The following is a 288,358-nucleotide window of genomic DNA, read 5'->3' on the forward strand; positions in this document are numbered from 1 at the left end:
TGCAGCACACCCTAGGAAGTCTGCCCAGTGCACAGCTTTTGACTGAAACAGGAAAAAAAAAAATAAACCTTGCATGTTTCACTCACCACCAAATTTTGTTTGAAAGTGCCTAATACAGAGTTTTCCTGTTACAGTACTAAGAAAACAGTAGGTTAAACTGTAAAATGAAGCAGCAAAGTGAAGTTAGAAACCCCCTTTCCTGGGAATGTCCGGGGTACTCAGCTGATGGCATCACTCTCATCCTGGTGCTCCGGGCACAGCCATCGCCTGCACCAGCAGCTCTGTGGGTCTGCTCCCAGGGCTGTCTTTTTAAAACACAGACACAGTGGCCTGCACTAAATCTGTCCTCAAGCACATGTCCCGGTGGCCAGAAGCAGCTTTGTAGCAGTTGTACAAACCGAAATGAGTCACAAGCTGAAAAAGCAACATCGTTGTGGTGGTGAACTTGAGAGCGTGCCCATCACAACCTCCCCCGGTGCCAATCAGATAGGTTTCACACCTTGTGGATCCTCGTCCTTTATCACTCCTGCCATCGTTTCAGCTACACTGAAAGGGCAGAAAAGCATGAACAAACTGTTACACTTGGCCTGACAGACATCTTTACCTTCAATTACTCCTCTGTAAACAGATTGAAGATAACAAGTGCAGCCGTCTCGAATGACTCTGGTCGAAGCAGCAGCGGGTTGCTCAGGACCTGCTTGCACCTGCCTGCTCACCCTCACTGCAAAACCTAAATGCATTTCACTTCACCCCTTTTGTTTCCATCCTCCTTTTGTTAGGTATGAGATTAGAATTATTTACACTCTTGTCTGACAGCAAAAACCTTCAAGGAAGAATGTGAGATGCATTGACAGATGCCAGTCACTATTTTTAAAGAATGCCTAAAATCATTCTTTCTTTCTAACATTTGCTTTATTTCTGAGTTTTCCATTCAGGTCGGGTAGGACTATAAGGATTACATTTCAGGTCTGACATTATCTGGCTCAACATTTTCCATGTAATACAGCCCACCATGGCCATGGCTTGCCTGAGTGTCGGTGGCCGATGAAGCAATGGCTATTTGTCCTTCACATACCACCTCCGAGTCATCTCCTGCCGTGATTTACAATGAACTCCTATTGCTACAATGGCAACTAGATGTGTGGCAGGTTGTGACTCTTGCTACCCACCACCTTATTACTCTTCTGAATTTTGCAAAAGCAGATCTATGATGAAGTACCTTCATCTGTTGTTACATCATCTTTCATTTCTGTGTTGTCTGATGGAGGGGTGCCTTTTTTAATGTGTCTACAGAGTGTCTCCAGATATGTTATCAAGATGCCTCAGTAAATAGGGCATAAATAACATTACATTTTAGCAGCAGTGCCAGTAGCTGAAGTTGTCTGAGGATATAAATGAATGTTTTTTGTCCAACTTAAAACGTTATACTTTATTTGGTGGCTCAGAAGGGTGGTGCATATTTTGCCTGGAGGCTACTGAGTTAGTCCGTGGGAGAAGGCAGCATTTTCTCAGCTGAAGCACAGTCTCTGTGCCTGATCTCTGTCCCTCTGAATTCTGTGACAACATTCCTGTTGCTTTCCACGGAGCTGAATCAAGCCCTTATCACACAGCAGTTGCCAATCCTCCTGGAACACCAGGAGCCTTATTAGCACATCCAGACATGATAAGGATTTTGATTTATTCATCAAGATTTTTCCAGCAGCAAATAGAAGTGCATCCCCTTGTTTCACACTAATATGCCTGTACAATCACCCCTGCTGTTTAGATGAGGGGCTGATTTCCCTGCCAGGAATCCTGCTTTGTGTAAGATCCTTTTATTCTTCTTGGAACTTTGAAGATATATTATGATGCTAATTAATTCCTTTCTCAAGAAGAGAGTAATTGCAAGTATTGGAAGCGACTTCATCAATGTGGGAAATGAAGGCAAAGAGATGCTCTTTTTCTTTTTCTCTCTTTTTAAAAATTATTATTATTTTTATTTTTATTTATTTCTCTTTTGAAGCCAAAGGCCACAAATTGATCTGATTTGTGGGTTCTGTCATTGACCCACTGGGAACTAGTTACATGGTCAGATGCAGATGGATGCCAACCGATTCTGTCCAAGCTTTAGGTTTGCTTAGTTGAGTAAGTCGTTATCTGTAACCCATCCTATGCTGCTAATTTGAGTTCGTGAAATAATCTGGCCTTTGGGGCAGGATATCCATTTTTTTCCTGCCCCTGGGCTGGAGTTCCATGGCAGGGGGTGCAGTTATGCTGCAGCATCACAGTTACAAATATTCTTTCATTTCCCACCTTTAATTTCCTCCCACTTTATCCTTTTTATGGCCCAGCTGCTTGTCATTTAATTTGCATGCCCACGCCTGTGCCTTTGGGTGCCTGCAGGAACGAGGCTGCTCAGCAGGAACACAAACTCTGTACATCCCTCAGGGCACGTTATGAGCACAGTGAGCCAGAGCTCAGAGCAGTTGCTCGTGGAGCAGCCAGTAGGATGGACACTGTCAGGAGAGTCTCCCACTGAACATGCCATGCACAGACCCCATTGGGAAGAGGGGCTGCCTGGCTGCCACCTCCTGCAGCAAATGGAGGGGAGCCCAGACTCCCATCTCTTGCCAATTCACAGCTGGAATTGGTGCTACTCACTGGGATTTTCCTGGTGAGACAGAAGCAAATGTTCATTAGTGGAAGACATTAATTCATTTTTGCTCAACAGGGGCTTCGTGGCCATGTGAGGGGTGGATTTGGACCTTTGTGGTTCCTCTGCAAATCTTGGGGGAGGTGGTAGGATGGCTGCAGCATAAACTTTCTGTTCTTTATGGATCCTCTCCTGGGAATCCCTTGACCTTTTATATGCCTGATTTATATAAACCTCTCAGAGGACAGATTAAAGGGGGGATATTATCAGCCAATTAAAAGGTTCCCTCCTGAGGAGGGTGGAAAATAGCATACAGATGATCTATTTTTTATACAACAATTACCATTCTGTTGCTGGATGTTGCACTGAGGAAGATCTGTGCTGTCACATGCCCCTCCCAGACTGAAACTCTGAGAAGAGAAACCCTGTGGTGAATTCCTAAAGCTGTGTGGGTAATTAAATATTTGATGGGTGTGAAATGGACCTTTCTGACAAAATGCAACCATCAAAACTTCATTGGCTATATCCTTATTTGCCCCTAGCTGTTCCCTGCCAATTGATATTTGGGTCTAGATGATTAAGTAAATAATTTTTAAAGCCAAAGGGCTGTTGTTTTATTGCTCTTTTCTAGGAATCTCCCAGCTAACACCCACACTACACAATCTCTATGGTATTTACTCACAGCTTCATCTGATCTCCCTCTTACTTCCCTACTTCCAGCTGTTCTTTGCATCCAGTATGCTGCCAGTTATCTTCAAAAGAGAATGTGTCAGCATGTACTCATGAAGATATGCAATGCCACAGTATTTACAGCAGGGTTTTTGTCACACATGTCATATGGAAAATAAAAGATGCTGCAAATGGGAAACAGTTGCTGCAGACTCCAGGGTGTTAAGTAAAATACTCTGGAAAGCATCTTGTGAAGAGGGAAAATTTTGCCTTTCACAGATAAAACTGTGTGCTTCTGAGGTTTCCAGGTAATTCTAGTTCAGAGAAATTTTTGAACAGGGACATTTCTGCCACAGCATGTGGAAATTGTTGATCCATGACTGTAGAACTGAAAGAGAGAACCAGATGACAGAACAGAGAAAGAGTGAGGCAGGACTAGAGCAAATCTGAGAATGTTAACTGGGAGCTTGGTCCTGGGGCACAGCTTCAGGGAATGGCTGCCTTAGGCTGTAGGGGGGCCCCGTCCTTCCAGATGGACATCAACATGCTAGGGGGTTGCTCATAGTGTTGAGAGGGTGTTGGATGTTTTTTGAGTCTCATTTTCCCCTGTGGTCCTGGGAACTGTCTCTACTGCCCACTTGTTGCTTCGTCTAAAACTGTCTTTCAGAAAAGGATCAACTATCACAGCTTCCACCAGCCTGGTCTTGGTGACAACATCAGTAGGATATTTTACCACCATTTATGATGTGCCTTGATCCTGTCCTGGTGGGTGAGGGTGGGTTTGGACACCTCCACAGAGGCTGATGTGCTCATTTGGCGCCATGGGGAGGCCACACACTGGGGTAAGGACATTGCCTACCTACACTTAGTTGCTGTCAGAAGCTGTGCAATGTTCTGCATCCCACAGAGTAAAGGCTTGTGGGTTTACAAAGCTGTGGTTGGACAAGGTCTCCAGTGCAGATGCATCCTGTGGAATGAAAGCTCCCATTATGCTGCCCTTTTAGCATGTGTCTGCCTCAGCTGGAATGGTGCTCATTAGTTCGTGTCCAGTCATTCCTTTGCTAATCCATCAATGCCAGTCATGATGGATGTGCTTGTGAGGAAGGGCGTTGGTGCCTGGGAGCTGCTGAGTGTTCAAAATCCAGGTGGGACAAAAATTCAACCCATCATTCAATGACCTCAGTGGTGCCAATTCAGCAGCAGCGGTGTCGGATGGCTTTGGAAAGCAGCACAACTTCAGTCCTGAGTGAGTTTCCCGAGCTCAGCATGGTCCAATCTACATCAATCAGGTAGATTAATACCTTTCAAGGTCCTTCTCCAGTCTGTGCTCCTTGCTGGATATTTCATTTTAGTTGCTTATAAGCCTATAGGCCACGGTGGTCACAGGTCATCCTCTGATTGCTAACCCAGGACTTTTTCATTAAGGGCTGCCTGCAATGATGTGCTACAGGTGCTAAACCTCATTTCAATCAATACACCTGTCACATAGAGATCTCACCTTAGACCCTAAAAGATGTGTGGATGCACTGGTACAGCTTTTTGCTGAGATTATCTGCCACTGATGGCTTTATGGGGCACAGTGTGATGAGATTGTAGCATCTACACCTTGAATCCTGTGTTCGGTTTTGGGTACCTCACTAGAAGAAAGTCATTGAGGGGCTAGAGTGTATCCAGACAAGGGCAACGGAGCTGGGGAAGGGTCTGGAGCACAAGTCTGATGAGGAGCAGATGAGAGAGCTGGAGGGGCTCAGCCTGGAGAGCAGGAGGCTCAGGGGGGTCCTTACTGCTCTGTATAACTACCCGAAAGGAGGTTGTAGCCAGGTGTGGGGCAGTTTCTTCTCTCAGATAGCAAGTCACAGCACAAGAGGAAATGGCCTCAAGTTGTGCTAGGGGAGGTTTATTTTAGATATTAGGAAAAATTTATTCACTGAAAGAGTGGTGAAGCACTGGAATAGGTTGCCCAGGGAAGTCGTGGAGTCACCATCCCTGGAAGTGTTTTAAAGTGTGTGGATGTGGTGCTTAGGGACGTGTTTTAGTGGTGGTGCTGGGCTAATGGTTGGACTTGATGATCTTACAGGTGTTTTCCAGCTTTAATGATTCTGAATCTAGTGAAGAATTTTTTGTCAGTGTGAATGAGATAAGAGCACTTCTAAACCTTGCACATCACTCACACATTTCCCTCTCAGTTGTACTGAGACAGGCAGATTCAAAAATGTCTGGTTTCTCAGCAGACCAACAACTCACCACTCTCACACGTGTGCAGCGGGACCCAACGCTGAGGCTGTTGCGTGTCTTACACAGGGAGGGGTCACAGACCCCTCTGCTCCTTCACATGGCAGGTGACAACCCAGGCCACAAAACCACCACTGTTTGTTCGCAGGGAGAAAGACTGACTTGCAAGATAAGGTCCTTCTAAGCCTTGGTGATATGATGAGGGTGAGATGTTGTGACAGCTGGAGAGGCTGCAAACATCTCCGTGTTGCCCACGTGTGCCGTGCTTGGTGGCAGGCTGCTACATCACAGCAGCACAGTGCTGACAGCTGTAACCTTTACAAAGAGTAAGCAATCACCACAAATGACCTGAAGGCAGACAAATAAAACTCATTTCGAGTTCCTGGTACATTCCGTCAAGGAATCTGTGTAGGAAAACCAAATGAGGAATCCCAAGTCCTTTTTTATTGTTGTTGTGCAGAGGAGAACGTGGCACAGACCCCTGATGAGTCAGTTTAGGTTGGTGCAGGGGGAGCAGAGGTGTTTGGTGATTTGGAGTGAGGGAAAACACATCCAACTGTAGTGAGGAATACCTGATTTAGGACACATGGAGTAACAGGGGCAGCAGGCGGCAAGTTAGAGATGCAATATCTACATTTGCTGCATTTAAAATCTTGAGGTGCTATGTTGTTGCAAACCTGTAAAGTGCATCACACTGTGAACTGGGACATTGTGCTTCATTTCTGTATTGTGCACAGTCATTCAGCTCCTGTACAGACAGGCTGATGTGCTCATTCTGCTGTTTGGTGCTATCATTCAGGTCATACACTTACTGCTTAATGTTCCACCACTGAGATCCTCAGGCCTGGGAACTGCATTTTAGACAGTGACTCTCCTTGGGAATATGCCTCAGGTTTGTTACCAACATCATGGATTTGACCACTGTGATGGATATCCACCAGATGGGAGGGGAAGGAGAGGAATTTCCTCATTTCAGCACACAGCTGAGTGCTGGTTGCAGAGTTTGTGCTCCCTAAAGATTTTTGAAGAATGATCTTACAAGAGCAGACATCTTACAACCATCTCAGATAGTTCTTTCCCTTGTAGCTATAATTAGAAGCACAAGATTTTTAAATAGTCAAGATTCATGAAGAATAATTAACACCCCTTCCTCTGTGTGTGTGACTGTACCCTCTGAACTGAGACCCTGCCAGATCTCTGAGTTCAAGAATATCAGCATGTTAGGGGAAAAATTAATTTTGAGGCCATAGAGAGGAAGACAGGATGTAAAGGAGGTGGAAGGGACACCTGAAATGATGGGAGTTTTCAAGAATTCCAGATGCTCTCGAGCTGAAATCATAAGAAATAATCACTTAATATCTGGGTAATTTGAAAAACAGATGACAAGGATGGTAGAAAACAGCTGTTCCAAGGAGTCTAACCAGGTTATTTCTCAGAACAGGGAAAAAAAAACAGTCCTGTCAACTGAAAGCATGATTTAACTCCTCGTGTGCTCGTGAACCCCTTTTGCACTGTAATGATACTTGCAGATTCTGAGGCTATTTTCTTGTTCCTCAGGACAACGTGAATCCTACTTGTTCCCAGTTGTCTCCACCCCAGCCAGACCCCCTTCCCCCTTATTAATTACCATTGGAGCTCAAGGCAAGTGCAGCTTTCACACTAACAGCCACATCTATCCTTTTCCATTTCCTTCCATTTCTCATAACCATGCCAGTTCAGTTTACTGTGTTTGGCTTCTCTTGACAGGAGATCTATACTTTTCAGCTTGTTTCATACATTTTACTCATCAGCTCTCACCCTATAAAATTTCCTGGAGTTGGAGAAATTTGGAGAGTGCTGGTGTGTCGTTTTCCAGCAGAGTATTCCTTGTTACCTGCCCTCTCCAGCCAGGACTCTCCATTGCTGAACTTGAACATCCTTACTCCCCAGATCTGGAGTTTTATTTATTTTTTTTTGTTTGTTTGTTTTATTTTGCATTAGTTTAAATCATGATAAATCCCAATAAATTCGTCGTGAATCATGAGTGAAAATTTGGTACGGTAGAAAACAGACTGACATCCTTTTATGGTTTAAAGTGTAGCATTCCCAGCGGGTAAATGTCCTGTAGTATCACTGTGTAAGAGCAAATATATGAAAAACCACTTAGTACCAATAAGGATACTAATGTAGTTAAAACATTAATCTTGCTGCAGCTGTTGTCAAACCTGTCATAGGGCTTAAGGTGGTTCCCTGCAACTCCTCAAGAGAAAACAGCACGTGTGTTTCGTACGATCTTAAGAGGAGGAAACTGGATCCGGGGCATTTTTCATTTAGATGTACAGAAAGACATGTGCTTCCTCCCCAGGATTCTTGCAGCCTGCTCTCATCTGCACAGTATCTGTGAGAGCTTGGACAAGCCCGGGGCTGGAGGCTACAGAGAGCAGGTGGTGGGAGCTGCTGGGGACGCTAAGCTGTAGGATTTTGTCAGGATGTTTGCAGAAAATGGGAAAAAGTCCCATGAGAAGCGACCACTAATTTCTTACAGGATGCTTGAATGTTTCTGGGAGCAGCAACAGATGTGTCCTGTTGAACTGCTACCTTCAGTACTTTGTGCTGTTTTGTTTGTTGTTTTTTTTTTTTTTCCCTCCAGGATCCTTCTTTTGGGCTGATCCACAGCAATCAATACCTTCCCCTCATTGACCTTTTGTAGCCCTCTCTACCTGGTGTTTTAACATCAGTCTATTTCAGCTCCAACTAATAATAATTTATAGGGGGAAGAAGAAGGAGGAAAGACTATTTTCTTGATTGCATGGTATCCAGAAAAAATTAAAAAGTTGGACATAAATGATGCCAGTAATTGAAAGCTTTCAGGATTTTTAGGAAAACCTCAAATTTCTAGGCCTGCAGTAAGGAGAAGGCAACCCAGCTGGGTGCAGGGGACAGAAAATGGTTGCAATCACAACCTCTGAATGGTGAGGAGAGGGAAGGACCTTGTTTTTTCCTTATGAGTCATTTCTTGGCATGTCAGATGGTTGGAAGTGGACATGGTGGGATCACCAGCAGCCTTGTGCTGGAAGGAACAGAGGGATTTGCAACATATTTTATGAAAGTTTTGACTGTCTGCAACTGTGGAGAAGTAAAACTCCTTTGTCTGATTCCTTGCAGCAGTGAGACCTTGGTAGCTGTGTGATAAACTCTTCCTTCATGGAGGGAAGTGTTCCCCTTGGGTTGAGGGAGACAGTAAAGGGTTCCTGTGGACCAGGCAGGACATGGTGATGTAGATACAACTTTTGTAAATGATCTCTTGTAATGAATATCTTAAGCTCTGTGACAGAGTTGTGTTTCCCAGCTGTGATCATCCAGTAGGCTGCACCCTAAAAGCTTCATTTCACTGTACGCTTGCTGATTTGTTGGTGTCCCCTTCTCCAAGCTCTGGAACCCCAAATCCTGCCATTGAGGTGCCCCCATTACTGACTAGGTTCAGATTACTTGATGCCTCTTCACAGATGTGGCTTTTCACCAAAGCTGCACGTGCCTTTTAGCTGGGAACACAAAGCCAGTGTTTCAGCATGGGAAAACGAACCAGTATGTTTTCCCTCTGAATAAAAAACACTGTCACTGGGGATGCACGGTGAGACTGTGACATTGCAAGCATTCAGGTTAGTGTGTCCTTAAGGGAGACCTTCTTTCAGCTGGAGGTCACTGCTATGAGCTGGGACACTGCAAATGAGTGTCATCCAAAATTAAACAGCTGAAGCCTCCAGTTTTACCCAAGAAATGTCAGTTCCTTTGAGGCAGCTGAACTCAGATGTTCAGGGCAATTCCTGTCATCATCTTAATTACAGTCTGAGCTCAGGGTTGGTCATTGATGTGGGGTCGGATGGGCAAAACAGACTTCTGCAGGCATGAAACACTGCAGTTGATTGTCATCCCGTGGCTGTGCTGGGAGCCTTCGCTGTATCTTTCTTTGCACAGAGCCTTGGCCAGAAGCCTGGCACCACGCCGGCAGACTGGTCCTATTTCTATTTGTTGATAGATCTCTCTCATATCTGATACCTTGATTAACATCCATTGATTTCTCATCTTTCTGCTGGATGGAATGGGTACTCTGAGCAGCAGCATAGGAGCTGGTGTCTGTAGGAGGGGTTACTGCATTGCATTTAAAACCCTCGGTGTGAACCAGCGCTAAGCACAACATATATTTCAGGACTTGCTTTTCCCTGCCATTTTGTGGCTTTAAATGGCAAAATATTTTTGCAAGGACAAATTGCTTTGCAGGTACCATGCTGAGCTGCTGGAAAGGCTCCAAATGCCCAGAGGGATTCAGAATGACTCCCTGTATCCCCATCAACAAGGCGAGATGACTCCGAGTGCTTATTTTCCACATATGAAAAGTAGAGGAGTGTGAAGTATTGACAACAAATTGCAGCACTGCTTCAAATTCAAGGCAGTCATGCTGCTGGAAGGCTCACAGCTTTCCTAGAACTAAACCCTGAGTATTTTTTGTTTTAAAAACAGCAAAATTAAGACCATTTTCAATATGCACCGGCTGTTTCTAAGTAGGAAACAGTTAAAGGAGAACTGTTCCCCAGCAAATATCACCTGTGCCAATATGATGAGGTTTGAACAAATCTGTGATTCTGCCTCAGGATATGCCACTAGATTATAGAAACTGAAGAAGAATTTTATGTTACTGGATGCTTGGAGACACAGATAAAAATCTGTCCCTGGCCTCTTTTGCTCAGGTTCAGTCCCCAGTGCTCCCCATTTGTGAAGATGTAGGGAGTGATTGCAGCATCATAATCTCCCCTCTTTTCCTGGCAATAGAAAACCTGTATTTGTTCTCCAGTTTCTCATACTGGGACAATGTGGTGACCCTCTGCATGCTGGATATTCCCCACTGGGAAGAATAGCAGAGATCCCAGCTTCTCTCTGCAGCACTGGTTCCCATTCCCTCCTCTCTCTACCAATCACCTGTCTCTAACTTACCTCAGTTCACAGCAGAGGGGTACCTTGAGCTTTGGGTTTTTAACCCTTTTCTCCCAGAAGTGCCGAGGAATCTGACTCACTACACGTGTGTTCAACATGCATGTTATTTATTAGGATCAGCAGCTCTGTAAAGTTAGGCAAGAAGTTGCTTTTCAAGGCCCTGGGTGGCTCTAAACATTATTAAACATGGTCATTAGAACATGCTTTTCCAACCATTGAATGGCTGTGAACATTAAATATTTTGGTTTAATAAGTGCTTGCTTTTTCAGCTGCTGAGTGCCCTAATCTTTTTTTTTTTCCCTCATTAAAAAATGTTGTTTTTCCAGCTCATGAGCCACTGAAAATACTGTTCTGTTTTTTTCTCTTCCTTTTTATTTCTTTCTTTTTTCTTCTTTTTCTTTTCCTTTTTTTTTCCTTAATTCACCAATCAGTTTATTTTTATTAAAAAAAAAAAGGAGTGAGAATTTTGGAGCCTTTGGCTAAAATAACTTGTTTTCAGCTACTAGGACAAGTATAGGGCAAGGCTTAAGATAACATAAAAATCAAACCTTGCTTGTGTGAACAAGTTTCACTGAGATAAGAACATGCGAACTATCCAAACATCAGCAGATTGTCTTCTCTGTGTGCTCTGAAAGGATGGATGAATCACACTGCTGCATGCCAGTTCTCCCACCTGCCAATCAAGCATGTCCTATTGTGTCATCCCTATAGATTCAGGGGGCAAGATATGAAGCAATCCTTGGGTCAGAGGTGAAGGGTGTGTGTTTTGGATGCAGAATGAAGAAGAGACGTTTGACTCAAATTTCATTTCCCGTATTTGTTCTCTAAGGGAGGCCATGTTACATAAGAAGAAAAGTAATTAGGAAGAAAGGTCTTTTCGTAAAGCATTAGACTGGAAAAGCTACTTCTGCTGTGGGTTAATTGTATGGCCATGGGAAAGTTATTTGTGCCATGACTCTGTTACCTAACCATCCCAATCTTCTAGGGGTGTTCCCTATTCCTCACCTGACCTCTACCTCTCTTTCCTGAAAGGAAGAGATCTCCTCTGGGTCCAGTATTCTATCTGCTAGCACCACAAAATCTTAAGAATTACATCTCAAGAGACATTAACTGCCTCTGTTTAGGCAAATGGATTGCAATCTTAGTCGTTCTGCCTCCTTTTCCTATAATACTAAATTCCAGGAATCTGCTGGTGACACAAACTGCCCCTTACAATGCCACCATTCCTGCTCCCTTAAGTCCCTGATTTTCATGGTGGCCCTGACAGAGGAGGAGACACTGACAGCAGGGAAGGCAGTTGACAAGTGGCCAACACCTTGCTCAGCTGGGGAGCTCTCCTTAGGGAGCCCAAAAGTGGCAGCTTTCCCCTGTGGCTGGGGCATTTGGCTTTCTGCAGCTTCTAAATCACCCACTTGGAATGCACTGTGCATCAGCCTGGAAGGGAGTCAAACCGTTTTATGAAAGCTGCAATTAGTGGCTTCCCACAAATAGCATCTAGCACTGACAAGTGGCTGCTATGTAATGCTGTTTATGGGCTTGTTTCAGGTAATGGAATTTCATTGCCTTTCAGGTGCTCTCGCCACAGGAAGCACATATATTTTTTCAGCTCTGTGATTTTTTCCACTAAATTGCACAAATCATTATATTTGGGCAAGTGCATTGGAAACATTTTACTCTGCATTTATTTTGCAGCTCAGGTCCCTCATGGAAGGAAGAATAAATATGTTCTTCTAGGAAAACAACTGGGGTGAGAAAGCAGAGAGAGAGAGAGAGAGCAGAAACAAAACCTGGTCTTCACATGTAGTAAATCAGTGTACCTGTGCTGACTTAGTATACCTCTGCTGATTGTATTGGCAGATGAGTGAATCCAAAATTCCCCCTCTTCGTCCCCAGCTGTAGCAGTTTCTACCAACCACTACTTGAACCCAGATGTGGGTCTCCATGCATGTGGCTTCCTTGGGAGCCCGAGGATGTGATGTGGAAGAGTTTCTTGACTCTTCTCCTGTGCAGTTATATGCAATTGCTAATTCTGTAGGAATGGACCAAATCTACCTGCGACTTCAAATGATCTCTGTAACTGTATTGGATTGATCGAATGATGTAGAAAAGATAGAATCTTTACAGTTGGGAAACACCTCTAAGATCATTGACCCAACCATTAACCTAGTACCACGTTCACCACTGAACCACATCCCCAAGTGCCATATCCACACAAATTTTGAACACTTCCAACATGTTATGTTGTGTTTAATGTGGGAACAGAAGGCACGGGCAAGTTACATTGGTTCTGGCTGGCTCACGTAGCACAACAGTTTACCCGGGATGATACACAGCCTCCATCAACCCACAGTCCCTCCCCACGTGGTCCATGCTTAGCAGAGTCCTGCTGGGCTGGCTGCACTGGCATGTGATAGGAAAAAGTATCCCACGTGAATGGCAGAGAAAAGAAAGCCTGTGAGACGCGATCACTTACACTGAGCCTGTTAGGTCATGGCTAGAGGCATAAAGAGCATTTGTAAGGAAAACTGAGCACCAAACTGCAGAGCATCCTCTTTTGTACATGAGCCTTGCTGAAATCATAAGCCTCAAAGGGAAAAGAAGGCCATGAACCCAAGGAGTAGGTGAATCAAAGGCAAAGTAGTTGCTCCAAGGGAGAAAACTTGAAATCAAGGTTGCAGAAAACCAAGGCTCCTAATAGGATAATGCAGGTAATACTATCACACGGCACTAAAACAATACAGAACTAATTAGCTCAAATATTTGCTGACAATGTGGGTTTTGAGGAGGGGGGGCATGGGATTTCATAAAACTTAATTAACTCATAGAGTAAATCAGTTTTGTTCATTGCCACAACGGAGCCAATCAAGATAGGCTTACTGTTTGCTCATTTGGAAAACGATTAGGATTCCCATTTAGACTTAATTACAGAGCAAAGGTTGACAATTATCATCTTTGTGGAAGCACTGGATGCCACAGTATCTCAGCTGAACATGTGCCTGTAATTATAGACATCATTTTCTTAGCAGAAAATGTAACCCACTTATTACCTGGATTTCATGCCTGTAATTACAGATAGTAGAAATAAAAAAATTAAGAAGAGGGTTGGTGCTGAGTTACTTTGGATCTTTTCATAGTAAATTACGTTGAGCAACTAATTGCCACAAATTAAAATATTGTTTTTTACTTTATACACCTCACAGAAGGGGATTTGTAGGCACACCAAGGATTCGAACTGGCCACACGGGTCATATTTTGACACTGTTAAGAGCAGCACTGCCTCAGCTTGGTTTGGTTCATAAACCCTTCCTCATACCTCCCTGAAGTTTCTCGTATTACACAGGCATGTACTTATCACCCAAGTCACTGCAGAAGCAAACTGCTGAGAGAAACTTGGTCAGTCACTTTGGAAAGTCACAGCTGGGTCTGAACCACGACCTCATAGACTTACCCCGCTGACCGAAATAAACCACATTAATATCAAAGTTTGCAAGCAGTGCTTGACTACAGTCATGTTTAATACTGCCAAACAAAAATGATAAGCAAGTAGAGATTCCTCCCTTTTGCCAGCCTAAAGCCCTCCAGGAGGCTGTTTCAACTCATCGCATCCAGGGGCTGCACCATGGCTGAGATAAGAGGAAAAGAAAGTTCAAAACATTTTACAGATATTAATTACAGATAAGGTAGGAGGTAAAATGAGGACATAATAAACACAAGCTTGATTCAATCTGGTTTGTCACTGTCCCCCTCAGCCTCTGTTTATCCCACGGGCTTATAAAGAAGCTGTGGGAGATTGTCCTTTGCAGGGAGCAGCAATGGATCAACATAGTTCTGAGTACTAAACAGGCATCATCACATTTAACAATGAAGTTGAATTAGCTTCTTCCCTTAGTTTTAAGTGCATTTGTTTCCAGACCAGGGTTAGGGAGGAGGAAGTAGGCAAGATTCCAACTTTCCCACAATTGTTTCACACGGGACATGTCTGACCTCAGATTAATGTCTGAACCTCCTGGGGGAAATGGTGCAAGTGACTTTGGGGCCAGGGCATCACATTTGCTTGGGCAGCTTTTTGACTGCCTACCAGCTGAAATGTTCAGTTTGCCACAGATAGAGATGATTTGCAAGGGTAGAAGGAAGAAATGAGTTTCCACTTATATATCCTCTTTATTTTCCATGATCCATGAGGAAATATAGCATTCAAAATTTTTTCCTACCTTTGCTCTGCTTCTTTTGAAAACTACCGTTTGCCTCCTGAAACAAACATTGCCTGTTAGAACCCCAGCTTTATCAGCTCAGACAATTCCTGTACAGCATAATCAACAAATAGTGTCAGCAGGACTTCAGGGAGTGCGTTTTTGTAGCTGATTCCTGTGGAAAAGCAGCTGGGAGTCTGAAGGCAGAAAAGCGGGTTTTTTTTGGTTCTCCAGCAATATTAACTTGTGTTTTCATTCTGGTTTTTTCATAGGTGTAGATAAAAGGGAAGAAAACAAGGTTTTGAGCGTTGGCTGTGTCCTTTTGAAAGTTTACTGTTCAGGTGCTTTTAATATTGCCTGAATGCTGAGCATTTTGTAAGGAGAATAAAAATGGTTATAAAAATAATAAAGCAGGAAAAATAAGTCCTTACGTTGTTTGAGGTGCTTGTAAAGCTGAAGGCCTTTGCTTTTATTTTGTTTCTTATATCATATTCACCAGAGCTTTTTGTAGCCACGGAGCCTGCATGGTATTATTGTGTTGCTTTGGAAAAGCTGAGAGGGTGGATTTTTTGATGTCTTGGCTCCCAGCTGCCTGGCAGCAAGAAGCTCCTTCAGATGTCAGCAGAGAATCCTACTCATCTCCAGGCTTAAGAACAAGCTAAAGCCTTGGAATGCCAGACACTGCTTGGTGTGACAGCAGGAAGACTTCCACATGTCTTTTCAGATGGGAGCTCAGTGCTGGAGCATCTTGCTCACTCCAGGCAAGTCAGAACAGGGCAGCCGTGCCCCTGCCACAGTTTGCAGTGCAGGATGAATGAGATTTCTTTTGAACTGCTGAACTACAAATTCCCCTCCTGGCCAAGCTGCCGTGGTGGGTGGGACTACAGGAGAGAAGAAAGGGTTGCTCAGTGAATAAAATACCAATAGGTGTGCATGTGTGGGTGGTGGGAGCAGCTGACTTGCCAAACCCACTTGAACTCACTCCACCGAGCTGAGCGCAGTTGGGAAATCTGGCAGGGTTTGATTGCCTGGTACCTGGAAAAGCTCATTTGGAATGCCTGGTATCTCCAACCAACCCACAATTAAGCCATTAGTTGCAATGATCAGGGGTTCAAAGAATTGCAGAGCATTAAGAAGTATTCTGACTCGTTTAAAACATTTAAAAAGGATAATGGTTTAAAAGAAAAAGTGCAAGGAGAGAGGAATCCTCTTAACAGAAGAAAGAAGGAGGAAATGAATGAAGCAGAGCTTTGTTAGATACACCAAATCAAGCCTATTCACTGATTTTGTGCAGAACTTGTTGTGCCACTTCAGTGTTTATTTATCCACTACAGGAGTCCCAGGTATGAAAACAGATGCAGAAACTTATTGGCACACAGGTATCCATCATCTGGCAGTAGAGACATGAGAGAGCCCAGGCAGGAGCTGCAGTGCTGTATGTGACTCTGCCTTTGGAGTGAACAAAATCAAAAGCTTAAAGATGGGGTTTTGAGTTCAAAGCCAACACTGTAATGTGTGGTTACAGGTCACTGGCCTTGGGAAGATGGGGAAAAAAGATTCAGGAGCAAAGAAACACACGCTGTAAACAACCTCCTGCAAGCTTCACAGAGCTACATTTATATCAAACTACTTCAGCATCAGAAATCTTGTGTCGCATTTGCTTTCCTCCCTCACCCATTTTCAGTATGATCTTTGTCTTTTTTGGAAGACAGTGCCAAAATTGTGTATTTCTGTCCCAACCAGAAGCAGTCTGAACATTCCTGTAGTTTTAACATTTCTGAATGAGTTTCATAAATGGAGGAAGTTATGACTTGTCAATGTAAGTTTTGAAAAGCAAGTTGATTTTCATATCCTTATCTAAATTCAGGCTGTCTGTGTACATTAAGTGATTACTCTTTTTTTAAGTCTTGGAGGTGCTGCCAACTTAATAGTCATCACCTTGCAGAGGTGTAAACATCATGAGAAGTCAAGAAAAGTCCATTTTGTAGTATAAAGGTTTCTGGAAGTTAAGCCTGGAACAGAATATAAATGGACTTTTAAGTTGCAAGCATAAGTAGCTGAGACAGCTGTAGTGTTACATAGGTGCATAAAAAAATGTTAGTTTATTGCCATCACTCTATGTATAAAACTGAGCAGAGGGGGATTTTTTTCTTGCTTTGCTTTTTACTGCAGGTATTTTATACCAGCATTCTTAGCTGTGCTATTCAAAGGTGAGAGTGAGTTGTGAAAAACTCTTGCATGGAGCAGGGATTTGGTGATTAATAGAGAAGACCTTGGTTGCACACAGGTCTGAGATGTATCAGTGTTTGTATTCAGCAAGAATGAGAAGCAAAGCTTGAGCTATGCTAAGCTGCTCCACAGGATGACTGTAAAATTGTTTTTAAGAGAGATCCAGGTAAAGCTTATGCAAAAAATTAATCCAAGTGCTCAAAACCAAGCAATTTACTTTTGATACAGAGTACATCATCTTAGTGAGCTGCAGAGACAGAAAATTAATGGTGAAGTGGACCAGATCACCTTGACTTTGGTGTTTGGGGCTTTTGAGTGCCTCACTTTGAAAAAAAGGTGCAGAAATAAGTGCCTTCTGAATATGCTATTAACTCAAGAGTATTTGGAGGGAGAGAAGCTTGTTGTACATGAAAAATATCCTTGGGAACCAGTGCTAGACATTATGCAAAGTGAATCTGGCAGAAATGATGGGGAGCAGAACAGAACTGCTAAACAGGTTTGTTGTGGCTTTGCACGTGTCTTCGGCAGGAAACCTTCAGTACTGGGCAGAAAAAAGCCTGCAGAGGACTGTGGGAAGAGGCAGAGCCAGCTTTGCATAAGAACACTTCATCCAAGGATATGATCCAAAGAAACATGATAAATGAGTCCAACTACATCTTCAGCACAGTTCAGTGCTGTGCACTGCATGTGCATCAAGGTATTGTTTGCTCTTGGCTACAGTCAGACTGTGACAATCAATGACTTCTCTCCAGGGCCTTCCAATTCTCCCTGAAAGAAACCCTGGAGGTGACCACTCCAAGTCACACCTGATTTGCAAGCAGACAGCTTCTGGTAGGGGAAAAATGAATGTCCAATTTGTTTAGCGAGGAAGTATGTTTTGAATCTCAGTGTAATCTGACTCCCTGGATCAGGAGAGATAGTGCATGGGTTTTGAGACAGAAATATATCCTGTTCTTGAAGTGGTTGGGAAAAAGCAGCAATCTGTGTGGGAAAACTGGAGAAATGGCGAGAGGGAAAAGAAAAATTACATGCATTAGTGGTTTATGCCTTCCAGACATTTACAAACTTTGGGTAATGCAACTCAGAGGGAATTTTAGTCATTCCAAGGAGGCTGCATGATTTAAGAAGGCAGAAGGGTTGCAGTTTTCTCTATGGTTTAACCCAGAAATAAAACTTCCATCACCCGGTTGAATATCTGGAAGGAATTTGGGGGTGCATTTTTAGGAGCACAGACATTAATAAGGCACAGCTTTATTGCCTCTGTGACCTATCACCTCGGCATCATCTGGCCCTGTGCTGCTCATGGGATGGAGAGGTTAATGTGTAAAACACACCACAGCTTCAACAGATTCAGGGAAACAAAGACAGTCTTACGATTGTTGCACTTCTGATTTTTTTTGCAGATGACATTGCTCTTTCTTTCTACTCCGTGACTTAAAGATGACCTACCCAAACCATTTTCCCTTGCTGGCCTACTCTCTGCCTTCCAGAGGGAGTTAAACCAAGGCAGTGTGTAGCTGAAGGGTCAGTGGCCATCATCAGGCCATGATCTAAGTTGAAACTCTGACTGCTACAAGTTCCTTTAATATTCTCCTACCTGTTTCATTCTGTAATATCTTCCAGTCCTTTTCCTAAATAGCTGATACCTTAGAAAAGAACCTAGAGTGTTCCTCATTGTATTCCACTCACAGAGGCCACTTTGTTTTATTTAATACATATTTTTATCTCAATATTGGGATGAATTCTCTTAGCATTTTTCTTGATAACCCATACTCCACATAGCATTCTCCCTCTTCTATTCCATTTTATTCACTCTTTGTATTTTCCATATTTTTCACATTCCAAAATGTTTTTCTCTCTCGGTTTTTGACACGTAAAGATCAGACATATATCAGTACCAATGAAATCCCTCAATCTGTTTTGTGATGAACAACAGATGAGAATGACAGCAGTGAAAAAAACCACCAAGTATTCTTCTTTCTTGAAGGACATTAAAGGAATGGAGGAAAGAATATTTGGAACTGGGATGAGAACTTCAGTCTACTGAGGGTTTAATTTTTATCCTTATTTTATTAGGAAAGGGAAACAGAGGCAGCAGGACTTGCCCAAATGAGTCATTCAGCCTAAGCAGATGTGCTGGCATGATTCTGGCATCTTTCTGAAATACCAAGACTCATTTTGATTGTGAAATACTTTCTGAAGCGCATTATCAGGGAGCCTCAAAGGGGTTCATTTCAGAGCTAGCGGTTTGAAGCTTTTCTGATGTGAAGGAAAAGCAGATAATACCTCATATTTCAATCAGACCATGAGCAAGGACCCAGAACAATCAAACTGAGCTCCTTTGCCCTTTATGCCATACTTCACATCTTACAGCACTAGGAGAGAGTCTGAGCCAGTGGAAGCTGGAGCAAACTTGCACTGTTGCAGCAATGAGTAGGACTGAGAGTAACTGAACTTGGAATCACAGGGAAATTTTAAGAGCTTTTTCTGATCCATCTACTGGGGGAATATCACCAGGATAATTTAATTCCTGTCACTTCAGGTGTAAAGTGATTTTAGTGACGATGGAAATTTCCAAAGGGATGTACTCTTGATTTGCTTCCTTTCTTCTGCCCCTCTTGGGACAGCTCTCCAGAGCAATTGGCTCATGGTTCAGGCTGTAATTTAGTTCGTGGTTGAAGTCCTCCCTCTCCCATGTACTCCCACTGTCCTCAGCACTCATTCCAAAGGGACTCTAGCACAGATAACCGGTGACCATTCCTAACCCTGAATTTCCGAGATAAAACATGGAGTTGCAGTGTCAGGTATTGAGGGTAATTAAATGACTGATCACAGCTCTTTTCCATTCCAGGCACTTCAGAAAGCCAGAACAAAACGTATTCTGTGTGGCACCGAAAAGCAACATAGAACTTCAAAATGCACCAGAAGGTGCTCAGCCAAGGCAGCAGAGAAATCAACAAAGGCTGCTAAATTAACTTCAGAAGCAGAGTGAGTGTTGGGTTGATGCCCTCTAGTCATCTGCAGTGCCTCGTAATTTCTGGAAGAACTGTCACCTTCCTGCTGGTTCAGGTGTGGAACTGCCCTCCTCCTCTGTCAAATGCATGGCCTTAGGAGTGCTCTGAAGACTTTCAGACACTCCTTAGGTAGGAGTTAAAGTCTGAATATATTTTACATCCTAGTAAGATCACACAGAGGAGAATATGTGCTGTGATGAATAAAACATGAGGCATGCAGAGGATAGTCTAAAAAAACCCATTTTAACCGGTTGTTTTGATTTTCCTATGGATAAGGTTGCCATTGTTATTTGAAAAATGCGAAAATCAGCTTTTTCAATAACTTTTTTTTTTGAAGAAGGGGGTGGAGGAGTCTGAATGGCAGGTATTTTCATTGTGACCATTTTCAGAAAAATGCCTTGCAAACATATTTCTATAAAGAGCACACAGGGCTTAGGCTGCCTCGACAGTAGCCAAAGCAAGCAGCAAAACATGTGAATGCCTCCAGACTGCTCCCAGGGTTTTGTTCTGCTGCCAAAAGCTGGGACGTACCCTCACAGCATGAGGCAGCAAACTTCTCTGGCTTTATGTGCTCGCACATGAGGTGGGTTTAACATAAGAGGCTGTTTTGCTCCCCTTGCTTCTCGCCTTCTATTTCTCCCTTAAAGTCCTAGTCTAAGGAAATAATATGGAAGTAATTCTAGATCTAGTGATACTGTAGGCAGATGAAACAACTTTGCCAGTTGCAGCACATATTTATTGAAACATCTGGACCTGTGAATGCTTTGGAAAGACCAGTTCAGTGTGTTTCACGAGGTTGCTTCTGTCTTGTGCCTGTGGATGGCTGGATATTGGGAGATTTCTTAGATACTGTGTGTGTTTCCTAAGGCTGTTCAGAATATAGGGTCAAGATGCTGGAAGGACGTGTGGTGTCTGCTCAGGAGGATCTGGATAGATACAGGTGTTTTCCTTCGTGTATCTTTCTGCCACTCAAGGAACTTGGGATGACCTCCATATCTTTTTGGTGGGATGTCATGCCCTAAGCAACAGATGAATCCCATCATCACGGGGCAACCTTTCTTAACCTCCCTTCCAACTTGCCTGTTCCCTGAGATCCTCCTCAGCTAATGGGAGTTAATTGTGTCCAGGGGAAGGAAATCAGCTATGATTCCTGGCTGCAAGGGTTTAGGCCCTTAGATATCATCATTGGCATTGAGAGCCTGACTTCAATTAAAAGTAGTTGGCTACTGTTTGGTGAATATAAACCTCTTCAGGCAACAGCTAGAGTTTGTTGCTGCTCTAGTACCCTGGAGGAGGTGAACTGCTGGGGGCTGCTGAACTTGCACCTTGAGCACTTTTCCAACCATCAGCATGATCTGATCTTCACAGACACTTTGATGGACGTTGTCATGAAGCAAATGTGAGCACTTCCCTTACCAAATCCTGTTTCCCAATTCGTGCAATAGCCAGAGATATGGAGAGTCTGCAGAGCATATTTTCAGGATGAGCCTTGAGGAGTCTGCCCAGTCTGTATGAAGTATGTGTGTCTGCTGGCAAACATAAAATCCCCAAATCTATTAGGGTGGAAATAGATCATGTCAGAGAGAAACTTTGATCACCCATGTGCAATTTTTCACATGCAGATGTCAGCTTTCATAAAGCCTATAGGTTCAGTTTCAGATTAATGTGAAAGTTTTGCCCCTATTTATTTTTTATCACTTAAGAAAGGTTGACTGGATTCTTAAAATGTTGTCAGCCCTGATTAAATCAACTTTTAGAAATCATCTGCTAGAACCTTGGCACGAATCTGTATTTGGAAATCTTCATTTGAACTGTCTTCTGCTCCACTTTTGCTTATACATTAAAACAGGTGGACAGTAATGCTCTGTCACCTGCTGCTTTTGGGTTACGTGGATCATAAGAGATGTTATTAGATGAAGAAGTGATTTCTGAGGGTTTTTATTTGGAGAATTGCTTCTGTGGGTCTCTTGCCTGTGCAGGAGTGGGAGCAAGTTATGAAAGCTTTGGAGCTGTATCAGTAAGTCCAAAGCCTCTTACCTAGATCCTCTCTAGTCTTCCCCTCCTTTTTCTGCTTCTGAACAAAGAGCTGCAGATAGAGATCACAATCCAGGGCTAGGAGAAGCCGTCTTCCAAACACGTTCATGCATGTTGAATATTTCCCAGAAGCAAATGCGTTTTTCTAATCTCAAGACTGCTTTGTGAATTGAGATCAGATCTTAAGCAATAGAAATTCACTGCCAGACTTCCCCTCTGCTATGTACAAATTCTGCATATCAAAGCTATCAGGGGTGGGATTCATCTGTAAAAAATTGATTTATTAGAACTTGTGCAGCCAGGTTTTATTCACATGGCACTGTGGGTCAGCAGCATGGTTTTACTGTGGAATGGCATCACTGAAAGGTCTAAACAGAGTCAGAAATAGGGAGAAACATCTTGAATAATGATGAAGTGAGGGTGTGGAGATTTCTGCCAGTTGTTTCAGGCATCAAACGACTCCTTGGCTCTGTCTGATCAGCTTTGAAAGTTACTATGTAAGATTAAGAATTTTTAGATGCTAAAAGCTTATGTTTTTAAAAGATCTGTTTTTATGCTGCACCTGTATTTCCATGTGGTACCCAAAGGATAACTCAGTCTCTGTTGCTGTGTGCAGCCTCCCTCACTGGGAGGGCTGTAAGGCTGACAGCTCTGGCGTGTCTCCTTCTCCCATGTGGGTATTTTCCCACTGAGAGCTGAGCTGGGCCCAGCACCCACCTTTTAAATATCCTCAAAGACTTTCAGACAGGAAGAAACTCCTGGATGCTTTGTGGGTGACCCTGAGCATCAGCTGAGTGAGACCTCTGTGCGCTGATGTTAAACCAAGTGCCTTCTTGTCTCTGAGCTGTCAAGTTGTCACTGGTAGCTTGAAGAGCCCTTATCTCCCCTTTAAATTGATGGAAATCACAATAGCTTAGTTTCTTATAGGGCGACTTCTTTAATTTCAGTTTATACTGGGACTGCCAAACTAAGGTAATTTATACACAAACATACCAAGCCATCAAAACCCAAAGACTTTTGAATTACCAATGTATTTCAAATGCAAAATCCTTACTATTCAATCTTCTTTCCTGCTGTGTGACATAAAACTAGATACCTAATCACAGTCTCTGTTAGATTTGTTTTATATTAAAATAGTTTGCTTGCTTTGCTGAGTAAGCTACTCCTGTGTCTGGTTCTGATCACAGGATTTCAGTCACATAACCTTGAAGCAGACAGAGACCAGTGGAAGTAGCTTCTTTAAAAGTAGGATTAAACTTCCTTAAGAGTGGAATTGAACTTCTTTAAAAGTGGTATGAATCAGACCAGCATAAGCACAGAGAGCTGAATCATGCTGTCCGTGTTTGCATTCACAGCCATTAAAAGGAGATAAAAGGACTTTCAAAAAGGGATGAAGGAGAGATGTCATTTGAGGAAAATGCAGAGATAATGATAACTGAGGATGTTCCTTATTTGGTTTTTAAAGTGTAAAAAAAGCTAGTCAGTGAGGGAATGGCTTAGGCAGAATCATGGATTCTTGGGAATTTATATTGATTACAAATAAAGTGAAATTTAGGATGTACCCATATATGGAAGGTGGCTCGAATGTTTAAAGCAGATCTAAAAGTTTGTAGGCAATTTTACATTCAAAGAAACAGATCAATTGAATGTTTCCCCCTGCAGCAAAAAACCTGTTTTTGGTCTGTGTGTGTAGATGTATTAACTCAATACTACTTACTCACAGAATTTTGCTGAACAACCTGAAACCTTCAACATAATCAGTTATTTACAAAGGTAGGAGATAACCATAATTCTTAATCATTGCAGGTGTGCCCGTGTCTGGGTGAAATGGGGGACAAATTTAAAATCTCATTCACCTGATGGATGTGGAAGGAAAGCCACAGAAGGTGAGGACACCCCACCCAAAAGAAGCTTCCATCTTGCTGTCAGTGTCCAGGAAGCCTCTGTGGTGCAGATGTGACAGCAACAGCAAAACCTGTTTCATGGTCCTGTCCCTTAAAGGAGCTGTGAGTATCATTAACCACACAAAAGAGCTGCTGGGGGGCCAGGGAGGAGAGACTTTATCCATTCTGGTGTAGTGTCCTAAATCCCATCAAAGTAAAAGCACAGAGCTGCTATCTGTTGTTTTTCTGGTTTAGATTTTGTTTTTAAAATGTTTCCAGCAAGTTGGCTTATGGTTCTGAAACCCTGTAATTCTTTGACAGAAAACGTTTGTTTTAGTATGTTAATCAGAACTGTGGCTCCAAGTATCCATCTGACACAAAGGACTTGCGTGAGTGGCTGTGGTAAAGCATAAGAGGATTATTATAATCCTTGTCACCAGGGGAACCAGCCTCAACAAAGCTTCATCTCCTCAGGTCCCTACCACCTGGCAGAACAACTTTGTTGGGCATGGGATGGATCAGGATCTGTCCTGAGGTGTTGCAAGTCTAGAGGCTGCTCTGCTTAGGGTGGGAGCTTTTATTGTGAGAGAGTTTGGCTTTTTCATGTCATTGTGGGCAACAGAAAAAACAATGGTTCATTCAGGTTGGAAAAATAAGGGAGCTCTTCATCAACAGAGGTGTTCTGGAGTAACCTCTGAACACCAAAAAGTGGTGACAAAAACTGGACTGCTTTTAAAACACAGACGATAAATGAGTGAGGTACTAGTGCTAAGGAGCTATAGTGACCCTAATTAGGGTTAATAATTTTACAAGAGATGTTAAGCTTGATTAGTGCTGGAGACAATTTCACCCTGTGGTTCTTGGATATGACCTGTGGAGTTACTCCCTGATTTGCACTACTAGAGAAGAAGGACGGAGCCAACATATTTTCAGGGTATTTTTTGTAATACCTTATTCAGGTTTTATAGAACCCTACTGGTTTCCTCCCTCTTAAACACTTTAAAATTTTCTAACATGAAGTGTTGTTTGGAAACCTAAGACTATTCAGGAGGGAGGAGGTGGTGAAGCAGCCAAAGGTGTGTGATAAATTAATGTAATTACTCAGCTTTGCACTATAGCTCAGAGACTGCACTACACGTGCAGTGGATGTACAATATGCAGTAATAATGGTAATATATCATCAGTATGATCAGAGATGGACACGTAAACACCATCTGAGACCCACACCATTTCTAGATACATTGCCTTGCCACATCTGGCTCCATGCTAAGAGAATGGGGCTTTCATGCTATTTTTACTCCAGACTTTCTTTTCATAGGACTTTTGTTTGACTTCCTACTGCCTCTCCCTCCTCCTCTTTGCTTCTGACTGCACTCCACATGCGCTTGGTCATGACAGTGAACGTGTAAACTCACATCAGCAGGCCAGTCACAGAAGGAGAGAAAACGTAAAACTCTTTTTTTCCCCTGAGACTGCTTTGTCCACTGTTCCTCCTGGCTGAAGGACTTGGTTTGGTTATTTCAATCTGCTGAAATTGCTGCAGAAATAACCTTCCAGACTTCTTGCTCTGGCCCTATCTTTGGACGCTCACTGCAGAGCAAAACTCTCAATCACAGGGAAATTGTTTTCCTTTAAAGGTTCATATACCTCGGCACATTCAATTCATTCCCTTTTATCCCAGTCTTACCCTCTTAACTCTCATCTGCTGCTCCTCTATTGAAGTTTGGAATAACAACTATTTCACAGAATCACATAATCTTTTAGGTTGAAAAGGATCTCTGAGGTCATGGAGTCCAAACTTTGACTGATCACCACCTTATCAACTAGACATAAGTGTCATGTCCAATTGTTTCTTGAACACTTTCAGGGATGGTGATGATTTGTTTCACTTTGGGCCAGTTACCCAAGTTTGTAAGGGACAATTCCAAGTCAGATATGCCATTCTCCAGGAGCAGAGGTGTGGCAGTGATTTCCATTGTTCATCTGTGTCTTTCCACAAATGTTCACTGTGCAAGGACCTCTTTGTGGGGGAAGGTAACTTAATAGTAGAAAAATGTGTGAACAAGGCCCATGGTTGCTGTCTTCAGTCTTCCTCATTTGTAATGAAAACTAAATTTGAATGGTTCTAAGAGCCAGATCTTTGATTTTTGACTGGTTACTTGATTAAGCAATACTTTATTATACTACATGATTTCTCAGCTGGGAGATAAACACCACAAATAACTATTGAGGAATCTGTGAGAATGAGCATTTTCCTCCCATAGGAGATGTTATTAGAGAGATCCCAGTAAGATGATCTTTACTGTAGAGTTTTGCTCTACTTTCCAGTTGTACAAGTCCTGCATAGTCCATGTTCAGGAGGGTGCAGAACGTGCAAACCCATTTTTTTAATCCTTTTCTCCTCTCCTTGACAGCAATGTGAACGCAGCATCACACTACTAAGAGGTTCTGCAAAGACACTCAACCCCATCTTAAGATGTTTCTAGGGAGAAGTGTTCAGTCTTTGTACTTATGCCACACCAACATGAGAAAATTAAGATTCTTCTTTACTCCCAGAGTGAAAACTTTAGAAAGTGTTTTTAATAGACTTTTATCTTTCTGACTGGCTTGCCCTGTGGTGCAGCAATAAGGAGTTACGAGCAACTCTTCAATGAAATATTTCACTTTGGACCCCTGATTCAATATACAAGCATGAGTCCTGCATGTGAATAGTTCTGCAGTGAACTATTTTAATATCCCTTGATTTGCAATAATTTCGATTAAACCAAAATGAAGTTTCTACTGGTCATTTTCAGATTTTTTTTTCCTTAGAGCAGCTCTGTTTAAATGTTCTTATGAAATATTATGAGCCTGAATGATTTCAGATGAGAATACCAAGCCAAAATTGGAGTTTTTCTGAAAATATTCTAAACAAAATGCAGGACCAAATGTTTGTTTCCTGGGATTCCCAGTAATTTGAGTAATTTATGCAGTAGCTTCTTCACAAGTTGTTTTGAGGTAAACATTGGTGGCCAAAAGCAGAGTCATAGGTCAAAAATATCAGCAAATAATGGATGGAACACGCTATAGCACAGTGCACAGGCGTGCTTGCTCATGGCCTCTCTTGCAAAAAAATGAGCACTGCTCTGCTTTATACCTTAGTGTCTTTAATAACCACATTCAGGTAGCAACTTAGTGAAAATCCTGTAACAACTGGGTAGCCCAATTGTCTGTTGCTGTTTCCTCTCCCTTGTGTTTTATGCACTCTAACTAATAAGGACATTGCAAATACTCAAGCCTTGGAAGTAAATCTTTTTCCTTTGGAATTAAAATAAACACCATTCAGTCACAACAGCTTTAACTTTTGTTCCCTCTTGTTTTGTCTTTTGCTTAAAACAATAATAATAATAAAAACCATGCTGTCTTGGTTAGGCATTTCCCGAGTCTGTACTAAACTGAACACAGAAATGACTTTCTATTGTTTGCTGGGAGTTATTAGAAACACAGAGATGTCCCTTTTCTAGGGGCATCTAGAATAGGGTCATGTACACAAAATGTGCTCAGTTAAATGGATTTTGCCTTTAGAGCACCCCAGCCCAACCAGAGCACATACACTAGACAGGACTGTAGAGAGATGTTTGTAATTTGATCAGAGATAAAACTGTAACTGCAATTCTGTCAGATTTCCAGATTATGTCAGGTTCATTCAACTGGGTAATTCAAGGACCATCTAGGTTTGATGGTTGTGCAGGTTACAGGAAGTGAGAGCCATGTCAATATTGTCAATGTCTGCTTTTGTGTGGGCCCTGTGGTACAGTGGTACAGTGACTTCTAAAGCTTCTGTGTGGCTGAGATCTGATCTCACAGTACCCTCACCCTCTTACAAGACTGATTTTGTGCTCCAAAGTAGGTATCTATATTGATTTTTTGCCAATAATCTGCAACCTTGCTACTCATTTCTTGGTCTATCCTTCCCCATCCTGATGTCCTGGTTAGGATTTGCTGGTTACTGACTATTTGACATAAACTGATCTACGTTTTGCTTTACATTTGCAGTACAATTAACCCAAATTTTGGCTGCAGGTGAAGTTTTTATGTTACCACTTATAGGTAGAACTGTGATGCTGAGGTGCAGTGAGGTGCAGTGATGCTCTGTGGTGGCCAGAAGGACATATGTATTCACGGGGTCATTCAAAAAGACATACAAGTTATAAGTGAAGTCCAGCAGCTGGAAGGGATATGTTTCCCAAATTTGCAGGTTTCGTCGTGTCTCCCCACAGATTGAATGATTGCAAGAGATTTGCTTTGTAACATAGGGCAGGTTAATTGGCATAAAATGGATAGTTCACTTAGAAAAAGAAACAGCATCTTGATGTTATATTGACTTTTTTAAAATGGCTTTTCAAAGAAATGATTGTTTCTTTGTGATTCTAGGAGATGATACGTACCTGCAGTGTAAAGGGACTGGGCACAGTGTCCAAAGAGGCCCTGTACATTGATTTTACCACATTCTCTATATTTGAGTAGGAAAACAAAATATCTCTAAGCACTAAAGCTTTGGTTTTAAGTTTTGAACAAAACTCGAGTTCATCTCCTTTATTGCAATCTATCCCAAACAGAGGGAGTGTAACCATTGCATACTGAACCCACTGGAAGTGTACTGGAGTAATTTGCTTCCTTTCATTCTCTGCAAAGATTCCTAAGCTATAACATGTGAATAGCAAAATTTGTTTAAAATTCCTTTTCTTCCTTCTCTTTATATTTCCCTTGGCAATTTTAAGCCTTCAAAGACAGCAACAGTTTCTTAACAGTTTTTGTGACAGTCTGTACTACTGAAGCAAGACTTTAATCGAGTTCAGTAGCATCCAAATATGATACCCTGTGCAGCTGATTGATTAATTTTTGACTTCCCTAGATACCTCAGGAAAAGTGTACATATTGGAAAGATGCAGAAATTTTTCATTTAGATATTTACTTTTCCTAATGTGACCTTATCTCTTCTACTGTGATAAATAGGAAGAGGGTAAATGGACATCCTAAATCTAGACAGTGAATTTCCTGCTAGTCAAAACAAGATTTTTAGGGTTTTTTTCACAATACCAAGGATTAGAATAATTAAACAAAAAAACAAAAAAACCCCAAAACCAACCAACCAAACAAAAATACACACACACACAAAACAAAACAAAAAATGCCCAAACTTCTATTAAAGAAGCTATTTTACCAAAAACTGGAAGAAAATGAGTTTTGCAGATCTGACTGCTTTACAGCTATTATGAGATTTATTTAATTTAAAGGAGGATCTTGAAACTGAATCTTCTGTCTCGAATATAATAACATAGCATCAGCCCTTTTTTTTAAATTCCCCCAATGTGGCTTTTCCAGTTTGTTGATCTTACCCACCCAGAAAGTCCATTACTCTGGCTTGTCTCTCTCTCCTGAAAGTTTTTTCATGAGAATTGTTGAAAGCTTTCATTTTTGTTCCATTGTGGAATGAAAATCAAGTGTCAAAATCATGACAGCTGGGGCTTTGGGGTTCTCTTTTCCCTTTAATGGAATGAGATTGCTGGTTTTAATCTGCTTCCATGTACTGAAACGACTTCTGTATTCAAATTGGCACTACTGAGAGTAAGACAACTGTAGTTTGGTATTAGTTCCCTGGGACCTGCAACCTGCCTGGCAAGGAAACTTACTCAGGTAGGTTTTACCTCATTTAAATGCCATTATTCCAAGGACTTGTCCAATCTATGTACCCTGAAGTGGGAGAGACACCACAGAGAATGGAAAGATGGATGGCAGGTTTGGATGAATGCCCTGGTTAGATTCTTTGTATTAGATTGTCATGCTTTTCCTGGCCCAGATGCTAACATCTAACACATTTTTAATACTATTGCCTGTTGAGATCCTATTAGAAAATGATTCAGAGTCTGGAAAGTTGGGGGGGAAAAAAGTTAATTCCCTAGAAATAATACGGTCATTATGTGTATACACAATTCAATATGTAACTTGGGTTTTTTACGGCCTCTCTACCATCCTGCACACCAGCTTTTTAAAATTGCAGTCACATTCATTATAAAGTAAATGCCTAATGCAAGTGATTCTCAAAACAGTTTGTAATTTAAATTCCTATTGGAAATAAAAGTAATGACCCGCAATAGCTCATTAGTGGCTTTGCAAATGTTCATTATTTCCTTTCTCTTCGTCTTTCTCCTGGTTTTCTCCCCTTACAAAAAGACAGGGGAGTTTAAAGGTTTAGACTACCTTTAGAGCTATTTGTCTCTAATGACCCATGAAAATGAACATTCGATTCCTGAATGAGGAAATCATCATTCCCTGGTGTTTCTGAGGGGATAAGTATGTTCACTTAGGAATCCATAAGGAAGCCAGATATTCCAGATGATTTTAAGAAATTATTTTATATTTATGCCTAGAGGAAATTCCAGATGATTTTAATAAATTATTTTATATTTATGCCTAGGGGAATTTTTTTTTTTAATTATTCTAAAATATCAAAAGAAATGCATAGAAGACTAAGAAGTCCCTGAAAAGATGGATACAGAGAATTTGGGGTTTGAATTTGGGTTGTTTTTAATGATACCCTTGATGCTGCTATACTATCAAAGGTTTATCTGGCTCCCCATTGCTTGGATATGCACAAGGAGAGATAATTCTGTGATTCTAGGGAGAGGGTAGCTGCCCCCTCTGTGTCCTACACCAGCTTCCCCCTGCAGCTCTCCTGCCTGAGCACCAGTGGCACTCGGGGCGTGGTTTCACAGAATCACAGAATATGCTGAGTTGAAAGGGACCCACAAGGATCACTGAGTACAACCCTTAGCCCTGCACAGGACCATCCCCAGGAATCACACCATGTGCCTGAGAGTATCACCCAAACACTCCTTGAGCTCTGGCAGCCTTGGTGCTGGGGAGCTGCCACTTCCCTGAGGAGCCTGTTCCAGTGCCCATCCTCCCTCTGGGTGAAGAACCTTTTTCTAATATCCAACCTAAACCGGCCCTGACACAACTTCAGGCCATTCCCTCGGGTCCTGCCACTGGTCCCCAGAGAGGAGAGATCAGTGCCTGCCCCTCCTCCTCCCCTCCCAAGGAAGTTGTAACTGCAGTGAGGTCTCCCTTCAGTCTCCTCCAGCTGAACAGATCAAGTGCCCTCAGTGTCCTCACACGGCTTCCCCTCAAGGCCCTTCACCATCTTCCTTGCCCTCCTTTGAACACTCTCAAATGGCTTAATATCTTTCCTATACTGTGGTGCCCAAAACTGCCCCAATATTGCAGGTGAGGCTGCCCCAGTGGAGAGCAGAGCAGAGCAGAGCAGAGCAGTCCCCTCCCTTGACTGGCTGGTGATGCTTTGCCTGATGCCCCCAGGACAGGGTTGGCCCTCCTGGCTGCCAGGGCACTGCTGACTCATATTTGAGTTGGCATCAACCAGGACCCCCAGGTCCCCTTCCTGGCACTGCTTTCCAGCATCTCAGTCTCCAGTCTGTCTGTACATCCGGGGTTGCCCCATCCCAGGGGCAGAATTTGGCATTTTCTTCAACACAGCCCATCTCTGCTGGCTTCTCCGTTGGATGAAGACTTAGCATCTGCCATGCAGATGATCCTTAGATTTCTGGGAAAAGGACACAGGAGAGAGGCAACGTGGGGTTGCAGTGAGATTCTGTGTTGTCTACTCCCATGAGCAGGATTTAAAAGGAATGGTGTTATCTTTTAAGGCTCATCCTTAAAAATATGCTGCCTTGTTCACCTGGCTCTCTCTCTCATTGCCTTGAAGTCCTCAGTCCCTCAGCACCACTCCCTGTTTGTTTCCTTTATGGTGGCTCGTGAGGCAGCATTTGCTGTTGCTCTGGAAATGCTAAAGTGCTCTGTGCCCCAAAATCCTTGTAGTAAAAATTCTGTGGGATTAAACCTGCATCCCACATGGCTCAAGCACGCTCTGCTGTAGGGTGGTGCTCAGTGAGAAAAATGAGGGGAAAAAAATCTTATTTATCTTTAGTTTTTCTCAACCCTAGTGATTTTTTCTCCTCATTAGCAATCGAGACTTGGAGACTGTCAGTTTGCTGCTGATTGCTGGTAGGAGCAGGCCTTAAAGCAAACCTCTTTGGAATATAAAATAACAGATTGCTTGCTTGCAGAAGTCTCTTACCAGAAGTTAAGTTTCACTGACTACTTTCTATGTATGCAAAGGGATTACTTTGGCAACGTATGCATGAAACAAAACCTGGTAACATGCTTAAAAGCATTACCTATTGTTGGAATTTGGGTTATTCAGTACAGTCGTTAGATCGCACCCAATAATTCTGTAAAAATTGATTTTTCCATCCTAAGGCCAATTCACTTTTATTGCATTGCTTCAAGCAGGTTCCTCCAAAGCACAATGCTCCTCTGTGAGCCACCAGCACCATGGCTGCAACCTGGTTTGCTGATGCTTATATTAGGTCATCTAAGAATTAGGTTTGACTGAGTTTGGACAAAACTAGCTCATTTAACCTGTGTTGCATTACTTTACTTTTAAAAAGAAACAAGTCAGGAATGTTCTTTCTCAACTCTCTGATCTACTTCTTGCCTAAACTCTGAGACCACTTCTCTCTGACTGGTGAGACCTACGGGAAGCATCTTCTTCCCCCTGCGCTGGAAGGTGGCTGCTCTCAGCCTGTTCTTACCTCTCAACAGAGAGAAACAGAAGGTCAATGCCCAGTTTCTCATAACTTGCATGCACTTCAGTTGTTTTCTTTTTCATTTTTTTTTCTTTTAGCTGTATTCTTTTTCAGATCTACTTAACACACCCACTGGCTGCTTCCTCCTCGTTTGGTGTGTACTCTGGTGTGTCACTTGTTTGGCTTTGCCCATCAGGTTGGTGTCAGATGTGATACTAACCACGTTTTCAAACTTGTACCTTAAAACAATATGGTTCTCACTTTGTTCACTATAAACTGACTACACAGTACCACCTGCTGATGGACCAGCATCACAAACCTGGCTTTTATTGCTGTTTTTCTTCCAAAGGCAGAGTTGGCTTCTTGGGAAGGGGCCCTATGTAAGAGGCAGGAATGCTCTTGTGCCTTATACTGTCATCTGCTACCACTTAAAAAAAGGATAATGTTGTGTCAGAAGGAGACTTGCCTTAGAAGAAAGAGTGAATAGCCTCCCTTTTTTCAGAGCCTAAAAGGGCAGAGAAAAAAAATAGAGCATAAGCCAGCATAGGCCTAAGGCTATTCTGATTTACATCAGGATCTGTGTAGGCCCTGTATGGCTTACAAAGCCTAGGAATCATCTACATATACTTTCGTCATTCACTTCAGGAATGAAGTATCTGAATATCAAGGTCATTATACTTCATTAGTCTTCATTAATATGAGAGCTGATCTTGGTCTGATCTCTTATTTCAAAAGCTTTTACTACTGAGGCATCAAAACTTTGTCCTCCCAAAAATTCAAGAAATAAACTTGTGTGATTTCAAGTTAGGAAGAAGGCTTGCACTTTTACTCTTATGAGCAATACAGTGAAATATTGATTATAGTTTTCAGTTGTTGATTCTGAATCTGTTGATCACCCCAGAACATTCCTATAACTTCTGGCCCAATAAAGTTTGCAGAATCATCCCTTCCTAGGGAACAAACTCTGTGTAATCACAGCCAGATAACTGTCAAAGAGAAACAGAGCGAAGCCAAGAAAAAGAGGTGACAGAGCCAGAACTTGGTATTTTGCAAATCCAGATTCTCATCTCCTTCAATTATCTCTCCCACAATCAAGAACAGTCTCTCCTACGGCCAATGCTGCCACTTTCAAGAACTTCCTCTCTCCCCAGTTTGCATGGTTTTTTCTCTCTCTTTTTTTTTCTCTTCTCTTTTTCTTCTTTTAAGATATGAAATACCCTGGTGCATGGGTTTTGGTTTAGGAAGGCTTGCTTTTTTCTTTTCATTTCATCAAGACAGAGTTCCATTTGTTCAGCATCTGCACAGGACAACATCTGGAGCCCCAGGAAATTCAGCTGCTCTGTGTATGACGCTTAAATGAAATTACTTTTTCATGCACTTCAGAAGAGTATCAAGAGCATCTCTCTGACCAAACAGGGCCTTTTGTTCTCCTCCAGCAAGTGTTTCTCATTAAAAATGTCATCTCCCTAACAAATTGCTTCTTTGCCTATGCAGCTGGGGTTATTGTTTTCATGGTTTTGTACTTGTGTGATTCTCTAAGGGAGCAGAAAGCTAGGAGCAGCAGAGCTTGGTTTCTTCTCTCTTTGCTCTGTGTGTCATGCTTTGATTTCCCACTTTTGGGGTGCAGTTTCATATATTTACCTCTTCACCCTCTTGGCACAGTACTTGGGCTGCCCACACGAGGCTGCTGGCCCAGTCTGTGTGAAGTACAGGCAGCAACTTGTGTGACTGTCCCATCTCTGTTCACGAGGACTGTCCTGTGGGGCTTTGAGCAACCTGGTCTAGTGCAAGGTGTCCTTGACCATGGAAGGGGGGGTTGGAATGAGAAGATCTTTAAGATCTCTTCCAACCCAAACGATTTGATAGTTCTGTCTTCTGGGGCTGTTGTGCTTGCACAGGGAAGGTAGGTGAAAGCAAGGAAAAAGCAAAGTAATAAGTGTTTATTTAAAGCTAGGATATAAAGGATGGCTTTTAAATGAGACAAATCTCTTTCTTTTGTAAGAAACACAAGGTTTGGTAATTTTCCAGGTATTCTTCCCAGGAGTATGTGGGGCTGTGGGGTCTGTGAGAAAACCTAAATTACCTTTAGGGGTTTAGGAACCTTGCTGTGACTTTTCATGAAAACTCTGGCTGAAAATAAAACTCGAGGCTAGTTTGGCTAAGAGGAGCTGGAGGAGCTCAAAGGGAGACAGAGTCAGTCTGTAGCTACTGCACCAAGCTGTAACAGTGCAGAGGACATGAAGTCCCTTACAATAGTGAGAAACACTGTGATAAACCTCACCTAGCAACATAGAACTGAAGGGCCTATATAATTTCACTGAAGAACTGCTTAGAAAATGTCAAAACTTCAAAAAATGTTTTGCAGGGTGGACATTATTTAAACCCCAGTCGTAAAACCCTCATTTTTTCTCATCTCTGACTTTTCAACTAGGATTGCCTCCTTTATGCAGTTTGAAAAATCTTCCTGCCCACCCCCCACTGAAGAGAGATATATGCCAAAATCTTAAATTTCAGGTTGGAAGAGACCTATAGAAGTCTGGTCAGCTTTGAAGTCTAATTTAAATGGCAAGTTATAAATAATCTAGAAGCTCCATCTTACTGCCATAAGTGTTCCCTGCATGGTAACACACCATCTGCTTAACCTGGGATCTCTTTCTTTTAGGTGACTACAAATTGCTCCTTAATAATTTCACTGACCATATAAACTTGCTGGGAAATCAATTTACACAGGCATACTGCCCACTTTCACAGTTCTAGTGCTGGACCCACAGTGTTTGTAGTTTTTCTTTGTGTTGATTTCCTGGGTCGTGTATTTTCCTGATAATTCAGGGTTTCAATTTTTCAAGTAGCAGGAGCTACAGAGAAATGTTGAAAGGCTCATGTCTAGAGAGTCATAAATGAGAATGTAAGTGCTATTCCTTCATATTTTTAATTCTTCATAAATCTTGTTACTCAGATATTCTGATATTTAGAGTTTCAGCTTGTAATTCCAACTTCTCCTTCATTTAAATAAAGGATAGAGAAAGTTAAAAACATTTTTTTTCCTGTTTCAGTAAGTTGTTTCTTAATGGGATGATTTTCTAGGTTTGTTTCTCTATTTCATCAGGGACACAACCAGCCATTTAGCTCACAAACCACAACAGTTACCTTTGGTTGTCTCAGGCACAACTGATTTTACCATGTTACCTCTCCTCCTCCCACTTCCAAGCAATGAAAACAGTTCCTCTGTGTTAAATATAGCACCAGGCAGCCGCCCTGTGAGGCAGCTCCATGTCAGGCTGCAGCAGAAACATTGGGCACCACACTGTGGAAAATAAGTATGTAGCAGTTGTAAATATACATGTATATTTATATATATAAAATAGGGCTAGAACCCACAGTCTGTAATTTGTGGGTGACCTTTTACTACATGAGGATAAATGGTTACAAATGAGGACCTCTGGTCTTGGCTGTTGTAACCTATTTTCTTACTTCTGTTAGTAAATCGAAAAACATGTATATCCATGGGGTTTTTAGAGTGTAACATTTGGCTTAGATTTAAGCTGGGATAACTGAACAAAGTGGAAAACCAAACAAATAAATATGATTATCCTGCAGTGTTTTGTTTCATGGAATCAGGTTCTGAAATAAGCAAAGTGTGTGGGATACTTTAAAGTCTGTAAGACGGACACTTGCTATTCCCATAACGAAATCTGCTCCCTGAATTAGGTCTTTGTGCTATTAGGAGTTTTTTCTTCTGTTTATTTTGTTACAAGACTGCAGTTTTGCTGGACTCAAGCGGCATGTTAAACTTTGGATTTTTGGAGGCCCTTCTGTGATGATGTTGGTGACATGATGCCCTCTTCTTGAAGGACCAGCTATGATCAGAGATTAAGCTCAGTTTCCAAGATCCAGGGTGTTTCAAGATGTTTGGTTTTCAAATGCACCAATAAGGATTATTTGTGGTGGGAAGTGCACAGCAGTTCAGGAAGGAAATGACGATAAATAAATTTGTTCCAGGTAGATAATTTGATACAAAAAATCTAGGTAGCTGTTGGGTGATAGTGACTCCCTGAGAGCAGCAGATAGGGAAAACTGGAAGGAGATGTATTGCTCAAAAGCTACGTTTTGTGTTCCCAGTCCATATGGTTATTTCTACACCCCACCCCCCTCCTTAAATGTGCACAAGAGCTTTCTCTATTCTGTTTGATCATCACGACACAGAGAAATAAGTTTCAGCGAGTCTTTCAAGACCTTAAGTAGTCACTGACCCTCTGGGCTCTTGATTTCTCCACCTCAATTTCAGTGGGTTAATTTCCCTGTGGCGGGCTCTGATTGCTACTGAGCTGTGGCCAACCTGCCTTTTTATTTGAAGCCCAGATACTCTCATCACAGCAAAGAATGAATGTTAGGCTTCAAGAATTTGTCAGCTTATTACTAATTTATTTCAAAGTTTTCCTGAACAGGCAGCAAAATGAAAACAAAACAAACTCCAAAAATAAAACCCCTGATAGAACATCTGTATGAGGATTTCCTTTTTTTCAGCTCTCTTTTTTCCTTTTCTTTAATTCCATCTCAACTAAACCTTTTTATTTAAAATCTCTGCTTCATCATCTGGGCTGTACCACACACATCTCCAGATCAGCTGTTTATTACACAGGAACTCTGGTTTGGTGGATACCCACGAGTCTGGCACCTCTGTTAGTGCCTGCAAGACTGGAAACTTTGAAAAAGTGTGTTCCTGAGAGGTAACATCACAGGGGGAAAGAAGGAAAGCGCTGCTGGCATCTTAGAGGAAGGGGTACATAGGTAGATGGACAGGATTGCTAATGACAACAGGATTTTAATTTGGTTACAGCCACCTAAACAGTTGCGAACAGTGCCAAAACACCCAGTAAAGCTTTTTGGGGAAAAAAATATCCAAAATCAGTGGTGATTTGTGAGATGCCTAGAAAGATATATATCTTTTGAATTGGGAAGAATGGGAAGGGAAACAGTGTTATGAACATGACCATAGCAAGGACGTGTGATACACTCCAGATCACACTGTGCTAACGCTGCCCTTATCACCAGGTACTGTTCTGCCTTCCTGTGAATCCTCATGTCCCGAGTTAACCCAGGGGCTCTTTGCACACCTAGGATACAGGAATTAATCTTTGCAAATAGTTCCCTTCTCTGTACGATCCCCAGTCTAACTTTTCTCCTGTACAGGTTTAAGGAACTGTGCATCTCTGCTCTCCTGAAATGTTTCCCATCAGTATTTTCCTTGTTCTTATACTGAGCTTCCTGATGGTTTATCCTTCTGGTTATCACACCAATTTAATACCTGACTGTTGCTCATGAGAGCAGAGAAAGGTCAACAAAAGCAAGGTTGGGATATCTCTGGTTCTCATTTTTTTACAGTTAAAAAGATCTCTTTCCTAAGATGTGAAGGGATGTCGATGCTGTGAATGTCATTCGGCTTATGATGGAAAAGGGGAACGGTTTTCATTGTTTCCCAAAGGTGCTCTAACTGGATTTGTCTCATTTCCTCTCCAAGTTTGTTCCATAGCTGCATCTCCAGCCAGGAGACTTTGTCTCTGGCTTTTGCACTTTTTGTTCTGGACTTTGTGATCTGCACTGCCATGGATAAGTTTAACTGTCCAGCCAGCGCAGACATGGAGAGGAGGTTTGCAGTGTACCAGACCCTGTACCAATTACTCTGAAGATAAGCCCTGAGGACCTCAATTAGGAGAGGCAGACTTGGAGCAGGTGGAAATCATGGACTGGTTTGTTGCAGGTGAAGTCAGGCAAAGGAGCAAGTCACAGGGGAGTCCTTGCTTTTGTTTCTATTTTCCTTGAGATATTGTGCCTGAATCATAGACACTGTGCACACCTCCAACACAGACACATCTGGGGATTGCAGGTGCCTTTCCTCTCAGTTATTGCAGTTGTGTAATTTCTATTATTTTGTTTTTAATATATGTTTTTTGGTGCAAGATTCATTATTCTGGCTTCTGTGCCTAAATCCTGCTCCCTGAAGAGGTGGGAAATCTCATTTCCAGGAATTTGTGGCTGTCTCAGCAAACTTAAGAGCTCACTAAGATTAAGGATACCTTTCTGCCCCCAAGTCCTCCCTTTCATTCCCTTTTACTATACCCCACATTTGGGCAGACAAGGTACTTATGCTCAGCTGCAGTCCCCTGGGACCTACACTGACCTTCACTGTGGATGTAGTTTCCATCTTTCCCCTTTTTGGCTTCAGCACCATTTCCTTCTCTCACAAATCAATTCCTCCTGATTTACATCTGTGTGGGGGGCAGATAAACTGGTTTTTCAAAGCTGCTTATTAAAAACTACCTCCATTATGCTCCGTTTCCTTCTGCTACCAGCTGTTTGCCCATGTTTTAACACAAGGGTGATTACACCCTCCCTGCCCTCCAAGGCCTGGCTCCAGCAGCCCATCCCCAGCTGACCCTGTCTCTTCTCAGTGCTGCCTGGCCCTACCTCACAGTACTTGGCAGCACACCTTGTTCTGAGAGGTGTTTCAGTTACTGATGGGTGAGTGACTTGATTCAAAGTTTGCTTTGGATAAGCTCCCATAAATTGTAATGCTTGACTGTAGGTTATCCAAACTATCTGGGCCTCTTGAGACTCTAAATTGGCCTGGAAGATCTAGGCTGTTTTCTGAGATTTTGGCACTTCCTGATCCCAGAGAAGCTGCGGATAACATGGCAACAGGCTCTTGCAGGAGAAGTCAGGATTTTGGCTTCTTGTTTTAGCTGGATCCTGCAAAGGAGTGAGCAAGCAAGCAAGCCTGTTAGAACCAGGTGGTCCCATCAGCCAGGTGGGAGCTGTAAGGAGCTCTCTGACTCCTTATACTTGAGATGTGCATTGCCAGGACCTGCTGGTTGGCATTTGAAAGAGGAGAGAGTGGAGAGACTGTCTATTGGCACAACGCTGCATCTGGCACCTCAGTACACGAGTCCAGGGGTAGATCTGAGTGGAGGAGTGATGCTGCACCACAGAAAGTGGCCTATGGAGCTGGCTTTGTTCAGAAAAAAACCCCAACACAATAGATGAAGCTGTGACTGACAAATTAAAGTGTGTGGTTTTGCTTGCGCTACAACCCCTCATAACGGTGTGTGCACAGACAACTGGCTAATGCAATATCCTGTCTGTAGGGAGAGCAGGAGATTTGGATGTGAGCAGACCAAGCAGTCCCTTGGCAGAGCCTCACCAGTTCCAGCATGCAGGAGTTTAGTGACTTTCAAGCCAAAAATCTTGTCCAGATCATTAACAGCCACTGATGAACCTATCTTCCCAGACTTTGTCTACATGGTTTTTAAACACATTAACACTGGCCACTTATAATTACTAAGGCAGGAAGATTGATTGGGAGAGAGAGAAAATCCTGTCTTTTACAGATCTCTGTAACGATCCAGCTGTTAAAAAAAAAAGTGGTCAAAGATTTGGATACGTTCTGTAGAATAACCACTTACTCCTGTAACTGCAGTTGTGGATGAATTCCCTGCAGAATTTGGGGGTGGGATAGAGCTTATACCTGCACTGCCAAGTCTGTGAGACAAAGAGAGCAATCCCCTGACCTGATGATGTCATCTATTTTTACTTAGCTTTGAATCCACACATCTCAGCCCAAAACCACTGGACAAACACAATCATTTTGCCAAACATGGATGTAAATTGAGAGGTGGGGGGGAAACTAACCCAAAACCTACATTCCCTTTACATTATAGTATCTTCTTTTGAGTAATTTGCAATGTTTTGGTGTTTTTTGCTTTACACACTGCAACCCTCCCTCTCTCCAGCTCTACTCTGGTGTGCAGCCTTTCCTGCCCACGTGATATCTGGTTCATGCAGACATCATGAAGTTATTGCTAAATCACAGCTGTCTTGCCAAACAACTGGCTCTTCCTCTTGCCAATTTTGTTCAGCCTCTGAAAAACTACAGGACTTGTGCTGGGCCTCACTCAAACCTAAACGATGTGCTCAGTTACAGACACAAAATAAAATGCAGGACAGTAATAAAGTAGTTAAGTTTTGATTAATTCTGGGAAAGGGTTAATGGGATTTTTTTTTCTTCTTTTTTTTTCTCCTCTCTCTAAGGGGGAAAAAAAAAAAGACAGAGCGAGAGACCCAAGTGGACACAACTAGAACAAAGCCCTGTTTATGATTAGTATGGCTGAAAATATCCATGTTAGGCCAGGTGCAGATGGCTAATTCCCCCAGACTACAAGCCAATTTAAACCATAATTCCTGAGATAGACCACTTTTCCCAACATTAATGGGAACCAGCTGCCTCCTATTAATAATATGGATGATTACAAGAAAAAAAAAGTGGGGGAGGGAATAGTGGAGTTAGAGAAGATATTATTTTCCAGACTGTTGGCTGTGTCCTGCTGAGGACAATATGGAAAGCTATGGAATATGAGTCTTGAAAAACCTGTCAAGTTAAATACACACAGTGTGTTTGCTCAGAAGAAGGATGGAGTTATCAGTGTACTTCTGTGTTCTGGTGACAAGGTTATTTAAGGGGTAGTAATTGTATTTATTTAGTTATTTGCTGGTCCTTTGCTTTTGCTTTCCCTTTTCCTGACACTGGATGGTTTTGATTAGCTTCCCAGGAGGGGAGCCCATTGCCTTTGGTACATTGAGCCTGGCCGCTCCCACTGAGGCCTGATTTCATGTGAGATTGTGGAGTACATCAAAGCAGAAAGACAACAAATGATCTGAAGTGTTCTCCTGAGAGACTGACTTGCTGGTTCAAGAAATTTGTTCAGGCTTCCATTTTCGTTGTGCCTGTGTGAGATGAAATGTGAAGACGTGGCAATTCATGGCATGTAATAGCAATGTGTCTCAGGAGTGGGTTTTTTTTCTGTGTTCTTTATGATTGTTTTCCATCAGTTGTTTTTGGAAAACCGAGTAGAATTTATTTAATAAAAATAAACTCCACACTTATTTTACTTGTTTGGAAGGCAAAAGGAAAATTCCTTGGCTATACTCCTTCTTCCCTATGTGGACATGATTCTTAACACATGGATCATTTCTTAGAGATTGATCAATAAAGGAGAATCACTTAAAATGTCCCTCTTGCCCCTGCAGGAGGTGAGGAGGAGCCTGTGCGCTTTTCCCAGTTATTCTGCTAGGATTTTGTGGGATTCTTGGAGACATTTAGCTCACACAGTCCACATTTCTTCTTAATCCACTTGATGATGGTCTCTGGACATGTGGAGGAAAGTCCAGCTCATGGCACTGTAATTCTTCCTGGAGGGTTGCACAGGGAATTTTTGTGTACCTGAAGAGATGCCTAGATGGAATAAACAGGGATTGCCCCCTACCCAGCCTGAAGGTACAAAAGGACCTGAAGCCTTCCCAGATCACGTGGATCTTGTACCTACCTCCTGCAAATGGATTAATTGCAAGGGACGCTCAGAACTTTCCCTGTTTCTCTCTCATTTGTAAGAGGAAGTGGGGGAGAAACACAGACTAGGACCCTGACTCGTTAATACCCTGATCACTTGACTTTAAGACAGAGAGCCAGGAACCATGTTTCTTTGGAACAATTTCCCTCATTTAGACTATCTTCTGTCCTTTGCTAGGTTAGTAGAAGAGCCCTTTTCTAAGTCAGGAGCAAAATGCCCTCTAGATCACCAACACTTAGATGGCAACTCTGAGGAAAAAAAAAATCTGGATCTTTTGACCTTCTAGCTAAGCCATGAAAATAAGGACATTCCAGCAACGTGTCTCAGTGACAACACTTTGTTTTCATTCATGTCTTAGTTGCCCAGTCCGTACATGGGTCACCAGAACGTCTGTCTGGGGTATTTACTATGAATAAGAAAACCTCTACTCTCCATATCCAAACTTCAGTACTATTTAAAGCAGATATAGCAGAGGTAATGAGAAAGAGATTATTGATTTTATGTATGTAAATAGAGCATAACTGAGTTGACAATGTCTCTTTAAATAATTGAAAAAATCAGCCTCAGCTGACAGTAGTTCACTAGATAATGAGACTAGTAGTGGAGGAACATGAATAATTAGAGAGTGGGATTCTTGCTGCATGGAATTGACCCTTGGGGGCTCAAAGAAAGAAGGATTTGTGGCTGCTCTGAAATGCTAGTGGTCTGGACCAGCATTCCTCTTGTCAATACAAACCTTGTGTTTTTATTGGAAACACGTGTCAAAACAAAACAGCATTTGAGGCTGCTGCTGAGAGAAGGTGGGCAAGTCCAGAGACAGCAAACCTGTTTTTCTGTTTGTTGCCAAAAATACCACGCCACTGCTGCCCATCATGCTCAAATGGAAGGACAGACGACAAGCACCCTCATAATAAAGTAATTCTTGCTAGACTTGTATGTGCAGATAAAGAAATATCATACACTAGTGATTGTGACACTACTATGAAGCTATTCACACTCAGAAAATTAGAAAAATCAGGGTCACTATGGCATCTTGCTATATTTTGATGATGTCTGGATTGAGAGCTTACATTACAGTACTTCCCTGGAGAAAAGCTGTTGCAGCAAGCAAGGATTTATCTTTCCTGGACAGGCAGAGGAGCATTCAGTGAAGACCTGCCAGTCATATGTCATATTTAACTCCCTATGGGCTGCCAAAACATTTTAAAAACTTTGTAAATTTTGAGTATTGGATACATTACCTGCATTACAGAAAACTCAAAATAAAGAGCTAAGAGTACTAGTATCTGCTCTTTACATAAGTAAGTCTTTGGGTTTGTTAGGTTTTGAGGGATTTTTTAATTGAAAATTATTTTGTTGGGCTGATGTTAAACATCTGCCTCTTTCTCTGCCCTCCTCCCTACCCCACCTCCTGAGATGGTTTTATTTCATGGGTGAATTAAATGGTTTGGGGAGATAAAGAACCCAATTTGTAATGTGCTTTAGGGGCTTTCAGAATGAAAGGCAGGGATTGAAGTAGAGTATTTGGTTATTAGTGTCTCCATATTTCTTTCCCTTGATCTACCTGTCCCATCGTGTTGTTAGATCTTCACGGTTGAGATTTGAGGCAATAATGGTGAAAGCTGGAACATGTGAGCCCTATTTAAGCCCAGCACCATCATATTTCTGTAGTGAATCTAAGCCTAATTGAAAAGGCAAGTGGATTTCTCTGGCAATAGAAAACATCGCTGTCATTGGCTTTACCAAGTTCAGTTAAACAGAGTAGAGTGTGCTCTGGCATCTTTGTTTGGTTTCCATTTTAAATGTAAAATTAAAGACATATTTCATCTGTTGTAGGTTTTAAGGATGATTTACAAACTTAAAAAAAAAAAAAAAGAACTCTACAGCATTCATCATACAGTGATGCCAGGAAATGTCTTCCCTCATCTTAATATCATCTTCACAACAGTTTCTGCACACTGGCTTACACATCACCTTATGGGCAGCATGTAGAGTTGTCACCATTCCTCATCATGCCTGTGATCTCTCCTTATGTATTTCCTATTGCTCTTGAATAGTTCAAGAAATAGAAACTATTTGCTTCCAAGTTCCAAAGGATTAGAACCAAGTTTTGGATTGGAGGCCAGTGGAGGTGGGATGAGAGGAGCCCCATTTTTTCCCTGCTGCCACAAGCACAAGTAACTTTGCGACACTCTCTTTGGGAGGTCAAAATATCTGAAGGCTTTAAGGCACAGCTCAATCTGTTTTCATCTTCTGAGATCATTTTCAATCATCACTTATTTTAGACATATTTCTTTTGGTGAGTATCCATTTTCAGTCCAGAAATTGCAGATGACTTTTTTATAGTGGATACTCCTTTTTGTTAGTTTGAACCACCAGGTGATGATAGTCCTTTGCTTTTTAGAATACAATTTATGGGAAAGTTTCACCCTCAGTAATAGTTTTACCAAAAAGAATTTCCATTATTAATTAGTTGCACAAGCTCAATTGATTCTTTAATGGAAATCACAAATAGATACCCATTCTAGAAATCTAAATCCGCTTGTTGTGGTCTTTTGATCAGGCACTTTGGTTTTATTTGTGTCTGATGGATTTTAGTATCCTCAGTGCTTACTGCGGACAGTAAGCACTGCTATGAATCAAGAACATTTTAGGAAAGGTTATGACAAAATAAAAAATTCTGGAGATCCTCAAATTGAAGAAAGATAGCACTCAGTCATCTCTGGATGGCTGCTTTTGAAGACCTCATCTATCATTTGGGAATTGGCACAGGCAGCCCTTGGATTACAGTGGAATTATAAGCACACTCTTCTCGCAGTGGTGGTACAATTGTTTTGAAATTAGGCAGATCTTCTGTGTTTACTATTTGGCAGGTTCTGTGTTTTTGGCTGGCAGCCACACTGAAATGTGTTTAGTTTTAATTGACAGCCATGGTCAACACTGCAGATCCCAGGTAGGTACTGCTAATCCTGACAAGGCAAGGCAGAAACAGACAGCAGGCTGCTGTTCCAGCCAGCCAGAGGCTCAAGTTTTTGGGAAGCAAAGGCATTTTGCCTCTAGACAATTCTGAACCTCAGGAATTCACCCTCCAGTCTCATCTCCACCTCTGCACCTCTTTGTAAGCAGCCCACAGCCATGGGAGCTGTCAGCTGTTGCAAACAGCTTTCATAGAGTGTTTTAGGTTGGAAGGGACCAAGCCCCCCTGCCGTGAGCAGGGATGCCACTTACTAGACCAGGTTGCTCCAAGCCCCATCCAACCTGGCCTTGAACACTTCCAGGGATGGGGCAGCCACAGCTTCTCTTGGCAACCTGTGCCAGGGCCTCACCACCCTCACAGTAAAGAATTTCTTCCTAATACCTAATTTAAACCTACTTACAATTTAACAGTATCCCCCCTTGTCCCACCGCTGCAGGCCCTTGTCCAAAGTCCCTCTCCAGCTCTGTCGTAGCCCCTTTAGGTACCAGAAGGTGCTCTTAGGTCTCCCCAGAGCTTCATCTTCTTCTGGCTGACCAACCCCAGCTCTCTCAGCCTGTCTCCACAGCAGACATGTTCCAGTCCTCGGGTCATCTTTGTGGCCTCCTCTGGACTTACTCGTTCAGATCCACATCCTTATTATGCTGGGGTCCCAGAGCGGGGATGGAACTCCATATGGAGTCTCACAAGAGGGAAGAAGAGCAGGAGAATCCCTCTTTTTATCCTGCAATGGGAAGCCAGGTACTTGTATCCTTGTACAAGAGATCTTATTAGAGCACAGAGACATCCCAAGTTGTATTTTCTTGGATTTGAAACTTGAAAGCCAGAACAGTTATACACAGACCTGTAGTTTAAAATATAAGAGACATTCCAAAAATGCATATGGTTAGATTTATGTAAGCCACAGTTTGTAATGGTTTAGATTTAACCTCCTAGTCCTTGTGAGAGAGTTTCAGCCTTACTCTCAAGAGAGTAAAAGAGTAACACAGAACATTTACAAAAATAAAATAAAGAAAAAAAAAGCAAACCAAAACATGTGCACAGACTTAGAATGGCTTAGTCATGACATCTAATTAGGGACAGCAATGATTTCTGTGAACCACAGAAATTTAGTTTCAGTTGGCATGAAATTCCACAGAATAATGCTTGTGACTATCTCTCAGTCTATCTGTCTCTCTGTCTATCAGCTGCACTCATATGCTTCATTATTAGTGATGCATTCCTTCTTGTGTTATTGTCTTCTTTATAATTTCTCAAGGAATTCTTTAACTTTCCCCTTAAGTGCCTTGTATTTCAAGTAGCTGCTCAGCAGAGGTCCACAGCAAAGGGACTTCCTATCAGCATATAGGTCTTGTCCTTATTACCCTCTTATGTCTCTGACAGAGAAGAATAAACAGCATCAAGTTAGACACTACCAAAAAAGGACACTGAAAGTGGAGATTAAAAGCAAAGGAAATTTGGTGTGTCACCTGGGAGTACACTGGATGATTGTTTCATCCTTGTCTTGTGGGATGCCCTCGTGGGAAAGTAACTCAACCCTGATACTGTCAGTGACAGCTTCAAAACATGACTTCAGTGAGTTAAGGTATTCCCCAGCCTCTGCATACAGTTACTGGTGGTACCTCTGCAGAGTGACGTCTTCAGAACAGCACAGCATTTATAAATTTTGGTTATTTCTGAGAGCTGTTTTTTTCAATCCGAGAGAAGTTAAATAATATTCCCTAGTTTCTCATTTTTAGTGGGCTTGTGAGATAGAGGTGGAGACCTGGCTGTTCCAAACTTTCCAAAAGGCATTTGCAATAGTAGAGTAGCCCTATTTTCTCCTTCAATAGGCCTTTAAACTGTGCAGTACTTGTTCATCAGCCTCAGACTTTGATTTGGCACTGCTATGTCGTGCAGATGTAGCAATCACATTTGTGAGCCTGGAACTAATTAAAAGTGGAATATTTTAGATCAGTCATGGTGAGTGTGGCCAGATTTACAGGGAGAATACAAGGGCGCTTAAGCAGCAGAGTGATCTAGCCTTTTTAAAATGTTCTTCCTTGTACACTGGTACGTTACCTATGGGCCAACTGGGTTGGACCTTTACATCGCTGTCTTTATGCACCCTCTGGCTGCTTAAAGGGGAGCTTTAATAGGACACCAGCATTTCATAGTTTGCTACGTTCCAGATGCATGCAGATTTTTCTCTAAAGTCTGCCTGGCAAGACATAACTTTTTTTTTAATTCTCTTTTTTAAGAGGGCACGGTTGCCAAGCTTGTCCATCAGTTTAACAGGAGACAACAAGTTAAGGGCAGCGGGGAATAGAAAAATCTGGAAATCTAAACAAAAAGCAGATGAGGAGATAGACGTGGTTCTAGCCCTGTACAACCATACATCTGACAGCTGCACAAAATGGGATAGGGCCATCATAGGTGATACTGTTACCTAAAACTTGGAAGCTGCACTGATTTCCAAGAGCCTCTCCAATCTTATGAACTCGGTGTGCGAGTGACTGAATAGAGAGCTCGCCTGCAGACAGCACTGCAGGGCCTTTTGGGAGGAAAGATTATCCACAGAGCAATTATATGGTGGGTCACCATAATTTTCTCCTTGCTCAGCTCAACATTTTCTGGGCTTTGCTGCTCCTGGCTCCCAGCTCTGCACCTGCTCCGTGCTGAGTCAAGCTTAGGAACAAAGCAAAAACCCTGCGGCCTCTCCCATGGTGTAATCAGGGCTTATTACGGATCAGAGCTTTTTCCCTTTCCACCTCACCAACAGCTCTCTCTGGCTGTGACTGGCAAGTGGTGTGCCATGACACCAGTCACACACCAATTACACCACTCATCACGGTCTGGTGGGGACATCGGGTTCCTGTCACCACAGCTTTGTGTCACCTGGTTGTCTCCTGGGCAGCACCAGGCTGTGAGTGCCCTGAGTCAGGATCTCTTCCCGACGTGCAGCCTCTAATGGGCTGTTTGATCACATCCCTGTGGGACTGCCTCCGAGCAAAAAAATAAATCACATGGATGCCCTAGATGTTGCTGCTACTGGAGAATGGAAAGCTTACATGTGGGTTGTCACACAGGTGTGATATTCCCTATAGGATGCACAGATGGCAAAGCCATCTGATTTGTGTATATAAAGGTGACTTTTTAGTCCTGGTACCCCCCAAAGGTTTTTGATTTGCAAGCCCTGAGATAAGCAGGTAAGTTAGTATCACATCATGATAGTTTTAAAAATTATTTTAATTCTGAAAGACCTTTAAAATTAATTTGTAGACAAACTGGCAAAGTGTTGAATGCAGGTGGAGGCACATGGGAAGGTGGGTGTGGGGTGTTGTACCCAGCTTTTCAATCCAAGGGACACACCGGCACCAAAAGGCCCCAAGTGGTTCTGCAAATGTCTCAGTTTATCATCCCTTCCGGCCCCCCCCCAACAAGCATAAATAAATAAAAAATCATCTTTTCTTAAACACGGCTTGGCTTGCGTTCTCTGCAAGGGTATCCGTGCAGCATGGCTTATATTACCATTAAAATGATTTAACTGGAGACTCCGCTCAGCAGCATTGTAGGTGACATGATCCCTGGCTGTGGTGTATCCAAACAGATTGTTGCAAGGCCTTGAATAAACATTTTGTAAGTCTAGCTCTAAAACAATTTACATCAAGCAGCATTTATTGCATGGATGCCAACTAGTTTCTTGTGTATTCCTGACAGAGCAGACAGTGTTTTCTATCAAATCTGTTGGGTGAAAACACAAAACCTATTAATAATGTGGCAGGAACCTGACTGAATGCAATATTTATGGCTTATGCATGTGAAAGTCTCATCAAGGGTTTGTTTATTTATAAAGAGTACATGAATTCTGTGGTTAATGTTTGAAATGAGTAAGAAAACATGAATAATTTTCAGCATTTTTCCCACAGGTACACCTACCCACACACTTTCATTCCTCCTGTAATATGAAGGGTTGATGCTTTTCTCAGAACAAGCTGAATGCAGAGCTCGTCAAAGCTGCTCCATCCATTGATTTCAAGAGGTTTAGTCTGGGGTCAGTGCATTGTAGCAAAGAATTAGACTAAAGCATTCAAAATCTAGAAAAAGGAGCAAATTCCCAGAGCCCTTAAATTTTTCTTGTGTGTTACTGTGGTGAAATCTCAAGTTCATCCTTTGATTTCAGTGACAAGTTGAAACAGTGCTGAAATGGAGCAGAACCAGGCGTTGGCCGGCGCGGCTGGTGGGAGGTGGTGAGTTGTGTGCTGAGCACCTTAAAACTGAACCTCGTCCAAACCCCAAGCCTGCAGAATGGAGATGGAAATTTTGTGAAGCGAGGCTTCAGCTGGAGTATTCTTGCTCCTTTTTTGCTTTCACACAAATTAGCAGAGTTCTAAAAACAGCCCCTAAAGCTCATTTCTACTGGCAGGGCCGCTATTGATTGTGTCCAGAAAGAGGAATGGAAAGACACGGCAGAACTGGCAACGATCCCGAGCTGTGGAGTTTGGATCTAAACCTTGATCCAAACTTTGCTAAAGATCAGGAGGGTTTTTTTTGTTTCTGGAGGTTGGATTTAATCTCTTGTACTTGCATGGAAAATCCATAGTGCTGGACTATGGTGTTTCCTTGGTGGATGAGATCTATTGGATCTGGTGTTCTGGGGTGATCAGCTTGGTGGGGAAACTGTTATGCTGGGAAGAGTGTGGCCTAAGGAGCATCAGCAGCATCTGCAAGGGAGAGAGGGCTCTAGCCATGGGAACCAGGAAAACAAAGAATATCCCAGTGTTCCTAAACATGTCCCAGCTCAAATGTCTCATCTGGCTTTTTTCCAGAACAGCCTTTTTTTTTTTTCTTCTGTTCTGTCAGCTGAAACAGGTATAGTACTTGAAACCTGATTTAAAAGTTGACTTGTGAGTAGGGTGGAAAGTTTAATCAGCACAAAGATTTTGGTACCATAGTGATTAATATTTGCTGAATTTCTGAAGCTTTTTTTTTAATGAGTTGCAACTCATTAAACTAATTAAACTCATTGATTTCAACCAGATGTTTGCACCTGGAAGTGCATTTATTATCATTTATTGTTGGAGAGGGACTCTCCATCAAGAACTGAAGTGACAGTACAAGGAGTAATGGGGTCAAACTGAAAGAGGGGAAATTTAGGTTAGATATACAGGAGAACTTCTTCCCTGTGAGGGTGGTGAGGCCCTGGCACAGGCTGCCCAGAGAAGCTGTGGCTGCCCCATCCCTGGGAAGTGTTCAAGGCCAGGTTGGATGGGGCCCTGAGCAACCTAGTTTAGTGGAAGGTGTTGCTGCCCATGGTAGAGGGGTTGGAACGAGATGTTCTTTAATATCCCTTCCAACTCAAACCGTTCTGTGATTCTATGATTTACTATTCATTGTTTTTCAGTTTTAAGTTCTTCTGCCTCTCCAGTTAAAACCCAGAAATACTAGCATGCAATTGAGCCAGCCAGTATCATCATTATTATTATTAAAATCAACTAACAAAATATCATACTGTACAATTTGCAACAAGACAACAAATGGGCAATTTCTTGTCCAAACTGTATGGTAAATATGTTCCAGTAATGAGGGGCTTAGCAGAAAGCAGGAGAGAAAAGACCACAAATAAAATCAATATTATTGTAAATATTACTTGCCACAAGTAATTTGAAAGGCTCCGTTTTCATCCAAAACATTTGTTTTAAATTATATGTTGACATAATCTGGAAATAATTATGATAGACTATTTTTAAATTAGTAGTACACAAAGGACTTTCTTCTTTATGTCCTTTTTTACATCCAGTTTCTGGTTTCTGACGTACTAAAATAGACTTGGATAAGGACCCATATATGTGTGTGTGTGCATGTAGCCACTTTTATTTATTTATTTTCTGGTTTGGACTATGGAATTGTGTTCTTTGGGAAGCAGGTGGTTTCCAGCATTTGCAGAGATCTGCATGTTAAACGAGTTATGTTTGGTATTGCAGGAAAGTATTGCTACATGTATTTTCATGACATTCCTTTCAGGCATCTTTTTGGGTTTGTTTCCAAAAAAAAAAAAAAAGTGATTTGCTTTCAGAAATGAATGGCTCAGCTAAAAATAATGAATATGTTATAGCTAATGTGGAAACTCAATATGTCAGGAGGGATGTGGAAAACTTTGGAGTAGACTGAGCTGAAAGGATAAATGATCCCAAGAAAGAATCAAATGAAGCTGTGTCAGAAAGTCCAACTTTTACCAGTGTCAGGACAGTTTGGAAACTCTAGATGAAAGATCTCTGCTTCTTGTGAGGGGTTCAGAAGAATCAGGTTTTGCTGGCTTTGGTGAGTGAGTCAGTCGGTGCTTGGCCAACCTGTACTCACATTGACCATCTCTGGGCAAAGGATCCAAGTGTTGATGGTGCCCCAAGCCCTGTACCCCATTATGGGATGGCCAAGTGTCCCATGGAGGCTTGTGCAAGCAGGGAATACTTGTAGTTTCAGAGACAAACACAGACTCGTGTGCAGGATGAGTGTTTTGTGTGATCTCCTCTGCAGGCTGTAGTAATATTAGAGATCTCAGTTGAGACTGAAGTTTCCTTGTTGTTGTCACAGGAAGTCTTGATAGTAATGCAAATCATGAGTTGCAGTTTCAGCAGAGCCCTGTACGACTGGTTGACAGTCCTGTGGGATGGCTGCCCTGTCCCCACCAGCACACAGTATCTGTACCACGGGGGATTCCCCATGGCTACATGCACTGTCACGTGTGTCTGTTGTTTTTGTGGTTTTACCACCAGATATCACACTGGCTAAAAGTTGACATAGTTCTGATGGGTGTCAGCTCTGCTTTTGAGAGCATTCACCTTACCAGATCGCCCTGATCAACTATCCTGTTTGACTACCAAAATGAAAATTAAACATCCTACCCAGCAGGAAAACTAATTTGAAAATACATTTTAACCGTAGAGCCATTTTTACCTGCAAACTTAATTGTGTTCCTTTAAGAAGATAATTAAGTATCCTCATGGCAGACCATCAGTATTAACAAAGCATCTCTGCAGCAGATAGACATCATTACTAATACAATTGGAGGTGCAGGCAGGAAAATAAATTGGTTGTCATTGGGACATCATCAATATAATGAACATATGACATGAAGACTCTTTGTTTCAGATGACAGAGACATAGATGAGTAGGAAAAATTGTTCAAATGAACTGCAGACAGGACATTGCAGACTGTATCTGTCTCATGAAATGTTATTTGCTGCCAACACATCACAGTAAAGAAAGTCTGTTCTACCTGGGAATAGATGAGAAAAATAAAGTGAAAAGACACTTTCAGGTATGTCCTGAGAAACTCTGCTGAATGATGCAGTTTGATTCTCTGACTTGTTTTATTGCATCTCGGTAGCTACTTTCATTTCAGGCAGGAAATTGGTAGCTTGCCTGTCTTTTATTTCCATTTACCGCTACAGCAAAATTGAACCTCTGCTTTTTGGAACTATACCATCTCCAAGAGAAATCAGTAGTTAACATTGTCATTCAGACAAATACAAAGCAGAGCTGGTTCAAGTTTTTTGAAGCCTACGGGGAAATTTTGACATGCAGAAGTGAATACCCAAATACCCTCGGCTGCCTTGGGGATTTCCGGCAGCGTCTGCAGGATGCAGGGGAAAAATTCCAGTGTTGAAAACAGCTGAAAATGTTCTATAATAGTGTCCCAGTTCAGCAGTCTTTAGTCTCACTTGTCTTACGTGGATTTAAGCATGTGTTTATTGTTAAGGGTAGATGCTTAATCCAACAAGGACCCACTGCTTTTCCAAGAAGGACTATAGCTCCTTTTCTGATTCATAAATTGTTTGGGAAGTGAACCTAGACTCTTTCAAGTCTTTCCTCTCAATATTCATTAACAAGTTTGGACGATGTGTACTCTTTGAATCAGTTGTTTCCTATTCAATTTGCATGATGAGTGACCTAAACCACAGCATATAATTCCTTTTCCCAGTTTTAGATGACTGAAACAGAGTGAAGGAAAAAATTTTCTTTACTTGAAAAACTTTTGAATGAACAGCTGCTCATGTCAAAGAGATTAGCAAAGGGCTTTATCAACATACTCACACAGATCTCCACTTGTCAGGATACATGTGAGCTAAAACTCCACAAGTCAGAGCAAAGCACAATAAGCAATGCCACAAGGAAGTATTTTTATGCAAATAGAGCAGCTCAAAGCGCTGTGCACACCCTGAGCATAGGAGGCATAAATAACCCTCCTCATGGAATGCATTTGGCCAGAGAAAGCACAGTAGACAGAGCCTAAGTTTACATGGAACGTGAAAGTGATACAGCGTCAAAAGCTCAGATAAACATCCTAACACTTAGATGCTCTCCAAAGCTATCCAAGCTATCTGGGCCCAGCTCATTCACCTCACAGTATCTTGAGAAATGGTTTTCCCACAAGGCTGCTGATACTTCCTGTTGTTTGACAGGCAGGAAATACAATCCAATGAGCCTTTCTGGCTGGAGTTCATAATTTTTGGTAGGAGAGAGAATCAGGAAGTGCAGAGGCAGAGTTAGAGTGTAGAGCAGAGTGCTGGGGTTGGGATGAGGGGGGAAGAAGGAATATTGAGAAGGAAAGTTAATCAAGTTTTCTAATGCCACAGAAACACACTAGTTTTGAAAGTTATCAGCACATGTGGGGATGGGATGTTGTGCCAGACACCAGCAGGATGTGCTTCTGGAAGAGCAACTCACCCACTCACTGGTCCAACCCAGGTAATAACACTTCCCTGTGACTGGGGAATGCAGCAGGATGAGAAACTTTGCTGAAATGAGAAGGTGCAAATGCAGTTTTGAAAAGAATTTTCTATTTAAAGATCCCAAATCAGTAACTTTAATCTTGATGCTGTTGTCAAGGCTCAGAATCCTTTTTTTTTTAAATTATTATTTAGTTTGTTATTTTGCAGGGCTCTAATCAAGCACTGGACTGCCTCCTAGCCTATCTATCACATTATTGCTCCAGGGTAACAGGGCAGCAGCAATCGCCTCCGGTGACAGATTAATCCATGCACATCTGTGTTGTTTTCCTACAGTGTAAGCAAATGGAGGATTCTTTGTGTGCAAGTCTGAGTCTGTGTACACATGTGTGTGAACTCTCCAAAAGCAAACAACTTGCCTTTAGAAAGCCAAATTCCAAGAAAGAAACCAGCTCGGCACCTGTGAAAGGTGTCTCTGTGTTTCATTGTTGATAAAAGCACAACCCACAGTGACTCAAACCTCAGGATGTGGTGGGAAACTGAGAAGAAAAGAAAGATGGAGAGTGGGAGAGAAAGGGAAAAAAATAGCCTTCTGAAGATGAGGAGTTCAGACACACCAGATTTCTTTGGCACAGACATTGCTGTCATGAGCCTCGCAGACGTTTAGTGTTTGAGTCCCTGCTTTCTTTTACTTGGCTCTGAGCATGAAGATTTTGTAAACGTTTGAAAAGTGTTTCAGACTGCAAAGCTGACCAGTGAGTGCCCTCAACAGCACCTCCTTCATATGCTACACGTTGACAGCGCAGGCAGGAGCCTGTCACCTGAGGGCTGTCACCAATCTGTCACTAACCTGCATCTGTTCACTGTGACATAAACATCAATGATCATTTTCCTCCACTTCAGCCATTTCTTAAACTCTTCTGGGAAAGCAGAAGGCAGCCACTGGAAGGACAGGGACTTGGCATTCTAAAAGGGAAAGGGAAAATCTAGTCTGGAAGCTGAATAATAAAAGTAGGCATTGATTTCCTATCAGAGGGGCGATGTGTTCAAATTTGCTGTGCTGCTTTAGATTGAAAGGCATTTACACAGTCACTGGGGCTACTAGGTGTGCTGTGTTCAGATGAAACAGTGCTTCAGGATTTGTTCTGAAGTCCTGGACTTTATTTCACCAGCTCCAGCCATCTGGCTCTGGCAGAGTCAAAGCAGCAGGAGTGACTTGAAGCTTGGTGGTCTCAGTGTTTCTCCTGTGATGCTGACAGATATTTTGCTGTAGGAGCACATGCTCAGGTATAAGGAAGGAACTAAACTGTTCTGTTGCAGATAGTATCTAACTAGCAGAACAGGTCTTTTTTCTACCGAGCATGTATATCCTTGACTTGCAGTGGAAGAGGAGTGCAGCTACAAGATGTACGGAGAGCAGAATGACGTAAGGAGTGAAGAAAATAAGAAATGGAGCAAACGAAGTGAAAGGTGTATGGGCTGGTCTCTAGTGCTCACTGATAGGAATATTATAGGATCTCCTGTCAGGTCTAATCAAACCTATTGAGTTGACAGATGCTGATTCAGCACAGAAACTCTGTGCCTGATCTCCAGAGGAAGATTCACAAAGGTGACCCTGAGCCTCTGCAGCGGCGATGATCTCATTCCTGGTGCTGGGAACCCAGGAACTACTCAGACAATGGAAAATAACTAAGGAAAACATTAACGATAGTGTATTATTGATAGATTTAAATTGCTACACCTCCTCCACGAGGCCACTACAGAGGCCCAAGAGGCTCACAGCTGGAGAGAGATTGAAGCCAAACTGAGCTGCTCTGCATCACCTTCACTGGTGATGACAGGAGAGGGACTTCAGCATCCCTGGGGGAAGCTTTGCTTCTGAGAATAGCAGGTTGTGTCCTTTTAACCTCCAAAGAGATTAGGTAAGCCATGTGAGCTCTGACTGTCTGGAAAGGACCAGATACAGGAATAACTGCAGTGGTGCTACCAAGGTACCTCAGCAGACTGACACATGATCTGTGCCATGAGTTGTGGTGTTTGGTCTTTGTTGGCTGTCATTCAGAAATGCTGACTGCAATCAGAGGGTATCACATGCAGCACCTTTGGGTACTGCTTGCAGTGGGCACAGGGAGGAGCCACAAACTTGGCATAAACAGAAACATGAGCTACCTACTGCCCCTTGCTTATTCTTTGTTTTTAGCTCAGCTCCAAAGCAGCATGATACAAAATTAACTGAAAAATATTTTAATATTCAATATTCAAATGTTCTTATATGTATACACCAATGTACGTATGGGGACACAACACATATGTAATACAAACGTGTTTGTTTATCCTGAATGGCTGTGGTTCTTTAATAGCTCTATCCCTTTATCTCCACAAATAAATAACACTATTACATCTGATCTCTAATTATATTCTGAAGACCAATAACCCCCCTAAAATGTTTCTGGATGTTTTTAATTAGAATAAGAGCCAAACAAAACAACCAAAAGAAAACAAAGGGGTTGATAGAGTCTCGCTACCCCCTTGCTGAGGGTTTGGAGTAGAACTGGATAAACTAGTTATTGCAAACATTTTGTGATTTTAGACCTGTTTAACTTCTCTCGGTATCCTGCAATTATTTTTGTATGTATTTTTTGTACATATTTATATTCTTTTAAATTTTGGATACATATTTTGTATAAACATGATTCAATACACTGGTAGTAAAGTAATAAAGGCATTTGTGTGACACTCAGTATCCAAGTATATGCTTATACTTGGATAGCTGACAACACCATAAAGGAGACGGTGAAAAAAACCAGAGATTTTTAAGTGGTCACACAGGCACTTGCCTAAATTGTTGTAGGGATGCAAAAGTGGACAGCATGACCCAGTGCTATTTTAGTATAAAGAATTATATGTTCTTAATTCCTGTTAATTTTTTTTCCAGATTATGATGAAGTTATAGTTTACTTTTAATGGCATAGTCCATGTTCAAAGCTATTTTACCTTTTCTCCTTCTTTTTCTGATGATTTTCATAGGAACAAAGAGGTCCCTTGCTGTAATGCAACTGTCTCAGGGATGAAGCACTTTTGGTTAACCCCAGCACAGAAGCAAATGAGATCTGTGTTTTAGACAAAGAAGCAAAATCAGGAAAGAAGAATTGAACAGAGGGGAAGAATTTGACTTTTGATGGACCTCTTTAGAAAGTACCCTGAGATCTTCAAGAAGGCATCAGAGTTCCAATTGCTTGTGTATTGCCTGAACTGCATGATTGAGCTTCAAGGAGAGCAGTAATGAAGGAATGAAATAGTACAATGTACATCAGCCCTGGAAAATAGAAGCATTTCACAAACGGTTTCACCTTCTTTGACTGGTAATATCCAACAGTGATGTACAATTACTTCTTATTGTAGTTGTTTTGTTGTATCTGAAGCACAAAGCCTTCACTTTAAACCTGGTTAAAGAGTAAAACAAGAGAATGCAGCAAGTTCTAAACTAGCCATTAGCTCAGCAGCAGGGTTTTCTCAGGCTGCTTTGATAGAGAAAAAAAAAATTAAAACAAGAGAATAGTTTAAAACATTTGCCTCAGGGGCTGGAAACCTATTTTTCAGGCTGTTTAACTTTTGTCATTCTCAGTGCATCTGTTCAAATTAGCTTCAGACAGTGAAATAAATAGGAAATATAGCCCAAGGGTCCTTGGTTTTGTCAGACAGGACTAAGAAAGAAGTGGAGGAGAAGAAGAAGGAAGTTTGGTTCATGGACTTTTTGCTGACACGAAATCAAACCTGACTGAGGGTAAGTTCATTCAATCATTGCAAACACTCCAGTGTAGAAGAAAATGCCAAATGTGATGACCCTGGATGGAAAGTCCAAGATAAGATGTGTGAACTTCCCCAGGTTTGAACTCAAAGTTTCATCACAGGAAAAAGAATGCCAAGTAAATCTGGGAAATGGCTTCAAGGAGGGGAGAAAGAAAAGATTATTTGCTCACAATACAAAGTGGCAAAGCAGCCGAGGTATTTGCTGCAACAGACGTGCTAACTGGGCACATCAAGGCATTATGAGTCATACATTTAGATCTTAGTGTCTCTATGTCACAAGCCATTACTGTTGATTCCAGAGAGCCAAATTAAGGAGGAACTTGGGCACTCACACATCTTAACCCCAGCTCAATACAGCACCTCTTCTCAGGCAGCATTTTGAGCAATTCTGTCCTTGTAAACCCTACTCATTAAAAAATCCTGGATTATTGGTTCCTCTTCTCTCAGAGTACTACCAGATCATGGAAGCATCTTTGTTTCTAGACTCCTTTTGTATCAGTTTTCTCTCTACTCATTTTCACAAGAAAACCCTTCATCCCTGCAATGATGTAAAATATTGGTTTGCCAGTGTTACAATATAAATATATGTATGACCATAGCAAGATCAGTGGCATCTTCTAACCTTTGTAAGGCTTCCCTCACCCCCTGATTTCCATGGTTTGATTCCTGGTGGTTTGGAAAAGCCTTTTCAGTCTCTGTGTTTGCAGTACATGAGAAGTACATGATAACTTGTGCACTGGGCACTCGTAGATGGTGATGGTTCTGGTGTAGGTGTCCTACCTATCCTGACCAACCAACTGCCTCCCTGAAAATGAGCAAAGACTAACACCATCCAGGCTGGGACAACCCTAGAAATATGCCTGTCTTTCCTCCCTAGATCTTCTGGCCCTGCTGGCAGTGTGGTCCTGAGGCTCCTGGCAAGGTGATTAATTTCTCCCTGTCTTTGTAACAGCCTTCCTGAGTATATGTCCATGACTGCCCAGTAGGGTAAAGGATCTATCATGGCATAGATGAACACATGCAAAGAATGTGCTCCTGATTTGATATGGTGGTTAAGGAGGATAATTTCTGATGCCAGCTCTTTGCAAGCAACACGTTGACATCACTCTGTCTCCATTTCTGCTCTCAGTAATTTACATCTTTCCCTCAGTCATATCCTTCCCTAAATGCCCTCCAGTACACACTATTTAGTTCACCTGTTGCTCCTCTGTATTCTCTGTGTGCATGAATCAAGCTGTTATCAACAAGAGGAGCTTATCTCTTCTCCTTTATTGGATCTGGAGTTGCTAATACATCCATTACCCTTATATCACAGAAAACAATTAACAGATGTTTGTGCTCATTTAAGAATAACTTTGCCTTGGTTAAATGATTGTCTCTTACAACACAAATCCTTGCACAGCACACCTCTGGACCAGAGCCCTTCTGGAGCACTTAGAACATCCTATAGATCAAGCAGGAAAGGCATTCCTCTAAGCAACTTCCTTAGAAAAAATATATTTTTATGTCACAAACTTATCTTGCTATTTCTGATGATTTTTCTCTAACACTTAAATTCTGAAATGTCTAAAATCAGCATGGAAATACACAGACAAAAGAAACTTAATGCTATTTTTCTCTAATTTGCACCTCTAGAATATCTTGTGAGAAATAAAATGCACTTCACAGCTCTCTCTGGCATGCACTATAATTACGATCAACATTTCTATGTATCATAATAATGGTGATGATGATAATGATGGCCACTGTTTCCACCTCTTTGCTGCAGGAAAAGAGCTGACTGCAACAGGATGTGCTGTAAGCTGGATTTATTCCTAGATTTATTCCTCCCCTCTCTCACAGGTAAAATAGGTCAATATTCTATTATAGTCCAAACATTTTTAACTTACTGTCCTCATATAATTTCATATTCCAGGTGAAAAAGCCCCATGAAAATAAAAATTGAACTTCAGAAAAAAGACTCATTGCAGGTGTAATTTTTAAAGTTTTCTCAATGCATTTTTTCTCCAGGGTTTTTATGTGTGTGCACTTTGCCTTCTCAACAGAAAAAAACCCCAAAACCTGAGGACTGAAAATAGAAGAAAACAAAGCAGATCTTGGTGCTTGTCATTTCTTTGCATTGTGGGAAAAAAAATCCACAATGTCTTTCCCAAAACAAAACAAAGATTAACATTTATTGCAATGTGTGACCCTTTTTGACAGGTGTGTCTTTCCTGGAGTTGTGTTGGAAGCCGTGTAGTCCAACATCTTAACCCCGTCCTTGGGACAAGAAAAGAAAATGCCAGTGTGATGGTATTTTCTGGGTAGAGCAAACCTCTTACTAGGCAGCCACATATATTAAAGCAGAACTATTATAATTGTCTTGTCCATTTATTCAAATTACTCTAACAGAGAGTATTCATGGGTTTCTTCAGCCTTCTCTGCCAGTAGAGAAACCGCAGTGAAGGAAAGAGATTCTTCTGTCTGTGTCCAAGGTTAAGACAATCTGTAGGAAAGAATGAAAACACACTAAGAAATTATTATCTCACTTCAGTAAGGTCTAAATCATTATCTGCAACATTTTGGACAATTCATCACGTTTCCTGAGCTTATTCATTCCTCTCACTTCTTTCTCTGCTGTACCTCAAGCTGCAGACCTGCTTTTCCTCCTGCTGCCTGTAGGATAAATCAGGTGTAGAAGCATTGGAGGTCCAGTACTGGAGAAATGCTGGTATGAAAATGGGCTGAGCAGAGACACATCACTTACTGGGTGCTACATGTCTCCAGATCCTTGCAAAGACCTCAGGCTGGGGATAAGTAGCACATGTTGAAAAATCCATAAGAAACACAGCAACATTTTAGATGAAATGGCTGCACTTTGGGGTTTATGGCCAGGAAAGAAGGGAAACAAATATAGTCCTTTCCAAGGAACAGCCTTCTGTCCTCATTCTGATTATGGAAATATATTGCTCCTCACTGGAAAATAAAGCTGTGAATTAATTATTAAAAGTAGGACCAATCAATGTCTCAGCCTTTTGATTTAAACACGGGAACAGAAATTTTAGGATTAAGCATATTAATTGTTCCACTGGTATGTGATATTTGCTATCAAGGGTCAAATATTTGAAAGCAGTCTCCTTTTCCTTTTACTTACAATCTACTACAGAAGAAATTAATTATAAACACAAACTAGAGGCAGGAGGGGAGAGAGAAAATGAACAGCTGGAGTAGGTAGCAAAAAGAGAGAAGTATGAGGAAATGAAATGGAAAAATACACATAACCACATCTGCTGTAGAGGTAACATGGAGGAAAGTATGAACTTGGATTCTTTGAATATGTTCTTGTTGACAGGATCCTGGAATTTGTATTCACCATTATTTCTTTCTCCAAAGTATCCATATTTACTTGAACTCTTGATATTCACATAATTTACATCCCAGAGAATCTTCATTCCCTTCCCTTCCTCCAGATGTGTGGGCTGAGAGCTAAAATATCTATATTTTATAAAAATTGAATGAAAACTCCAAATCCATAACAAATATCACTGATAATGTACAGAATGATAAAATCATGTTTTCATACTCTTATGAGGTTGGGTTTCTGTTTTTTGGGGGGTTTTTTTGTTTGTTTTTTTTTTTTTTTATCCTGCCAATCATTTCCTCTTTGATGGACTCTGAGGGAGGAGGGTAAACAGAGACACCAGATAAATAGCTGGAGGTGGCTAGAAATGGCTAATGCAAAAATAACGACAGCTCAGACTGTCTCTTTATGCTTTGCTTGTGCTCCAGCTCACACTTATGGAATTAATTATTCTATTGTGGATATTTTTTGTCAAGCACCATTCACAGGCGCTCTCATTGCCCCAGAGCTGTGTAGCTAAATCACAGTTATGGAGCTAAATTGGCAAATTCTTCAAACTTACTTGAAAACAAAGTATGCGGTCAAAGGTACAGGTGAAAAGGCTGAATGGGCTGATGAAAGGTATTCCCCAAATGAAGGAAATCCTGTCCAGATGAAGAGGTCACTTCATCTGCAAGCCTTAGGCACTGCAGGGATAATAATCCCCAGGTTCAAGCGTTAACAGGAGAATAAAAGACAAATGAACCCATTTGTCATTTATTTCCAAATAAATGCAAGTTTATTATGAACAAAACCTTCACCCTGTCTCAACAGGCAGATCCTAGAGGGTGATTTCAGGGCAGTTTTCCCTGGTAAGTGCTCACTCCAGCTTTATGTGGGTTTCTGCTTCACTTCTTCAAGGTACAGCATCAGGCTGTTCAGAGACTGGCCAGTGCTTTGCATTTAATGCTCCTACTTTTGGTGAACAAATCTCTTTGTAACAATTGCACATAGTTTTCTTGTAAAGAGATTTCCTTGAGTTAACAGGAAAACCTACAGTGATGCTGTGGACTGTGAAAGAAGCCCACGTAGGTGTGTTTTTACTGCCTTGGCACAAGTCTGGGAATGATGTGGATGCAAAAAGGCTGAAGTTAAATTAGCCAAGATGGAAATTACATCCATTAATTGATTAAAGTATTTTGCTGATATGCAGGGAGAGACACACATGGTCCTGACAGAGAGTGGTTGGACCTGCCCACCTGTGGGCAGGAGAGATATGCTGGTGACTCCCACCCCCATGGCACCAGACTGGGAAGGGCTGTAGAGCACCAGTTAATTTGCAATCAAGCAGCTGGGAGGCAGAGTCAGCCAGGGTGATTAGCCCATAAGGACTGTGGCAAAAAGGAGGTTTGGTTTGCCTGTGGGAGGGAGTCTGTAGGCTCTGCTCCTTGGCCAAAGGCTTGGAGGGCTCCTGGGCTGGGCCTTTCAGCTGTCCTGTTGCATCCCAAGGGCAGCTTCTCTCAGAAAGGAGCTGAGAATGGCTATTTTATTAAGGGTGAGTAATTTTGAGGCTTAAATATCATGTTCATCTTCCATAGCTATGATAGAGCTGCTTTCTAGTCCTTGAACTGAAGCCTGGTCTATGTTTTTTGGTTGATCAAGACTTCCTAGGTTGGCTACTTTGCAGGGGGGTGGAGCAACAGGTGCTCCAGCTCATTTCCACTAAGTTCCATCTTATTCCCCTTCCTTGGCAATACTGGGACAAGAGAAAGAGCAACACCTCTTCAGCTGCCTGGGCTTTTCGTGAGCTTCCATGTACTGAGGTCAAGCTGTTCGGATGTTTGGTGTAGGTATCTGAATGTGAACATCTGAAAGCTGTGGAAGTGGGATGACATGTGGGTCTAGGTCTCTAGAACAGCTTGATGCCCTTGCTGAGGAACCAGGCAGATCATTCTCTGATCATTGCTGAGACTTGAGGGTCTGAGTTTCCTCTGGAGCAGTGGTGGTAATGAAGCGAGGGCTGGAGTACTGATGGACTCCTCTTTTCAATTTTCCAGTGCTCACCATTAAAGTGTTTGAGGGCCCTCCAGAGGAGAGGGAGAAAAAAACATGAACAAGAAAACCAAAACAACAAACAATCTGGTTTCTGTAGTCCACCGCTGAAAAACAAATCAGTGCCTCTGTTCTGTGGCGATAAGGAGAATTTGGTATACAAATACACTTCGGTTTCTGGTTTCCCAAAGAATCCAAATAGGAGGCAAGGTAGTAACTAAAAAAAGAAATGCACGCAAACCCTTATAAAGCTCCAGGCTTGTGGCCTGTTTTGCTGTTTCTCTGCCTCCTCAAGCCCAGCACACCTTCAAACATTCCTGGCTGAGGTAGATATAAAAAAACCCCATGTCTAATTTGGATTCATAGAGCCCAATCCTATCCTAAACAAACAACGCTGCCTGGAATTGCCTGCCAGAGAGTTGGCATATCTTGCAAATTAGCTAACACTAACAATAATGTGTTTCAAGAAGGAGAAGAGGCTGAACTTGGCCTTTGCTCACCAGCTGGAATGCCAGTATGGGGATGTGTGCCCCTCTGAGCCTCTTCTCATGGAGAGGAGGGATTTGCAGATAGCAGGTTGCTTGACCCCAGCATTGAACCCTTTGTGGAAGTAGGCTGCAAGCTGAGCTGGGAGAAAAATTCCACTACAAATTGCTCCAAGTGTTAAAGCTCCAGGGAGCAGATTTAATATCTGCCTTCAACTCCTGCATTGGTTCGTCAGACTCTGGTTTATGGGCACAGCTGGATGATGGTGAGAGAAGCCAGGGAGGGGAGACTATCCTGCTCTTAAATTTGTGGAAAAATTAGTTTGCACTTGTCCAGGCTTTCCTTTGTGTGGATTCTTCCCTGTAAGTTTAGATGCATGGAGGAGAGGTGCAGGCTATGAGTGAGGAACTTTAATCCAGCTTGCCTGGATCAGGAATGTGGGAACCAGCACCAGCCAGACCTTACACGCTTTATGAACAGCGAAACCAGGTTTCAACAGCTTGGTCTGGAATTTGGGTGGCCATATGTAAACACCAGCTTAGCTTTCTGGTGGGGGGAAAAAAAAGTCAGGACTTCAAGCTTATATTTGTCTCAGATTTCAAATGGTGAAAGGGAGAGGGTGTATAAATGCCAACTCAGCAAAATAAATGGTTCACACAGAAAAACCAATGTCAGGAGTGAAACCTGACTCGCTGAGAGCCTCTTGTGTACTAAGGGCATGTGCTGTAGTGACAGGAGAATATCCCTGCTGCCCCCATCATAACATAATCAAAATGCTACTTATTCAAGTGTTTAGAGATCAAAATGCCAAGAGGAAAGGAAGAAAGATATCTCTTTGAAGATGGGAGTAAGTGGAAGCTGAAGTTTCAAGTGTCAGCTTGGGGAGTGTGAAAGGCAAACAGGAGTGGTCCTTACTGCAAGCCCAGCACAGCACATCTGCCTTATACCTGCAGAGCAGATCCTCTGACTGCTGGGCTGTGTTGGCATCTCCTTTTGGGAGGGAGTTGTCATCCCAAATGGATCCATGGGGCGTAGCTGGGAAGGAAGTACCTTAAGATCATCTGTTTTTGTTAGCTTGTGTGCAAGTGCTTATCTCACCTAGCAGGCTTTGCCAAGCCTCACTTAGGAAACACTTTCTTGAGGTTCCCAATACTTGTTTCCATTTTCCTCCCACCCATTCCTGTCCCCAGTGCAGGATCACTCTCTAGATCTCAAAGCTGGTGAGCAAGAACTGGCAGTGCTTTTGCCAGTATTTGTTCCTCTTGCCTCCAACCCAGGGCTTGGGTGTCAGTCCTCTTTCACTGAGGTAAAAATCGTGTAGTCATGTAATGCCCACAGAAAGGCTTCTGGTGCTGGAATGGGCTCTGTCCCTCACTTCTATCAAATTCAGTTCTTAGCAAGAATAAAACTTCGGCTTCTGAGAAATGTAACTGCTCCAGGTCCAAATCTTTTAATTGCTCAGCTGTTGTTAGCCATTAAAATGGTCAGAAACCAGAAAAATCGAGACAAGGGGAAATATTAGGAACACACTTGCAAAAAAACCCTCAAACCAGCAAACAAAACACCCCAAACTGTAAACAGCTGCACCAAACAGAAACAGACAAGTTGTTCAGATGGCAAAAATACTCTGTGCTTATCTAATACCTCTTCAGACCATTTCTAGATGCCCAAGGCTGTGCAAGTTTCCACTTGATTGTTCATAAGCTTGGCCACACTTTCTGCTTTCCAGCCCCTGGTCCGGTGCCAGGGTTCAGTGATGCTCCCAAGTCAGCGGTGTGGACCTGCCTGCACAGGCTGGGCATGTGGGAATGGGGCAGTTCCCCCTGCAAACCCACCCAGCCAGGTGTGCCAGGGGGTGTGCAAAAGCCACGGGGGATTAAAAGGTGACAGAAAGCAAAGTGAGCATGTTATGTCATGACTGTCCCAGATGTGCTGACATCTGCAACAGTTCAGGAGCTCACGCGTCTTTTAGCTGGTTTTGTCCATCCCAAGGGACGTGGAAGGCTTGAGGCATCAGTGTTTTACCTCTTGTAGGGAGCACTGGGTTGTCTCCCAGCAAAAGGGCTCCTTCCAGGTCCAGATGGCACCTGCTGGCTGGCCCCAGTGAGCTGTGGGGCTCAGTCCCGGGGCAGGGAGGCTATGCCCTCTCAAGGAGGCACTTTACCTGTGAAGGGGGCTTTGTGAAGCTCTGCAAGGAAAACTTGCTTGTTGCAGTCGGAAATTTATGGAAATAATCTCGTGGAAATTTGGAACCTGTCTGAGAGTATTTGTTAACTAAAACCCAAAGAATTTGACAGCTTTTCCAGAGCCTTCTGAGTGCTAATGTCCTTTGTTGCAGCAGCTGTGGAGGTCCAGCCCCAGAAGGTAGGCAGTAAGTCAGGAGCAGGGTGTCTGCTTGGGGAGTGATCCTGTCAAAAAGAAGTATGTACGTAAGAAGGGATTTCCTCTCTATGGAGCAAAGGAGGAGGCATCTCTATTGATCGAGTGTTGGGGAGCTGGAGATCCTCTCCATCATTCAAAGTAGCTTCTGGGCCTTGTAGTTGGCTATTCTAGGTGGGAACACATCTGTGCACGGACCATTTAGAGCAAATTTAGCAATGCTTGTCTAAGATGCCCTTCTTTTGCACAGTCTAATTTTGCAGTTTTGACTGTTTTGCTGTCGAACATCCTCCGAAGGTAAATGGAGCAAATCAGAGTGAACATTCCTGACAAATTTAATGGCCAAACACATTAGCAGCTCTGAAATGAAATGCCTGCACATCACATGAATTCATTTCACAGTGTTTATATATTTATGGAAATGTCTTTGAATTATACCCCCAGCTTTAGCAGAGATGATTTCTTCCTCCATTATAAAGCAGGTTATGTGGTGATAACTTCTAGACCCCTATGAGCTACTGGAGCATGTAATTATCTTGTTCCACTTATTAATGATGAAAGGTCTATGCAAGTCTCAGAGTAGCTGAATGTACTAAGCTCAGTAACTTAAAGAGGCTGTCTAAATTTAATTTATTTTAAAATTTAGTTGCTGACTTTAAATAATCTTCAAATAGGAAATATAAATGTTTTAGGGCATTTAAAACTTTTCAAAATTATTAATGGATCTGCAGTACTGGAAATCTAAACTTAACTTTGTGGTGCTAACATGGGGAACTGAGAAAGTGGACTGCAAGAAAAAGAAGCTGACCAGGCTCTACTCTGAAATGCATATTGCAAACATCAAGCTAATACAAATTAGGACTCAGACTTTTAATTGTGAAGTAATATTATTGGTAATGGAAGATATGTTAAAAATGAGTTTCATCTTGACATCCTTGGAAGGTGGCCAATTTATGTAGTTCTGGGCTAGAGATTTGCAAACCTCTGTTCCCCAACCTTCCTAAAATGGCATCACTCATTTGATGATGTCTCCCAGCTATAATCTTGCTTCTCCAATCTGCCATAATAATGCTAATTAGTTCTGTATGTAAATAAACTATTGTTGACAGGACACTTTAAGCAATTCACATATGACTCATGGAGAGAGAGAAAGAGGTTTTAAAATTGATTTATCCATAAACAGAGATTCCATATGTCCTAATCTGGCATGGATTTCTCTCCTTCTCTTTATAGCAAGGAATGTGTGTATGCCTGTAAAGCAGGGCTATAATGTGACAATTTGTCTCGAAGGGAAACCAGGATTTATGGTACTTAGTGGAGACCACAGAGGTAAAATGAACAGCAGGCTGTATTTAATCATCTGAATTTTCAAATATTTCTTTTGCTTGGGTAAATGTGTCTCTGTTCCTTTTTGGAAATGTGCTCAGCTGGCAGATTGGTTCCTGTAAAGGTGTCTGAAAATACTGCAGGCCTACTTAGTGATGTGCATGCAGGGAGTGGGAGAGGGGACACTTCTACAGGAAAGTGTTTGGGCCCCAAACTCTCTAGCTGAGTATACTTCTGGCAAAGTATTAACACTTCCTTGAAGAAAATGCACTTATTGGGTGGCCAATGCACATTTCTGGAAATACGGACATATTGCACTGATCCCAGATAAATGCCTTAGGAAATCCAGGCAGAGCTAAAAAAAGGAATTGTGAAAAGTTAAATACTCTTTATTTCTCCTGTAGGTCCTGATTCTGTGGCCTTAGCTATGTGATACTGTTCCAACCATAAGAGGAGTTGTGCTGATACAAATATAAGAGGGAAATGTACCCCTTGCAGGGTTTGAAATCTTTACTGGGAATGAAACTTAGCCCAAAGTACCTTGTATATGGGATTTTATTTTTGCCCCCGTAGTCTGGACTGCAGTGTATATAACCTTCTGGTAATGGTGGTTTTTCTCCCTGTCTCTTCCTTTTATGTCTCTCTTTCCCTTTACTGGTTTTTGGTTTTAGCATGGGGTCACTGATGTTACCATAAGTAATTTCTGTAACATGCTGATTCTACTCTTATTTTAAATCAAACCCAGGGTTCTCATAACCACAAGATTTCAGAATATGGAGCTTTGGGTAAAACAACCAGTTTGATGCTTAAAAAATGGCAGCATGGATTACCTGAACGAAGAGAAAAGGCAGAGTAACAGCCCACAAACCAGTGGCAGGTGGTGTTTGTGCCTTCATAATTTGAACAAGACAATGCTGCACATGTGACCCATAAAATGGGATGAAGCAAAGTGCTACTGGCAGTGAGTTGTGATGACAGAACAAGGGATTTAAAAAAATAAAGCAGAGCTGAATTTTGATTATGAGGGGGCAAGGCTGGCACCTGCAGGGAAAAAGGCTGGCTGCTTATTCGTGGCAAAGATGCCAGCTTTGCTGCCAGTGGAATTGGAGCCTGTTTTCTTCACTCAGAGAAAGAAGTCTCTCTAGGGGTGACAGTGGTTTAATTGGGATGGCTTGTTCCAGCCCTTGGGCTGCGAGTCCTGGTGAGGCTGCCAACGAAGTGCCAGCATGGAGCAGATTTGTCTGCTGCAAACCCATGTCTGCTGAGAATTGGAGCAGGCACTGATGCATTGGCACAGCTGTTTGTGGGAAAGACAAAGCCAGAACTACTTTTGCCTCCTCTCTTGAATTTTCAATGATTTTCCCTCTTTGGGCTGTGCAGGGGGGAGAAATAAAGGCACTGAGTTGGCCCATCTGAAGGAAGGGAATGATCAGATCTGATAGTTTTGGGGCCCTTTCCTATTGCTAAAATACATCACTGTCTCTGACCTTTGCTTACCACCTAGGCTTTTTTGGTGTAAACACATGGCAATGATAAAAGTGAAATAAAAGCAGATTTTTGGGAGGCAGAGTAGAAATGTGGGTGTGGAGTTGGAGCTGCCTTTGCTCAGCTCTGTCAGAACTTCCCTCTTTCCTCTCTGCAAACACTTGACAGCTTATAGAAGGATCATAGATTACATTTTTCATGCTGTTGTCATTAATGAATGCTTGAAAGTTGAAGTGAAGAGTTGGGCTGCTGTGAGGTGAGTAATGTGTGTTTACTGAGTGGTGATCTGCTGCCTGCCAGCACACCTTGGCTACCTGTGCTGGCTGGTTTTAGCCACAGAAAAGAGCTTGGGGTTATGCTGTGTTTGATCCATTTAAAAACAAAGGAAAGGGAGATTCTTTCCCATCTCTAAACAAATTCCTTAATGAGCAATATCCCCAAAATAGACTGAGCAAAAGGGCAACTAACTATGTTGGTCAAATAGGGTAATCCCAACCCAGAAGTCAAGTCATTCTCAGGGAGCTGGGATTCCTGGAGAGTATGGATTTTGAGAGTGAAAGGTGAGCTCAGAGATATGACAAGGAGAATTCCAGTATAATTTTTCTGGGAATTTTGGACATTTCTGAAAAGTCAGGTGTCCAAGAAGCTCTGTGCTCCCATGTAGTGGCAGCTGCTCTATGAGCTTGCATTTGAACACCCGTGGAGAAATGTCAAATATTCCCTACGTTCTGGAAGAGTTTCTATAAAGGGATGATTTTTTAGACCCCAGAAATTCTAACTGAGTCAAAGCAAGATAAAAGCATAGAAAATCTTTTGCTCAAATTAAGTCTTAAAGTTTAATTGTTTTGAGGCAAATAATGTGACTGTATTTGGAAGTTCAAGTATAGGACAAGGCCACTGAAAATTCATCTCTTATTCCCAACCCTCTGCTTAGTTTTTCTGTTATAAATATTGAGAGAAAGGCTGGTGGTGTGAAAATCTTATGATATTCCTCCTGGGAATCTTTTGTCCAAGAGACCAAAATGTGAAATTCAAATTTTCCCTGTGTGCAGCTCTTCTACATGGGCATAAACTCTGAACAGAAAAGGCACAATTATGGCCAGAGCTGACTGAATAATCAGTTACAGAATTTTTGCAGAAACACTCTGGAAGAATCCTCCCAAAATTTCTAGGTTCTATGTGAAAATATAGGTCATGGGGAAAATGTGAAACTTGGTTTGCAGGTGCAGCTGGCAGTTTAGTTCTCAGACTACCTGTGTGTGTTAGCAGATGGTTGTGGTTGCTGCTTATCTTCCCATCCTCTGGAGTAGATTGTTAAAGGCTAATATTTGCAGTGATGGTTGTGGATTCCCCTGGCAGAATCAGAAGTGCGTGGGCATAAAAATGCTGATGGATTTATGTGAACTTGTGTTACTTATTAAAAGTCCCTATTGAAAGGGACTTCCTATTCAGGCCTTGTGTCGCTGTTTCTTTAACTGATGTGAAGTTCTATTTTTCCTGTGGTGATGCTTCACTTTAAGTTTGATAAGTCTTTTAATGAAGCATCTACCCAAGCCTATGAACACAAAGTAACTGTACTTGTTATGTTATAGAGTGTGCAAATTGTCAGGGACATGGGTGTTTTTTGTGAGAGGTAAAAGAAATTCAGCTTGTTGAAAAGCTGTTGATGACCATGAATGCTGATGTGGGAGTGTTTGGTGTAGGCTGTGACAAGGAGGTACCTGAGATAAGTGACTATGTTTGAGGTGAAGTAGCTGTTTATTGAAATCCTGTTGCCTCCAAGGAGGCAATGAGGCTGTGTGGTATTTTAGGACACTGATTTCCTGTTGACCTACAAAGAATTTTTCAGAAAAATGTGGCAATTCAAGGATTTGGTGTTTCTTGGTGCTACTAGCATTTTCCATTTGGATGCAGTGGAAAGGTCAGCTATCACTGCAATTGGCATTAGGACATTGTTTGGGTACCTTCTAAGCAATGCATTTTGCTCTGGTGTTCAAGCAGTTCCTATAATCCCTTCCAGTGCCTGGAGAAGGAGGGAAATTGGATCAGGAGTGCCAGAGGGAATGGGCAGTTAAAAATTCAAGTGAATCAACAGAAACTCGCATTCAACAAAAAGGTAAAAAAAAAAAAAAGAAAGAAGATATTGGTATTGTTCTTTCAGTGCCAAACAATCACTGCTCTTAACAGCTATTGCCTGGAGAGGCTGTGCCCCATCCCTGAAGTGTTCAAGGTGAGGTTGGACGGGGCTTGGAGCAACCTGGTCTAGTGGAAGGTGTCCCTGCCCATGGCAGTGGGTTAGGATATGATCTTTAAGGTCCCTTCCAACCCAAACCATTCTGTGGTTCTACAAACCAGAGTACACCTGCAGCTTGGCTGCTCTTCCTTAGTGAAGTAGTGGGACCACCTAAGAAATTCCAGTTCACCATGAAACAGGCACCATGTGGGTGTCTTTGCAGTAATTGCAGAAAGAAAGATAGGGAAAAAAAGGATACCAAATTGGTCTGCAGAAAAGGAATTGCATCAGAACAGGTGTGGATAAGTGATGTAATCCAGAAACTCTTTGGGTTTATTTTGCAGCTTCTGAGGAGCTTGTCTGAACACAAACTTCAAAGTGGATTAGAAGGTGAGCCTGGCAGGATCTAAACTTACAAGTATTACTTGAGATCCATGTTTTGTTCCAGGCTCTGCTACTGGCCTGGAAGGAAGAAGAAACTTGGAGAAGATATTTCATCTGTCTTTGATTTCCTGTAAAATCAAAGCAGTGATACCAGCTACCATGAAAACATGTGGAGATAAGCTGAAGGAAAGTTATTAATTATACTAGTAAAATCACTTCCATGATTGTATGTGGCAAGTTTCCCAAATTAGGCTCTTGAATTAACTTCTTTTGGTAAATAAAATTCCCTTGTTTATGCCTCTCTACATCTTATGTCCAGAATACAAGAGAGATCTCAACTTTTTGTTGCTTCCACTTAATTGGATTAGTCATCTACCTCCAAAGGTATGTGCCTCAGGTCCAGTTCTTGCTGACAACCAAACCAATGGGCCATTACATGAGGTAGATGGAATCCAACATCAAAGGAGAGAGCAATTTGGGCTGGATAGATGCCAGGACCTTTTTGTGCTTAACCAAATACCTGCATGCATAGAGATTTTTCTCACTGCTGCTGGTGCTTTCTTATTGCATGTTGGAAAAGATTAAAACCTCTGCTCATGAGTAAGGTTCTGCTCCCGTTATCTCCAGTGCCTGAATAAAAATTATGTGGGGTTGTTTGTGATGTCAGAGATCACTTCTGACTTTCAAAAGCTGGTGGCTCTGGGGAATGAAAGCCAGTACCGTAAAAAAATACCAGCACATGGTATTTTTAGCAGTGCTTCAATATGATCATCTCTTCATCTCTTCCTGTCACAGAACCAATGAAGAAAATTAAGACTTATCATTGCTATAATGTGGGCGGAGGGGGTTGCAAGGACATGGGAGTGCAGAGTTCTTTTTTCTTCTAATGAGGCTCTTGCTGCAAAATAGCTTCCAAAAGATCTGTGAAGGTCCCCTAGAAAGCCTGTCAAAGATATGACATTTGCAGTAGTTTGTGTTGCCCTGGTATAGGTCTCAGGAGTGTGCTCTGTTCTCCTGGCTTTGGTAGCCCACAGCCAGTGTCCCTGTGGAAGAGCCATTTGCTGTAGCAAAGGACCACTTGCAATCTGAGAGCAATTCCTAAACAGACACTGGGAAAGCTGGAACTGTGTTCAAAGTACATTGAAAAGCAGAAAAAACACAGATAAATATCCATTCCAGCATGTATGAGAAATTAATCCCCAAGACCTCTATGGAGCTGAGTGCAGCTGTTTTGCAAATTGACCCCTTGGTTTTTACATCGAGCCAGATAGCTCAAGAGAATTGTGATTACTGTGTTATTTCTAGTATCCTCTTGGGAAAACTATCTTTGTGTTCCTTTTCTGCTGAGGAGTTTGGAAGCAGTGACAGAAGAAAGGTAACTGGGCTTTGCTGCTTCTGAAAGTTACTGTGAGGCCAAGCAAATGCACAGCTAAGGTAAGCTGGAAAGATCTGCTAATCAAATCGTTGAGCAGTCTGCTGGGCAGAGCCCATCCCCCTTTCTGTGCCTTAGTTTTCATGTTGAAACATGGGATGATGATGCTGATCTTTGGATTACTTTGTCTGGAAGATGAAAGCAACATTTGAGCACTTCTTAGGTGATGGGACCTATTTGCTCTTGTTTCTCTCTCATTATCACTAGCACAGAGAATTGGCAGCTGTGTTGCAGTAGTGAGCTAACAGGAAGAGCAATGAAATCAGATGAGTTTGCAAAAAAAGGTCAGGGCCACCTTTACAGATGCAGCATTTCATAGAACATCTGCTAAAGCTGTGAGAGACCTGTGCTAACTTATTGGGAGCAAGGGTGTTGGGCTGGGGCACTCTTTATGGCCCACAATGTATTTACAGCTACTTCTCCACCAAATCGAGTGCTCAGGTTTGTGTTTTGGTTTTCTTATCAGTCCCTGGCTGCCTCCAGTCCTTTTGCTTTTGCTGTGCTGAGATTCAATTTTTTCACAATCTGTGGGGCAACTTGCCCATACAGATCAGGCAGGTACAAAGACTCCTCTTGAAAGTCTTGTCCTGGGGGTCTGCATCTGTAAAACCTGGCTCTATAAAACTAGCATTTGGTTATGGCTGTTCCCAGCATAGGATAATGTATGAAGTCAGGAATTCCAGTGTTAGCAGTGGGTGTGGATTTGCCACTCTGACTTTTTTCTTTTTTTTTTTTTTTTCCAAGAAGAAGATATTCTTGCTTTATTTCCAGAGGCGAGCCTTTCCAAAGCTGTGAACACAAGAGATTGCCAAATATTAGCTTTCAAGGTTTTAAGTCGCACAGTGTTTACTCGAGTTACCTCTTCTTGAAGTCTATATAAAGAGTCATGTTTGCTCAGGCATACTCCTAAAAGCCCCAAGACATGGCTCTGGAAGGAGGTATGCAGCAGCAAATGTAAATATTGCTGTTCTTAAAACTGGAAGCCCTCTGAATAATCTATAGAAGGAAATAGTAACACGAGGAAAAGATCTTAGAAGATTTGGAGGAAACTTTATAAGATTTGGAGGTGAAGAACACAAAGTAGTACCTGGAATGGATAAAATACAGAAATTCAGCGATATTGTAAATGCAATTTCTTTTGGCCAAGGCTTAGCCCTGCAATCACAGCTGCTCTCTTCTGTTCCCCTGTGTTTCCCCTTGCTGTCACCAAGGCAGCATTTTCCTATATCCCAGCCTCTGAAGCAATTGCTGGGAACAGATTTAGGGAATTTGCTGGCCAAACTATGGTGGCCTTCTGCTGTGGGAGGACAGTTGGAAACAAAATATTCGTCGTACTTAGCAAAGCGATTTCCTCCCACCTTTTGTCAGTAACGGGAGTCGTTTTTCTGAGAAGGTCGTGGAAATGTGAGCTGAATTTCAGGTGCTCTGTGATACGATAGTCGTGAGGGGAATTTTCATGGCAGAGTGTGTAAATACAGTGCAAATAAGGAAAAACAATTGAATTAAAATGCAACCACAGTATTTACAAGTCTCTCACAGTATTTACAAGTCTCTCCCCCTGCCTATATATGCAGTTATGGTGAGACCAAATTCACCTCACGTTTCCTGCAGCTGAGACAAGTAAGCAGAGTGCTGGGTTGGCTGGGGAGAATATTTGCCCTTGCCACGCGACTTTTTCTATGTATCAGCAGGCAGCCCACCAAATTTCTACTTCCTTTCTTCCCTCTCTGTAGACAGCTATTGTCAGCCTTCCCACAGCAAGGGCAGGATGTAAAGAAATGGAGCTGAAGCATTTCTGTGCTGCAGCAGAAAACCCTGTGCATGAGTGAGTGCAGAATTATTACACTTATCAGTGTATTTATCTAACTCTGTGCTGCCTCGATGAGCGAGGGGATTGCTGCAGAGCTGGAGGCAGCCGGACCAGCTGTGGTCCTGCATCCCACAGATGGATTTATGGTTTCCCGGTGCCATCTGCTGGCATAGAACTTGCTTGTGCACCGAGCCCTCCAGCTCCTCTCTCCCGTAAGCAGATGCTGCAGCTCTCCATGTCTGTGCAGGGGGTGTAACCCCAACCCACCTTTTCTGGATGATTTCTTGAGCTTTGCAAAGCAAATGTTCCCTGCAGCCAGGCACCTGTAAAACCACTCTGCTCATAGTCCCTACTGGAGTTTTCTTCATCTGGGTGCCCCGTAGGCTTTCCACACCTCCCTTTTTCCTGCTGTAGGTGCTGTCTGCTCCGTGGGAGCAGACCCAAATCCAAGGGGAACTGCAGCTGGAGCTGTTTTGTAACCTTCCAGGTCAAACTTTTAAATCCATGTCGTTTTGAGGGAAAGGGTTTGTCTTTTGTGTGGAGTGATACTGCTGGAAAGCCTTGAGAGAAATGGAAGCTTGATTTTTTTTTTTGTATAAGTCCCTGAAAAAAACCCCACAAAATGAATATCCATGTGGCAGAGGGTGTAGGGAAGTTTGTCCTTTTCCTGTCTTGCAAAAGGGACCCTGGCAAGCAAAGATGAGTTTTGATAACAACACTAGTTAATGATATTCCTTGGCTTTTGCTGTTATCACTCTAGATAACCTGGTGGAGCTGTTTTTATGCTTTAAACTGGCATCACTACCTCCATCACAATATCTGCTCTGGGATGGTGTGTGCTGCCAGGGAACTGATCTCCAGATCTTCCTTGCTGCTTGGAAGAACACTTTGGCATGTTTCAAACACCTGGCTGTGCCCACGTGCACTGCATGAGCCTAAAGCCAGGATGGATGTCAAAGCAAAGTCATTAATTCACTTTTAAATCTTTTAAAACTTTTTTTCAGAAGTAATATATCACTTTGTGTAAACACTAACAAAAAAAGACTTCCTTCAGGCACCTTGCTTTGACTCCAATCCAGGTTTGCCCCAGGCTTCCCTTATTTCTGCCCAGGGAAATGCAGGAAACTTGCACTAGTTAAACCACAAATAAAGTGGAGTTTCTGACACGTAAATTCTAGTATGTCAGGAGTGGGTAGTGACAAGACCTAACTGGGATCTGTATTAGCATGTTTGCAGATATGGATCAGAGGCTTGAAATCCAGATGACGTGAGGATGAATGAAGAGGAGAAATTGCTAATCAAATTCTCCAGGGCTGCAATGCAATAAACCAGGGTAACTTGATGGAAAAGTTAATCAAGCCTTCTACTCTGTTTTTCAGCTACATCTAGGCTTCAATTTTTCAATCCTTATGCCTCCCTGTCACACAGACTTTAAAAGGAAGGAGGATGTCTGTGAGGATCAATGAAATATCTTATTTTTACGAAGCAAGTCCAGTAATCCTGCTGAATAGATTTCCCAGAGGCTTCTTTCTCTTAAGTGGGGAAATATTGCAAAGAAATTCTCCATCTTCAGACCATGATTAATATATATAATGCCAAAGCAGAAGCATAACACTGCAGTGGAAATGGATTTTTCACCCCTTTTTGTTCAATAAGTAGTTAAATTTGAGGGTTGTTTTCTCTATCTTGCACATATATAAATCAGTTTTTCTGAGTTTCAACACCTGATTTTATGCTGAAGGAAATTGGTGCTTGTGTCCACTGTCTTGTTTATCACAATGATCCAATTAAATGCAGAATATTTATCACTATAAAGTGTTCATAGACCTTAAATTATAATGGACTGTGTTTGGGTTTTTTTACTGAGATGTCTGGATTGCATTATGGGGGGGGTCCCCTTCCTTACAGACTTTTCTGAACACAGGAATCTTGGGTATTTTGTATCTGTAGGATGAAAGGAGCTGAGCAAGTTCATAAGTGAAGCTGCAGGTGTTGGCTTTCTGCGAAGTAGAAAGTTTTTCTCTGAAAAATGCAGTGTAAAAACACAGCAAGAGCTGACACACTGCTTCCATTTTGAATTTGAGCCAATATTTAACCCTAAAAAAAGTAACACTTTGGGTTCTGTAATATTTTAGGCACATCACTTTTCATGTTTCAACCTTGGCCAGGTGGGAGACAATGCACAGAATTGCTGCTTCGAGACTTAAAAGGTCTCTGCAAATGAAGCTCTTAATGTTTCCTTCTTTCTTCCTAAAATTTGCTTGCAGGTTGTATGTGAAACATTGCTTTGACAGGAACAGCCTGATCAGTTTTCAGGGAAAATATAAACTGGCAGCAAGTTGTGTGCAGTAATGGGACCAGATTACTTTAAGACAGAACTTTTTTAGTTCCTTCTTAGATTTGTAACTTGAATGCCTACAAGGGGGAGTGTGCATGTATCCTGGGTCATCAGTCATATAGGGATGTTGTTAATTCTTCTAGACCATGGAATTTAAAAAAAAAAAAATTAAGAAATGCTTAAGTGGTCAGACCTTGCACTGGGCATAATCTTCAGATACTGTTTAACTTATGTTGGTCCTAAATTTGGGGGATTTGAAATGGCATCTTATACTCACTTCTGTTGCACTACAGCTTTGGGGGAGCTGGACAAAGCAGGAGGATGCTCCAGCTGCCTCCAGCTGGATAAAATACAGGTTTGATTTGCTATTAAAATAGAAACAAAAGTTCAGAAGTCAAATGGAAGCAGCTGCCCTTGGAAACTCTCATGTTGTCTGCTTTTATTGCCTGAAATTTTTTACATTTCTGTTCACCTCATGCAGGCTCCCAGGACCCGGGAACTGGATGGCTTTGAGGTGCTGCCCTTGCTTTGGGCTGTCCCCCTGCAGTCAGCAGTTATCTGTGAATAACAGTGACTGCTGCTCTGATGCTTCATGGAGGTTTGCTTACACTGAGCCTTCAAGTTCATGGGGAATAAGCCTCTATGCCACAGCCAAAATGGGATCTGGAAGAAGGCTTTATGTGTTTCCATGCATCAGTGTTAATATATACTGGAAGGAGACATGAGAGTCTTTATACTCTGTGTTTTCATTTTGCCTTTGCACTGTTTCGCACTCAACTGATTTGGTTTTGGGGCTTGCTCAAAATTTCCATGTGGTTTACCTCAGAGATTGTTACACTTGATGGTGGGAGAGGGTTTACCTGTATTTTAATTGTAAAAATAGTTAACTATTTAGGGGATACAAAATAGGAAGTGCTACAGGAAAACAATGAGGACTCTTATTTAGCAGCTATATGATAGAGTATGGTAGAGGGAAGACTGCTTTTTTTTTTTTGGTGTGGTCATTTTAAGGTCCCTCATGGACCACTTTCACCTGTGGAGCTGAGGGCTGCAGAAAACTGTTCCTTGGGGGTGCCGAGAGCTCCCATCCAATTTGCTTTATTTTTACCAGGATACTCATGCTCAGGCTCTAATTTCTCAGCTTTCCCATCAGTAAAATGTATATTTCTGTTATAGTACCGCATTTTGCATGAAAATAAGCAACATAAGCCATCTGTATAAGAAAATACAGGGGCTGGAGTCTGTGATCATAGCCGTGGAGTTGTCTGAATTACAGCCTCTTGCCTTGAGATCTTTGCTCCCAATGGCCACACCGTGGCAGCAAAATCCAAACAGGTTTCCCCATTCTAAATCAGTGTATTAAAAGTAGGAATGAGTCCCTGAGAGCTTTAGCCCATGCTGCCAAGGGTAATACTTGAGTGAGATGAATCCTGCTGCAGGGAAAGACTGATGGGATTCATTTCTAGCAGTGCTCGATTCCTTTTGTGCTTTGCTCCTGGAGGAATTGGACTGGCTGGGAGTGACACAAACTTTTCTAGACACTTCTAATAAGTTTTGGTTGAGTTTAATGGTTTTTCAAGGAAATGAATAATTTTTTTTAGCATCTCTCTGAGGATGAATTAAAGGCATAATGGAAATCAGTCTGGTTTTGGAGCATATTGCTTTACTTCGGTCTTGTCATAGTGTCATTTACAGCTTCATGGTCCTGTTAGGCTGTGTACTCTACAAACACAGTATAAAACCATTCCTTAACTAATCCTTGAAGCCTAAATAAAAAGCAAGCAAGAAAGGACACTTCCATCACAGATAAGTTACCAAAGCATGGAGGCAAAGGAATACTTCCTTTTTGTGGCTAAGGTTTTGTCTAGAGACAACTAAGGAGCTGAATCTCTTTTTAAAGAGCCTAATTCCCTTGGGATGAAGTCGTCAAGTGTTTGAATGCTTCTTGCTTAAACTACACTGGAAATACCCCAGGTAGGGGACTGGAAAGCAAAGTCTTATCACAGCCCTCTAGCACCATAACATCTCTGGTCCCAAACCCCCTTGCTGCCCCATGGCCTGAGCCATAACCAACAAACAAAGACAAGGCTGAAAGGCAACTAATCATGTATTATAAAAGAAAAATAGTGCAGCTCAAAATGGATTTTTACCTCCTGAGTTATAAATCTTCACAGTTTCTCTTCTTGTCTAGAAGGACAGGAATTTCTTTGGAACCAGAATAAAGATGTTGGCTGTGTCTGTAGCGTGCCCAGCTCAGCAGAAGGGAAATGCTTGCTCATTATCTGCAGCCACAATTAGTACAGGACACTAGTTAAAGGAGGAGATGTTTGCTAAGCAATCACCAAGTGAGATATGAGTGTCTGGGAGCAGCAAGGAGCAGCATGGGCAGAGCACTTGCTTGAAGGAATGTGGTCAAACAGGGCAAAACATCACCAGGTGTGTGAACTCTGAAGCAATTTTTTTTTTGCCTGCCTTATGAGTGGATTAGAGACAACCTGAATATCTTCCTTAATTAACACCATTCCTCCATATGGAGTAATTTACTACTTTAAATAGGAAATAATATAGTACAATTTATTAAGTGATTCATCAAGTAAAGTAAGATGGATTCAGGCAACTGGTTTATGCCTGTCCTGTAGGAAGGGGTATCTGAAGCTACAGTCACATAGATGTTCTGTACCCCTATAGCAAAGACCATTGCTTTGGGCTGTACCTCTTGCATTTGACAATGGGCCTGTTTAATACTTTTGTTCTCTTGTCAAGTTTGTCAAAAATTAAGCACTACGGACCTGCCAGACTGATGTCAGTGCTATGGAATTTTATGGAGCAGATCACCTCAAGTGTGATCATGTGGCACATACAGGACAACCAGGGGATCAGGACCAGCCAGCATAGGGAAAGTTAGGTCCTGCTTCAGCAGCCTGATCTCCTTCTATGACAAGGTGACCTGCTCAGTGGATGATGGAAAGGAATGTTGTCTACCTTGGCCTTTGACACCATTTCCCACAGCATTCTCCTGGAGAAACTGGCTGCTCATGGTTGGGGCAGGTGTATGACTCTGCTGTTCACTGGTTTAAAAGCTGGCTGGGTTGCTGAGCCCAGAGAGTGGTGGTGAATGGAGGTAAATCCAGCTGGTGGGTTCAGTACTGGGGCCAGTCCTGTTAAATATCCATTTCTGGATGAGGGGATGGAGTGCACCCTCAGTCAGTTCACAGAAGACACCAAGTTGGGCAGAAATTTTGATCTCTACAACTACCTGAAAGGAGGTTGCAGAGAGGTGGGGGACATCATTCTATTCTCCTGATTGACAAGTGATGAGAGAAGAGGAAATGGCCTTAAGTTGTGCTCTGTGTGTGTGGGGATTACACTGGATAAAAGAATAATTTGTTTACCAAAAGAGCTGTCAAGTATTGGAACAGGCTGCCCAGGGAAGTGGTTGAGTCACTGTCCCATGAGGTATTTAAAAGACGTGTAGATGTGGCACTTAGGGACACGGTTAGTGGTGGATTTGGCAGTGCTGGGTTAATGACTGGACTTGATGATCTTAGAGGTCTTTTCCAGCCTTAACAATTCTATGATTCTACAGTTGAGATGTATTTATCTTGCAGCTTACAGCAGTTGGATGCAATAAAGAGCCTATTGCAATTTTAAACTTTTCTTCCTCTCACTAACCATTTATAATACAGAAAAGCAGTTCAACCCAAAATGGGTCTTTATATCCTGGTCCATAAATCTCCATGGTTTCTCTCCTTGTCTAGAAGGACAGGAATTTCTTTAAGGTACTATAGATCAAAATTAATGCTTATCTGTGTTCAAGGCTGAACATGAGACCTGAACACTGGCATAGCCTCTGCAGACTCCTTATGATTTTTCACTATACTTTACAAATGACATGTTCTAGAATGAAATTTGTAGTTATTTAATTGCAAATAGCTCTAGGAGAGCTAATCTGACCATGAAGATAAACCTGGAAGGTTAGGTAAGTTTTCCTTTTGGAGAAAGGAATTAGACATAAAACTTACAACACCATTCAGAAGCCAGCCTCTGAGGAGCCTCCTGCTGTTCCTGGGAAGGTACAAATGCTTGTACAGTATACACACACAAATACACAAATAAAGTAGATATGCACAAATATCCTGGACCTTACCTGATACATTTTCATGTATCACTGTTTTTCTTCCTCTTATATGTTTATTCTTAACCTCCATGATAAATCTTTTATTTCCCTCCTTCTTTTGGCGGTCAGACTTTCATCCCCCTCCGTGCAATGCCAGCCTTGGAGCAGGAAGGGTTTGGGTTTCTCCAGGGTCCAGTTCCGTCAGCTCAGGGAGTTTGTGGTTGGGCTTTTTCCCTGAATGTGCCCAGATCCTGTTATTTGGTGTCATTCCTGCTTGCACATGTTCTCTGAACTTTTGCTGGCTGTTTGCATAACCAGGAGCGTATTTCCTGGCTGGCGCATGGCCCTGGGATCTGTTTATTAGCAGGAATCTTGGATGGGGGTGAGTTGGTATTCAGAGCTACAGGCTTGTTCTCCACAGGCTCTGCAGGGTCTCCCAGGGGTGTAACTACTTGTCTCACTTAAAGTCAGCCTGTGATTTAATTTCTGTCCTGTCCCCCCTCCCAACTATCAGCCTGCTTATGCAAATAGAAGATTCCCAGCATGATCCTGATGATCTGAGAGAAGGTGTCTGGTACCACATTGCCTAATTCAGTTCCTCTCAAAAGTGTCTGAATGTTATCCACCTTCTCACCATGCAACAGTAAACTAACAGTGTCTTGAATGCCATGTTTCTGGGATGCGGGATCATTTATGGAATCTGAATACTAATAATGCCTCAACTGCACTTTGAGCTCAAGATTTTGATATTTCTATATATCCATTTGTTAGCACAGTCTTTCTCTGATTTTCAGATTTTGTGTGGATTTCTTTCAGACTACAATTCTTCCTATCAAGTCATCTATCTATTGAGTGTCAACTGAGCATCTTTAGTGTCTCAGGCAACTCAGAAGACAGTATTTCTTTGCTTTTCCCTCCCATGCTTGCCATTTCTATTGCTCATGCTTAATGGCTGTTCAGTACCACAGCTGCACGACTGCACTTCCCTCATCCACTGTACCTTTTGTCTCTTCTGTCATCAGACCTTCTCTCTCTGGTTTTTGGACCTTCCAGCTCATCTGGGGCTAAACACTGCAGTTCAACCACAAGGGAGGAGTGTTTGCTTGATGCTGAGATAAGAACAGCCTAAGCCCATTTGCTTGTTGCACGCTGCAGAAATGGCCTTCTTCCAATATGAACAGCAAACAGACACAAATCTGCCAAAAATGTAGCCAGAAAACAGCCTGTGCCAATGGCTTTGGAGCCTCATGGTGGAACAGGCTCCAGATGGGTTACTATTCAGCTTCCTCATGTAAGAGTGGTGCTGTTCTGAGTACTATGGCATGAAGTTTAGTGGTAAAGAATGTGGAAGAAATCAGGTGATGCTAATAGGCTAACAAACCTTTTTAATATTATTTAATCCAGGTGTAAAGCAATTCCTATGCAAGACAAACAAGTGGAGAATCTGAGCTTTCTTTTCAACAACAGCAGCTATATTTTTCTGTAGGGTTGAGACGCTCTGACCATTTAAAATGGAAAGTTAGTTAACAGTGCAAATGTGTATTTGACACATCCACTTACACATGCAACAGAACCCATGGCCTTCTATGACCAGAAGGAATTATGTTATAACAAGACTATGATGTGGTTTTTCCCTGTCAGTGAGAGGCAAAGGAAGAGAGGGAAAATATTCATTTCCGAGGGAGGAGAAGGAGAGACTTCCATCAAGTCTGTCTTGTATTGCCAACAGTGGCGAGAAATATTTCATGCTTTTTTATAACTTTACTAAATCATATGGGAATGTCAGATTCTGAATAAAGAATTGCATGGAGGAAAAGAATGACTCAAAAGTCGATCTGTCTTACTGAAAGCACAGTTAAACTCTGTGCACGCACTATTCCTGAAACTGTTTTCCCTGCTCTTAAGGTTTATCCTTGGAGTCTCTGAATTACTAAAGCTATTGGAGGAAATGAATGTTGGAGTCTGTACAGGATGTTTGTAATTCTTCTAGTGGTATAAAAATAACTTTCCCAGTTTTGATTAAATTGAGTCCTCATAAAGATCATTTTGAGTGTATGTAATGAAGTTTGGCAAATTCTCAAGATATTTTCTATTTAACTACCAGTGTTAGAAACAAGATTCTCAATGTACATCATTGCTATATCAGTTGTTAGGAGGGATAGACTTGTAAAGAAGCAGCATTTTCCTTCATACTTAGTTTTGCAAATGTGAAAATCAGCATAGTAATCTTCACTTTTAGATCAGACTTTATTCCTTGCTCATGGATTTTCCTAAGTTTTTGAGGTTCCAGACTCTTAAAGGCAGTTTATTTCCTTCTGGAAATGTGACATTTTGATCCCTTTAAAAAAATAGTCCTAGACTTCATTTCTCTGTAAAAACTGTGGAACTTAATTTGATACCTATGTAAGTCTTCACTTTTTCTTCTAAAAGCACAAAAGGTGGTGGTGGTGCAACACTTGATCTTTGGATAGGCCAGAAATTAGAGCAAGTCTGCAAGCATTAAGGATCTTTATGCTGTATCAGACTTTCTCAGCACTCCCATTCCTTCTCACTAAAGTTTAAAGCTATGTAAAATACAGCTGTGTGAAATTTCCATAAAGGCAAATGAAGCAATAATCCACACTCCACTCATGTGGGTTTATTTCCCATGCACTGAGAACCAAAAGGGGGAAATGTTTTCATCTTGCACCATTTTTAGATAGACAAATCCAATCCAAATATTAATAAACAATCTTTAGAAGGGAAAAATTCACTTCAGGTGGGAAGCAAATTGCTTTGTAAGAATCCACATCTGACCTAGTTAATCTGCTCTGTCTTTGGGAACCAGGACAAGACCAATAATTCTGTTGAGAAGGTGTGATTTGAAGAAACCATAATGGACCCTATGGTGTGATCAGTGAGGTCCTCTCCTTATAGCTAAGATACTGGAAAATATTACTGTTTCCCAGGTGATCCCATCTCACTGCTGGAAGTGGTTACCTCATGGGAGGCTCTGGCAGAGCGATCTGATTCCCAGGTGGACTGAACTGGGTGAGTAGCAAGTTGCAGGAGGATCTGAAGGGGTCTGGGCAGGAGGCAGACACCAGTGTTTAAAAGGCTGTTGAAGCCCAACTTCTCTTTCGTAGCTAGAGGAGAAAGGTTCAGGCAAACCTGATCGTCAGCTTGTGTAAGCCAAACAGCCACTCAAATTTATGCAGCCAGTTCAGGTTTTTCCAAGTGATGCAAAACCAGGCAAAGTGGCACAGCCTCACCGAAACTCTGGGTTTCCAGAGCTGAATGAAGAGCAGAACTCAAAGGTCAGGCTATTTGGGAAGAGTTTTGTAAGAACTCAGGGACAAGCAATGGCTCTAAAATAGTTTTTGTGTCTCCTCAGAATGTAATTGTTTAGCAGAACTGCCAAAGGCAGTGAAAGGGGCAGGAAGATTCATGTTTTGGGTGCTTGAGTACAGGATTAGAGGGAGTAGGAGGGCAACCTTGAAGGCATCTTCTAATTAATTAAGTTGAGCTGCATCAGTATGAAAAGGCACTGTAGTACTGCAATAACTGCCCTTGTGCTGTCCCAGCCCAGTGAGCAGTGGTGTCTGTTCCTGTGTGTCCCTATGGCCCCATGCCATGGATTGCAGCAGCTGTGGCCTCTCTCCTCTTCCAGGTGGAACAGGTAAGTGTTTGGATGCTGAAGACCCTGCTCATTTCAGCTTTTTTGCTTAGAGTATCTTTGTTTTTCCACCAGGATTATATCAGTCTTGAATTTTTTCCTCCCCACCTAGCTATGGAACATTCTAAGAGTATTGGCCACAGGCAGAGAAATGGTGTAAGGTGAGTCAGTCTGGGCATGGAAAACAATTCAGATATTGACCAGAGAGTATTGCTCTTTTTTGGAGGCTTTAGTAACTATACTGTCATGGACCTTTAGAGTCTCTTTATTTATTCTAATGTGGTACAATGTTCTGCTTTCAGGGACTATCTGCTATTTTTACAAAGTTACTATCTTCGTGTTTAAAATATCTTCCTGCTAAAGGAATCTAAAAGAAGAGAAAATATTCTTGATGGTTTTTTCTGATGTTTTTGTGAGGAACCCTGTTTTCTACAGCTTGTGATCTCCTGTGAAATAGATCTGGACTAGTCTTAAGATACCGAGACATAAGGTGTTTTGTGGCATCTGGAATAGCAAGTAAGAGTTGTGGACATCCCTCTGGACTGATCAATTGTAGTAGGGTTGCTTTTGACTGCAAAGCTGAGTCATGATCATCTACCTTCTTTCTGAAATTTTGAGGTGTTTACTGGTGGTAGGGAGAAGAACTTACACTTTACAAGAAAACAAATATCTGTTTCTTTTACCCAGTACATATTCCCTTTCTTCCCATGGTCCCCTATCTAACTCTCCAGGTTACTTGCATGTTTTCAAGGTCAGAGTCTGGAGGGATCCCCAGTTTGCTCCACTTAGGCACTGTTGCAATTATAATTTCATACTTGGCCTTCAGCAGAATGGAGTGTTTCATCTCTTGGAAAGGAATATGCATAGGAAAACAAATAAAAGCACTTACCAGCTGGTGCCTGGTGAATTATACTGTTTGAAGTTCATGGATATTGAGTATAGTACGTGCTGATTGGCATTTACGTGGATGTTTGACTGGCATCGTTTGACACTTTCTAGCACCATACTCAGACAGACATACACTAGTGTAGTTTCTGTCTTGCCATGTGAAAAAGATGCTTAAACTGTCATGAACTTTCCTTGTTCCCTCTAGATACTTGATTTCTTCTCACCAGCAAATGGTCTAGGTTGGTTCCTGTCTTTCTTGATCCCACAGAATTGCTCTCTTTGGTCCTCGTGTCATAAAACAGAGGTGGAGACAGCCTGTAGCAGCAGCTGGCTGCCAGGAAGGCCTCAATTGCTGCGTGGTTCCAGCAAGGAGGAGATATGGTGTGATTTGGTTGCCTGCTATCAGCCCCTAAGCTCTTGTGTTACTGCTGGACAACTCTCCCTCTTTCCTCCTCCTCCTCATCACCCAGCACCCAAAAAGTGGCTTTAGAAACCATATGTGAGGAATAAAAGGAAAGTAAAATGCTTTAGTCTTATCCTCCTGGTGCAAGAGGTGTCACATCACAACTCCCTTCACCAGTTGCTAGATCACAGTTTGCAACATGGAAATGCTCTCTGTTGAAAGAAAAAGTTAACATGCAGGAATAATTTCCCCAGAACCACTGGATATTTGGAGCCCTGGTTTCTTCTGAACTAGACAAATAAAGCAGTTGCCTTCAGTTGTCTCCAAGATTTAGGAAAAGTAAGACATTTTGGTGTTAAGACTGCACTGCAATACTGGTAAAAATCCTCTTTTTTTGAAGAACCAAATCTTTTCTAACTTGGCTGCTTAGTCTTTCTCAATACTAAATTATTTGCATCAGTTGGAGACTCATAAAGGAAAAGAACAACAAGATGCTTAAAGTATACATAATGTTGGAACATCCTGCCATGTGATTTATAGAAATGCCATAAAAATGTATGTATTATGCTTAGCATTAGAAAGCCCTTTAAAACACCCACACTCAACAGGTTGTTTTTCTCCTCTGTTTTCTTGTGCTGTATCTTAGCTCTAAATATTGAGGATGGTAAATGTACAGACATAATATGTTCTGGTCATTCTGTACCATAACCTTATTCATATCCCTATGTAAAGCAGAACATGCTTTTATTCCCAACTTATCAATGCCTGTATATCTCTTATCAGCTGTGCTGAAGCCGGATGTGTAAAGCACCTGGCTGTCAGCTCTGGCTGTTACCTGGAAACATTATTCAACTTTTAGTGCTCTTTCACCCACCTAGTCCTTAGGTTTATATTAAAAACCTCACCAGTAAGCTGTTGGGTTTATCAGGGAGGCAGGCAGGGGAAAGCAAGCTCAAAATACTTTTCTGTATACATATGTATTTCATATCAGCCTTAAGCTGCTGAGACAAGAATTAGGTGGTTTTTTTCAGGCTGCAGTGCCATAAATCTCTAGACTGGCTCCTGTAGTTTATTGGGGCTGAATGGCTGTGCTGATCCTTCATAAACAACTTGGACATGTGGAAGATGAATTTTAATGAGTGTTCTCAAAGCTAAGTGCTACCTCTTGCTTCTACACCTCAAAGTCATCCATTTTTTATTTTTATGTTATATCAGAAGCTGCTCTGTGCTTTTTTCCCCCCTAATTATCTACACTCAAGCTGAATTCTGTCAAGCCCAGAGGAAAGGGAACATAGCTGTGTACACAGAGGAGGGGTTTCCACCTGGCCTCACTTGTGCAAGGGTTTAAACTCCCAGTCTAAACACCTGGACTTTTAAACAGGAGGGATTAGAGACTTGTGCTCAGGGATTGTTTCATTTGCTTTTGCCTATGCAAAAGGCTTTTGTGTTTCATGTCCTGTCTGCAAAATGTTCAACCTTGTTCTAGGAAAGGCTCCAAAGTAAATTAGAGCAGCCTCAGGGGCTGTTTTAAATCATAGCAGCTGAGGCCTTACCCCAGCACTTCACACTCCACCCTGTGTCTCTTCCACCAACACTTTCTACAATAACCTCAGATCTTCACCTTTTCGCAGAGAGAACTCTTTGCTTTCCATCACTGGTAGGTTTTCCTAGGTAGGCTGGGAAATCATCAAATCTGGTTCACAATAAGGAAAGGGAATGAGAAACTGAGCCCACTGGCTTTCCTGGGAAACGGACAGTCACCAGTTACTGTAATTCATCATTCCTGTTTATATTCTGGAGTGCACAGGCTGACGAAGTAGGAAAAACACAGCTAGAATAATTGCTCCTGGGTATTGTGCTTTCATTTGCAAACTTAACCATTCCTGAAGCTGCTGAGGACAATTTCCCTGAACTTCCAGCATTGTGCAATTGCCCATATCCCTTCTCTGGAGTTTCCACTTTTCTCAGCTCTGACAAATACTGGTCCCCGATGGAGGCAGGGCAGGGAAACTGATGGATCAGTGGAACGATCCTGTACCAAGAAATCCATAGTTACAAAAATAGGTAGTTATTCTTATCATTTCCTTGCTCTGACACAATTTCCTGCCCTCCTCTTAGGCTGTTCTGAAGACTGCCTGGATGACAGACCTCCTTTGAAGCCTGTCAAAGCCCTCTGCAAAGCACCTCTCCTATTAGGAATTGCTGTCTTGGAGAACAATGGCTGAGAGCAGGGTGAGGAGCTGTGCTGTGTTAACGGCCTTTGATCACACCTGGCAAGTGTCCAACTGGGGCCTGCTTGTGGGCACTGCTGGTTTTTAACATTTCTGATCCTATCATACTAAAGCACAGAAACTGTGCTCTGCTTGATGAATTTTATTATCCCTCCTACAGATTTAGTCATCTCCAGCCTTCTTGGAGCAGCTGAGAACAGGAGAGGGATGTGGGGACAAGAGATGCTCCTATATGAGCTAGTTAGGACATGACTGCAGCAGCCAAGGGAGGAAGGTGAACGAGTTTAATTAATAGGGTTCTGCTAGTGCAGTTTATTTTGACAGAAGAGGATTAATGAGATCTCACAGCTGCAGCTCTGCTGACAGGTCTGTGTGTGATAATGTCTGGCTCGGGGTGGTAGTGTGCAGATGGAATTGATAACCTCCTTGGCAAGTGCAGCTGTCCTTGGCACTGGAAGTGTGATAGCCTTTAACAATTCCATTAAGACCCTTAGGGATCAATCTACTGGTGGCTCTAAGAACGTATGTGACATTTGGCCTGGCTTTGCAGGCTGGTCACCTTTAACTTGTCATTCTCAAACCATGTTAAGCTTAGTTACGGTAATTCTCAGCTCACCTTTGGTAATTTCTGGGTCTTTAATATTAAAAAGTAATTGCAATTAAAAGACTGGAGTCCATCAGTCAGTGTTTTTTAGAATGGAGTCTTTCTATTTGCTTATGGGATAACACACTCGGAGAGCAACACTAGGTGAGGCTCTAAGTAGATTTGTGGCCATGCCTATATGTAAACACTAGTTCTGATCCAGGAGCCTTCATATTGAATAACTCATTCAACATCTAGATTTATGTGCAAGACTAATATCCCTCAGAGTCAGCAGTTCTAGTTGGTCTGATTAAACAATGTACTGGAAATATGTATTACCAAGAGGGATGGGGTCTGCTGTGCTCCAGACTTTGGATTTTCAGCTTAGTGAGATTTTTGTACTATAATGAAGTGATAAAAAAAAATTAATGGTAAAAGAAATAAAAAGCAAGAAGCTATTTTTCCTGATTCAAGTCAGTTGTGAGGAATGCAAATCTTGTTTCTTAGCTATCAATTATTAGTAAACACTGTGTTAAAACCTTTGTGTATAACTTTCTTTATTCAGCTATCCCAGATTGCAATTTATGAGCAAATACCAATTCCAAGAGAAATGGTTCAGGGTAGGAAAATACTCTCTTAAACATGCATTTTCCTAAAAACAGACATAAAGGAAAAATACCTTACTTAATAGAGTCTGGACAAGAGTAAAACTCTTGCATTCATGTCCTTATTCTCTAGATTCAGGACTAGGTCTGGAGTACACCATTAATCTCCAGTTCATGTTTGCATGTTCTTCCCATGAGGATCACTTTGTGAGAAAGCAAGAGTAATGGTACAACAATAATCTGCTCTTAATAACTCTGTACTTGAAAGGGAGAGGATATTCAGGAGAAATTTTACAAAAAAAAAAATGAAAGATTGTTGTTTTTTTTCATTTTCCTAACTCCATGTTCACAACTTATTTGTGCTGTTCAGGCTCTCCATAGATTGTGAGGTGCCAGCCTCACCTATTCCTAGGGCCAAATGCCTTCCTGCAGCAGGTGGCTGGGAGCTGAAAACTCCGGGGATCCAGTTTTCCCCTTTCAAGATGTACAAGCAGAAAACCCAAACCAAAACAAGTCACTCACCATCTCCTTCCCTAACAAACGCTTCAATATTACTGGAGGGTTCAAAATTTCATATTTTATTCCTGACTGTCACTGGTTTCCCATCTGAGCCAACCATCAAACTAAAACTTTGCTCGTGTCAGTTTTCCTTATGACAGTACTTCTGAGATGTATGAGGACAAATTGATTAATGCTGGTAAGTTCCTTGGATATTCCTGAATACAATTCCTTACTCAAATCCCTAAGTAGGCTTTTGCTCTAGAGGTTTGCTGCTGCTCTCAGGAGCCCACAGACTCACTGCTCAGCTCTACACGACTCTTGGGATGAATCAGAAGCTGAATTTTTAAATGTTCTAACAGTTCATTGTTTGCACAAGAAACAGTCCCCTGCATTGCTGCTCAATAGATTGTCAGAAAAATGACTGATATAAAGACTTAATTATAAGTTCTGTCACAAAATACAGCCTGCTTAAATAGCATTTAAAAACTGTTAATCCTGAGTGGCTGAAGCAATTGTCTCACATCTTTGTTCTTTCTCACCGGGTACAGCTGATCAAAAGGTAGTCAGAGCTGTTCAAATGGTGAAGCTGCACAGAAACACGGGCATGGGACTGAAAAAGAGAGAAGAGGAAGCTTGAGGCTGTGATAGTTTCATTTCTTTGAAGTTCAAGCTCAGGTTTCCACATGCGGCATTTCCGCTGTTCAGACAAAAAATGCCCAGTGACATTTCAGAGCAGAGAACCCAGCCCAAAAGAGAGTATCACACATTTAGCTGATAAGGTGAACCATGCTGACGTTAAGTGGGATAAAAATATGTGGTTTTTCAAGGTAATCTGTTGGAGCTGAAAGTGAGTAGTCAAGCCATAACTAATTATCATTATTCATGCATTATTCTCAAACTATTGACATGCTTAAATCTCCTATGGTCTTGAGTGCATTTATTTGTAGAGTTGCACAGAATGACTTAAACCTTGCAGTTAGCTTAGTTTGCATTCTGAGAATGGCTTAATGCTTGCAGGCCTGAGGAGCAAGCACACCCTTGGTCCTGCTCCAAATTCCGCCTGTAAACCAGGTGCTCAGCTGCAAGGAAAATGAGCTGCTACTTAGGGATTTGTAATTCTCTGTGTTGGGGTCATCAGGACTCCTAGGACCCACTTGTCCAAAATACAACACTTAGCTCTTGCAGGAGATTTCCCTTTGGGTTTTTATAAAGCCTTTATAAGTCCCACACCTGAGAGATTGTGCCCAGGGCTAACAAATGTCCAAAGCAATCTTTTAAGCAAAGTTCTGTAAACAAGTCAGTAAAGTTAGTGGTGAACAGGTGCTGGGTGCAAACAGAATAGCTCAAAATCATGACACAGGCATCTTTAAAACTTCTGGTGGTGTTTCCAGTGAACACCTTCTACCTGTGAGATAAAAGAAGGAATCTAAAGTCCAAGACTTGTTACCAGACATACTACCTACGAGGTCAGGAGAAAGGGTGTTTCAACCTACACGGGAGGGAAATTTAGGTTAGATATATGGAAGAAATTCTTTACAGTGCAGGTGGTGAGGCACTGGAACACGTTGCCCAGAGAAGCTGTGGCTGCCCCATCCCTGGAAGTGTTCAAGGCCAGGTTGGATGGGGCAGTGAGCAACCTGGTGTAGTAGAAGGTGTCCCTGCCCATGGCAGGGAGGCTGGAACTAGATGAGCTTTAAGGTCCTTTCTAACCCAAACCATTCTGTGATTGTTTTCTTCTGTGATTGGATCTCCCTGTGCTGCTGCACCCTCCTGTGTCTTCCTCATAAACCTGAAGATGTGCTGCTGTGAACAGGCTGTGCAGAAGGGTGGGCTGGATACCAGTGCTTCACTTGCTGCCTCTCTGAAAGGTTGAAACTGAGCCTGTGATTGGGAAAGGAGCTAAAACCATTATCTTCAGCAGCCTCAAACTGATCCACATTGGCCAGGTTTTGGTAAAGGCTGATGAGGTCAGGTTTTTTGTTTCAGCAGTTAGAATATGAGGGGAAAATGAGAGCAAAGGAGAAGAGTTGCATTCTTTTCCCTCTGTTGAGAAGACAACTTTTCCTCATGAGAAAATGACATATTCGCACAAAAAATGAGTAGGACTTCATAACTCCAACTGTAGTTCTTAATTATGTGTTTTTCTCTTCCCTCAAAGGAATTGATAATGCTATCCTTAATAAAATCCAGAAGAAAAACGTTTGAGTACATGAAGAGAAGGTGTACAATGGCTCCTTGTGAGTATTTCTGGAAAGCTAATAACAATAATAATATATAATAAGCAATAACAAGAAGAAATCTTATGCACACTTAAATTTCTCCCACTGGAATATTTTTGTTTGCTGTGTTTTTAGCTTTTTTTTTTATGATGTGTTTTACGGTGGGATTTAATTAGTGCTCATCTTTAAGTTCTATACTTAACAAAGTACTGTTATAATAATGCATATCTTGGCTCTCAGTGACTTCAGATTACACTGGATGCATTCACAAAATACCCTCACATTGATGTTTTGGTGACACTTCCAAACTGTCATGTTTTCTTCTCTCTTTCCCTCAGCCTGCCAGTGATGGAAAGTTCCTCTCCCAAGGATCTGTGCAATATTATCCTCCCTTTCTTTTCTTGGTTATCAGTGAAGTAGCAAAGAGCCTTGATACTCAGCATGCTGTGGCCTCATCAACATACTTAATACAGTTACATGATGTCCAGGAGAAGAAAATTTCTCAACCTAATATTCTGCAGAGCCAATATTTGGGTAGTCTTGTAATAGTTAATTCATTTATCTTTTTATTGCCACTAACTTGTGGCAAGCATTTCTCATTTGGGTGGATATTGGGTATGAGAATTTAATTTCTGTATCTCTTCCTCCCGTTGCATCCAAGGAGCGCTGTTACATTTCATTTTGGCAGACATACACAAGCTACTTTCTTTTCCTACTCCAGAAATCAGCTGCCACCTTTATTAGATTGCCTTTGGGCATGTTTACAGTTTTTTCTCTCTTGGCTGTAGCCCTTGACAGAACATGCACAGAACTATACTTGATACACATTTTGTGGGACCACAGACCCAACAGAAAAGTGTTTTGAAGACTGTGTTGTTTTAGTTCTAAACTTATCTAATTATTTGAATCTGATACCTTTCTTGGTTTAGATGAAAGGAAGACAAAAACATTAGTGGCACAAGTTTTCTTTCTTATCTGTTTTCAGTTGAGGTCGTTGATTAGTTTTCTGATCTCAGCCAACTTCCCCTTAAATTTTTGATTGCATGAGCTGAGTAAAACTGGCCTGTTTAGCATTTAGCAAAACTTTGGGAAGTTCTATGTACTTTATGACTTGCTGTATGCTTATCGTTGTAATACTGATTGCAGTAACCCATGTTATTATTGAGGTTGTGCTGGAACAGCAGGATCTGGCCATTTAAACATGACCTTTAAGTCAGGAGGCAAAATAAAGCATTGTCAATTTTTTTTTAATGCCCTGTACCTCTAAAATTGCTCATGTGTCCAAACAATAATCTTACTGATGTGTAGCTCCTTAATCCTGAACTGCTGGCTCCTTGATCCTGATTTTGTGGATCCATGTAGGACTGCGAGTATGTCCTAATTCCTGCTGTCCAGATCTGGCTGAAAGAATTGGGGGAATGGCTTTTATATTTTCCCCACATTTTTATTCAGTGATTAGTGAACGATTCTTTGCACTGTGACAAACCCTTGCCACACGTCCACAACAACTTCTCTTTAGCAATGGCATAATGTGGTTGCATCACCAAGTTTCAGTCGATGGTGTGAGGTGAGTGTCACTACGTCAGCTATGCCTTTAGACAACATGTAATTTCTGATCAGAATCATATGTCTGGAATGTAAATATATTCCATCACCAAGCTTTTCTTTCCCCATCCCATTGCTCTGCACCTCATGTAGTGATACCACCCTCAATGGATGTTAAACACAAGTGGGAGTGGTGACGTGTGTGAGCTCTCTGGGAAGGTGTGTGGTGGAGTGTGTGACCCAGGGTGCTCCAGAAACAACCTGGCGCTGGAGGTGCTGTTGGGAGGTGTTTGCCTTTCCATGCTGTGACAAACTCATGAAGAAACACGTGTGGTGCCATGTTTCAGCTGCAGATATGGCAGGTAAGCATGTCAGCTCACCCAATCCTGCCTCGGTTTCCTTGCCTGGAACACAGCTACCGTCCTTGGCTCCCTTGTCAGGCACCTGGAGATGCTGCCAATAAAACATGTTGGGAGATGCAGCCAAGAACAAGTGTTACGTGGCAGCAGTGCCGCTGTTGATTTTATTTCCCTTGGCCCTTCGTCATTCCTGTAGTTTCCTTTCTGGCTCCACCCTCACCTAGGACTCTCCAGGGAGAGAAGTGCTGCCAGTCCCCTGCCCTTTGCCACCGCCTTCCCCGACGTCCCTGGGTTTTGGGGACAAAACCCTCGGGGTTTTAGGTTTGGGATGGGGGAGTGCTTTGGTCTTGGTGGGGAGTGGGCGGGAAGGATAAAGGTCCGAGAGGGGACGGTGATGCTCCGAGGCAAACGACCCGCGCAGAGATGTTCCAAGAGGATGCCCCAGGGGGATGCCCTGGGGAGGCGGTGCGGAGGGGATGCTGGCGGGGGCGGGTTGCAGGAAGCCCCGGCGGTCCGGGCGGGGGCGGGTTGCAAGAAGCCCCGGCGGTCCGGGGGCGGGCGGGGAGCGGAGCGGGGCTCGCAGGGAGGTGCCGGCGGGCGGCACCGCCCCGGGAGGCGGGAGGGGACGGGCGGCGGTGACAGCGGCGACAGCGACACGTGCCCGCCCCGGGACCGCGTCCGCCGAGCGAGTCCCCGGCGGCGATGGGCGGCTGCGGGCGCTGTGCAGACCCGGCCCGGAGAACAGGTAACTCCAGCAGACAGGTGACCCCGTCAGGCAGGGGACTGCGGGGACCCCGCTCCGCTCGGGGAGCGCTCCTTCCCCCCGCCCTCTGCCGCGGGGCTCCGCTGTGACAGAGGAACCCGAGGAACCGGGTTGGGGGGCGGTCATGTAGGTTGTTTGTTTGTTTTGTCTTTTTGTTTGTTTGTTCTTCTGGATATTTGGTGGGTTTCGCCCGTTTTTTTGCCAGCCGAGTCGCTCTCTCGCTGTCCGTGCTTTCCCCGGTCACCCAACAGAACTAACTTTGCAGTGAGAGGCTCGGGGTTACTGCGAGCTTTGCTTTACTGTGTGTATCGTTTTAGTGATGCTGCACCAGGTGCTGCTCGCACCTTGTGTGGATAAATCTTTTTGTTGCTGCTCGTGTGAGAAAACGATGCTGGGGGAAACCTCTCCTTACCCAGCCAGCTCGCACTGAACTGATTCATCCCGATGTGCATTTGCTGACTGAAAACTGAGTTGGTTGGTTATTGACTTTGACTAAATAAATAAGCCACTTAATAGTAGTAATAAAACAATCCCTAAACTGAAAACAAACAAAAACCAAAGAAAAACATTCACAAAAGTGCATCAGTGGAGGGAAATTGCTTTAAGAGGGAAATGTAAGGTGTAAGATACAGTTCTTTAAAAAAGATCTGTTCAAATGATTGCAAATGAAAAGCAATGTGATTTTTCATTGGTGTTTGCCTCCCACAACTGTGGCAACTGGCAAGAAACCAGTTGGTGCCCTTAGTTTTATGACAGTCATTTGTTCAAAGCACACTGAAATCTGAATTCCTGCTGTGTGGCATTAAGAAAATAGAAGTTCTCACCTGGATATTGTAGTATTAATTTCCTGTGATTAAGCTGCAGAATTTGTCATGTATTTTGCAGTGATGATACTGTTGAGTGGGTCGATTTGGCTGTCAGGATGAATGGGTGTATTTGAGTAATAATCTTACTTGTTTGATTTCTAGCTGCTGTTCAATACCATCATAAAACAGCTTATCATAAAGCAAATAAGCTTTCATATGCTGTAGAAGATGGATTCAGTATGTGTAGTTTCACTTTCCAGTAGCAGTGGGAAGAATAATTTGAAGAAAATGGTGCAGAGAGGAAATTTTCATTTTATTTCTCAAAAATTTTAGCATTTTTTTTTCCTTAGGGATGTTAGATTTTGTGCTAAGAAAAGATTTTGTGTTAAGAAAAGTTTAACTATGATTATATTAAAGAAGGTATAGCATAGTTTGTATTTAAGGCATCAATTATAAACAAGGGCATGAGGAGGGGCACTGCTGTCCTTGTCAGGAAAGTGGGTGTCTAAACAGCAAATGGACTCTTGTAATCATCCCCTCTTGGGCTGGTGCATGAGACTATATCAGTGCTAGAATTGTTGCTTACCATAACTCTCAATTTCACTGCAAGTTTTTTTTTTTATATTTGGTAATATAAGCAACTGTTTTTGGATTACCTGCACTGATGAAATATCTCTTACTTGAACAGGTGATTATTAAAAAATGTACCTGCTCAGGCAACAAGTGATCCTACGGAGAATAGTGGTTGTGCTTTGAATGTTGAAGTTTGCTGGGATGTGATGAAGCTGAGGTCAGGCTCTGTGTGTGGCTGAAGTGGGCTGGGAACAGGAGATAAATCTCATCCCAGAAGCTTCTTTGTTTCTCCCACTGAGATTTCCAGGCAATACTGAGTTTTTGATACTAAGAAGCTTGTGCTCCTTTAGTCTCCACTGTGCAGATTTGGCCATCTCATCTTTATTACTAGTTTCTTACTGATAGCTGAAGGTTGCCATGAGGCCTCCACCAGTGGCCATCAAATACCTGCAAGATGTGCAACAGCTTGTGCTGTCCCTTTGTTATGAGAATTTGGGGGTTTATGTGTTTTGTTCACCAACACCTATATCATGAACTGGGGCTTTGAATTCCAGTGTCCAAGGTGCAGAGAGTTGGGGTCTCATCACTTCCATGTTGGCTGGGGTCCCTCTGCCTGGGCACTGGGGAGAGGGAAGTTTTACCTTAGTAGAGGAGAGCAAAGCATGCCAAATATGCTCTGCATTTCCTCTGTGTTGTTTCCATTTTAGAGTGGAAAATTGCTCCCGATTTCCTCAGATTTGAAGGATTTACATTGGCACCCTTCCCACATTCCCATTTTACTTCCATTTGTACTTCTTAGATAACACGCTTGCATAGATGATTTTTATAAGAAAAAGATCATTTTTCCTCAATCTATTCCTAATGAAGTTAAGCACTTAAATGTTCCCTGGGTTCAAGGGATCTGTTTCTTAGGACTAAACTGGTGTTTGCAGGATTGTGAGGATGTTGGAAGCAGGAGTGCCCTAAACTCTGATTTCAAATTGTGTATCCGAGTAGCAGCTGTACCTGAGTGCACCTTTATTTTCTAAAAAAAATCAAATCATAGAAGCAGATGGAATATTCATATTTAGGTAATACTTGTATTTCGATAGCAAGTCTTTCTTTCTGTACTCCACTGCAATCCATGTAAGGTTTACTGTACTCCATGAGAGAATTTAACACCCCATTGTCTTCTGTGTGAGGGTCCTAACGAGGAACGGTAAGAGAAACTGGGCCAAGTCTCCCATGTTTGATCAAGTGATTGATCATCTTATTACATGGCTGGCAATTTCTGCCTTGAAGAAATCAGCTTGGGTGTAACTACAGGTTTACCAGCATAGCCATGGAGTGGGCGGACTGCTGTGTGGGCAGATGGTTTTGGTCCAATTTAGGGATCAGTAGTAAGGAAGCTTTATTAATGGAAACTTCACTTCTGTTAAATGTCCTCCATCTTCCCTGGATCTTGGGTATCATGTGAGTATAAGGCTCTAGGGATATGTCGTCTGTCTGTCCTGCCCTGATGATGGCACCTCCTAAGGCAAACTTGACTTTCGGCACATGCCTGTGGCCACATGCCTTGCTGTGCCAGGGCAAGGTAAATACTTGCATGAGTATAATTGTGTTTACACTAACTCTTCATATGGCTACTCTGGAGTGATATAAAGGAGGGTCTTGCTATAATTTTTTAAAGATATTTAGGAATTGCTAGTTTTTCTTAATCAAAAAATTCAGTCCTTTGAAAAGCTGCACAACCAGAGGTAATTTTCAAACCCTCTAAACTATTCTTTCAACTGAGAAATTATTTGGTAAGATATTTGTTAAGACTGTAGAAAATAAGATGCTAATTAACTTTTCTTGAAACATTCTGAGATGGTTTTGAACTTAGGTTGTTTTGTACTACAGTACATATTCAGGCAAATCAATTATCTCAGGAAAAAAAAAGTCTGTGGTGTGTGCCAGTTAAGTTTGGATGGTGTAACATTAACCAGGCTCCTTGAATGAACTGTGCTTTTCAATTAAGAGAGCTCATTAGAGAAGAGAATGCAGAAGTGGGTACAATCTGAGTGATGTGGAGTAAACAGAGAACAATTACTCCTAATTTCACATAACTCAAGGTTTTAAAGAGGTGAGAATAAATGAGCAAGATTCAATGATTTTTCTTTCCTAAGGTACTTTTCAGTAAAAGTGAAATGGTTCCATAGCTAAATTATGTTTCTGTTTCACACAAGCATAATTTGTGTATGGAACTCATTACTGCAATATCTTCCTGTTAAGATACAAATGAATTTTAGAAGTTGTTTGGCAAATTAATAGAGAAAAAGTATGCTGGGACTGTTAATCACAAATATGCAGATACAATTTCTAGCTGAAGCAACTCCTAAATCACAGATTCCTGGAAGCCAGGAGATTATTTTGCAGGCAGAATCACGGTATAATTTCCTGACCTTATATTCTTTCCCTGAGCATCTGTTTTCGGTCAGAGTTAGAGGCAGCTTATTGGGCTAAATTGATATTTGGAGTGATGTAGTCCCCTTGCATTCTATATGTGATGGAAATTTGGATGGGTTTTCCTGAGATCACTGCTACTTTGTCTGGAATGGTTCCAAGCAGGTGAAGGTTAGATTTAACTTCAATTTTCACACTCGGGGGAAAAACCTGAAGTAAATAGTGTGTTCAATGTTGTGTTTCCTTAAGTTTTGATTAACTGGCTATTCATAACCATAATCTGTTAAGAACACAGATTGAGCTGACCTTTTGCAAGGCTACACTACTGCTGCAAAGCTCAATTGTTCTATCCCTTGTGAAATGATTGGATTATTGTGTGAAAATCAGGAGGATGTTATGATTTCAGTTTAGATTTCTATTTTCTTAAATGTCTACTGCTTTTCCAAGGAGCCTTTTTTATTATCTTTATATAAGCAGCCTGCTGACCTTTAGGCATTTTTTTTAACCCTTTCTTTTGATACTTTCACTGCCTCCTGTTAAAACCTACGTCAGGGCTAACAGGGACAAATTGTGTGTTTCCTCCGTCCTTTCCCCTTGACTTCGACTGGCGCTTGTCTAAGGAAAACAGATCCTTGAGCTGGGAGTCTTCCAGGCTGCTTGTGGAATTGGGGCTGGAACATTTCCAGTGCAGTCGTGTAGGTGTCCGACCTCCCCTGCCACCAGAGAGGACCCTTGTGTGGGTAGGTTGGTCTTACAGGGGAGCCTCTTGGTAACACTGTCTGGTGGTCCTTAGCTAAACCCAGTTATTTTGCTTTTTTGGTCCTGGTTTGTTGGTTCAGTGTACGGCGAGAGTCGGAGCAGAGGGACCCAGGGGGTGACTTCTCTGCCTGCCGTGGTGGGTGCCTGTTTCATATGTATTTACACAGGTGCTCCTTCCCTAGCTTGTTTTCACTTTCCCACAAAAAACAACTTGCTAAAATGCAAGCTAAATACTAACGTAGGTTTTGAGATCTTTGTTTTGTTTTGTTGGCCTTTTGGGATGGGGCAAAACAAAAAAAAAAGGGAGATCTTATTCATATCCTTCCTTTCTGGGAAGTACTTGTACCCTTGGCAGTTCTTCTTGTTGCCCGCTCCTAAGAACTACAGTTGTAGTCTGTGAAGTAAATTTTGTTTTACTGGAAATTTTAGGTTTGGGGGAATTCCATTGTTTTGGAAATTCTTGGAATTGTATAGCTTTGTTGCCTTAAGATCTGAGAAAAGAGCTAATTTAGAAATAAGAGATTTCTAACTTTGTGTAATGCTGTAAGTTAAGACACAGAAGCAGCTCTTTTCAGGATTTATGAGTGTGCTTTCATTCTTCCCTCCCAAATAGATAAGCCCTGCTCTAGGAGTAAGTTTCTAGCCAGGACAGGGTATATAGTCTATGTCGTTTGAAAATCTTTTAATGGAGATGAATGGAAACGAGATGGCCATGCTAATTTATTTGAGCAGGCATTTGTCTTTGTTGCCATTGATGTGGAGGTGGCGATGATCTGGAGCTGTCAGCGAGGATGGGGCAATCTCTCTCTTAGCTCATTTTGTCGTGGCTATGTTTTTTTTTTTTTTTTTTTTAAAGCCTGACTCATTTGGGTTTAAGTGAGGAGGGATTACGGAGCTCAGTTCTTTGAAATTTTATTGGATACAGATTCCCCTTGAAGTAAAATCCTATTGAACCTAATGTTTTTGACGATTTCAAATAAAAATACCCAAGTGAATGAGCATAACTCACCTCCTTGTTGCTGCTTCCCTGGGTTTCAAGAGGAATGTTTTTTTGCTGTCTTCCCTCATGGGAAACATCTGCAGAACCAAATGGCAAGTCATTAATGCTCATTCAATAGCAGGCTTTGTTCCCAGTTTCTTGTACTTGGAAACAATTAACTGTAGAGTTTTGTTTTGTCTTGTTTCTCTTTTTAAATGCGAACATCTAATTCCAGTTATATATTCTAGTGGATTTTGTAGAAATCCTGCTATTTGAGATTGTTTGTAACTATTTTAGAATATATACTCCCTACCCAAATTCGGATAGTGGGAATAGTGCCTTTGTGGTTGGGATGTGATTTTATTTTATTTTTAATGTATAAGTGGCTGAATTTTGTTCATCTCTTTAAAACTATAATTAAAGATACAAGTCTCATTACAAGCTAAAGGAAGACATTTGTGTTCAGTTCAGGAAGATTTCTAGTCTCTCACATCAACCAAGCAACCTTGCATGCCTCATAGTAGCATTTAGCAAAAAATCTGTCTGGTCTTTGGTACTAAGCAAATGAAAGCTGGAGAAGATCATGCTTTCATCTACTTGGGTGTAAAAGTTGTTTGAATCAGAAAACTTCCAAATCAGTTTATTTGACTGTGAGCAGTTTGTGTTTCAAGGCACTTGCCAAATTGCTGACTCCTGTCCATATCTGCTGGACACGGGGAACTGGAATGTGAATAGTTCTTAAATCCATTAGAAAACATTACTACATCTTTAAAGGTTTTTATTGACGCCTGTTGAAAAATTTTGGTTTTGAGCCAAAACAGGAGATTGCATAATTATGACAGCTGAATTAAAATACCTTTTAGTCAGTACTCCCCAGAACTATACATCCATGATTAATAAACTCTGTGTTTTGTTAGTTAATTAAGGGCTAAGTGGTCATAATTTGTTCACTTAACATTTACTTTGAGAATATATGAATGGGGCACGATAATGACAAGTGTGGTGGTCAGCTTGATCTGTTCTAAACTATCTTGCCTGGGGCTATGTATGCATGAAAGGAGAATTAAAAACAAAAAAACCCACTGTGGTAGCAGTGTACAAAGAAGCAACCAGTGTGGTTGGGCAGCATGAGAAAGAAGCTGTAGATACACTTAAGGGAGGGTATTTAAAGTTTAGCAAACTTTACCCCACCCTGCCTATGGCATATTTACCCCAGATGAATCATAACCAAATCGTTTCTTAAGCAGTGTGTAATGTGTCTGCAGGTTTTCACAGAGCAGGTTTGTCACATAGAATCATAGAAGAGCTGAAAGTGAGTTTTAAATTGCTTCATCAAATGTCATTCTGGCTCAACCATGCCAGTATTTCTGTTTTGGGGAGCTTTTCTGATTAGATCACTTCCAGGAGCCAGAATTAACAAAACCGGGCTTTGCTATAGTTGAAGTTCTCTGAACTTCTGCAGGTAAAATACTGAACAGTCCACTTATTCATCTCAGCATGAGATTCTTATATTTTTATTTTTGACCCTTTTATTCCAGTTTAAAATAGTTACTGGAGTTGTAGTTTGTGGTTTTCTTTATAGTGATGCCAGTATTTAGGGACTTCAGCTTTAGCAAACTGAAACCCCTGTGTTAAGACTTTGGCAGTGCCAAAGTGTTAATGCCAATGCATATAAGTTAAATTTACCAACTTTATCTGATCTCAATGAGAAAATAATGCTGTAACAGAACCTGGAGACAAGGTGCCTGTTTCTAGTGCCAGGAGGCTGCAAACTCAGATGGTATAAGGAAAGATAAACCCCAAGGCTGGTTTGCTTCTGTGAGAAATGACTGGCATTTAGAGATGTGTGCTGGCATATGTTTAGTCTCTACAGTTGGAAATAGAAAAGTTTAAAGGAGTTAAATGAGTCTTTAGGTTTTTGCTGCCATTTGCATTCTGAACGTTTTCTACTCAAGTTGTCACCAGGCCATTTTTATGAATCAGAAGTGCTCTGTTTAGGTCAGTTCGGTAAATTGTTGTTAAATAAAGGCTCATGCAGAGCTTTTAATAGATCTTTCCTCTGTAGTCACTGAGTTTTGGTAAAAAGTGTGACAGTAATAGTAGTTATTTAGGGAGCAGTGCTGGTGCACGCAACAGTAATTTGCATATGGCCACAAACTTCTTTTATTTAAATATATTATTTAAGTGATAATAAGAGGCACTGGTTGATTTGGCCTCCAGTGGAAATGAGTCTCCAATTTCCTTCCTAGGTTTGTTTTCCCTGAGAGTTATGGAAAGGGAGGATCTATTTCTGTGCACCTCTTGTTATAAAAATAAACCTTTTGTTATGAGAGAGGGGAACAGGGGGTTGAAGGAGAGAGTGAGGAGGGAGGAGATGCAGGGCCAGATTCCCACTGGAGCTGCTCCAACGGGTACCAGCTCCTTCAGTGTTTGTGTATCTGCCTCTCTCTTGTGTTGTTCCTCATGTGAGCCCTGATAAACCTAATTTCTTTTTGGAGCTCTTCTTGTCTCTCTTTTACTCTGCTTCTACCTACATCTCTCCTTCCTCTTGCTGCTCATCAGCTTTCCCTCTTCCCCCACTCCAGGTGTCACCATTCCCAGGCATCACCTGATGTGGTTGGGAACAATGAGGCAAATTATGAAACAGATATAGTCAGTGGTGAAGAACTATCCCAATTTTTGGTGCACATGGTACAGTGCATTCCGAGAGCAGGATCTGTCAGTCCAGGATCTTTCCTGGAGTCTGGTTTGAGGTGCACATCATCACCTGTGGCACAGGGGATGCAGGAATCAGATCTTCATGCATAGGTGTCCCTGGAGAGGTCTGATGCTCAGCAGGTGTGTTTGCACTGTAAAGATCAGATTTGATTGTACCAGCTTGGTATAATCCCATGAATTAGACTGAGAAGATTGAAAGGGCCTTCTGGTTTGTACAGGTACAATTACAAGCCACAATATTTTGAAGGAAGCTGAAAAAGTGGAAGGAACTTGTGAAACATTTTTGTAAAAATACACCCAAACACTTCCTCCTTCATTTCCTCCACACATACTCATCATTTTTCTTGTGTTTTAGAATAGACAGAAGCAAAATGAAAGCAATACTTTCATAAGCTGGAGGCAGGTGCAGGTTTTTTTCTCAGTAACTTTCACTATCAGATGCTATTTTAAGATGCTTGTAGCAGCTGGTCGTTCTGTTACTTCTCATAGCTCCTGTCTGCTCATAAATGTTGAGAAAAAAGCTCTCCAGATTGTGCAAAAGAGCCTCTAATGAGTTAAAGTGCCCTTGTTCCTCTGTTGCGTGATAAGTGGAGGAAGATGTGTGCTTGTTTCATGTGTTTGTGAAAGATGAAGCTCATCACATTTGAGCCAATTAAAAATCAGAAAGCCAAACGTGGGATCTAAAAGCCCAGAGCCTAAAATCTAGGGATCTGTAAAGAAGCCCAACCCCAAACAACAAAACCCAAACCTAAAATAGAAAATATTAATTCAGATGTCTGTATTATTTGCATGTAATAAACAGGATTTTCTTAAGCTTTGTATTTATCTTGGATGCTATTTGTCATCTACTGCAAAGACTAAATTTTTTTCACCTCATATCAAGAAAACAGGGCTGGTTTCTTTTGGTTATCTTATTTCTATTGAAGCTTATAAAATTGTCTCTTATGAAGCATTAGTACTAATTTGGCTGACAGCAACAGGTCAAGTTTCTATTTTATTTTAGTTTAGCGTCCTGCTATGTTTTGCAAATGAATCTGTTACAGCAGAGCAATAGAAGAGCAGGATGTGCATCCACACAGTGGCATCATTTGAAGCCCTACAGGGAAGCTTAAGCTCGAATGCAATGGGAAGATTTGGAAGCTGGCCAAGCCTTGACCCTGCTTTAGCAGCAAATCACCTGTGCAATGAAGATGTTAGCTACACCACAGCAGTGTACTCCCTTTGATGCTTGTTAGTGCTAAAAATAATTCCAACACTGATTTCCCTAGGGTAATTAGCCTGTGCAGAATCAGATTGAGATTAGACTTTTTCTGGTGCCTTATCAAATTTAACTTCAGGTATTTACCATATGCTGCAGGAAGAAAAGGCTGTCTCAGTTGCTCTATATTAAGATGTATGTGTCTCATTCCGTGTCCTGTGTTACCTTCTGGGATCATACCCAGGGAGAAATGTCCTCGGGCCCACCTAGGTCAGCCTTTCATTTTGTACTTGTTTTTTTTCTGCAAAGGAAGTGCAACACTGGCTTGAAGGTGTTGATAATCCAAGGGACATCCTGCCCCTGGTAAGGTATTCCCTTTTCTTTTCAATATTATATATGAGGGTAACTAGTGCTGGGTTTGGAATGCTCCAGTACAAACTGGAGTTACTTTATTTGGATGATATTCTCTTATCTCTGTGTCTGTTGGTGCTTAGCATAAAGTTACTATATTTCCAGATAAGGCACTGAAATAAGCCACTGCGAAGAAGGAAGTTTTGGTTTCTTTAGAAAAAGTCATTCCTCTCAGTAATGATTTATATTTGACTGTGTTTGAGATAAAATGATAATTAAAAACCTGGAGTGCTTGGTATGATCTGTTATAGAAATAACCAGCCAGCACACACAGTGGTTGTTCTGCCAGCTGAGAGCTATTTTCCTGATATTTTCCTTTCCCTCCCAGGGAGCAGTGGTTTAATTTATGGCTTCTAGGGCCAGAGAGTGGAATTTATAGCAAAAAGATAAAAGAAGGGTATGAAAAAAAGACCTCAGTCCCTTACTCCCCTTCTCCCTTATCTCCTTCTAGATGTCAGCCTTGTTTCTCAGCACACTAAATTCAGAAATTATAAACCTAAAGAGGTTATACTCATATTAGAACTTTCCATAGCCAAATACAATTTTGCACAGCAGAAGTGTAATTAGCTTTGCTTGTAATTTTTACAGCGTCTCGTGTGTTAGGTTTTAGGTCAGTGAGTGTGCCAGGCAGGCAGAGATTGGGCTGAATATCCTATGCCAGAACAGTCAGAATCAACAGAGGTTTTACAGAGGGAGTTTCATTAGTTCCTTCTAATTTGAACAGATTTTAATATGCATCCAAGCGAGGAGCATCTTCCTAACAGCCTCTGATGCATGTTGGTGTTTTCAGCTGTGAGAGATTACCATTTAGTTGTAGCTGAAAACATAGTGGTTGAATCAGACCTTAGAGGTGGGTGGTGCATGCACACTGACCCAGAGTTTTCACCTTAATTGGATAAACAAATTGAGTACAAGGATTAATAGATTTATGGAAGCTGTAATAGTGGTGGTGTGGTGCTCAGCAGTGTTTCTGTTATCTTGCTGGTTTGGGAGATGATGCTTAAAAGTATTAGCAGGAGTGTCTCATGGTGCCTCAGTGAGCATCGTGCACTTCTGGGTGTGCAGGGAACAGTTACATAGCGAAGAAAGACAATCTGTTTCATAATTTCCAATGTGTAAATGAATTTGGGTTTGTTTAGTTTATTTGTTTAGTTATATTGGGTACTTTTATAATGTTTTCAGACTGTCTTGTGTTATTTCTCACTTGTGCCTTTGCTGGCTTCCTGACAAGACAGTAAGTGAAGTAGAATTGCAGAATGATTTCTCTAGGCTTTCAATTGCATTTGAAATATCTCACAGAGCCACCTGTCAGAACATTTAAAAAATAATTTAGCTCTAAATATTATAACAATTTAAGAGAGTACATACGGAGTGTTACAGTGAAGGAAAACAAAGCACATTAAAAAAAAAAAATCCCAAGGACCGTAATGAGAGGATACATAAGGGAGGATAAAATGCTGGAAATATTTGTCCAGTCACAGTGAGCTGTAAACAACTTTTCTATCTCTAATCCTTTCCTTCTTGCCCCTGTTGCCCCCAAAAGAGGAGACAGCAAAAGAAGAGGATATAATAAAAATGACACGTGCAATCAGAGTGGTCTTTCTATAGGAAAACCTTAAACTATGTGGATTCTTCTGAGCATTTGAGATTTAGCAGCATATTAAAGAGAGGGCTGAAGAAGATGGGCTAAAAAGATATTTTTTTTTCTCCCTGCATAAAAACAAGGAGCCATTCAATTAAAACCAACAGAGTTAAAATTGATAACAGGAAATGTTTCTCTTTGAACGATTACTGTTTGCAGATTTTTGATACAATGTGCCATTGAAAGGTAGAGAATAAAGAGGCCAAGCTTAGACCAGGAATTTGGCAAAGTATGTCTTTTTTCCTTGTGGTTGCTTAGGGAATATTTGGCGATGTGGTTGGCAATGAACTTCTGAGGCTGGGGAAGGAAGAGGGAAAACTTCTGGCCCGTGGAGGATGAGGGCTATGTGAACAACATGCTGGTACAGAGAACAACATGTTGGTACTGAGAACAAATGTTTTACAAGCAAAGGAGAATTTATCTCTGAAATTAGGTGTTTCTGTTGATGATGCTCAGTATGGCATGGTAGGGGGTATCCCAGTAATCCTGGCACCCCTGGCTCCAGCACTGTGTTGGTGTGGTCCCAATCCCCCATCGTCCAGTGATCTTTAGGGAACAGATTTCTGGTCGTGGTGGTGATGTGTGTGTCTTCTGCTTGAACTGGGGAAGTGAAGAAAGGGCCAGTCTGTAGATGGCATCTGTGAGGGTGCGTTTGCCATTCAGACTGCATTTACCCTTTTCTCAGATTAGAACAGACCCTGCATTTTTTGTTAATGGTGTATCGCAGCCATCATTTTGGTTAATTTATTTGTAAATACAGTATTTATATAGGGGAAGTTGTAGCTGCAGCAGGAATGTGGTTGTAAAGGTTCAGAGGCAGAGTATGGCCAAACTCCTAAGCAATCCAGTGACCAGGGATGGGCTTACCTCTTCTGTGGCCTCAGTTAGGCAACTTGGTGCTCTCTGTGCAGCATATACAATCAATGTATTGCCCCGGTGTGGGAGCTGCAAGGTGGCAGGTTACTGGAGCCACCCCTGCCTCCTTGACCAAACCCCAGAAACTTTTCGTTCAACTTTTTTTCCCGTTTTTTTATTTTTTAATTTTTTTTAATTCCATTGTTTTTGTACCTGGCTTGAGGGGGACTCTTCTCACTCTGGATTAAATGCAAGTGTGTCTCAGAGATACAGTATGGTCCCTGCACCATCCTTCCTGAATGGGCATTTCTATTCAGCAACTGAGGCAATGTAATTATGAAAAAAAAAATCATTTGACTTGGGGAAAGTAACTGGAAAAACCTACAGGAACAAGACCGCTGCTAGGGAACAAAATCTCAAAGCAAACAAAATAAAAACAGCAGTGGTGGATCATCAAAATGAGAGGGGTGGAGAACAACAGGAAAGGAATAGGAAGCAGTAGGAGCCTTGGGAAGTGGATGTTGAGCTGGGCTCTGCCTTCATTTGCAATATCTTTGCTTCAGCAGGTTTCTGTGCATGTAGGCGAGCAAAGCAGAGAGCACTGGCAGCAGATGAGTTCTTTAAATGAGTCCCAACAGTGCGTTTCATAATGTTTTGTGCAAATGTGCGCACAAATGTGCACACATTGTGCCTAATAACTTCTGTTGCTGGCATGTGATGGATGTTGTGCTACCAGGGAGGCCTCGTCAAGATTTTATGCAAAGAGGGAAGAGCCGAAGTGAAAGCTCTCAGCTGATGAGAACAAATTCAGACACATCTCAGTGAGCTTGTGCAAGGCATCAGGTGCTGCTCCAGCACAGGCATCCCTCCACCTCCGGTCAGATAGGGTTGGTATTTATTTCTTTTCTTGTCCCTCCGTAAATCTGTTCATCTTATGCTTCAACCTGAGTTCAGTGAGAAAGACAGACCCACCATGCCTTTGTGTACCTCAAATCTTCCCCTGTGAGGTTCAAAAAATTGTTTTTACTTCTCAGTGGTGCTACGAGGGAGAAAATAATTTCAGTGTGTTCATGTGCACTTTAATACTGTGGCTGACTTCTGGAGATAGAGGTGAAAATGCTACGTTAAGCTGATATATCTATACTAGGACACCTTCCTGTTTGGGCAAAACTTATTATTGCCTTGTGAATGCATGGAATTACTGATATTATTTGTTTTTAATATAAAGCGGGGAGGAGAGGATTGTGCAGCTTTAGTTACACATTAATACAGTTAGAGCATTTTTTGTAGAGCCTGAACACTCTGCAAGTGTGGTAAGGTTAGTCATAAAGTTATTTAAATAAGTTATTAAGTAACTGGCTCTACAACCTCATCAAAATTAATGGTGTAAGAGTAGATTTCTTTAGAAGCAGACTGATTTCTCTGTCTGGATTCATCCAACAATAGTATTGCTGTTGCCTGTTCTGGCGTTTTTCCTAGTCATCAGGAAAACAGTAAGATAAATATTTTTTTGTCAACTATGCAATAGTTAGGAGGTAAATATGCTATGAGTTTTGGGAGCAGCCATCATGTAGTTAATGGTTATATATTTCTAAGGACATGGGTATATGCTGTAGCTTTTAAGTGTGTGACTATAAAGTAGTAAACCTACAGGTTTCATCAGCTTTTTTCTTACTGAGTTTTGATGATGATTTGACTACCTCTGCTTCACAGAATAAGGATGGTTCCTCAGCTGTTAACCACAGAAGAGTCTGCCTGTGAGGATATTCCTGTGCACAGAGGTGTCAGTTTGACTGCTCTCTTACGATGCAGATACAGTAAGTGATTTTGTTGTACCCCTTTTCTTCCCAGCTGACTAAGTGCTCAGGATGAGTTAACTCAAAGTTGAGTCCACCAATAGGTTTTCAAAATCTGTAGCTGATCCAGCTATCCATTTTTGTCCTCATTTTCATTCAATTGCCTTCTTTATGAGGAAAACTAATTCTATAGCATCAGCTTTCACTGACAGTGGGTTAATGTAAGGGAGTGTTTTAGGGTCCCAGCTGGGATTCCTTGTATCCAGTGTGCCCTCTTCAGCCTCAGCCACCTACTTTGTGGAGCTGTTTTTCTTGTGTGCTTGTCCATTAACATGTCCTGTAAGAATCCATGTAGCCTTGGAAATAGCCAACAAAACCCTACATAGCCTGGAAAAGTGTCAGCAGAAATGTCAGTGCCAGCTTTGCCAGCAGGTTTCGTGTGCTTGCATTATCACGATTTAACTCCCATCAGTAAGTTTTGTACAGAAACAGTTTCAAATTGGATAAATCTCAAGCTTTCACAAATCAGGATTTGGCAGAAGAAGAAATATAATGTGTCCTCTTTGCAATCATGAAGTAGTGGGCAGACATTGCATTTTTGTGTAGGAATAAATACTTGTTCTGGCTGTTTTCCTCCTAAATAATCAAAGCTACCCACCAGATTGTATTTGAAAGCACTTACTAATGTGACATGCTCTGTTTTAACTGTTTAGAAAAATGACTGAAAGTTTTAAGATGAGACAACATGAATCATAGTCTTCAGCGGCTGTTCACTTCTGTGATTGACTTGCTTTCTTCCTACGTTCCTTTTAGTCACCCTGGGAATCGCTGAAGCTGTTCCGTGCAAGAGGCATTGCTGAGATCCCCCTCGCAGCAATGGACTTGGATAAACCATCCGTATGGGGATCCCTGAAACAGAAAACTAGACCATTCCTGCAAAACCTGAGCGTGAGGAAGACGAAGAAGAGGTCTAGCAAAATGATGAAGAGGACGGTGCACTCCTTAGACCGATGTCTGAGTGTGTCAGTGCCTGACATGCTGGAGGTGGAGACTCTTACGGAGGAAGAAACGACTTACTCAAGTACTCAGGTGCTGTCGAGCAGCTCCCCCAAGAGCTTTTCCAGGTCTGTGATGTCCCTGAAAAGCAGAAGCACTTCAGCGAGGGCAGCGGGAGAGGACTGGCCGTGGCTGTCGCAGCAGGTGACACGGACAGAGGTGATTGTCACCCCCCCAGACTCGCAGGCTGCAGGCAGCCCCGTGTCCGAGGGCAAGAGGAAACCCAGCGACGACCTCTTTGAGCTGCTGCAGAGCTCCCGCCTGAGTGCTGCTCTGACAGACGAGGGGGCAGAGGTAGGTGCTTGAGCATCACCCGGGCTCAGTGGCCACCTCGGGCTCGTTGTGCTTCTCCTTAATTGTCTGGGTTATAAAGGGGTGGAAGATCCAAGCAAGGCCAAGTTGGACAGGGCTCTGAGCCACCTGGTCTAGTGGAAGGTATCCCTGCCCACGGCAGGGGGTTGGAACAGGATGATCTTTAAGGTTCTTTCCAATGTGAACCATTCTGTGATTCTGTGAGGAGGGGGCTCTATTCAAGAAATGAATGGGGAATACAAATAAGCATAAAGTTTACATGATATACACATTATTCAAGACTACTTCAGCTATCCTTTCTGTCAGTCTGGAGCTGCAAAATAAATCTGCTCCATTTTTTAAATTTTTCTATTTTTTTTTTATTATTGTATTATTTTTTAATGGCGCGTTAGATTTTTCAGATTTGTTGGAGTTGCTTGCTTAAATCAAAAGTTGTTGCAGCCCTCTGAGCTCTGAAATGCAGTGCATTTACTTTTTAGTTACTATAGTTTACCAGGATTGCTGTATAGCAAAATCAATTTACCATTCACCCACTCAAGACCCAGATGAAGGCAGTGGGTGAAAGATGACTGTGAGCAAAGTGAACTCTACCTGTCTCTGGAATTAACCAAAACAAGCACATGATGGAGAACAGAACATGTAGCATCATGCTCAGGACTGTCCTTCAGGTTTTCATCGTGATGATTTAGAGGAGGTGCAAAACCAGTATGCTCCCTCTACATTCCCCTTACTCTTCCCTCCCATCTCTGTGGTCAGTATTTATGTGGCTGGACATAATTTCCCATGCACAGGAGGATCAGAGACCAATGTGTTCCAAAACTGACATGAAACTAATTCCTGCCTGACCTGAGCAAATCCTGTGGAGTTGCACGATGGCTTCATAAAAGAGACAGCAGGTGAAGGTTTGGGCTGCATGAAAAACTTCAGGAAAAATTTCTTTTATTTATATTTGGGGAAGTATGTGTCCTGCTGTTGAGTTCTCACTGGGAAGGTTAGATTTTGAACTTTTTCCGGCCTTTTTCCCATTATCTAATTGTTGCAGTTATGGCTGGTTACCTTAGTCATTCAATATTCAAAAATGGCAACCAGGCATTTTGGTTTAAACTCCTCCTGGGAATGGTGATTTCACAGGTTAATTATTTTTAACAGGTTAATTATTTTTTAACTGCACCGTTCAAAATGATGGTTAGTGCTGCTGCGGGGAAAATGGTCCTTTTTGATACAAACTGCTTGTTCTGCATCTCGAAGGCCTGTGTATTCCTACCAAATCAGTGTTGGCTCCTAGTCTGTTGTGATGCAAAGTATCAGGCCGGTAGTTACTGACCATCACTTGCAGTTTAGTGTTGCTAAATTGTTCACACATTGGCTTTATCTTAGTGGAGTGTACCATTATTCAGAGGGCTCCATTAAAAAAATGGCTGGGATAGTATATTGCCTTGTTTCTGTGCTCAGACTTTAAACATGTAGCATCTCAATCAGTATATGGCAAATATATGGACTCTCGTTATTGTGGAAGTTCTTCCACGTTGTTTTAACGACAGCAGCAGTTTTTTCCTGCTGTTGTAGATCAGAAACCCTAATCTAGAATTAATCACAGCACACCAAAGTTAATAGTATATCCTGATTTGATTTTGGGCAAATGAAGTGTTCAAGGAGAATGAAGTACCTGTGTAGTGATGGAATAGCTTAACTTCAAGTCAAGTTTCCTCCAGATGTACAATCTGAGTCTGGCTTATTTTCTGCAGCATTCATATCTTTCCCTAAATGTGTATTTCTGTATGTGCTAGTGTGTGTAAATCATTTAGTATTTACTTTTATGGCAAATCATCTCGCTATGTGAATATCCTTCCTTCCTATAATCTACCTCCAGTACAAATTTCAAAGGCAGAAATATATTTTTCCTCAAAAATACATAGGAGAGAATGAAGCAAAGGAAAGTAGAAATGGATAAGAAATATTGAACAAATTAAATTATATTGAATCTGATATAATAGTGGAAGGTGTCTCTGCCCATGGCAGGGAGGTTGGAACTAGGTGATCTTTAAGGTCCCTTTCAACCCAAAGCATTCTATGATTCTATGAAAACCTCAATATCAGCTTCTCTTGTATGTAAATGAACAGCTACAGGATTTGTGCTCCGTGTGTCTTGGATAGAACAGTTTGTTACAGAGGTTGTTAGTCTCTGAATACTGGGTGGGGTTGCTGTGAGGAGCAATACGTGAGTTCAAAGAACAAGCATTGTTCTTTAGCGAGCATCACTCACTGCTCAGGGAGGTAAATAAGAAGGAAGGCAGATCCCTGGAACAAAACAAACTAAAAAAAGCAAAAATGTAGGTCGAGCTTTTCTTCCCCCCTGAATTGCTTGTCACATGCCACCTACTCATTTCCTGGTTGTCTTTGGCCACCCGATGTCGTGAGATGCTTTCCGAGCCTCCCGCATGATCGTCAGTGTGGGCTTGTGGTTTTCCCACCCCTCTGAACCCTCGTGCAGAGCTGCTGGCGCTCAGCACGTGCCACCCTCAGCAAAGGCTCTTGCCACAGGAACAGTCTTAACATTTGTCGAGAGATTTACTTTCTGTTCTCCATTGCAGCCCAGCCAGGCGAATCTGAGGGGTGAAGAGGCAAGTAAATTTGCATTGAATCCCCTCCCTGCCTGGTTCGGGTTGTAAAGGGCTCCAGTAGTGTCACTTTTTTTGTCCATGGCCACGTGTCTTTTCTGGGGTGTTCTGACACCACTTTGTCTTCTTGCCAGCGCTTTGCAGTGAGTCACTGGCAACCCACAGCCTTGTCCTGTTGCTGATGCACTCAGTGCCCTGGTATTATTAATCATTCTGCAGAAAACGAGGAGACAGAGGTTGTAAATCTTGCCAAGAGGAACTTTTGATTTATTTAAATATATATGTGTTCATAAACACACTCTTGCTTGCTTTGTTTTCACACAGATACATTTGGGACTGTGGCCGCCTTGGATGTGTCGACTTTTGTTTAAAGTTGAGAAATGTCACTGTAGTTTGATAAAAATCAAGATTTCAGGACCAGATTTTCACCAAGACATTTATCTGTATTCAGTGATCTCATTGCAATTAGCTACCTAGTATAATAGTAATTTATGTTATGAGGAGCTAAAATGAAAAAACTAAGCTTTTTTACTTAAAATTATAATTGCTGATCAATATCTGTGGGTGTAATGCCACTAAACAAAAAGTTGAAAAAAGACAAAATCGTAACTTTGAGGGTAATTTTTTTATTATAAATTGTATCAAGCTACCTAAGACAGTACTTTTTAAATTATTATAATTTCCATGGAGTTTTTTGATCCTGTGTTTGTGCCATGTAAAGCAAGCTGTAAAGAGTAACCATTATCAATGCCAATGATGGTGCCTGAAGGGAGATTCTTGTGAAGTCAGAGACTCCAAGAAACACTAAGTTTAATGCACACAAGTGACATTTTATGCATACTAGTCAGAAAATTCAAAGTTAGGGTTCCCCTAGCAGCTGTAACTCAGCTCTGTTGTGTGAGAAAATTCTTCTGCTGCTCTTTATGATGATAATTTTTTCCAGTTTTAATGTGTTTTTGCAAGGTGGCCAAGTTACGATTACTGTGGGAACCATAATGTTAAATTTTGTCTGTCATGCAAGGGAAATTTTACTTGCAATGCTGAATTACTCTACTTCCTGATATGTAATATATGTATTTGGGGGGAGGAGGAGGTGAGGAATTACACAAAGGGTATTTATATTTATTTCAGCATGTCAATATATCTAAGATTTATGTACTTTGGTGCAGGAACTGGTTCTTTTTTTTAATGTCTCTATAGTGCTCCACACAATGCCTCTCTCATCTGAGAGGTTTGGATGTTACCACACTGCACATAATAACATTTTCACGAGGATCGAATTCCACCTTGTGTGCATTTTTGTAGACTGAGGTTATTCATTGCATAAATCTTTGTATTTGAATGGGCTATGAGTGCCCTGCATTAGACCGAAAGAGTTGCCCAGGCATGTAGGTCCTCTTAAGCTTAAATGATGATCATAGGCTGTTCTAGCAGTCAAAATAGCATCAGAGGTGTCCTGACTGATGAATCCCTTCTGTGTGTCCAGTCCAGATGTCGTGCCAGTGTAGCCTCAAGTTTTTTGATGAGTCAGTATTTAGGAAGAAATGTTTGACTTCCTCTCTTATGCTGGGCACTGGATTAAAAAAACCTTTGGATCTTCCACTTACTGCAGAAAGCAGGGGGAAGTACATGTCCAATGTATTTTTTTTCTCTTTTGTCGTGGTTTAACACTACAGGCAGCTAAATATGACACAGCTTCTTGCTTACTCCTCCCTCAGTGTGAGACATAATCCTCCATCCCAGAGTGTAATGGGAGAGAGTCAGGGAAAATGAAGGTAAAATCGGTGGGTTGAGATAAAGACAGGAAAGGAAGAGACAATAATTTAAAAGAATGTCGCAACAATTAAAATATTCAAAACAAGTGATGCACAGTGTAGTTCTTATCACCTGCTGACTGATGCCCAGCCAGTTCCTGAGCAGTGGTCCCTCTCCAGCAACAACTAAAACATCTGTGTGTTATCAACACTGTTCTCATCCTAAATCTAAAACACAATACTGTACGAACTACTAGGAGGAAAATTAACTATTCCAGCCAAAACCAGGACACCTTTCCCTTTGACCGTTTCTTTTTAACTTTTCCCCTGAGCATTTTTTATTTAAAAAAAACTGAAACAAACAAAACCAAACACACAAACACACAAAAAAACCCCCAAACAAAACCACACACACACAAAACCAAAACAAAACACCCCACCAAACCAAGCAAAAAAGTCCTTTTCATGGAACTTGCCTTTTGGGTGATGAAGGAGAAATTGTAGTTAAGTGAGAGTAGCCTGTCACCAGATGCAATAACCTTCAGGCATCAGGAGAGTTTGTGGTGAGGACCTTCAGCATTTGCTACTGGGGAGGAGAAGTTATTCCAATAGCTGGAAGGAGGCACTTATTTTCTTGGATTAAACTCAAGAGACTAAGTGCTGTTACTGCAAAACAGGAAAAAGAAATATATGTTTAAATTGTTGAGAGAAGCTTCTGTAAGCAGAAATAAAAGAATTTCACTCATTACATGTATGAGTAATTTCTTGACTCCTACTAGGAGTATTTTATTTTCCTGTATTACTGTTGTCTAATTCATTGTATCTTTTGTTTTATAGTACCCATGTGGAGAAATGGATTTTGACTCTTCCCTATCATCTCAAAATTTTGATGACCAAGTGGTAAGTCGTGTCTTTTTAAAGCATTTTGAAACTTGATCAGAAGCACAATTTATTTTAGCTTCAGATTTTCTGCTTCTTATATATATAAAAACCCAGCAAATGAAGAAGCCATCTATAGATTTGTCCAGTGTGGGGGTTTTTTTGTTGGTTTGTGAGGGTTTTGTTTGTTTAGTGGTAGTTTTGTTTTTTGTTGTTTTTTGATTTTTGAGTCCTTCACAGCAGTTGCTGATGTTTTAAAATTGACCCAAACATTCTGGATTGTATAATATCTACATTGCACTGGTAACTGATGAAAGCATCAGCATAAAGACTCATCTAACAGCCTAGGAACAAATTGGATTAGAGTAAACACAGCAAACACAGCTGTAGAGTTTGACAGACAACAAAAACAGTTTTAGGGCAGTGTGAAAAGGCCTTGGCAGTTTTGAAATGTTATTCTCATGTAAAGCATGTTTGTCTATTCTGGGTGAACTTCTCTACCTTTGCCCTCTTGATAACCTCTCAAGTGCTGTCCAGAGGCTGTTTTCACTGAAGGCGCCTGCTGGATGATGCTGATGCTGAGGTGTGCAACCCTGGCAGCATCTCAGATGAACAAGAATCCTCTCGAGTTTGCTTCTGCAAAACCTCATAACTAGCATTGCCTGCTGCTGGGAATCTCTCTTTTAGAACTGTGTAGAGATGCTGTTCTCTCATCTCAGTGGCTGTGTGAGATATGCACTTCATTGTGAGTTTATCAGATGAGCACAAATGACTCGATGAACCTCTTCCAACTTGAGATATTCTATGAATGCACAAGAAACAACTAGGAAAAAAACATGCAGCGAGCTGATAGGATTTGGAAAAACTGTGCATGCATATGTGGTTGTTAATATTGCCATGCATTTTTGGCTACAACCCTCCTTGTGTTACCCCTTGTTTTGTTGAGCATACCCTGTGCTGGTACTTAGCTACTTGCGTAGTGAAATAAAGCCTGCAAAAGAAATCTTTTATCTTTTTCCTTTTTTTTTTTTCCTTTCTGTAAGATTGCCCTGAGGAAAAAAGAGAACTTTGTCTCTACAGAATCAAGAGCACACCTGCCTCTTTCATGGTCTGCTTCAGGAGCTGTGTGTTGGTGACTGATTTCTTTGTTCTCCTTAGGCTCTGGAGGAAGCAAACGACTGCTTGAGTGACCTGCCCAGCCCCTTTGCCTACCTGCTGACCATCCACCTGAAGGAAGGCCGGAACCTGGTTATCAGAGATCGCTGTGGTGAGCCCCACCTTTCAGCTGTTTTCCTTTGATATTCACACAGCTCTCCTTTCACTGATTTCAGATTGGCAGCACATTGGCTTCTTTTCTTACCTCCAGTGCAACAAATCATTGACTTGTATGTCTTGTCCAGGTCAGAGCAGTAAGAGATTGGGTTTATCCATTGTAGATACACAGGGGAGGGAGCTGCCCTCTTCTTGCTGCTCCTCCTGCCTGATGGTGCAGCTTCAAAGCATCTTCTTGGCTACTCCAAGCACTTTTACCTATTCACTGAAAGCAAGTCTATTTGAGCTTAAAAAAAAAACAAAACAAAAAAACCCCAGAGAATATTTGGAGATTTATTAAATGATGGAGCTGCTCTAGGAGTGCTTTTGGGGTTATCTGCAAAGATGTTAATAAAAGGGAAACCATAGGAGCAGGGCTGCAAGCCAACAACTCTGTCTAATCTGGGATGTGACTGAATGATGATGACATGCTAAAAACCCCAAACCCAAAATCGAGCCCCAAATGACGTATCAAATAGATTAGAAAAGATTTGGGGAATTCCTAGAAAAATTATGTGAAAGTGCCTGCTGTTAGCCTGGCTCTTCTTCAGGCTGTTGCAACAGGGAGTGAAAGTGCTTTTAAACATCCAATTGGTAGTTTCTCCGCTTGCTGTGGAGGAAAGAACTGTCCTGGCAGAGGTTCTGCAGGGGCTCTCTAAACCTGTCAGAGAGCTCTTTCATATGTTCAGTCTTTTTTAATTTTTTTTTCTGCGTGTGGAAACCGTTCTGATACCTTTGTGTTGCAAAATGTCTGAGCAGTTTCTTTTGTGATGAAGCCATAGAGTTTATTCCTGCAGTTTAAAGGAAAATAAGCTTGCACAGTCTAGAGGCCTGTGAAGGTTTGTACCTGAAGGGAACTGTCTGATTTAGAAACGTTCTCACATGGGGTGCTTGTTGGGATTTTTATTGTCTACTATCTCAGTTAACTTTTTCCATACTGGTTTTTCATGTCTTCATGAAACTGTAACTTTTGGCCAAGTTTTTGCCTTGTTTTTCCTCCCTTTTTTTGGAAGGAGTGAATGAGTACTTAAAGATTAAGATCTTTCCTGGTTATGCAGAATTTCCTGACAGTGTAGCAGTTCATTGGATTTACTAGCAAGCTGCACAAGCCAGGACACATCCAACTGCTCATGTGAAAAGGATACTAGAAATGAGCAATTCCAGCTGAGTAATATTTCTAGAGAAGACAGAGCATACTTTGCTCTAGGCTGTGTTTTGTTGTGTAAGAAAGCAAATGCTTGTCTCAGTGCAGCACTGGACAGCACAGTGAAACAGCATACGGGGAAAAAAACATTTTGATGAGTCTCTGTTTTGTGGCAAATGACCACATGCGAGGTGGTCATAATTCAATAGAACTCCTGCTTTTTATTACACAGTCAGTAGAAGGGGAGAAAATAGTGACTTAATGATTATTCTTCAGTTACTACTGTGCTGCAGTGCTGGCTCCTCAACACTGCTGATACCCTGATTCATGTCTTTATAGTCTCTGCTTTTGTACTGGTTATGTGGCATCTTTGCATGACACTCAGGCTTGATTTACAACCACTGTGCTTTTTCAACATGCTTTTAAATGTAGGACGTTGTCAGCTTTGCTTATCTCTCCAATGTGAGAAATCCTCAGGCCTTGTGGGCTGAAAGGGTGTGACTTCCCTCCCCTGTCCCCACCCTGATGCTGGATACAGCCACTGTGCTGGGGTATCAGTGTACTCTGAATAATCTGAATACAGGAACATGTTGTCCATAGCCACCCTGTCCTGTGAATCAGATTGTGGCTTGGGCTGAAGGCCAAGTCATCCTCTTCCACATTTTGGGAACAGCAAACCCAGCAATGCTGCCTGACACAGCTGGGAGAGGGCTCAGACCCTCTTCCCCATGGTTTTCCTTATGCAAAGAGGTGCCAGGGCTCTCCAGTGTGTAAAGCTTTGATAATCCTTGTGCATTTCTTCCAACTCAGGATATTCTATGATTCTGTGAAAGCTGAGTTGCTGGTCCTATGTTTTAAACCCTCCTTTGGTCAGCTTTGTGTGTGCAACTTCAAAAATGCTTTGGTTAGGTGGGAGTGGTGGCAGAGAGTTGGAGTTTCTAGGCAGGAGTAGAAATGTTCTGGTTTTGTTCAAATAAATTGTTCATACTTTGCAGTCATTGATGCATTGATGCAGTCATATTTGCATTGATGCAAATACCATACATTAAATAACAAAATATTCACATGTAAACCACAGACTGAGTGAAGAGTTTACACCACCATCTCTACCCTAAATCAGGTTTAATGTAAGTCTTGTAATTTTCCTGAATTTTAATATTCAATTATTATGTTATCAGCAATTTCTCTGGGGGAAAAAGTCTCAAAGCAGTCATCGAGCCCTTTTTAGAAGTTCTTTACTGAGAGATAAAAAAATGGCATTTAAGTGTGTTGTCCTGCCTTCTTCTTATGTTTGCACTTTTCCCCTTAATTTTATCTTACAACAGTTTAAATAGCTCTGAAGGGAAGCAGCCCCACAGCACGGGTGGGTGATGCCCTCTCCTGGCAGATGAGTAAAGTCTCTTGTACCGGTGACTATTTCTGCCTGTTTTATCCCAATGTAAGAGGTATTTATCTGAATTTGTATATAAAAATAAATCTAAGGTGTGTGCAACCAAGGAGAAATATTTCTGCCATTGGAAACAGCTGTTGCTGAAAAATCCTGTGTCTCCTCAGCAAATATACAGGGTTCCCCCTGAATCTACTCACTATATGCTTAGCAGTTATTAATTAGGAATTAATTAAGTTTGGCTGAGTGAAGGGGATCAGGAGTTCTGCTGATAACTGCAGGCTATAAGACCAACTTGTGGCTTCACTTTTTTCCAACTTTCCAGGTATTTTCCAGACTTTTTGACTTGCTGTGTTCTGCTCTTTCCAGGATATGTTCCCTTTGGTGTGATTTAAATTCCTCCTTCCCTTTACCAGATTTTTATTGCTTTTTCCCCTCCCTTCATAGTGTTAATCCTGTTAACACTGCCCTTTCCTATTTTTCTCTTCACCTTTTGCCTCTTGAGTTGGTTTTTTTCTGTCTGTCGTTCTCTCTAGTCCCTGACTTTCTGCAGCTCCTCTCCTTGTACCTGCTCTTTATAGAGAGAGTCTGTCAGCCCAGGAGTCTGGCTCAGCTGCATGTGCTCCCTGGTGCTTCCTCTAAAGTACATAAGCAATGCAGAAAAAAAAATATTTTCAGTGTTTTCTTCCCCTCTTTTATCTATTTTTTGAAGCGTAAATGAAAGAAAAGGCCTCCATACAGCAACACCCAATATGTACCCCAGCCAAGGAAGCCAAGTGCTGTTAGAGCAGGATCTTGGTTCTGGTGGAAAATGGAGAAGCTCTGAAAAATCCCTTTGGCTTAAAATTGCAGCGCTCCTCCTAGGGATGCAGGATGAGAGAGGTGTTACCTGCTGGTCTTCAGCTTGCTTGGAGTCTGATTTACTTGCTTACAGTCTAACCCAGTCATACATTAGAAACTGCCTAAGGTGTGCTTGGCATCTTACCTGTGTGTACCTTTGGTGCCTTACATTAGACAGCACATGGGTCCTGTATTTAAAATTCTTGTAATTGATGACCCAAACACTGAAGGTCACAGTTCTCAGTGTGTATATACACAGCACCAAAAACTTGATTTTTATGTACTTTTTATATTATTATTGTTACTAGATGACATGATGCATCTCAGTGATGGTGAGGAGTTTGTGCCTATGTAGTTTTAATACTGTAAGTAATAAGAAAGCAGGAATGTATTTTATTGATTAAAAATCTGTTGAGCAATTCTGCAGAACAGAGAGATAACTATCTTATTTGGCTTTTAAAAAAACCCACTGGTGCTGTCAGCGTTGCCATCTTGTTGCACCCTTAGTGGTTTTATGACCTTGTTGACCCCGTTTTTGTGAAGCTCCCAACTTCCTGCTTTGAACTAGGAGAGGCTGGAGCCCATTTCTACCTGCTGGTTCATTTTCACAGGACAGGGTGATGCCTCATGATTGTTTGAGTCAGTCTAATGAAATCTGAAAGGTCCTGCTCCCTTTTGGCTCTGAGATGCTCTGACTGTGCACATTTGCTGCCTGTACCAGTCACCTTTGCACAGCAGTGATGCTGTGACACGGAGCAGCAACATGATGCCACAGCTGTAAGGAAATGTTGCCTTCCCTTACACCCAGCTCTGCTGCTGTAAGAGTAAACAGAAACGGGGTTTTTGAGTGCCTGTACGGGTGAGAAGCCCCTCTCATTTCCAAATCCTGTACTTTCAAAGTCTGAGTGTATTTTTCATCTGTTAAACAGTGTGGTTACAAGAAATACAGTTCTCGGATGTGATGTCAGCTGGTGAGTGGCTGTGGTTGGTGTCTTTTTTCCTTTTTCCCCCTCCTCTAAGCGCCTTGTTCCAGCCTGAACTTTGTGGGTGTCTCTTTTCCACATGGTTTTGTGTTTTGTAGACTTTTTCACAAGACCTTTGTGCCCCGTTTCTATTTCTTTCTTTAAAGTTTCATTTGTTTCCTGTTCCTGCACTTTGATTTTCCTCTCATTTCTTTCCCAAGGCAGCTGAACATGTGAAGGGAGCAAGGTGGGGTGCAGTAGTACAGAGGATGCCATTGTCTAGATGGGTGCACCCTGCTTTCCATATCCAGAGCATGTCATCATCTGCTCTCATGTCTTAACAGCCCCCACTGCCAGAGGGTCCCAGTGGGCTCCTGGAGCTGGCAGGGAGGCTGTGCTGCATGGGCAGCTCTGGAATCACTGAGAGCTGTGCTGGAGCTCAGCCTCCCAGGGACAAAATAAAATGGAAGAAAGGGCGTGGGATAACACACTTTTAACTTCCAGCAGTAACAAATCTGCAGTAGCCCACCACTCACAGCTCTGGGCTGTCCAGGAGCTGGACTTCGATGATCCTTGTGGGTCCCTTCCAACTCAGGATATTCTGTGATTCACTGTCTGGGTCCATGCTGATACCATGGTGCCAGAGGAAGGGATGTGTGTGTGCTGTGCTGGGTATTTGTCAGCTTAGAGCAAGTAATTGTTTGGAAAGCAAATGCTCAGAGCAATTAGGCTGAATTGCTCTCTGCAAACACACTGATTAATTTAGACTTTCTCTGTTTTCAGGGTATCTGCAATTAGATCATTAGGCTTTCAGATTTATTAATTATTGAGATGTATTAGGCAACTTTTCACACTTCTTTTTGAAAGGCGTAATCATGCCTAATTTACAACTGCTGAGAATTTGAATGGTGCTGAGGGCTTATTTTGATATTTTCTGGATGCTGGGTAGGTCTGTGTACAAGAGCTGGTGCTGCAAGTGTTTATCTGTGCCAAGGGCAGTTTCTGGAAGTGCAACATGTGTGGCTGAAACTTTTCCCTTATACACAGTGATCCCTGTGAGCTTCCCTCCTGGATTGGCTGTGGCAAAGGAATGCACAGAGATAGGAACCTCGGGAAAATAAGAGGAGATCAAAAAAAGCAATTTATATGCGTATCTGCCCTTGGTAAATTAGTGTTAAATTAGGAAATATAGGAATGGCAGCATAGAAAGAGAATATATAGGGCCCAGAGAATACCCTGTGACTCTTCTTTTGTGGGAATTGTAATTTAGATAACGGAATTCTTAAACTGTAATAGCTCCATCAGTTGTCAGAGCTTGCTCTTTGGGGGCACCTGTCTGCATTAACAGCTCACACGGCATCTTACAGGTAATCTGTAAGAAGATTTATTAGGTCAAAGACTGAGAAAACAAGAAAATCTGAATTGGGTAGCTCAGCCTGGAGAAGAGATATTTCCAGAGAGACCTTAGAGCCCCTTCCAGTGCTTGAAAGGGCTACAAGGGAGCTCAAGAGGCCCTTTTTTACAAGGACATGTGACAGGACAAGGGTGAATGGCTTTAAACTTAAAGTTTAGGGTTAGATTAGATATTAAGGTGAAATTCTTTACTGTGAGGGTGGTGAGGCCCTGGCACAGGTTGCCCAGAGAAGGGATGCATGCCTCATCCCTGGAAGTGTCCAAGGCCAGATTGGATCAGGCTTGGAGCAACCTGGGATAGTGGAAGGTGTCCTTGCCCATGGCAGGGGGTTGGAATGAGGTGATCTTTAAGGTCCCTTCTGACCCAATCCATTCTGTGATAAGATACCACAGAAGTTTCTCAGTGCTGCCTGGTGATGTAAATGAACCTTCTGCCCTGCCCTTGTGACCTCCTTTGAGTTCATACCTGAGTCCTGACTGGGAATTCAATGTTCTGTTGGACCGATTTTTACCATAGACAATTCTGTTCTTTATGTCATGTGTCCCTAATGGATCCCACATGGCATTTTCAGTTGGTTTTGCTCAATTCCTTTACCTTTTTTTTTTTTTTGAATGGTGTTTCTGAAGGGTCTTTAATAGAAACTCCTATATCTGCATTTTTCACTGTGTTAATGTTCAGTACAGGCATTTCCCCCCTCCTTTATTCCCCCATCAACCGTGGGTTTACACACTTTCTGCACACTTCTCTGGTCTTTTTGATTTATTGTGTTTTGTTGTGGTGGGGTTTTTTTTTTTGATTTGTGTGTTTTGTTTGGTTTAGGTTCTTTTTTTTCACTTGTTGGTTTGTTTTCCCTTGGAACCTATTGGTGCTCCTTGTTTCCAAGCAATGTTTCATTTCCATCTGGCCGTGTAAAACTAGCTGGGCACAAAACTTTCCAAAATTACCTGAATTTCCTGCCAGCAGAATACTTTTTTCTATTTCCCCTTTAAACCTTGATCTGCGCTATTCCACTACAAGAAATATAGTGGTTTTCCACTTAAAATGAAAAATGTGTGTTCCATTTTAAAACGTCTTTACTCTTTGTCATAAATAACTCCAGTAATTCTATTTCTAGGAAGATTTTCAGATATTTATTCTTTACATGCATATAAAATAAATCTTTAATTTCCTTCTTCAGAGTAAAATTTAGTTTTTTAACCAAAACCTAAGATGGTCTAGGTTATATTTCACACTGTTCTTTGATTTTGCAGACTTTTAAGGCAGCTTGGTGGTAATTTTTATTTATTTATTTATGAAACAAGACTTGTTTCATATGCTATATTTCCAGTAAGTTTGCTCCTATAAAACAGTGTGTGGCTTGAAATTATATTGGGTCTTCTGGGTTTGTTGGGTTACTATTTCCTAATTACAAAGCAAATGTGTAGCAGTATGAGACAGTCAATGTGATCCATCTCTCGGTAGCTGCTAGAGGGCAGCAGTACCCATTTAAAAACACCATTAACAGTTTCTTGGGCTACTGAACCCTCTCCTACTGCTGTGTCCCAGCATCATTTTACTCACTGAAGCTTTCTCATGTTTTAGGTGATGGCTGATCTGCCTGCACTCATTGCTTTTTAGTGTTACTGGGAGAAAATAGAAGTTAAATAGATATTATGCAAAGGAATTCCAGGGAGCATCACTGTCGAGATGAATGTTCTTTCTCTAATGGGGAAACAGGCCTAGCTGATGGCGTGATTTCTTTTTTTTTCTTTAGAGGTCATCCTTTTTTTTTTTTTTACTCCTATTGGGTTTGCTTTAGTCTGAGAAGTAAATTATCTTGAGTTTTTATATACGTTTTGCTGTGTGCGAACCTTTTTGTCATTGCATAATATTCGAATTAGCCTCAAAGCATCACACCTTGCCTTTCCAACGAGAGAAGTATTTTTGGGAGTAAAATTCTCAACTGACTTCAAGAATGATCTGTTCCCCCATTGACATTGCTACAGTTGATGTGACTGAGATGAGCAGGTTCAGACCTTCTGTTCAGAAGAGCCTGGGTGCAGGTGCTGAAAAGTTGTTGATTCAGTTGCCTTCACTAGGAAATGGCTGCTAAAAAGCCTTTTTTTTTTTTTAATTGGTGTGGCTTCTTCAGAAAATTATCCACTTCTGTCACACTTCAAAGAAGATTATAAACAAAAATCCTTTTTTTAGACTGGTTCATCTCTAAAATCACTAGGCGCTTTTCAAAAGAAGTTATGTTTTTCTGCTTAGATTGTAGATTGTCTCTAATAAATAGCTTTTAATAGATCCAGACATCTTTCTGAGCTTGAATCCAGAGGGCTTCAAGCCTTGAATTCAAATGCAGTCAATATTTTGCAGTCTGTGCTGTTCATCCCATCAGGAGAGACTCGTCCACCTGGGTTATTTCTCATTCCCCATCTGCTTTTTAACCTGTTCTGTTCACCCGGATGCAATGGGGTGTCTTAAAGAAAACCAGAAACAGCCAGAACGACGCAGGGAGCTTCGTCAGCATCTTGGGAGCGGCTTGGGGGAGCCTCCAAAGGAGTCGTGGTGCCGTATCCACTCCCAGCATCTCTCTCCTGGCCATCCAGGTTCACCCCACCGAGCCCTGCGTGCTCCAGCTCCCGCTGTGGAGGTGACAGTCCAGCTGTTTGCTGGCATGGAGGTGTCATCCCGTCATTTGTATGATCCGGGAGCCGCGCTCCCGTGCCGACCCCGCTCCCCGCCTGCCTAGTTGAGATGTTACCCCTCTGACAGCCAGACAGGCGAGCGCCGCCGAGCCCCCGCCCCTCCACAATTATTTTCCCTCACAATTAACACCGGTACTAACTTGACACCTTTTCCTTGTTTGGCTTTTGTAAACCATCGTCCCTTTCTCTATTAATTCCCGGCATTAATATTTTCTTTCGCCCGAGTGCTGCTGCTCACCCGTGAAACAGTTTGAACATTATGTGGCTGTCAAGATAGCGAGGGATTACCCAGCCTGCCTTGCTGGAGTAAGTGACACCACTGAGGCCCTGCTTTGAGATGTTTATTTTGAGAGTAAGCTGACAAGCATGAAGGCCTGATCCCAGAGTGGCAATCTTATTTAATTAAAGGCCTCTTTTTATTATAGCTTTCCGCCCGCCTCTCACTGTTTTTTTTTTTTAATATACTATATATATATATTTTATATAAATATAGATTTATACAAATATATATTCCTTTCATATGCACATATATGTTTCTGTATATAAATAGATGTAAATATGAGGGTAGAATTTATTAAAAAAAATATGAGAATGATTGCTAAAGCCTGGCTCACATGAGCAATGCCGGGCAGCCCTTCCCCCCTTTTTATTTTCCTTTACTGTATAACAACCTGGAAAGCTTTCAGAGCAATAATGCAATTGGGATGCTTACTTAGCTATAGTCTTCTTGCTTCCCAGCCTCAGAGAAGGGGCTTGGAGTTTTCTACTTGTGGGTATTGGACTTGCTGGCTGTTTGCTTTCTCTATATCTCCTATTTTTCCTCTCTCTTTTCAGGTTTTGCCCTTGTTCATGGGTTTTCTCTGCCAAAAGCAGATGAATTATGGCCATAGACCACCTGCTTCCATCGCCCTCTTCATGCTTTCATTTCATCAGTTGCTTTCTCTGTCTTGGCCAGTTGCTATTTCGTGCACAGAATGGGTTGTGGAGACATTATTATAACTCTTATTTTTAATAATGCAGTTTTCTCCTGCTTACCCTGTAAATAAAAGTCAGGATTTTTGCCTTTTTTTTTTAAATTTTTAAATCTTTTTGAAGAAGGTGCAAGAAACTGACACCAAAGAGCTCAACGATGTTATTTCTTAATTCTGCATCCCCTGAGGGCTACTGCCTACATTGTGGGGCTCCAATTTATCTGTATTTTCCCATTCCTTGTGGAAATTGTGCTGTTTTTAAGATGTATGCTTTATGTAAGAGTATAATCATAGTTCTGAGAAGTTTTTAGGGAAAGGTCTAGTCCTAACCCATTGGAAACAATGAGAAGCTGCCCTCTGACTTCCCTGGCTTTGGACCAGGCCCTTATTATTATTCTGTCTTGAAGGAGAAGAAAAAGAAAATTCTCTTTAAGTTTGCAGCACTTTTTCACAAAAAAGGGGTTTATTTCAACAATTCTTATTTAGGAAAAGGATCAGCTGCAGATAGTATTTGAAAACCAACTTCAACTATTTTTCTTCTGTGAATGAAACACCCTTTATGTGCAGAATGGGCCGGGTTCTACAACTCCTCTCTTTTGAAATTAAAGCAGAATCAAAACTGTTTACAATTCTTAAAAATAAGTTTGTATGTCCCATGAGCACAGTTCTTTTCAGTGCCATGTAATTCCAAATAGATGCTTACATATAACTATTTTTTCTTGAGTTGAAGTCTGTCTTCACATAACACTGATCAGAGCTTTATGTATTTAAATATGGACTTTTCAAATTCTCACTGTTTATCACCAAATTACTGACAAGACTGAGTGTTTCTCTTAGATTGGGTCATCCTGGACTGCCATGTGTTTGTCAGTCAATATCTCAGTGGGAACCAGGGAGGGCAGGTTCAGATTATTTCTGACTGTGGAGTCTGGTGTAGGAATCGGTCTTTCCTACCAGGAGCCCTCGCTGCAGGCTGGGGGGGCAGCCAGGACCATCACCTTATTCTTCCAATGAAACTGAACTGTTAAGAGGGAAGTTTAATATAATATTCAAAATACAAAGTATCACAGAGAAAATATTGGATATGACAGATGAGTGGCACCTAGGTTCAGTTAATTGTATGTGCTGCTACATCTCAGTTTTATTTTTTCCCCTTATTTGCCGCTTGTGATATTTTTTTGCTAAGTCGGTATGAATAACTAAATCAACCATCTAGTTAAATCCTCCCTGTACCTTATTCCCCCTTTCGTCCCGTGTCCTGCTCGGTGGTTGGTGTTAGTGCAGATGCCGCCAGTTTAATAACAATAATAAAAAGTTGATTCCCTCTTCTGTTTTCCTTTGACAGCTGCAAGTCCTTCTATTGCTGTTGAGTGGCACGAGCCTCACGCTCTGTCCATGGACATCTGCTCCATAAAAATACAGGACATTATTGCCGTGGCAAATTGTGCCACTTGGATTAAAAAATGTGTTACCTGAACACTGCCTGGTTTCACAGAGTCTGTTCTGTGTGTGGTTTTTATCCTGAGCTGATGAATAACGTCGGTGTTTTTTCACTGAAACTTCAAATTTGTTTTTAAGTAAATTGGCAAGTGACACCCAGTGATGAAATTCTGACGGGTATTTCAGCTATTGTTACTGGTTTCCTTGGAGCTCCTATCCCAGTTACGATGCTTTTGAATTTTGGTCCTTTTATATATTCATAGTCCCAGGATCACATTTTCTCTCTTCCACTGTGCTGTTAGTTGGCCTGTAAATAGTCCTTCATCACTGCTTCTGTTTGCTCTTTTCCCAAATTAAAATGTTAACTAAGTTACTAAAGAATAATTAATGTTCTTTAAGAATAAAAAAGCAGAGATTAAGCAAACTATGAAGACTTTTTGTTGCCTGCTTTCAGACAACTTTCTGGTTCGTCTGTAGATTTCCTGTATGAATGAACAATTTTTATGTAGGTAATTAAGTATATGCATGTATATATAAAATAAATAATAACCATTAATTATTATTTACTATTTTATGAAAATATAATTTAATATTGTGGGGCTACATGGAGGTGTGCTAACCTATTTTTTAATTATCACAGGTACAAGTGACCCGTACGTGAAGTTTAAACTGAATGGGAAAACTCTCTACAAAAGTAAGGTTGTCTACAAGAACCTCAACCCAGTTTGGGATGAGACTGTTGTGCTGCCTGTACAGACTCTTGATCAAAAACTGCAGATAGAGGTAAGTTTTGCTTTTAGATTTTTAAAAGATGGGTCAATATTTTTTAAGCAATTATTTTCAACTTCAGGAACATTGATTTTTATTCGTTGTAGCAGCATAACATAAAATACAATCCAGTTTAAGAGTTTCAGCAATTTCAAATTAAAATGCACATATGTCTTTTCCAGATTTTACTCTCATGTTTTGCTTTTCGTCTGCAAAAACCCAAGTTGAAACAAAACTCCTTGACTGGATCTCTTTAAAGCTGTGGAGCTGAATTCTGCTCCCTCTTCCCGTGCTTGTGCAAACTCAGGAAAACCAAGAGTGGTTTCAGGAGCACGTTTTAAGTGTGTAATTTGGCTGGGTTGCACAGAATTATTACCTGGGATGCAGCCGTGACAAGTAGCAAAGCCTTTTCTCATTATGAGTAACGTTATAGTTACCAGAACCGCAAGCTACCAGTTGTGAACACTAATTGCTAAAACGTCTGTAACCAGAAGTACCTGATTTTTGTGCAGTGTTTCATTAGCCTGTCGCACGGAGCATAAAGGAACAGGCACAATCCATAGCAGCACACATGTCTCTGTTTACATAATATTAAGAAGATACTTTCAAAATGCTAGTTAAATATTTAGTTAAAAATACAAATTAAAGCAGGGAGATGGAAAATGATCCCTGAATTATATCTAAGCTTTGATCTTTCAAATACAAAATTGAACTGAAAGGGCTTAAAATATCTGTTCTTTCATCGCCTGGGATAAAACTGGCTTATGATGTGAAAATTGGAAATATTTGTCTTATTTTGCTACCAGGTGTACGATCGAGATTTAACCTCTTCAGACTTCATGGGTTCGGCATTTGTAGCGCTCACTGAACTTGAACTCAATAGGTAATGCGTTTATTTAATTAAAGGTTATTAATGCAGCTTAATTGATTAACAGAGGGAAATAATGAAACGCTTTTGTTCTGCCTTGGAATTTGTCTATTCATGCAAACTTTTTTTTTCTGATAGAAATATGGGGAGCACATTTTAAGGGAAATCACTTGAGATAAATCTTCTACACACGTGTTTTCATCCGGCGTTACGTACCGGATTCAAATCCAACCTGGATGGAGCCCAGTTCTAGGGCTAACAATTTCTGTATGTGGCATTGTTTAGGGAGAATAATTTATGGAGGTGGAAGAAGAAAAAGGGGGAGAAGGTTGAGACCCGTTCTTATCCCCACGTAGCACGGGGTGCCCTTCCCTGCACACCACTGGGCTGGGGAGCGGTTTTCCCGGCCGCTGCCAGCGCCCCGTTTCCAGCCTCCCCCCGCAACCATCCGTCCCTGCGGCAGCTGCATCTGGCCCTGATTTAGTGCCGAGGCAAGCCCTGTGCCTTTTGTCTGCTGCTGCTGCTGCTTGGTCTCAATGTGGAGCTGGAAGCCAGGAATTCAAGTTTTAGTTCTCTCTTTTATACTCCCTTGCTGTGCGACGACTTTTTTGGAGAAAATTAGTTCTCCCTGTGCTGGTGTGTTGTAGGTCCTGTGGCTGTTGTATCTGAATTTCTAGAAACATTAATGAGTTTATCCATGAGATAGTGGCACCAGGTAAATACCAGCATTCCTGTTTTTAGCAAGGGAACAGAGTCAGGAAGGGAGATTAAATGCAGGCAGAATAAATATCTCTGGAGTCAAAACCAGCCACTAATATTAGAAAATTCACTTGGATGAGTTTCCCTGATACTCTTCCTGTGAAGTGAAGGTAGTAGTAGCTTAATTTGGTGTGTATCTGCATATGGAGAGTTATGAGTAGTAAGCAGTGCTATAGAAACACTGCGCTGTGTTATTAAAAGAGGGGTGTATTTTGTAAGAACTCAAAAGGAACCCTCCAGATTTCCCATTTTAACATTTAAACTCAATATTGGGAATTTCAGACAAGAAGCTGAAATTTGCACAGCTCAGCCTGACCTTTAATAATCAACTCGAGTTAACTGCAGTCAATAAATGCACGTTTTTTTTTTCTTTTTCTTTTTTTGCTCATAGAACTACTGAACAGATTTTAAAACTGGAAGATCCCAACAGTTTAGAAGATGACATGGGAGTGATTGTATTAGACTTGAGTCTAGCAGTCAAGCAAGGAGACTTCAAGAGAAATGTAAGTGGCTTAGGAAATCAAATTTATAGCTGAAATTTGTAGGGGAGAGAAAAGAAGACCTGGCATAATCTGATTTACTGGGAAATGCCACCTTTATTTTCATCCTCTGAGACTCAATATTGAAATCGAGGTAGATCATAACTTTGAAAAAATCCCCATATTTATCTGGGTTAAAGTTGTGTAGACATTTGTAGCTGGATGCTTCTGTCTCGTAGCTGTGACATGCACTGTGACAGTGCTCTCCGTGTACTGCAGTGTGTCCACCACTGCAATGGGCAGGTTGAAGAAAAGTTACTATATTTCTTTTTTTTTTTTTTTTTAACAACAGTGAAAAAATTTATCCACATGAAACCTAAAAGCTGAGCTTTGATGTTAAGACTTAAACTGCCCCAGTCCTGCAGAGGAGGACACTGGATGAGAGGAGGACATTGCTCGTAAAAACCCTGATTTCCCCGTGGCAGTTTCTTCACTGAGTTCAATTGAACTTGGCTCCTTATGCTGAAACATGGTGCATTTGGTGATGCAAGAAACCCAGAAGAGCCTGGGCAGAGATTGGGACACCATAACTGAAGCTGATAGCTTTTAAATTTGAGATCCTATATGTTTGGGTTTTTTTGCTTTTGTTTTGTCTTTTAAGATTCCTTCGAGTGTTTTATACAGAGTGTGAAGCATACAAATGCTGGTGAACTAATCCTGCTCCTGGCAAGCAAGGGGTGGGGAAAAGCCAAGATTAGGCATTTACCTGAACTGTCTTAAGAAACAGAGCTGGTTTTAAATATATATGTAATGCATATGTTAAGAGAAAATATTCCTACGAGTTTGCTGCATAATCTAGTATGAAAGTTACTGTTTACAGCACATTATTGAATTATAGGTATGGAACTCCAGCCTGAATGGGATTATTTATAGAAATGTAAATGTTTCAAAAGCAAAATCAGAAAAAGCTAATGTGGAATATCTGCGATTCATTATTTATTTTTCAAATAGTTGCTTTCTTGAGAATTGTAAATTCTTAATTAATAATAAGATAATCATAGAGTTATTTTAACCTCACTATGTGATAATTTAAAGGCTTAATGACAATATTTTAAACACTGTTATATTTATATATCTGTATTATATATGAGGTGGCTTTGATCTGAAATGTGAATTCCCCTCTAACTTGTACAAGAGAGCATTGCTGGCACATGGCACTGGGTTGCAGGAAGGGGTGAAGCAAAGACATAAAGTTACTATAGCAAAAAAAAAAAAATGTAGCCAGAAGAGCCTAAGGAATTCTGGGATTTTTAGGAATACCTGGGCTAAATTGGACTTAGCCATAGAAACAAAAAATGTATTGGTTTAAACAGCAGCTTTTGGTACTCTTGGGTGCTTAGTTAACATTCAGAGTGCAGACAATAGATGAGCTGATGCACACTGTAATTTTTTTTAAGGACAATGTTTTAAGCCCTCATATTTCAAATGCAGATTTCTCAGCCATTTCCAATGGAATCAGAAAAGTCAAATGGCTCTGTCCATATTAGCACTTAACAAGAAGATGACTTTTTTTTCCTTTTTAAATTAGCTTACCGTAGAACCAGATGGCACCAAAAGTATAAGCCATGTTTCTTACTAATGGCTCTGGGTCCCTCCACTTTTTATTCTCAATTACTTTTTTTCATTTCCTCTTTATTTTGGTGCAATGCAGGTATTGTGTTTGTTGACTGTTACGTTCCATGAGGGAGGGAAGGTAGATGGAAATGCAGTTGTAGATCCAGTCTCCTGTTTTGTAATAAGCTTTTCTAACTCATTTGACAAGCTGTTGTTTTAATTATTTTACTAAACACTTTCTCCACTTTACTCCTTCTCTGTTTCCTTTCCCTGGATTCTCTTTGATTCAATAATGGGGACTCATGAACAGAGATGGTCAAGTCGGAAGAAACGAACTTCATCCAAGGTAATCCATATTTTTTTCACTTAAAATAAAAGTCCCCTCTCAAAATCTGTGCCCTCCTCTGAAACAAAGAGGGTAAACAAAGGAAAACTCTGAAGTATAGATGCAACCTGTCATAATGTGAGGGCTGTGATACCCTTTTGCTTTTTTGATTTTCTTTTCATTTTGATGAGAAATTGCATCTGTTTTCTAATTGTAGGTACGATGGTAGTGTTTAGAGAATAAGACCCCATTCAGCAAAGAGCTGTAGAAAGAGAAAAAAGTCTGTCTGTACTAAGGAAATGGGTGTAAATTCAACCAAAAAAAACGAGCTGTGGAGGATTTGAGTAGTTAAGGACACCCGAAACGTGGCCGGTGGTTGGTACTGGATTTGAATGTGGGTCTCCCGGATCCCAGTTTATCGTTAGGGTTGCCTCTTGCCACAGGAGGAATTTTGTGAGGCCGTATTTCTTCTAGTTGCCCCTGTGGGTTTTGAAATTCCTTTTGTTCTTGGGATGGAGACAGAGCAGGGAGTTTTCATTACCTCCATTGTAACAGGATTTCCAAGGTTTGTGTGTTCCCATGTATCTACATAACTTGCTTCCCTCAGTCTCCTGTAGTATCTCTGCAGGCTTCCATTACTTTTATATTCCCGTATCACTTTTACATTAGATTTTGACTTGTTCAGGAAACAGACTGTGGCTTTTTATTTGTTCTGTAAAGCTTTAATTTGCTATTGAGTAAATAATAATATAGAAACTGCAAGCCCCAGTAGCCAGCTTGAGAGCTGTACAGTCTCACTTCCTGAAAAGCAGAATTTGGCTCTTATGAGAACACATGCATCTTGATATTTTTCCTGTATAACTATCGGTTTGTGCCTAAATAAATTGAATAATTAACCTCCTCTTGTTTTATTCATTACAACTGTGGTGTGCTGTGTAGAGAAGCCAACCATTTCAGGTATTGTGCCAGCAAGGATATTTTTGTCAATAGAAGTAGTGCAAAGTACAGCCCTTGGAGCCCTGATTCCAGGGATATCGCAGTGCTTGGAGCAGAGAGCTGCCAGAGCTCCCTGAATGCCACATGATAGAAAGTGATGGAATAATTGAAGAGCTCAGCACTTAGTTTTTAACTGGAACTCTGGAAATTACTGTGCCCTCATTCAGTCAGTGTCGCTCGGTCTCCCTGTTTCTCACACAGCTGTCTTTGGACGCTGGTTGGCTTTGGGACCTGGGGAAGGGAGTCAGGTTTTTAAACTCTGGTCTTTTTTCTCCAGAATAGCCAAATTCTGTCTTGATTGCTGTCACTCGAAGTTTTTTTCTTCCTTGGTCATATGCAATATCTCATTGCATTTTGAATAATTTTTTTTTTTACATACATGTTTTTGAATCTTTAGCTGTCAGTCTTCAGCTCTCAAGACTCTGGCTTGTCCCTTAACATCTTTGAAAATAAAATTAAGAAATGCTGAGGCGTGATACTGATTTGGGAGACATAAAAGTACTGTTTAAAAGGAAAAAAGCTTCAACCCTGTGCTCTATTCTGTTCCAGTCACTAGAGGGTAGGAGAGCTTCAGCTCTTCCTAGGGAAGACACAGTTCATGCTCCAGTGTGATCTCTAAAGAAAACCTCTGTGACCATCCAAAGGCAGTAAAAAATATTTCCCAGCATGCACAGGAAAAATCTGACAAAGCAGTATTTCCTAGTTTATTGATTCTGCTACTGCACTAAAACACTAGTACTGTACATCAATAACCATCTTTAGTTAGGAAACTCTGGTCTGTGGAAGCAGTACTAGCAGTTTGTGGCAGAACATAAAGGCTAGGAAGAAAAATTGTGTGCATGGGGAATATAGGTGTCTAGGGAAGGCACAAGAGGTTATGGAAGAATAGCCAGAGAGTATGATGGGGTAGAAAACAATGTTGCTGGACGAGATAAAGATACAGGAATAAGGGAGGCCGGGGAAATGGAGAGAACTCTGTAATGGATACACAGACTTGTCTCTTTTTTGGCTCCTGAGCTGACTCTGGTTGGGTGTTGCAGGACAAAAACACAGTATACTTTCCATTTGAGCAGCTGAACTGAGACAGATCTAAATTTTATCTCTGCAGGTTTGGGCAAATAAAAGTTTTCTGTTTGAAATAGTTTTCATGGGATTTTGGGGTTTTTTTGTGTGCTGAACTACAGCTGACCTCAATTGTAATATTTAGATTTTCTCCTTCTATAAATACAGGGAAAATGACTTATTTTAGGGATGGACAAATGAATATAACTTTCACAGCTGTTTTTTAATCTGTATTGCCTACATGAAAGAAATCTGATTATCCTCTAATTTGACTATTTTATGTTATTTTAGTGCACATTTGGCACATCAGTGTCCTAAATGAGTCTTTTCACATTAATCACAGGATTCTTGCTGACTTCCCAAATTCACCCCAAATGTTGATGGCATCAATACCTGTTGCAACTCCATGTCAGACTGGCAAAGAGGTTCATGTGGGCTCTTGTGGATATTGTGTACTCTTCGTGTGTGTGTTCTCTGAGCTCCCTTGCTGTTTTAAGAAAAAGCTGCATTTCAGACATCAACAAAAACAGTGGCAGTACAAGATGTCCAGTCCAGCTCCAGTAGCCTCATGGTCTGCATATGTAATATGCAGGAAGGATTTTGGCAACTGAATATTGTCTTTTAAATCACTTTGGAGCAAGAGCTGTTGAACTGGATGATTTAGCTCTCTGTTGATTACACAGTGTATATTTTTCATTGCTGCTAGAAGGGAATCATTGCATATTTGGGAGGACTCCCAAGACATGGGCATCACATCCAGATCCTTCATTTTTCATGGGAGCCAAGAGCAGCACTGTCTTCTGTGGGAGTTGTTCCCAAGAGTGAGGCTTTCTTCTTTTCCTCATGAAGGGTGACATTGAAAAGGAAAGAGGATAGTATTAGGCAGTATTCATATATTCACTCATATCTGTGTATTGGCAAGCTCTCCCCTCTTTTCTGTTTTCCTTTCTGGGGCTCAGAGGGAGCTGGTTGATCTCTCTGCTGGAACCCAACATGCTAATGCTCAGTAGCCTTGTTTGTCCCGGGTGGCTTGAGTCTCACCCTGAGTGCCCCGCACGCTATTTCCAGCATTTGTACAGCTGAATAACCTTAAAGTGTTGAACATCCGTGAAGCAAATAAGCAGGTTTGCTTGGGGTGGATTGACCCGCAGCAGTCCAGTCCTGAAACAAAAGCGACAGAATTGCCACCTTGATAGCCTAAGCTGATTGAATAAATTGGCTGAAAGGCTGACCGGACCCAAGTGCTCCTCAGCGTCTCATCGCAGGGGAAAATCCCTCGCTCTCCTCTTTTTTTTTTTTTTTTTTTTTTTGTGTGGGCTGTTAGGTTTCATTTTTGTCTGCCTCATTGTGTTTGGCTTTCTCCCACAATACCCTGTGGGCAGCCAAGCTCTCCAAGCGCCTCGTGGAGCGGAGGGACTCTGTTGCCACAGGTCACGCGTCGTGGCGGCAATCTCGTGTTGGTTCACTTGCCTTTCTCGCTGCCCTCTCCTCTTTCCCAAGGGGAGATTGCCTCTGCAAAATGGTTTCTCTGCCTAATGAGGAGAGGTCCAAAGAGTCCTCCTATTTGTGTGTTGTTGTTTTCTCAAATGGCAAATTACGTGGCCCAGTTTTGACGTTGACCTCTTCACAGGGATTGCAGCAGACTTTCTGTTGTCCTGTCTCATCCTTTTAAATGAAAGATGGGAGAGATGGGCTCACTTCACACTTGGCCACCTCGACGTGTCATTTAAATGTACAATTTTTCTGCATCTCTTTATTGCTTCAAAAACAAGTTTGAACTTGGGGCATGTATGTGTGTGTCAGGAAGAGAGACAGATTTGAAAGCAGCCCTGATGCACCAGAGGGGATTTACTGGGTGCCTGTGGAGGGAGATTATATACAAATGGAGTTATCAGGGAGACTGGAACTCCTAAAGGATTTTGTGAAGCTGGGTCAATGAGCCAGTTCTTTCCCCTCCAAAGCTCTGTCATTCTTGTTCATCTCCTGTATTTGACTCTGTGAAGGCAGAATATGGCCCACCTGCTCATTCTTGTCCAGCTTTTTTTTTTAAACCAGAAAGTAATAAAAAATGGAAAATTGATGTGAGAAACTCTTAAATTCCATTTTGAAACCAGGAACAAGATTCTGAAAATGGTAATGTGAGCACTGATTTTTAATTTTTCTATTCAGAGATGTGGGATGTTTTCTGGGCAAATGCTCTTTCTAAGCAGTAGGGAGAAGAGCAATTTTCTGGTCCTCATGTGGCAGGGTCCTGCTTTATGACCAGGCCATACTTCTGCCTCAGAGAAGATTATTCATTACTTACCTGATGTTGCACAGTCCCTAAATCTGCAACAAACATGGGCTCTTAGACTTCAAAAGATCTAGTTTGTTTTTAAGAATAAAGATCTCTGGATATTTTTGTTCTTACTGGGGTTTTTTTTGTTGTTTGTTTGTTTTCTGGCTGGCTTGTCTGAGGGATGCTTTTAGTTCCAGTTGTTATTCATTTTACAGCAGTGAACTGCTCATAAAGGTGACCTTTATGGTATTAGTGGTTATTTGCACACAGGAGCCAGCCCAAATCAGAGCACTAGCTAGAGACAACCCCTCAAATTCTGGACTCAAGGCTACCTTGATTTTAGAAGTGATGAGGGGAAGAAATAAGCAAGCTTGTCCAATGTTTTGTGCTTAGGATATGTGCCAACTTCCATCATAAAGCATGTGTTTACTGATTTCAAGCCCTATAGCCTGATCCTAGCTTCAGCCAACTTTTCTGCACCTCTGCAATGCACCTTTACTTTGGTCTGGGATGTAGCCAGAGTGTGAGCAGGCTGAGTGCAGAGAGCTTACAGGAAAAAAGAGCAGGAGAGGCCTGAAGGACCTGGCACCCAGTCTGGGAGCACAGCTGGAAAGGGCTCGGGATCAGCAGCGGGAGGAACTGAAGCACCCAAGTGCGGAGGCGTCCGTAGCCTGGGAGGTAACAGGGAAAGGGAAGAGCTGAATAGATAAAACAGTTCGAAATTGCTTCTGATTAAGCAGTTATGTCCTCATTTTCTGGCCAGTATAGACAGGGGCTTTGATTTTTCTGGTCTCATTGTGAAGGCAGGTTAGGGTAGTGGGGGCTGGAGGGAGGGAGGGAGGGTGTTTGGGGTGTTTTTTTCAGTGCTTGTTTTGCATCTGAGTAACTTTGTTGGACTAATCACTGCACTCCTCTGTGCTCTGCTCTGCAATAGTTTTGCCAGCTCAGAGGGAGGCTGTGAAGTTTAATCAATTAGCTCTGTGTAAATCAGTTTGAAATGAGTAGGTGTGGGGTATCAGAGAGGAGGTAAGACTTCTAAAATAAATAATGTAATATCATTTTCTTGTCACCTGGGAGAAATTTTCCATAGTGCAGACTTCCCTAGGTGGCACTAAAGTTGACTCATTGATGGCCCAGGTCTGTGGGTCTACCACACATCTGAGTTTCCCCAGACTGCTTCCTTCCAGAAACTGTGAGTGGAATATGAGACACTGCCTCTTTCACTAGGATTTCCATCAGGGTGGTCAGAGGAACAGCCTGCCAAGTACCTGGGGAGGCTGGAGAGGTGGCCACAGAGCCTGCACAGAGGGGCTCTTCGGTACGCGCATAGGTGCTACAAGGCACAGGAAACGTGCCAGACCTGCTGAGCAGACTCTGTGGGAGCAACCTGGGCATGTCCAGGAAATCCAGAGCATTCCTGATGTGATGTGTCTCGCAGGGGTGTAAGGCAAGCAGCCCCCCAGTGCTCTGCTGTTCTCTCTTTGGAGAGAAGTTTGTGCCAGTGGCAGGGCTGGCCTGGGGGGAGGTGGGAAGCAGACTGCAGTTATGGAGCCTGTGTTGAGGTGCTGCAGGTCAGCGCTGTGCCCCAAACCAGTTGCAAACATCTTGGCTTCACTATCCATTGGAATGCTCTCAAGTGATGCTAGATCTCCTCCAGGCCCTGTTAGCAGGAGACCAACACGCCCCTGTTCTGAGCAGAGAGAGCTTTACAGCTGCACAGCCATCTGAGAAAGGAGTGCACAAGGATGTTTGCTTGGGGCCACCTGTTTTGGAAGGTCAAGGTTGATGCGTTGCAATGTGTTCCAGTAATACCGAGTGCAGGTGCTGATTTTTCCTGTGACCGTGTGGAATCCAGGGTGGTTTGGGTACCTCCCAACAGTCCTTTGAACTGTCAAGCCACTGACTACAAAGCTGGGGTTATGTGTGTTGCAGAACTGGGGTAGGAAGATCCCCAGTGCTGAGTGACTCCCTAAAATACTGGCCTGGATAAAAAAAAGAATCCAAGTTTGATTTGAAAACTGAGTGATAACAACTGTCTTTTGTGTTCAGCCTGGATGCTTTGAAGAGAGATGGATGCTTTGTTTTTAAAAGAAATTGTAACGTGGATAATAAACTTTGTCTTTTTTTTTTTTTTGTGAACTAACATCAAATATCTCTTCCTCCTCTGAGGAAGGAGCGGCAGGGAGGGAAAATCCTTGCTCCTAAAGCAGCAAGTACATCACATCAAACATGACTATGTTAAATACTAAAATGTTCAAAGTACAAGCGAGATAGATAAAGGCTTTGATGGGAAGTGGATATTTCCCAGGGACATTACAAGCAATAATCCAGATGTTATGGTGTAATGCAATGAGTGTCCATGGATAGATGGGGAGCTCAAGCCAAGCAGCGCCTGCTGTAGGCCTTAGCCCTCCACTCCCATGCTGTTACGCCATATGGAAGCAATCTCCAGGCCCCCTTAATAGCCAGCTTTGGATTCCATTTTCACAGGGCTCATAGAGCTAAGTGGAGCTGTTTTATGGACAAGTTAGATAGAAGCCTTTCCAAGATAAACATCCAATTCGAAATTAGGACATACCAAGCTGCAAAATTATTTTAGGGCATATTTCATGGAAGCACTGCCATTTTTCTAAGGCGATTGCCAGACTGTAGAATGCCCTTTGATCCCTTGTGGACGTTACTCCCTTTTTTATAAAAAGGATTTTGAAATAGTTGCAGTGTTTAGGGAGGAATATATCTGCTGGGACTTTGAAGTATGTCCATGGGAACAGTCATGCTTTAGCTCTTTGGCCCAAAAGACGAACTTTAAAAAAAAAAAGAGAGAAAAGAAATTACATTGCAGCTGGATTTATGAATCAAAATCTCGTTTTCTTTTTAAAGGTAGGAATTTTTACCCATTGCGCCAGGAAAACCAAACGGGGTGTTTAAATAGAAGTATATTAATATGCCTGTGGGATTCAGAGTTTGGTATTTTAACCAGTAAAAAGTGAGTAAAAAATTTGTGAGTTCACCACCTATGATTTAAGAATTTTGTTGCCGGGTAATTGATCCATAAAAAGTAATCTTCAGACATCAGGTGCTTTTGCAATAGTTTTATTTAGCAACAACATTTCTTACTTGCTTTTAAAGCTAACACGTCCTGTTTTAAAGTGACTTGTGAAATCTTCTCCTCCGTCTTGCTCCCACCTGTATATGACATGATTGAAGCTCCAAAGTGTGGCGAGTTAAAAGTTGCTTCACGAGAATAAAATATGGCAGGATTTTTACTGCGAGAAGAAAAGTATAGCCTTGAGTTTTAATGTTTCCAGCTCACTCCCCCCAAATAAAGGCCTATTTAATCATCCTCTGTCCAATAAAATATTGCCAGTTAGCAAACTGTTAGCACAGCCGTGCTGTGTAAGATGAAGCTGCGAAGGTAACAAATGTGGCTACCAGGTAACCATAACTCCAGATAAAGAGCCTGGTGGTGTCAGTGTTTTTTCAGCAGGCATCAGTATTTTTGATTCGTGGGCTCAGTTTCTGGAAGCAGGAGCAGCAAAGGCAGGAGGCAAAGAGCTAACGCAGACGGCGGGCGGTTGAGTGATGGAGGAGGTGGAAGATGCGTGTTCAGCCTTTCACCTGGCCATAGGCTTTATGATCATGGGTTGTCTCCCCAGAAAGGACAGACCTGCGTTTTATGGATGTAGCTAGAGACATTTTTAGAGTTTACTTTAGTTTCTCCCCTGTTCCATCTCCCCATCACTCTCCTGTGTCTTTCCGTGAGCCAAGGTAACAGATTGCTCTCAACGCTCAAGGTCTGCTCTTGCCAGAGCTCAGCCAGGTTAGCTGAAGTCGACTTCCATGGTGGTTTAAGGTAACCCTGCTGATTTTACTGTGGTGCTGAGCCCTATCCCTTCACAAGGCCAGCCGTAGTACAGTCAGAAAATCCATAGCATCCTACTGCTCTCCATTGTCTACTTACTCTTAGGGAAGCATGGTACCTCCCTTACTCCTGGTGGTTTCATATCACACTTAACTTGAGCATAAAAATGTGTTTGGGTCTGTAAACATTTTCTGTGGCTGACTTGCTTTTCAGTCGAGTTTCATGCGGAGCATGCGACTCTCCGAGTCTTTACGCAAGAACCAGTTGTGGAACGGGCTGGTCACCATCACACTCTTGGAGGGGAAGAACATGCCTGGAGGGGGCTTGGCAGAGATTTTTATTCTCCTCAAACTGGGAGATCAAAGATACAAGAGCAAGGTAAGTATTAAGGATTTTCTTAAGTTTGCTGAAGCCAGTAAGGCACTTGGTGTTTTGCCGGTGTTGCTGCCTCAGATGGAACTATTCTTGATACCCTTTTATATAAGTGAGATCAAAACCAGGAGACGAGATCAGAAACATTAGTGTTTTACTAATATGCTTTACATGCTGATAGAGAAAGAGGACGTTAGGAATATTGTGTGTATCTGTGTTTTGTGCATTTAACATACTCATCATGTTGATGGATGTTTGACCTCAATATGAAATGAAGCTACACACACCACACATGTGTTTTGTTCTTTGCCACTACTGAAGTTGGGTTTACAATGTTAGATCTGCTGGAAAAGCAGACCTGAAATGGTTCCCAGTGCAGGGGAATTATTTTTTCTCTTTTTTTAAAGCACCTTTCTTGAAAAATGTGTTACATATAGTGGGAGCCCCTCACCCCAAACAGACAGAATACTCCATGGTCTTGATTTTAATTTTTATTACTCTAGGCTGTGTTAACTTGTATCCAGTGCTGTTTAATGGGAATCTAAAAAATGAATGGAGTTCTCAAAGATATACATTTCACCTCCAGTGTCTAATAATGAGAGAGGCTGTAATTAAAATAATATTCTGTTGAGAAAGCAAGAGCTCTGCATGTCATGAACTGGAAGTGCAGAGGAGGAGGAAACAAACCTCCTCCTGTACAAAACGTACAGAGTAAGTTCACAGAACATAATGTTCGGATGTAGGCGCATCTGAAACCTACACTCTGTCCCCCACATCAGACCTCAGACCAAGGTCAATGTTTTTTATTTGGAAAAGTAGTTTTGAAAAATAACAAATGAGTTAGTTAGTTTAGAATAAATGTATGTTATTCGTGTTCTTATCCCTTTTTGTGTTACTCTGTAATGGTCCATAGCCCATGTTGTGAATCTGCAAGGATGGGCTGTTTGCAGTCACAGAAAATTAAGATATTTAAAATGAGGAGTCAAGTACAGTGTTGCCTGTAGTGAGTTAATTACTTAAAATTTCTGTCTGGGGTCCAGCAAAAGTTGGGGGCTGGTTCCTTTACACCCTAAGACTTCAAATTGGCAGCACTTCATGTTCTTTCCTGGAGTTTATTCAAATTAAAAAGTATGATCTCTCATGGTTCAGAAAAGCAGACAAGGTGGGAGAAATCTCAGTCATTGTCCAGCTAATCCTGTCTCCTGTTCTCCCAGTGACCATGCTGATGTTGACAGTGGGTAGTGTAGTGTGACACAAGCTGCAAGTGATTTAAGTCCCAATCCAGTTAATACTCGGAGTAACCTGAACACATGAGCAGTCTCGCTGAACAGTTTACAGATATCAAATTAACTGGATATTAAAAATTCCAAATCTGCTCCTTCTTTGCCTGTATCTTACACAAAAGGGTGAAAAATACTGGGTTGGGTTCCTTAATTCATTCAAACTGGTTTCCAGGTGATTTTCCTCAAAAGGGTTATTCTTGATTTCTTCTGGTGTGTGATGTTGGATGATGACCACAGTCTGCGGGAAGTGGAGTTGGTGGGTCCATCCTGCATTTCAGAATTTCTCCAGCCATTCATTGACATCACAGTTGCATATTTCTTATTGAGAGAGAGGAAAGAAAGTATTTAGGAAGATGAGACTGTGTGATGGGCTGGGGACCTTTGGTTGGAAAGACCTTAGTAACTGATGTTCTAACATCCAGCCTTGTTCTGTAGAAGAATTGATATGTACTTTACTGTGGAAATAAGTACTGTTTAAGAAAAGTAAATATTATAACTGCATGTTTTCTAGACACTGTGTAAGAGTGCAAATCCTCAGTGGAGGGAACAGTTTGATTTTCACTACTTCTCTGACAGGAAGGATATGTTGGACATTGAGGTCCGGAGAAAGGATAACAAAAAGCACGAGGAGCTTTTGGGAACGTAAGTTGGGTTTGGCTTAGATTTTTTTTTGGGTGGGGTGGGGTAAGTATGAAAAATAATGTGATTTTTTTTTTAAACTGGTCAATTTATTTTATTCCCAGCATCATAATATATTTTTTTCTCCTTATTCTGGTCATGTCCAGGTTATATTTACATTATGTTTATTAAAACCTGTTAATGGATAATTGATTAGCCACAACCTGAATGCAGAGACACTGAAGCTGACTCTAAAATCCAAAATATTGTGGGAGCTCAGTGGCAGCTGTTTCTGGAGAGCCAATGGCATCAAAGAGGCAGGATTGTCTGTATTTGTATGGTGATATTGCTCCAGATCCTAATGGTGATAGCCCAAGGATCTTTGTGCTCCTTTTGAGACACTGGTATCCTTTTTTTCTGTTTGCACTTTGATGTTGTGTTCTTGTAGTTCTTATAAACTAATGTTTACATATGGGTCTTGCTACCTGGGTTTGCTTTATTTGGGTAATCTCCCCCCCATTGCCACAGAGGACTGATCTCTGTGGGTTTGGGGCTCCACACTCCAGCACAAGCTTATTTGGTTTAAAGCATCATTTTTTGGGAGTAGCCTCACTGGTGATTTATCCATCTCCTGACTGCTGCCAGATCTTGTCCCACTGCATTATTCCAGTACCTGTAGGGAGCCTACGAGAAAAATGGAGAGACTATTTACACATGTAGTGACAGGAAAAGGGGGAGTGGGTTTAAACTGACAGAGTGTAGGTTTAGATTAGATATTAGGAACAAATTTTTCACTGTGACAGTTGTAAGGCACTGGAACAGGTTGCTCAGGGAAGCTGTGGCTGCCCCATCCCTGGAAGTGTCCAAAGCCAGGTTGGACGGGGCTTGGAGCAACCTGGGATAGTGAAAGGTGTCCCTGCCCATGGCAGGGGGTTGGAATGGGATGATCTTTAAGGCCCCTTCTGACCCAAACCATTCTGTGATTCTGTGATATCTTCAAATTCTCAAATACTGGTCTTATGCCACATTGGCAGATGAAACTTTTTGTGAGATAGCAGTCAACCTTTAATTTTGTAAAGGGAATAGAATACGTTTTCTGCTCTTACATCAGAACTTGATGATTCTTATGAGTCCCTTCCAACTTGAGATCTTCTCAATTCTATGATTCCATTCCACTCTATCTCAGTTTGTACAGTGCTGTTTTCCTACTAGTAACTCTACCTTCTTCCTTCTTTTGGCTTGCAGCATTGTCATGTTCCCCAAACTCCATCTGCACTGTTGAGTACATGCAGCAGCATCAAGAACCATTTACCTTCTGGAGCCCCCGTTGGGTCTGCCCATGCTTATCTGCTTGCAGGATCATTGCCACAACCTCTAAATTTCTTGGGGGCTGGGATCCTGCCTGCAATTGTTTGCTGTTCTCACCTGGCCAGGGTTTCACAACTTGCTGACTAAATAAGAGTAACAATAACTCATAAGAACATTCTCTTACTTTAAGCATTCAAATAGTTTGAAACTATTCACTGAGAAGAACAATGCCCTTTGGCTCTACAAATGTTTGTGGTTTTGCAGAGCAGGAAATGCTTTCTGGCTGACTGCTGTTGCTCATCACATGGAGAAGTGGCTGAAGATGAATCTGTTCCTTCCATTCTCACAGTTACTTCCATTACTTCTGATATTCTGTTTAGAGTTAAGAAATGAAGCAGTGGTTGCAGCTTGCCTCAGGTCAGTCTCCCTGATGCCAGAGAAATTCTTCCTTAGGTTTTTCCCATCTTTTTTATTTTTTTTTCTACTGGTTTCTGGCAGGTGATGTTTAGTGTGGCAAAAACTATCAGCAAAATGCTTATTCTGTTAAGTATTGGTGAAGTCTGTGTGTGGCAGATTTACCTTAAAGTAAAGGTAAATCTTCTAGGGTAAATCCCTGGAAGTGTTCAAGACCAGGTTGGATGGGGCCCTGAGCAATCTCGTCTAAAAGAAGGTGCCCCAGCCTGTGGCAGGGGTTGGAACAAGATGATCTTTAAGATCCCTTCCAACCCAAACAATTCTATGATTCTATGTTGAAAGTTATTTTTGATGTCTGTGTGAAGAGAAAAATTTTGCTTTTCTTGTCTTAAGCACAGTAAATTGGCTCTAGCATCAAAACAGGAAAGAAAATATACTAGTTTTTGAAAAACAATTGCAAGAATAGGTAAACACCAAATGCATAATAACAAGTCTTTTTTTTACTATGTAGAAACTTTTGACACCCAATAAATAATATTTTATGAAGAGTTCAAATACAGTCTAATCTGGAAAAGGATTCTATTGGAAAAACAGCATTATGAGGAGCCATGTTTATTGTCTCCATGATTTCCAAGTTGAGTTTTGAGATTTCTGGATTTCACAACATCATTGTAAGAAAGATTCTTTAGTAAAATATTTGTGGGTTACATTCAGTCATAGCACATGCCAGTACAGCCAACTGCCCTCAAATAATTTGCATGGTTTTAAGTAAAAGGCAAAATTTTCTGGATCTGAATTAATAATTTTGTGGTCAGTTTGTGAATAGAGTTAGAATTCGTTATGCTCCTCTCCAGCCTGTTCAGCCTAGAACTATATTGGTTAGACCTTTAACTATATGTATATTTTTAATATTCAAATGAAGTTGGAGATGCTCAAAGCAGAGTCAAATCTGTTAATCCAGGCTGCAGAACTTCTGTGGCTTAAAGACTCCTATGAATTCCTTAAGACCCAGGATTTCATGTAGGATGGATGCCTTACAACCCTGGAACAGGGTTCTCCCAGGCATAGTTTGGTTTCAAGGTAAAAATATTGTTCTTGGAATAGGACCTGAAGTGTCTGTGGAGACTATGGAACATGTAGAATAAGGAATGCCTTGCACCTCTGGTGCTAAACACTAACACCTGGGGTGTTTGTCTGCTGCTGAATTAGTGAGGAAACATTTCATGCCACCCTTTTATCACAAAACAAACCCTCACTGTCAGGTCACATCACAAGCTAAATTATTACATTCGACCTACCTGCAGTCTCCTTAGATTTTCAGCTGGGTCCAATTGCTCTTCCTTGCTTAAAATCCTGCAGCCTTGAGTGGTTCATCTGCAGGGTCTGACACTAAGGAGTGGCTGCATTTTGGTGCTGGATGAAATAATCCCTTTATTTAGTCTGCACAGGACTGTTAGTAACGTTTATTGAGTGCTTTTTGCGTCCTTTGGGATAAGAGGCATGCTATAAACAGGAGACGATGTTAATGTATATTAATAAACAAAGGTGTTAACGTGTGCAGAATTTGTCCAGGCAGAGTTAAATTGTTTATGCCAGGGGTTTAGAGAGTGTTTCTGCATTAAGGGATATGTTTTAAAAAAGAGATGCTGCGGAATGCTGAAGGGTTTTCCTTCACATATTTACCTCAAGGAAGAGATTTTACAAAAGCTGCTAGACTTAAGACCACGAGCTCTGAAACTGGAGTGCATCCAATATCTTTGTGATGAATTCCTCCAGGAAACTGTGTCTTTGCAACAAGAAACAAGCCTTATTTTAAAGACCTTGTTATTGGGATGGAGCAGTGAAATCTACTATGACTGTATCCAAACCTTTAATTTAAATTTCACCAGGTTATGGGATGAATCAGACAACAAAAACTTATCTGTAGAATGAGTCAGAATAAGACCTTATTAATTGTCTCCCTGACACCTGTGGCATTTGAAATTCCTCTTCAAATATTAATCATAGATGCATCTTTCTGGACCCTGTGGTAATGATTCTGACCTCTTTTGTGAAGGGTTTTCAAGAATTGTGCAGGGGCTAGTAAGAGGCTAAGCTCAGCACCTTTTAGTGAAATTTTAACATTTGATTCCCAAATGTACTGTGTAGTGTTCTCAAGTAATATTTCTCTGCAAAATGAATAAAAAAGGGGGGAAAAGTAGCTACAGATGAGGGCTGTAAGTCAAAAGAATAGCTTTAAATGAAAACTAAAGCTGTGGTGTAATCCTCTACAGGACTAGGGGTTAATGTAGAGGTGCAGACCTCAATATTGATCAAGAGGAGGAAGGAAAGCATTTAATTAATCGTGGTTAAAAAAAAGAAAGGTGCTACATTTGTGTGCACAATGCACTCAACTTACATAACTGCATCCCCTACGGATCTTACATACAGCCACGTGTGTGAAAGATTATACCTGAATTCAATTTGTAAGATGACCACAAGCAGAGCTATTCTATTCTGAAATAGTATTACTGTGTTGAGAATTTAACTTGGGAGATCATTTGCATCACGTAAAATACAAATAATCTGAGAGTTTCGCCCTTTGCATTCAGATCAGACAACCTTTAAGCAAAAAGTAGATTACCTCCATTAGTTTTATTCTGTGCCCATCATGATAGTCTCTTACCACTTTCTTCTGAAATAATTATCTTTAATAAGGTCTTGCAGATAGAAAGCTGAGAAAGAAGGAAAGGAATAGTTTCTGTTTCGGGAGGATGAGGGAGGTAGTTTGGAAATCATTAGACTCGTTTTAATAGTGTAGAGGCATTTGTGTGGAAACTGCTGAATTTATATAGTAAATTGAGTGTCTAATTGTTTTACCAAGCTGCATTCTTTTCAGTCTGATCAATTATGTTGTATAACCTAAATGAAATAGATTCTTTTTTTTCTTAAGCCTTTTGCCATTTGCAAGTGCAAATGTGGATTTTCTTTTCAGTTCCTCATAAGAAAATACAGAGTGAATTTTGCTTTCTCTCACCTTGAGTGAACACAGATGTTTTAAGGAAGTTGGTTTGCACAGAAATTGGACATGATTTGAGGAAGAAATGCTTATACACCATCTCCTGCTGTTCTCCCCTCCACATGTGCATCCCTCCTACCCCCACATCCTTATACTCCATCTTTTCTTTGAACTTTGGTTATTCAAATTCTTTTACTAAGAGAAACAATTCCAATATGCAAAAACAAGCTAGAATTATATTTAACTTTGCCTTCGAGATATGAGAGATTTCTGAGGTTATCTATTGGTAGGAGATGCACCATTTTCTGAACAAGTTGTCTTTTCTCTCTTATCCCATGGAAAGTTTTTAACATAAAAAACAATTGCAGCTTTTCCCAGTTGTGGACTGTGTTGAGTGGGTGGTGTATGAAATGCTGACGTGGGAGACATGGCCTCTGTTGCCAGCTGAACCACAGACCAGCTGGGAGACCTTGAGATTTCCCCTCTCCTTCCTTCAGTTTCTTCATCTGAAAAAAAATAAAACTAAACCCCAAGATAATGATACATTCCCCTTTTTGTGCTGATACCCAAAGTTCAGTGAAACTGCTGCGGTCTGAGGTGCAACGGTGTTAATGCAGCCAAGGTGACGTTGACCTCCAGTGGGGAAGTGATAAGGTCTTTTTCTCAAATAAAAATAAGGTCTTTTTCTCTCTCTTTGTTGTTGTTTTGTTTTCCTTTCTGCTGTAACTTTTCCTGTCATATCTTTGTGAGGAGTCTAGGCGTAGCAATGAGTTTAAAACGCAACCTCTCACACTTGGAAATGGTGTTGAGAGGCAGCCTACGCGCCGAGCCGTCTTGGTACTCTGCCTGGTTTATTTTCCTTCTCTTTCAAAGCACTTGAAAGCAGTTAATAAGAGTAAACTTGAAACCTGTTGTACATCCAGTGGAGTGTACAGCAAAGAGCACACTTAAGGCAAAGTCATTCCTGTTGATTGTGGTCAGAGGAAGCTTAAAGAGTCATGTTTTAATACACGGTGCTACTGGATGACTTTCAAACTCATCAGAGCAATGGCTTTTACTTCATAACACTGTTTCTTGGGTTTTCAGCCTGAAATGTTTTCAGATTTTTTTTTTCACCCCCTTTAGCATTCACAGAAAATAGGCTGTTAAGAAGCGGAAAGCATGCAATTTATAGCAGATGGGTATAAACTGCTCCAGCTCTACTACTGGAATGGGATCAATCAGGAACACTACATGCACCATTTACCCAGAAGAAACCCACCTGGGGGAGCCCTGTGGAATTTTAGCCTATTAAGACAACACCTTAACAAGTTTAGTTTAAATAAAAACTTGTCGGCAGGCATTAAGCGGAGCAAAAGCTCTCGCTCTCCATCATCCGCTCGCCGTCGCTTTGAGAAATGTGACTCCTCTTGCAATGTGGCAACGAACTCCCTCCTTCCTAATTTTTTCCTTTTTTTTCTTTTTTTCCCCTTTTTCATCTGTAACTTTTGTTCAGCCTGTCCTTAAAAGCCAGGCCCCACAGAGGTTCAAAAAAGTTCCACTCCATTTACTGGACTTCTAAATAGAAGGCATTTAGCCGAGCCAAGTGATTAGGCTTTTTGTTGTGTTTAACCGCTCCCTTCGTGTATAACTGGCTGCCTGGTGATCTCTCTGCTTTAGCCCATGCTCATCTTCTATTATTGTCTCTTTATGAATGTTTTTCCTTTATCGTCCTTATTTTTATTTTTGGGGGAAGTATCAGGTTAATGATACATATTATGTGCAGGGAGTGGGGTGGGGGAGGACTTTTAAGGCAATCCTTCCCTTTGGGAAATAGTACACTGAAAATGTAGCTCTAGTAAGGCTTGTAAAAGAGATTGGGGCATACAGTATAATGTAGCATAAAATGGAGAATGTGACTTTAAAGAAACTAATCTATTTTAGGCTAATGTTTTAAATTTTGCGTTTGCCTCTTTTCTTTTCCCCCAGGTGAAATAAAATTGTGTTTCGAATCCATCACAAAACACTGGGGGATTTTAGAGGGGAAGTGAGGCAGGCCAGAGTTAAGTTTTCCTCCTGTACTTGCAGCCCATACCTTTTACCTCTCCTTCCCAGTAGACAGACCAGAAAGCAAAACTTGACAGTAAGTGAGATAGAAATTGGCTAACTGTTTTCCCATTTTTAATTTTGGGACTTTTTTTGCATTCTTTTCATCCTGAACAAGCAATAAGTTTTGATGCCTGCTTGCTACTAAAATCAATATAAATGTTGCTTCATAATTTTTTTCCCCCCATCTCCTTTTTCTTGTTAACCCTTGGCAATGTTGTTCTAGGTGCCAAGTTGACATTACTGCCCTGCCCATGAAGCAGACCAATCGCCTAGAGCTGCCTCTGGAAAAACATCCAGGGTCCCTGCTGATGCTGATTGCTGTTGCCCCATGCACAGGAGTTTCTATCTCTGATCTGTGTGTCTGTCCTTTGGGAGACCCCAGCGAACGGCAACAGATTTCTCAGCGTTATGTGAGTTTGTGTTTACTTTTTTGTTGTTTGTTTTTTTTTTTCTCTCCTTTAGTTTTGAAAGTAGCCAAAATCGCAGGAAAAAAATAAATTCTCCAGTCATAATAATATGTCTCCTACCAAAGAAAACTATTATGTGGTAGAGTTATTACATTTGGAACGACAAGGAGATGGGCAGAGCAGATAGACCCAAGCAATTTGGCTGTTTGTATTTGTTGAGTTTTAAACTAATGCTGTTCTTTGCAAATTTGAATTGTATTAAGAGATTATCATGCAGAATGAGACACTGAATATCATTAAGAGATCATAATATACTTAGCTTCATTTCCTCCTTTGGAGAGGCTATTTTCTGGACTTTCAACTGTTGGAAGATAAAACTATATGATGGCTTCCACGTCCTCAAAAGCTGGCCAAGAAGGAATAAGTGTATCTCAGTGTGCCAGGAGAGGTTCAGATTGGATATTAGGAAACATTTCTTCACCAAAATGGTTGTCAGGCATTGGAACAGGCTGCCCAGGGAAGGGGTTTAGTCATCAGCACTGGAGGTATTTAGAAGATGTGTAGATGTGGTTTAGTGGTGGGCTTGGCAGTGTTGTGTTAATGGGTGGACTTGATCTCAGAGCTTATTTCCAACCTAATTGATTCTGTGATAAGTTATTTATTAGTTCAATAGTTTCTGTTTCTTACTGAATTACAGACAAAATATATCTTTATACTTTCCTCCTTGCAGTGCATAAAGAATTCCTTTCGGGACATAAAGGACATTGGCTTCTTACAAGTCAAAGTTTTAAAGGCAGTGGACCTGTTGGCAGCAGATTTTTCAGGTATTTTGTTTCTATTTTGCAGCATATGATGCTATAATATATTGCAAGTGATAGTTAGACTTTGTGCAGTACTGTCAGTGGATCAAGGAAAAGTAAATCTTCCCATCATTTCACCAGCTGTGAAATCTGCCTTGAGGAACTGAGATACCAAATGGTTTTGAATGCCAAAAGTATGTGGGAAGGTCCAGTGGATGGAGGTCTTCATTTCCCTTTAGATCTGAGCAATATGACAGATACCTTTACAACAGCACATCATGCTAAGTGTTTTTTCCAGCAGGAATATGTAAAATAAGTGTTAATATAAAGTGATGGTGCCTGCAAAGCACCTGCAAAGCAAAGCCTCTCCATCTTTTATCAGGTGTCTTGTGAGTTTGGAGCAAAACTGAAAGATTTTGGGGGTGTCTGACATGGTGCTGGGTGTGTGGGTTTGGGTGATGCTGCAGGCTGTCACCTGAAAAAGAAAGCTTGTCAGCAATGGGGGTGTGAGTGTGATGGTTTCTCTCACAGCTTATATGAGGCTTCAATTTGGAATGACCCTTGTGGTGCTCTTACTCCACAAAAAGGATGGATTTTCTACTCAGCTGTACCTCAACTTGTGACTGGTCCTGACAGCAATGGACACTAACACCTTTTAAAACCACAACTTTATATTGTCCCTCCAGGGAAGGTCTAGGGGATTGATACTTCTCTGTAGTGACTGCCTGGATATTATTATTTTTATTAGCAACTTCTCCAGGATTCTGGAGACCTTTTAATTCCCCTCTGTATCTCGCAGCAGCTCATAATTCACAGACACAGCATTGTGTGTTGTGTATTTGCTGACATAGTCATTTTTTTAAGATAACTTGTTGATAAAGGCAGGAAAGATGCTAGAGAAAAAACACTCTTGCCCCATTCCCTCGTATTTGTGAGGGAATTGTTACATAAGAGAATGTTGCTCCTAAAATAAGGAGCAAAGCAGAAAGCCTACAATTAATCATGGTACTATGTCAGTGCTATTTTCAATTCACTACTTAATCCTGAAGTGGAAGAAAAAGGGTAGTGTAGAGAGCAGTACTTTGAGGAACTGAAGAACTTAATTTGAAAACAAACAGAAAACCTGCCAATAATGAAAGGAAACTTGCAAACAAACCCATTTCTAAATTGACATAATGTGTATGTCCATATATTAGTAGTGTAACTGCACCTTACTGACTAATTTAATAAGTGTAGCACAGCAAAGCAGAACCTTTGGCACATGGCAAGGCTGGGGCTATCTACAAATATATGAGATTTTAATATAGCCAGTGTTCATGGAAAGAGCTGAGCCCGGAAGGTTATTTACCCTTTGGAAAACTTTGCTGATGCTAAAGCAGTTTCATCAGTGATAGATTTGGCCCCCTTTCCCTCAGTACTTAAACAGGAGCATGTGGGTGGATAATGAACATTGGAAGAGACACGCAGGTTCTTGATTCTGCAATTCAAAGACTTTTCATACGGAGTATGTGACACACATTCCTTGTGCATAGCACAGAATGAAATTCTGCTTAAGTAAAAGGTTACTCAGTCTGTCATTATATTCAAAATAACCCAGGCTTTGAGCCTGATTCATGAAGCAAATGACAAATTGTTTTTCAATGGCAGTGCTGAAAATATCCTAGTATTATGCTGTAATAGACCCACCAAATTGCAAAAGGATGCAGCCATTTTAGGTAAAAATAGCATAATTTCTGATCGTGAAATGAGAGACATAAAGATTAATTATCTGTTCTGAGCCATTCATAAATGATTAGTGCAGCAATTATGGGCTTCCATAATAGAGCCCTCCTAGAGCAGTGCCATATTTCCTGCACTGCCAAGGAGACTGCTCAGATTTATTGTTATTGATAAAAGTAAATTCAAAGTCCAGCTAAAAATCTGATAAAGGGAAAATGACAGAGACAATCAGAGGTACAAAGATTTCTAAGGGTTAATGGAGGAGCAGTGTGAGCAGTGTTCCCTCCCTGTCCTGTCCCATAATCTTATGTCCATGAACTTTTGCAGACCAGTCGTGATGATGAGTGTAATGCCACCTTATACCTTATTCCCATAGTAAAGATTGGATCTTGGTGTGATTGGGATTTCTGTTGTCAGTTGCTTGTGTGTCAGCATTATAGATTTTAATTGCAAGTTTTCAGCCTGCTATAATAATAGCAATTAGAAAACACAGAGTATCTGCTTTGGTTTTGAACAGTGTTTTGAAAATCCATATTTCACTGTTCATAAATGTCAGGCTAGTTTCCACACAGCTGTATCATACATGTAGAAGCTCTTCAGCCACAGCTAGCCCAATTTGAGCCTTCCATACTTTTATGTTCCTAGATAATAGTTTTGTTGACGTGGAAATGACTTTTTCTGCTTTGTTGGATGTTTTCTGTGTACGCATGAGAGTTCTTCTCAAACACTGCATTTGCTCACTGACCAAAAAATAGCATTCAGAATACCAAATTATACAGTGGGATTGTTTTTGGCATATACCAGTTTGCATTTCAAGCAGTTTCTCTGAAAGGCTACATGCATTTTCCACACTTATCAGGGAATGGGCATGTAAGCTGAAAAGGAGAAGACAAATAGATTCCAGTGATACACATGGTCTTTAAACTTTACCAGTATTGACTAGTTAATACCCACTGTTTACATACTGAAAACATTCCTGTTTAGTTTTTAAACTTCTCAGAGTAAGACCCTTAAGAACTCTGCATTAATAATACCAAAAATAAGGATTAGGGAGAAGACAACTTTTGCTTAGATATCTTGTTTGTCTGCTGTCTAAATCCCTGCATTGCTGACATATTTAGTTGCCTACATAGAAGTTAGGCTGGGATGTCTGTGGCTGAGTTGTACATGAGCACTGGAGATGAGATTCAGATACTGAGCCAGACGTGCTGATAAGGGGCACTGTGTTCATGATGGAAACTGCTGAGCTGCAATAAGTTGGGAAAGCTACAGATTCATGTAATGTGAGCTATCAAAAAATACATTAGCCAACATGTCCTCACCATAATAGGTTCCATGTTGAGATCCTTCTTTTGAGAGGAGGTTGGGTTTTTTTGTTGTTTTGTGGGGGTTTCCTCTGTTTGTTTGCTGTAAGTGTGATATCTGGTTCATGCATGGATTCTCCACTTGATGTTGGGTTCTGTTTAAACTGTGACACGGTGTGGAGTCTTCATGGCTTCAAGGACTTGCTCACACGGAACTAATTGAAGAAATGCTGCTGATTCAGTCGTTGTCGTGCTTCTTTTCTCATGGTGTGGATACTTAATCCTGTAATCAACTGAAGGAGACCACAAGCCCTAAGGAGAGGATAAAACAGAGAGTGTAACTGCAGCACTGATGATTCCCTGGCTCAGAATGATGGTACTGCTTTCATAATGTCATCTGAGTAATTGTCAGCATGAACAGATTTTTCTTGCTGTAAAGATTTAGAGATGATTCAGTTTAAGTCTCAGATTTCAGGTGTTAGAATGAAGCCCCCTGAATGAATTACAAGGTAAGTGTTAGAGTTTCTGGAACTGGGGGTGAATCAGAGATACTGTTTATTCAGCAAGCCATTAAAGCAGAACGAAGCACTTTGCAGTTGTCTTAATGAATCTAATTTTATTTGACCAATCACTTTCTCAGCCCTACCGCAAAGAAAGACCCTGCATGCTAAATACCAGAACAGTTCCACTTAATTTTTCTTCTCTCTCTCCTTTTTTTTTTTTTTAACCTATCTGATCTTCTCCTAGGCAAAAGTGATCCTTTCTGTGTATTAGAGCTGGGAAACGACATGCTTCAAACACACACTGTTTACAAGAACCTCAATCCAGAGTGGAACAAAGTTTTCACATTGTAAGTGGATTGCTTTTGAAACCATGCTGCAACTGCAGTTAGCAGCTTAACTAGAAAAGCTATTGACTTTGGGAAAATACAAAGGTCAAGTTTAAGATATGTCATTTTTTTCATAGTCAGAGAGGATGTTGGAGAAATCTCAAATATAACTTAATTAAAGCCTTTTGCCTTTTACTAGTTCTTGCATGGAGTTTATTAATAGAAGTCATTAAAAGAAAAATTACTGTGATATTTATAGGAAGAATCATGAGTAGACATAATGGAGTCATAGCTGGATCCAAGAGATAATGTAGCAGAAAGTTGAGACCAGATACTCACGCCTACATTTTCCGTATATTAAAATAAAATATGTTTCATTGAACCCTGGTAGAATCCTTGTTGAATTTGAAGTAAGCAGAAAATTAGAGCTCATGTTGTTTTTGGTAAATCTTCTGAATTTAAACTGGTCAAACACACTTCAAATTAGAAGCATAATTTTTTTATGGAAATCAAAGTATTCTTTTTTCTTTTGGTGACTTTATTAATAACAAAAGTTATAATTTAGCTATTGCTTTAAATCAGCACAATTTTTTAATCTTACTTTATGCTGACAAAGATTTTTGTGAATAAGTGAACAAGATATACATTTCCAAGACTGTTGCAGTTTGTGCAAGGAAAGCAACCACAAGGGCTGGCGATGGAGCATTTATGACATTTGCATCTGTCCACTGGAAGAACAGTTTGAGAACGATGAACTTCTTGCAAAAGCAGCATTCATAAATATTAGGCTGGATGAGAACACAGTAAAAAGTATCTGATTTGTTTTATAGAAATACCTTGCTGGGTTTCTGTTTAATTCCTGGGTGCAGCTGAGAGATTGTTTCTTGGAGTCCGTTCTCTAACTTTGTTTTCAAGAAGCTTCCTCTCATCAGTGTTTTTTCTGAGATTGTGCCAGCAGATGAGTCCTGTTGGATGTTCAGCCAGCAAAATAAATCCAATAAGATTCCAAATTTATTTTATTAAAAAGGAAGGTTTGTGTCTGTACTTCCTGTGGGTCTCAGGAATGTCATGTACAGACTATCTCTAACTTTCTTACTAATGTTGCATGGATAATCCAAGCACCAGAACTGCTGAGGCAGTGGGGCACTCCCATCTCTCCTTAGATTTTTGTCCATTAAAAAAAAATGAATTAAACACCTTAAAAGCTATTGATATTTTAGATTTATTTTGGAGCAGTGTGAATTGTTTTGTGTGGTGAGTCCATTTCATCTGGAGCATTCAAAGCCACCAGAAAACCTTTCCCATCATATTTAAACTTTCTGCAACACACTTATCTTTGTGTGTGTCACTGTGCAGTTTTAATGCAATGAAGCCTGGTTTTGAATTCAGCCCTTGACCTCTCCCGCTCACCAGCTTTCTCTGTTGGAGAGCTGAGTTTTACATTGATAGCATTGCCAATACACACAGAAAATGTCACTGTCTGGTAGTGTTTCCACTTAGTTATGGGACTGAAACATGAGGGGAAAGCTTGGGAAATATCTGTAATTTGATTCATTTTGGGGGGAATTTAATTAAATTCTAGTTTTATACTCCAAGGTAATACAAACTTAATTAGTAAAACAGAATTCTCAGATCTTTGTGGAGGAAACTGTGTGCATGTACATTATTTTTTTGTGTGTCTGTACTTTTCTGTTGCAGCCCTATTAAAGATATTCATGATGTTCTGGAAGTGACAGTGTTTGATGAAGATGGAGATAAACCCCCTGATTTTCTTGGAAAAGTTGCCATCCCTTTGCTGTCTGTAAGTTACCTTTACCACATGTATCATTCAAACGTTGATGGATTTGCTGGGGACAAGTTGCATGTCTTTTCCCCATGGCACAAAGCAACACAGTTTTAGAGATAAACAGGTTTTGTGATCTGTACATGCCTTAGTTGGCAGTGTTTATAGTTCTCCTTAGTGTAACGAGCATTGTCAGCCCATTTTAGTACAAATTTGTTTGATTGGGAAGAAAATTGCAGAAATGTCTGTGTTTCATCAGCCCTATAAGCCATGTAGGTCTGAAAACATAATTGAGTTGTTCTGTATGTTTCCACATCATCTTCTGAAGGTAACATTTTAAGCATGTCTTTGTTCCGTCTTGCTTCTTTTTACTCCATGGAAGTAATTGCACATCACAGTAGGATTGACTAGAGATAGCTGTTGTTATTGGCACAGCTGAATAAAATTACCTAAAAGGGGTGTTTTCCACTCCATAGTGCTTTTAAAGACTGGTGGCTTTTGTTCTGTAAACAAATATGTGAGGAGTGAGCGCTACCATGGGAGTATAAAATCAAAACTGGAAACAAAGAGAGCTCATGGGAAAGTGGTTGCTCTGGAGATTAAGGAGAGTTGAAGCTTTTTTCAGAAACAGCCAAAAAAGGCCAGGCTAAAGAGAGTGGAACATGAAAGGGTCATTAAAAGACTTTAATAGAGAAACGGGGCGAAAGCAGCTTTGTGTTTGGTAAGACTGATTTAATTTTGAAACAAGGCTGGTAATAATAATAAGTAAACCAGATCAAGAGGATGTAAACAGCTCCATGTGTATGTGCAGTGTCACAGAAGATTCTGGTAGTTTTTACAGTAACATTTAGGAAGAACTTTCTATGCTCTGACTTATTAAATCAGTTAGTAGATGAGGCTTGAAACATCATGGGACTCTTGTGTCATATTAGTCAAGTCGTGTAAACACGTTTAACTGTAGGCACGGGGGTTTCCACGAGTTTTGAGGCAGAGATGCTTTGCAGTAGGTTCCCTGTGCAGAGGAGAGGATGTGACAGGTATTTGCACAGTGAGTTACTGCGTTGAGCCCTGTACAAACATTTGTGGTGGTGATTTTTTGTACAAACATCATGGTGTGATTCTTGGGGTTGTCCTGTGCAGGGCCAGGAGTTGGCCTCAGTGATCCTTATGGGTCCCTTTCAAATCAGGATATTCTGTGATGACATTTATGCTTGCAATATGTGACATGACTCCAGTGATACAGGCAGTGGTGAGATGCTTTCAGTAATGCACGGTGTGATGTTGTGGGTAATAGCACTCTCAAATAGGCAGATGATGGATCCTGAGTGATACAGAGTACAAAATTGCAGTATTGTTTTGAAACATCCCTGTGAAAGCATATTCACCCCTGCAGAAAGGCTGGCACGCATCTTTCAGGGTTAAGGCAAGAATTTGTCTTTGAGTTTTTGAGGTGGGCTGCTGTAGGAAAGGCAATGACAGGTTACTGGGGCTCTATCCTAGCAGAGACTGGAGAAATGGGAGATTTCTAGAGGGAAAGGTCCCATCTGATCAAGGCAGGCCGTATAAACCCAACAGCATGAGCATAGTTTAGGTGAGGGACCAGTCAAGATCAGAGGGGGGAACTGCAAATATTTGATGTTTCCAAATAAATAATGAACTGCCCAGAAAACTCTTGAACTGACTTAGAGGATATGATCCCAACCTAAGGAATGCTTTATAGTGGTAAAGGAATAGGCCAATGTGCTCCAGCTTTGTTTTGATTTTGTCTAAATAAGTGTATTTCTTGTGTACGTGAATTAAAAGCAATGTAACTTCTGAATCTCTTCAAGAAAGTGTGTTTGTCTCCATCCACCCCGTGCTCTTTAGAGTTCACACTGGAGTTTGAAACACGGGAACCCCTGCAATTTGAGGATATAAAGAGCCTAAGCTATAGGAGCTGAGGTGTAAATACTGAGCTGTTGGTGCCCCACAGGCTGTTGTGTTCTGTGCAATGCTCTTCCCTCCGTGACTCAGACTGCAAGTTCTTTTTGGGGATATTTTAGCTTTTTCGTCTGTTTTAGTGGCTTGAGTTGTCAATATCTCCTATTTTAGAGCAATATTAGAGTCAGTTGGGCATGGAGGATGATTTGATGTTTACAGGGAGGAAAAAACCTCTTAACATCTTTTATTCCATTTTTGATCACTTTGTTAATTTTTCCCCAAGTCCTCGTATCTCTGATGTTACTGGAAGAGAGTGGCTGGAGCAGCTGCTCTCCTGCAGATCCAGTGCTTGCCAAATGGTCTGCATGATCGGCAGCAGGCTGTGTGGGCTCACAGTGAGAAGATGTTAGATTTGGATTTTCTGTTGATTTTATAGGCATTTGTCAAGTATCCCTTAGGAAGCATGTAACAAGGCAGAGGAGGGGAGTGCATGTGTGTGGTAATGTCCAAACTATTCGGTGTAGGGTTTTTTTGTCCAAGGTTTGAGACAAAAAAAAATAAAATAAAAATTGTTTATGCTTTCCCTTGCCAACTGATCTTCTTCCTTCCCATCCAAACTTCTCTGCCTCCTATTTCAGTCAAATCTAGTGTAAATATACTCATCTCTGCTTCTGATTAAAAACACTTTGCACCTATTAACTTGGTCTGCTCAGACAGAAAACTGTAATTTTCTAAGCTATTTTTCTTGAAATGGGAATTTCAATGTATGTTGTCATTTTGACTATAAGTTTGAATGTATCCTTTGAACCATTTAGATAAATATACTAAAAGAGAACAAAAGTTAAAGACGCCAGGAAGCCTCACAATCATGTAGGTTTAATTTCTCTAAGTAATCAGGCCTGACATTTGCTTGACATTAAATTGTCTTTTGAAAATAGATGTGCATTTGCCATTTTTTTTCTGGTTAAAATTGCAAAAGTTAGACTTGTGAGCTGTCAGCACATGAAGTAAGTTTATTTCAGGAATTGTTCATGGATGACTAGATTTTTTTCTTAATGAAAAATTGCCTTGAATAAAGTATATGTTGGAGGGATATGAAATGTTTAATTAATGTGACAACGAATTTTGGGTTAAATGTGTTCAGTAGTCCCACACTGGCATTTTACAAACACAAGTACACCTTCATCATCACATTAACGCCCAAATAATCTTATTGCACAAAACTTTAGGGATTGTGAAATTACTTATGCTTTGACTGTGATTGAGGCTTATCCAGGCACCAAATAAGAAAAATAGAAAGCTGGGCAGCATGAGAAGAGTTTCAAGGTGCCAAATGATGAATAAAGCTGCAAGCTTCACTTTCTTCTGATAGACGTGATGAAGTAGCACTGGATAAATACACATTTTGGTAGCAATACACTGAATTTGGGGATAGAGAGAGAGAAGTTATTTGCATTTTAGTTTTAGCTTTTCCATGTTGATCAACCTATCTCAAACACAGCTCTGGTCAGCCACATGCACAGAAACAGAATTTAAACTGGAAAAGACACAGATTAGTGCTGCCAGAGTATTCAGCAAAATGGATCACTGTCTTGTCAGAGGTGACAAGACTCTGTCTTGCCTAACCTTTGGGCTGAGAGGGAGATTGCCATCTTGGAGCCTGGGGAGTGAAAGAGAAGACCATGTACATCACTGAGCAGAGCAGGCTTTTGTGCTAGAAACTGAAGAAGAACCTGGGGAACGGAGAAGTAGGGCAAAAACTTTATTACTTCAAGGAAGAAGTTTGATAGGTTTAGAAGTTTTGTAGGTTCTGGGGGACTTGAACTAATTATCAAAGAAGTCCTTTCTATCTCTGTGTTCCTTTGTGTCCTAAAGCAACCGTGCATCTCTTTGTGAGGGTCTGTCTTTTTTCTTTTGCTTCAAGAGACTCCCGTCTCCTAGAAGGCTGCAAGTTATTAGAGACATGGCAGCATATAGTGTGCTTCAATGAATTTGAAAGCAGAGTATATCAAATATCCTCATGTAGAAAGACCTTTGAGTAAAGAGTTGTAGCGCAGAATGGAATGTTTTTTATCTGCTGGATTATCAGATCAGTGTAGTCCTCAGCTGCACCCTTTTTTCAGCAAACAGGAAGAGGTCTATGAAATATTTTCAAGTGCCAGTCAGGGTCAGTAGCCAATGATACACTGAAAACAATTAGTGTGCCTTTTGGAAGCTTAATTGTCTAAAACATGGCCTGGATTCAGAGAGCAGGCACCCGATGACTGCAGTTACTGAGCACTTGACCATAAGTGCACAGTATTTTCCAGGAGAAAGTCTTAGACTTTGAGAAAGTGAAACTGCTGTGTTTATGCAATAGAGGCAGCTGTGAAGTGTGTTGTATGTTCTGACTTCTATCCTGATTAGGGACCAGGATTTTTGGAATTGAGAAAATCCCCCCACATCTCTTCCAGAAAAAAACTAGCATCTTGTTTCTGAAATTAGATTCTCCTCTGACCACGCACTACTCACTGAAATGGTATCAACAGGAATGTTTTCTCAAGTACCACCTAGGATCCTTATGCTCCCAGGGTTTTCAGCTCCTCCCCAGACTGGCTGGAAGCTGTCGTGTGGCTGCCTGCTTTCAGTCCATATCTGTTTGGTCTTGGGATAACAATCCTCTGCCAAGAACCCAAATCTCCATTCCACTTTGGATCTCATGGAAGGTTGTTAAAACTGACAGTTCTGGGGTGAATGAACAGGCATTTTGTACACAATTGGTGCAATGTATATGGCAAACCTGGAGAGAAACAAAACATTATTTATTCGTGTACAGGTGGATCACATATGTGACTTGCTTTCCTCTTTTCCTGGGGAAATATGTCCTTTGATAAGGGTAGGTGTGTGTCTGTTACAAGACAGCTTTATGTTATGCAGGGCAAATGGGATGACATTGTGCATCAGCAATGAGCTCAAGCAGGAATATCAGAGGTCCCAAATGCTTTAGATGAATTACCCTTGGAGAGTAACCATTACCCTTTCCACACGTCACGGGTGTTGATGTACAGAGGTTTAACCCAGCGTTCTTCTGTCAGGTCATCAATATATGACATTGAATCTGCATCAAAGCTGGATACAGAGTGAAGTTTTCTTAAAATCAATGTAAAAAAAAAAAGCCACTAAACCATATTTCTTTGAGACAAGAGCAATGAAAAAACACGCTTTGCTGCGTAAGGGTCCTGTCTGCTCCGTGTTTTGTGTCATATCAATCTTGGCTTTTGCTATTTCATTAAAATTCCCAAGCGGTCAGAAGGTTGTTGCTTAATAGATTTAGCATTGGCTGGCTACATCAATACTGTGTTTAGTCACATTTGTTTTACTGGGGACATCTGTGCGAAGAGTTTAGCAAATATATTCATTCATTTGAAGGGAACCCGCTGCACTTTGGACCTTGACTGTGTGGTGGTCTCGGGTACCTGAACATTTTCTTCAGTTAGAGGCAACTTTCTGGCAGTGTTTTGCCTGAAGTGCTTCTGTAGACCGAAATATTTATTGCAAAAAGAATTTTAGATGTTCTTCCAACTGGTTCTGTATGGAGAAGGGATGTGATATAGAATATACAATTTGTTCTGTGAAAATATGGACATTGCTTTGTCTTTCGGTGTTGACTCAGAAGAGGAAAATGTCCCAAGTATGAAAAGTTCCTATGGGATGAAAATACAGACTATTTTTTCTGATGGTGACCTTGCAAAATGCAGTATGTTGGTAGGGTAGGCTCTACTGTCCTGAGGTTAATCCCAGGGTTAGGGCAGCCTTGGTTTGTGGTTGAGCCCCAATATGTTATATGCTATTAAGAAGCTTCCAGAGAATGCAGACATTAGTATTCAGTGAGGACATAAAGCATCATCAATAAAGGAATAATATCGATTATGTCTCTTTAAGGTGCTTACCTGCCGATATTTTCACATTTAAATTGAACAGTCCTTTCCTTCCCTTTTCCCCTAAGTAGGTGTTAACGTTCTTAGGAAAGCTAACCTGTTTCAGACACAGCTATCAGAAATATTCATTGAGTCAAATCCATGTGAGATCATCAGGTATGTAGCAAAAGATGTTCGGGTGATAGAAGAAACCTGATCTTTCTGACATTTGAGGTTCATCCTAGGACCCCAGCCCTGGCTGCTCGCTTTTCCACTGCTGGAGTGAGTGTTTAAGTGGTCTTTGTGAATAGCAGAGATTGGGCAAAAGTACCCAGAGAGGAGAAGGAAATAGATCCAGAGTGAAATTAATATGACTTGTCTTTCTCTCGAGGTTGAGGGAGAAGCTGAACAAAATCTGAACTCTGGCCCAGGAACAGCATGCAATGAAAATGTGGAGTATTTAAAGCTATTTTGCATGATTTCTTCTGGGCACAGTTGAGACATGCCACCGATCTAATCTCCATGCAGTCATGGGTGTTAGAATTACCCTGTACCTTTTGTTGAACCGCACTCCTTTAGCACATTGCCAAAAATGTGAGAGTCTTTTGTTTGACTTCTTTTTCGGTTTTTTTTTCCTTTTATCCAAATGAAAATGCAGTGGAGAGAGGCTGTTTCATAGCCTGTCATTCTTTTCTCGTGTGCTTTTTTCCCTCTGAAGAAGGTTAAAAGCTAGGATATCTGTATGATTGTTTAGTCTTAAAATGAGTTATACTTGCACACCTTTTTTCCAGACAATTCAAACACTTACAATTAAATATGCCAAATGAAGCTGACTGTAAAACTATATTTGCACTGCATTACTTTCTACCCTGTTCAATTTTAGAATAGTAGCAACAAAAATAATGACACCATTAAAAAGTTTCCTGAGAAACAAACAACCACTTTTTCCAGATACAGACCGAGATGGGAATTATTTGCTTCTGATTTAAAACTTACTGTTTTAAATCTGCAGACACACCTGCAGGCACACCCAAAATGTTTGATTCAGCTCCAGCTCTTGAAATAGTCTTTTCCCAAAAGTCAGAAGCATTTTTTGAGTGCAGAATACCACAGTATCAGACTCAGATACTCAGATATATTTCTTTTCATTTCTCTATCAATTTAGTGGCATATGACTTCTTTTTCCTTGTGGTTTTGCTCTTGAAGATGTAAGAAATATATCCCAAGGAATATGAAGTGAACTTCCCCCTAGTTGTTGCTCCTAGTTTATCAGGATAAAATGTGATGAACATATGTGTAACTGAAATACAGGGAAATTCAGCTCCCAAGTAATAACTATGGAGAATCCAGAATTAGAATATTGTGATACATATTGGGCATCTACATCTCTGCAGACAGTCTGGGAACACAGTACATTCTCTCTTGTTTCAGGAGAGTCCCTGAATCAAAGCTCAGGCTAAACCTGCTACTGGGGCATCCTCTTGGACCAACAACCTCAAACCAAATCCTTCTGGCTTAGTGCCCTTACCATCAGTAAATCCATTTTTCATTTGATTTGGGAAATTGAACAGAATATTCAATTTCAAAAAAAAAAAATTGTTTTCTTACAGTTACTTTTCAAATTAATTTTTTGCCCTCGTTTGAAGGGAGGGAAAAAAACACCTGGTGAAATAGCAGAAACCTTTATGATGGGTTGACAATGCTGTATGTGGCAGTTGCCCCAAGGATCTGCTGGTGCCAGTCCATTTGGCCCTAGAAGAGGGGCTAGACTTCAAGCAGCATTTCTATTTTGGAGCTGCAGATCTGCAAAATAGTTTCTCTACCTGCCCCTTTCCTGGGAGCTGCATCATCCTTTGATGCCAGATCCAAACTTGTGCTGTTGTGGTGAAATAAATTCCACATAGGTCTCCATAACTGGTAAAGCTTCAGATTAGAAAATAGAAAAAAACTGGAATTCCTGGTCATAGAGAGTGGAGGATGCAAAGTTGGTCCTTGTGAGAAACCTCTTCCCTTTCAGTCCTTAGCCAGAAAACCCATCTACCCTTTGAACTGTTTAGTATAGAAAGGAGCAACATTGGGAAAGAAAGTGACCTTCCCCTTGTCTTGTGAAATCACTTGGTTCCTATTATACCTTTTTTTTTTTTTTACCTTGCTCATTTCTGCCATGGTTTATATGAGTGCCTCTTCTAAATGCCAGAGCAGCAATAGCCATTTTAAATATGGTTGCAATTTCATGCCCCCAAATTTCCTCTGTTATCTTTAATCTTTGATCATTACAGCCCTTCAATGTAGCTTTTTGGTAAGCTGCAGTTTTTTATGTTACTGCTGTTTAGAATTAACTGGTCTGCTTCCTAAAAAGCCAAATGTTTAATCAATACATATCCTACTGTGTATAATAAATACATTTCTGCCATCACTTTTTGAAGAGAGAATGCTTTTGATTTGAGCCAAATAGTTTACAAAATGGTGAGGGAGGTTTTTTCGTTGGTTGTTTTTTTTTTTTAATAGATGTTTAATGAGATAGGGCCAACCGGTGGATTAGAGCATAGAAATGGTATTGAAATTCAGGGGTGGGGTGGGGGAGAAGTCTCTTACACTAATTAGTTAATTTTGAACATTTGTTACATTAGCATTTGCTCTACTTCAGCTGATTCATTTCTTTGGATTGCGTTTGTTTGCTGGGTAATAATTTGACAACGTTGCAATAAACTAAGCATTAAGAAGTGGTTTCGTGTACTGGAGTGTGCAATAGGTAGGTAAAGTTGTTGTTTGTGGCTCTTTTCCTGAACTTTGGAAAAAAAATCCCATTTTAAACCTGTAATAACGGAGGCTGATTACTTCCCATCAACTGACTGGCTTCCAGGGCAGAATTTTCAGACTGGTTATTGCGTGCACTGCTCTACTATAAAGTACAAGGTCTGTAAATTAAAGTTGGACCATAAGAGATTTAATCTGCAATTTTATAGGTCTCTAATCCAACAGTCGTTTTGTATTTCAGGCTCCAAGTATATTATCAGGGTTTGGGAAAGGTTGGGTTTTTTTTTTGTGTGTGTGCTTGAGTTATATTTATTTATTTATTTGTTTGCAATGTCTTTAAATTGTATTGTGAATTACAGCCAGGAAAATATTGATGCTTTTTCTTCTCCCCCCCACCCCAAACTATAGATTAGAAACGGTAAACAAAGTTGTTACACGCTGAAGAATAAAGACTTGGAACGTGCTTCAAAAGGAGTAATTTACTTGGAGCTGGATGTCCTATTTAATCCTGTAAGTTGAAGTATTTTCTCTTTGCTTATCTCTGGTGTAAGAAAAGTGCGAATCTACAAGGACGAGGGTGGGGGGTGATGCTTTACAAACTGGGATCCAAGCAGGAAAAATCCTGACCCGATTGCATCTGGTGGTAGAGGGATGTTTGATGTCATGGGTGAGGAAATATTGGACTGTCAGAGCTGTGGCCCCTCCAGGTGGATGGGACAAAGCAGGTGCAGTTTTGGTTTGACAAATAACCACAAGTGCCTTGGGAAGGAGGTGCCGATTGCTGTGGCCACGGCTTCGATTGCAACAGCCAAAAAAGCGCTTAATGTTCATCTTATTATACATTAATTTTAACACCTACTTCTTCCCCAAAAAGCTGACCCAGGATGTTCTCTTCCTGGGGTGTTGACAGGAAAATTAATGAGGCATGGACACAGTGTGCTTAGTTTTTAGGTGGCTGAGTCAGTCTCAATCGTTTATGCCCTACAGCCTTTTACCGAGTTTAACTCCTATTTATTAAGGCCATCATGGGCTGTGCCACAGCTTTACTTTTGCTGAAATGAGTCCAACCTTGCCCAGTTTAACTCATTTGCATTTTTCTTAGCACAGAATGGTTTGGGTTTGGAGGGACCTTAAAGGTCATCTGATTCCAACCACCCTGCCCTGGGCAGGGACACCTTCCACTAGACCAGATTGCTCTGAGCCCTGTCCATTGAATATTTCCAGTGATGGGGCACCCAACACCTCTCTGGGCAACCTGTGTCAGTGCCTCACCATCCTCATTGTAGAAAAGATGTCTAAAAAGCAACTCCTAAGCTGCACAGAGGCTGGGAAGAGTAATATTGAAATTCCTAATCTTCCTGAACTGCACTAATGATATGAAACTGAAATAACACATTTAAAGCTACACAATGTTATTTTTATAATTTTCTTTTCTTTTTCCTTTTTTTTTTTTTTTTTTTTAGATAAAAGCAAGTATTAGAACATTCAAGCCCCGAGAAAAGCGCTTCACTCAGGAAAACCGCAAATTTTCTAAAAAGGTGAATATTGTGTCTGGGCTAAGCTTTTGCATCTGTTTTGGAAAGATTTGAATTGCTGTAGCATGGTGGCAAGAACAAAACCTACTTATGCATAAAATGCTGAACACATGTAAATTCAGTGTATTTCTGTATATATTAAAAGGTTTGTTTGTGTTAACATGAAATTGCTTTCTGATCTAGCTTGCATCAGTAGTTCTGCTTTGTGCTTCTGAGTGGTAAAAATGATAGCTGTGGATTTTGCACAGTTCGCAGCACTTAAAGCTCAACGAGAGCCTTATTCCCTTCTTTGGGAAGGAAGAAGCCAGGGCTAAATTCCTTATGTAAAAAGCCCATAGGATTTTAGAACAATGGCCATTATTCTTTTTAAAATGAAGGTGTCCTATAATAAGTCCCTGTTTGTTTCTATGGACTAGTCCAAAACATGTACAAAAGAGGTTCAGACTACATCCTCTCTGGCCCTTTTCCTGAGACATTCATATATTTTGAGAATCAAATGAGGATAAAGGTAGGTTTGTGTAACTGTTTTATTTAGTTTTGGCATCAAGACAGGCCTTTTTTCTTTTTTTTCTTTTTAAAGGCTGAGGAAAATCTGGAAGGTTTGGGTGTAATCAGAAAGCAGACAGGAGCTGGAGAATGTATCTGAAATAGAGGCTTTATTTGTAATATGTGCCCTGGCGTGCATTTGTAGTTTAAATTATCCCTGTTTCTGAAGCAATAGTAGAATATTAGTGTGTTTGATTAAACTCCTCTTCTCCTCCCTTCCTCCCACTCAATATTTATCAGATCTTATCAAGAAATGTTGATCGCGTGAAAAAAATCACCATGGCAATATGGAATACAATACAATTCCTTTGGAGCTGCTTTCTCTGGGAGTCCACGGTAAAGAGCTTGATAGCATTTGTGGTAAGTGGATTTCTTCTTTTATTGCATGAGGCTAAGTGATATAAGATCTCGAGTGTTACCGTGCCTTCCTCTCCACCAGCGTAAAGCCCTTTATCGTTTGCTGTTATTGGTGTTTTATAGCTCTGTGGCTGCAGGGCTGTGGGTTTCAAGGCAGCTTGGGCCACACTGGGCCTGATGGGGACGGAATTTAGACCTTCAGGAATAGCCTTTCTTCGCTTGGAGCAGAGGTGTTCACCACCTGTGCTGAGCGCTGGGGATGCCCATGTCCATGGTGGGTGATGCCACCATGCAAAGGCTGTAACTGTCTGGTGACTCTGGAATTTTTAATTGTTTTTAATTTAAGACATGGCGACTTGGTGGTAGGAAAGAAAGGAGTTGGCGGCCAAGAGGGTGTTGTAGGGAGATGCCTTTGATCTGGGTGACGCAGTGAGCTGATGGGTCTTGTTCATTCCATCTTCCATTGCACTTCACTGCAGGTTATCAATTCCTGCTATGCCTGTGTTGACATTGCCTGTTGCAAATTTATTCTCTTGACTGTAATAATACATTGTTTAAAAGAAAAAAAAAAGAGAAAAGGAAAAGGCTGGTCAGTGAGTTCTGCTACACACTGCAAACAAAAAACCAAGTTCTCCACCTGCCTGTCCCGCTTTTCCCCTCTCCCTTTTTCCTCTTGGTAGTAAACACCCCATTTGCAGTTTTCTCATAATCCACTCAAGCACAAAAAGGTTTTACCTGCTCTTTATTCTGCGGTGTGACATTTTCTTCATGCTTGAAATGTTTGGCATGCCATTAAAGGTTGCAGAATCGTTTTGTGGTGGTCCAGCATGCAGAAAGAAAGTTTTTGAGTTGAGTGTTTATTAAGCAATATAACAGTCACATCTCCAAGACTTTGTCCCGCTTTTACTGTCTGTGAATTGTAAGATGCTTAAAGGCTTTTTTAAAGAAAACACTTCAGTGTATTTACTAGAGATGAGTAGAGTAGACCATTCCTGATTAAAGAAGCTCCAGAGTGAAGACAGAGGAGCTGTCTTCACCCTGTAGGTCAGAGGGATGGCTGACACATAGGAGTGGGTAGAATGAGAGGGTCTTTTCTCTGTAAGTTTTTATCTTCTGTTGCTTGTAGTTAATTTAGATCATATTATATTTATTACATAATATATATATTATATATATACTATATATGGTTAACAGCTTGAGAGCTGGTGGAGAGCAGAGTAGTTGGTACCTCACTGAAGTCTGTGTGGCTGTGCAAGGGAGTTCTGTGATTGTGCCCAAGGGAATCAAGGTCATGCACACTGGGACTGGAAAAGGAGTATCCTGTGTAAAATCCCAGTGTCACTGTCCTACCATCAGTATACAGCAAGAATCTGAGCACATATTTGAAAGGTTTGCTCTTAAGAGATTTTGCACCAAAGTACTTGAGAAATTACAGCTGTGAAGTTTGGTTTTCCAGACCTAGGAAAAATTTGGAGGGGGTGAAGAGGCAGAAAAATAAGAAGGTGAGAGAGCGGATCTGCAGAAAAAGGAATTTATTCCTAGTGGAAAGGAGGATGAGCAGGTTACAAATTATAGACTGTTAACATCTTTACTGGATACCATAATACTCCCTGTTTCCTGAAAGTGGGTAATGGGAAAGGAATAAAAATACTCAACTCTAAGAATAATTACCATAGGCTTCTTCTACAACCCAAAATTTAAGTCTATCTGATTTTTCTCACATGGAAATAATTCAGCTCTGGCACTTAAAATGAAATGCTAATTATATATCTCTCTCTCTCACTATTTCCAGCGTGAGTGTTCATAGTATTGAAAATACGCACACTGCGTGGTAGGTGCAGCATCCCTCCCTGCCCCAGTCTCTATGGAAAATCCACTCTTAACATGTTGGTTAAAAGATGAGGTGAGGAAGATGCACAAAGCTTCTCTACCCATTTTTCAGCTGGGTTCATAAAACCCTGACTGGTAGCTTCAGTGCCAGTCAAGCCCTCAAACCATAAAGTGCCTTTTTAGAGAAGTGCTTTTCCTTACAGATGTTGTCCCTTGGGCCACTGGCAATAACTGTTTTGATCATATTCTGCATTTCCGTGTATCTTCTCGGAGATAATCCCAGATACTGGGTGGTCCTTAAAACCCCCCTCTCCTCTTGTATTGCTCTCTCTTTCCCTCTACAGTCCATGCCCCTTCCTCCAAGGGGAAATAAAGGGAGGGAGGAGGAGGAAGACAAGCAGACATTGTAATCATGGGAGCCCTGTTTTTAAGGCAATCAGACAAAAAACCACTGCCAGACAGAAGAAAATATTTGTGAGCTCATCAGAGGATGGCAATAGGCGAGGACACAGTATCTTACACCTTCCTGGTTTAGTCTTCATTACAGTGCCCCTCCCTCCCCATTAGTGTGACAGCTCATGTGTGTGACAAGGACATCAGCTGCTCCTTCTGGGTGTGCAAGAGAAAAAGAGGGATGGGTAAAGAGGGAAGAAACAGAGGACAGCACAGGCAGGACATGAGTGAATAGAAAAACGCTATCACTGTATTTTCTCATACATCATCCCAAGCTTAATTTCTTTATTAGTTTGTAATGGTGAGAGGAGACAATTCAAGAACATGTGAGTAGATCAATTTTTTTGTGCTATAAAAATGAAATCATATTATTCATTAGCATTCTCTGCTTTTAATCCAATGATTTTTCATCTGAGTTAATTGTATAGGCACAGAGGGCACTGATGGGCTCTGCTCAGGCACATGTAAAATCAGAATTTTTTCAGATTTAGAGATTTTGGAGAGAGAGTTGAAAGGGAGGTGAGATGAAAAACAAAATTTCCCTTTCAGTCATGTTTGCTCTGTGCACAAAGGGTTTGGTGCAAAATGTGTTACACAAATTCTAGAAAAAACATCCTTGATCAGAGAAAAGAGTCACACACAGGTTTTCTGTGTTCTTCAAAGTGTACCTCTTATTGTTGGTCTGGTGTAAAAAAATTGGACACAAGTGGCTGTGTGTGTCTGGGAATATCAGGAATATTCCCACATGTGAAAAGTGCTTCCTATAGAGTTAACAGTGTTCATATACTAAGGGATACCTTTAAATACATTGTCTGTACTCTTCTTCATTAATTCAGGATGGGGGGAATTTGTAGATTTTTAAAACCAAAGACACCTTCAAACATTCTATTCTGTTTAATTATGATATAGTGATCTCTGTATTCAACCCAGTATGTTGTGTTTCGATTGAAACACACCTCTCAGAAAGGTCTTTACTTTGAAGAGACCCAGAGACATAGTCCAGTACATCCCTGCATGGTCCTTCTTCTGTGCCTGACACATTTCATATCCTACCTTGGACAATTTTCTACCAGTTTCCAGTGTGAATGTTGTAGTTTTAACCTGGTCCTCATCACTCCTTCCTCGTCACACTTTTCTCCATTGGGACATCACTTCCATGGAGGGTTACTGGTGTCCAAAAAGCCGGAGCTGCATGGTCAAATGTGCCTGTGGGAATGTCTGCTCACAAGTCATTTTATATGTCTGTGTGATTATAAACTGTTTGTTTTCCCCACTTATGCATATGAAAACTCATGTTCTTACCCTTCTGATGCATACTTAAAGCAAATTTTTGAACCTTCCTTTTACATAAAAACACTCTCTGCCTGCTCTGATCCCCCATCTCCTCTGGTCATGGAAGTGAAGTCTATATTAAGCAAATCATTCTTATTGTACTCAATGTATTATTTTAAAAATATTTTAAAAGTTAATTTTAGTCACAGAATGATTTTCATGAGGAATTATGCATCATTGCACATTGTGCTTGTGATTTTATACAACATAATTACACCTTCTATTGACAGTTTTCTCTGCATTAATGGTAATTATGCCATTTAATGAAATTACAGTAATTGCATTAAAAAATATAATCTGGTGTGAATTAAAAGGATATATTGACTGGAATTTTTACTATAATGTATATTTTTTTTAAACTTTGCATGATAGTTGGAAGAGACATTGACAGGATCAGGCAAACGATGGGAAACCAGTCACCAAAGCACCTCTGGTGTGACTGGCAGTGCTTGCTGCTGAATTCCTTCAGGGTCCCTGCACACTCACCCATGCCAGAATACTTCATTTTTACTGGCAGCATTTCCCACTATATCAGGTTTAGGCTTCTTGCTAGTCAAGGCTGCTGCCAGGGTGGGTACAGGTGGGAGCTGTTTTTCCAGCTCAGCCCTCGCCGGCAGCCTGGGCCAGCCAGACAAGGAATGCATCAGGCACAGGCAGTATTTGTTTATTTAGCAGTGACATTGCAGTGTGTCTGCTAATTATTTTATGATGGCTTAGTACAGGGAGGAAGGGAAGGAATATGTGGTGATGCAGCATAACGTTTTATAAATGTGGAGTTTTTGGTCAAACTCACTGCAGTTATGTAATGGTGGGCAGCTGGGAAAATGACAGGCGTGGGATCATTTTGGAGCACTCTGGGCTGCCCCAAAAGCCAGCTGGGGGTTTGGGATGCCCAGCAGAGCTGCTGGGGGTTGTGAATGCAGCAGCAAACCCAAACATAAGCTTTTGTGCTCCTTGCTGCAGAGGTGAGATTTTGGTACCATTCTCTGTTGAGATCTCCAAAGTTTTGTAAATCTAGAGAGAGCTCAAGGATGCCCTGTTTTTTTTTTTTTTTTGCACTGGCCCCTTGGGCTGTGGGAACTTGGAAGTCTGGGGAGTCACAGGGCTGGGTGAGGCTGCAGGTATGTGCAGTGCTGTGCCAGTTTGCTTCAGGCCTAATCTGGGGTATTAGCAGAGAGATAGGTCAGGCTCTGCAGCCCATGAACTTCTGGGCATCTCTGCTGAGTGTGCCATTCAACACGCTGCCACTTCAGCTCGTGATATGGGAGCTGGATCTAAGCCCACCTAAACTCATCTCATAGAGAAGACACCAATCATCTTATTAGACATGAGCAGTTTTGATCCCTGTTGAGCTGGGCTATATTTATAGTGATGAACTATGAGCAAAAGGCCATTAGTTTGTTGACAATGTCCTCTAAAATTGCTAATTGCCTATCAGTAAGGGAAATGTTCTTTTTCCCTCAGGAAAGATGTTTGTTCAAAATCTAAGCCTTCTGGAGTTTACTTGGGGTAAATCTCTCATTCTGCATGTGGACAAGTGTCTCCTACTTGTTATGGTTTGGTTTTCCCAAGCAAAGCACAAAATGTTCCAGCCCTGTTTGTACTGAGCATAATTCAACCCCGGACATGACAACAATATACGGGTAAAACATCCAATTTAACTCCTGCATTGTTTTGAAACACAGTGATTTATTTTATTTTTTGCCTTGATGGGAGAGGAGTTATAGGTCAATAAGGGGAAACTCTTGGGATGAATGTTTCACAGGGAACATGAGAAATCTATGGAGAAGGGAGACCAGTACCAGCCATGAAATCCAAACAGCTTAGGATAGAGACTGTCACCAAACATCTCTTGGATCTCTGTCCAGTTCAGCAGAGGATAGGGGTTAAATTGAACTGAGACTTTTGATTTACCAGTAGATGATAATAATTCACTCTTCTATAGGGTGAGGAAGGAAGTTGTGCTCTCACATGAGCTTCTCTAAAATTTTTCTTATTTTCCCCATGAATTGTCCACTAATTTTGAACGAGCAGTTCCCTGATACAAAGCACAAACCACCCTGCCATGACTACATGTGTAACTGATGAGAAGAGTATAGTCTTTTTCTCCTTTTTTTTTTTTTTCTCATCCTCGTAGCTAAAGACGAAATATAAAACATTGTTCCCAAACTGTCCGGGAACAGCATTAAAGTAATGGTAGATTAAAATGTCTCCACATTTAAAAGCTAAATAAAATGAATAGATGTAATCCTAAAGAGAGAAGAATGAGTATTCTTCAAACACTGAATAGGGAACTTGGAAAAACAAGAAACTTTTAAAGAAAAAAAAAAGAAGAAAAAAGTATTAATGCAAAAGAGATGGTCTTTACATCCGCTTTACTGTAGAGCTTTTGCTGAGGGCTGTTCTCAGCCCATTTGCATCTTGTGTTTTGCTACAGTTTTAAAGAAGCAGTCGGCAAAGGGACTAAGGCAGTTTCTATTTAAATAGGGGAGCTATAAAATAACACTCTGGTACAAAAATTTGCTCATTTTAAGTCTAGAGCTGGTGTTGGAGGAGCAGCAAAAGGCAGGTTTCGGGAATCTGACCTAGTAAGTAATTCTTCAGAGCCCCTAACATTTCCTTCCCTCTTTCCCTCTTCAAATCCCTGGCAAAGGCACATCTTTAAAATTATTGTCTCGAACTCCAGTGAGAAGGCGGGATTGGAGGTATGTTTTTATTCCAAGCTATTATATCCCAGTAAAAGCATTTTCCTAATGACGGAGGAAACGTTTACATCCTGCTTCCTCCGCACGGCTCATGGCAGTGCCTGTGAAAACGCACCGTCTCTGCTGGCAAAGCTGTCAGGAGCACGTTACCTGACACAAGTGGCTGCTCAGATGAGAAACAGGCTTCTCTAGACAATTAAAGGAGATGGTTTTACCCTTTTTTCCCAGCAATTTTTACGTTTCCAGTATTATTCTTCTGTGGTTGAGGGGAATACAATTTAAGCTTGAGATCCCAGACTTTGCTTTGCTGCAGCAGTTAAAATTCCTGGAATAGCAACAGTGGTATTGATGATGCTGAGAGACACACAGCAAAGTAAACACATGTTATTTCCAGCTCTTTCAAAAATGCAAGAACAAACAAGGACAAAGTTAATAGGGAAATAACCACTTAGAAGCTTGACAACAGGATAAACAAGATTTAAAAAGCAAAGTTTGAAGCTTTGGAGGCAGGGTGAGATGGAGCTGAGCAGAGACCAGTACAAATATCCCCTTTAACTTTGAAAAAAGGTGGATGGCCTTATGTTTCCATGTCAGGAGTTTTGGGGATTTGCTTTTGACCAGTGAGATGCTCCAAAATAAAAATAAAAGCAAAACTATGTTTTGCATCTGAGGAGTCATACTCATTTCCTATGGGTGTGCTTAGCAAGGCATTTACCCAATATAGCAATTCCCTTGATTTTGGGGTTAGGGATCTTCCTCTTAAATTACGTCTATGCTGTGCTGATATTTTAGAGGAATAGTCACGTTTTCTGTGCCGTGTACTCAAAACTTGAATGCATCACATAGGAATGATTCCCTCAGCCCTGGTAAAGAGACAGATCTAAATCACTACCTCTCACTCTTTAATTGCATTATGTTGTTTTTAATTGATGGTAAAGCCTCTTAATACCTTCGCTGTGTGTTTTAAACTCTGTAGTCCAAGTATCTGGGTAAAAGGACAGTCCTGTCAGAGGATAAGCCTCTGTACAGCTGGTCAGCAGGAATGTGCATGCAGGCATCCAGTCGAGAATTAAGGCAATGAGAAGGAAATTCAGCTTTGTTTCAATATATGGATTTATCCCTAGAAGGTGTCTGCGTTAAGATACAAGTATCTTATTTAGCTATCTGTCAGTCTCCAGAACCGGAGTGGAAATATAGTTTTCATCTCTTTGGCTATTTAATGACAGCCCACAAAGCCAAGATCAAAGGTGAAAACATTTTATCTAATAATAATAATAATAATAAAAATCAAATGAAAAAGGGCTCTTTCTAGCTAAAACCTCAACTAACTGCATCCACAAACCCTTCTGCCTGCCTTTGTGCTCAAGTTGTGACCTGTTGGAGAACTCTGCTCGGTGCATTTCCAGCTAATTTGATATCGGATTTTTTTTTTTTTTTTTTTGGTGGTTGAAGCTTTGTCATTTGTTTCGAAGCTGTCATTTTTATTAGTCTCCCTGGCTGATCTTTTTGGGCTCTCGTCAGGTGGTGTATGTTCTCCATTGTCTGCCTGGTCTTGGCAAGCTGTAGGTCCTTTTATTGCCATATGACGTGGGCGTGCTTGCAGCAGTAGCCTGTAATTATACCCACCACAGGTGACAGTTACAAGAGAGCTTTGGTAATAATTTTAGCTGCCTGATCTGATGTTTATGAAGAGCAAACCCTCTTTGTGGTCTGGCTGGAGTTTGCTATATTGTTTTGTAATTTAGCCGTTTGATTTATGAAGCCCTTTTTCTTAAATTTTATTTTTCCTTAATATATAACGTCTTGTGCCTTTTGAAGTTCTGAAGTTTTGTAAAAGGTTATTGTTGATCTTATGCTATTTTGTACATTTTCTGTTTATTTTTGAATGCACTGTATTTATTTTTGCTTTGTTCAGCACAGTAAAATAATACCCTTGCCTGTTGCTGGGTTTATTTGTATATTTAGCGTTGCTGAGCTCCTGTAACTAACCCCTCATTAGCAGATATGCTGTGTTCTCCTAACTGTGAGAGTAATCACAGATTAGCAATTTTTTTTTTAATTTTGACTATTATTCAACTGTTCTATAAAAGGTGAAATTCTCTGTCCATGAAGGCAGCTCTGTTTCCTCTACTCCTGAAGGAATTGCAAAACTTGCATATGTCAAAGGTGAATTTAACTCATGATTCTTACTGTTATCTTGCAAAGCTCCATCACAATTTTAGGAATTTGCCACAGAAAAAAATGTGGACAAGACTGACGTACCCATTGCCTGATAGTTGGCTTCTCTCTTGTGCTGTATTTCTTTTCTCAGTTCTAAATTCTTTAGAGGAACTTAAAATTAAAACTCTTGAGCATCTTTTGAATTTTTGATTCTTATCACAAGATTCTGATTTGTAATTCTTATCAATTGAATGGTAGGTTGAAAACCATGGGAAATTTATTTGTAACCATTTGCTAACCTATCTGATGCTAAAAAGATGATATTCCATATCAGGATCCAGTCATTTTTATTTTCCCAATTTGCCTGTTGCCTTTATGTGAAAGTTCACTTTATTCACAGATTAGAAATTGCATAAACAAAGATGAAATTAGTATTCTAAGTTGAATGAATGCTGCATCTGCATGAGACTCATTAAACAGGAGTGTGAGACAGAAGCTACTTACCCACCACTATTGGAAACACCAGAATTTGAGAAGCTTATTTGTAAAATTCCCAAAGTTTGGCATGGATTTTGACTGTGCAAGCTGCATGGAAAAAAGGATGCAGCCCAGCCCAAACAAACAAACAGAAAAGGCAGGAACCCCACAGTATGTATTATGAAAAAGGTATATATTAGGAAGTGAAAATGTCATTAAAATTAAAAATTCTTTTACTAAGTGTGCTCTTTTTTCCCCCCAGAGCCACAGGTGTATTGATTTTCTTTCAGTCAGCATCTGCCTGGGTTTCTCTCATTATTCACATTACTTTGACCTGGCACCTCTTAGAAAGTACTTTAAAGCACTCAGTTTTACAGGGAATTTGTAGACATTGACTGTTATCTCCCATGTCATTGGTGAAGCAACCCTACCAGTATTTGTTTTTCTTCTTTTTATTTTATTTTAAATTTTAAAAAGGCAGATCATTTATTTTTAACACGGATGTAAGCTTAGAACAACACTGCATTCCCTTGAAACATAGAGGAAGTTTTTATTCTTCCAAAATGAGGGAATAAGTAGAGACATGTCTGTAGGTGGTTTAAGTCACTGTAAATCCATTAACTTCAGCAAACCTATGTTATTTAACATCAGTTAAAAATCTCCATCCTCATTTTGGGGCAAATCCTGTGTGAATAGGAATAGCAGGTTTTCTGAGAAGAGCAAAAGCCTGTAGATGGCGATGGACCCTCAGGAATGAGCCAGCTCTGGCATTCAGGCTTTTGTCAGATTTTTCTGGCAGGTTTTCTTTCTTTTGCTTGAACTATTTTATTTTTAATTTAATTCACCCTTTCTCTCAGCACTAATCTAAAACTAGTTGCAGAAATCGTGACAACTGGAAGAAATTTCCTATTTGAAGGTAATGCAACATTTTGGTTTTATGATGGAGACAGATGCACCTTGAGGGATTTCTCTTAAGGCATTCTGCTTGTTGGGCTTTTTTTGCTTTTTTTAAATAAGAAAGAGTTGGATACTTTACAAGTTCTGAAATAAAAGGGGATTAGTATAGAAGCTACAGAGCAAATACATTTTTTAAAAAGCCTGTTCTCATTTAGTTTTACTTTTCTTCTTTAGAAACTAAGATGTGCGTTAACTTAGAGGTTGATCTGAAGTAACCAAAAAGTTCTTGGGTTGTTTAAGGATAGCAGTAATAATAAAAATACCTTAAATCAGGATATGTCCCTTTCATTTTTTTATTTATTATTTTTTTATTCAGTGGGAAATAAAGCTGGAGCAATAGGATGACTGCAAAATCCCAGAAATCTGATTAAAAAAACCTGTATTATTAATTGTGAATAAATTTGACTGCTACCACAGTAAAAGGTTACACTCCCAAAAGTATCAATAGAGTTTTGATCACTTCCCCGATAACTTCATGAAAATTAAATCTGTTATTTTTAATTGTGGCATCCACGCTATAGTCAAGCTTAGCTGGTTTCCTTTGGTTTTGTTTTTGTTCCCTAAAGGTAGTGCTGTGATTTTGAGAAGTGTTAATAAATATGTAAATCATGTAGTGTTTAGTACCAGACTAATATGCTGATTTATTTTACCCTTAACATAACCCATGTAAAGTCAGCATGTTTACTGGGAGATGTGTCATAGGTGAGCAGAAGTCTTCACTAGAACAGCCTTTATCTACTCTGCTAGCTCAGGTTCAGAACTTTCTACTTGCTTTTTGGAAGAAGTCACTGTCTCCTGTACTTTCCTTCAGCTTTCATCTTTTAATGGAAGAGAAGAGCAGCACAGCTCTGTATCAAAGCCAATTGTCAGCTTTCATTAGATGTATTCTATTGTTTGTTCAGATTAGAAATAACTGCATTACACTTTGACTTTGAAGGCTTGTTTGTTTTTAAATATACTGGGTATATGTGACCTTTTTGTCATTTGGGATGCACTTGGCTTGGCAAATTTGAGATACCCATTTAAACAGCAGCCAAACCTATTTGTAACACAGGTACTTTGCAAAGGCACTTTTTGTAGGTCAGGAAAAGTAAAACAAAACCCTGCTGCTAATAAAAAGCATTAATAGATTCACATAAAGCATTTTTATCTAATACCTTGAATACATTGCATGGGGGTAACCCCCAGTGCTCAGTGGAATTGCAGCACCCAATATTTAGTGGTGGGTGGGAATCCAGTCAGCTGGTTTTATCATCCCATTATGTGTTGGCCATATGAGATGTGGCCTCTGTCAGAACATGATGGCAAGAAAGTCTAATTCCATTAAAAAATTGCACTAAGCAAATTTTCTTAAAATGTTTAGAATATTAAATGGGAAATGCATAATTGATACAGCGATATTAGCTTTTTTTTTTAACCGAACATGCCCATCAGGAATTAGATGATGACTTGTTCTTGCAGTTAAGAAAACTTCCCCAGATACTTCCATGTACACATTTGGGAAAATTATTTGCAATGATATATTTCAATTTCCTTAATAAACTAGACCTGTCTTCCTAATTCCCTTTCCCTTAAGTCCCTCCGCAGGGGTTAAGAAATGAAGTATTTTGAAATTATTACCAGATAACTGTTTCTATGAATAAAAAACTAATCTAAGCTTTTTTTTTAAAATAGATTTATATTCCAAAGCTGGGAAATAAACAGTGGCAGTAGAAAGGAAATATGAGATTAATAAAAATGAAGACGTTTTGCAGAGCTATTCTGGATTGTTTTAATCTTGTTGGTTTGTTTTTTTATTTCTTTTTCTGGGAAGTAGTACTTCTGTAGCAGCCTGCATTGCAATGAAAGCAATTCCTGCTTGCTGTTTTAAAAGTTGTATGAATGCTGGCAGAGACAGTGGTCCTTCAGTGCCCAGTGAATCCTGTCTTACACAGTGATACCTGTAGTAACACACAGAGTGACGATGAGATCAAATGCTCTGGTTAAAAAGCCTTAGGGAAGCATTATGTGTCTGAGGTCTGATCTATTGTCTGGGAGGTCGGAGAGTGTTAATGCACTCTGCAAAGATTAGACTCCCCCTCTAATTGCTCCAACACTTCCTTAAAGGATTTAAACAGTCAGGAAAGGTGATGCTCCTTGTCAATTTTTGTCTTCTGACAGCTGTTGAAGTTTATCTGTCTTTCCACGGAGACCACTAGATCATGCAAACCAAGCAGTGGCAAAAGCACAGACCCAGAATTAGGACTCAGAACAATGAATGCCACTATTTACAACTCCATTATTACTGTTTTTAAATGCTTTAAGGGCCGTGTCCAGGATTGCTCCTTCGTGCTGTGCCATTTACTTTTGGTGACAGGAACTCCCGAAGTCCCATGAAAACTTTAACTCCCTAGTTTGATGAAAAGTCACCCTGTTAATTCTGAAAGTGAGTCATATTATGGTCTGCATCCCTTAGAGCTTGGCTGATGCTTCTTCAGCACATCTCTGTGGTACCAAGTCAGCCATGGCACAGCCACTGCTTGTTTACCCAAGTGCAGTGCTACAGCTGAGCTACTGTGAGGCACTCTGCTATTTAATGCCAAATTTTCCTCTCCCTCACTAAGTCTGATAAGGATTTGAGTTCTCTTGGTTCATAAAGCCTGAAACACATATAAAAAAATTTGCTCAGAAATCTGGGAAAGCTCATGCAGGAAAGTTTTTCTGCTGCTGAACCAGAGTGTCTACAAGTACCTGACCCCTGTCACTAATTTTGTCAAGCAAAATTGAAATTTGTCCAATGGATCAGAACCACATAAAAGAACCAGTTCGTTATTTTGCAGCCTAAATATTTGAAATGGCTTACATTTGCAAAGGATGCTGCTTTTGCTTGGAAAGTACTTTAAAAGCAAGGGATGCAAAAAAAGATGAATGTTATTGAGAAAGGAGAAACATGACTCCACCCCAGGAGATTTTGGGAAGTTTAATATATTTATGCAACAAGGCCCTGGTACCCTCAGGTTCACAGTAGGGTAACATTTATTGTAACAAGAGTGCAATTTGACCCATCTTTTTAAAAATGTCCATTCCTGTTTCACAGACAGCTGTAAATGTGTCCTGTTTCACTGCAGCTCACACGACATGACAGGTCCTGCAGACCAGAGAGCCATCCTGTAGTTATTTCTTCTGGTGCATCAGAAGCCTCTCAATTTGATAGTGTCTGTGTTTTTGCTAGTCTTGGAGCATCTAAATGTGTTGGTGTATCTAATCCATTTCACACATAAATGTATAAATATGACCTATATAAATATACATATATTTAATGCCTCTTTTCTAGACTCTGAGCAGATGACTAATACAGCTGTTCAAAGGAGAAAGGGATTTTTTTTTCTTTTTTTTTTTTTCCAAAGCCCTCTTGGCTCTGAATCGGAAATTGAGGAGCAGAATTCATCAAGTGTATTCTGATCGTTCTCACATGGGTAGTTCCTCCTTCCCTTCCTGCATAGCATGTTCCTTTGCACTGTTGCTATATTACATGAAATGTTTCATCTGTATATAAAAATTAAAAATTCAAACAAAAATCTGGCCCACATGAAGAACAGGCCCTTTGGGCATATGGTTCATTATGCATATTCGTTTAATTACTAAAACACTTGGGATGTCTCTACTGCCCTTGCTTTCAACTTGTAAAGTTGGATCTGTTCTGCAGCACAGAATATGTTGAACAGGCATGTGTCATAAAGGACTTCAGTTTTCTCCTACTTCAAACTCCATATAATGTTCTTGGCTGAATCGTTAGAATTTACTGATTAACAGTTCAATCCACTGCATCAAAACAGCATTTCAGGATCTCTTTTCTCTTAACACCTTCTCTAACCCCAAAAAGGCAAGTTTTACAGTGGTTCAGAGTTGTGTTTAGTATCGAAGTAACGTGAGACTCAGGATTTAGATTTCAGGCACATTCCCACAAAGCACCTAAAGCTGCATGTTGAAGCTGTATAACTTTTATTAGCTAGGAAGGGATTGCTGTGATAGTGTGACTTTAATTGATTTTCAGGGCAAACAGGTGGTGATGGTTTAGGCATCCCCCAGTCTCCTGCCATTCCTAATTTGGAGCTGCACATATAATAGCTTTATTAAAATAAACAATCTTCTGGCTTTAGTTTTACCTGAACAGCTGCCTGAAATTGCGGGAGTCTTGCAACTTTTTTTTTTTTTGAAGATTATTTTGTATTTTGGAAAGCAAAGTGCTATAGGTCTGCTGGTGGAAAATCTCTATTACATAGTCATGCTGTCAATATATTGGATTTTTTTTTTGGTGTCACTGCTGCTAGATTACAATGGTAACATATCCAGGGTATAATTACAGTGAGTCTCACAGTCATCTTCATGCATTTGTTCTGTAATGCAGCAATTTTGTCACACTGCAGATGAAGAACCTGCTGAAATAGTTAAGTGTTGTGTATTCACTCTCACTGTTCCTGGGTGTGTGTCAGGTGTGGGGAGGGCTGGGCTCCAGTTATGAACTGCAGTTCTTCCCTTGACTTTGGGAAATAGATCTCTGGGTTTACTGGTTCGTTGTTTTGTTGGTTTTTGTGTTTGTTTTTTTTTTAATTAGTTTTTTGTTCCTTCTGCTCTGCTTCAATCTGGAAACATTTTTTTTTAGGACTGAAGGTTTTGGAAAAGAGGGTACCAGGCAGTTTTGAACCAATAGTGTGTACAATCATGTATTTCTTATTTAACTGGGTTTGCTGCAATCTGTGTTTTGGTTTTATTTTTTTTTCCCCATGCCATAACTGGAGACTGCCAGGGAAGTAACCTTAGCTGCAGTTCTCCTGCCACTGAACTAAATTTAACATGTTTGCTTTATTAGAAAGCTCTTTTTTCTTTACTCATTCAGCTCTAATATACACCATGAACATGAAGGAGGAGGTCATTAAAGTAGTTTAAACATATCATTTCAGACTCCCATTTGCTACCAATTGGAACCCAATTAAGAGCCCAAATTTAAGAACACTTCCACCGACACTCCTTCCACTCCTGTACAATTATGTCACTATCTGACCCTGTCTGCTAATGTTTCTCACAATGCTAACAAGTATGTCTCCAAATAAGTGGACATTTATCAACTCAACTAATGACAGTTTTTTTCATGACCCTTTTAAGGTGTTCACCTTATGCAGAATAAATAAAATCAGCCTACATTTTTGCCTCCTTTTAAATAGCACAGATATTTTTTTCTGACACATTTTGGAAGAATTATTTACTATAGGACCAGGCTTTTAACTGGCATAATGCCTGTCTTCCCTGCAAATATATTATAACTTTCTGTATGAGAATAATTCCAAAATTGTCACCCTGCTGGTAAACCAAAACATTAGAGTTAAAAATGAGAATTTAATTTATCTGTGGTATAAAACAACAGATTTTTTTTTTTCTCTTGCATGCCACCCCATCTTTATTTTGTGATCTTCCACCATTGCCTTGGTCTGCGATAGTTACCCCTTGAGAAATAACATGCAGATTTATTCCCCTGGCCCATTCCCAGCAGATTACCCCAAAAGATAGAAAACTTATAATATTTTTTTCTTCTGTTTTTTTTTCAATTTTAAGCTTTACTGCTTGAGGGTCTTAACTGTATTTTACTTGGCACAGGAAATGTAAAATACGTTAGATAAAAGCATGAGGGAAAAATTAGACCAGTCAGCATGTTGGCAAACCGCTATTTCTTCGGTGTCTGCTGCCTAAAAGGATTTGAAATCTTTTACTCTAAAGCTGTTGTACATACATAAATATAGAACCCAAAACTTGTGATGTAGTTGATTTTGTTTTAACCTCTTTTGAGATTAGGGATAAAGTAGCAGCCACAACAAAATTGGATAGACTTGTGGTGGGCATAAGGCTTTGGGGTTTAAATGTGGGTGTCCTAGAGGACAAAGATGACACCCCCAGACATAAACCCTTTTGTGTTGGAAATTATCATCCACTCTGACCAATATGCCAGAGTTGTCAAATAGCTGGAATGCAATGTAGAAATCTTAACTTACATATAGTCTTAAGAGGTGATAAGTTCAGTGGAATAAACTTGAACCAAGTGCCTCTTCCCTGACCTCCTCATTAAAGAAATACATCTAACTAAGGATCTTGTTTCCAGTTTTCTAGGCTGGCTAACCTCATTAATGTAACCAAAATAATCAGAATAAAAGAAGACCGTCATTTTTAATTAGTGTGGGTTTATTTTGTTGTTGTTTATCACTTTCTAATTCCAGGCATTGTTATGAATAAAGAACAAATCAGTTGAACGTGTTAATGGCAACAGTAATTCAGGCTCAAAGTGGGGACATTTTGTAAGTGTTTGCAGTCTTAAGTGTAGCATCCCAACCCTCCCTGATGGAGTTCCGTACGGCAGTGTCCCAAGAGGATGGTGGAGAACAGATTGTAACATTGTCAGCTCTTCTGATTTCGCTGTGACTTTTGCAGAAGAACATGCTTCTTCTTAAAGCACCATTTCTGAAGAGTCCTGTGATTGCACATGAATCACAGCTTTCATTTAAAACACAAATGAGTCTCTACTTCCTACCAGCAGCAAAGAAAATGAGATCCCCCTGAAGAGTCTAAATCAGGCAGTGACAAAAAAGGCCCTAACACATATTGACTTAAACAGTATAAGTTTTTTCGCATGGTTTTTGGGACTATTTTTGTTGGTTGCTTTATGTCTTTTTTTGCTGGGAGTGGGATACATTGGGTTTTTTTCTTTTCTTTTTGAATGTTCAGTAAAATTGTGACCATGCTGACCAGAGTTCTCATCCTTCACAGCCTTTATTCTGTCACTCCTCTTCCTTGTTGTATCCTCACATATGATGTAAATTGTTAAGCACAAGTTGGGTATCTCAGGTTCCTCCTTAAGCTCATCCTGGGCCAGCAAGGTGCAGTTGGGACAAGAAGAGATGGGACATACGGCTATGGCAGCAGGACATGGCTTTGCTTCTGTGTCATTTAGTCTTTGCAGACAACTGAGGTGGGCAAATGTAGCCATGTTGTTTGTTACCCAAAGCATCTTCTGAGGAAAAAAAAACAAATTAGATAGATCTACATGGTAAAAAACTGCTACATATCCTTTAGTTCTACTTCTCAGTTCTGTGCAGTCACATATGTGATGCAGACTGAGAGTTTTTGAGGCATAATTTGGTTTGACTTTGGGATGTTTTATGCCTTGTCTTTGTTTTTAGATTCCATTTGTGTTTGCGCTTGCATCAAAGAGCTTTTTGCTTGTAGTACACCCTTAAAAAATTAGTAAGTTGTAGGCTGATGTGTGGAGCAATGCAGAGATAATTTGTAATGTGGCATTAATATTTAAAGACCTCTATTCCTTCAGGTCATTTTTGATTTTGGTCATTGCCGTTCAGTACAGCGCACGTTTCACACTGCCGTTGAGATGCTCTGTGTTCTTCTGCTGGGGACACAAAAAGCAAATTGAATCTAAAGTAAATAGGTTTCTCCTGCCAGTGCTGGTTTATTTAAGTATAATTTCTCTTCCTGCCACATTCTCCATTATTGCATTGCAACAAGGGAGAGACTCCACTCATAACTGACCCCTCCTTGAGCTCTGGTTTAGTGGCCATGAAGTGGCATCAGCAGTGAGGGAGCATCATATGGGTGTGGGAATGAGAATGTTGGTATGAACAATTCTGGAATGCATTCTTGGAAGGAGGACCTTTAGTGGGAAATAGATGCTACGTGGTTGCCTCAGCCTTTTTTGCCATACCCTGAGGTGGGGCTGTGTTAGGTTAGTTTCCATTATTTTTAATGGCTTCTTCTTTAAATATTCTCATTAGTCCCATGCATGAGCCAGCCCAAGAGCACAAGCCGCATTAGTGTACCCACATCAGACTGAGCCCACACTGGGTACCCTGATTTTTGTTAGTGTGGGCTCAGCACTACTCTGTTCCTGCATCCAGATTGTCCTTATCTGGAAGGGATGGCTCTGTATACACAGCTATATATATACATATACACAAATGTACTGCTCTATGTGAGTGTGTTCATTCTCTCCTCTACTCTTGTACTCTCCCTTTCTAAGGGCAGGAATAAGTATCTGTCAGAAATAATTTGTTGTCGACAGGCTTATTGCCTCCAAGGGATTCGAGTGCCCTTTTGGGGAGCCAGTATCTTACATTATTGGCTAATATCCTCTATTTTGTTTTGGACTGAAAACTTAAAAAAAACCCCAAAAGTCTAGAGAGTTTGTCCCTGAATACTTATTTTCAGAAATTTTTTCTTTTTTTCTAGAGTTCATTTGTGCATATGTGGCAACTTGAAACTACATAACTCAGAGATAAGTGAGAAATACAGAATCTCTCTCCCCTGTAAATAAAAGGGGTGCAAATCTTTTTTTCTCAAATCAGAATCGGTGATTTGGCTTAGTTCAAAACCTAACTTGGACATTCACAGCAGTGTCAGCTCAAGTTTTTCTCCTGCCTTCATGAATTACACAGATCGTGTTTATAAATCACATGAAGCTGTTAGTAGTTTGGAGTTCAGTTGAATTGTGGGTTTTGAGACTTTGAGTTCCAAATAATATTTTTCACAGCTCTGCTGATGAGGCATTTCATTAGCATTGGAGCCTACACTGGCTGAGAAAAGAACTTTTTACCACAGGTTCCTCGCATGCATTTAATCTCCTTTCACTTTTATTTCTTCCATCTGATGGAATGTATCGCTCTCCTCCCATCACTGTTGTTTTCCAAGAATTACTCTGTCACATAACGCAGCATCTTTCACTTTTCCACAAAAGCTTACCAGGTCAAAGAAAGCCTGTTTTTTGCAGTCAGAAAAATTATAATTGCTGTATAGAAAAAAATCACACCGAAGATACTATCTTATGCTAGGTTTCTAAACCTCTTAAAACTGTTCTATCCCCTGACTGTGGGTTTGCTGGTGACAAATGTTTTATGGGCATATTTTAGTAGACACCCGTCTAAAATCTGGTTTTAATAGTCAGATCCTAAATTGGAACCAGAGGGGCAGAAAAACCAGATTTGAAACGTGTTTCTAAGGGTTTGTTTTTACTTTCAGTTGAGGCTGCCTTCTCTCATCTTTTGTACTGCTGTCAAAAGGGCCACTCTCATGGTTGTTCAAACTCCATGCTTCTTGACAGGAACAGTTGGACCCCTCTTCAATGATTTTCAGATGAAACGGCTTCCAAACCTCCAGAGCTTTAACTTGTAGTTATTAGGCCCTTTGAAATAGCAACACATTAATCAGCTGAAATCAAGTGGTCCTTTCTCCAAGGCTGTGATATTGCTGTTCTCTTCTAGGTAGAGCTCTAGTCTAAATATTAGTTTCAAGAGCTCTTTTTCTTTTTCTTTCCCTCTAGATACGTCTATCCCATTTCTGTTTCTGTTTGGATCAGTGTTTTAGAATGCTGTGAATTAAATTGTTCGCTCCTATAATAGGCTTTTATACTCTCAAATGGCATTAAAGGCAGTAATGCAGAAAACTCACTTCCACTTTTTTGACTCTTAGTTTAGAAATCGACTGCTGTCCTTTTAACTTCTCCCATGCACAGTGTGAAACCCGGAAGAAAAGGTGTCAATGATGTAATGGATTGTGTCTGACACAACTTGTTCTAACAATGATGTGAAACATCGAAAAAAGAAATGGTTTGTTGAAACTGGATCATTTCAAACAGGACCTTGGTTTGTGTCCCTGACTTCTGGGGTATTGAGAAAGTGACCTGAACCTGTTAATGGATTCCCTTACTGGTCTGTGTATTAGGCAAAAGGCAGAATGAGGATGACAAGAAATCCAAGAAGATACTGTTCCTTGCATTAGCCATCATTTACATCAGCAGACAAAGCATTCTTGAGTTTTGGCAAAAAAAATATTGAAAAGAAAATAAGTTAGGGAGCATAATGCAGGACCTTCTCCCAGGCAGAAGGTATGATGGAGGAGAAAGTAAAAACATGCATGATTGAGAACCTTGTGATTTGGGGAGTGGATGTCTGTGTCACAGGGCTGCTGATGCTGTTGGTCAGTGTCAGGGAGCTGCCTGAGAGCTGATAAAATAGGACATGGGCCTGCTTGGGATCTGCTTTGAAAACTGATGCTGTAGAACTACTCAAAAGGCTGTTAAATTGCAGAAATATTTCTATTCGCTTTATAAACATGCTCTGAACTTCTGTTATGTACTGTATGTTCACAGCAATCATTTCCCATACCTCCGAGGCTAAATAATTTCTGAATAGCTAAATCAATTTGTCTTGTGTCTGTGTTGTGTCACAGTAATGAAAGTTCCCTGTACTGTGGCAGTAGCAGTAAAGCAACTCTTGTTAAGGAGATGTGGGGGCTCTATCAAAGCGTCACTGTCTGAGTTACAGCTCAGCAGCTGATTAACCAGTCAGCATTAGAAAGGAAGAGACAGTATGCCTGAGCTATCCACTGAGCCTACAGTGAGATTTTGTAATGAAGTTTGAAGTTTTATTTAAGGTCTGAAACTTAATAATACACAAAATGTACTGTAAGATCTAAAATCACCAAGGTCTTGATTTCATAGCCTGCCTAAATGACCTGTGATTGCAAGGTTGCATTGCACTTGCAGCAGAGCAGAGTGATGTTCACACAGGATGGTGACAGATGCACTAAAATTGGGTCAAGTCCTGCAATAGAGTGAATGAAGAAAGTTCTTCAAGAGCTTCATTGACTCCTTGTACAAGGACTCTGCTTGGCTGGGTGCTGGTGGAGCCTTTTTGCTGCATTAAGGGAAGACTGAGTTTGCTCGTGCCCCAGGGAGATGGTGTAAATGCAACCCCCTCCAGTGAGCTGGAGCAAATGTTTTGAATTAATACCTGGCAACAGGAATTTCCATGAAGGGGTTTACATAAGGATCAGATGTATATTTATATGTGTGTGTCTGTTCTTATCTGTCTATATGTACCTGAGAAAGATATCTGTGTAGAGATGTACAAGAAGAGGTCCTTGTTCTTTGGAGTGACATTTGAGGTAGGACAGGAGCTGGTATCACCTTTGCTTTGTCTTACAAAACAAGCAGAGATTCATCTGAGGGAGTTGTAATAGTTCCAGATGAACTTGTTCAGGTTAGAACTTTTCATTTATGGGAGACTTTTCAGCTGGGAATATAACAATTTTGGAAGTCTTTATTAGCTAGAGTCATGCAAGACTCCTGTAAGACAGATCAAGCACTGTGCCTTCTTGGCCTGGATTCATGTGTTTCTGTTGCCTTGCTTACATATGAAATGTGGCTGTGTGAATCATTATCACTTCTAATTTTTTAGTATGTTGAAAAGCAGGATCAAAAAGGAAAAAAAAAAAAAAAGAAAACCAAATCCTCTTCTACGTTCCTGCGCTGCAAATCAATAGCATGGGGATATATTGCCTGGATGTCAGCCCATTTTATAAATGAATATATCTCAAAGATCGTTTTACTGGCCTACAAATGCCAAGAACAGGATGACAGTCTAATTCCTTGCATAGCAACAGCTAACATAAAATCAGGTTCACTTTAGAAAATGCAGTGCTGTTTGGGCAAGGTTACGGATATAGGCATTGTTTCTCGGTTTATGTTTGGCCCGTGGTAGATATTAACTGGTCGTTTGTCTGATGTCAGACAAGTCTTTTTGTTTAAAAGTTACAACAGCTGCTGTTCTGTAGGGGTATAAATTCTCACGCTGCTGAATGCAATGGGAAGTATTTCTTTGGTACATTGTGGTTACACTTTCAAGTCCATAACACAAAATACATTGCCATAAATATCCCATTCTACAACTGCCAGCATTGTCTTTATATGTAATATCCGATGGGCCAAGGATGAGGGGAGGTAGAGATTTAGATTTCTCATCACACGTAGAGTTTTCCTTTGTTGTGGTTTGAGATACATTTACTGGATCTGACTCATTTTCACTTACCTGTATTATTCTAAAGATGTGATTGTTGTTTCTGATCATTCCAGGTTCTTTTGGGGGAAGAAAAATGAGAAAAATGTGTTTGTGCCTTGTCTTTAAAGGAGATTGCTTAAAATAGCTTCAAGTTGCTACCAGCATTAGGCAGTTCTTCTGGAAACACTATGTATGAGTAGAAAAGGAAATGGGATCACAACATGCATTTTATGGCAGTTCTGGATTTAGTTTATTAACTTTGCATTGCCAACCCCTCCAAGTTTGCAGTCTGTTCAGGTATTGTTGGTACTTTTAAGATAGGATTGCAGTTTGGCTTGATACATTTTTTTGGAAAAAAAACCTATGTGATTTTTAAATCCCCATCACATTAGTTGTGTGTTTTGCTGTTCCAGTTTGCAGAACAAATCGTCAAAATTTGGCTTCATGTTTTGCTGTTAGTGGGTTTTGTCAGATACCACTCCAAATACACAGAAGTGTATACTGGTTTTGGGTTAAGAGAGTCCAAGCAACCAGAGAAATCAGAATATGCTGTGCTGAAAAATGGCGAGAGTATGAGAATGGAGACTAGGCTGACTGGATCCCTTTCCAAAATAATGCATCATGTGCAACCTGAAGCCTTGCCTCCTGGATGGTAACAGTCCTTTCTCTGTGCTGTTGTGCCAAGAATATAGGTGGATTAATGGTGAAGATGCATTTGCTGATTATCTGCTGTGGAGTGACAAGGGATCTCCATGGTTCCTGTTGCACAAGAGGAAAAAACCCTCTCCTCTAGCCTGTGAAAGACCCCCTGGCAATTAGGGTTTGATGTAGTGGAGCAGGTTTACCTCTGTAAGTGCATCTGTTCTACACTAGCACTAAGGACAAAAGGCTTTCAGGCTTGAGAGGGTCCCAGGAAGGAGTGAATAAAGCCTTTGGAGTAACCTTATGTTCATGGCCTTATACTCCACCAGATACAAGGGAGGAGGACCTAACAAACAGCAGCCTAATGATCTCAAACAGAATAGAGCGAAAGCACACGCTTTGCGAGCCGATTTCTTTGCCAAAATAATAATATGAATGAGGTTTGAGGTTAACAGACATTCAAGGATGAATGTACAGAGTGATAATGACTGAAAGGCTTTCTCTACATGTCTTTCTCTTTAAACACTTGTGTGTATTCCCTTCTGCTGCTTTATTTCTCCCAGGTATTTGTGGTCACCGTCTGGAACGTGGAGCTGTACATGGTGCCCCTGGCTTTGCTGGTGCTCTTTGCCTACAATTTCTCCCTCGTCACGACAGGGAAGGTCAATAACGCCCAAGATGCCCAGGCAAGTAAAGTGGCAGTAACATTTCTGGCAGCCCCAGTTTGCCCTTGAGCGAAGTGTCACGTGTTTTAATGGTATTAAGCTAGTCGTGTATCTAAAAAGCGGTTTTATTTCAAAATTAGTGAAAAGAAACCTCAACCCTCTCGATTTTCGTTATTTGACTAAAGCAATAAACCATTCAGACTAGTAAGAGAAGACAACAAGAGTGTGTAGGAGGAGGATTTCACTTACTAAGTAACTACAAACATTTTTAAGTTAAATTAAGAAAGGCTTCCAAAGCAACAAGTGCCATGCCTCTCCTACCATTACGCTTTGCATCACACTAATGATTTGTGATTCACAGAAGAGGAAAGTCAATAGAAACCGGAAGAGAATATAGTTATTTTTAAAGTTATTTTATTGTCCTGTGATCTGAGGCTTTAAAAAACTTTTGTTCTTCCTTCCCACCCCCCACCCTTAAATGAAAAGTGCTTTTTTCCCCCAGAAATTTAGCCTTCATTTTTTTAACTTGGGAGAAAAAAGAATTTAAATGCAGAAAGTAATCACAAAGTAAGAAAGTGCTACTCTTGGGGTATGAAATGCTGTTTGATGTTGACCACTGTCTTTAGTCATACAACAATGGTAATTACGGCTAGAAATGAGTGTAAATTCATGAATGTCCATAGTGTTCTGTTTTTAAAAGTGAAATAAATTCAGTAATGAAATGGAGGCCAAAGTGTAGCTTCCAACTTTTGATAAAAAGATTGACATTGGTACCTTTACCTGAACGAGTCAAGTGGATTTTATACAAAGACATAATATTGTACAATTAAAAAAGTCAATAGCTGCTCTATTAGTTTTAGTGAGAAAAGTTGCTCGTAGTTCAGTTTTCATCCATTCCCTAGTGGAAAGATTCTTAGAAGACAGGGGAAGTTGCATTATCCAGACTGGGAGACGTTTAATTTGAAAACATGGTAAAAGAAATTCTTTTCTCCAGTTTCAGCCACGTCCAGAATAACACAAAAAGATACTGTGTGTCTTCAGTGACTACTTGATTTCATCAAGAAAATAACTTCCCATGTGGGAGAATCCCAGGCAAACAGCTGGTTTTGGTTTTAATACAAAAACCAATAAAAAAATAACAATAATAACTTACCCAGAAAAAAATACACAGAGAATGCCTTCCAGCCCCCTCACTCATCCTGTGGTGAGTTTGTTGCATGTTCAGGTGAGGTCAGTCTCGCAGAAAACAGAAAAATTGAGCAGAGGATCATTTAGGTGGATACTACAAAAGGGATATCTCTAAAAATACAGCTAATTGTAATAATACTCAAGGAAGGTCCATCAGAAATTTGGCTCTCTTCCTGTCACACATTCTGTAAGCAATGCAGTGCCATGAAATTCAGGGGTGCATTTTGCATAAGCAAAATCGCACATCTGCCAAAGTGCTTTGCAGGATTGAGATCATATGGAACAAGTAGTCAAAGTGCCTTTAATATTACCTGATTTCTTTTTTATGTGTGTCTATGATTCTAACCATCTGTAGGTCAAAAATAGACAATCAGGTGCTACCCTTAGTCACATCTGCCGTACAGATGAGATAAGGTTTTCTTCAAAATACCAATGGTTTTTACACAGTCATTTATTTATTTTTTGCTTCTTAAGCCCTTGGCTGCGTGTTCACTGCCCTTGGTTTTTGTGTGCTAGCACACACTTTTTGTGTATATAGAAGAATGCAAGCAACAGTCTTTGCAAAAGTGAACCTTAAATTCTCTCTGATTTCTGTGCTATAAAATGTGAATAACAGTATTAACCTTGTACTCCTGATCCAGTTGCCAGGAGGTTAAATTTGTGAATATTGGTAAAAATGGTTTATGATTTACAGATGGGGAGCTTCTGTAGAAATTTAAACCATGATCAGTGTTAATTCGGCTGCTCAGGGTATTCCAGAGAGCCAAAGAGTACATCTGGGTATCTCAGCTCCCAGTACTTTTTACATACTAGATGAAACTGCTTTTCAGGGGGAAAAAAAGAAAGAAAAAAACCCCAAAACAGAAACACCCAACCCCCCAAGAAAACCCAAATTCAAAACATCTTTTTTATTGTGATTCCTCACATTCTTTGCGTGTTTGCTGCATTTAAACTTGTAGTACACAGATTCAAATGTAGCTATTGAATAACCAAGAAAAACCTGGAGGATCCTGTTAAAGGCTCAGTTTATTAAATACCTGAATTGAAAGCCAAGTGCTCCTAATTCCAAGCCTTAGCCAAGTCTTTTGTTTTCTCCCCTACCTGTCAGCATAGAAGTTAAAGGGAGGAAATAATGCTGCATAGAAATCTGACTGTGATTCGTGAGATTGATTATGTTCATACTAATGTGTTTTCTAAAGTCTAATGTTTCAGTAATGGCCCTAAAGGGAGGGAGCAGTCATTGTAGCAGAGAGGATGGAACAAGTTGAGTATAGAGTCCTCAGCCTTGACACACCGTCTGGTTCATTAGCAAGACTTGAGTACAAAGCTGTTTACAGACAGTAAAAGTTGGCAATGAATTTGAAAGCCTGTTGCCTTCAAATTACTGGACACAGCCACGAGTGCTTTATTTAGGCTTAAAATTTGTATAGGGTATTGCGTGCTTTGTTCGGAATGTCACACACAAAAACAAAAAAGGTCCTTGAATACAAAACATTGTTTCTGAAAGGTGAAAGTGGTGGGTTTTTTAAATGACTTTCAATAGAAATGGGAGAAAATTGTATAATGAAATGTTGTGGGAGTATCATAAGCTTTTTGAACATTGCCTGTTGCTGAAAAATAAATGTAATGTTTTGTAATATGGACATCTGCTTCTGCAGGAGCTTATGGGCTTAGATGAAGATGAGGATGAAGATGATAAGGTAAGCATATCTCATGATTATGTTGGGTAGTATCAGAAGGAACGTGGGAGAGCACAAACCCACCATCTTCTCTCCGTGAGATCTTCAGTTATTATCTGTATTAAGTGGGAAGACAGTTGTCAGCAGGTTGCTGTTTGGCAAATTTGAAAGTAGGAGAAGATTGGTTTGTGTAACCTTCCACATGAGACCTCTGAACATTGATTGAATCTGAGCAGCTCCTTGTAATGGGCACATGTTCATGTATGTGCACTAAGAGGTGTGTGTTTGGGTGCACGAGGTGTGAAGACATACACGAGTGTGTAAAATCCCCCTTTGCCTCCGAGTGTTGGATGACATTCTGTGCTAGTGGCTTTCCCCAAATGATTTGGCATTTCCACTCCAGTAGGCCAGAATTAGTGTGATTTGTGGAGGACTGGTTAGAATTTTCTCAACGTTTCTTTCAGAGCCTGGGAAAAAAACAGTTTTAGTTCATCGGCTGAAATGTGGAAAGAATTGGAATTGGCAAGGCCTGTTTTTTATTTTATTGGAACGTACTTACTCATTCTTCTCACTGTGAAAAATTCATTGGATTTTTTTCCAAGTTTATCAAACCACAGTGACAAATGATAAAAGGATTAGAGGGCATGACATATGAAGAAAGATTAAGAGAACCTAATGTATACAGCTTGAAAAAATGTAAGTAAGTGAAGGAGGATCTGATAATCTATAAATACTTTAAAGCTAAAAGGTGAGGAATTATTTAACGAGCAACAGCATGCAAAGGAACATTAGCTGTTAGGAAGAAAATGTTCACAAGGCGATGTGAAACTTTAAAATTGCATACAAAGTTAATAAGACTCTTCTTGAATATTCTGTGTTTTAAAAGTGTTACAGTGAAATTGTTGATCATTGAGAAGTAAATCAATACCACAGCAGGCAAGTGCACCTTAACTCTTCTCAGTCACAGACCCTAGAATTGAAGCTCAGCAGACTAATTGATGGGAATAGTTATTTAAATTTAACTCGCTCCTCTGTGGTGGTTATATTTTAATGAGCAACCAGAAATCCATCAAAGTTATAAAGTGAACTTTAGGCAATCCAGCTGAATTACAGGTTTCTTGCAACACACAATAATTGTCTAAATGTTCTCATTTATAATTTACTCTTTGCGTCGTAAAATTCGTCAACTGAATGGACCAATATCTGGAACTCATCAGAAGTTGCTAAATGAAAGCTGCCTCTTTTTCAAAGGAATAGTGTGTATCTCTAAAAGTCAATAATTTCTATTTAGTGGGTGTAATTTCTATACAGTGCTAGACACCTGTAAATATTGACCCTCTGCATATTATTTGTGTGATGCCTAAAGGTGTAACTTATTCACTGGAACAATCCCATTTACTTTCTTCTATTTTAATATTCCTCTTTTTCACTTGGAAGTGCTGAGGTGGGAATAGAGAAGTAAAAATGTATTAAGTAGGTGTATAATCCTCTGTTTCCCGTGCTGTGCAAGAGATTCATTGCTGCAATGATAAAATATTCTAGGTTATGTTTACCCTAGGTTTAACTCCTGTGACTTTGGTTCTCTCTATAGATACAACTGGGTTGCTTAAATATGGATTTAATGACTTTACAGTTTTGCCTCCCCCCAAACAACTTCACTGTAATTCTCTTTCTTGGTTTCTTCTAACTAAATAGGTAGGTGTGGGGAAACTCCTGAGAGTCAGTGTTGACCTGTTGATGATTTGACCCTTCCATTTTGTAATCAGTGTTGCCTCTGTGTCCATTTCATGCATTCTCTGAGACTCTTGACACAGAGAGCTGGTAGCACTGGCTAAAACTACTCACAGTAGACACCAGCAGGCTTTCTCATCAAGGTAACCCTTTACATCCCAACATTTCAGTAATAATAATTCATAATTCATATTAATTGTTGTACTAGTGTTACGGGTCTAGGGAATTCTGACACAGAGTTGCCAGAAGAGACAATTTCCAGCCACTGCATGTGTCCCATGCTTTCATTCTGCCCTGTGTGTATCCCCTGTGCAGCAGTGGTGGACCATGCTTGCACTCTGATGACTTGCATCTTTAAGTACATTAGGTTATTCTAAGTGACTTTTCCAAGTCTGAGGGTGGCCAGTGCTCTTTGGGGAGTGTAAGAAAAATGTAATTTCATGACATTATCTCATGGCAATGTCAACATTTAAACAGACAACTATACTTTAAAAAGAAGTCTGTATATTTTTTTTCCCTCCCTAATACAAGAGCTCCCAGAGTTGAAATCTGCTAGTTGGGTTGTGGTATAGGAGGTCACTGTTTCTGTTTCCTATCATCGTGCTGTATCAAAATATGCACACACAGAGCCCTTCTGGGTTCTGCTGCCTGTTAGACATAACAGACCGTGCTTCTGGGAATTGTAACACACCCTCTAAGAGATGAACTGTTTACAAATTAAAAATACACAGACACTTAGTTCAAAAACCCAAGAGCAGATTAACTCCCTCCACCTAAACTATCTGTCTTAAATGACAGGGCTTAATTGCCATCTCCCCCGTCCTTTCTCCCTTTGCCCTCCCCACATACCAGCATGGAGGACTGTAAAAGATAGGAGAGCTCTGTCCCTTTGGCACAGCTCTTCGGTGGATAAATGCCTTCTCGGATTTGTGCCATCTTGGACACAGAGTTCAGGCTGTGTCCTGTCAGCTCTGGGCTCTGTCAGACTGCCTGAGTAAGGATTGTTTTAAAATTACATCACTGAAACATCTTTTGCCTGCCAGTAAGAAGGTATAGACAAGTTACATGCAGCTTACATGCAGTAAGTTGTCTAATTGTTGGCCATTTCTATTTATTTTATTTTATTTCATGGTTTTGATAATGACTTTAGAACTTGAAGAGCAGACAGTTGTGCTGTGAATGAATGTGTCATAGCACCTGACTGGAAAAAGTCTTGGAGTCTTCTCAGTCGTGTGAATAAAAGTTTGCATCTCCTCCACAACAGACAAAACTCAAATTACTACTGTTTCCAGGTCTGGTAACTAATTCAAAAGAAAATCAGAGACAAAACTAAATCAATCACAGTTCTTGTGTGGGTTTTTTTGTTTTGTTGGTTTTTTTTTTTTTGGAGGATTTCTATCCTGTGGTGAACCAATGTAGCCCTGCTTGGCTAGTGGGATGTAACAGGGAAGGATCAAATGATACTGTGGCGTTAAGCCAAGTTATTTGGCAACTTCCAAGGAAGGTTTAGTATCTCATGTATTGGAAACAAACAGAAGTGGGAAAAATAACCAAAAAATAAAAATCTAGTGTTTATAATGTAGGAAATTCTCTGTCAAAAATAGGTACCAAAGCTATACAAAGTTTTACGAACAGAATTCAAAAGGACTCCAGCCGAACAAATTAAAGTCAAATTCATCCAGTAGCAAACAGCTGACATTTTCCATTTGAGTTAGATTCAGCATGTGGAAACCTTCCGTATGGATCTTATTTGTACGGGTGGATTACGATGAAAATTGCATTAATTTTCTCCACAGTAAAGGTCAGTAATTGAAACATGAACCAAGACTCTATTGTGTAAGATGCTATATCCCCATACTTAGGAAAGGTCATTCAAGACAATATCATCTCATTGTTTTCTTCCCTGGAAGTATAAATAATTTCATTAGTTTTTCTTTTTCTCTTCAATGCAACAATCGCAATATAATATTTCAACATCTCCCATTAAAATTGCTGAAGAGAAATGATGGTGAGGACTCGAAAATACCCTGTGATACACAGGGTATGTTCAGACTGACAAGGATCATCCACCTTCTCCACAAAATTTTGGGCAAGATCGTGTCCTAAAAAGACCCATTGCAGGGGTTGCTCTCTGACTGTGCTTTGTTCTTTCCTTGGGAGCCTCCTGTGTTCAAGAAACTGGGAGATAAATGGTCTCTTGTTACATCTTATTTGCACTGCATCATTGTCTAGGACTGCTCTTATCCACAGGCATCCCATAAATTGGCACGGTTCTTGTATCAGCATCGTGACCCACCCATTCACAGGTTTAGAGGTGATGGGGTAGCAGAGTTGAAAGGAAGAGCTTGCAGAGGACTTTTAGTCATCCTGGGCACTGTGGTATGTCTCTCCTCAGAAAGAAACCTTAGCAGCCCTGTGGCAGTCTAAAATTCTCCCTCTTAGGGAGCATTACCTACCTAGAGGTAGGTGAGCCAACACTGTAACTTCTCTGACTCTCTGGAGAAATATTAAGTTAGCAGTAGGCAGGTCACTGAACTGAGCACATAAACCTCAGGGAGTCCTTGTCCCTTAAAAATTCCAACTATTTAAAATGTTAAATTTTATTTTGAATAGACCAGATGTATGAATAGATCTGTCTTTCCCCTGTACCCCAAATTGCTAAAGGTCATTACCTAGATTATAGATGATGATCCAGTAGTTTAAGTCTAATCACCATGTGATTGTCCTTAAGTCTCATGTATTTCCAGGAGAAAGCACTTATTTTGACAGAACTTGTTTTCTTTCCCTTTCCCTTTTTTGAATCAAAGGTGACTGATGACTTTTTATCTCCATTCAGGATTGATTCCCTTTGCTTCCTACGCACATGTTCCTCACCTGAATGGTGTTTTATTCTGTTGTGACTGCCAGTATTGCTTTAAAACTTGTAGCAATGGCACTGGACTTTGTGTTACTTTACATGTCTATGAAAACGTGAGCAAGTACAAATAATGCTTCTTAAAGCCCCTGCATTTCATGCCTGCGCATAGAGAAAGCAACAGAGTTATGATCTAAGGTTTTTCACATAGCATTTTTCTTGGGTTTGGCTTAGGAGACTTTTTGCTGGTCCCCTGTGCACAGATGAAATTCATCTAATGTAAACAAAGAAAGTGTAAGCATGGCTAAGCAAGGCATGAAGTGGTCATCTTCTGCCCTATAGGCAGTGTTGCCCAGACTTAACTGTAGGATCATGTGCTATTGCTTTTAAAATGTGTCCTTTTAAGACCAATGCTGTTCTTCTTCATACCAGTCTGAAGTGATTCTATTGGCTCTAGTGGAATTATTCCAGATTTCACACCTTTTTAACTGAGAGCATAAATTGACCTGTATGTGTTGCATTTCCTCTATTTGGTAATTATTTCAAGTACACTCAGATTCGCTAAATTTCCACAGGCAGGCACATTTGCAGCATGGTGTTAATAAACAAAAAGATCCTGTGATGCACAGTTTCAGGACTGCACGAGGCAATTGCTCAGAGTTTGGCAGCCGTCCTCTCCGGGTACCCGTCCTCCTGGAAGTGCCGAGCAGCTCCCCTCGACACGCAGCAGGCATTGCAGCACAGGGCAAGACAGTGACTCAGCAAGGCAGATTGCTGGGTTCATTTCAGCCGCCTTTGGCTCCCACCGAAGGCAGGATCCAGTTCAAGGTTGCTGTGGTGACTGTTTTCAAAGCTCTGCCTGGAATTCATTTTAGCTACCAAGAGACTGTCTGTCACTCCATGGCTACCACCTCCCACAAGAGCTTCATTCTGCTGCTAGACTGGAGCTGTTAGTGGAGTGTTCCCTGCAGACAATAGAGGCCAGTGGTCTGCTGTTTATACCCAATAAAATCTTTCTGGTTTCAGAAGTTCTTCATGGACGAGTATTTTGGCCTTAAGCTGTTGTTTGGCACAGGTTTTGCTGGACACCGGTAAGGTCAGAGTTTTGTAGTCTAGCACAGAGCAAGTTGCAAATTAAATCCAACTTTGGCTAACTCTGCTTTTCTCTAAATAACTACAGCATGTTTTGTTTTGTTGTTTTTGTTTGTTTTTTTTTTAAAGCAAAATAATAGCAGAGCAAAAAGCAATGCGTGTCTGAGCTGTTTTCCTTTCTTTTCCCTTTCCATCAATCTTGTTCGTTGCTAATACAGTGAGGAATTAATAACTGGTACGTCAGATAAATCCTGGTAAAACATTGCCCTAATGTGCTTGCAGCAGTAGCATAATAAGACAGCTACTGTAAGAAAGCTAATCCCGAAAGTTAGGCCAGCCTGGGGCTAGGCAGAGTAATTCTTTCAATCCCTGAAGATATTAATGATTTTCATTCCTGACTCAGTTGGCTGTATCCTGTTTTCTTCTTCCTTTTGCATTAATCCCTATTTATGTTTTCTCCTCCCCTTTTCCTCATCTTTGCCCCCAAATGTTCCTCAGCTTCATATATTGAGTTTCCCTTGGCACGCCAAAAATCTGCTGATGAATACCACTTGTTTGAAAGTTGCATGCAAGATTTCTTTTTCTGCGAGTGTTTTATATGAAATCCAAGTGAGCAAGTATTTAGAACTTACTCGTGGCTTCAAGCCTAACTTTGAGTTGTATGCATATGATATTTGCAGTATACATCAGAAATACCCTTAGAGAGTCAAAATTGTCTATGTGTTTGGAGCACTGCTTACTGGTTTGGATGTATCCAGAGGAAAAATATCTGCAGGATAGATTTAAAAAATAGGAAACAGCTTTCTGTAAAGATGAAAGCTATTAATCATTGAAACAAATGATCAAAAGAAGTTAGGGGATCTCCACCATCGAAGCTTTCAATTCTGTAATGGATGCTTGGCTACAGAAGAAGCAGTTATGGGCGGTATTTGGTCTTTGTTCCAGAGCAGGCGATTGAAGAATTTTGCCTTCAGTCTCTTCCTCCACAAGTCTTATGATTTTCCCTTGCAAGCCCAGCTCTGACCATTGTAGCTCCCTCATCGTGAATTGCTGTGCTACTGCTGGGGGTGTCTTCTCCTGTCCTGCCCCATATTCCCACTTCTTAAAACTCTTCAGCATTGGAAGTACCTCAGTGTTGAGGTCATGTGAGGGTTTCTTTTGCAACTGTCCCTGAATGTCTGGGAGCTGCACAAGTTCCTTCCAGGGAAGGAAGATCACAGAGCTGTGGTAACCCTTTGAGTGTGTTTACATGCCCCTCTTTAGGTGTTACATATTTCAGAAACAGGAAAATCTAGAAGCCACTTCCAGTACGGTAGAGGTTTGGTGTCTTCATTTACAAGTTTAAGTTGATGTGCATTAGCTGGACACAAAAGACTTTATTTATGAAATTGCTGGGTCTTGGTTGGTGTTGTTTTTTTTTCTTCCCCTGACATGCTTAATCTTTTGTAAACCCCCTTTTGTGGTTTTGTTCAGGCAATTAATGTAGAAATGAAGGTTTCTTAAATCAGGATATGCAAGGAAGATTTGAAGCAGCACACTGATTATGTAATTAATTCTCAGTTGTAAATTCATTTTGATGGAGTTAATTCTTTCCCAAAGGCTGAAGACTAGTTTTGGTCCACCCACAGTGCTGTAATCTGCTAAGAAATAAAGAAGAGAAAGGCCTTGAAGGAGTGAAATTTTTGCGACTGGTTTTAGGGAAAATTTACCAGAAACAGGAAGGATATTTTGTTTTCAATTCAAGCATAAGCTGCTGAGCTGTGATTTTGAACCATGGGTATCCAAATCCAAGCAGCATAATATATTGAGTCCAAAAGAAAGCAGAAAGCAATGATACTTGAAGAGACTGGAGAAAAATTACCTGGGTGGTGGGACCTTGCACAGATGGGAAAGTCCATGTAGTGGAAGATGTACTTAGGATTACTTTTTTCATCTTCCACAAATATAGTACTGTTCAAATATAGCTTTCTCTGTGACAGTTGCCCGTTTCCTAATAAATAGGGGCCAGTGACTGTCGTCCTGAGGGACTCCTACTACTTCTGACAGTGTTTTGTGAGGTGCTGACTTCAGAAAGCATAAACAACACTCCAAAATCTAAATAATTTGAAAAATCCTGTTTGCTGTACTTCATTTGTCTGCTTCTCTCTTGCTTAATCAGTGACCTAATAATCCTGTAGATGTATTTAGACTGCAGGTTTCTAGAACAAAACAATAATAACAAAGAAAAATTGACAAATTCTCAGGATTTTTTAATGATTATGCACATACACTGTAGTGCATACTGCAAGGACAGTTGCAGCCTATTTTACTCTAATAACTGATTTTATTTACAAGGCTTTCTAATCTCAGTTTGTCTCTGCCTTTACATTGGTTGGTCACATTTTATATTAGAAGTTGAAACCATCACTGTCTAGGGGTGATTTTAACTTGCACGCCAGGTAAGCACAGGCATGCAGTTGTCATTATAATCTTTGGAGCTGGTAGTTTGTGTTTTATTTTCCTGCTCTGCTTCATGGCTGCAGCAGAAGTTGTGTTGTGTTGGTTAAACTGCGTTATCACCACATCTCTGAGCTCAATCGAAGATGTGTAAATGAAGTCAGCATGATGCAGATAGAGCTGACAGATGATCTGCCTTGCAGCTCGGGGTAGCAAGAGTAGGCTTGCCCTGCAATATCACTTTATTTAAGTGGTTTCTTTACCCCTCTGTCTGAATTTGGACAGAATGAAATTCCCACTGTCTGGTTTTCCATGAGCTGTTCTCCAACTTTTACTTCCAAGTTTGGTGGAAAAAAAGCCAACTGTGGCAGAGGGACCACTCCAGTGAGTGAATAGTTAAATATAATTCCAATGTGTCATTTACATTTGAGCCTAACGAGGTTATAACTGGAGCTGTGTGAAAATGACTTTTTGGTGCTATTTTCACATAAACTGACTATTTATTTATTTATTTTGTTCTGGGGTTATTTCACACCCCAAGGGTTTCATTTTTGTTGGTTGTTTTATTAATGTAAAAATACTCATTTTCACACCCAAATGTGTGATTATTTTAAAAGCTGCTTCTATTCATTGTGCACTCACTTGCAACCTAAAGGCAAATATTCAAATGTCTGGAGCTTGATAACTCCATGGTGGTTTTGGCTGGCTTTTTAAAATCAAAAATTACTGGGGAGAGAAATGGGCAGTAAGTAATTCCAAGTGTTATAAGAGCTATACTCCCGTGCCTCTCTCTCAGCATCCAGGGATGGGTCAGAGGTTATTCCAGCACATGCTGGAGTGTGGTGCTCTGTGTCAGGCACACACAAACCTTCTCCCATCACAGTAGTGCCAAAAGGCTGGAGCAAGAGCCCTCACCTCTGTGGTGCTGTGTGACTCTAAGTAGCCTCTGACCTTCTCCTGCATGGAGATATAATGTGGATGACAACACAGAGGCAGAATTGCAACCGTGTCGATCCGCACGTCTCTGGCCCTTGCTCATCCCCACCCACCCTTTCCGCTACCCTGACTGCTGAGGACCACGGAGAACATGGATACAAAATGCTTTTTACTATCATCTCCCCTCTCTGGGAACCAGTTGGTTAAAGCACAGCTTAAAATGTCTTATTTTCGCTAAATTGGCCTGATTTTTGAGTGTCTAAAAGTGATGTAAAATCAGTGTCCAGGGCTCTGCGTTTTGTAATAAGTGAATGTTTTGCTGATTTCTCGCTAGAATATCTGCAACCACACCAATTTGCATGCCTGTATGTGTGTTAGATTGCTGGTAAAGAAATGCTGAATGCTGATAATTGTATACTGATTTTCAAGCCTGATTTAAGTAATTTTGATTTTTAATTCATTCTGTGCTTCCTTTTTATTTCTGCAGTTGTGTAGTAATGTCCTGTAATGTTGTTGCCTAAAATAAGCAGTAAGAAACAAAGTTGTGAGATGGCCACTGTGAAGGGAAAAGGACATTTCTTCCTTTGATTCTTTTTTTTTTCCAGTAAAAGAATAAGTCTCTGTATACAGAATGTTCAAAAAGTATTACATTCACTATCTTGCCGCTAATTTATATACACAAAACAGCATGGCTGTGGGGAGCCCAGAAAGCTCAGAAAAGTGATATTCAGAAGTTCTGCACAAGAATATTCTTGTTCTTGAGGAGCACTGAGCAGCCAGCACTGCACATCAGGGGTGCTCAACACTTCTGCTTTGGGGTGAAACTGAGTTCTTCAGGGAAGTCCTGGTTTAGATTCTGCAGTTGATTTGCATTGGAAGGTGAAGAAACCTTTGCCCACATGTTGAGGAAAAGAAAGAAAATAGGGATCTATATTTTCCATTTATATTACATACAATTAAAAAATAATGTTAATTGTATGTGATAAACCCTGAGTGCGTGTTCTTTCCTCCCTTCAGTGACATACTAGACTTCATGGATACAACAGCAGTTCTGGGAATCTTACTTTCTTCATATATCTTTGAACATCCTAGCAAATACTGAATATATTAAAAAAAAGTTTTGGTTTTCTGTTTTGTTTTTTTTGTGTTAGGAATCTGAGAAAAAGGGGCTAATTGACAGAATCCACATGGTCCAAGAGATCATCATAGCTGTTCAAAGCATCCTAGAAGAAATAGCATCGTTTGGAGAGAGGATTAAAAAGTAAGTAATAAATTTTTTATTGCTTAACTGTGATTTACAGTGAAGCAGAACCAGGAGGACTAAGGTGGAGCGAATGTCTTGCTCCAAAAATGACTTCAAGGTGCAGCAGGTTATCCTCACCAGTCCCACCACTGCTGCTTCTCTTACAGTCATTTATTCCAAAAACCTTTTCAAAGCATAGAGAAGAGGTGAAGCCAAGTGCTTTACTGATAGCTTCCACATTTGCCTAAATTTCTGGTCTTATTTGTTTGTGGTGGAGTAGGGAGTCATGAATGCCACAGATACTTCTAGAAGATGTGGGCACAGAAGCATCAGGCATTTCTTTTCACTCCCATCACAGAAAGTAGGTAGGAACTGATGGTTGCTTTTCCCACGCCCTCCGTGTCCAGACCTGGCTGCAGGGGTTACCAGTCACTTATGTCTCTGACCAATGTGTTGATGTTCTTCCCTCTTTGCCATTTTGAGCTGTCTGCTTCCTGCTGGTGCCACAAGGAAGCCCAAAGGGGGTTTTCAGGGTCTCGTTGCAAGGGGAGGCACACAGTGCATTACTGACCTTAAAACGGAGGGAGGTGAAGAGCTAAAAAAAAAGAAGAAATCCCACACACGAACACACACAAACTTTTATAACTCAATCTACTGGAGCCTAATTGACCCACATTGTTTTCTGTTTTGAACACAAAGTGATGGTTTGTGATCGAGCCACACTTTAATGAGGAGCTGGGTTCAAGCTAAAAATACAGCAAACGCATGTGCTGTGGTTCCACGCTGGACACCCCAGCTGGGGTGGAAATGGCCCAAAGATGTATTCCAGTCTATGAACAGGGCACTGTTCTGCCCAGCTGCATGGCAGGAAGGCTCAGAGCACTTAAACACTATTAATTCTTGTATTCATTTTGGTAACAATGGTCTTAAAGAACACATTGGGTATTAATGTGGAGGCCCGATGTAATTTCAGAAGAATTCTGTTGTAACTCAACAGTGATGTACCATTAAAAAATTGCTATCAAAGTTTTTTTGTAAGTGACAGACTGAATTGTGCTGCAGTTTCCGTCTGTCACTCCAGTTACACAATCATAGGGAGTTTTCTCTGAATTGAGCTATTTTGCTATTTTTTTTGCTTAAGCTACTTGATTGATGATGATGGGTCCTCTCCCACCTATCTTTACTTAATATTTAATACGTCTGTTGAAGCTTAAAAGTAATTCTTGTAGCATCCTATTAATTTTATCTGTCAAGGGAAGTTTGTCTTATTTTATAGCCTGATCAGTGGTCCACATTCATTCTCTCTTCTTCCTACTCCCCGTCATTGTGATATGATGAAGTTTGCAGGCAGATTGTGAGAAACAGAGATGCCCAGATCCGTAAATCCATCTAACTGGACTAAAATCCATGTAACTGTGGAATAACTGGCATTATTGTAGTCCAGGTGTCTCAATATTTGTTGCATGCCATAGGGTTATGTCTTACAAGGGCATGGGGGGGACAAAGTAACTTCAAAGGTGTGTTAGCAGTAGCTGCTCACCTTAAGTCCATCATTGACTTACAGATGAGAGGTCAGAGTGAAATAAAGTTCTGTTTTTCACTACAATGTTGTAAAAGTCTGAAATACTTTAGTAACTGAGCCTCTCAAGAGTGCTTCCCTTGGGAGATATCTGATGCAGATTGTTGGAATGCAGAAGCTTGGACTGCTGCTAGAATATTACAGCTTACCCAGGCCAGACTCCTATATACAGTGTAGTAAGGAATTGTTGAACATTTAAAGAAATAGAAGCAAATTTATGTATATAAAGAGGGATTTATATAAAACATTATTCCCTAATGCTATGCAGAGGAATTACTCTAACTGCTCTTTCAAAGTTTAGCATCATAATTAATCCATTCCAAGTTACCATCAGGGTTGACTCTGGCTACCTGCCACGTTTGAGTCGTGCACTGACACACATCTCTTGTCATCTCCACTGTGGCCCAGTGGAGCCAGCTCTGATGGCTCCGTCTGCAGATCAGATAATCCACCCATGAATAATGAAGAGCTGACTGGTGAGCAGAGATGTGAAACAAGTGTGACACGTAGAAGAAAAAACAAAAACAACTCACTTACATGCCTAACAACTTCACTGAGCTCCCCTGGGCTCCTTTTCTCTTTCCTTATCGTGATATCTGCCTCTCAGATATCTCCCTTAATCCATTATAACATCCAGATGTAGGAATCTGCTTATCCACCTTCTAAAGGGTCTGCAATTTATGGCATATCTGACTGTGCCAACCACTGCAAAGAGGTCATTAAATTATTATTGGGTAGCAGAGTACAAACAGTGTCCAAGAACAGAAATGTTGAGAAGGATTGTTTGTTTTTTCCTTACAGCACATTCAACTGGACGGTGCCTTTCCTCTCTGTCCTGGCCTGCTTGGTCCTGGCAGCAGCAACAGTTATTTTGTATTTCATACCACTGAGGTACATAATTTTAATCTGGGGTAAGTACTCCACTGTGTCTCATTTATATGAGATTAAATACAATATATGTCTACAGAATGAAATCAAACAAGCTTTAAACAACCTGTTACACAGACAAACCAGTGCTGTTGCTTAGAGGTGAATAAAGATGTTATGAACTTCTTAAAATTACCATTTCTCCCCCCTGGGTTATCCGATAATTTGCTTTTCTTAGGGTTCTTTATAAGTTTCCAACAGCACTGCAAGAAGAGCATTAGCCTAGATAAGCTACTTTCAGTGTTATTATTCTTCTGCAAGAAAGTAATTAGCTTCCTGGTGCTGTAGCCCCCCAGCTGGGAAATGGTAGGAAGTGGACAAGAAGTGTTTTCAGAGCTGGACCACGTAGACCTGGACCCCAGGAGCCTTTTGGGTCTGAATATCCCTGCAATCAGAACAGGCAGTGTGCCCAGAACCCAGTGGGAGACCCTGAGCATCTCCTTTTGTCATGGGTCAGAAAGCATTTGTATGAAGATACATCATGAAGTAAAAGAGGAGCTTTTAAAAATTAAAACTTTCCCGATGGTGTTATGAAGAAGTATAAGATCATCTTTTGCTAAAGGAGATGGCATTCAAGGGCGTGCAGTCACAGGACAAGGGGGAATGGCTTTAAACTGAAAGAGAATGGGTTTAGATTACATATTAGGAAAAAACTATGACGGTGATGAGTCACTAGTACAAGGTGTGGATGCACAGTCCCTGGAAGTGTTCAAGGCCAGGTTGGATGGGGCTTGGATGAACCCAGTCTAGTGGAAGGTATCCCTGCCCCCGGCAGGGATGTTGGATTGAGTTGGTCTTTAAGATCCCTTCCAACCCAAACCATTCTATGATTCCAGCTGCTTGAAGACTTTCTACATCTCCAAATGACCTCCTGTCTTATTTAGGGTAGTGACTTTTATCTCAGCCTTGAGGTAAAATGGTTGACAACATTGTGCAGGTAACCCTCACCGACCTGTGGAAACTCGGCCCCAGTGTGGCTCTGGGTTGTAGGGACCCCCTGTCACCTCTCCAGGGCTGAGCCATCTGCAACTGTCTTGGCTCTCCTGGATGCAGAAAAGGGAGGGAATGAGAAGATGGCAGTAAAAAAAAACACTCCTGGGCAGCAACAGCATCCAACAAAAAAGAAATAAGGCATTAAATCAAACAAAAGAAAGGGCAAAAGGAAAGGAGAGAAATTGCTGGGAGTAAAAAGTTCAGTAACAAAATATTGCTGTTCTTGTGTGGAAGACATGGTGGGTACATGAAAACTATACATCCGTTCAACATCATCTGGAGTGACAGGGCCTTCAAATATGATACATGTTAAACAACTACCCTGTGGCAAGGCCTCAAAAGACCTTATGGTATTTTCTGTTTTTTAAAAATCAGGTACACAGAAAATTGTGTTGTCATTTTGCTACAAGTATGTGGCTTAAAAGCTGAATCTCAGATGTGGAGCAGGTACATTTCAGGGAGAGGAGAAGGCTGGAGCAGCCTCCACATTCAAAATCACTTTCAGGGAAACCACAATGAGATTTTGGACAGGGGCATGATGGAATTGCATGCCGTATTATGATCCTCAGAGACAACCAACATTTGAATTTTTTGCTATTCTTTAAAATGGATTAGCTGATTTTCTTCACCTAGAAGAAGATCTCATGCAAGGCAAGAGAAGAGCTCATGAACTCCACAATAATATGAACATTAGACTGCCATAGGTCTACTGTCCAGACTAGGGACCACCTCTGACAGCTGAAGCCTAACTAAGTCCATGGAGATGGGGAGCACAGTTGCTGCAGTTAGCAAGCCAAATTATTCACATAATGATCAAAATAAAGTAAACCTTGTGATAAGTTTTTACAGTTTCCCACAACATCATAATATGGCCAACTTGTCAAATGGGGCTCTGCAAAGAGGGGATAAGCTCTGAGACATGATGGGGAAAGGAAACTTTCATTTTGAGTAGAAATGGAAGGAAAAAAAGGCTTTTTCCTACCTAGTTATTTTCAGAGCCCTCCAGTTACCTGGGCAAGAGGAGGGGGGATATCTTTGGTCATCTAGGACAGCAGATTTAACAGCAGTCTTGTTTGTAAACGTGTGTATTCTCTCCCAGAATATCCCCCAGAAAGAATCCATGCTGCAATCTCTTTTCACCACCTTGTTGGCAACAGATGATCCCCAAAGCAGAGAAATACCTTTATCAATAATGCCCTCTCCTTCCTTCAGGAGGCACTTGCAGATGATTCCACATGACAGGGAACATGTTGTGTGGCTTTAAGGCACTGTTTTCACACTAATTTTTACTTGTGAATCCCTCTTCCCTTTTTCACCTTGCCTGAACAACTTAGAGGGGGAGAGTAGAGAAGGGTTGCGTTATTTTGTTTGCCTGTTTTTTTTTCCTTTTCTTCCTAGGCATAAATAAATTTACTAAGAAGCTTAGAAATCCCTACGCCATCGACAATAATGAGCTACTAGATTTCCTCTCCAGGGTACCATCTGATGTTCAAAAGGTAAGTAATGAATGGCCACTGCCAACAGAGGCCACGAGCGACACCGAGAGCGGCTGGGCGCTCCGCTTGGGAATACAATGCCACTGCACTTTTGAATAACGGAGATAAGGAATGGGGGAAAATCCACAAAGGGAGGGGGGAGAGAGCGTTAGAAGAGAGGGGAGCCAAAATCCTTTGTCAGAAGGATAAAATGATTGCAGAAAAATTATCCTGAAAAGACCTACTTAAAAAATGATCTGGAAAATCACTCAGCGTGGTTACTGAACTATGGTTTTCGTCACCTTTCTGCTCCGGTATTGGTATGGAGGGAGGAGAAAAATAGTCTCTTTGATAGAGATAACCATCCAAAAGGATTTGCTGAATTCTCCCTTTTCTCAAGGTAGGGGGAGGAATGGGGGGAATTATTTCCGTGACTTTGTGCTTGAGCTCCAAGCCTCCTTTGGACAATGCCCTGCTCATCTTTTTCTTTAAAGAAAACCTTTGAAATGTGTATAAAATTCTCTGCAGTTGATCAGATCAATCTTCTGCCATTATGGAATTATAAGTTTTAATCTAACTAGAATCTATCCTCCCTGAATTTCAGTCAAGTCTTGTCTCTTCTCCTATTCTTTGAAACAACAACACTGTCTTCAGTAATCTCGCCTATCTTCCTAGAAATTATTTGAACAATAAGTCCTTTAGAATGTCAAGATCTGTTTATTTCTCTTGGAGGAGGGAAAATAGTCTTGCTGGGTAATGAAGCCACACGATATAAAGGATTCTTTCTTTTGTTTTAATCAACTGGAGTCTGTGTCCTCAGGCCCTGATCCTGATGCCCTGGATCCCACTGACATTGTACCTTTCTCTGTGAATTGTGCCACTTTCCCTGTGAGATGCTCCTCAGTGGGAGTAAGGGAATCATAATCTCATGTATAGTGACTTTATGCTGTTGGAGACAGAAGTATAATTGCTCACATGCAGTGCTGAGGCATCTGGTAGAAACAAGGTTGGGAAAAGCTTCTGGTGACATTTATCTCAAGAGGCCACCAGATTGGTTGGTGGCAGCACTAATAACTGGAAAGAAATCTCACCATAGGCTGGTGGGAGGAAAAATGCTAAACAGAAACAGTCATAGGGACATTAGGCTTCAGTGTAGTTTTGTTTTTTGTCATTGCTCTTGTAGAGGCCACTGGATTTGCAGTGATGGTTTGCATATGCCCTTTAAGTGTTTATGTTTAAAGATAAGCTGCTTTTCTATTTATGCTTTATTTAACATTTACATTTATAACATTTCCTTGAGTGGTTTCTGTCATTTTGGGATCCTTTGAGCTCTCCAAGGAAAATGATAACCACTTTCTATGGGAGGAATGATAAAAGTTCTTCAGATAGGACAAACCTTGGAGTTTTCTACTAGTGCTAAAAATAGTGAGGCCAAGTGACAGCCACACTCTAGTGAAAAGTCATCCATGGAAGCTCCAAAGCCCCTGCTTTGTTTTACATGCTATCAATGCATCAGCATTTCACTGGGGTACTGCAATGAGTTAGAAAGTACTTCTGTCTGTACATTTGCCATTTACAACCCACGTGTGTTGGACAAAAGACAGAAGAGGGGTAAAAAAGATGGCATGTTCAGCCAAAGTTTCCCCATGATTTCAATGGGAATACTTTTCTCTAGCACAACAGACAATTTGGAGATTACACATTTATCACATGTGTTTTAACCATTATATTGTATATGAATTTGTTTTGGAAGGTGGAGGTAGCTTTTCCCAGGTTCTATTTGGGAGAATACTTTCCTTTTTTGGAAATGATTAAGTACGTCAACCTCCCAAGGTCTGTGTATGGTTTTGAAAACTGTCATCTTACTGTCTATTGGGATCCACTTGAATTGAAACTCCTGAGAGAAGTTTATTAAACTTATAGGTTAATGCCAGAGAGATAAGAAAAACAACTCCCAAACCAAAACAAACCCAAAAGATCTACCCTATGTTGCTGAAATCAGGTAGAACCCCATGTATCTCATTAGAAAAATCTGCTTTTAATATTTTTGTTTCAAGAAATGATGCATGACTTCTCAAATCCTTCCTGCAATTAATCCCCCATGTTCCTGTGTTTAGAAAATGATTCATTACTTTTGAACCTTCCTTAGTTTCCCTTGGTTTGTCCTCAGGGAGCCATTAACACACACTGTAGTGAGCTAGAGTTACCTAACTGCAAACGTCATGTCTGTTTGTTTTTACAGGTGCAGCATGCTGAATTGAAACCATACAGCAGCTCCAGTCCCATCAGGAGGAAGCGGAGTGCGCTATAGGATGCAGCGGGATTTCGGAATGCAGCATCTCCCTCCATCCACACGCATGTGCACACAAGCTGCAGCCCTCCCCTCCTTCTTGCTTCAGAACAATACTAGAATCACTGCCACAGGCTTTTTCTTTCTTTTTTTTTTTTTTTTGGAAGATGTGTTTTTTGATAAACACCTATCCTGGGTTTCTTTTTTGGGTTGTCTTTTTGACATGGAGTCATAATGCAAAAAAGAGCAAGGTAGAGCATATGAATTAGCTTGTGGGGTGGGGAGGAGGAGAATGGGAAAGGATGGTGCAACTGCACCTTTTATTTTTCTTTTTTCTTTTTCCCTTTGATTGCAGAGACAAGGCTGGATGTGGCAGCACTCCCTGTTTTATGTAGGAAGAGATAATTCCGCTTAGTGTAGCAGATCAGCTGAGCTGATGTGAGGAGATGCTCTGAACCAGTTTTTAACATATCCAACAGATTTACATTAAGATATGAAAGCTATTCTTTTCTGAGTTAAATCACTGTGCCTAGAAAGGTTTAAGCTCTGAATTAACGAGTCTTTGATACCCATCTTCTGTTCAAGCAGTGTACATTTTAGAAAGTTTTTAATCATAATTAGCAGAAAGAGCTAGGAGCTCCAACAGTATCTCAATATTTCATCCAGCACTTGTGGGTTTTTCTTTTTCCTTTTTTTTTCCCCTCTTTTTTTTTTTTTTAAAGCCCACCCTGTGGTTAACTCTTTGGATACTGGAATCATCAGAGATCCATTGCTGGCAATGGATGCATGAAAACCTTATGCCGTGAAAGGATTAAGAGACTGTAGAAAAGGCTAACTCACTGACCTGAAAAGACTCTGTTGACTTGCCTTTTATAATTCCATTTCATCAGATAATTTCAGCATTGCTGTTGTTTTCCTGTCTAAATCCAGAGGGGTCAACACTACAGATCCAAGAGAAAAAACACTTTATAGCCTTAAAGAAATAAGTACTTGTGCAGAAAGAGAGCCCTGTGCCCAAAGACATGGTTGTGCAATAGTGTGCAGGCTTTGGTCAACCACTGATGTCTTCTTGTAGTCTTTCCTGGTGGTTCACAAGGAGAGGACCAGAAAGTGAAGTCATATGGAAACTGAGCAAAGACGGAAAAAAGGACCCCTTATTCTGTTCTGAGGAGAATGTGATTTCTTGCTTGCTTACCAATCTTTTAACTATTGTGCTTTTGCTTTATATATTTCACATAAACAGCATTATTCAGGTTGTTTGACTGGAGTAACTAAAACACAGAATCATATGTAAACCTGCTTAATTTTGGTGGTAGTGTAGCCCTTGGTCCTTTAGGTGCTGTAGGACGTTGTGGGAGTGACTTGCCACTGCAAGAAGTCACTGGTAGCACAAGAGCTGGAGTTTTCTTCTTGTTCCCAGCCAGAGGTTACCACCACCATCCCCTGTGGTAGTTCACAGAACAAAGAAATAAAGAAACCTTAGAGACAGGTTTCTTTTTATCAAAAAAAAATTAATTTGGAAGTCACCTAATAAATGGACGGGTGATCCAAATGGAGTTGTGTGTGGTTCTGTGGGCCCGTTGCATGAATTTGATGAAGGAAAACTAACAGCAGAGTATCTTCCACTGGATTATTTGCCAGATTCAGTAATTTTTCGTAAGTTTATTTTTCAAAGTCCCACTGTGCCTTTGAATAAGGACAGGCACATTTTCATATGCTTGATTGGATAAAGAATGTATTTTGCTCATGCAAAGTGTGTGTAGCTGCAAATGGAAGGATAGAAGAAAGATTATCCTGGTTTAAAAAGCCACAAAAATGCCTCTTTGTTTGCACGTGTGCTTGTGTACCCATGTGTATACAGAGTTGTGTATAAAGAGTACATGTATAATGTATTTATAGGAGAGTGTGTGTGGGAAAATGGGTGAATATACAGATTGAAAAACCTTGAAAATGTTTATGAAAAATGCCAAAGATTCTAAAGCTTATCATCTGCGTCTGTTCTTCTTCATTTTGTATCTTTCCCGGCATGTCTCTCTGGCTGAGCCAGATCTCTGCATGATTTGATTTACTTCAACTTAATGAAGCTGGTTGGAAAGAGCCTTGTAGAAATTACAAAATCTCCAGTAAATCTCCTTCTTGTACATACAATAGATGTCCACGGAACCCTTTTGTTAAACCAGTTTCTCAATCTTCTCTGTAAACAATGCCTCATTGTCTCGCTTAAAACTATCATCTGGTTTATCATACTGCAGTCTTGTCATTTTGTAAGGACCAAAGTCAGACATATTTAAGCAGGCATGTGAGATCTGATGGTTTATTTGAGTGAAAACATTCAACTGCAGGAAAAATTGCTTATTTATTCAGAAGTTGGGACTCATACTTTAATAGATTTGTTGAGTTTTTTCCTAAGATTTTTCCACGTGGAACTTATTTCTGTTCAGGAGACAGGGTCACTTTTTTTTTAAATTTTACTTTTTAATTTTTCCTTTTTTTGATGTAGATATGTTTGATTTCAGAATAGTTTGTGTTAATTGTTACGCTGGAGACATACCAAATGAAGGGGTTTGGATGGTCCAGTACCTATATATGTTGTAATGAGCTCTTTGTTTTGATAACTGCTGTTTGAAATGCAATAAACATCTGAGGTTAAGCTAATGCTTTTAATTTATCTGGTTTAGGAGATATGTTTCCCATTCTTTGCAAAGTACTTACTGTGCTGTAATATTTAGTATCTGACTAGGTAAGCAAGTACATCCCTTGGCAGAGCAGTGTAACAGCTAACACGGGAATTTACTTAAAGTGGAGTAAGGAGCATAAGCATATCTGTGCTGCAGCAGGAAATGAGGTAAAGCCTTACCCCACCTACACAAAACTCTTCAGTGGGATTTCCTAGGCCCTGCCTAAAGGAGAAGAGGGTTACGTGCACTTACTGCACTCTACGGTCATCAAACTCTATATTCAGATTTTTCATTTGGATCTTAAAGAAAGAATATTAGTTGATATCTCTGTGTGTCCATTTGCCTGTGCAGATTATCTGTGTTTACATTGTTAATCTATTCAATGTACAGCATAGAAATTATAAACTTATATTTTTAATTTAAGGATTAAAAAGACGTTTCGGTGCATTTGCAGTCTGAAGTCTCTGAGACCAGAAACCATTTGGAAATTTAAATCTAACTATGTGTCTTTTGGATTTTAGAATCATGGAGATATGGGAATATGAAGCATGTCCACTAACTGTACAGTGTGTAAATGCCTGGGTTTGACATATATGTGCAAATGCAGTGTGTACTCATGTTTGCCCAAACAAAAGCTTCTGCTGAAAGTTGGTTTCTTGAATAATTATGAATAGGACTGAGGACTCGGCTGCCCTATGGATCACTGTCAGTGAAACTCAGTCACTGAAATGCACCTTGTGGGAAGCAAGCAAACAACTGAATAAAGCACAGCTGGTGGAAATGTCACACACTTTTCCTTTTCATCTGCTTGCAAACCTCCAGTTTTAACCTTCAGCCATAGCTCTGCTTCCTCCCCCCAGTCCCCTCCTGAGGCCTGACAAAGCTGTGGAGAGCCCAGGCTTTGCCCTGCAGCCCAGGGATCCCAGTGGAGAGCCCTGCCCAGCAGACCAGCACCAGCACCCGTGTGCGTGGGAAGGGGAAAATGCTGCTCCCATAGAAATTAGAGTGGCTGCTGCTAATTGCCTGCCTGGGGTAAGAGTGCTAACAACTCCCTGAATTGGGCTGTCCCACTTGAACACAGAGACTTGCCATTTAATTTCCTGTACTCTACATGGGGCTGGGTTTTATTTTATATTTTTAATTTGGAGGGCCTGATCCTGCAGGCGTTACCGCAAGGGGAACTGGAGTTATTTTCTCATCAGACCAGTAGGTTCACACCAGGAAGGAAATTTGGCGTCTCTGAACCTTAAGAAAAAAATTTACAAAATACATTCTAACCAAACCTTAACCTTTAGATTTTCCATCCTTTTACTAAGCTGATACACTGTTTTGGAAATGTTAGCTTTGGCTTTAGAGACTATGGCATGTGTTAGTAGTGAATCCTGTTCCGACTTAATATTGTACTTGTAGTTTATCTGTAAAGCTATATAAGTCATGGCCCTGGTGCATCTACCCCTTCAAATCACATGGAAGCATGATAAGAATATGTGCTCCTCAGCATCCTAAAAGTTACCAACTCAGAAAGAAGCTGAGGTACTACAAATGATGGTTAATCTGTTGGACTGTTTTAATCGTTCTAAATTTGGTTAAGCCAGGTGAAATACGATTTTGGGACAAAGTATCTGCCTGACAGTAGGGAAGACCCTCAGCAACAACAGTAATTATATTGTTCAAGGAACTTGTGAGCCAAGGATATGTTTATGATTAATGTAAATATTCACAAGCATTTAGAAATAGTGTTGGAATGAAAAAACAGCCTCTTGAGATTATAGCACTTTTAATCTACTTTTCTCTGTGATGCTTTGACTGAAAACAATGCAGTGTTTCAAGAGTATTTAGAAGGTCATTTTGTTTTGAATAAGAGACGTTCTTTTCTGGCATAAATTATGAAACTGAGCATGAAGAAGCAGGAGGTGGCATTCAGGTCTCAGTATTTGCAGCAGCAGCACCTGGGCGGGCACAAGTTCAAACTCTCAGCGTGGCTTTCACCTGAGGGCTGGTGATTCTTGTTAAATTTTACGTGAAGCAACGTTTGCCAATCGGTTCCTGCATGTTGGATTGAACACCTGCAAATTCCCTCTTGGCTGAACAAGATAATGTACCTCTTGCAGGGGAGAAGGTAAGAGCTGGAAGACATGCTGGTGTAAACTTCTTTTGTGCTGATGTCCTAGTGCAACCAGCCTTCTAAATACTTGAGGAGTTCCTTGCAGAAGGAAGGTAGGACAGGCTCATGGTCTGGGCACATATATCTAGTTCTGGACCTTTCAGGGCCAAGCACAGTCAAATTTAGATAGTCAACAGATTATGCCTCTCACTCTTCAATATTGGCTGCTAGAATGGCTTAGCAAGCACATTTAAAGAGTGGCTTTCAGTCCATGAAGGAAAAATAAGGCACTGGCCTTCAGAGATTTGGAGGGTAGATGGGTAGGTATGGTTATGGAACCTGTGCTAGGGAATGCTTCCTCAGGGGACCTAGGGGCTGTTTAGTTAGTGATTTCTCCTCCATTTGTTGTGAGTAGATTTCTAGCAGATGAAAGAATAATTTTTTTGCTCTTCATCTCTGCATTTTGGTAAGTTACTTTTATGGTGGAAAAAATTATTAAATGCTTAACTGTCATCTGCAAACGGAAGATGACAAAACCTAAAGACTTGGGCCTGACACTTCCAGAGGTATGGTTAGCCCAGATTCTCCTTGAGTCCCAAAGGGATGTGGGGATAAAATGGTTCTGGATCCAAATGCCTTTAGGGCAGTGCAGAGTCTGCTCACCAGTAATGTTCCAGTGACTTCAAAGATGCTGGTCAGTACTTCAGTTTCACCTTCAGAATGGTAAGTGAATAAAAGGGGGAATTATCTTAACGACACTGCTTTTTATTCCTACTGTAGATTTTTTTTTAATGAGGTCACATGAAAAGAAAAAAAACACATTATTTCTTGAGCAAATGCTGCTACTTCTACCTATTGTATGTGGAATATGGGGTTTGACTAGTTTTTGATCTCTCACTATCACCTAGAGCAGCTGATTCTAAGGGCCTGAGTCTGGGTGCAGTTAAACCATTTATTTTTCTCTTGCTCAGTACTGCCACCTCCCAAAGTAAAGAAAATATCTTCATTTTCAAGTGGAGATGCACAGTGGAAAGAGCATATGTTCCTACAGACAAAGAAAGACTGTTAGATTCAGTGACTTGTGTGCTAAATTTTGCTTTCATCATGGCTGTCTGCTTTCTCCCTCCATCTTCTGTCTGCCTGTGGCCGGCTCATTCCACAGAGTGAGTATCCAGAGCCACAGAGCAGCTACAACCTCAGAAGAAGGGGCAGGAGGGGGGTGAAGTCTCCCTTCAGCTCTGGCAATAGACGACTTTACTGAAAGTCAATGCCATTCCCTTGCATTTATCACTGCCACTCTTGCTCTGCATATTTTTGGTATTCGCCATGCATTGTTAGCAGTGATTGTCATGTAATTAAATCACTGCTCATCACAAGAGCCTATTTTTATGCTGAGATAAGCATCAGAAGTCTGCTGCAGCGTCCCCCAGATCAATAAAGATGTTCCCTGTAGGATTACAAATAGTCTGGGGTTGTACAGGGCACTAGAATTAATTAGGAATGATTTCTCTTTTTCTTTCTTCTTTCAATACATTTTTAATTGTTTATCCATTTTCGATGGGCTTGTTTTTAACTCTGCCATGATGGCCCAGATGCTTCTGCTCAGACCTTTTGAGTATGTTATGATATCAGTTTGGGCAATACCAAATTGCTGTGAGCAGTCACTATTATCATCATCTTTCCATAGCCATGTGTGACTGTTGCTTCAAAATATGTTTTTGAATGAGATATTTGCATCTCAGGCTTTGCACTTGAGATTACAGTTAAATGGGTTTATTAAACGATTGGAGATCCAAACACAATGGTTAACCTTCAGGTGCTACGCTGAAGATTTTGACATTTTGATCAGAAGACCAGAGGGCAAGTGGAGAAACTTGAGCTGTTTCCTGAGGAAGCATTTGCCCAAGGTCACAGAGCAAGTCTGTGGCAGAAAGAGGACTAGCACCCTGGATTATTTTGGTTTAGACTTTCCTAGTCTCAGCTATCCACTTCCCTTTGCATTGTTTTTACGTTTTCTTCTGCTTGCGTGTCAAGCTGGTTTTATCATCCTCCCTGGACCATGGTCCATAGAAGCTGTGGGCTGTCTATATAAGACACTGTATTGTGGGGCAGAAGTTTCTGGAGAGTTTCTAAAAACAGACTGGGAATGTCCATGAATGGATGAGGCATAGGGAAGTTGAAAGTCTTGATTTTCACTGCCCTTAAGCCAAACAGCTGAGTACCTCATCCTTCTGATCCAGCATCATCAAAAATGGAAGTGGCTTCTTCAACTGTGCTGGTGAGAGTGTGTTTGCCCTCTTGAAAGCACAGGGAAAAAGTAAATTCCTTCTAGGGAATAGAAGCAGTGTCAGGATTCCTGTAGGGAAGAATAATCACTTCTCTCCATGAAAAAGCAATGAACAGTTGAGTGTTTTGCACTTGCATTGCTGTACAAAAGTGTTGTTCTTCATGCGCTGCGCCTGAAGTGCACTGAAATCAAATACCTGTGGAGCAAAAAAGGCTTTGGATCATTCTGGCTGCTTCTATGGAAGAGATAAACAGTGGCCAGATTTGCTGCTGATAAATGGGATGCACTTAATGCATAGAGGATTCCATCAAGATTCAAAGCCACATGAACTTACTGGATCACAAACCAGCAGAAGGTGCCTGTGGCCAGAACATGATGTGATGCAGCTCCTGTCAGGCAGCCAGAACCCACCTGCCCAGGGTTGGTGTAGGGCAGCACAGGAGAAGAGCTGGCAGCCCTTGAACACCTCTGGCTTAAAAGCTTGCTGAAAACCCTCTGAAGGAACCTCTTCTCAAATGAGCAGTCAGGAGGGAGCTCCTGCACAGGCCACATTCGGCAGCAGTGGCTTGTTCTGTCCTCCACTGCAGCACTGTGCACTAGTAGAGGAAAGGGCACCATCATTCTTGCTTGTGCCAGCAGAGCCCTGATGATTTCAGCACTTGCTTCTGGATTACCCTATACAACAGAGAATTCAAGTTTGCCTCTTTTCCACTTACCAGCTCCCTCCTTCCTGGGAAGGGGCTTTGGGGGATTTTGTTTCTCCCCTGAAACTCTGCAGAGCTGCTGCTCACCACAGGCAGGGGTCTGCAGAGTGGGCTTTTGGCAGCTCTTCTACTGCACATGCGAAGTGTTAGGCTTCTTTACAGGGAATCTCTTTCTAAAGTTATTTTCTGTTTTCTCATGTGTTCAGTCATTTCCATCATCACAGTGTGACTTGGATTAAGGTAATTCAGAGCAGGAGACTCCTATAAAAGATATTTTCGCCTCAGAAATTTTTATGAGAAATAATTATTCTATTGCCAGCTCACAAGGTCAGTTTGCTTGCCACCAGCCTTCCCATTTTTTAAGTAGTATTATTAGAGCTCAAGTGTATGAGATGAATTTAACATTGCCATAAATTTTGGTTGACTGCAGATTTTTGGAGAATGGTTGGCATCCATGCTACATCAAAATGCTCAATGTTATGGAAAACTGAATTACTTAACCAACTCAAAAGGGGAAGTATACTGAGATTTTCAGTGGGCAGTTGTCCTAAATCCAGCGAGCACCATCCCAGTCCTGCTGAAATCAGTGCAACTCTCCCATTGTTCTGAAATTAGCCCTGGACAGCCTTGCTGGGTGGTGACCTCTGTGGCAGTTGCATGGTCTTCTCACAGATAATCTGCAAATTGCCCATGAACCATATGTACAAACGTGTCTGGTATGGTGCTAATTTACTGGCAAGGTCTGGGTACACGAATCCAACACTCTGCTTGGGGGGAGTGTCAGCAGTGCCCAGCAGCCAGTGTAGAGGTTTGATTTCTGTGCAGCATGTCGGGGATATCTGAGGAATGGGCTCAGCCTCCCTTTCACATGCGTTTAGAGATCTCCAGCCAGGCCAGATTTTGCCAGATGACAACGGTGGGGAAGGCATCAGAAATATTTCTGTAAATATAACCCCTCCACACCCCAAAAGAAATTTATCTAGTTTGTGCATGGGTGTTACAAAAACCTTGTTCAGGGCTACAGGACATGGCTGGACATTATCTGTCCTGCGTTCCGGCCGAGTTTATTTTGGGGTGGTCGGAAAGGAAATCCTAGTGTAGAGGAGGGTGGAACATTTTTGTTGAACTGATGTGAAAAAGAAAAATACCTGGCCATTTGGAAGGGTTTGAACTCTTAGCATAAGGCTCTGGGAGATGGATGAATGGTCAAAGGGAGGTGACGGGTGGGTCAGAGGTCCGATGGCATAACTCATCACTGTGAGAAGTCCCTATCTCACAGTGAAAGTCTAAGAACTGGCTGGCAGCAGCGTGACCCGTAGCAGCCAATTCATCAGAAGGATTTCCCGTCTGAATATGCAGATGTGTGCACAATTATTTTACCTATCTTCCCAAACAGAGCCTGTGTCCCTGCACGCTTAAATAAATCTTGGCGCTGTCCCTTCCAGAAGGCATTTTGGGTTCAGCCTGGTTGCCTGCATCCTGAATAGTTTTGTTCAGCAGAGTCCTTGCAAACAGCCCGTCTCCTCTTCCCTTTCCGCTTCCCCTTCCTCCTCCTCCCATCCCACTGCAATCACTGCTGCCCAGACCCATCCTTCACTTGCACAAAACTGATTTCTGTTTATGGAGCAGCTGGCAGCAGCAAGGCTCGAGCACTGAGCGATGACTAAGAAACAAGCCCACTTTTCCCTTAGCTGTCAGGAGCTTTTAGAAATAACACCCTCCTCTGAGGAAGTCAGAATAGCAACAGGAAAATAAGTAAAACCTATTATAAAACAGTTGTCCAAGAACTTAGGCACGGCGCGGGGTAGAGATCAATATGCTGTGAAGGTTAAATCTATTTTCACACTGTGTTCTATTTCACAGTTTAATGGTGTTTTAATGTGTCTGTCACTGAACCCCCTTCATGTTATGCAGGTAGAGCCTTTACAAAGGAGAAATAACGTTGGCTTTACAAGCTTCACAGTAACATCTTATTTACCAGCTGAGATCTGATGCTTTCCTCCCTGGACGTATGCCAGGGCTTGACTATTTTAGTTTACTTATTTTATTATTTTATTTTATTTCACTTTATTTATTTATTTATTTATTTATTTGAATTTTATTTTTTTAGAAGAGGTAATATGGTGTTGCATTTACAATAATTTTTAGATGGCTTTTGGGGAATGTCTGTAAGGATTGGAGCAGCAGGAGCATGTGTGTGCCTGTGTAGAAGGGACAGAAATATCTACTGCTGTTTATACAAGCTAGATACATGTAGGATATGCAGCATTCCCACAGTTGAGTTTGCATCCAATCCAAAATGGTTTCAATGGTTTAGCTTGAACTCAGCTGATGCTGAGATGTTCCATCGGGCTTGGGAAGAGCATGGAGGGCAAAGTAAAGATTCTGAAAGAGGATGAGGGAGAAGGAGAGTTGGTTTCAGCCTGTGCTAGTGGAAAGGATGAAAGGGGAGGGAAAGAGAGAGAGAGGGAGCAAAGGCCAAGAAGGAAGTGTGTTATAAAATCCAGGGTATGTGCAGTGCTAAAGCACACATACAGACCTGTCTTCAGTGTTTGAGATGAAGAATTTTGTATTTCCAAGGCTCAGCTCACACCCTTTGTTTAGAAGATGAAGAAGGAAAAACCCTGTTTTGCTCTAATTATCTCTCTTGAACACTACCTAGGGAAGGGAGAGGCTGGGATACCCTAGTCCGAGGGTACTGCTGGTTCAGGGCTTCCGATGTGGAACAGGGCAGGCAAATGCTGTGTGTTGGTGTTGGTGTGCTGACCTACTTGGTGGGGATGCCTTGACAAACCTCCCACTGCCTGTGGCTGAGCCAGCAGCTGGACATGGCCTCTGGCCATTTACACCCCCCTGCAAGGAGTCAGGGCTGCACACCAATGTATTTTCTCCCACTGACAAGTCTGGGGGAGCCGCAGTCGAGCAGCTTCTCTAGTTTTGCCATGAGCGAATCTTTGTGACTGTGTTATCCAGAGGGACTTGCTGCAGACATCCTCACATTGTAGTTGATGTGTGGAATTGCAGGAGGACAACCTGCTTATGCCAGTGGCTTCTCTTGGGTGATCTCTCTCCCATCTGTGCCCTCTGCAGCTCCCTCACATTGCTGGGAGAGCTCTTTCCTTTGCCTTCCCACCTCCCTCATCTTTTGCTCCCTCCTTTGCTCTTTACCCTCCTCTTCCTTTGTATCGCAGCCAAATGACTTAACTCTGCTAAACCTCCTGGGAGGGGTAGGCTGTGAGAAGGGAATGCATCAGAGAAGGAGATATAATATTAAATCTTAGGAGCAACTTGTTAAAAACCTCATGCTTTCCCTCAGCCTTTGCTCTGCCTGGGTCTGCTGAGGGCTGGTGCTTGCTGGAGTGTGAGTTTTTAGACTTGCAGAGCATTGACTTGGCTTAACCTGCATATCCCACTGCAGCAGAAGTGTCTACAATGTGTGTTTTGGCTTTGGTGCACTGTGTGCTCAGAGTTCATCTCTTCCCCCCTTCCGCTTTCCATTGTTGGAACAACAATCTTCTGCTGGATGCAGAGCTCAACCAACCCTGTATTGTGGGGCCAAAACAAACTCTCTGCTAGCGTGTTTTCCATCCTCCACAAGGTAAAATACCAGTGCTGAGAGCAGCTGCCCCCCTGGTGGGAGCCTGTTGTCTGAAAATCCAATGACTGACTTCATGGGGCAAAACTTTGCCTCAAGCAATGCTGCCGAGAAATGAATTTGAATCCTTTGGAGCTGAGGGATCAAAGGGTTTGAACTGGTGAGTGAGGGTGACTCCCCTTTGGAGGAGTTTTCTCCTCAACCACTGGCAGCCACCAAAGTGCAGCCTGTTGCACTAAACGTCACAAATACTCTGGACAGCACAGCACTTACTTTATCCATATTTTCCAAGTGGATGGAAACCTCCAAGAAGGTCAGAGCCTGGGGATAGAAAACCTTAGGGAGACAGAGTCCCAAAGGACTGCCAAAAATAGATTAAGTCCATTTTTTTGCCCTGATTTTTCAAGTCCAAGATAGTTTAGAAAGGTGGCCACCCAATACCCTTTGCTCAAAATCCATAACACATTCACACCTGGCCTTGTGTGAAATGGTTATAAAAAATATCTTCTGCTTGATAAGAGAGCCTGGTGTTTGAATCTTGTGTCTTTGGGGTTTGTTTTGTTCTGTTTTGCTTTTTTCACTGGCCTTTACTGTTTAAGAGCTACTCCTCCTACTTCAGCTGTTGGACCAAGCCCATGAATACCTGAATCACAAACTTGAATGTACACTTTGAGTATTTGCTGGGGCTCATCTGAAAGGTCATGTTGGGAGCAGAGGATGGTGGCAGAGAGAAACTTCAGAGATCTGAGCAGCTCCTTGGAAAGAAATGAGTCTGGTTGCTCACAGACTGAGGGACAAGAGAATTACTGAACATCAGCCAGGGCAGAGGTTATGTTCCTGTCTAGAGAGAGAGAAGGATGCAGGTTTGCTGTCATGGTCCATAGAAATGAATGGCTTTTAGAGTATATTTGTATTTTTCTTCTACTTATTCTGTTCTTATTCTATTTATTCAGAACTTTTTCAAATGAACATTTGGAAATGCTAAATGTTGTTCACATGGAGACTTTGTCCTGATGGATTTTTATGGGCAACCTGAGATGTCATGGTCCTTAACTCTGAGGAAAAGAAGTTCTTCAGAAGTTCATAGCCAGTTCCACTTGCACCTCATATAATTTCCATTGGATTCTTACCTGTGGAGATTTTGGGCTTCTTGAGTATATTTTTGAAGTTATGTTTCTGATACTGATATTCACTTATGGCTGCTCATATTTTTCAAGTATCTAAAAATTCCTTACTTCACATAAATTTCTCTCTGTGTAAAATTGACCCTACAAAACACCCAAGAAGCATCAGCACCGTTGAAGCAATTTAGGTGAATTCAGATAGCTGAAAAACTGTTTAAAACCCTTACCTGGACCTAATATTTTGTGAAATTTGGTGGAGAATATACATTTCAGATACTTATGAGGAGAAAATCAGTTCATAACCTGATAGTATCAGTGCATAACCTCACAGTAAGTACTATGATAGAAATTTATCCATTGCTCCGAAATGCTGAGACCTTTTTGCCTTTTCTAAAATGGAAAGTGACAAACTTAGTTATATGTTTTTTTACATCTCCAACTATGTTTTATTGCAAGACTTTGGAAATATTTTGTAACAGTGCAATAGTTCTGACAGTAAGTCAAAGGATGATATCATAGAAAAAAAAATTCTCAACAATTATCCTTCCCACCCCAACCTTTTCTTAGAAGCAGTATTAGAAAATTTTAATGGTGTTTTACTCCCACCATTGGCAAAAACAGTTTTTTCATTGACTTGAAGGGAAGAAATGTTTAACCCCTTAAAGTTTGCATTAGCAGAGAGCAGTAGTTTAGTCATGAGTGGGTTTTGGATTGAAATGTAGTTATAATAAATAAGCCCAACTCCTTTTAACCTAAACTGAGCTCAGAGTTCACTGCAGTTGAGGTTCTTATCCTCTGCTTACACACCCCTCTAAAAATCTCTGCTCAGGTGCCATCATGGTGCAATGAAAAAAAAAAGATCCACTGATTATGAAGAGATTGCTACACTCTGCTGCAGGCAATGCAGAGGTTGAAACGTGATAGTCCTGGCCCCGACAGTGCCGACTGGGAAGCCAGGAGCTGTCAGAAAGGTCAGGATTTCAATGACGTGTCTGTGCATTTCCAGTGCTCGCTGCATTCCCTTCTCCTGCTCTGTTCTTTCCTTTTCTTGTCCCTCTGGAGCAAATGCATCCTCTCAACAGACTTTTCTGGACAAACAAATAGTAAATAAATAAACGAGAAAAGTTACCAAGTCAGAAATCTCCTTCAAAGCCTTATAGAAGGAGGTATATTTTGGAGCGTGAAGACTATTCTGGATCATTAAGTTCTCTCTCTCACAGCTCTCCTTTCTATGCTGAAAGTCTTGCACCTTTTCTTTTTTTTGAAATGATTTGTTAATGCCCTTCTCCTTCTCTATGCACCTGCCAGTTCTCACAGATGTTGCATAAAACGACACATTTAAAGGTGTGATTGACCAGGTTTGGGTCTGAAATTTGCTCCACTACATTTAAAACTCTGATTTATGACTGCAAAATTGTATCAAGTGCAAACTAGATAAACTCAGGATACCAGTTCTCACCCGAATTTCAACCTTAGCTGAAAACATCAAATCATTATCTGGACTTGTGCTGGGAGAAGTCAGTGTAGGTTGCAATATCCACCTGAGGAGCTGGATATGTAGCAGGGTTAACTCCTCCTGAAATGGGTCTGACCAGCTGGCCCATGGTCACACAAGACAACTCTAACATGTCTGAGGAACAAGTTATGGTCTTCTGTAATTATGATACCATCCCTTTGAGCAGATTGCTGATTTTTTTTGCCACTTATGGGCCCATAAAACATTACCAGTGGAGATGAGGATTCCTGTATAGATGTGAGTTTATGAGAACAGGTTTGACCTTCACAACAACCTTTGCAGATTTTTTGGATGTGCATCCATAGCTCCCTTCGGTTCACATGTTTCGTAATTTATTTGAAACCAGTTGCATAATTTTTATTTTTGTCTTTAATTAAACATTTACATTTCTTCAGTGAACACAACAAAGTCAGAAAAATTAGTAAACACTTAACAAATGCAGAAATATTCCCCAAATCCACATCCATAGCCAGTCATTCCAAGCAACCATTTTTTTAGACATATATTTCTACAACCTCTTTATTAGTGCTTTTGTTCCACATTCAGTCTTCAGGTTAAGCTGGGACTTCACTCTATTGTGGTCCCCTCTTACAGCTCTGCCACGTGATTACCAGGAGTGCAACAGTGATGAGGTTCTGCCAGGAAGCAGGTGGACTTCACTCTGACTGAAGAAACTTTTATCCTGCTGGTGAGTGCCCTGTATAATGATGTGTGTGTGATGACATGAAACATCCTATTTTTATCCCTTACTTTTGTCCATTTCTGCTTGCTTCAGAACTTGGTAATGATTGCAAAGCAGCAGCTGGGAAAACAGGCACATCTCCTGAGTAATACGAGGGGGATTTTAAGCATTACTAAAATCAAAAGAATCAATGGGCCAATCTTGAAGAACTCATCTGCAAAACATCAAATGGCCAGTAGGATTTAAAATGGCCATTTATTCCAAGAGCTTGTAGCCCTGCTTTTGAATAATTGTACCTAGATGTAACATCATGGTTTGAGGGAGAAATCCCACTCATAGAAGGAGTGTTAATAAATCAAGTAAGCCAAGGGGTGTGGGGAAAGCTAATATCTTTTATTGGACACACTAATCTCAGTTTTGGACAGGGAGACAACCTTTCAAGTGTTGAAGACTGTTGTCAGGTCTGAGACAACATGCTGGTTGCAGCTCTCCAATTCAGGATTGATGACTTCTGATTGTACCTCAGCAGATAAAACCACTACCTGCACATCTCTTTTAGTGGGAGTTTCTACTGGAAACACAGTTCTCTTCTTCCGTTAAATTCTTAAAGAATGAAGAATTATTCGCAGCTGCTGGATTATGAACTGGACACAGCAACTGCAGGCATTGTATAGCCTAAAAATGAATGTAACTTTGACTTTCAGTTTGCTTCTTAGCAAACTGTTTGTGTGTTTTCCCAGCAGGATTGCTGGAGTGAAAGTGCCCACTGTGTTCTGGCCCAGTGTAATCTGCATTTCTAATTAAGACTATTTGCAAGTCCACTTATCTGACATGTGCAAAGAGTAAACAATAAAGCAATGAGAAAATAGCAATCTGCAATGAAACCTTTGTTTTAAATTTCCTTTTTTAATCTCTCTCTCATATAAATGTCGAGTGCAGATAGCAAACACGATGCCTTGACAGTGGCACTCACTGCTGCAGAGGGTTGGGGCACTTTTGGTTGTTCTGTTCTTCTTTCCATCTCTGGGGATTTCCCCACTTAGACACTGAGTATTTGTTAGAAATGGCTTTGTGTTCTTTTAGGTCCTGTTGGTTTGGGGTAGTTCAACACCTTGTAAGACTGGGTCTGCTGCTGGAACTTGGCATTCATATTCCTTCAACTTAATGATCCTTCCCTCTTTGAGTCCTCTGTGGTTTGTTCAGGGGCTGAGCTGAAGCATCACTGTTTTCAAACCCAGAGTTTCTTAAATTGCTCACTTTTGAAGTTTCCAGCCCTTGTTTTCTTACCTCTTTTGGAAGCAGAGTTAGATTTTGAAACTCCTAAAACAGGTTATACTTTCAACCTTTCTTCTCATCACTTCTAAACACATTTTTGCAAACACTCTCTTCTTTCACCTTACACCTCACTTTGAGGTTCAGCTTCTTTCAACCACCTTGCCACCCTTTCTTCTTGGTACCTCATCAGTTGGCTTTGGCTCTGATGTTTGCTGCCAATGTACCACACTCTTGACGAAGCCCCAGGTTGGGTGAGAGTCATCCAGCCTGCCCCACTGCTTAGGCTGGTTACCTCTGTTTTGGGAACTGCTCAGAGATAGGAGAAAATGAAGTGGAAACTGAATTTCCAAAGGTGTGGATTATCAAGGGACAGGTTAAACACACCTGGAGTGTGGGTTGCTGATAATTCCTTGGAGAGTTTAACAAAAGAAGTGGTTCTGGATCAAAATTAATTGTAATTGGAAAAGAGTTTCCAGTGGCCCTTTGTTTTTCTTTTCAATTTTCAAGGCATAAAAATGCTTTAATGGGTCTAAACACCACATTTCTTCAAGTTGTCTAGGGAAACTGAGTCTGGATGTTCAGGGTTTTTTTCTATACAAAAGTAAACTTGAGATAAATTTTACTGTTTATTTACAGATTTACATTTCCAGTGCTGAGAGAACAAAAGCCTTAAAGATGCATTGCCAGAGAAGTACACCACAACCTCCCTGTGCATTCAAATGTGGGACTTACAGGAGAGTTCATTTTGGGGTTTGGTTTAGCTCTGGAGTCTTCTGCTGTTGCTGTCAGTAAAGGCACGACCTGACATTAGGTCATGATTTCACTCCACAGAGCTTTCCTCCTATGACAAATTTTTCTGAAACCCCACTACTCAGTCCTTCCCAAGTACATCATCCAACATGGCATGTCCCAGTGTTCAGAAGTTGCAACAGGTTTGTCTAAATCATGGATTACTTTAAAAAAAGCATGGAATTTCAAACTGTGGGGTTTTTTTTAGGCTTCCTCTCGCTGCTAAACCTTTAGCAGTCCCTTTTTTCTATTATTCATGATTTCTCCACTGTTCTCATAATAAGAAGTTCATACTGATTTTTGCTTTTAGAAGTCAGTGCTAAAAAAAAGTAATTAAAAAAAAAGTCAAAATATCAATAGACTTGTGATATATAACCACAAGACTTGGCAATACTTCATTTTCCTTCAAATTTAGTGTCTTCTGTTCATACACAGGTTTTCTCAGCTTTCTTTTGCTTGAGGAAACAGTCTGGAGCTTCTGGGCAAAATATAGAAAGAAGAAGATAGAATAGTGGACCACTGCTACAACTGGGGAAACCTAATTTTTGTCTGAGTCCATCAGTGAGTCAATTCTGGATGGACAGAGAAGCTTGCTGTTGTGATCAGATGCAGAAAGCTGGAACTGGGATGTGTAACCTGAGAGCTCCTCTACGTGAGGAGACAGGAAACATAACTGGAGGGGAGTATTCAGAAAAGAGGTAAATAGCCTGTGAAGTGGTTAATCTTTGTCCTATTTGGGCTGGTTTTTTCTATTCATTGTTGTATTGCTCTGTCCATCCTTTGATTTTTTTGCACCCAAGGTGTGCCAGGCACTGCAGCATTTGTACCTTTCATGGTTCCCGCTGCCTCTGGTCTTTGGCACTACAATTTGCAGAACCTCTTGGTGAACAGGATGAGAGACAGATCCATTTCAGTCATTTCTCACCTTTTGCCTCTTTCCATGGTCTAAAATTCAGCAGGATCTCATCCCTGGTGTGATTCATAGCCTGGAAGACAAGAACACAGCTGGAGGCCACAGTATGCAACAGGTATGAAAAGGAAGGGAGATATTTTATGCTGCTGTTGTCATCAAAAATAGGTCTGCAAGATCAGTGGTAGAAACCATCAAGATTAAATACAAATAAGAGAGAGCAAAGGTGAATCTTACTCTTTGATTAGCCACGGAGAAATACATACTAGGAACATACATATGCTTCACAGACAATCCCAGCCTGTGACACGCAGCTTTTCCTTTTCAATATAATCTTAAAACAATAACAAGTAAAAAGAGAATTTCCCACTTCTCTCAGTCATTGCAGAAGCCCAAACCAAGACATACCACCTGTGACCCTCTGGCTAGGGAGGTCAGACCTGAGCAAGTCTCACCCACTGTGCGAGAACAGTGAGAGCCCACCTCCCTTGCCCATCACAGGCGGCAACACTGGAAACATGGGGGTAAAGAGCTTTGAGATCCTCTGATTGGGAAAGGTCAGGAGAGCATCGCCGTCTCTTTCAGGAGCTCCAACACCAAGGGGAAAAATAAATCACACAAAGCTTAAATAGGAAACCACAGCTGCTGTCAGATTAAATCTGTTACAAGTGCATTCCACTGCCTCGCTGAACAGTGTTTTATTTCACACCTCAAAATGTGAGGCCCTGTGCCACGGACTTGCTCCTTTTTCCCTATTCCCCCTAGATGACTTAACAAGCTGAAAGTGCAGCTGGAAATTAATGCTTCCTGTCTTTTTAAATAATGTGACATTGAAATCCCAGTATTTAATGCGTTGGCATTTAACATGCCACAATATTTCTGTTACTTTGCACTGGTTGGGGTGCAGAAGTGTTATTACAGCTGTTCTGAAATTCTGACAAAGAGGTGCATTTCTCTCTTCTTTTTTTTTCTTTTTTTTTTCCTTTTTTCTCTACTCTGTCCCACCATAATTGCTTTTTGCTGCATCTCTGAACCGTAACCATGGCGATCCACCACATTCATCAGAGGACCCTCTTGTTGTTTTGCTTGTGTGAATGTAAGAAGGAGAAAAAAAAAAAAGAAAAAAGGAAGAGGAGGCATAAAATATTTGCAGAACTTTCCAAAAAAAGCAGATTTTTCCTTTTTTTAATCCCCTTTTTTCTTTTTTTTCTTTCCTTTTCCTAAGGACAGAAGCTGTATTGGAGAAGTGGCCTGGCCAAAACACCCAGGACTTGTTCATAGCCTAAAAAAAGGGAGAGGAGGAGTCTGGGTCTGGAGGTGTCACTCTTTGTGGAAAACAGACTTTGATAACTGGAGCTTTCAAACCATTCCTCCTTGAAAGGAGGAATTGTCATGTGCAGAAGGGGCAGGAAAGGTTGACCCTTTTCCATTTCTGTCTCATGATAAACTGGTCCTTGTTTGGAGAACAAGTTCATACAGAACATCATTACCATAAATTCATACTGTTTCTGACTGGGGAAGGAGAAACTGCTTGGATTTGGACAAAGATTTGGAGCTGCCCCTTTCTGGATTTGCTGGGTACATGGTCTGTTACTGATGTTGTGAGTGGTGTGAAGGGAAAGATGTTGAAACCACTGGCTATCGTGGAGCAGGCAAGAGATGAAGGGGAAAGGGAATGTTCTCGCTCTGAGATGTTTTTCAGCATCTGACACCTCAATATACTTCTCTTTCACAGCTTCAAGAGGTTTTGAAAATCAACCTGGAGACTTTTATATTGAGAAATTTGGGCAGTTCATCTTTGCTTATGTCCTGAAGCTACTTGGAAGAGATGGGAAAGCTATCTGACATTCAAAGTGACCTCTGCTCAACTTTGCTCACCCAGTCCATCCCTGTTGGTGGACTCTACAAGACACAGGGAGAGAAAAGCCAGTAGTGGTTGTTAAAGGGTCTTCCTGTGATCCTGGGTGTGGTATAATTTCCAGTGTCCCGTCTGTCACATGAGATGGTTGGGGATGAGGGTTTGGTGTCCTGTAAAACCTGGCTGGTTTATCTGTAGAAGTGAATTGTCACGCTGTAGAGGTAATACAGCTCATTTTCATGGAGTAGAAACAACTAACTGATATTATTTTGCTATCCTTCGACATGACAGCCAGGAACAGAGTGATGAAGCAGCTGTGGTCTGGATCCTATGGCAGCACTCACAGGGTGATTTTGAGATATTTCCTAAATGTCCTTGCTGTGGCAATCAACTGTGGCAGTACCCAGTTGTCTTATAAAGCAGTAGCTCTTGACATAAAGCTTCATCTGAATGAATAATTGCATGTCCCAAGGCTGTAAGTTGTTATAAGCAGGGACTGGGCTTTGTTTTGGCTTTACAGCATTTGGCACAGGAGCTCTGGTGCCTGAGACTTCAGTGCAGCAACAGGCTGGTGCAATTCACCCTAAACCCCAGTATGAAACTCCTGCACTCTGAGTTGTCTTGTGTTCCTGCTCTGTCTTGGCTGATAGTGCTCATCAGCAATGATTGTGGAGCTGTGACAATTAGGGGACCTTCTGCTCCTCCTCTTTTGCTCTCCCTCAGACAGCTACACGCTCTCTACCTTCCTCAGCAGTGGGTCTGGTGGATCAAAACCTGTGTGCGTGCCGTCCGTGCCCCAGTTCACAGACTGGGATCTCAGCACAAACCTGTGTCAGGGGTTTCATCCAGCTCGCTGGACCGTGCTGGTGCTGGCCGAGGCAGGGGCACACGCATCCCCTCCTGCCATCAGCACAGAAACCCCAGAGGAGGGAGGAAGGTTCCTCAGGCAAAGCTACTTATTGACGTGCCTCAGCGTGGGCATTTGCTGGCGAGGCAGAGCCACCAGAGCATTGCTCAGTGACCTGAGAGGTATTTGGTTGGAAAATGTCTGGTTCTGTTCTCGTCTGGGAGCCATTTGATCCATCCCCAAGGATGAAGCATAGCAAAGGCCCTGGGGCCCTCCCATGGGTGACAATGGATACATTGGGGTCTGCAGAGCAAACTGGGTTGTCTAAAAGTCAAAAAGTCTTAGAGACCCGTTTGTAGGTGGGATTGTCAATACAGAATAACAAAGCGAAAAGCACTCCAGGCTAAATGTTATCAGTGATTATTTTTAACTTTATTTTTACTGTTTCTGATGTGTTCTTCAATCTGTCTTGTTGATGTTTATTTTTTCGTTTGCAATAAGGGTCATATGTCATGCCTCCCTTGCATCAGGTGCCACACAACCATGTACTGTCCTTCCCCCAAACAGTTCACAAAGTCTTTCTCCGTGGGTGATCTCTCACTGGCACTACAGTCACTGAGTTGTACATGCCCTTTAACAGTAGCTTCTTTAGAGGGTATAGGACTCCTCATTTCTCTTTCCAAAAGCAATGAAAGAGGTATGAACCTCCTCTTTGGAAGTAAAATAGGGCATAAAAAGCCCAATAGCATTTGAAAATATTTTCCATAATCAAAATTCACAATCAAAATTCATAGTAATTAGCAACACCTCAAAATCCAGTGGTTTGGATATTTAATATAGGCAACCTTATTTGTCCTGGGGTTATTTTCTTGCTTTCTGCTCTTTTTTTACCCCACATAAGGAAAACATATTTTCTCCACATTTCCTAAAACCCTGGGAATTAAATGGTAGTCTCAAAATAGGTTTTCAGGAATTTATCAACCATAATGTAGAACTTTCAAAATTCCCTGCTGAATTCCAAAGAAGTGTTTCTCTACGGAAAAATGCTGTGTGTATTGTTTTCAATGGGCAATCAGAGGACAAAATTAAAACCTTTTTTATGAGTTGGACCTGCACTAAAGCCTATTCCACCATGTTTGATTAGGAATTCACTGAGTACATGTATGCAGATGTAGAAACCTACTAGTGAAAATTTCATATAAAGCTAAAGCTACTCACTAAATAACTTGAAACAAGATGAATTAAGTAATGATTAATAAAAAGTGAAACAGCAACTTTCCACTGAATAGCTATCTTAACTTTCTTTACAAGAAAAATAGGACAATGAAAGAACTATGCAAGGTCCCACTGGAACAAGTAAGGTCCATCCTGGGAGGCTGCAGTAGCTCTGGGAGTGCAGCATCTCATCTCAAGGAAAAACGGCCACAGGGTCAGGTGGGCTTTGGAGATAGTTGTCAAACAGTGTGTGTGATACAAGCCCGAGGTGCCAATTTAAACTTAGCTTTTTTTCCCCCTAAACGTGAGTAATGCCTGGAGTTTTCAGTCTCCTGCGGATGAAAAACAATAAAGAGGTTCTACAGAATGTGTCTTGGTGGGGCTAAAAAGGTGCTCTTTCCGTACTGCTAATCTCTGAGGGAATTGCTCTGGTATAAGGTAGGTTTTGAGCCACAAATGACTGTAATTTTTTTCAACTCTCTGTTTTGGTTGTTATGGTTGAACACAAAACAGGGCTCAACGGGGCTGTTTGGTGGAGCTGCCGTAGGTTTGAGGTTTCCTCAGAGCAGCATTGCTGTAGTCTGTGTGATGAGCACCAGAAACTGTAATGCCAGGTAGAGCACATGGAACTCAGAGCTGAAAATTAAATATTTTTAATTAAAATCCACATCTGCAAGCTACTTGCTGAGAGCCAGGGTTTGGCTGCTAAATTATGCTGCCACGCTGGGATCACCAGTGTCACAGACGGTAATTCCAGAGAGGCAGCCAGCAGATCTCACTGGTTAATATTTAAAAAGGTGCTGGCGCCCGATGGAAAGTGTTTTGTGAAATGCTTTTTCAGGAGTGATTGTATCTGCTTGTGAGTAGTGTCACAGGTGGGGATAGTGTAGCTGTCACTTCTGTCTAAGGGGCAAGCCTGGCCTTGATGCAGGTTCTGAGATGTCTTTAAGCTCTTTCTATGTGAAGGCCACTGAATTTGGTGTTATGCCAGCAGTGGGCCATGAGCTCAAAGTAAGGCATCCCCAGAGTTCCTCTAGATTGCTCCTCTAGATTGATTCTGTGATTCTATGACTGCTCTTTCAGTGGCCTTGGGTAGCATCTCCTAACCACTCTGTCTTCTCTCTCAAAATATTTTTAGGTGGGAGGAGGCTGAGGAGAGATGGCTAACATGCTGCTGGGGTTACCAAAGCGGGAGTTTGTCCTGCATGCCTAATGTGCCCCACTCTGCTGCTGGCTCATGCCCCTCCTCTTCCCCAGCTGCTGCCTTGGCCGCCTCACGGGCACAAGCACATCCCTGAGCAGGGTTTGTGTCTCTGAGTGGTCTAAAGAGACACTCTGGGGCTGGAAACATGCGCCAGAAGAGGTTTCATTTCAACTTTTTTTTGTTGTTATTGTTGTTAATGGAATAACTGAATCAGTCTCATGCAATCCTTCCTAATGCAGCTACGGAGGCAGAGAAGAGCCGAGGAGAAGTTAATTATGTTCCTCTGCACCTCTCTGTGTATGTTATAGGCCGTGAGAGAACAGGTTTGAAGCCTGTTAGCAATGATTTCAAAACTACAGAGTAGAGCAGCACATTTATACCTGGTTAATATGCCTCAGCTCTCATTAGCATTTAGCAACCCCCTACCCTGCCTTTAATGCTGGGTTGGTTTTCTATGCAAATAGATCTAATTGTATGTTTTTCATTAAAAACAAACAACAATAAAACCTGTATCCTAATTCTTTTAGCAGGAAAGGAGTTATGCCAAGTGGTAGATTAAGAAAGACATGCCAGAGATGTTTTAGAAGGGCTTCAGGGAAGAGAGAAGTTAGAGCTTTCTGTTCAGCTCTTAAATTACAGGTTCGTTTTTTAGGTTTGTGTCTGCTTAAATGGAGGAACAGGAGTGGTAAGAGAGAGTGGAGAATTTACAGACTTCAAACATGAAGATTTCTGCAAGACAAGAGCTTGTCATCCTTATGTATCTTCCCAATCAGCTGGGAAACAAGACTTAATCAGCTGAGACAGTCTGAGCAAACAGGGTTATCGTTCAGCTTTCTCTAAAGTGGCCAGATTAATACTTAATTCTGTTGAACAAGAAGTGAAGTTTGGAGAAGCCAGCCCGCCTCGGAGAAGGGCGGCTGTCAGTGCAAGGAGCAGGTGATGAAACACGGATGGTCAGGTTCACTTTTGCTTAAAATCAATTTCATTTGCTCTAACACAACCTGGTTGTGTTTGTATTTTCGGTAATGGCTGGGAATAATTAATTCTCTTCATTTAACAGATCTCTCACTCTCTCGTCACTCTAAAGAAACACTCAAATTATATAAAAAACTTACTGTGACACCAAATTAACTCAAGGTTTTAAACCAGTTGTCAGTGTCCCTTTAAGTCAAATCCTCTTTCCACTTATAGCACAGACGCATGAAAGAGGAGGCTGCTGTTCCTCCGTGAGCACGGAGGAAGATTGAGCTGTGCGTGGGAGGACAGAACAGGAGAATACTCCAGTTACTTGGGCCACTCCTCCAGCAAAATTAATAAGTATTGTTAGAAAGTACTTTACAGGGGAAAAAAAATAATTAATCTCCTAAGTGTGGTCGAATGATGGGGCTGAGCCGGCAATAATAATAATTAACAAGAAAAAAAAAAATGAAAAAAGTTGGGTAATTGCCTTCGCCATTCAGATTTATTCTGGGGAAACAGGAGATAGCGTTTTTGTCGCTGTTTCCAAACTGGATAAATCACCCAATCTACAAGCCATAACAAATCTTTCTTCTGTTCCAGCTCTTTCTGAAATTATTTTTCCTCCAGAGAGGGAGGATTGCAGCCCCAAACTTGATTCAGAAGAGTTCAGGATATTCAAGCCTTCAAAGGTCATTCAGACACAAACTAAGACAGACCATCTAGCAAGCATGTGGGGATCAAGTTCAAAATCAAATCTAGGTACTACAAATACCCAGAAGAATTTTCTTTCCATTTTCTATTTTGCCCCATCACTCATATATTGTACTATTGAGTTATCTAAAGAAATAAAGCATGTTTATGTCATCTAGGTATATTCAGCAAACTTTATTCCTCTCTCAAGAGTTCATCCATCAGTTCCAGCCTCTATCTCAGCTGGGGACATGTGGATCTGTAAGTATATCACTGTATCTTTCTGCATCCTGTTCCTTATGGTGCCGTATCAGCAATACTTCAAAGAACAGCACAAACTGGACCCAGACAAACCCCACAAGCCTGCCAGAAGGTAAAAAGGGGTGAGGAGGGGATAAGTCCTTCTTGCTCCACAGAAACCTGATGCATAAGGTAAATACAACGCAAATAAAGAGGAGTCCAGTCTCCTTTCAACCCTTTGGGGTTATACTGGCATGCACGATTCATGTCTCCTTGGCAATACAGTCACTTTCAAAGGCTTATCAAATTCCAGTTCATATTCCCTACTGTTTAATTTTAGAAAATGATTACAGAGTTTCGATACTCAAATAATAAATACTTGTGTTATTTTATTTTCATGGTAAGGTTATTCATGGTCGATCTATAATTAACTGAACTAGTTCCAATACTGTCCTTCAACTTACATAATCTTTCTCTACTGTTCCCCTGGCCTCACCATCCTAAACCCTGAATGCATTTAAGAAGTGTCATCATGACCTCTTGTAAGTTGTTCAGTGTTTAAATAAGATAAAGTCCCTTAACTTCTTCATGAGGGAGCCAGTGCGTTCCTGTCACATATTTATACCCTCCCCTGCACTTGTCCCAGTAAGGTGTATGTTCTTAAATACAGTTACTAGAAGAAATATTTCCACAAGTTTTTGTCAGTGCTTTGAACACTGACAGCTTTATACAGCAAACACCTCTGCTAACATGGTCTAGCCATTCCTTGACTGACCAATAAACCAGATTCTTTCTTTCCTCTGTGGCATTATTGGATTACTTTTTTTCAAGGCTTTGGCATTTCTTTTTCCAGGACATAGTGAATCTTTGGAGGAGTACATCTGTAACAATACCAGTTTGAGGAAGCCAGACTACCACTGACCTTTGCTTGTTGATGGAATCTTAATATTCAATTTCTGCTTGGCATCTCTTCAGCCATTTTCAGCATGACTTGTACTTGAAGCAGAACAGAGGTTATTTCTGTGCCTGGACAGAACTGGTAAGATGAAATACAAGTCACAATTCTATAATGATGATAATAACAATAGTAATAATAATACCTGCATGATAGTCTAGGTCACCCCCTCTTAGCCTGTCTTCCTCATGTGTTTCCAAATCAGCAGATGAAAAGGGATTTTCAAACAAAATGAGAGCATTATCCATGGTCTGAGCATCTTTTGCTACTGATTTTTGCAAAATTACAGATAAATTTTCTTTGCCCATCAGCTTTTCTAAGGGCCACAAAACAAGTTGAAGCAAATTATGAGAACTGTGGTAATTGCTCAGATGTTGCTTCTGCAGTTTCATGGTGGTTTCCTGTGTGTCACCATTTTAGACCAGTAGAAACTGTCCCAAGTTATAATTCACATTTAGATCAAAGATCATATTTTGATATGAAGAATGCAATTATGAATAGTTTATAAACTGTTAGTAAATTATTAATAGAGAAGAATACTCAAGTCATGAATAACATGTTATAGATTATTTAAAGCACATCAATTCTAGTAGTGTAGGTGAATATAAACTTGGCTATTAAGCCCAGGATTGAACAGCCCATAACAATTGATTTACTCATTATTAATATATCTATTGCTACCTTATTAATGTGTTGTTCACTCTTTACATTATTACTCAGACAGTAAATGAATTTAAACTGATTTCTTTTGAAACAATAATTTGTAAAAGTCATTCTGCTACATTCTGTATTTGGAATTTGTTGAAGAAAACACGTAAACACCTGTAGTAAATTAAAAATATGTGATTTTTTTTTTGATGGCTACCCAAAAGGTGCTGTTTCCTCTGCCACTGCTATCAAAACCCCTTCCCATAAACCAATCAAGTTAATGTGGAGGCAAGGGAGTAAATGAAAATAATTATGTTCATCTAGAGCTTTGAAAGGAAAAAAGTTGACAAGTGGAAGTTAACAGGACTGTTGGAAGTGTGGTCCATGTGTAAGTACCTTGGTGAGATGGGTGGTATCTGCAGCTTTGGTTGCATACAACGTTATCTGAGCACAGCTCTGGGGGTGACACTGAGGAAGGAGTAGGTAGGGTGAATATCAGGAAGCATTTCCTGGCAGTGAGGTCGGTCAGGCAGTGGAATGGTCTCCCTGGAGAAATGGAGGAAGTCCTGTTGCTAGAGTCAATTAAAGGCTAGTCTAGACAAATCCTCCATTAGGATATTCTCCTAAGCAGCACCCTTGTAGATGGGGAGGGAAATGACATGAGAGATGGGAAAATGACCTCATCCATCTCTGTCACCTTTAAAATGTAGAGGCTATGTTGGTGTTGGCTATCACTCCACAGAGGATGCCAGTAAAGATATTAATTGTAGAGATTGTTTTGTGATATAGATGGGAAGGAGACGGTAAATATCAGTGACTCATAAGGACTGGCAAAAGGGTCCTCATGATGTGTCTTCTGGTCGCTATTTTTTTGGTGAGGTCTGTATAATAATTAGCTGAGCACATGGGATAAAGTCTTTGGTCCATTAATAGTGCCCAGTCAGTTGCTGTTTGAATTTCATCATCTTAAAAGATAACAAAAGAAAAAAAATTAAATTGCAGTACACCTAAAAACATTGGAGCATCCTACACTAGAGACAGTCGTCTTGGCTCCATCCACAGCTGCATCACTCTAGAATTAATGCTGTAGAATAATCAATAAAAGGAGCTCAACTATACCCAGGTAATTGCAATAGGCTTTATTTTATCTCTCATGGCAGACCTTGGCCCTGTGGTCTGTAGCAGCAGCAGCTGCTTAGTAGCTTTTGCTGACGCAAAGAAACCATCCCAGTGGGAATGTTCATACCTGGAACACCCACCAGCAGAATGTCGCTGGCAGCAAAGGAGGGATCTAAGGACATCTCTGCCCTCTCCATCCTGGTATCTGGCAGATGGGACACAATCAAGGACCCCGTCTGCCTGCCTGGCAGCGAGGTATTGGAGCAGCTCCCTGTTGCTTTTGCAGGCACCGTGAATGCAGTGGGATTTAGGGCTGCTCCAATTTATACATCATTGGCATCCCCAAGACATCTGGAAAGCAAGAGTGGCTTTAAAACATCTCAGGGATACACCAAATAACTGCTTAGCTCTGAAACTAGCCCTGTGCCTCATGCAGACCAAAAGGGGTCTGTCAAACTTTACCAGTGTTGAAGAACAGGCAGCAGATAATGATAGCTTTTACCTTGCTAAGGTAGGAATTATTTTCATCCTGTGCAATAAAAGCTTAATAATGTACATGCAAGGCACAACTGTACAATTCATCTCATAGCCAGAATGTTATCCTGAAAATTACATTTTAGTTAACAAAACACACAACAATCCTTTTCTTGTCCAACAGCTAGAAGTCCTGAAAAATCAGGTAGGGAAGGCAGGCTAGGAGTAATTTTCTTCCTCTCACAAAACATAAATTGCTTTTGAACTGTTTGTTTTTGTTTAGGTATTTATTTATTTTTTCTAAAGTGAGTTTCCAAGGTCATTAAAAATGAATGTGGGCCTTTAAATTTCTAAATACCAGAGGAGCTCCCATTAGCTTTCATCCTCCTGTCAGTGTCTTTTTCGGGAATATTGAAGCCACAGATGCGGAGGAAATGCGCCCAGTCGGTAGATAACGCCTGACTGGCCTCTGACCCTGGGGTTAAACTGCTGTCTGGGCTGTGTGGACCAGTATCCCCCTTCCCAGGGATGGAAAGCTGCCAGCCAGCTGTCAGCGTGCCAGGGCATTGCATCCAGCACAGGGACATGACGATACGATATCTTTTTAATGTCCATTCCTTTCATGCCCCTCTGCGTTAGCAGGGACGGAGGGGATTGTGCACTGAGCCTCCCATCAGTTGTGTTTTCATAGCTGCCAACTAAATCTGATTAGTTTGTCTGCATTCCCAGGAAAGTAAATCTGCTGTTTATCGCTGGGTCCATCAAATCCTGGTTATTTCGACTGATGCTTGTTAAGTCATATTATTATTTATTTTCCTTATTGTGCAATAGCCACAAGGATTTTTACAGTCTGTTGAATTATAGGTAAACGGATGGTTTATCAAGCTAATACAATGAGACTGGTAAGGCAGAGCCAGGATCTCTGAGCCTCTGGTGCAATAAGGGAAGGGACGGAATGACAGAGATTCATGAAGCTTTGATTTGGTCCTGATGGCACTAAGGAGGGAAGAATGATTGTTGTTGTTGGAGCTGGGCAAGCCAACAAAGAGGTTTGCTTGCAGAGAGGGGTCTCCTCTGACTGCCCTGCTCACAACAATCCCACCATGCCGTGCTGTAGAACAATCCCTGCCTGAAATATTTCACCAGAACATGCCATTACCAAGACCTGGATATGCCATAGGTTCATTAACACTACCTCAAACTGAATAGGGTTGGGTATGAGGGAATGAGGGACACTTGCCTTCCAATCCATTATAAATGGTGGTGTTTGCTGCCACTCTGGTGACTCAGCCCCTTTCAGGTTCCTCCCTGCCCCAGCAGTGTTGCACTTGCAATAATACTGGGAGTTTAGGGATGGGAAATTGAGTTTAAGTGACTTGCCCCAAGCCATACACAAAGATTGTGCTGAGTAAAGGACTGAATGGGTGAAACTCTGGATCCTGAGCTAACCCCTGCCCGTTCCCACACCATCCTCCTTCCTCCAGCCTGAGGTGGAAAACAGTGGTCATGACCAGGCATGCTTTAAAGCATGGCAAATAAGAGAGAGTAGGCATGAGACTGAACAGCTTCCAAACAGGATCTTCCTACCTAAAATACATCCGGCAGTTCAGATGCAGAAAAGACTCATCACTTCCCTCTATATATTTATGCTTAGCTGCTGCCTAGCAGCTGTGTGCTCACATTTTTGGTGGGTAAAATGCCACCTGGGAGGACACAATCTAGACAGGTTGTATTAGAATCAGTTTTCCTGCACTTGGAGCTTCCCAAGCTTTGACTCAGAACTGTCTCTTGGTGTGATGCAATGGGGTCTTTCAGGAATGTACGTGAACAGAAAATCGCTGGTGCTCATCAATTGCATAGGCAGGATATTTTGCTCTCAATGTAGAAGCTCTTAATATTTATTTCTTACCATTTAAAATTTATTATTATGTGTTTAGAAAGTGGGTTTCAAAATATATATATTTTTTCCCATTGTTGTCATGAATGAATTTTTAGGAAAAAAAAAACAAACCCAGAAGTGATTTTCAATCTGAGAGTAAAGAAGCGAGTACCACGACAAAGCTTAGCAGGTTCATAACAGACCTTTTCTACAGGTTGTAAAGGCCTATGGTTAGACTCAGTTTGAGTCTTGACTTTGTATATTTTGACAGAAATTGGAAAATCAAACTCAAAATACTGCAAGTGCAGCAGTTTTGGCTAGTAGAGTATCTGGTAAGAAAGTGAAGGATAGCACAAGTAGAAATTACTCTGATTTAGGTGTAAATGATTGCATTTGCCTTAAACTCAGCATTGTTTAAGCTTTCTCCATACATCCCTTCCACACCAAAACTCCTCAGACACCAAAGTATTCAAGTCTATGCTTAAAACACATATAGACTTGGGAGAGCACATCTGCTGGCAGCAGCAGCAGCTGTACAAAAGCATCCTCTGCTTGCTTTCATCTCCTTCCTAATGGAAAGGAAAATGGAGCATAAAGATATTCTGCAGAAGGTTAAGTGCTCCTGTCTAAATGCGGTGGGTTTGGAGGAGTCAATGAAGCAAAGCGGGATTGGGGGGGTGGAGTGGGCAGGGGGGGCCTGGAGGGGATGCACCAGGCTCTGTTGTTTGGCTGCAGATGTGTTATTCCAATTAACTTGAAAGTGGGAATGTGAGGGGTGAGCAGGAGGGAAGGTGAGGAAGTGTTTTTATGGCAGGAGGTGCAGTCTGCACCACAGACAGTGATGGAGATGGCCCTTCTGGTCTCTCTAAGGTCATCTGGTTTTATGTGAGGCGAGAGGTGCAAAACCAGTACGTGAAACCCAAACAGGAAGGGTCTGAATGGCACATGTGGAAGAGCTTAACAGGCACATGCTTGACCCAGGGCTTGAATTGCTCATCACTGAGCAGCCCCATAATTACAGGCTTTGCTGGACAGTCACTGTATTAAGTTACAGGATAACCCACTTACCTCAATTTGATGATAAGCACTACAGTTTGACTATGTGTGGTTGTCAGGGTCTTTGGGCTTGTTGGGTGCATGGATAGCATTAGGATGTAGATAGAAAAATAGATATTTAAAACATTCCTGTTGCATTTCAACAGTGAAGGTACCTATAATTGCAGTGTGGTGAGAGGGGTGAGCTGAACAGCATTCCAGGCTGAAAAAGAGGAGGAAAGGAAGTGTGTGTGTGTGTGTGTAGGACACAATAATACTGAGAATAAAAGTTAATTAAAAAATAAAATCTAGAGAAATGTGTCTCTAAGGCCACTTCTTTCGCAGAGACCACCTGTCAAATGCTTCCCTGTCTATAAAACCCAAGATTGGCTTCCAATCTACTCTGCAGTTCTTTAATTTTTAATGCCCCTCCCCTGGTCTCACAGGTGGCTATTATAGACAGAAGCTGTCGCCTGTATAGATACAGATGTGTGTAATGCACACACTGAACATGAGTGCTCAGGATTTGGGAACTGACACCAGCCGGGAGCGGGAGGTGCCAAAGGAGGTTGTTAAACTGCAGAGAGCGAAGAGTCTTGGCATTGTTAGGGATTGCCACGTCTCTTCTTCCTTCTTCTTCCTTTTTTCTTGCCTCTCCAAAATGTCATCTTGGAGAATTTGAATTGACAACAGCACTAGATGGTGAACTGCAGACAGAGAATTCAAGGTGTGGGTTGTGTTGTGTGTGGGATTTTGAGGCAAGAACTGCTGGTTTTAATCCAAGCATCCTCTGTGTTCTAATGCTTAGCTTCCCTGTTGCCACAATTCCAGGTAAGAAAGAAAGGAGTCATAATTCTTTACCTGACTCACAGGGGTGTTGTGAGGCTCAGTTAGTTAATTATAGTAAAGCTTCTGAATAATAATCATAATAACACTTAGCAAATGAAAAGCGAGCATTATTATCGTTAAAGTAATGACAAGGCACCCTGCTGAAGGAAGCAAATATAATGCTGATTATTAAAATCATTTGTATTTAGTAGCAAATGTTGCCGCTGCTTTATAAACTTAGAGATGTAATCTTGTCCTCAAGCCATAACAATAAGTAATTCTAAGTGCTTTGTTGTTAGGCTTCTCAGGATATAGGAACAAACAGGTACCTTCAGTTAGAAGGGATTTTATTTTAAGAATTAACAGAACAATGGAAGAAAAGAGAAGAAAAAAACCCATCTTGCTGAGATGAGGCCAAAGGTGTGTGTCTTATCTGAGCCCTCGCTGGCTGCTTTACCCTCTCCCCCTGGTGCCAGCACACCCCAGGAGCAAGGGGGAGTTTGGGAGAAGTTGCAAGGAGAGTGAAAGGAGAAGGGGAAGTTTGACTTTGGAGGATATCTGAAGCCAAGATTTTGGTACAAATAGCACACACTAACTGATTATTTCCACCAAGGCCAATGGTAAGCTCTCAGATTTGCTACTGTGCATATAGCTCATGTCTTTGCTTTTATATCTGTCACCTCCCTTGCACAGCTTGGCTTCTTGGGCTCCTCTTTTCTTTCACATGTACATGGTTGAAGTTCTCTCACAGAAAACCTTCTTGCCTTACCCAGGGTGTAGCAGGAATATGCCCCAAAGCGGCCAGGGTCTAAAAATAGCAGTTCTGGGATGAGGAAGAAAGGGAGAGTTTGGGTTAAATCTAGTGAAGGGAGAAAACAACTTGTGATTTTGAAGTAAACATCCATCTTTTGGGTAATACTAATTTTTTTGCTTCCTCTTTTTGCCCTTTAAGTACAGTTTAAGATTTGAGCAACTGGAAGGAGCCAGTCAAAAAGTCATTGCTGTCAGCTGTCTTATGGAAAAAAACGCCTGTTCCCATCAGAAATAACCCCACTGCAGCTGGTCATAGCTGGCTGATGCCGTGGATAGAGTCTCAGAAAAGGGTAAAAGTATTGAACAGGTCTCTCTAAGTTCTCATCACTCTCCAGACGTGCTCTCACCAAGTTCTGCTTTAAAACAAATGATAAAATCTGCAGAGTCACTGTTTGCATTGTGTATTTGGTGTTGATTGATGGGCTCAGTTACTAGGGCTATTAATCCAGCAATTTTTTTTGAACATAAAATTAATTTTTGGAGGAAATAAACTACATAAATAAAATGAGTATAATTGGATATCACTCTGGTTCCACTGATTCTAGGGCTGTAAATTGCACTTGACGTTTGTGGTGTCAGGCTCCGAGGTCTTTAATTCTGCTCCTTAAGGATGACTTATGCAGTCAGGGGTGAGTGTTTACTTCAGCAAATTTGACTATCTCAAGGGGATCCCAAAATTGCTATAAAGGAGAAGAACTCACTTGTTAATACAACCTATTTGCTTTTGGGCTGCAATATTTCACCTTAAAGCTGGCTTTTGATCCCAAGAATGGTTATTATTCATATAAATCTAGCACATGTGAATGTGGCATAAATATTCAGGTTGACATTCAGGTATTCGTATTTTACTCTTGGTCGTATTGCAGTTCAGGTTGTATTATACTCTCAGTCCTGTGACTGCACATTTCTGCTTTCAAGGTATTTTGTAGCCAGTTTTGGAGGGTTGAATTATAACTATTTTTACACCGTGGGGTATGAATATATGTATTTCAGCTTGTGAGCCTTCAAGATCACAAATATGGCAAATCTAAGAACAGAATAAGCTTTACAGTACATTAGACAACTTTTTTCATCCTAGGAACCCACTAGTAAGTGTTGATCCATTCCTGGAAGGGCAAGTTTTGAGGCACAGCACTTCCTTGCCATAACTGCAGCATCCTTAGACAACTCTGAGGGCTACCAAGAATAGAAGACATACTAGCTGCATGAATTTCCTTTACCTCTTATAAGGTCTTATCTTGAAGCTGGAATTGCCCTGGATGATTGTGTAGAAGAGAGACAAAATCCATGGAGGTCTCTCTTCTGGTCCAGTCTGACAGAGGCACTTAGGACCTCTTCAATCCTTCACTTTCTTTGTTTAATTTATTATACTGTCATGTATAAACGTCTTCAGGAAAATATTAATTAGAGTGTGTATTCCTTGACAACTAACTCTAAATGGATTAAATATGCTTTACTTGATGAAGCAAAGAGGTGTTGATTAAGAGAAATTGAATTGTATCCCTGAGATAATTTTCTACCCCTGTGTCTAGAGAATATAGGCAAAACCAATGCTTGAAGAAGACACTGAGCCACTATGCTACAAGTAGATAAAAAATAATATTCAGGACATACATATTAATTGACTTAATGTAAAAATGCTTGATGCAAACTTGTGCTGAGACTTTAAATTGAGGTCCTGACCATTCTCTGTGGTCACTAGAGGATCCCACAAGAATGGGAACGACCTGGCAATTTCCAGTTTGGATAATTATGTTCTGCTTCCTTAATGTTCCCCATGCCCTTTCAATTAGTATGATAATCATCTTCACTTTGCGACCTACACTGAAGTATAAGTGATGGTACATGCTGTTAAATAGCTGCTATGCTCCACCCCAGAATCCGCCGTTTTCCAGCAGTGATGCCAGAGCTTTGTCGTCTGGTGGAATCAGGAAGGTGAGGGACTCCAGGACTGTGGTGGAGTCAGAGCTGCCCCTTTTCTGTGAGCTATTTCAGAAATTCTTCTGGATGAAAAGTCTAAAATGTGTAGCAGATCTCACTTTAAGCATAAAAGGGACAAATAAAGGAATCTGGAAAGGAAGAGAGAGTCATTAAACGTAGTAAAAGAACAGCAAATGAGGAAATCTCTGCTGCAGCTCAGGGGTGAATTTTTAGTACGACTGGTGCAGTCCATCAAGCAGCTGTGGAGGAATGAAGAGGTGCTGCAGCTCCTCTCTCCCTGACAGTGTGATTTAAAGAACTGCTCTTTGCTAGCCTGGCCTTGCGTCTTTCAGTTGCCTTGAAAGGGAGAGAGAACCATGCCTCTGCTCCCTCGTTGGCATTTGTCTTAAAAATAATAAAATCGAAAAAAAAAAGGGCATTGAAACGAGGGGGCATGTGGTTGTGTGTGGGAGAGGGAGTTCTCCACACCAAACCCCTTGGTCAGCCACTGAGTGACAAGACAACAGAAATATTTCACTGGGCTGCACATGATTTGTTTACATTTACCTTAATGGTAAAGGGTTCCTTAAACCAGCCTTGCACCTCGTAACAGATACAGTTTGCAGCACCACAGCAGTCCCAGCTGCCTTTTGGATAGCAGAGCTTCCTTGCAAGAGATATGTTGCTATTTTGTGTGTTTCTGATATGCAGCCCAAATGAAGTCTCTGAAGGAGTATCTGTCTTTTGCTAACAGCCATCATTTTTGTATAAAGTCGGAGGTATTCATATTATGTCTTCATCTTCTATATCTCAACTAGTAACAATATCACAACTACTCCCTCCTGACAACTATATTCATTTCTCATTAAAGATATTTCATGTTTTATTCAGGAATTTAAATGAAGCTATCAGAGCCTGTAATAGCAACAGTTTGGGATAATTGTATCTCATTGATGGCAGCCTCAAGAGTTCTAATTAATATATATTTAGCTCCCTGGCTGTCTTTAGACCAAACGCCTCAATATGAAAGACAGGGAGAGGCGATAAGGGGAGGGGGAAGGGAACAAACTCCAAAATAACTTTTGAAATTTGGTTAGGAAAATCTGTGTTGTGAGAAGGAACGGAGTGCTTTGGGATTCTTTCTGCTTTTTCCCCCCTGTTTGATCCAAAATAACTTTTGAGATATAGAGTCCTTCTCAAGAAATGAAAACTCAAGAACATAGGTTTACTGCCCACTTGTTTGGGGGGGAAAGAAAGATGACAAATATGTATTTTTCTCCTCCAATGATACACCTGATATCCGAGTTCAGCTTATCAGTGGTCTCTGCTTTTATTAGCTCTTTCCCTGCCTCCTCCAGCCAGAGTGCTCCATTCAAAATTGCTCTTTTTCACAGATATGATCTGCAATGCAAACAGGCTCTCATTACACTTTCTCATACCAAAAAAAAAATCTTACTGTCGTGTGTGCCTGATTAGCCCTCACCATACAGCTCTCAATTTTCTTATCCTCTTTGGGCTTTTTATTCCTCCCCCCTCTTTCCTTCAACATTACCTTTCTCTCTGTTGTATGAAATGAGCTAGGAAAAGATTTGGGGAGGGGGTATTATTCTGTCATTGGAATTCATAGCACTTGTATTCACTTACAAGCCTGAACTATTTTCTCAAATCACTTCAGTCTCTGTGACTTTCTCAGACTGTAGTTTATAAATCACTTTTGTGGTACACTATCTAGAGGGGATCAAGACCCCTGGAAGCTTGAGTCATATTGAATTGCATTGTGTAACGGAGAGTCATTAGGAGTTTACAGTCAGGGGAAAAAAAGAAGTCTTATAAATAGGCTAATTCAACTGGCACTTATATGTTTTAAAGGCATTATTGAGGAAGCAGGATGGTAGTATTATTTGCTCCCAATTTTGCTCTCATCAGCAGCAGCTAAGGGTGGCTCTTGAATAGGACAGGAATAGAGATTTTATAGACCTCCAGCTTTAAAACCTCTATTTTTTTCCCTTCTTTATTATTTAAGCAAGTACTAAGGACTGTTTAGAGGTTTATTTAACTGGCTTCCATGCTGGAAGCTAATCCAGACTATACTGGCTGAAATTGCCTCAGTTTCTCCTAAGTAAGAGTTGCTTTTCTCTTACCTCCACTGTTTTTTTCAAAGGTATTAATTTAGGAGAAGTATCTTGTGCAAACAGGGGCTTTCTGACAGTGAAAGGATTTTTGGTCAGAGGTTTACACAATAGCTGCATTTTTTCAGTCTGATTCTGACAGTATGGCTATTCCAGTAAAGCTTCTTTTTTTCCCCCCCTTTCTTTTAAAGTTAAAAAATGAGTGATGATGTAATGAGAAGGTATTTATTTCATTTGGGTGTGTTTCACTTACAGATTTGTCAACCCCTAGGCGTTGCCTTACTGCGGGCTGGATCTTCTTGGCTGAGTTTGGAGGGTATCGAATACCTGGATATCCTCATGCTTACAGGTGTGGTAGAGGGAGAACAATGACCAGAAGCAGGTGCCTGGCCCTCAGGAACTCCAACTCGCTGCCAACAAGCTCAGTCCTAGCTGAAATTGCTGTTTTTATAAAAAAAGAAAGACCATTTTTTCAGTATTGTCTGCAGATCTCAGCCCCATGTCATCCACTTCCATGCCATCTGCAGGGTTGCTGTGCTCGGCATGGCCAGGACTTTCTCAGAAAAACAAAGTGAACCCAAAACGAACCCTTGGTTAAAAACAAGAGTGGAGTCAGAAGTTCAAAGGGTGGAGAGTTGAGCGGGCTCGCGTGGCCGGCAGCGGCTCTAGGTGAAGAGTCTCCTTGGGATTCGGTTGATGGGTTGCTTGGCAGCTCTGCCCCGGTGCTTCCATAACCTGGGTTGGAATCTAGCCCATCCCTGAGAGATGGAGGGTCAGTCCAGTTTGATAGTGTAAGGTCAGAAATGGAATGAGGCTGGGATATCTCAATTGAGATTCGAGTGTATAAAAGTATAAATCAAAAAAGCAAAATCCTTGAAGGGACACCTTGCAGCTGTCATGGGAAATGAAAGGCTTTAAAAATAAGAAGACTCAAGAACAGGAGAATCCTGCAGTCGGTGCAACTAATAACATTCTTTGGTCTCAACTCAGAGAATAATAAAGTCCTTTCTGTTATCTGGAAAAGTGGACGGTGTATGGCAAATGTGGGGAGAGATGCTGCTCCTTAACACAGAGAGCTGACAGCATACTGGAGAGGTTGTATGTGCACATAAATACAAATCACAGCTTTTATACTTCTACTTTTCAGTCACATACATTGAAAAGTTTATTCTAAAAAGGCTTTGTTAGCTGTAGGGACCCTTCTTCTGAGTCCTTGAAAACTCCTCATAGGCTCCAAGTTCACCACCAAAGTCATGGAAGGGGAAGAGAATGGTCTTTTTTATCCATGTTACTGCTGAATGCTGCTGTCTCATTTTTGCTGCAGGATACTCATAATTTTATGCTTATTTAAACAGACACATATCTAGTTTATGGGCATATTCCAGGAAGAAAAAAAAAAAGTCATGTAGCTTAGAGTGCAGTTCTCATGGGCAAACACCTGATCCCCTTTAATAAGAGATAAAAGGGAAACTATTCCTTTGCCAAGCTGCTACATTACAGGGCTTTGCTTGCAGTAATGTGCTGGTAAGCTGCACATCTGACTAGTGCACGGCACGGCACGGGCTCAGCTTGCAGGTACAGGGATTGTCAGCAGCTTGTGCCAGCACCACTGAAACCTACCCCGGCAGAACTCGGGTGCAGCACCGAGTGCCGAGCAATTAGGGTACAGGAGAGGGTTCAGAGTCCAGGATGTGCACATCTGCTAGTCAAACATAGGTCAAAGGTGGGCCTAATTGATGTTTCAAGCTGCATCAGCTGGGATCCTTACTGTTTTAAGGATTTTAGTGTGGTTTTTTTTCCTTCTGTAGCTCCCAATGGTTTTGGGTTTTTTTATCACTATTAGTATTTCCTTGAGGAAAGCGAGTTAAGTGCTGAGCTTCCATGTGCTAGCTCATTTCCCCTTTTCCAAGGATATTTTAAGTTTGTATTCATGGGTTTACTTTGAAATGGTCCATGCTGGGGTACTTTTATACTCCATAGCTTCTGTCATTAGTTGCAAGCTTTGGATTGTTTTGTCTTGATGAAAGAGATGGTCAGAGCAGCTTAAAAAAACAAATGGCTTGGCTATGTAAAGTGTTAAAGGCTGTGCAAGTTACAATTCTGGACCTGCTTTGATAGGCATAGCCATAAGGTGCCTTTTCACAAAACTTTAGAGCTGCTGCTTCTGCAGCTTTGTTTTTAACAGGTAGCACAATGAGAAATGCTAAAGGCAGGTACCTGACACCCCGCTAATGATCTGGGATAGCTGAGGACCCAAAACAGAAGAGGTAGGCTGATCCCTTTAAGTGTTACACTACTGTACACCACCATCTGTGTGACAAAGAATAGTGCCATGAAGACTTTTTTAAGGAGGTGGAATATACAGAGTTTGTTATGACTTAAATAAGGAAGGCAATGGGCTCACTGTTCAGGTTTGGTTTTGTGTATCTGATTTCACTTTTGGTCCCTGCTGGATGAAATTTGGCTTTTATTAACTGTTTTTAAGGATATTCAAGGGTTGATCTCCAAGCAGAGCATCACTTGAGATCTTGGATTTCAAGAAAAGCCACTATAGGTGAGTTCAGTGGTTCTGACATACCAAAGTCCAAAAAGTCCTCCCCTTCACTTTAAAGCAGAAAGTAAATATTGGAGATGTTGACTGAGTAACTTTGCAAGCAAACTTGTATCTTCACTGAACCAGAAGGTATCTCTTATTCACAGCAATATGGACACACCAGGAACCCCGTAAGAAACTACATTTAGGAGAAGGTTCCAATGAGCAAACCCAATGTGCACTTAGTTCAGATAAACCCTGGAGAATCAACCAGTGAGACCTCAAAGTCCAGTGTAATTTGTGGTCTGATGTATCCCAGCCAAACTTCGCTGCTCTCTTTCTACAAATGAAATGGAAAAAATCAGGCAAAATGATCAGGCACTCAGATGTGGCCCTAGAATAAGTGCAAAGCCTGCTTCGTGTCTGATTTCTACTCATATGCCACTCAAGAAGTCCATGTAGGTTTTAATTTGACAGTTAACCTGTGCAGAAGCATCTACATACTTAAAAATAAGGTCAATGTTATTCAAGTGTGTCTCAACTTTAGCAATGGTATAAATGAATTATTTTCAAAATCCTTTATTTTAAATGTCCTGTCTGGGCAGTTGTGCTAAAAAGCAGCAGAGGTAAATGGTTAACCTTTTTCTCTCCTCAAGGAACTGGCAAAATACTTGCATCTAAAGCTTTCTATGGTACCTTTTACAGAGTTAATTAGTGAAGGAAAGGAAAATATCGTGGAGGTGCAGCTCAAAAATTTCTTATGATTTTTCTGGCTGCCATATAACAGAGAGGGTTCCTCTATGAAGAATGCCTTGTCCTCCTGGGTAGGCAAAGGGGATCCTTGCTAGATATTTTAGCAAATTGCTTAAAATACATAGATAAAATACAGAGTCCAAAGGTCTGGTAGCAAAAGGGAACACGGTTTGAGAGAGGACGGAGCAAGCAGGTGTCCTCTCCTTGCCCAAAGTGGTCTTCCCTGGCCTCATTGTCTTTTAATATTTGATCAATGCTACTGCAGCATTTCAAACTTCCCTGGTTTGAACCTGTTACAGTTTTTGTTGTCTCTGACAACCTTTCTTTTTCTAAACAAGAACAGAAACCTACAAACACCCAGAGAACGTAATGATATTGAAAATCTGCTGAAAGCAGGGTGAGAGAGAAAGGAGAAGAGAGGATTAAGGAAAAGCCCTGCTTTGAATCCCTCCTTTTGTTTTATGGCCGATGTAGCCTTTCCTTGACATATCAACAAGAAACAAAGAATTGAAATCAAATGAAAGGGTCGGCGATTAGAAGAGAATTGTCTGTAGCATTTCAACAAAGCCACCAATCCCTTGTGCTGGCGTTGGCTGCTCTCCCCCACCTCTCCCTCTCCATTCCCCCTCGTTACACGATACTACTTGGGAACATGTTATCAAGGACTGAGAATCAGGCCAGTGGCTGCTGATGTTAAAAGGACATGACATGTGCACAAGGCAGGGCATAGGGGCTGGCTGCACATATTAAAGGCAAACACATCACAATCCAATTAGTAGAAATGGAGTGTGTGTGCTGGCTCTGGGAATTTTTTTTTTAAAGTAATACTTCTGTGCTTTTTCTATTGATTGATTTATTTTTGAAAGGAGTAATTCGCTTCTAGCTTTTCTTTCTCCTCTCCTCCCTCCTTCTCCCCACCTTCAATTCCTTCATCCCTGTGTTTTCACCTCACGGGAGCTCCTGAGGAACAGGAGTTCAAAGGCAACTGGAGTAGAAATAAAAATAAAAACAAAATATTGTAAATGCAGAGTTCTCTAATCTCTGTTTGACCTTCCCATACAAAAGACAATTTCTGCAAGTCTAACACAAACATGTAAATGTTCTGTACTGGGAAAAAAGCAACATATTAGAATTCATTAGAATTTAAGCTGACTAGCTCAATATGTGTGTGTGCATGTATAGAAATTTCTCCTTGCTATGTCTTTAAAATAGTTTTAAGTGTGTCTCATCTTCCTTAATATGCTACCTAGCCACCAGAATTTTTATTATTTTATTGGAATGCATCTCCTGCAGCTTTCACTCACTATTTCAGTAGGAATGATGGGACACAAATTCCTAAAGGAAGGACAAACTTTAAAATTCTGACACTTGAAAAAAATACAATTTTCATTAGATTCAGCATCAATTTTATTGAATGCAGAATCAAGAATACAGTCGGTATTCAATATCTACAGTGATGCATTCAGGTTCTGATATAATTTGCAATACTTTACTATTGGACTGTAGTCTTCCTGCTCGTTTAGCTCCTAGTCTAACTGAATAATTAAACACATGTAAATTTGAGTTTGTGTATAGTCCCATTGAGAATAAGGGAATTTCTTGTCTGCCTAAAGTTAGACTTACTGTAAGTAGCTTGTTGGTTGAGGCCCAAAGTTTTTTCTCAAGTCATTATGCTCAAAGGTGTCTTGCTCAGCAAACCACTTTAAAACATTCTCAATTTTAAGCATATGCCCAAATCTCAATGCTTAGAACTCATTTTGGTAAGACGTGTGGCCGTGAGGTTAGTCTGAGGGAAAGGTCAAACAGCAGAGAAATCAAGACAGGCTTTTCTTCGCACTCATGGTGTTAAATACATAGAATTTAGTGAGAGGAAAACAAAACCGCGGGGAAAAGGAGAAGTTCAAATGAGGTAGGTGGACCTACATGGGCATTCTCGCTTCCTTCCTTCCCACAGTTTCCTCTGTTCCTATAATCTCAGCACAGATGTTTCCTTTTTAATCCCTGGCTCCAGCTGGCAGCGCATCTCTGCTCTACCGTACTTAGTCGCAATTACTGCAGACATTAACTCTGCACATGCTTCGGAAATTGACTGCTTTTTCTTCCTTGGAAATGTTGCTCATCATCAGGTTTTTAACAGCCAGAAATAAAGGCCATTTGTGTACCGATGAATCCGATTCCCTTCAAGATTTGTAAGAGAGATAAAAGGCACAAGAAGCAGACTTAAAACAATTGCTGGCGTGGTGGAAATTTTGGATATTGAATTTACAATACCTTGCTTTACTAGTGCAGGGAGTCTTCATCAAGTGATAGAAAAGGAATGGGAAAGATGTCAAGCAGACTCCATATTCACCTGTCCGGTGCTACATTTTTAAATCAACCACAAGTGCTTTATTTCTTTATTTTGATTAGCAAAGCAGAGACTTTGTATACTGAGGTGATTTCAGGGTGTGTCTTTTTGTGGGTTAACTTTCATTTACTGACGGAGTAGGGGTTGATCAGAGTGTCTGGAGTCAAACCCACAAAACCCTTTGCACCCAAAGGTCAGATCCACTCTTTTCCTTGCACCCAGGCATGAGACTGTGTCACCTCAGGGTCACCCATTTGTGGTGTGATGCTGCCAAAGTGCCACCAGAGCCAGATGTGACCTAGGCCAGATTCTAGTTGAGAAAAATACAACTACACCTTGGCCTTGGAGCAACGCAGAGTCCTCCAGTTGCTGGATTCAGGGGTCCCAGTTTACCCTGATTGTCCTGATAGTGTATTTTTTTCCATATCCAGGAATTTTCCATTGGATGTAGGAGCAATATGAGACAGCCATACTACCACAGCCGATGGGATGGATGGACAGAGGAATAGTGAAGAATCTGGGAACCCCACGCATCAGGTAAGGCAGTTGATTTGACTTAGTGAAAACTCTTAAATACTCTAAATACACTATATGAAATATCTTTAAAAATATCAGGAAACCCTTTGGTTGTTCTGGACTCTGTCTTTTTCTGCATGATGCTCATGAATTCAGATTTTCTATTTGATTCTTGAGAGCAAACTGATTTTGTGCACTGAAATCTATTGATGAAGTTACTGTGTTGCTCACCTTGTTCTCCTCACTCCCCCTAGCACTTGCTGGAAGCACTGAATGTATTCCCATTGCATTCCACCCTATTCCTGTGAACAGGAGGCGAATGGATAACACACCCAGCATTCAAGTGCTGCTAATATGACATGTACAACTTCAGACATTTATGTGAGCACCCAGAATAAGAGAATAAAGTTGGCAACAACCTGAGGTCATCTTGCCTATAAACCACCTAACCACTGCCCTCCAGGTAAGAAACTGGAAACCTGTGCTTATCTCTACTAGTTAGTGTTCTAAAGTGAGCAGACAATTGTGGATTAGATAGATGTGCTGTTACAGACACAAAAACCTTTTAAAGGCCCTGGAGAGCTTTCAGTATGGATTCGTACTACCTCTCAGTCAATAAGAAACACAGGATTTGCTTGACAATGACAGTTCTAGGACTAAAATGAGAAAGTTCTGGCAAGTGATAACAGCTCTCTATGCTCCTATGGAAAACTTGCACAGACCTGTGTACAGTTTTCCCAGGAATGACCTATAAAATGCAGATAATGATATAAAAGGAGAGGTTTATTCACGCTGCATTGCCTAATCGTCTATGCAGCCTTCAGTATCACTACACTCCATTGAAAGGGCACAATGATAGAATATTTTGGCTTCCTACTGCTATTGAGTCCGTTCACTGATGGGGAACAAAAAAGGGGAGTGAGAAGAAGAAAACAAAACTGAAAGTGCTTGAGGACAATTCAACTTTGAAATTGTTTTCATTACATACAGGAAAAGTGCAAAATGAGCCCACTGAAACTTGCTGGATAAAAGCTATTATGAAAGCTTCCAATATTTTTTTTTCAGCTGTAGCTCTTGCACTCCTCTAGACAAGATGAAGTGTGTATGAAGGCATCACTGACATCAGCTATTGGAGAATAAAGAAAACAGTAAATGCAGTTTGGCTATGGCAGAGAAACTGTGCAAAATCAACAACATAAGTAAAGCAGAAAGAAAAGAGAAAGTTAATGATTTTTTTTTTATCTATGGGACTTCTCTTTGATCATATTTCATGTAGCATGCCCAAGAGTGACACAAGTAGTTTGATATCTACAAGAAAAAAAATGGGTTGGGGCTTTTGCTTTGAGGGGTTACTTTGCAGGAAGAATTTGTTTAAAAAATAACACACACATACCAAAAAAGAAATAAAAACCCAAGCCAAAACAAAGTCCTGAAGATCTGTAGGACTCAGTAAGGAGAACTAAGAAAGCTCCAGTGAGGCTAGATGCAATAAGACTTCTAGATTGTAATATTTAACATTTGAAACCAGTTCCAGGTGACTCACAAAATAGTTGGACTTGTGAGAATGAGCATCAGTAAAGATATGTAGCAGTAGGAGGATGAAGGCACTTCAAAGCACTCTCTCCTCACCCTCCCAATTCTTCTGGTTTAAACCATAGCGATGATCATTAAAGTTGTTTTTTCTCTGTTAAAGAAATTCTACAAGTTTGTTGGCTTTAGCTTTTATTAGCTGATCTGGTTTAGTAGTTTAAAATGCTTAAAAGGAACTAATCTTCACTTACTTATTTTTTTTAATAAATACAACGTGCTTTATACCATGTATTTGTTGCATATAAAGTCAGCAAGAAGGGACTCAGCTCCTGTGTGCAGCCAGCTAGACTCGTAAAAGAGTTCTCCAACTGCTTTGAACTAATTTCCAGAATCTCACAAGCCTGTTGAGTCTCTCACTCCCTGACCATGTCGACCGGTGCCATGTAGAGTTGGGAGCAGAGATCAAGCGCATACTCTTGACGTGCCCTCTCCCTAATAAGAGTTGGCTACTGTGGCAGAGTTGAATGAGAATTCAATTGTGTTGGAAGTTAACAGGATTTATTTTTATTGCTGAGGTGCTGGGAAGTGGATGAACCTTTGAGTTCACTCTGGCTCCCAAGCTATGTCCACTTGTCCTCAATGGTCTCACTGCCTTTCCCAGTCTTTCCCTAAACTATTTTGCCTACAGCATGACGGTATCTATATCAGTAAGTCTTGCAGCACCTTATGAGCTACTCCACAGAGGGCACTAGTTGATGCTGCAGGCCTGATTTCTGTGCTATACGTATTTGGGGGATGATTTGTTTTCAACTTCCTCCGCTATGGTCCCATAAAATGAATTTCCTTCAACAGTTTGGGCTCAAGTTTTGTTATTTTTATCTGACCTTGTGTAACATGCACCACAGTGCAGACTGTGGGGGTGACTGGGAGATAAAAGCACATTTCTAATCCAAACAGATATACAAATATAGACTCAGCCTACATTTTCCTCTTCTCAGCTGCCTTATGAGGAAGAGGAGCTGGCTCAAAGTGATACTCCCTAAATCAGAAAGACTGGTGTAAGCAATAGGGGAAATGGAGAATAGAGGCTTTTTTTTTCTCTTTCTGTTTTTGAGATATTTATGAGATGGCAAAAAGCTCTTTGTATCAACTCATAATTTTTAATGGTTCTCACATAATTTCTGTAGGTGGTTCTGGATGTTGGCTATTTGGTTCAATTTGGATCAAGAGATAGGGTGATTTGTTTTTGTTCCCTGCCTAAATGAACTTGATGTTTAGATTCATGTTTCTTGAACTGATAGTCTTGTTATGAATTTAAGCTGGCTTCCCACAAACACTCCTAAATAATTGATACATTTTCCTAGGGAAATAGCCAACTTGTATGTCTTAAAATATTTGCAAACCCCAAATTTATATTAAGATTTGAATTTGAATTGACATTTTCCTGCACAATGTTTGTCTGACTCCATTGTGTTTATAGGCAGAGGTTATGTTTTTGGCAAGTTGACATTTAATATTTTTTCTATAGTCCCCTCCAAAAGGAACAAAAATTGGCTCAGATTGTGAATTCAAATGGAGTTTTTCCAAGTGCCTATATTACAAGTTCCCCTTCATCTGAAAACTGAGTTATGCTCCTCTTAGCATCACTAAGTACTTGTGATAACACAACTAGTAAACATTTTTCATGAATTTAGACTCATCAATCCCATGTTATTACTAAATAGAGTTTGGAAGCAAGGAAAAGGAGAGCCAAGAGACACCCTACAATGTATTTGTCCTGAAGGAATGTGAAAAATATGTACCAACGCCTCTTCTTGCCTTCTAAGAGAACGTTAAAAGAAAATCACTTTTTAACCTATACCAAATGGGAAAAAACTGGTGACTCTATGATAGCCAGAAAACTAGCTTCAGAACCACTTAAAATCAAACTTCCCCCGGCACAAAGGAACTCTGCTTCCCTAAAGCCCCTTACTTAAAACTGTAGGGAGGGAAAAGAAAAAAAAAAAAAGGGGGGAAAATTAAAATACAAGGAAAAGCCTTTTAGGTCAGCTAGTCCATCCCTTGCTGATCCAGGCATGCTGCTGACAGTATTTTCACATCCATGAGTGCTTTGTCCAGGCTACTTTACCTCCATCACTAGGGCTTCCATCTGCTCTCAGGAGAGATCATTCCATTTATTTGTTATGAGTTGGCTGTATGGATTTTTTTTAAGTTTTATTTTTATTTTCATTGACAAACCAAGCAATAAAGATTGGGTTGCCATCCCCAAACTTCTCTACAGTACAGGCTGTTTTTTTTTTCTTTTCTGAGAATGGGAAAAAGCTTTCAAAGTAAAATCACCTCCCCCTTGCCACTCACCATCACGAAACCCTGACTACAGAAGCATCTCATTCATCCCCTGAAGTGTAATCTCTTGAGAACTGAGAAATACTCCATAACCTGAAAACACTCTTTGTTTTGAAGGATAAGAAATAATGGACTGTTTCCACAGTAGCTAAAATGCAGGGTTTTGTCTTGAATTAGTGTCAGCTTTTACTAGGACATGGGGTTTTATATGTATTTCTGAGCTAGACATGTGTTATGATCCTGTGTGTGTTCTCTGCCATGTTAACTCTATTACTAAGCAGAGTCTGTCTGTCTCAGGGTTCACTTTCCAGTATCAGACAGTTTTTGAGCCTGATTCTGATTTGCTTTACACCACTGCTTTAAATCAGACAGTTGCTATCAACGGGATGATTGATGCCAGCATGAAGCAAAGGTGAGACAGACCTCATGCACTTTGCGTTTCAGGGAGGAATCAAATTTTGCTTCCCAACTTTCACCTTTGGTTATAGGCAAGCAGTATCTAGTTTTGCAGTGGAAAACAGTTGGAGGAAGGCTATATGAGGAACAAAATGCAGCTAGGCTATGTTCTGTCTGTGAATTTGCAGGCTGCTGTGCTAGGCATCCAGCTCTTTGTACTAACAGGAGTGCTAATATGATGTATTAAATGTCACACCAGCATCGCTGGGTATGCATATCTCTCCTGTTGTACTGCCTGTTTATGCTTATTCAGCTCTTTGAATAATTTAACACATTTCATACTCCAAATTACCCACAACAGTTTGACGGGGCTGCTGGCAGTTTATTTGAAACACTCAGTGTTAGGTCAAAATAGGGCCCAAGCATCTGCTAAATAGAAGGACATTTCATACTTAGCAAAGCATAATTAGACATATTCCTGCACACTTTTCTTTTAAAAGATAGGTAAATCCATGCTAATCCCAGTGATACCATAGAAATAAACGGCCATATTGAACATTGCCCAACACCAGGAATGATTTGGACTTGAGAAGGATAATTATGGAGGCCAGTAGCTGTTGATGACCAACGAAACTAAGCAAGTTAACGCAGCTGTCACTTGTGCAGTTTCAGAGCAGAGGCACTGATTGCCTTGGTGCAATTAGGCTGGAATTAGGGACTTGGGGAGCTTCAGCAACAGTAGTGTAATGTTCTACATGCACTTATCCAAGACTTAGAGCAACAATCCAGTGGCTGAATAATGAACCTGGAGCACATGGACCAAGCACACAGCGTCCTGCTTTCATCCATCCCCTGCACTGTTGGAACCAGAGTCACTGGAGATGCCCATCTCAGGTTTACACAGTGAATTCTCTCTCAGGCTTCACCTTTCTCTATCATTAATCAGCTCAGGCCCTTGTCCTAAAAATATTTCTGCTGGGTGGGTGTAGAAGAGAAGTGGGAATAAAGGAAATGGGGCATGGTCCTTGGCTGGGGCTGGAAATCCTGCTCGGAATTAATGTAAATGGTGACCTATAAAGTGCTGCTGTTGTGTGAATTAAATTAGGAAGGAGACAGAGCTGAGAGAGACAAAGTATATGGTGATTTGTAGGTGTGTCTATCTGGGATTAGGATGTGTGTAGTCACTAGGGCTGTCATCTCTGTGTTTTTATTGTAAAGAAGATGCAAAATGAGCATTGCTTTCTCAGCAGTTGCAGTTTGCCCTGTGGTGGGGTGAGGCTGTATAATGTCCACATTGGACCATTTTCACTCAAGTACCCAGTACTTGGTGGACTTGGCATAGTGCTGCTCAAAGTAATATTGAGGTGTATCTGGCAGGAGATTTGAAACTGCTGGATGCATGTGGCTCCGAGACACTCCTGATGCAGCAGGCAGGGGCTGGAAGGAAGACTGATCTCCCACAGGGCCACCCAACCCTCCATCAGCACCTCTCCACACTCCTCTGCTCAGACAGAAACCAGAGAAGGGACAGGGTAGCAAAAAAAAGGAGTGTTTTCAATTAATACTTAAAAATCTCTTCCCTGAGAGTGCATCAGGTGGGAGGAATCTCTCCCTAGTCCAGCGGCTCACCCGGGGCCTCACAAAGTGATGATGCAGGGCACAGTCAGCGGAGATATTTGCAAAGCGACAGCAGGGCTCTGATTGAGTGAACCTCCCAGGTCCAAAGCACCACACTGCTCGGGAGGATATGCTGAAAATCTTTCTCAGGGATTTGCACATCCTTACAACAACTGAGGGTCTGTAATGAAATGTTTGCTTATCATCCATTTAACCTGCTTCGAAGCAGGCTGAGCCTGCATGGTAACCTCAGGTCAAAACTATTTTGGATAGCTGAAACTCATGATAAACACATGCTTTTGAAGGTTAGAAAGCCATCAGTGGGAGACATCAGATTCGCTTCTTTATTATTAGAAGGGAAGAAAATCCAGGAGTGTTCAGAGCAGCAAGTTTTGTATAAAACATGAAAAGCAGATGGGGGGAGGTGGAAGAAGGAAGGAGGAATCTTTTTTGATACCAAACAACATTGCTTCTGCAGCAAATCCTTTTTCCTTGTAATTTAAGATTGTGCTTGAAATAAGGAGCCAGCTGCACCCGGGGGGAGCAGAGGGCAGCCTGTCCTTTTGGGTGCTTGATTGGCTCTTTCGTGTATACCTGATAATTACTGGTGCTGATGGGAATCCAGTTGTGCTACTTGAACACGCACTGAGAAGCATCATATTCACAGCAGCCCTGTTTGGCCTGAGATCTCCAAAAGTGGGAAAGAAGATTGTCACAGAGCACAAGACTTCACTGATAACAAATTAGGGCCTTACCTAAACTTCACTCTAACTGGACCTGCTAAATGTCTGTGCTCACCATGGGGCTTTCAGTTGTATTAAGCAAGCCAGATTAGGGTATTTCACCTAGAAAATACGTCTTTATTTCTCAGGTCCACAGAGAAATCCCGCTACTCCGTCTGTGATATGGAAGGACTCCCAAGGTGTAATCTTGAGTGCAGTCTCATGGATGTTGCTTTTAACGTCATCATCAGAGTCCTGGACTGATGAGTGAGATGAGGGGAGATGGGGGGTCTCTCTTCACATGTGCCTGCTCTGAGCCACAGCTGACTGCCTGAGCATTGCCAAGGGAAACCAGAAACACTTTCATTGCTTTTTAAGACAAATCATCAATGTGTGCATGTGTGCTTGTATACATACATACACGCACACATGGAGAAGTCAAAGTTTCATCTCTAAGAATTACAATCCTTTGAAGCCACCTGTCTCTGAACAGTTTTCTGTATAATGAGCAGAGCTCTGTGCTGTAACTTTTCCCTTTGTCCCCAGTGCCAGCTGCATAATTCCCACCCAACAAACATTGCACCCTTGCAGAACTTCTGCCTCAGTCAAACAATCCTGTTGTTCCAGGTTTTCTGCCACAGCAGCCAGATTATAGGAATGATCAGCAAAGCATTGGCAAAGGAGGATCCTTCCACTGGGAGGACTCCACATTTCTCTCTTCCCAGGACCTCCACACTAAGTGGGCTCAGTTTCCAAGTGAAAAGATCCTGTTTTTTCTCTTTTCCACTAATGGTCAGAGATGGCAAATTCCCTCTGGGATCTGTGCATTCAGCTTTGTTCTTTCTCCCTCTCCTGCTGTCGCCAGTAATTAAAACTGAGCGAAAAAACTGAACATGCTATTTTTTGAATAGATATTTGAAATTTAAAGTAGAAAAAAAAAAGTTGTGAAACTTGTCAGATCAATGATTTGACACATATTATTTAGCTGGCTCTAAATATTCTGGAGTGAGAACTTAGTTAACAACTTGTTAACAAAGCATAATTCGGAATAAAACCCAGCTCTCTCTTTGCTAGCTGCATTTGCAATATGGAGCTGGTTCTAATAACTCTGTCTCATAAATACAAATATATTTCTACTGCAGTTTCTAAGAGTTTTTGCCACTGTGGTGCACAGAACCAGAATGGAAACAAAATACAGAGGCAACATCCCCCAAATCTTGGTGGTCAAGGTACTGCTGAACACCTTGAGTGAGTAACTTGTCTGAGTCTCACACAGGACATTGGTGCTGGGAAGCTCAAGCCTATCAGCACTTAAAAACAGGTTAATCCTTCTAATTAAGCACTTGAGAATGAATGACATATGAAAAGAAATTTCTTTGAGGAGAAAAAAGTAACAGAGGTAATTTTTCTAATGCTTGTGTTGTAGTTTTCTATCTCTGGCCATGTTAACGTATCTCTCTCTATCTTCAGGCTTCTTTCAAAGACTACTTTTTAATGAAGGATAAACAGACCCATTTTCCCCTGAAGTTCATCCCTTACACCCTCACACCTGTAAACAATGGATTTTTCCACATGAAATGAAAGGGCAAGCACGTCCTGCTACCAATTTTGACTTTGTAGAGTGATGTAGCATATAATCTCCATTACTTTTCCTGTGATTTGTTAGTAACTGTTGCTAGGTAATGCCTTTTCCACTCAGCTAATGTGAGGGCTTTGAGAACGTTTCATTGTATAATTAAGGCTTTGGTGGTGCTGATTTCTACTTTACAAAAGTCTTGTATCTTTTTCATGCGAGCAAAAAAAGTTTTTATGGCTTTACACAGGTGGACACAAAAAGCACCCATGAAGCCATTGTAATTTCTTGGTAATGTAACTGATTTCCGCTTTCTTTTATTATTTATTGCACACAGCTATAAGCCACCCCTCACAATGTCATCTAGCTAGACTCTATGTTGCTTAGGTGGAAAACATGATAAATACATGCAACACATGACCCACTGGAAGTATCACTAGATCCCAAATATCTCTCTGGACTCCATAATCCATTAAACAAATGTGATCCCTTTGTTCTGACATCTGGACACTCAGTCTAACTGTGACCTTTGCTTCCCAGGGACAGGACTGAGATACAGAAGAGCTTCTCTGAGAGGATGTGACTGGTTAGACTGAATATGAGAGCAGAGATTTCCCCAAGATCTTCAGGCATGTGAGCCTCAAGGTACTGTGAATTTCGTTTAAAGGGTGAGATGAAGAAAGGGGTGGAGGACATGAAAGTGAGAAGATGTAAACACAAAATAAAAACAAACCACAGAATATAATGTTAAGAGTTTGTATTTTATCGGGCTTCACACTAAATATCAGGATCAGTAACTTCCACTGAAGGGGGAACACTTGGCCATCACAATATACAGGACTGTGATGCGCAAAGCAACCCTGATGCAAATTTACTTAGCATCAAGGATGCCTAGCAAAAAAAAAAAAAAAGGCAAGAAAAAAACTTTACAATTCAGCTTTGATCGACCCTGGCGCTGCGTGTGAAAGTCTAGCTCAGTTCTAAGACTGCCAGGGTAAGTGAAAGAAGAGCCTTTGTAATTTTTGTCTTACAATTATGTCACTCAGTCCTGTAGCCTTCATTCTCCCCGTGCAATTTGTAAGAGACGACAAGTCATTCAAAGCACCTCTGTTTACAGAGAGCCTCAGTAATAGAACACCACGGTCGGGCAGATTCCATGAACTGCAGACCCCGTGTTGACAGATGGGGTCTGTGACTGATTGTTTGATGGGCGCCGTGGGTGAGGCTGTAGGGGAATAGCGGGAGAAGAACAGGGCACTGGGTTTTTTGAGCTCCGAGGTCATGTCGGTTACCAGTGAGAACAGCATTCAGTGTTTTTCTCTTGCATTGTTATCTCGGTGCTGGTGATGAAGTTTTAATTGGGGAAGGGCAAGGAGGATTCTGCTCTCCTCCCACACTGCTCTACAGATGCTGCTGCTACCAACAACCTGGGGCAGGATTTCAGGAGCTGCATGCTTTCCACCAGGCACAAGTCAGCAGAAAGGAAAACTGAGTGAGGTGGGGATTGATCCATGCGTGAGGGGTATCTCCTGTAGATAATGCTGATCTGGTGAGCAAAGCCAAAATGATATGTCTGAAGACACAAATGCTTTGCACAGAATGGATGTAGCATAAACAGCAGTACTAGTCCCCCTACGCACTGATAATACAGCTTAACCCAGTTCAGTCTATTTCTATAGAAATAGGCTTGGAAAGTTTTAGCATTCTCTGCTGGAGTCATCTAATATCAAGTAGGAGATAAAATGAAATGCATTTCCAAACCGTATTTAGAAAAAACCCAAACCAAAACCAACAAAACCCAACCCACTAGAAAACAAAGCAAAACCTCCCTGAAAGACACTCAGTAGCAATCAGCTAATATCAGTTATCTTCTTGCTGTACAGGATCCCTGATACTGCAAAGCATAGTTTGGGTATTGGAATGCTAAAAATTATTTATTAGGTGCCTCAAAGCATTCAGGATCCTGGTCATAGGATCTCTTGTGTTCGAGGGCTGTAAAAACAAAGAACAAAAGAAGAGTCCCCAACTAACACACTCACAAAGTAACTACAAGGCAATTGGCAACAGATGAATACCGACAGAGGCAGAGTAGTATGCTGGGAATGATTATAGCAGAACTGTCAGCATAAAAGGCAATGCTCATGAAATACCTTTAATCTAGCCACCGGTGATTATTCTTTTTCTGGGCAATCAGCTCTTCCCCCCCTGCAATATCTTGCAGGATGTAGCAGGATGCATCCAAAGGTGCTGTGCTCTTGCAGGAGATCAGCCTCCATTCTTGTCTCCATCAGGTGAGAAACAGAGATTTTCAAACCTGTTAAAAGTCAGATAGAAGCAAGGGATAGATCCCCAGGATCCTGGCCCCGAGTTTCTCACCCTGAAGCAGAAGACAACGCTGTCATTCAGAACAGCAAGTTCCCATTCACAGTTATTTGTCATGTTAATTACTACAGACAAATTTCTCCTTCATCCCAATTGTGCAGGTCAAAGCAGAGAAGTTTAGCACTTCAGAACATCAAACTTTGCTTTCATCTGAGTTCGGGACATCATTCTGAAATTTCTTTTGATCGTTTAGAAAAAAAAAAGAAAGGAAGACAATTTGAAAGTTTGCTATTCAGTAGGATTGTCATTTCTTTGTTAAAATCAAGGGAAAAGGAGTCTTTCTAGTCATTAACCATTGGCTGGGTGTGTCCATAAACTCATGTTTTCACCAGAGCAGGTAACCCAGGAGTAAGAGCCAGGAACAAATATTGGCAAATATTGTCGCTTCCCTCCATAGCCATGCGGGATCCTCATCACATCATTCCCACTTCATTAATTTCAATCTGAGCTATTAGCCCTATTGCATCCCTGTGTACTGTGCTACAGGAAATACCCCTGGCTCAAAACCTAACATTTCTCACAGAAAGTGGATGCATATCATGACTGTAATTCACTGCACAGTGTACCTACGCGCTCCCACATTAGCTGTAATCTCTGTCGTGCTCACGCCAACATTCCGGCAGTATTTGGCATTTCACGAGCGCAGTATTTATCACTGAAGTTCATACAAAGTTGCAAACCCTAACGAGGCTTATCAGCTTTTACAAACCATCTCTGTCCAGTGGAGTGTGACATGCAGAGTATAATTCCACTCACTGTGCAGTCATCGGATGTGAAGAGGGAAGCGGGGGGGCTTCAAAGCAACATTTCGTATCACTTTAAATGAATCATGAAATCGAATGTCTGTATAGCCCTGAAGTTCCTGCAGGTGAGATGTAACCTGCAAGCTGGGCACTTAGAGCAGTCTTTCAGTCAAATAAAATCTTCTCATCGTTACTGATGTGGCAATTATGCCCTGGAAAAGAGCAGTGCAGTGGCTGTGTGAGGGAGAGGGACTCAGAGCTCAGTCCCAGCAGTCACAAAGGGTGGCTGGGGGCAGATCAGGTCAGTCAACCTGAATTTACCTACTGTCAAGACAGAAATCATCACAGTTACTGAATTTATTTCAGAGACGTATCAGGAAGCATAATTTAATATGTAAGGTATAAATCTTTCCCTCTGAAATTTCAAAAGATTGTGGTATTGGAATGACGAACTTGGTAACCTGCTCTGCTGCTGGTCCAGCCCTACACCTAGGACAAGAGCAGTCACTAAAAAGGTTGAAAAGGCACTTGCAGTATCTGTATTTCTGTGTGTCTACATGCCCCTGAGTATGTAGCACCCCACCACTACCCCTTTCCTGCTCATCAGGCACAAGTGTGACACACTGATGTGGGTGGAATTTGATTGAGAAATGAGCTACTGTTTGTATTGTCATGACAGAACTCTCTAAAAGCATGAAGTCGGGCTGAAAAAATCAGGATGTTAAAAATGAATGCTATTTTTCCCTTTTCTGCTGTGTTTTTTGATTGTTCAGTCTGCATTCACGTCACTTGTGTAAGGTGGTGTTGGAATGTTCTTTTATAACAAGACCTTACAAATGCTTATTCTCTCTTTCATTTAATTCCATGATATCAAGAGTCAGGCTGATAAGTTTAATGTCTTGAGGTAATTCCTTAATTGTTATGTAGGCTTTCATAGTTACATTGACTTCAACTGAGATGTTAAAATATACACCGACTCTATATCCCCTTATATTTGGAATTTATAAGAATAACACCAGCCAAAGTTTGTGTGCAGAGCACAACAAAGTATCCCCTGACAAGAAAACATTTGTAAAGGCTGGAGAGTGGGATGGGAGACCTTATAGAGTTATGGAATGAAAAATGATCCATTAATTGCACTTAAAAAGTCCAGTGCTTGTGTAGTTCTGTGTTTGCCGATGCACAGCTGCAAATGTATTCCCTTGCTAGCATGTGCTTCAGAAACATCAGTGTGTCCGTTTAATCCACTGTAGTGTTTGCATCTATAGATCATGGTAAATTTTCCCATTCCTTTTTTTTTTTTTTAACCCCCAGGACCCATTTTGCTGAGGTTTTTTATAGCTAGTGAATTCCAAGTGCTTCTGACTTGGAGCACAGAAGCAAGTTCCCTGCCTGCCTCTGTGAGTGACTCATGGTCTAACCTCGTTCAGGTCACTTAGATGGTGTTGTTGTTCTCTATTTCTTAGTCTTTAAAATGCATATTTTGTTCTCCTCACAATTCTGACATTGTAACATCTTTCTGGCTCTAGCTACAGTCTGTATCATTTTAGATATACATTATCTTGTACAAAAATACCCACCCACATCTCATACCCTGAAAAATCACAGTAGCCAAAACTCCAAATATAGACTGTAAAATGTAGAGCTGTGTAGACGAGAGGACATTTTTCCAAATGTGAGTCGATAGCCTTTTTCTCTCTAAATAGTTTGGGCTAGCAGAAATTTTTAGTGTTTAACTTTGCAACTCAGGCTCTTACTGGGAGCTCCTGGACATGCTGGACCACCCAGCAGGCAGAGCTGGGACATGTGCTTCAATGGTGGTTTTCCTTTGCCCAGGGTGAGGATGGTTTCACTGCAGATGTCAGTGATGCCCTGTCCCTCTTGGTCCTGTCTCATCCCCCACATCCTCCCTGCCCTCTCCCCACAGCTGGTTTTCACATTACTTTTGCCGCTGTCTCCTTGCTGCCTCACCTTCAGCAACTGAGGAAAATATGGAAGCAAGAACAGAAAAACAGTCTTCTTAATGCATTTTAGCCTGGCTATGCAAACATTTGTAGCAGATAAAGCAGCAGTCACAAGGAGATTCCTTCTCTGGACCTGTAATCCTGGACTGGAAAGACTTCTATTCAGTTGCAGTCATCTGTGGATACTTCTACCATCCCGTTAATCCACTCTGCTTTCCCACCTCACAGCTGCCAAAGCAGGTTTACATCAAGTATCTAATACTTTCTTTTTTTTTCCTCTCTTAAACATTTTTGAGGAACCCGCAAGGAGAAAAGCAGCTAAGGAAAAAAATAAATAAAATCAAGTTTTGCTGCATTTTGTTAGGAAATGGACTTGTGTATTTTGAAGCGTTCCCACAAGGCTCTGACTTTAGAGCACGATGAATCAGTCACTGAAATGTCTGTTTTTCCTCCTCTGAGTGTACAAAGTGCCCAGACACCTTCTGTGGGGTCTGTGAGAGCCCCAGTGTGTGGGCCAGCTGGATCAGACCCCATGCCTGGCAGTCAGGGCCAGTTTGCAGGTGGATGGGATTGCTGTGCCCTTTGTTCCCAGCATGGGCCCCTCCTGCCACCTCCCTCGCCACCTCCTGCAGGTCACTGTGTCAGCATGCCATGCTTGGGCAGTCCCAGGGCTGTGAGATGCTGTTCTCATGCTGCCCAAGCTGGTCTCTCCCAAGGATGCATCAGTCCAGAGCTCTCCTGATGTGCCAACAGCTGTTTACACTGCAAGGGTTGCCTCGGCCCTGTTTGACCACAACTTCAAACACCCTCACCCTCCCTATGGAAGACTGTTTGGAGACACACTAAAGATTACCCCCCAGGTTAAATGTAGGTATTTCATGGCAGATACATATTATTCTCATTTACCAAAATCTTGAGCTACTGCCTGCCTGATCCTTGTCAGATCCTCTGCCAACATGTTGGTGGTGGCATCAAAGGGCACTTGGCATTTCTTGGGACTTGGACATCCATAGCTTGCTGTGAGGATGTAAGAGACTATGGAGTTGAAGGCCCTTCACTGAGAAAGCCCTGACTCTGGATCCATAAATAAATCAGCCTTTATCAAACTTGCTTACACCTGTGCTGTCTCAAGCCTGGGCAGAGGGAAGCTGTCAGCCTGGGCACTCCAGCAGACCTTCACTGTCACAGAGCAGCACAGAAGGAAAAGTAGTCTGTAAGATAGAGAAGGACACATATCATGCCTTTACTTTGTACAGCAATCTCGATATTTTGTATGTGCTTATTGCTCTGAGTTTGTATCCCTTTCCCACCTGTACTTACACTGTCTTTTTTCTGAGCCTTGTTATTATTTCTATTGAGCAATCTTCAGCCGAACTGGGAGATCTTGCAGTGACTCACTTACTTGAACATTATTGCCTAGTTCTTTACACAAGACAGATTGGATATGAATGAGATCTCTTGTCCTCATGAGCATTATATTTATTTCACAAGACATTTTCTTCAGAACTCTCCCTGCAATAAATTATGTGGTATATTTATTTTTTCTTCTACCATGCTATAGCTCTGTCCCTTTTTTTGTTGTTTCTCATTTTTTAGACACTTCTTCTTCTATGATCTGCTGTTGTTGTTTTCTGTTTTTTTCTTCTCACAATCTCTTAGCTATATCCTTGGGATTTTTTCCCTTGTGCATTTTTTAGCACAGTGCATGTATTCGATGTATTCAAAATGAGAGCTTGAGATAAGTATTTAAAGTAACAAAATGATTTCCCTCTCTTATCTTTTAGATGTTGTGTAATGAGTGGGAAAAAAAAACAGAAAGGAAAAAAATAAAAGCAGGTGAAATGCTTTAAATGAAGTACTGATAGAACTGTAAGGAATACAATCGTATATATTGTTTTCTGATCTTCATAATGTCAGCTGAGTGAAAGATTTTGGAGGTGCTTTACTTCTAAAGAAACCCTTAACTGTGTATCAGCAGCTGCTTTTGGGAAGAGCCTGAAAATGCTGAAAGCCCTGTGTTATCAAAGGAAATGTGAGTATATTTAGATGAAATGGAATTTTTAGGTAGCAAATGTCCATGGTATTTATGAATCCCATCTTAGGACTATACCTCATTGTTAATGTACATCACTGTGTTCCCTTGCTTCCCAGCTCTCCTGCCTGATCTGTCAACCCCTCTCAACCTTTTTTACTCCCCCACTGCTTGGTGGAGCTGTGCTAGAAGTCTGGATTTAGCCCAGCTGTGGTCTTTGTGAGGGTGAGTGCTGGAGGGAAAGATGGCTTGAACTGAAACTAAAATGTAAATGATCCAATGGATTGTTTTGAAATCCAGGTACAAGCTGGACTTAGAATAGCTGAACCATGTTCAGCTACTAAGGGTAACTGTTTCACTTCAAGATTACTTTAATGTCTTATGTATAAAACTAAACTTCTTTACCTGGAGTGCAACACAGCACTGGGGCATGTCATTCAGGGAAGTGGTGGGACTTCTCTCCTTGGTGACTATCAGGGATCACCTACACAAAAGCATTCCCAGTTTGGTCTGGTGTTGATGTTAATGAAGCTCCAAGAAGCAGGAGGTTGGCCTAGAAACCTCCAGAGGTCATTTTCAAATGTTTTTTTCCTATAATCTTACAGTTCTGGTAAGTGTGTTACAGTAAATTAACCAGATGGATTTTTTTTGGAAGTATAGAACAGATACCCTGAGGGCAGAAAACAGTATGTGGAGAAGACACCATGGGTGGGGGTGGGGAGAAAGACACTTATTTCCATTTATGAGTTATAGAACCAGGACTCCTACAAGGAGTTGAGAAACTTGTCTTGATTTGGAGATGAGAAAAACAAACACTTCTGAGTAGCTTTTTACAGTAAGATTGCCTGGCTTGTGATCCTCATCCTGTCTCGAGAAGGGTAGGCAGTGTTTCACATGTTGGGGTCAGGTTGGTTCCTGCTCTATCTAATCAGTTTGGTGTACATATATTTCCAGAAGGGATTAAATATGCCTTGTCTCCTGTGGTTTTATCAAAGGGCAGGGAGGAGGCAAGGAGCCTTTACTTCTGGGAACGTTCTGTCTGGTTACCTGAGGTTTCTGCTGCTGGGGGAGAGGGAGGGAAGAACAGCCAAATCTCATTACTGTCCCCAAGGAGAGAGCAGGAGAGGGTCTGGGTCTGCACCTGAGGCTTGCTTCCTTCGTGCACAGGGCCAAACCAGTAGGACAGTGGTGTAGGAAAAATGCTGGAAAGGGTGAGATTGACTGTGTGCTCAGCATCCCCACCGGTGCCTCCATAAGCATATTTTTGCAGCCGGGGTTGCTTAGCTAAGGACACCCCACCCTGGAATATGTTGTGTAGAAGCTTAATTTTACCCTTGGGACCAGCCAGTGTCTTTTTCTCCCTTTTCTGTGCACATTCCTCTTACTAGATCAGCCAAAACCCTCTGCTGTCACTAAAACTGATGGGGTTTTTTGTGTAAAACCAGACTTTTTTGTAGTCATCAAGACCAGCTCAGGCTGCTCTGCCAGTAGATGTCCCTGCATGCCTGGCTGCGGTGGATGTGCTGTCTTTTCCTGGGAAAACTGACTTCCAACATGCTGAACTTCACATCATTCCTGATGGTATTGTTCACATGGATTTTTATTTTTTTTCCCCACATTTGGACTTCTGGTGTAAAGTTTAATCAAACTCCACAAATACAAAAGCTGAAATTAAAATGGAAGTTCATTCTTTCATTGCAAATCACGCTTTTCACAATCTTTAAATATTGTTGTGTTTATTTATAAACCAGAGTACTGACACCAGAAAAAATCCCTGAACTGCTTTACACTGTTCTGGCCTTCACTCCTGTTCTACATCATGCATTCAAATAACTTCCACATTTTTTCCCTTCCTTGGACTGCAGCATTTTTTTGAAGCAGATATTGCTTTGGTGCACTGAATTGAACAAAACAAGACAAAATGAAACCAAATAGTGCTGAGCACCAGGTACTCACTGCTTGGTAGGAGTCACTTGGCAATTTTACAGATGCTGAGAGTCTCAACCTTCAGCCCGTAAGGTGTTTCCTGTAATATGAGAATTTATCAGCTGGCTTTCAGAGCCGCGTAGGTGAGTTTTAAGTGTTTTCTGCAATGCTCTGTGCTCTGTATTATAATCTTGCAATTACATATTTGCATGCCTGCTAAATTAGCACTAGAAAGTTATCTTCAAAAGTGCAAAGCCTGCCACTGCTACTCTTCCTGGGAATACAGGGGACGATAATTGTTATGGAGGAAAATTACCTTTACACGGTATTGATTTTGTGCCCCACTGCCTGTCATCAACCCTCGGCAGGATTTTCCCAGCACAGGACAGAGAGCAGCTGTGCCGGCAGCCCACGCTGGGTGGCTCTTGGCTGGCTCTGGAGGGACAGGCAGCGGGCAGGGATCTCACACCGGCAGCTGCCAGCACCGCCACCAGCCCTGCGGCTCGTGGGGGGCACCAGTGACCCACCCCAGCAGCCTTTCATTCCAGCTTTGAAGCAGGGGCAGCAAGAGGCTTCCAAAAAAGCTGAGAGCCGCAGCCTTGAGTGGGGAATGGCTCAATAAATGATTGGTGGAATATAAGTATTTATTGATTTAAGAGCGTTCTTTTCTTTTGCCTTGCTTTTGTCTTCTAAGGCAACTTTCTTTTAAATTTATGTCCCACATTGTCACATCAGGAGGAAAATACATGAGAAATGTTTTGTTATTTCAAATTTATCACATATTACGTCAGCTGGCATTGTGGACTCACAATATGTAATGCTTCATAAATTATGAAAAATAAATGTTTTATGGGCTTACTACGCACTCTGTTTGAAAACCGTTGAGCTGGGGAGACTCACTGACCCCCGTACAAATTAATGTGCACATGATTTTCATTATTGCAGCTCAGATGGGAAGTTTGAACATCTTTATATATTTATTTAAAGGAAAATGAGGACAGAAGTTTCTTGAATACAGTTAGTCTTTCTGGCAAGAAGCAGGTATCATTTAACCCAGCTCGTAACCTATTGCTTCCCTCACAGTTATTGTTATTCCAGGCCAAAGCTTAAACTCAGAATCAGAGCTGGGAGGACTTAGCATGAGCTTCCAGAGGTCAAATCCTGCAGTTTTTAGCCAGGCAAACTAAACCTCCGAGTTGGTAGGATTTTGTCTACGCAAGGACTGCGGCATTTGCAGAACACGAGACAAGCACAAGTCAGGCTCCTGCAGAAGGGAAGGGAGTGAAGGATATTTCTACCCAACTTTCCAGCCCTGCTTTCCCTGAGCGTGATGGAGAGCGACAATCAAACCAGAGCCGCCCATCTCAGCTGTCAAGGGCCTCACCAGAAACGAAAAGCTCAGTCTCAGGGCACCAGGGATCTCAAACCTCGTGGAACATGACATCCTTCAGCACTGAGACGCAGGAATCAGAGGGAAACATCCTCACCCGCCTGCACGGGAAAGTGTGTTGTCCCATTTTCTGAGGAGCAAAAGTTCACTCCAACATGTGTTGCATGGGAGGTGAATGTCTTTGGGGGGAAAGGGCATGGTGACGGGAGGTACCGGGAATGGTGAAGAGCTCTCAGCTATTTCCCCCCCCCCTCACACCCAAATATTTCTGTTCCTTGCAAAGGGGGGTCAGGTGTTGAAGCTCTCCCCTGGATGGTTTTTATATCGCACAGATCCACCACTGTGTTTCTAATAAAGCCATCAAGAGCATAACTGGGAGCTCCCTGCATGGGCTTAAGCAATATAAGTCACTGCTTCAGAGGACTCTCTTAACTTTGGGCTGGATGCACTCAAAAATCTTCCAAGTTATTCTCTCCTAATTCAAGTCAGCTGAGGCATCAAAATGTCGGGCAGATGGACAAGATCTCTGGCTGCAGCCAGCCTGTTTTCTGCTGCTAGGGCTGTTGCAGTCAACACTTAGAGACTTTTACTGCAATTGTTTTTTATTTAATCAGTGATATTTTAAGTAATTAACCTTTACATAAGCATATTAAAGGAGATTACTGTGTGCTTTCTAGTGTAAAAAACTGTGCTCTAAGGGTCCTAACTTGTCCTAAACTGGATTAAACACTGTTCTTATCTTAAAACAATAGTTTTGCTTCTCTCCTTTCCCTTTCTTTCTCTTCATATGGCTATTAAGAATTATTGGATTTAAAGACGGTGGTTAAAGACAGTCACTGTTGCGGTCGCTTGGCCAAGACTCTGAAAAGTGTTTTCTTGGCACTTGTATTTTCTCAGAGTTATTAACTTCAATCGTGCTTCGTGTCAGGGAGATGCAAGAGAACAGATAAAATAAGCAAAGTACGCCCCGAGTTCATACTTTCCTCTTATTTTTGCTGTGACTTTTATAGTCGAGAAGAGCCCCTGCCGCTGCCTCTCTCCTCCAGTGGATGGCAGTTGAGTTCCACGGTACGGAGCGGAGCCGAGCTGCACCGCGGTGGAACTCGCTCAAGGAGGCAACCGCTGATTGGAATTAGCTGTTCTTTGCCTGCGTGAAATCTCGCTTAGAAATACCTGAAGAATTAGAAAAGGAAGAAATGGAAAGCTTTTCAATTTAAACTGCTTAGTTAGTAGAGCAGGAGCAGATCTAAAAGTTTTCTTCAGCAGCTGAGGGGGGAAAAAAGTCTCATATCCATATACACAAGTTTCAAGTGTTTCCTTTTTATATGTTAATCTGAAATTCTAGTATATGGATGCTAATGAAAAAAAGTTCCTGATTTTTCTTTTGGTTCCTGACCTCCACAGTCTTTAGGTTTTAATACTATAATCATAATTTTAGCATGAAAGATAGTTCTTAAAGGCAAATTTTCCTTTCTTGAAGTCTCAGCTGTACCAGAAAGAATAGGACAATTCCCAAGGACTGGGATTATGATGTGAATTTAGTCATCATTGAAACTGCGACTAGTTTTGAAATGTTCCCATAAAAGAAAAGTTTAAAACAAACATTCCAATCAGAAACAGAAACCTAACCATATTCCTCTTAAAAATGGGTCTCCTCCAACTCCTCCAGTTTATAGCACATACCCTTGGGCTATTACAGTCTAGAAAAATCTGAAATAAAAACCACACTCTTTTCTGGGTCTGATCATGCATCACTCGCTCAAAAAGAAGTTTAGGGCCTCCTGAGAAATACAAGGTTTAGGCCTTCCTGACATGTGTTGCTTCTTTTTAAAGAAAACAGTCTAGTGCATCTTTATGGCAAATGCATCATTTTAGTTTTATTTCCTTCATAAGGAATCACAGGTGGATTGAAACAGAAAGCTTTAAAATATGTTTGCAATTGCAGTTGCATATAAATATTATTGTGGTCAGCATCTTAGTAGTTTTTAACATTAGTAGTTGTTTACAAATTTTATTTGCTTACACCTCTAGTCTCATGCTGTTGTAGTAAAAGATCAGACACAAATAACTGTTTATACCAAAAATTAAATTTCTGTAAGTAACTATTTTAAAATATTTGCTTTTATGTTTACTGCAGAAGGATCTCAAGCACTCCTGCCGGAAAGGAAACTATTTATTATCTCTCTTTTACAGATGAGGAAACTGAGACACTGTGAAATTAAAAGCTTGGGGAAATTAGTACAGAGTAAATTACGGTGTGAATTTACTGTGTACTAACCACCCTGCACGAACTCATCGTGTGGACTGGCAAAGAAAAAGGCTTAAACTCCCTTAAATTATCTCAGATTTGCCATGGACAAACAGTTACTATGGATCAGCTGACAAGCAGCAACTTCTTAACCCACAGCGAGTCACTCACACAGCAAATCCCCTCGTCAGAGAGGAGCCGATTCACAGGGTGCTGTGCTGTGCAGCTAATCTGCTCCAACTTTATGCAAGAGTTTATTAGTCACTAATTTCCCCAGCTGGCCAGAACCTAAGTGGTTCATCTAAAAATCAAAGAAGGAAATCTCTGGCAGAACTGAAAGTCGGACTCAAGTATCCTCACAGCCTTGAAAGCAGAAGCTGTGAGTTATAAAAGCAAAATATCAGGAGGAAATGAACTTTGTCCCTTTGAAGGACAGAGCATCTGCAGGATGTGTCCGGGTGGTGTATGGGTTAAACTGGTCAATTAGAGTCGTGGAATCAGAAGATGAGTCTTGGAATTTGAGAACCACTCTCATATCTCAGGGATTTTGGCGTTAAAGCTGCTTCCAGCACTGTGGCAGTACCCTACAGACCAGCTCAGCATGGAATTCCACATGGAATCTGTCTGTGCTGGGAATCCCATCAGACACCTCTTCCCTGCAAGCTCCCTTCCATCTCACAGTGCCACTTCTGGAGTCCAGAGCCACTGGCCATGACCACTGCAGCCCTGGTCACTCTTCTCTGGTCCCAGCATGACCTCTGGGCTCAGGAGGCCACTGACAAGGATCCAGGGGTGACCTCCTTGCCCTGCAGCAGGCTGAACGGCTGATGTTGAAATGATTTTGGCAGGAGCACTCCCCATTGTGTCTGATCCAAGCTGGAGAGATGAGCATGTAGGGAGCTGGGAAAAGGGTTGACTGGTGGGAAGAAAATTACTGACAAGTTCATTCCACTAATAAACAAAGACATAAATGATGATGCTATAAAGAAAAAGTAGGATTATCTGGAGAAAACCGTAGAGAGACCTAGTAAGGAGGAGAGATGTTTAGATGACAGTTTTACATTACACCACTTGGTAAAAAATGTTCTATTTTAGCTCCAAGCTTGAGTCCAGTTAGACCTGAACCAGGGCTTAGAAAACAGCTTGTATTTTAATGTCCTGTGAACAGCAACAGCTGATAACTAGTACATTTAGATGTGAAAAGTAGAACTTTTCTCTGGGGGATGTGCTATTATTTTTTTTAATGGATTTTGTCTTCATAGTTTACATTGCAGCCATAGCATTCCACTGGCAGGCATTTATCTAATGACTTACATTTTTCAGGCTGTGGAAAATGCAGGATAACAGAGAGAGAGAAAAAGCGGTGGTGGTAAGTTCTTTTTGATTTGCATTTCAAGGCTTAACTTACGAGCATAAATAAACAGAAGTTAGCACCTTCCTAACATCCCATCGCTATCTTATTTCCAGAGAATTACAATATGAAAACAATGGGATTAGGGCACTATGTACTACAATCCCTCTCACCCCTGATCCCCAAAGTAAGTCTAAATAGAGGTGGATTTGCTTCTAGTATAGCTGAAATTAAGGCAAAAGGATACACCTGAGGAAATATTTCTTTTTCCCCTGTAAAGCTTAATCTTAGAAAATTCCTGATTGTGCTAGAGAAATAGCTTGCATGGAACATGACAACCATCTTTTATAGAGGCAACTCAGACTCACTGGGTTCTAATGTTGTAAAGGAAAAGCTTTACAGGTGTAATTAACCTGTGGAATGCCCTTCCACAAGATACTCTTGAAGTATTGGCACTAATACAGTCTGTCTTCATATTTCAGGGCATCAGTGGTCTTCTAGCTGAGGGCAAGAAGCAATCTACTGTGTTCTTTCATGATGTGACTCTTCTGAATGAATTAGGAGGCTGTGGTGACTCTTGTAGTCATGGTCACTGCTGGACTTGAAGGAGGTTAAGGCTTCAAAGGGAAAATCTGTGGCCATTTCCAGAAATGAGCAAAAGGGTGCAGCATGAGACCTGTGACAAGGACATTCCAGGCTGCTGCTGTGTGTGATGAGGAGAGGAAGGTCTGTGTGCACCACAGAGGCTGGCAAAGGAGAAAGGTAGGTCATGGCAGGCATTGCCCCTGTTCTTCAGCTCTCAAAAAGCTTGAAGTTACTAATTGAGATAGTGGACAAGGAGCCCCTAGTGCCTCAATGAGTATTGATTTGCAAAGGAGCAAAAGGGAAGGTCTAGAAGGTCAGTGTGGTCCTGTGAAGTAGTCTGTGATCTGAGAAGTAGTCTTGGGCCCAGAGGAACTTGCTGTTCAGCACAGCTCTGCATCTGAAACATGTGGGAGGCAAAAGTGTGTTCATTCTGCTGAAACACCTCCAGTGTTCACACACAAAACGTTTGGGAGAGATGGCTCAGGCATCAGAGTGTGTCTGGAGGTTGGTGAACACACAAAGGGTGGGAGGAAGGACTGCTAGACCTGTCTGTTGAACCTGTTTCACTAAAGACTCATCTGTAAGGAGAGAAAAGTGGAAGCAAGGACTTGCAATTGAAGAATCTCCAGAAAGATGGTCCTTGGTCTGAGGATAATGGTGTTTGGAGAGGAGCTGAACTCCTGTTGGTGCTGTGAGGACCTTCTGCAGTGGCACAAAATCCAAAACCACTTGTTCTCAGAAACTTTCATACCAAAGTCATGGGAAAAATTTGAACTTTAGATGACTCTGGTCTTCAATTGCAGTTTAGTAGGATTTTAAGGCTGGCACTTTATATATATATATATATATATAAGACATATAAATACACATGCAAAATATATATATATGTGTGTGCATGTGTGTATTTATATATATACCTCAGGTTGTTTTGATTCTCTCAAATAAATTCAGTAGCTCTCACTTAAGGTAGAACTGGTGGAGACTCTCTTGTACAAAGAGATTTGATGGAGCATTGGGGAATTTTCATCTGAGGTTCTTCAAATGTTTCATTCAAGGCCAGCTCGTCGCTAACCTGAATATTTGATTTGAAGTCGTGCTGGTTTCACATGTCAAGCTGCCCTGGCACTGTGTGAGAGTGGTGGGAGGAGAGACTGGAGGGGGGGGAATCAGCTAGTAGGGAAGGATTTGGTTATCAAAGCAGAGGACTTAGATTCAATAGTAATCGACAGAAGGAGATTACTTTGGCTCATAGCTCAGACAAGGGCTCTGTCCCAATACATTAAGCCACCCTCTCATACAAACACAAGGACCTCCATGTGCATCACCAGCTTCATCCAGGGACGAGGAGATGGTGTGATGGCTTTGCTGTCAACACGGCCAAACAGCAGGTTTGCTGAGGCCCAGCTCTCCAAAATATTAATAAAAACAAATTATTTTACCCTTTCTGGCCCTGCTTATAGCAGGCTGCTAATAATGCCTTATGAGGCTGCCACACAGTTCAATCAATAGTTTGATTTTTCTGCCCTAGAGCTGCCACAAACACAAACCCCACGCTGAAGTGGCTGAGTAAGGAGCTGACCACGGAGACAGGGAAAATGTGGAAATGTGGGATGCGGCGCCTTGTGGCTTCTAAGAAACTTGGGGATGGACCACTGCTGCTTGGCCCCATCCACCATGGCCACTGCCACATCCCACCAAACCCATGGATGCTCCTCAATGTCCAGTACTCATTATTTATTTATTTCTCTGTCGCCTATGGAAACGTTTGGCTTTGACAAAGGGAAAAAGCAATTCAGCGTCCTTTGACTGAGGGAGGTTGATTTTCATTCGAGACAGAATGGCTCATTTTTACCTTTTTAGCTTCTGGAAGAGTAAAAAGTGAGAGGTCAAACCTGCATCACCATGACAACCCCTGCAGCGAGAGTTTTTGAGCAGATGAAGGGGAGTGATAATGGAGCTGAAGTTTCTGCCCGTTCATAGTCGCTGGGCTTTTTGTTTTGTTTTTCCTTGTTTCTTTCCTTTAGGCCCTGTAAGGTGTGGCCCCATACATTTTTCAGGGCCTGAAAGACAACACTGGTCAGTTCAAAAACAGTCACACTCTGAAATCAGTCCTTGGTGCAGCACTACCTGGACACATATAGGGTGTATATAAACCATATAAAAAAGGGGATTGTAAGAGATAGTCATGGAAGATCAAACATCCCCTCAGATGCAATCCCAGCACTCCTGTAGGTACAACACGACAGCAAGTGCAGTCGTATTACCTGATTTGCATCAAAGAGAACTGTCATTTCTGCCTTTCCTGACAGCACCTTTGGAGTCCAAAAATAAGCTCAATAAAGGAGCAGTTCTCTGAGGAGAGGAGGTGTTGTTCTAAAGAAGAAATTCAAAATGGGATAGGAGTCTAAGGGGATACACTCAGGAGGGGCTTCAGGTGAAACTGGAAGCTTATTTGAGATGCTGAGATCATGCCCCAGTTTCCTAGACCTGCACAAGGGGGAATGTGTAGGAACAGATTTCAGATAGCTGGGGTTACACCTATGGAGCAAAAACAAGTCAAAACTGAAGTCCCACAGACAATCCCCCAAATTCCCTTTACCTAGAAACTGAACCGGGTCCAGGGAAAAAAAACAAGCAAAATGGAAGGTTACTTATTTTTCTAACATCTTTGGTTATTCTAGGTGCCTACTAAGTCTGGTGTTTTCCTAGGATGGAAAGCCCTCTCCAGTTGGAATATGTCTCCTTTGACATGCAAACAAAGCACCTATGAGAGGTTGTCTTCAAACCTCATCTAGAGCTTACAGACATTGTCCTTTGATTATCATGCCTCTTCAGAAGTTTTGCAGCATCATTTTTTACCTTCTGGTAGTTGCAACAAAAGTTGAAACAGAATAAGAAATATTGAATCAGGTATTAGAGTGCAAAAAAGTTAATTTTATGGGAAGATTTTGTCAGAGTCAGACTTTAGTGGGATCTATACAGCCAAACAGACAGTTACATGGAGAAGAGGAATAGCCAGATTAGAATCATATGAGGAATAGCCAGAGTTAACACTAAAAAAGTTTTGAATGGCTATAAAACCTCGAGTTGAAGCAATTCTCTGTGCCCAAAGGATTAGGTTAAAGCTTTTGCAGTGCAGTGGAGATGAATTATTCCATTTTTGCCTAGTGAAGGGTTTCTCCTATCTCCTTCCAAAGTGGTGGACGTGTCCCTTATGTCAGTGTGGAGCCACGCAGCCCACCATCCAGACAGGCAAACTGCAAAGAAAGAGCACAGCTATGGTCTCTCTACCACCAGATTTGAAACAATAGCTGCATCAACACATCAGCCCAGCAAGAAAGCAGAGCTGGGCTGTTGGGATCAGCCTGTAGATAAATCAAAGTGAATCTGAGTGATAGTGATGTGATGTTGCAATAATAATTCACTCCTCATGCTGATTTAGAAGAGGAAGCCAATTCAGAGTTTCACAAGCACAAGGGCCAGCACAGAGCCCTGTGGGACAGTATGAAAGAGAATAGTCAGTTCTTATGGAAAGAAAGTGTAGGTTATTGATTGCATAAAATATAGACCTGGCAGAAGACAGACAAGATAATTTCTGGAAGTGCTTTGGATTATAATCTGTGCTTCAGACAACTGATTTATGAAATGCCTGATTCTTGTGTTTTATTCAACCAATCTGAAAAATTATGTTAAATATGAAGCCTCTGTATGTGAGAGGATTGCAGCAACAATAATTAAGACAGGATGTTAGAGTATGTCAGAAAACGCAATTCCATCCTTATAGTGATGAGCCAGAAACCTCAATTTTCCTCTTCCTGTGCTGTGACTGAGCTCTCTTGAGTCAGACTTGAACTTTAGGTATGGTCTCAGAGAGGGGCAGAGCGCTTGTCTGCTGGTGCATCTCAGGACAAATGCTTTTTGGGAGCTCAGTCTTTGAGGACAAAATATTAAATGCCAATCACATTGGCATCAGACCATTTGGAGGCTTTAATTACATTTATTTGATTTTTATTCCTCACTGTAACTCTACTCATCTCTTTCCAGGCACAGTGGAGTCAATGAAACCTGATGTTGTTTTTAATTTATGAACATCTCTTTGGAAAACAGACTCATCTCACTGTGGAAATGTTCTGAAAACAAATTGTAGCCATTCCTCCTACCCCCACAAGAGTAATCAACTGCCAGAGCTTTATTTTACTCTTTGCTTGGATAATATTTGGACATAAATGATACCTGGCAATTATGTGCTCATTGACATTTTGTCTTTAACATTTCAGGTGATTAAACTGGACTCATAGACATTTAATTTTTAATTTTAAGAAAAAACTTTCTCATGGCAATGGAGTGCACAGTTTCAATCTGAAATCCAGACTGGGAGAGACCTATGAACTGGCACAAAAAGTGTGAAATACCACATGAGCTCTGCTAATAAGTCAATACAATTGTAAGAAGTCAATGCAGTATCAGCTAACGCTTGTGAGAAGAAAACAACAAAACACATTTCTCTTTCTAGAGCTCTTCCAGCACACCTTAAGTCTCTGAAAGATGCTGGCATGGTGAGCAAATATTGCTGTCTGTGGGTTAAAGTTCAAATGCATCACTTGAGTAGATGAGGGGTTCAACCAGGGCAGAACAACTTGCCATTTCCTTCAGGGAGTGGTGACTGTGGGGTGGGGTGGGGAGAGATGTGGGTGTGAGAGTAGGATGCAGACAGTCACAGCCCTTCTACAGCAATTACCATAAAGATTAAATAAATACAATAGCCTAATTTCACATGGAAGTACACTTTAATTAAGTCTCTGCAGAACAATGAGCTGCTTCCATAAGAGCTGTGAAAATCATCACTAGGGACTGTCCAGAGGAAGAGAGAAACAAACAAGAGAAGGTCTCTTTGTATAGAAAATATGTACAGGAAGTATTTTGAAAAGCTTGTCCCCAGTTAATTTACCTAGGAAGAATTAATGACCAATTTTTATATAAGTTCCCCATCCCAGAGTCTCATGGTGCTTCCCAGACTGAGGGAGACAATTCATTTGCAGACTAATGTGAATTTTTGCATTTGTAGGCTAATGAAAGAGCATTGCAGCTTATTGTGTGTGAGGTACACGAGTGGGCTTAGCAGGGCTGAAGTCCTTCTGGGATACAAACTTGTGCAAAGTAAGCTCCAGGTGTATAAAAAAAAAATCTGTTCTCCCAACACAGTTAATGATGCATTCCCTATGTTAACATGGTCAGGGGTGGAGTTCAGTAGGAGGTGCTAGGAGAGCACCTTTTAAACCTCTCTTCACTCAAAATGCATTTCCCATTATTTTCTTTATCTTCCTATATGGTCAGAGTTCCTAATGCACAAGAACTGCGTGAAAATGAACCAATTTGCCATTAACACTTCTACAAACACATGGATGCACTGCTTGGATACAGGTAAGCTTGGCCAAGGTCATGATTATTCTTTTCCTGAGACTGGGATGTCCAACAGAAAACCACATCAGCCACCCTATGACTTGCGATGAGTTTGAGCTCAGTAACACCTGCAGAACAGCTCCCTTCATTGCAAAGACACAGTTGAGATGTTCCTGAAACCCCACATACAAATATTCACAGAGTGCAGGTGACAGAGCAGCTTGATGGGCAGCTTGATATTTCTGAAGAAAGATTTTGCCTTGAGGCTTAGGTGGGTATAAATTACTAATGATATTTTTTTACCTCAGAATACATTATAGACTATTTTAAAAAATTACTTATTTGTATTATTTTATTGCTTTAGAGAGTGCCAACTGGTAGCTTCCAGCTATCAGCTATGCAAGGCTCAGGCAGATTAGACCTAGGGAAGAAGAAAATCACTTCTCTGCTTGATACTCATCTTGCATCAAGGTTGTAGAGGCTTTTGGTCAGGCCCTGCCTTTGTTTGCTTTCCTTGTTTTTATGCAGCTAGGTAACATAGCAGGGCCCAGCTCCACGCCTGGTGTCTTGGGCATGACTGCACTACAACCCAAAAATCATTACAGCCAGACAATCAGCTCTCAGTGCCTGCCAGGTTCTGCTGTCTGTTTGAGAGGGAGTTGAAGCACTTGTGGAGGTTTAATCGAAATCTGAATACATGTGACTGAAATTGGCTCCCTGTGATTATTTATACAAGTAAATCTCTGCTTCTCACAAGTTCCCAGAAATCAAATGCCAGACTTGTATGATCATTTTTTAAAAGGAGTAAATATTTGTTGAAAATTCTTTGCTGTATTAATTTTTGTCTGCCTTTTCTCGGGCAGCCCTGATAGCGATGGAGAGACTCCCGGTGTGCATCAATCAAACTAGGGAAGAGGGACCAAAATAGCTGATTACTTGGTCCACAACATGTTATCGTCAGAATGAAACTCAAATTTTTCAGTTAGCCTGAAAAATATCTTAAAATGGCTTGTTTTCCTCATACCTCTGCATGCCCAGCTACTGTCTTCAAGGAAAAGATCCTTATTTCAACACTAGGTGTGTCAGGTACAGGTATTTTAAGGAGAAGGTAGTTTAAGCAGAGGGCTGCATATTTCCATGTTTTCCTAACCCCCACTCTAAAGCACATCTGCCAGTAAGTGGTTTATATCTTGACAGTCAGCCACCACTAGTTTTTATAATGTTCTATAATGTTGTTAGTCCCTGTTGCTGACCTTTTTTTTCCTTTACTTTGTCTTCTCTTCTTTTCTTTTCTTTTTTTTTTAATTTTTTGTGGTAACCCTTTTACCTTCTTTTTCCCTTCTCAGTCCCATTAGCAGGATGTTGTGCAATATGGTGCTTGTCATCTGTTTCAAAGACACAGTGATGAGATACAGGTATGCCAGATGGATAAACCTAGTGTGACTAATTATTGTGTATTTGCCTTTAATTATTATCATTTATTACCAGAGAAAAGACAATAGAGGTTCCCAGACTCGGAAGGGAATGTCGGCAGAAGGGGAATCTTTGTCTTTTTTTTTTCAAGAGACTGGCACATCAGCAAGAAAAGTTTTCTTCCTGGAGAGAAATACCAGTAAACATTGAGATGAGTCAACATGACCCATGCAATACTTTCCTTTTGCTGACACATACTTGAGGATCAGATCTCTCACAGGTAAGAAATAGGTTTTGTGTAATTATAGAAATTTCCTGAATGTCCACTCAGGGCATAAGGAATATATAGATTCAGTCATCTCATGGAAAGAGGTTAGGGTTCAAAGGGGCGTTCAAAGATCATCCAGTCCAACCCCTTTACCATGGGCAGGGACACCTTCTGCTAAACCATGTTGCTCAGAGCCCCATCCAACCTGGACTCAAACACTTTCAGGAATGAGGCATTCACAGCTTCCTTGGGCAACCTGTGCCTATGGGAGACATTTATAGTCCTATCTCTGCCCTTTTGGCACCAGAAAAAAGAGGAGTGAGCTGTTGTGGGTATGATCAGGTACTCAGGTGAATGGGAGATGAAGTTTTCGACTGAACTCTAAGTCAGATGCACATTATCTCCTCCAGGAAGAGGTGAAACCTGAGATCCTTAAGAAGCATTTTTTGACAAAATTAGGCTTGGGGAAGCAAATGTTTATAAAGGCTTCTGTGTCATCACGAATCCCTCAATCCTGTAAATGGAATTTGCCTCAGTATCTGACCTTAATGTACAACATTTCTACATCATTTGGCAAAAACGTAGATTTTCTTCTTTTCAGTATTATAACCTTATTTTTCAATTAATCCCTTCACAAACACACACACACATTTATAAACATGTGCTGTTCTAAAACAACATTTTAAAACAAAGGGGACATTTCTGTTGCTCTCAATATATATTTATTGAGGACAAATACTTCACTTAACTCAGAACCCACATCCAGCATGCTGGATGATTTTGAAGGAGTCTAGAATGTTCACAATGGTTGGAAACTTTTGGAAATGTTAATATTGTGGTCCCAAAATCTGCTTTCAGGTTACAGCTGAGTCAGCTACCATTTACAAGTGAAAAGTAGGTCTGTGATGGCGCATAAGTCTCATCTTGGTTATGGGGCACTGCACTTTAATTTGAGAGCAGCCACACTGATTTGGTAAACAGATTGAGGAAGAGCTTCAGACTCCAGGCTTTAAAATTCATGAGGATCTGATTTAGTACATTTTACACTGATATTTTAACATATCTGCTCTATGGCTAAATTGCATCATAACCTAAAGAACCAGTCATATACCACAATCTATTGTAGATAATACAAGATATAATCAATGTTGCCAGGCTGCTGAGATATTTCTATATATAGTATTTGTCAGAAAAACACATGCAAAGGCATTAAAACAACAAAGTCCGTACATGGATGATTTGTGAACAGGAAAAAAGGCTAAATTTGCCACTCTTTGCTCTGAATAGCTTACCCAGATTACAGGCCAATTTTGTTTTGGATAGAAATATTTTCCATCACAGAGTCTGCTAAAGTCAAGAGAGTGCTGTTCCTTTGGCCACAGGATGGGCTGGAGGGCTGGGCTGTATTTTGGGATTGGCAGCTCTGACTGTCTCCCTTTAACCCACTTGAACACAATTTGATTGGGACTTGACTGAGCATTTAATAGTCTGTGATTGCCTTGATTGTGGACTTCTACTTTTAAACCAAATGCAATGTCATTATTATATATCAAGAAAAAATGGCCCCTGATAACCAAAAAATATTGCATTAAGTTGGCAGACTGAGAATTAAATATGCAGAATCAGCCTAATGAAACAACTTGCCTTTGGTTGCAAGAGCCTTCATCATTCTTAAGGAGATTTAAAGCTAATCTGACTTGGAGCTGTTTCAGTCCAATTATTTTTCAGCAAATTTTTGAGCTTTATTTTTTCTTTTCAGCAGCATTATTCAGTCTTGACAGGTTTTATTTTGTTATTTTTTTGGATATTGAGTAAATGGGAAACCAATTCAAAACCATTCTTAAGTAGAAATGAAATGCCCTGTAATCCAATTTTGATCAAAATTCATCTTTGCTTTTCGGGGACCGAGCAGCCTGTGCAGTTATCTCTGCACTGCACAAGTTGATAATAAAGCAAAGGAAAGCAAAGCTCACATTCTTTTCCCATTGCATGTGGTGGGAACTGGGCATTGTTCAGCTGGAGAACAATGTGCTGCTCCCTCAGCGTGTGGCAAAGCAGCAGAATGGCAAGAAGAAGATTTCTCCCTGTGTTCTTCTTTTGCTTCTCTAGTGTCTGAAGTAAACCTTTCTTCCCACCTCTGGGTGGGTGGTTCTCTTCCCTTGAAACCTTCCTGTCTCCCTCTCCTGATGCCTTGTGTTCACAGAGATAGCTCAGTATTCCAGCACCTTTCCCACAAGCAGTCTTAGGGAGGTGAGACAGATTCAGCTGTTGTCACAGACCTGTTTTACAGCTCCTTTGCCTTCCACCTCAGTATCCAGTGCCTTTTTGTTACGCACAGAAACAAAAGCCAAGATACTTTACAAGAATACAATCCCTGTCCAAGTAGTGACTGGACAAACAGGCCTTTACATGTCTTACATGGTGCAGGGAAGAATTCCACGTACCATGTTTTTTTGCTTTCTGTTCACTTGAATTATTCCAGCTCAGTTCCTAATTGGCTCTTATTCCACTTTGTCTGGCAGAAGGAAAACCTTCAGGAAGGTTTTTCTGGTGTAACATCAGCAAAATTGATGGCTTCGAAATGGCTGTTTGCAATCAAGCAAAGCTGCTCTGTTCCTCCTGTAAATGTCCTTCCTTCCCACCACATTTCTTCACCAGCTTGTCCTACCTGTGGGCCAAGTTTTTCTCAGTGTTCATTTCATACAACATTCCATGTTATAATGCATGGGGTGTTTTCCTGGGATGAGACAGAACACTGAATATCAATAAGCTTTATCAACTGATAGAACTTTTGTTCCCGGCATCCATGCACAAGAACCACATGGGCTTCTAAGCCCACGGGATCCTGTGAAAGGTCATAATGGAGGGATATACTGTTAAATAATCATCTTCACATTAGCAGCAACTGCCCATTGTCCCCAAAACGAAAAGTTAGGAGAGCTAACACATCAGTATGACAGATGATTAAACACAAGTCTCTGGAATCCTCCCAAGACACATAGCAAATGCCTTCTTTTCCTTGGTGGTAGGAAACATCCATGACCATAACTAAAGGATATGAACTTTTCAAAGTGATTGGGTTGTCTTTCCAAGGTACCTTTATGTTCAGTTACCCTTCATTAGTTACCTTCTTGTTTCTGTCTATTCTTCTCAATATATCTTGCAATTCCTTACTGCTTTGCTCTTTCTGTTTCCTCACCATCTAACCTTAGAACATTCCCTCTCTTTCTCTCTGAAACTCTGCCTGCTGGTATTTTCCATGAATCCATCTGCATTGAATTATTTATAGATACAATAAAGTCTGCTTTTGTCTAATGTTTATTTTCTTTATTAGCAAGAAACATGGGGAAAATGTTCCAAAGAACCGAAAAAGGACTTGACTTTTCCTGGACTCTAGGCAACAGTAGCCAAAAAGTACAAAACAAGCTGTAGGATGTTCGTAAGATGCCTTCTAAAAATAATAATCTTAGTACATTGGTATCTAGTATGTTCTTTGAATTTGCCATATTTCCCATATCTGAGCCCTGGCTTTAATGCTGTCATGACACTCTGAAGGCTTTAATGGACAATGAGTCACTGTGGAGGCAACCAGGAGTAATAAGCAGATGGATTACTGCTGGTGGAGTCAGATCTCTGCTACCTGTTTTCCTTGTCCTAAGTGTTTTAAAAAGGTCACAGAGATCTCTTATGTTGGTCATTCCCGACCAGTGGGTTTACCTTGTACCTGGTAAAAATTAGAACAAACAATATATCTTGCTTAATGAGTCATTGCTAGTCCTTTGTTACCTTTTTACCGTTCGTTTGAATTTACTTTTCATCATGATTTAAAGGCTTTTCCCATGTCCTTTTCCACTGGAGGGTTTATGTTGTTCATTTGCTTCTTTCTTCCCTTCAATTATGTGAGCCATGCAAGCATTTCCCCTTGAACACTTTCCAGCTCCCCCCACCCCGTACCTCACCCACTCCATGTCCTCCCCCTCATTTGCACAGCTCCATTCTCCACTGTGTTTCCTGCACTGCCTACACTAATTGCACTTAGCATGGATGTGGTGGGGGAGGGAGGATAGAAAGGGAGAAAGTAAAGAGAGGACTTCTGAGGAATCTGAGTGAGTTAAAACTGGAGACTCCTCTGCACATGGTAAAGATGGAAGACATAAAATAGGCGATGGAAGGAAGAGGAGAGAGGAACAGAATAAAGTCCAGGTCCAGTGACCGAAGACAACCTCAAGGTTGGAGCATGTTGGTTCTCACCTTGTTAGAGGGAGTAAGGAAAGACCTGGATGCTCAGGAGATCCAGTCCCTGCTCTCTACACCACCCACCTGAGGCAAAAGCCACAGGTAAGGCTTATGGAGCCCTGCTTGCCACCTCTGCTGGCAAAAGGTTATTCAGCATACAGGAGAGGTTGTTTATTCCTTACTCATTCTGTTTTCTTCTCTGTTCCATACCCTTTGACCACTCATTCTATTGCAATTGCTTGTCCACCACAGTGTGTGGTGGATGTGAACATCACCTCTTTCTCAGAGCAGCTTTTAAGCATGAGTATTTGTCTCAGAAAGAACAAGCACACATCATCAAACAACAGCCCAACTAACAAACCAGCCCTCAGACCAGCAGCTCCCAAAAATCACTACTCAGTACTCTCTGAAACTTCATTCATTTGGATTCAAAGTTACCTGGACACAGAGCACTTGAGCTAGAGAAACTGCACATCTGTGGCATGTATTTATTTTTTTATTTCTTTACTTATTTTCCAATCTTACACTTGCCTACTTTAGCTGATCTCCAGCTATCAAATTGTGATGGAGTAAAAGCAATAAAACGCCCGTAGGGTAGAAAAACCCTGCCTGAAGTTCTCCCACAGCTCAGCCAGACCTAGAAGATGCACAATTCAATTAAAAGAAATACCAAGTTTTTCTCTCCTCACCTTGCCATTTCCCCCTTCTC

The 288,358-nt window shown here is 41.2% G+C and overlaps 1 protein-coding gene across 2 annotated transcripts; it reads left to right on the top strand.

Annotated features, from left to right (window-relative positions):
* The first annotated feature begins 94,436 nt into the window (after positions 1 to 94,436).
* Positions 94,437 to 213,550, top strand: MCTP2 (multiple C2 and transmembrane domain containing 2). 2 transcript variants are annotated; one of them, XM_027688633.1, is made up of 24 exons: positions 94,437 to 94,484; positions 108,581 to 108,684; positions 109,477 to 110,013; positions 115,241 to 115,303; positions 116,441 to 116,549; positions 128,082 to 128,224; positions 129,016 to 129,092; positions 130,228 to 130,339; positions 132,240 to 132,275; positions 140,666 to 140,830; positions 142,619 to 142,749; positions 149,757 to 149,943; positions 150,671 to 150,764; positions 154,511 to 154,613; positions 156,291 to 156,393; positions 165,357 to 165,458; positions 166,412 to 166,486; positions 167,270 to 167,389; positions 190,376 to 190,498; positions 193,324 to 193,365; positions 203,545 to 203,654; positions 206,017 to 206,126; positions 208,534 to 208,631; positions 210,853 to 213,550. In XM_027688633.1, the coding sequence occupies exons 3-24, from the start codon at positions 109,540 to 109,542 to the stop codon at positions 210,919 to 210,921; spliced, it is 2,646 nt and encodes an 881-aa protein (XP_027544434.1). In that variant the 5' UTR covers positions 94,437 to 94,484; positions 108,581 to 108,684; positions 109,477 to 109,539; the 3' UTR covers positions 210,922 to 213,550. The 2 variants fall into 2 exon arrangements, with proteins under 2 accessions (XP_027544434.1, XP_027544435.1); XM_027688634.1 differs by lacking the exons at positions 94,437 to 94,484; positions 108,581 to 108,684; positions 109,477 to 110,013; ... (4 more) ...; positions 130,228 to 130,339; positions 132,240 to 132,275 and having other exon boundaries at positions 140,787 to 140,830; positions 142,684 to 142,749.
* The last annotated feature ends 74,808 nt before the right edge of the window (positions 213,551 to 288,358 follow it).

This window comes from Neopelma chrysocephalum, unplaced genomic scaffold (genome assembly GCF_003984885.1).
Source record: "Neopelma chrysocephalum unplaced genomic scaffold, ASM398488v2 Primary Assembly neopelma1_75, whole genome shotgun sequence".
Lineage (NCBI taxonomy): Eukaryota > Metazoa > Chordata > Aves > Passeriformes > Pipridae > Neopelma > Neopelma chrysocephalum.

What these genes read in the sequence shown, in the direction of transcription:
- MCTP2 (XM_027688633.1), top strand. Translation starts at nt 109,540, where the DNA reads ATGGACTTGGATAAACCATCCGTATGGGGATCCCTGAAACAGAAAACT. An exon ending in GGTTATCAGAGATCGCTGTG is followed by an intron (nt 116,550 to 128,081) that starts GTGAGCCCCACC and finishes TAATTATCACAG; the next exon opens with GTACAAGTGACCCGTACGTG. An exon ending in AAGGAGACTTCAAGAGAAAT is followed by an intron (nt 130,340 to 132,239) that starts GTAAGTGGCTTA and finishes ACTCATGAACAG; the next exon opens with AGATGGTCAAGTCGGAAGAA.